We start from the raw sequence: 286,516 nt of genomic DNA, 5'->3' as shown, positions 1-286,516 counted from the left end.
GGACATGCAGCCGCTTCCCATGGGGCTGGCCGCCTGGCAGCTCCAGAGGGGGCCACCGGCTTGACCCTTGGGTGGCATCTTACTGGGCCAGCCCTGAGCCGGGGCACCCGTCGCTCCCAGGCTGGAAAGGGGCCCTTGCCTGTTGGGAGGCAGGGCTGGCTGGGGGCTCATGCCCAGACTCTGAATCCAGGGAGGATGGGGGCAGAGGAGCTGGGAGTTCGCAGATCTACCTCCCAAAGCAGGATGGCACCTGCCCCTTCCTGCTCTCACTTATTCTAAGCCCAGAGCAGCAGCCATGCCCAGGGGGGAGGACAGGGGTGCACAGGGGCATGGGCCCCCAGGCTCAGCAGAGGGGCCCATCCCGGTTTCCAGCAAACCAAGTCCCTCTTCACTGCGCGGCGCGTGGCCTGGCCCCCCAGCCCAGCGGGGACAGGTGAGCCGCCTCCTGTCCTCTGTGACCAGACTTTGCTTCCCTGGGCTGGGCCTGGACCGGTGCAGGGGGTCCCGCTGGGGAATGTGCCTGTGGGGGCATTGTCTCCTCTCATAGGACTCACCAAGGTCCCGGGCCCTCTGGCCACAGGCAGGGAGCCCCACGAGATTGGACTGACCCCCCCACCGACATGATGGCTGCACCTGGCACCAGAAGGACCTGCTTTCCAGAAAGCAGCTCTGCCAGGGTCCAGACCTTGGCCCTGGGACTTCGGGACAGGACTGCTCATGCACAGCAGCAGGTTCTGCGCACAGACCTGAGGCCAGACATCAGCGTGGACCCTTCACCCCTATTTCCACCGTCCAGAGAGCCCATTTCTACCTACATCTACCCGGCTTCTTGACAGTTTTTGATGAGGGAAAACAGAGGCTCCAGGAAAATTCCACGGGCCATGAGGAGATGGCAGCGCGGCGGAGGGCTGCCCTCGGAGACCGTCTGCGTCTGTGGCTTTGGTGTACGTGTCACCTCTGTGGGCTGCTCCTGCCGTCCCAGCGCGCCGGGATCCCTGGGAGTGTTCCTGGGCAGCCGGCAAAGGGAAGAGGAGGCGGGAGCACAGCAGAAGGAGATCTTGTCAGAAAAGATAGCCTGGTTATTTATTTATAGTTGATTTAGGCAGAGACCTTAAAAAGCCCGTGATAAGGAAGGGTGGCCGGGTTCTTCAAAGACTACCCGGCGCTCGTGCTCTGCAAGGGTACGCGTGCTCTTTTACACAGGTGTTGGGGGGCCGAGAGCGGGGTGTCCCTCAGAGCCCCGTGCTGGTCTGTAGATTTCCTTACAACACAGAGCTGGCCTGGACGCCTTCCTCGGATTCCTCTCTCTCTCTCTCTCTCCCCCCTCCCTCCTTGCCTCCCTCCCTCCTGCCCGTCCCTCCCTCCCTCCCTCCGCCCAATCTCTCCCAATGTCTTGCTTTCTCTCTTCAGTTCCTTCAGGTAAATCCTACTCAAACTTGTACCAACTTGTTTTTGACTGACAGTGAGCAGCCAGAGTTTGCCTCACTCGGAGGGAAGCTGAGCACCTACCTTCCCCAGGCGGCCTGCGAGGACAGCGGCGCCTTCCCTGCTGTCACAGCCTCTCGTCTGGCCAGGAGTCTGCTCTCCCTGCCTCTGCAGGTAAGAGGCGCCTGTGCCCTCAGGGGCGACTTCTGGAAACCCGACTTCCAAAGGGAACGGGAAAGCGGAGAGTCCTTTGAAACGTGCTTAAATCATTCAAGACGGCCAGGCTTATCTGGGGGGATTTACAAGTGCTGTTGCCTGTGGAAAACGGGTTTGGACTTAATGATGGGGCAAAAACAGAGGGCTGTATTCTCGCGGGTGAAACCACATCCAGATGTTGTCTCGCTTGCTGTGGGTGTAAGCGATCGAGATGGAGGCAGAAGCCTTCCTCCGACTTCCCCTCGCAAGTGTTTCCTGCAAAGTGTCTGTCAGAGTAAGTTGGTTACCGGTTTTCAGCGATCACAGAGTTTTCTGGGTCTTTCTCTGGCAGTGGCTGTGCCTGGTCCGTGGAGAAATCAGTTCAGGCTGCCGTAAGGTGAACCCTCAGAGCGATATGTAAAAAATCTGTTACCTATCCTTAGGAGAACAAGAGTTATGTAAGTTTTCTGTGGTAGGTAGCAGGAATGTAAACAATTCTGACTTCGGAAACATTACGAACCTTGGATAATGCGTTTTATAATCTGTGTAAAATTTCATGTGAGTTTAGACTGTTCTCAGCTAATAAATGCTTGACTGGGTGAAATTTCCACGTTGCTCCTAAGAAGCTAGTTTTTTATCTCCTGTCTGCACTTCCGTATTTTGCTGCCTGGGGGGGAATAAGAATTAGTTGTTCCATAGATGTTTCTTGACCATTTCTTTAAGTCACAGCTTTGGAAATTTACAACAAAGGCAGCATTCAACGTGGGGGAAGAAACGGTCCCACGCACTTCAAACATGCACATTTCTCCCTCCCAATCGGAACATAAACTTCTTTTTTTTTTTCTTGACCTAAAGGAAGGATTTTGAAGCACTGACAAATGACTCAAAGCTCTTTTTTTGAGATCTCAGAATCACACACACACACACACACACCCTCGGTGAGTCCTCTCTGGTACACGATTGAACAAACATGCCAAGTTCAACAGTAGCCTTAGGTGCTAAATTCTCTCAATGGAAAGTCGTCCTAAAAATCCAGAGAAAAAATTGTGGACAACGTGATGCTGTTTCTGATGCCACCGGAGCTTCAGCGGCTCCAACGCTCAACCCAGCCGCCCCTCGGCTCAGAAGGGGCGGCTCAGCCCTGTGCTGCTCTGCCTGGGCTCTGCCTCCTTAGCAGCCTCCTTTCCAAGCTGTGCCTGTGATAAACGACCCTCCGGGGAGTGCCCCTGAGGTCAGATGGCAAGTTGCACCAACGTGGGGAAGCAGAAGCTGTTAACCAACTCAGCAGTGGTTCCAGCTCAGAAATGCTAATCCAATAACGGAGCTGACATTTCCTCACTGAGTTAAACACACACATCACAAGTTTGGGGCTTTTCTAGAAATAGACTTAGCTGAATTTTGTCATTCTACTTGCTGAAGAAAAACACATTTTGGAAAAGTTTTCCTGCCCTCTGACCACTCCTTCCTCCCACCGACAGCTGTGGCCATTTCACAGAAAGTGCTATTTCCCCAATTGCCTCTCCTCACACTTCTACCCAGTGCAGATGGCCCTTACTTGGGGGGGGGGTGAGGAGTAGAGAGAGACCCCAGGCTTCCCTCCCACGCCAGCAGCTCCAAAAGCCGACAAAAGCAGGTTCCTGGGTGTTTTCTGGGGGACAGAGCGTGCTCTCACTGGGGGGAGACTTTGAAGAACCACGATTTCTTATTTTGGGGGGTGTGTGTGTGTGTAATTATATACCTGAATGACGGCAGCCTGCTCTGCGCAGGACAAGCACCAATATGTGGCTTCAGGCACCTGAGAGGCCAGCGCTCTCGACTGAGTCAGTACATTGCCAGGAACTTGACCTGCCCTTTCGGGCCGCACTTGCTCCTCTGTGGGGACCAGGCGGCCCCCGCCTCCTTAGCCCACCCTGCTCCGGAGACCAGAGTGGCGCGTTGAGTGTATTTTCCTGGTGGGCGCTGCGGGATGGCTAAAAGCGACCCCCTGGTGGGAAGGCTGTGAGCTCAGAATTGTCCTGGAAGGCGAGGGGGCGGCCCCCTCCCAGATCTAAGTCATTCAGCTGCTGTGTTTGCCCTGTGGCCACTCAGGCACTGCACGCCAGAGTGAATCGGATCTCTCCAATGGGTTGTTTTCACTCTTCTTGCAAGGAAAATTAACTCCACTCCACAAAGGGTCCAGAAGCGAAGGCAAGGGCGAGGTGGCGCCGATGCTGGCAAAGAAGCGGTGCTGCTTCCTGAGGAGTAGGCAGAAGAGGTGACTCGGGCAGAGGCTGTTGTCCGTCTTCCCCTCTCCCCTACGCTTCACCTCCCATGCCAACTGGGAGTGGGGCTGCGGGCAGTGAGGGGCTGGATGCTGGGCTGGATGGCAGTCAAGTGGACCAAGAGACTTTATCTACTTCCCTCGCAGATGCTGTGCCCTGGGAGGGGACAGACCCGACCCCACACCAGTGCACCTGGCTTGGTGCTGCCGCTCAGCTCCCGGGGTGGCAGCCTAGGCAGGTCAGGGAGCCGTGAGCACCCCAGTGCCAAGTCCTCCCTCAGCCATAGGAACGAAGGCAAGCTGCCCCCCCCTCCCCGCCCTCACGGGGGGAGCTGGGGGTACAGAGGAGGAGAAGGTAACTTAGAATCTAGAAAAAAAAGTTTCCAGGAAAGAAGTCTCGTTTGCCAAGTGCTATTTTGCTGAGATGAAAGGAGGGAAAAGGAGCAAATAGATATTTCTGATAACAGTCAAGGCAAGAAAGCTGACCCGTCTGGGTGGCTCCAGATGTGCATGGCACCACCACCCGGGGAGCGCGGCCGGGTCACCTAGAAACCTTATTCCCGGACTGTGCAGCCAAAAACACTCCCCTCTCCTCCCAGACAGAGTTCTCAAGGAGCCCTCCCTGGGCAGCCTGCCCTCCCTGGGGAAGGGCCTGGAGCCCTCACCCCAGCCTAGGTCCACTCTGGACAATCCCAGGTGGCCTAATCCCAGAAGCCGGTCTGTGCTCCTAGACCCCCGAGTTTACAGCACAAATTCCAGATCTTTTAGCCACCAGAGGAGGGTGAGTCCAGGCTGCCTGACTGTGCCCATGGCCAGGTTGGCGAAGAAGGATGAGGTATTGAGTTTTGCGGGGGAAACACATGGTCCGGAGGAGCAATAAGGGGAGGCGCATCTGTCATATGTCAGGATGCAGGGCCTGTGGGACGCATCCTCAGAAAGCATTAGCTGCAAAATGAGCACTATTTGGAGTTGCTCTTCCTCCGACCCTCCAGGTCCAATTTAGAACCATGGACGCCCAGTGGCCCACACAGCCCATCAGCAGGTCCTTCTGCGGTGGGTGACTGAGGGCCACAGTGGCCACCGCCCGCCCCGCCCGCCCCCTGAGCCTTTCAGGTTCAGAGGCCAGGGACATGGCGTCCTGAGACCGGCCCTGACCCTGGGTTGCAGGCCATGAGAAGGCTCACACGTCTCTGGGCCATCGGGAGGCCACACAGGGACGGGGCAGGGGTTGGGGGGAGTGGTCACCACTGTAGGGATCCAATTGTAGGTGTTTTCACCACCCCAGCTGGGTGAGTGTGGCTTTTAATCCACATCCTGTTTCAGACAAAGTTGCCCTGGTGTCTGGCTGATAACTATAAAGTTCTAGTGTGTTTTCTCCAGTGCTGGCACCAGAAGGCCATGAATTTATGGAGCTTAATGAGTAAACACTTTAGGGGCTCTCTTTAAGGTAAACATGTGCAAAATTATAGCTAGAAATGCGGACCCAGCTTTGGGGGTGGGGGGTGCTGGAGCCTTGGGCCCGGGTTCTACTAAGCCCACAGTAAGTCCATTCTGTGTCTTCCCTACCAAGGCCCAATATTTGTTTCCTGAAGGGATGATTGGATTTGTTGATGCTCATTTTAGCTGCTGGCTGCCCTCAAGTGACTGTGAGAAGTGACAAACAAAAATACCAAGAAACCGTGTTTCTGGGTACCTGGTCATCAGTGCTAGGTGGGAACATGAGATTTTAAGAACACATCTGAGTTGATTCTTTGCTTGGAAACATCACAAAATCTGGCGTCATCCATATTCAGGAAGCACCTCCCCCCATACCTGCCAGCAGTTAAAAAAATATATATGATCCCTGCAGCACCTGGTTCCTTTGTCTAGGATTCTCTAAGTCCACGGCATGAAAACCTGACCTGTCTCCTTTATGTTTTCAAAGGCCCTGGGAAGAAAGTGCAGGTCAGCAGAGAGGGAGCTGCTGTCCAGAGACTCAGTTGCAATGGCCACAACAGGCTGTGTATTTAGCCCGGACTCTGACGAGAGGCCGGCTGTGTAGCTACAGGGAGACTCTTCCCCTCCACAAGGCGCCATACAACAGTGCTTTATTTTCAACATCTTATCCTGTTAAGCCAATTCCACATCTACAAGTTCCCCCTAAGGTCCATATTGAAGACCAAGTGTCAAGAAAATTGCACTCTAAATGGTGTCAGGGGAAATGCTGACCGGGTAGCATTGATCTTAACCCCCTCCTTTACAGGGAGTTGGGGATCGTGTGGAAACTGTGATTACCTGATCAGGAAACATGTGAGGGTGAAGCTCTGTGCCCCGCTCCCACCCGGGGGGGTTGGATGAGCAGAGGAACCTCACTGTGGGGAGGTGATAACTCCCTCAGTGCGGTCAGGAGACTGCGGCCCCGGGAATTGGGGGAGCCTCCTTAGATGCTGCCCTATACTTCCTGTCTCAGGGATCCTGGTGCACAGGGATGATTCCCCGACGTAGAAAGCAGGAGTGTCCCAAAAACTAAAGCTGGGCCCTGAGCTCATCTGCGCTGGTAGGCGAAGCGTCCAGATCTGTTCTGTGTGACCTGCCCCGTGGGAAACAAGGTCTGTCCTCGGCTGGTCTCGGGCCCCTCCAGCACCCACACCCCCCGGGGCCGAGTCCCGGTGTATTAAAAACTCAGGAGTCCCTCCGGCAAAGCCAGGTGGTGCGACCCTTTTGGACAGAACCGTCTCCTTTCAACTGTGATTCTCCCCTCCCGCTAGTGCCCGGGCCGCCCACGGGGACACTGCTGCGGCCACGGCAAGCGTCCTGGTCCGGGAAAGCACCTGCTGTGGTGTCTTGTTGTGCCGTCCCTGGCTGGGAGTCCAGCCGGGAGCCGTTCCTGTGGGACCGGCCAGCCCTGGGCTGACCCAGTAGCCACTCACTGCCAGCCCCGAGGGACGTCTACTCCTTTCTTCACATCCCTCTTATTCCCAATACTTTGCGAAGAAATCCACATACCCTCAGGTGCAGCGAGAATGGGAAGTAGATGAGCAGAGCGATGGGGCCTCCTCCCTTGGGCACGGGCGGTTTGCGGGCACCGCCGGCTCCGGGAGCTTCAGCCACCCTGACACCCCGCGCTCTGCGCGAGCAGCCCGCCCGGCGGCTCTGCTGGGACCCGGGAGCCGTCAGGTGTGAGTGGCTGTCCTAGTTGAATCCGGGCCTGGGCCAGTCCTGGAGTTTAGTGTCCCTGGACGGTCTTATTGTGTTGAGAGACGGTGTCCATTCTCCCTCTCGGGATCGCCTTTCTCCCCTTTCATCACTTTTTGTCCATTTAATTGCCTAGAAGGGAGGTTACAAGCCTCTCCCAGGACTTCAGCCTCAAGGCAGCACCCTCCCCTCCTGGGCAGCTGCCCCCCCCCCCAGTTCCTCGCTCTCTCTCTCCTTGCTGGGTCGCATGCTCCAGGGCAGCAGGTGGGGGGTAGGGGGTGGTTTTTCTCCCCCTGCGCTCTTCATGTTCCCCCCAACACCCTGTGCCCGCTGGGCCAGCAGCACCCGCAGGAAGGCCCTGCTTATGCTGCTGTTACATCTCCACTTGAACCGTGGAGCATTCACAGCATCCTGCAAACACACAACCTGAACGTTTGTCCACAGTGTTCTGAAGACACATGCTTCTGAAAACACCAACCAGTGCGTTCTCTCTACGGGCGACGGTGGCCGAGCGATGGGCGGGCTGCGGCCGAGGACGAGGGGTGTGGAGGGCGGCCACTCCAGCAGGGCGAGCAGGGCACGGCCGGCACCTACCCACCGTGGCCTGCCCGCCCCAAAGAGGGGGACGGGGGAAGCAGGTACAGAGGTTGCCTCACGGGCGGCAGACGGGGCGAGGTGGGCTTCTGCTGGTCTCTGTGGCCCACCCGGAAGTTCTCTACCACGGGGATGGACTTGCGGGCAGGTGGTTGGCAAGGACTGACTCTCCGGGGTGCGTCTGGTCAGCAGTGAGGGTTTCCGTGTCTGCGGGGCTGCCCTGGATGTCAGGGACAGTGAAGCAGCCTGTCTGAGGGGTCTTCTGAGGGATGGAACGAGGATGGCACCCTGCGGCGGCCGCAGGATGAAGGGAGATGCACGCGCACAGGGGCTGGCGGAGGCCGCGCTCGCTGACGCCGGGCTGGAGGCAGGAGCGGCTGGTTTAAAGATGGACGGGTGGGACAGTGGGGACAACGGGAGGCTGTTGTTTGGAACCACGAAATCAGAGGTCACTGAATTTAGGGAGATTAACACGAGCTCTGTCTCCCGGTCTGTTCTGAGCGACTTCAGGAGAAGCAAGCCAGGGGGTGTTGGAAACTGGTTCAGGGTCTCCCAGGTGACGCTGCTTGTGAGCTCGGTGGAGCAGCAGGGCAGGTGGGGTGAGAGGTGAGTGCAGAACTCACTGAGAGCGAGCACAGGGTTCTGGAGATCAGAACGAGACGGGGAGGGAAGGCCAACAGGCAGGCTGTTACAGAGGCAGACGGGAGGCCAGCGAGTGTCCTGACCCAGCAGCCCACAGGAGTGGGATTTGTGGAAGAAGACAGAGCTCCCAGCACTGAGGAGAAGGAGCTCGGGGCTGAAGGAAGGAGTCAGCAGCGAGCCTGAGGGGGCAACAGGAAAGAGGGTGGAGGAAGCCTTGACAGCCTCTCCCAGTTCACACTAGGGAAAGTCAGGGGAATCGCAAAATTATCCTCCTGCTCGGAGCCACAGCCCCAGGCCTGCAGGGTGACCACTTAGCCAGCTAGTTGGCCAGGTTTCCCTCCTCATTTCCTGCCCTAAGGGGGCCTGACCCATTCCTTTCCTCCTGAAAGTCAGTCAAGGTATTCAGTAAATCAACATTCAGCATGATTTTGAAAGGATGCTGAGCTTGGAGGAGCAGTTCCTGGTATTACAGAAGGAAGGTTCCAGCAAAACAGGCCCCTTTGGATCTGGGTTTTGCCAGTTCCGTGCTTCAGTTTTCTGAGAAGCGCTGGATAAACAAGCCCATTCTTGGAATGTGTTTCTGATAAAAAAAAAAAGGGAAAGATAATGCAATGTCCACATTTGCTAATTACAGCCATGATGAAAGCAAGACTTCAAATCGCCCCTTCTTAAGATCGGAGACCCTTGAACACAAACAGGACCTGCAAAAGATAGTCAGAGGTGGGGAGGAAATGAGCAGGCCGTGCCAGCTCCCGCAGAACAATCGTCACTGCTGGCTTTGAACCCACAGTCTCAAGTTTGTTTTGCTGGGACTATCTTGTTTTTTGGAGCTGCACAGTGATTGAGCAAAACATATAGTACTGCTTAATAGTCATTCTGGAAACTATGTCAGTGCATTAAAAAAAAAAAATCACAGCTTTCCTTTTCTTAGCAAAAGTCAAATAAGTAATATTTGGGAGCTTTCTAGAGAGGAGACTACACACGCATTTACATGCGCTCCCAGAGACCTTGTAGCTCTCAAAGACCAAAAGGAAGGAAAAAGAATGGTGTGAGCGAAGGGAAAACAGCCCCGCGAAGGGCAGGTCAGAGGCTTGACAAACACTGTGTCTTCCTCTGGGAGAGGCAGGCTGGCCTGCTGAGAGGAGACTTCGGACTTTGGAAGCAGGCATTGAAAATGCAGATTCCAGGAGTGCTGGCCACCCCGGCCTGGGGAGCACTCTGACTTCCGAGCCTCGGTGTCTTAGCACATTTCAGCCCATGGGCCCAGCAGAAGGGCCTTTCTCCAGCACCCCCTGGGCCCCCCACCCTCCCACGGTGATTCCCCACAACCTCCCAAGTCAAGGAGAAGGCAAGGCTTCCCTTAAGGCAACTGGCAATAAAAAATTCAGACGTGGTAGGAGTCCAGACCTGGATCCCCCACCTAGCGGCCGTGTGGCCCTTCACAGAAGGCATCTAACTCCTTAGTTTTTCACCTGGAAACTCAGAAGTTCCTGCCCGTCGGGCCAGCACAAGACTTAGATGAGATGGTTTGGTGCAAGTGTTGGAGAAATCACTTCTGTCTTCTGTGAATATAAAGGAAGCAAGCGTTCCCAAAATGATAAAAATAATGACCCTACCTTCCTCCCTAGGAACTTAAATCCCTTTTTACGCGGCTCTGCTTTTAAAAAACTTACTTTATAAAGAAACTCAGAATTCCAGAGTCTAGATCATGACACTTACAAAATCTTCAAGTGTTTTAACTTATGAAGGGGGTGAGATTCCTAGAGTGACTCAACCTTTGATCAGCCAGAGTTTGGAGAGAACTAGGTTTACCTCTAGAAATGACTGTTGTTCTCCCTGCAAATTGTTCTCTCTGGAATTATTTTTTTGTGGTCTTCATTCTTTTCTATATAGAAGCAGCAAAAAGGTAACTTTCTCCTAGGATTTGCAAGGAAGGAGAGTGACAGAGAGAAAGAATACAGACTTGGCGTGCAAGTGGTGCATGCTCTGGAATCCAGGCGGGTCTAGGAAAAAGTACCGACTCCAGTGGAAAGCGTAGATGGGCGTGTGAGAAACCCCTGTAAACCGGGGCTGACTGCGTCCTGCCTGGGCCGGTGTGGAAAGAAACCACACAGCCTCGGAAACCAGAGAGCAGGCAACCGAGTGAGCCTGGCACCAAAGCACAGCAGGATCCCCTGGGCATTGGGGATTTGAGATTAACTGTCTCAGCTGGGCCTTTGGAACCAGATTTCCGTAACGCAGCTACCCGTGTCCTGGTGCTGCCAGCTGCCCAGGGTCTGCCCACCCTCCACCACCACACTCCTGCCCTGCCCCTGCTCAGATGCTTCTGATTCGGCCCTCCTCATTGCCAGGACTCTTTCCTGAGAGCCCGACCTCTCCCCTTTTCCTGCCAGAGCCTCCCAGTCTCCCATCAGGCCCTCCAAGCCTCACTAGGCCCTGCTTTCCCTTCCCCACAGGCCTGGCCTTTCTGCACCTCCTGATTTCCCCCACGAGGCTGAACCGACCTAGGAGGTGTCTGACACCAAGGGCGGCCTCTGTATCTGCCCCGCGGGAGACTGGGTTTCTCCTGCCAGTGCCACTGCTGCCCCAGTGGGAACACAGACCCTGCCAGCTGTGCCCCCCACACTCATCTGAGTGAGAAGAGGGCAGCTGGGTCGCCTTGGGCACCTGCAGTGGGGCCTCTGCTCACTGTGTGTCCTGCCTGGACGCAAGGCAAGCTTTGCTCTCTCCCTTCTTCTGAGACAGGGGATAAAAGCACTTGTCCAAAGTCGTCAGCCTTTACCTCTCGAGGCAGCCCCCGCCATTGTCCCCATGGTCCCACTAGGTAGGACCCAACACCAGCAGTCAGACCTGGGGTCACCCCGGCCCACGGGGTTAGGCCACCGCCACTAGTTCTCCTCAGTTCTGTACTGATGACCTCGATGAACACCACAAAGTCGTTTCATTCCAGCTTGTTAAAGCTGAGAGGATGACAAATGCCTGCAAATGTGACCACAGCAGCGGTGCCACGGAGTCCCCGCGCGCTCTCAGTACGTGTGTCCACACCTTTACCTCGTCGCTGTCTCTCTATAGGACTATTTAAGGCTTTATTCTTTAAAGCAGTTTTAGGGTTTACCACAAAGTTGGGAGGAAGGTACAGAGAGTCCCCACAGACTCCTCGCCGCACGTGCATAACCCGCCTCTACCAACATCACTCAGCGCAAAGGTTGCTTTGTAAACCCAGGGGGCACCGACAAGGACACATCAGAATCACTCAGAGTTTGGAGGGAACCTGAGGGTCCGCTCTTGGCGCGTCCGTTCTGTGGGTTTGAACAAATGTATAACCACATAGTCACTTCACGTAACATCACGTGGAGTAGATTCGCCGCCCCCAAATTCCTCTGTGCTCCCCCTATTCACACTTCCCTCCCCACCTCAACTCCTGGCAACCACCAGTCTTTTTCCTGGTCTGCCTTTTCCAGAATGCCGTGGACTTGCCATCATGCGGTAGCCGGACCTTTCCGGACTGGCTGCTTTGACTGACCAGCATGCTTTGTGTTTCCCCCCCGTCTCTCACGCTGTGACAGTTCATCCTCCCCATATAGTTACGGCAGGACCAAGATCAAGCTCCACGTTGCTCCCTTTGCTGCAGAGCCAGGCTGACAAGCGCTGCGAGCACATGAATGTCTACGGGGACGGGAACCGTCTCCTCTCCCGGGTCACGTGGGACTCCATAAGTGCCACGCGCATCACAAGGAGTCTTAGATGTTGCCAAGGCGGCAACAAGGTCACAGGCCACAGGGGTGGTGCGTGAGTGTGTTCCCAATTGGCCGGCTTTGAGTCCAGCTTCTCCGGTAGCCGAAGACCCCACAGAGCCACGTCCATCCCGGCAGCGAGGTGGCACCTCCCCAGGTCCTGTCAGAGCCACATTCAAAAACAAGTGTTCTTGTAAAACTGTCACTCGTGCCTAAATAAGCTCAAATTTGAAGTCTCGTCTCTCTGAGCGTTCACAGTTGCCCGTTTCTGGGTTCCTCACCTTCAGATTCAACCAGCTGAATGCCAGTGGGGGCAAGAGGCCTGTCGGGGAGCCGGGCCTCATCCGGCTGCTCTGCGAATGTGCACAGACGCTCTCTCCAGCGCTGCCTAAACCACACAGCGTGACGACTGTTTGCACGGCATTGGTAGTGAATTACTGAATTAGGCGTCACAAGTTACTCGAGATGATTTGAAGCATAGGTGTGCATGGGTGACACGCAGCCCTCTCCATTCTACTCAAGGAACTTAGCATCTGTGGATTTCGCTCTCTAGAAACCCGCTCCCGCAGATGCCTAGGGAAGACAACTCGGAATGTCAGCTTCTGCAAGGTCAAGCTGAAAGGGGATTCAGAGACGTTCATGCAGTGCTCCCCCCGCTCCGGAGGAGAAAACGGAGTGCCATGATTTCACGGCCCACAGGAGAGCTGGCTCTTTGGCCAGGGCTTAGGACCCTGCCGTCCCAGCTGGGGCCCACGGAGGAAAAGGTCAGCCCACACTCGGGAGGAAGCCAAAGGCCTGAGCTGTCTTATCGTTTAGAAACAGATGAGAGGAGTGAGCGGCAAGCGCAGAGCATCAGCCTAAGGCTCCAAGTGTCAGAAAGGTCTATGATTCTTACTTTCCTGAACAGCTGACATGTGCCAAGAGTTCTCCGTGAACTGTCTTTCTCAAAGGTGGCCCCCGGGGAAAGCGCGGGGTGGCCTGTGAGTGTGCTCCTAAATGGCCAGTGCTGGGCCCACATGCTGCCCCATTTATACCACACAGCCCTCCACGCCCGGGCTGCCGGACCCAGTCCAGACTGTTCCATGCAGACTGTCCACATCCTGTCCAGAGGGGTCATTTTGGGAACAGACTATGTAGGGAAGGAAACGCCTGTAGAAATCATGTGGCAGTGGTGGAAAGTGAAGGCGTGTGAGACGCAGCCAATGTCCTGGGAAGTTTCTAGCATGCTCCCATTTGTTTATAAGAATTACCCACTGCAAGGGCTGCTTAGTAGCCTGAGGTTTTAGGAACAAACCACAAAACCTGTGACCTCGCCCCATGATCCAACCCCAACAGAAAGTGTGAGACTGTGACCGCTTTGAAAACTACAAAAATGGAAGACTTGCCCAGATTGCAGGGCCCCGGGAGAGCATTCCAGAGAGAGCAGGCACTTCTAGTGTCACCCGGAACCTGAATAACACCGCCCTGGCTTCTGGGCCCCCATGTAGTTCTTGGCAGCTTTGGTGTCAAATAGCTTTAAAACAAATATAGATTCATCTATTTTGTCCCAAAAGGTACAATTTCACCTTTTTTTTTTTTTTTTTAAGAAAACAAGGTTAATTGTATGCCATGGAGTATATATTATGCCAAATCTTGATATCCTACCTACTGTCATCCTAATACACAGAGTTCTTACTTTTGCACAAATAGGACAGTACTCAATACGAACAAGTTTTTCACTTAGTTCTTTTGATGACCTTTCTCTTATGGCATTTGGGTTTGTTTTCTTATTGCTTAACAAAATTTTGACTTTCCCCCTCTTTTCTATTTTTGAAGAAAAAACAAGAGAGAAAACTCCCATATACTTCTTTAATCTTTTGTCCTATCTCCCACCCTCTTAACCTCAGGGAACCTTGATTTAATTTTCAATGTCTACTAGTTTCTTTTTATTTTGCTTTGCCAGTTCATCCGTGTGAAGTCATCCAATATTTGTCTGTCTTTCTGGCTCACTTCAGTTCACATAACCCTGTTTGCTACAAATGGTAACATTTCATCTTTCTTTCTGCCTGAATAGTATTCCATGGTGTGGATATACCACATCTTCTTTATCCTGCCCTCCATCAATGAATACTTAGGATATTTAACATCTTATCCACTGTAAATAATGTTGCAATGAAACTGTAGAAGGTGTCATTTTTTGAGTTGATGGTTTCATGTTCTTCAGAGAGACTCCCTGGACTGCTGGGTCATGTGGCATTTGTATTTTCAGTTTTTTGAAGGCAGTTCATATCACTTTCCAAAATGATTGCACCAATTTACATTCCCACCAACAGCATATAAGGGTTCCTCTTTCTCCACATCCTCACCAGCACGGTTATTAGAAGTGTTTTGGATGTAACCCATTCTCATAGGTGTGAGATGACACCTCATTGTGGTTTGGATTCCTTTTCCTGATCGGAAGTGATAACGAGCATGTTATGTCTGTGGTCACCTGCATAACCTCTGGATCATCCTAGTCCTTGAAAATCTCCTTTTGTTTCTTTCTTCCTCCTCTCCTTTCAGTGTCTTTTAACCAGTATTTCTCCCTTCTCTTTTAACACACACAAGGCCAATTGCCCACGCTTGCAATATTAGAACCTATTCATCTCCAATAATTTTCCACTTCATCTGTTTCAATGTCTTATCAATTACCCATGACATCTGAGATCTCTCCCAGTAGAATTTAGGGTGCGTATTTTTCACAGGGTCATATATTTTGAAATCAGGATGGTCTGTAAACCTAAGGGCCCGTGTGCACAGACCCAGCAGAGTGCCACTAGCTTTGGAGCTGCATTTTTGAACACCAATGTTACGCACTTGACGTCAGTTAAAGGAGTAAATCAGCTTCCAGGATTTCACGTGTGCCCTAACTTTCACCGTTAACCACGCTGGGAGACAACTTGGAGGTCATTTCGCGCAACCCTCTCATTTTACAGATGAGGAAAACAGGTCTAATTGGTAGCTAGCGATACTAAATTATAGCCCTTCTAGAAGTAGATAGCAGAGTTCGTGGGCTCTTAGTGTGCTCAATCACTGCACAGATTCCATGAGCTGATGAGTGCACAGTGACTTGAGCATTTACATTCTGTGGTCTTCGGATGTTTATGTCTCTAACGTGGGTTTTGTAATCCCAGATCCTGGTACCATTTCACCACCGAGGCCTTGCTGATCCCCAGCCCTGGACAGCCCACCTCTCTGATCCTTGGCCGGTGCTCCCAGGCAGCTCGGCATCAGCAAGGTCTGAAGAGGTTTAACTGGAGATGCCACTTTGTGCTTGGGAGGCTTCAAGAGCTCTGGCAGCTGGTGGGGCCCCTTTCTTCATCTCTGATCTCTCTCTCAGGAGTTAGCCCAGGTTAGTTCGACACCCTTTATGGTCCCGTTCCTTATACACCGAAGACCATGCCCCCGTTTCCTGGACTTTGTCCAATTCCTCAATGCTCATCCTCTACTGCTTAAAATTTTTCTAGAACTTCTTCTCCTTCACCACCATTGGAACATAAGTTTGCAAGAGCAGGCATCTTGCTATACTCACGTATCCTCATGTCTAGAACAGTCTGGTAAATAGTAGGTGCTCAATCATTGCCTGTGTACTCATTGTACCCTTGCCTCACTCCGTCCTGTCTCGGGGGAACAGAAATCCTCATCCTTGCTAAGACTTACTCCACTGGGAGCATCGTGTGTGTCCTTGTTCACCCTCAAGTCTTTGACCTCTGGGTCCTGTCCCCTTCTGTGAGATCTTGCGCCCCCATTGGCCACTCTGATGAGTGCTTGGTCACAGCTAACCCACCACCTGACTGCTCCTCTTCCAGCTGCTTTGCTGGAACATCCTCTTTCCTCTTCAACACAGGCAGTCTCCAAGATTCTGCCCCCAGCTGCCTTCTTTTTCACATCACTAAAATGGTCACCAAATGAAGACATATTGGACCTGCAATCGTTCCCATGCTAATTTCTTTCTGTGTGTGCTGGGATAAGGGTGGTGTGTGGATTAAACAATGAACCAATGCACATGTAAAAGTAATTGCATTTACCTGATGCAAACCTCTAATCCTTCAAGTAACTGCAGGTATTTTTCATCAGTCGACAGAAGTAGGCTGGAGCAAAGCCACATCTACACGCCCATCCACCACATGGGTCGAAAGGATTAGTCCAGGTTCCAGGAGTGTCTGAGTCAGGATAGATAAAAGGAATGCTTCTTAATCCAGAAGATTTCAACACTATGGAAATTCATTTCCGTGCAAATAGAACAATGTGCAAATATAAATCACTTCAGAATAGCAACTTGGAAAGTCCCACATGTGTGATAAATGCATCAAAACCACTTGCAAGTTGTGGGCCGTCTCCTTGACATTCACTCATTAATTTATAGATTGATTGTTAATCAATTTATTGATTCATTGTTGAATCACTTATAGAGTCATAGGTATAAGTCTTTAAAATTTTATTTAAGAGCTTGCTCCATATCAGGGACTGTGCTACTGAGGTACAAAGCTAAACCTGACCCAATAGCTGTCCTCCAAGAACTCAGTATCTACACAGGGAAATCCTGCAACTGCAGTGAGTTGTGATGTTACACGGTACAGTTACCTGAGAGAGGGGGCCTCTTATATTAACCTGCAGTGAGAGATGCTGGCCAAGGGTAAAACTCTAGGGGTCACTGAGCAGCCGGGTCCAGGGATGGACTTTGCAGGCAGGGGAGACATTGGGAGCAAAGGTGGGTGGAGGCAGGAGGTAGCTCAGACGAGTGCAGGACTGGAAGCAGCTCCCATGAGGTCTGCACAATGCAAAAGAAAACGTCCAAAGAGGTGGCCAGGATGGAAGCCACAGGGGGTTGCTGAGAATGCTGGGGGCAATGAGGACTGACACAGGGAGCAACATGGGCAAATTCTCACATTTGAAAGGTCATATTTGCATAGAGAGAGATTGGCACGGAAAGGAAATCAACGCGGAGGTCAGGGAACAGTGGGCAGCATGAAGCCATGAAAGGCCAGAGGAGCAGGGGTAGAGGAAGGAATTATTCAGGGGGTAAAGCTGAAATCCACGTGGCTGTGGTCGCAAAGGTGGGGGAAGGAAGAGTGAACTTTAGCCTCTGGCTTGAGTGACTATGGGGCCACTCGGGGAGCGGATCCAGGGACAGAAGCCAGTTCTGGTGAGGGTTGCCGGTGCTGCAGCCGATGCACTTCCAGGAACCTGGAGGCCTGACAACAGCAACACTGTCTCCATCAGTCAACCGTGTGAATGTCACAGGGACAAAGGCAAGTGGCTTTCTCCCCATGCAGCTTGTCCACAACAGCCGGGATGGAGGAACATTCTATTCGAGACCCAAGGCTGCTTTTGCAGACCTGGTAGATTCCAAACTCCCTTTGCTTCCATTATTCATTCATTCATTCATTCATTCATTCATGCAGCCATCCATGTATAAACAGAAGCCCTTGCTAGAGTGTGCGTGATGAGAGCTGAGGCAGCAGCTTACATTCTAATGACAGGAAATGGGGTTTGATGGGGAAATCGCTGGCTTTGGGTCTCAGAGCCCAAGAGGCAAACACCGTCTCTACCCCTGATGAGGCGCGTGACATCAGCACAGTTTTAACATCCTGCCTATCCCTCTTCATCTCTTTCCGGATTTGAGTTACTCTCATTTTTGGTGTCAAAGCCCATCCACTGCCCACTCCGCGCTGCTCACACACACTTTGTCAGCTGAGGAGCGTGGTTAGCTTGAGCATTATTATTGTCGCTGATGGTCACGCAGGCGGACAATTCCACACCTCTCGTCTGGGAGACAGAGCAGAGGGGAGCAGGTGGAGAAAGCAAGCAGCCAGCCCACAGAGCAGGTGGGGAAAATGCCGACAGGGGACGGGCATGTGTCACAGACAGGGAATGAGAGCGCAGTGAAGCTGGGGAGCCTTCCAGCGGGTGGCCAGCATGCAGGGGGGTGCTTCAGGGAGAGCGCTGGGGCGCTAGAGACAGGGTGACTGGAGCTAGGGACCCGGCCGGGGCTCCCGAGGGAAGGAAGCATCTGGCTGTAAGCCAGGGTAGGGAAGTGGAGGGCAGAAGGGGTAGTGCAGTAACCGTTCCGTGCCCAGAATCTGCAGGAGGAGGGCTGCTGAGCTGGGCAGCGGGTAGCGTGGCGAGGTGCCGCATCTCCCAGGAGGCCGCAGACCACTTGTTGCCTACTGTTGACCCTCTTTTGACCTGGGGTGGAGAAGCCACCTGAGTCTAGGCCTCGTAACGGCGGAGGAGGCATCGCCAGTCGTGGGAATGGAAGGGGGAGGGTGGTGCTCACTAAGAAGGCAGCCTGGAGCTTGGGACTTTAGGGAAAAGGTCACTTAAAGGACAGGAAGAAGAGGAGGAACTGGAAATGGGGCTGAGAAGAGGCCTGGAAAGGGAGGAGAATTGGGGGAAAAAGCAGCAATCGTTTAACCACCCCAAGAGAGGCGGGAAATGTGCCCGCGGACTGGGCTGTTGGTGACTAACAGAGCGGAGCGCTGCGCCGGGGAGAGGGATCGTCCCCGTGGGCTGAAGAGCCCGTCACGTGACCACTGATGAAAAGGCAAAGTGACATTTCTTGCCTCATTAAAGTTCTCCCCACCCACGAACCCTGATTTCCAAACAGGGCTTTGTGGTGCAGAAACCCCCTACAGCCTCCTAAACAGAAATCTGTCCTTTCTCACTTCACGAGTCTCACTCACAAGGATCAGGAGGAAACAGACTGAGCCTGAGGTCATTGCCTTGTCTCTGCACCAGGGTGTCGTTCCTGAGGCAGCCCCTGAGAGCTGGACCCCTTGGCTGGAGGGGGCTGGAGGCTGATCCAAGGAAGGACACTAGGAACTGACACCTAGGTTTAATTCAGGGGTCAACTTCAAAATCTCTTGAATTTCCTCTTGCATCATCTCCGCTATCTTTGTTGACCTTGGACATGTGGTCTTAGGCGTTGTACGGATCAGAGGTTGTCCTGTCAGGCTGCTTTGCTTTTGTTCAGACCTTGATTCACAGGCAGCATCTTTCCAATTCAATGACACATCCCCTTTCTCAGACAGCAGTCATGCATCCTCGATGTAGAAGTTCAAAAAACTCATTCCAGCTACGATCGCCCAGTACTACCTGGCTCGAAAATGAAGCTAAGGCATAGAATTCCAGTTCAACCAAACAGCCTCTTGAAAGTCGCACACAGACAGGAATCGCTGGGGAGACCTTGAGAATAAGAGACAAATCATATTTGTCAATAACTTGCGTGTGTGTTTACTCACAAATTAGCGAGGACCGAGCAGACCCGGTTCCTTTATCTCCTCCTCCTTTGGACAAAGAGCATTTGTAACCCACTCGGGCCCAGCACTCAGGCCCAGCACCCGGGCTGCACCAGGGCAGGGGTGCACAAGGTCACTATTAGTCAGAAGGGAAGGGACCCCGACCTGGAGCTCTTCCACAGGACACCTGCACCACCGGATCTTTGATGAGCAGGGGCAGGAGACCTTGGTCTCCAGTTGTGCTTCCTGTGAGGAAGTGTCCGGATCGAAGCCAAACGCTGGGCAAGAATAGCTGACAGCCAGGCTGTCGTGCAGTGCTGCGTGGCGATGGGGAAACAGTCCCTGTTGTTTTAATTTCTGAATTGAAGTCAGCTGGTGACCTTGAACTTTCTCCTGTAGGTAAAGCCACATGTCCAAAAAGCTCTTGGGCTCCCTTTCTCCACAGAACTCTGGGGGTGTAATCAGATGTAGCGGCCCCGGTGGCACTCTGTTCTGGAATGTGTTCCTTCTCTGTGTGCTCTGGGCTGGCAATGGTGTGCATGGGTGATGGGAGAGAGAGAAAGCAGTCACGGGAGCCTCTTGTGTGTTCTGTGCTGTATGGTGCAGATGAGAACCCTTGGGTGCAGAAGGTTGTCGCCTCCACTTCACGCCCCCGGGAGCAGGTCAGAAATGCACATTCTAGGACCTCAGCCCAGACCTTCTGGATCACAACTGCATTTTAACACAGTCCCCTGGGAATGTGTCTGCACGGGAAAGCTTCATCAGCACTGATGCAAAGCAATGGATTCAAAAATTTACAATCCTATCCCGCACACACACAAGAGCACTGGGCCTTCATGGACAGCGGTGCTGCCTGTTCTGCGCATTTAAAGTATACTCAGTGCCTAGAAACTGAAAGAATGGAGCAGAAGGCAAACTGGATCAATCTATTATTTTCCGCCTGTGCTCTTGGATTACTGGGGTACAGTGCATTGGAATCTGCTGCTTCAAGGAAGCAAATAGAGTTGAGTAGGCCTGAGAACCCTGTGTGCCTGGTGCCCTGCCTGCAGCCTCCTGGAACTCCACATACACAGTCAGTAACTTGTTGATACAACTGAATATATTCACGCCCATAATGCTTGTTGATTTAATCAATTTAAGAAATATAAAATCCTTTTTCTCTTCAATGTGGATATTATAGGGTATTCTTTGCCCAATGAATTAAAATAGGAAGTCTAAATCTCTATTTGTAGTTCATTCAAGTCAGTGAAGTATTTGACCCCCTTCTGTTTCATCTCCCCCTTCACCTGCCCCCCACACCTCACTTTGGACCAGCATCCTCTGGGACCTAAAATTCACGTCCATTATCTTTAAATGAGTGCCACTGTTATGAAATCTGGGGAGTTTTAAGTTCTCCTGCAGGGCATCTCTGCACACCCTGTTCCTCCTGCTATTAAGTCCCTGCCATGTGACAGGACTTTCATAGGAATTCAAGTGAAAAGAGGGATTAAATACCCAGCCCGCCACGCCTGCTTTAAGGAGAAAGAGAAGCTTGTAAACAGATCTTTGCAATGACACATAGTGTTGTCATAGGTGTGGACAACTTGCAGAAGAGAAGCAAAATGAATTCTGCCTGGAAGCTGGAAGAGGGACATTTGAGTTGGGCCTTGAGGGATGAATAGGAGTTTGTCAGGCACAGGGCAGAGAAGGAATTTGGGGCAAAGAGACCCGCCAGAGCATAAGCCTTGGGCAGGAAAACCGCTTTATCAGCATTCCCCTTGGGTGAAGTAAACTCTTCTAACTCAGTCAATCAAATGACGCCTGACATTGCCAGGAGCTGGTAACACTGAGGGCTTCATGAACGCCAGGCTCTTGGACGTGTATAATCTGAAAGTCTCTGAGAGTAAAGGGGTTTCATATGATTTGGCCATGACAGTGTGTGGAAAGTTTCTCAGCAGGGCACAGAAGTGCTTCTCATTTACAGTAAATTCTGGAATGCTCAGGAATGGTCTGTGCTAGGGAAATTGAATTTTCAGATTAACAGCATAAAAATGGAAAGTCTGGTTGAAAATCCTCCCTAATTTTGTTTTCCTTTGAAGAGATAACTGCTGCTAACATTTTTTAGAGCCATTTCACTTTAATCTTACCTACAGAGAGAAAAATGACAATTGTGCTTTTATTCAGCCCTGCTGGATGCATTTTTTCAATTTTTAAAGACTACGTTACATCTCAGCTTATATTTTCTAAATTTAAAATAATTTCTATATTGCTGGCAATCCAGGTCATTTTGAATGTTTTTAATATTAAAATGAATTTAGAGAATACTCTTGCATATAAATCCTAATGCACATTTCTTAATAATTCTTGGATGTAACTTTACTGGGTCAAAGAGCATAAATAAAAAGTTTCCAACTGAGGATATGCATTGCCAAACTGTTGCCCAGAAAAGCAATGCCAAATCACCCGTCACAATACCCGGATTACCCCATCATGAGGCATCAGGAAACCTCTTGTCTCTCGTGCTTGTCCTCACAGAATGCTGGAATGTCTGCTTAAATCTTTGAGAAATACAAAACCACGTTTCTTGGACCTGTCCCTCAGGCCCAGCTCTCTCTTCTGAAGAGCAGGCCTTCAGCGAGGACCTCTGTTTTCATCTCTGCTTAGGAGTTCCAGGTAGCCCTTCCCCCACCCTCGACTCCCAAGCACAGACTTGACCCTGGCGCCCAGGCTGCACCCCGAGGGCTGGGTCCTCCTCTGGATGGACATTATGTGCCTGAGTGACCATGCGGTTCTAAAAGCAAAGCCTTGGCACGACATGGGTGCCCAGTGACCGATGAGCGACTGATAAAGTGCAGAGCAGGAGCCAGAGTCCTCAGAAGCGGTGAAACACCGCCCACCCCTCTGCCTCCTGTTCCTGCCAGAGTCTGGGGTCGTCTTTGAGACCTTGTCTGCCCCTCCACCCTCAGCCCCACATGGAGCTCTTGGCCAGCTGGGACACGGGACTCAGACCCTGCGCCCTCTGAGCCCCTGGGCGCGGTCCTTGTCCAGGAATCAGTGTTTCTCTCGGGGTTACTGACCACGACTTTCGGCATGGAGCCCGTCTCTTTCCAAACCCTTCTTCCTCTCGTGTCACAAATGACAGCTTTACAACACGATATCACCCTTCACACAACCTGAGCTGCTTCTCGTGCCCCGGGGCGAAGGCCATGGCTGGGGGAGCCTCGGCTGCCCTCAGAGTGAGACCCTGCCCCGGGCTCCTGCAGGCGGCTGCTCTGCTGCCCCCTGCTCGCTCCATCTTCACTTCGTGCCAGGTGCCAAGGCCTACCGCCCTGTGCCCTTGCAATTGCTGCATGTGGCCCTGCCCAGGACGTACTGACCTCCACACACCCTTTACCCTGTAAGTCTCTGCTGTCATGCCACCTCCTCAGGGAAGCCTTCCTGGAATTCCAAACCAAGGCGCGTGTACTCCATGTTCTGTCCTCAAGCCCACCTTGATTCTCCTCATTCGTCCCACAGATGTCGTGAAATAATCCATCTGGTGGTTGACTTACACCTCCCTCCCTGCTTTATTGTAAAGTACATGAATGCATGAGCCAAGCCTGTCAGATTCGCCACAGACTCCTCGTTGCCCTCACACCCGGCACATAGTGGGACTCCCACTCGGCGCATAGTGGGACTCACACCCGGCGCATAGTGGGACTCACACCCGGCACATAAGCCATTCTGGGCGCACAAGGGAATGAATTGTGTTCTGCAATATCGTCAAGTCTTGTTCACCCTTTTAATTTTTTGAAGTGTCTATTTTATTTTTAAGATGTTTTAACTATTATTTTCTATTGGGGTAACACTGGTTTACACGCTGACGTGTTTTAAGGACTCAGAGGCTCACATCTCTTCACATGTGTGTCACCACACCACACCCACCACCCAAGTACCCACAATTGTCTTCCACACTACTGGGCTCCCAATCCCCTTCGCTCACGACACCCCACTCTCCCCCTCTGGAGCCTCAGTTCTGCAGTCAGATTTCAAGGGTTTGTTTTGGTTTAGCTTGTCTGTTCCTTCCCTTTGTTGAATATTTCACTTAGCACCGTCCCCTGGGCTCTTTCCATGTTGTCACTTGGCCAGATGTCACTGTGCTTTATAGCGGAGTAGTGGCCCGTTGTATAGAGACCACATCTTAGTCCACTGCCCTGCCCTTGGGCACTTGGGCTGATGCGTAGCTTGGCTGTTGTGAGTAGTGTGCAGTGAACACAGGGGCACATGTAATGCTGTGGCTTGGTGTTTTGCATTCTTTGGGTACCCCTAGGGGTAGAAATGCTGGACCCCACGACAGATCAATTTTTAACATGTAAATGTTTTCTCTTTAAGGGATGCGGGTTCTAATAGATGTCCAAAGACTTCCTATGACCAGAACATCAACCCTCTGTCTTTGCCGCACATGTGGTTTCCTTTAGGCAGATCAGGTCGTGGTTTGTGTGTTTTGATGCTCGGGAACATGTAACGGTAGTGAGCACTCAGGCAGCCGTGAGTGTGAGCAGCGGAGAACCTCGCACATACGAACAGGCATAGAATTGTGTGATCTTTGCTGGGCTTCCCAGGAAGACGTCAAGCTGCAGAGGGTTAAGTTGCCCCAAGTCACTCGGCCGATGCTAACAGAAGCAGACCCTGTACCCTTCGCCTTCACAGCACACTGCCTCGGAAGACGGCTCAGGCTTGCTGACCCCGAGGAGGTAATATTCAACCTGACTGCAGAAGGTTCTTCCCACAGAACCAGAGCCGGGAGGACGCCGCGCCGTCCAACAAGCGGCAGGCAGGCCCCTGCGTCCCCCTGAAGGGAGCACAGCTGAAGGAGTCAGGGCCAGGGCGGCAGCCCCTGCTCCGCAAAGGTGGGCAGGGTCTGCCCTGTGGGCAGCGGGCATCTCTGGAGGTTCGCCAAGGGAGTGCCGTGTGGGTGCCCTGTGGATGAGCAGGCTTGCTGGGCTCCTGGGGAGAGCTAGGATGAAGCCACATGACAGAGAGCTGCACGCGGCTCACAGGACGTAGCTGTTGCAGCCACCTCCCCAGTTCTGAGAAATGCTACAGGTAAGGCGACGAGGACGGAGGGTGACGTAGGTATGGGAGCTGTTCTCTGCAGTTCCTCCTCGCTCTCCTGGGAGGAGAAACTGCAGGGGACAGTGGGATGTCCCTCTCTGGTTTTCTTGCTTCCGCGACACGGGCGTCATCATGAAGGTCACCGCTCTCACCTGTGCCTGACGGCCTGTCCTATGGGAAGACCTGACCACGAGCCCAACTGTCAAGTGCGCCAGCTGTCCTTCTAGGAGTGTCTGAACAGCTAGTGTCAAGGGCACGTCTGTAGGGGAGACCAGGCGAGGGGTCCACCAAGTGGCCTGGTTCCTGGGACGTTAGCAGCATTGCTGCTTGCGGAAACCTCGCTCGCGGTTTAGATGAGGGCAGAGTTCAGAAGGACCGTGACCTAGGACGAGGGCCAAGGGACAGTTGATTCCTCATCATCTGCACCCAAAACGGGTCCTTGTCTCCCCGCCTATGCCCACGTCCAGTGACATTCTCCACAGCGTGACTCTAACAGTGGACTAGAACCCCCCGCCCCCCACAGTTATTGCAGAGATTTTGAAATAATATTTCTGCGCGCCAGCTCTTCAGATGCTAATGCTTTTAGATTTTGCTTTTTAAAACTATTTTAACCAGTGCATTTAATGTTTTGAGCATCTCGTCATTATATTTATTTTATTTTTATCTATTTAAACCTTCTGAGAAGGCAGCTCCTAGGTCTCATAGCTTGCCAGAAAGAACCCTAGCACAAAATAGGTAAGAATCCCAGGGCTAAAATATTGAAAAGGAGACTCGCTGTCTAGCCTTGGGGGACTGCGCAGGAAGAAACTGCACCCCCAGCCAGCGGTGGTTTGACTTGTTTTCTGGGATCCTACGGTGGGGGAATCTGGGAGACTGTTCTGCTGAGAATGTTGTCTGTGCATGAAATCTTGTCTTAAGGTTTCTTGACCTTCTGAGTGACTCTGGAGCATAAATTTGCTCTTCTCTGGGGTAGTGAGATTTAGCAAATAATGTAGGATTCCTTTGTATACATCTATGTGTTTATGTATATATGTGCACATATGGTACATACACACGCACGTGTGTCTATAACATGCATTATACACATCTGCATGCAACCACATAAAAATTGCTTGCCATCCGCTGAAATTCAGATTTAACTGGGCATCTTGTACTTTGCTTGTCTTCCCTAAAATCTCCACGCTGGGCCCAGCAGCCCTTCGGCTAATTAGCTGCACATGGTTCAGACAGATTTTCTTACCCTGTTTACGAAGGAGATTAGTTCACTGCCAGAGGCCTCAGACTTGGATGAAATTTGAAGATATTTTGAATTTTGACATTTTCTTATTATCACTCAACAATCACAAGTGTCTGTGTTTTCAGCTTTTTATGTCTAAGGAGCAGACAATTCAGAAATGTCACCAGTCCTTAAAGTAAATTGACCACAATGCAAGAATTTCGGTATTAACTGTGTTCCCCTGGAGAGCCTGCAAGATCCAGTTTCTCTATCAGAGAAATATGGTCAAAGTTTAGACTGACAGTCAAGCTGAATTTCAAAACCTTTTGACTCTCGTCCCATTGTTAAATAACTTGGTTCCAAACTGAGCAAAAATCACCACTTCCCTGGTCTGGGAAGAGATTCTGCTGGAGATAATCACGAGCAGAGACATCAACGTGGTGACAGTCCCAGGGTGCATCCAGGTGACTCACACCAAAGCCCATCAATCATCATTGCGAGAGACCAACGATTCCACATTTTTTTAAACAGAAAGAAAAGGGATCACGCACCAGGAAGCCAAGAAAACAAGTCAGTCTGAAATTGCTACGTATGTTTATAATGTGCTTTTTACCTGATCTACCCTCATGAGAGTTTAAAAAAAAAAACACCAAAACTATAGATGTGAGGCAAAGATGTGAGGGGTGAAAGGTGGTGAGTTTTTCATTTTAGTGAGAGATTTACTGAGGGGGAGATCAAGCGGAGAAGTTACAAACTCTATTCCAAGGCATCATAAAAGGCCATCTAGTGTCAAGGACATTTCCAAGTACAGAGCAGGGGACTGGCGAGAGGGAACACCTTGCTTGCATCTCGTGTTTTCTGCCTCTTTGAATGCCCCGACTCTGCCCTGTTTGACGTTCATGAAACAGAATGCACTAAATAAAATACTAGTTTTCTCCCGGTGCCATCTGCAAAACCAGATGCTTTCCATTCCGACTTATTCCAGGACAAATGCAACCACATTTCAATTGCTTTTCCCTATCGAAAGGGGACTTTTGTGAGCCCTCTGGGTCACATTTGCACTAACCCAGACAGGAACAGTGAGTAAGACGCCACGAGCTGGTTAAAGCAGCCTCATCCCTGCACAGGGCTGGCGCCGTGCGTGCGTACGGCCGGAGAGCAATACAATTGCCTTGGTTTTTTTCCCTCCTCACATAAATGTTCCTGCCTTGCCAGTCACTCCACAACAATGCACGTCCGAGCCATGCTGTGATTAGAGGGGAGAATATGCTCATTACCAGCGTCCTCCGCATGTCGGGGCACGGAGAGACGGGGTGGTAAACCAAAGGAAATTTCCATTTGCTCTTTCGCCGCGGCACGCCGCTCCTCTATAGGCAAGGGAGCTGCTATTAAGTAATAACGTGCAGCTGAAGTTGGTCACTCGTGACAACAGACAGATGGATAACGTTTTATTTGGGTGAGCCAGCTCTCGCAAATAAAGGGCCTGACATTAAACCGTCTTTACGAAAATATTCGGCAAATGATACCTCTGACTGATCCCAGCGCTCAGCTCTTGGCCATGGAAAATGAGTCTCCTGTGGAGCCCAGTATCTGTTTAAACTTGTCTATGCCGAGCCGAGGAAGGTTGTTCTATGGAATGAAAAAAATTAAGAATCTGCGTCGAGGAGGGGAGGGTATAACTATGCAAACCACATTGAGAGATGGAAAAAGGTTTTTCAGTACTTATGGAATTTGAAACAATAACAATGGAACAGAAACATAGGAACAAGGCTAAATATTTGACCACAGAGGCAAATTGGATCATTAGATGCTCGCAGCCCTGCCAACATGGGGCTCGTCTGGAGGACTTGTTGCTCTCCCAGTGCAGGGGGTGGCAAGAGAGACCCCACCGTTCCACCACTGACACACTCCAGCCACACCATGCTTCAGAGGTCGGGTTCCCAACTGGGGTTCGCAGGCAGCACCCCTAGATTTGATTGAGTAGCTCGGGAGTGGGAGCCAAGAACTGGCATTTCTAATCAGCTCCCAAGTGACGCCACAGCTGCCTTGGAGGGGGCCCCTCACACTGTGCTCCCCTGTCTTCAGCATCCCGCGAGATGGGTGGCTCAGCCCCAGGAAGTACGACAACAGAAGGATCTGCCCAGCGACTTGGCCGGGGAGCCCAGAGACAGGCTGCAGCCCCCCTCACTGGCCGTGCACTGCGGGGTACAGGCCAGACCAGCACCCCCAGCGTGCTTCAGACGTCAAACGCCAGGCGTGTAGGCCGAGGGGCTCCTGGCACAGATTTCTCAGATTCAGTAATCTACAAACGTGCGGTGTGACTCTCCAGTGGGGAGACAGTGGGGCCCTCGGGGGTTTGGTAGGCAACACTCCCAAGACCACCGCGTGCTTGTTAGCGGAATGCTGTAGCCGGGGTGGGGGGAGACCCAGTCCGGGGCTGCTTCAGCCCTTGGATCTGGGTGCTCTCCCCAGCCTCCTATGCTCTTAGCCAGCAAACCCCCAAGCTACTCTGGAATGAGACCCACCCTCTAAGAAAGAAGCCCAGAGCGATTGTTAACTGCTTTCCTTTTCCTTTTCCCGGGCATTCCTCGCCCCACCCCCCAATTGCACCTAGGAAGCTTGCCTTGCTGATTGAAACCCCCCACCCCCGCCCCCGCCAAGCCGCTGTACTTGTAGATCTAACCCCATGTCTCTTCCTAGCAAAGACCCATCCCTTCCCTTCCGAGTAAGAGACGGGCTTTTGAAACCTGATTGACGTTCTTGTGAATTTCTGCACATTCACGCAGAGTGAGATGGGATCACGTCCCCAAGTGGGGTCTCCAGACCAGCCGCGGACGCATCACCCAGCACAAATTTCTTTTTCCCATTGGACTCTTGTTAGATTGGGGTTTCTTTCCCGCTCAGTGTTCCGTCATAGATGAGCACTTGGCATTTGCATCAGAGCATGTCAACCCTGTTTTGCAACTCTCCCAGGCCGGGAAGGTAACCGTCAGTTCTAGAGATTTGAAGGAGAACTTTGGAGCCCTTGGCATTTTTACAGGCTTTAGTGGTGAATGGGGAAACCAGCAGGGAGACGAGACGGCAGCTCGAGCCGCTGCCCTTTTATCCCCTCCTCCTAGGCACAGGTGTGCACACTTGCACATGCGCACATGCCCACGCTCAGGTGTCCACAGTCAGGCACACGTGCCCCACATCCAGGGCCCTTCTGCGTTAGCAGGATCAAGGCTGCAGGCAATTGCCACAGGGGCCAATGGCAAAAAAGCCTGACCATCCTCTTTTACCTCCAAACACTACATGTTTCCTCCAAGAGCCTCCTGGGCGAGGCAGGTAACCCTCCTGTGCTGAGGGTGTCTCTGTGGTCAGGCTCTTATTAATTTTTGCCTCCATGACCAGCAATCCCAAGAATCCAGTGGCTTTTGGCGATGAGTCTCCTCACCTGTGTTTTAAGTCAGCTTTGGCCCAGCTGTCCCTGGTGTTGGTGTCTCCCTTCCCCGCTCCTCAGGAGTAGGGCCAGCCGGTCCAAGCGTCACCTGCAGCGGTGGCAGAGCCAGGCCACATGGCCTGCTCGGGACAGAAGAGCGCCAGGGACAAGCCTGGGGGAGGGTCCTGCAGGGAAGGACCCGGAAGATAGTGACAGCGAGTAACTGGGAGCAACCAGCAGTCAACGCAACCCCGAAAAATCCAGTTAGGTTCAGCTGGGCATTAAGATGTGTCGTGAGTTTGCTGATGTCTCAACTGGCACTTCCTTTCCACTCCTGAGGTCTTATGGGAAAGAAGGGCCCATCCACAGCCTCCCGGGAGCTGTCATTCCTTCCAGCATCTTCCGTCTCCTGTGGCCAGTGGGAGAAAGCGAGCTGCACAGAGGGGACCACTGTCTCCCAGTGGAGGGGACCCCTATGTCCCCAGCTGAGGGGACCCTAGGGGCCCCCTGGGGGCTTGCTGAGAGCCCACTTTGAGCACCCTGTTTGCTTCAGTGCACATTTCTGAAGCCACCTGGGCAAAGTCTGGGTGTCCTCAGCTGTGCCCTCAGCTGACACAGGTGGGGTGCAGATGAGGCCTGAGAACAGCCAGGCCGGCCCCAGAGCGGGTCTGAGTGGCTCGAAGAGCAGGAGGAACACAGCCGGGGCCCAGGTCAAGGCCCTGTTTGTCCGTGTGTCCAAGTCCAAGGTGCCTTGAGAGGCGAGTTAAGCCTCATTGATTTCATTTTCAATTAGTTTTAAACCCTTGGAGCTCAGTGAACCCCAAGTACATTCTTGTCAAGCATTTTTTTTTCTACTTAATATTTAAACGGTGTGTCCTCAAAGTGAAATGTAATCCAGGTATTTCAGATTCCTAGCAAAAATAGAGATCATCAAAAAGTTGTTTTGTCAGAAATATTTGACATCCAAAAAAGTCTTTTATGCAACTTTTCTTACAAACAGGAAGGCATTTTGCCAGAGTTTTCAAATCAAGCCTCTCAAATTCTAGTTTTCGTCTGGAAATGCAGAATTCTAGTTTGGTTTGGATTTCATTTTCCACGTCGCCCCACCCCTTTTCAAGGTACAAGGTTGGCATCACAGAGACCAGCTTTGGGGAGATGCTGCCTCCCCATTTTTTCATTACTTACTTTGCTGCAGGTGCAAATACTTTGCTCACACACAGGGCCACTAAACAGGTGTTTCCCAGGCTGGGAAAACTGGAAACTTCCAAAATTTGATTTACCAGAACTCTGTTTAGAAGGTCAGTGTTATACTAACTAGGAGAGGGAATCATTCTTAAACTGTTTTTTTTTTTTTTTCCTTAAAGCATCCACAAGACAGTTTGCTGGAAAAGTCCTGCTCTAAGACTCAGGAGAAAAAAAGATATTGTGCAAACACACGTCGGGTAGCGAGTCTTTGTGGGAAGGAGAGACGTCTCTGTATTCAACTTTGGCTAACATTTTTACTAGAATTACCATAGTATTTTACAATATTTATTTAATATAAACATAATATATAAACTGTAATCTATAGCGATGTATTTGCAACACACCCTAATGTATGTAAAAAGACATCTTATGTTTGCATAATGCACATGAAATACGATGTATGTGACATAAAACTTATATAAGGAATATTGTATCTGATCAGATTCCCCCTACTTTAAAAAACTTGAGTGTCAGCCTCGAGCCGCTGGTGGCAGGCACTCAGCCATCAGGAGGCAGGGACTGGACCACGCCTGAATAGACGGGGTTCTCAAGGCTGACGTGCCATGGGGTCTTCATCGATCGAGCTGTTGGACCCTCCAACTGTTTGCAGGTTCTCAGTATCTTCCTGGGAACTTACTACACCTGCAAATCCCCAGGCTGCAACCCAAACCCGCTGAGTCAGAGACTTGTGCAGGTTGTTCCGAGGGCTGCAGCCCCGGTGTGTGTGTGTTGGGGGGGGGGGCGGCGTCAGGCAGCTGCACAGGGCACCAGGGAGCCTGGGGGGGTCTCTTACCCTCTGGGTGCCTCAGTGCCCCCTCGCAGGGAGAAAGGCGGCACTCGCCCCCAGGGGGTTGGGGCGAGGTTCATTAGGGACACGCTGGGAAAGGACTTAGAGGACATGGCAGGCCTGGGCGGCAGTGAGGCCACCAGGACGCTGGGCCCGTGCGGCCTGGCCTGAAGCTGCATTATCACCACCGCCATCGTTATTGCTGTCATTGCCATTATTATTATTATCACCACCGCCGTCGGTATTGCTATCATTGCTATTATTATTCATTATAACATCTGGATGTTTTACCCCCACCTTATTTCCCTCGTTGCCATCTCTCTGCGCCTCTGTGGACCCCACTGGCCCAAGGCTGCCCCTGCTCTTGCTCCTCCCAGCCCTCCTGCGGCCTGTGGCTCCTCAAGCAGAGGGCTCCCCCATAGCACAGCCTATGGGGCTCCCCAAGGCTCGGGGCTTTGACAGTCCACTTCCACAGGAGCCCCTTTCTTTGACAGAACGTCCTCTCCCCAGGGGTGACCATGCCAGCTTCCTCCCCATATCCCCTGTCCTGTCTCGTGGAACCGAGGGCCTTTTCCGACGTAATCACATCTAGCGCCACTTCACTAACTCACTTGCCTTCTTTCTCCGTCCAAAGCCAGCGCTGCTCAGCGTAAGTGCTCCAGGGCTTCACACATGTTCATTTCACGGGCTGGGGTGAGGAGAAAGCAATCCCGAGGCCTCCTTCAGTGACTTGGAGGCCCTCAGTAGGGGCCGCTGCTCTGAGGTCACGGCCCGGCTCCCCAGATCGCTCGGATGAGAACTGAACAACCCGTGCCCCCCCCCGGCCCACAGCGAAGGCCGCTGGCTTCTGTGGAGCAGGGCTGGTCTGCGCGCTCAGGCGGGGGTCTGCAAGGGAACGCCTGTTGTTCTGCCTACCCCTACCTTTTAGGAAGCTTGTTACTGTCCCTTAATGTTTGAGAAGGTAAACCAGGTCGGTGCAGAAGAGATCTAAGGTGGGCACCTGAAATTAAGTGAACTGAGTGCGTCTGCCAGCGGAGCAGGAAGTTTCGTGAAAGGAGACGGCGGAGCAGAAAGCCGGGACGGAGGATAAAGCAGGCAAGACGGGCGGGCGGAAAAGCAAAAACCAGAACCCAAATTTAAAATTTTATAAGAAGCAGACCCGGATCTTCACAGAGCGATGACGAAGAGGACATTTGCCACACGAACCAGCAGCGTGCGGGAAGAATCTACGCATGAGAGGCTCCCCCGGCTGATCGTGGGGAGGCCTAAGCCACCAGGAGCAGTGACCGCCTCGGGCGCCGGCGGCCCAGGCGAGCCGCGTGGGGCAGCCATGGAGGAGGGAAGTGGACTTCAGAGCTCAGAAGTGCTCTGGAAAAGGCGGAGGCAGAACCTCTTGAATTTAAAACTGATGACATGAAACTCTGCAGGTTGAGGGGGACGCGCGGTGCCCAGACAGGTCTGGGGGTGGTATCCGAGCCCGGGCCGCACCGATCCGCAGGGAGCCAGCAGAGCTGCCCTCTCCGGCCCCAGCTGTCTCCTCATCTGAAAAGTGGGAGACAAACGCGACAGATTTGACCATCTTTTCTACTCTGATGTCTGTGACTCAACAGTCACAGATGCATTTCCACAGGCGGTAAAAATATTCTAGACTCTTCCCTTCCAATTCTCACTGTTTACTTCCTCTGCACTTCCCCTTCCTGCCTCCCTGTTCGCTGGCCAGTTTGCTCGTGGGCCTCCATGGGGGGAGTTAGCCCACGCTTTCCAGGGTGTTAACCTGCGCACTCCCTCCAGGGGCGGGTCCTGGCAGGGGGCCGGTGGTTGGGGTGCCATGGAATCCTCCCAGCGCCCCCTGAGTCTGGACTCTGTTCTGGGCACCGGGCCAGCTTGCCAGGGAGTGGAAGGTGAATGCAGGGGCCCCAGGCCTCGGGGCATGGTTCAGTGTCCCTGGGCCGGCTTCTTGGTAAACACCTGTGAACCCCATTTGTCCCTCTTTCTTTCAGGCAGTGGCAGGACCCCATGGTAGCCAGGTGGGTGAAGGGGAGCAGACGGTGCAGTGGCCTTGAAGAAGACGCCTCTGACCTGCTGTGCGCGTGACCAGGTACTGAACAGTCCTGAGAGCCTGGGGTGGGCACAGGAGGGGAGAAGGTGGCTACCCTTGGGGCCGGCAGCCCCTGCGGTGCTGGATTTGAGACGCCCCAAAGGTCATCTCTTCCGACCTCTGCCAGGAGGTGCTGTGGGCGGCGTTAACTCCCACCCCAGAGGTGCAGAAGCGCCGCAAAAGAGCCTTCTGCAGAAAGAGGGAAAAGATACGGCTCATCCCACGCCTGGCTCGTTGCCCCTTTGAAAGGGAGGTTAAAACAGAAGCTCATGGCACCGCTTGCCCAGAAACAGTGCCAAGGCCTACGGAACCTGGCGAGGGCTGTGCTACCGCCACGCCATGCCCGCGGGACACTTGCAGATGGCTCGCGCTGGAAAACTTAAGCCTCTGTTTTCATTTCCCTGGGTGAATGGCATGCACTCTCCCCTTGCAGCTTCTTTCTCTCTTTCAAGTGCATGCATTTGCTTTTCCAGTAACCGCACCTGCCCCTGGCGGGCTCCTGTTTGCCCACGGCCATGTGTCTGGGCAGCCCGCATGGCGCTGGGGCCCAAGGGCGCCTTGACGGCTTCCTCTTGCTTCTGAGCAGCTCACGCTCATCGCTCATATCCTGGACTTTTCTCCTAAACGAGCCCCAAAGTAGGTTGAATAGACTTCCTGGAGTGAAATCAATGTTGAAGAGCATATGGCTCTTCTTTGCCACCACAATGGAAAGTAGCTTTCCTTTCCAAGAAAAAAATAATCTCTCCAAGGAGAGCTCAGTAAACGACACTCCTAAATAACCTAACAGGAAAATGCAAAGCCCAGCGAGCCACTGCCTCTTCAACAAGTTTTAGCCTCTGAGGGATACAGTTTCAGTTTCCTTGAAGTGATTCTCCCAGATGAGTCCTTGGAAAACTTGGATCGACATTACGCTGTTCTAATTCACGCAAAGATTATGGCTTGAATCACAGACGCCATATCCAGTTCCCTCTTCATGGGGATTTTTGTCTTTATTCTGAAATATCATAGAGGTGGAAATAAACATGCCAGTCAGGTAGAGTCACCCCCTAGCCACCCCCAGATCGCATTATCTTTTTCAAGGACTGCAGGGCGAGCGGCCTCAGTCGCCGGGCAGGTCGTGTAAGCGGCGGCCAGGCCTTGCGTCTGCCCTTCCCGACGGTGCTCCCGGAGGTCGGCTCCCCGGAGTCCAGCCCTTCGTCTAGGTAAGGTCTGTTCTGCTCCATTGTTCTCTGCCTGTAAGTCTTTTTCATGTGCTTTTTGAAATAAATTCCTCATGCAGGTTCTACTTAGTTACCAAGAAGCAAGACAGCATGTCTGTGCACCCCCAAAGGCCCTACCGCAAAGGGCATGTTGAGTGCCCTCTGGAAAAGTGACCAGCCTGTGGCTCAAGCCCTCAGTGGGCCCAGCCATCCATTAAGTTTTACTAAGGGAGCTTTGATAGTGAGGCCGTCCACACAGCCCACGCGCAGTTCGCTCGGGTTGTTGGTAACAGTCTTTTCCAAAGGAAGTGGGAACTAGAAGGTCCTAGAGCCTCAGTCCCTCCCTGGGTGAGGGCTCAAATGAGTTGCTAATTAAGAGACTGTCTTGCAAAAGGGTACTTTTATTTACTTTTACTATGTCTACTGACGTAACACTGAATATAATTTAGGGGTACAGGTTCTCCTCTACAAACATACGTGATTACACCAGGCCTACCCCGAAGCCCGAGTCCTCACCATAGTCCACTGGCCCCCCTCTGCCCTTTGCTCCCCACCCCCAATGCAAGCTTGGGGTGGCAGCCTCAGGGCCTGCAGGTATATTTCAAGGGATCCTTTGGGTTTGTTTTTGTCTGTTCCAAAAGGGTACTTTAAAAAGTACTGTATTGTACTAGCTACATTTTTAAAACGTTGTATTACTATCTTCCATTGCTCTATAGAGAACTACCTTATGTTTTTTGAGTTGTATCATTTCAGTTTTATCCTTATGGCTGTACTCTTAGTTAACTTATCTTTACATTTCCTATAACTGGACAGCCACGATAGATGAATATTACTAAATATTCCTAATTCTCTGCAGTCCTGTATCCTTTGTGCCCTCACATAGAGATTAGCATCTTTTTCTTAGTGAGGGGCCCTGCCTTGCCAACTAATAGTATCTCATTTAATCATCATTCAACTCCCTCCCAAAAGTAGATTTTATTCCCATTTCACAGCGCAGATTAGTGAACTGAGGTCCAGAGATGTTAAATAGCTTACTCAGCCACACAGCAAGAAAATTGGTGCCAGCATTTAACTCAGCTTGCTTGTCTGCAAAGATGATGCACCTCCCGCCCCCTGCTGCCTCCCTGGCCTGCAGGGCTCTCCTCTTCCTTGGATGCACCCACAGATTCACTCTTATTTCATGTGACTCTCCCACTTTGATTCTCCGGAAGTTCCATCCCATGACCGTAATGAACTCTGCCTCCTTGTCATGTCCTTAGGTGGCCCCGAAGGCATGACCATGGATGCCATTCACATTGGCGTGTCCAGCACGCCCCTGGTGAAGCGCACTGCCAGTGCCGGGCCCAAGACCAGCAGGCCCCGGGTCATGTCCAAGAGTGGACACAGCAATGTGCGTATCGACAAAGTGGACGGCATATACCTACTCTACCTTCAAGACTTGTGGACCACTGTCATCGACATGAAGTGGAGATACAAGCTGACCCTGTTTGCAGCCACGTTCGTGATGACCTGGTTCCTTTTCGGAGTGATCTACTATGCCATCGCCTTCATCCACGGGGACTTAGAGCCCAACAAGCGGATTTCAAACCACACCCCCTGCATCATGAAGGTGGACTCCCTCACGGGGGCCTTCCTCTTTTCCCTGGAGTCCCAAACCACCATCGGCTACGGAGTCCGCTCCATCACGGAGGAATGCCCTCATGCCATCTTCCTGTTGGTGGCCCAGCTGGTCATCACAACCTTAATCGAGATCTTCATCACTGGCACCTTTCTGGCTAAAATCGCCAGACCCAAGAAGCGGGCGGAGACCATCAAGTTCAGCCACTGTGCGGTCATCACCAAGCAGAATGGGAAGCTGTGCCTGGTGATCCAGGTGGCCAACATGAGGAAGAGCCTCCTGATCCAGTGCCAGCTCTCGGGCAAGCTCCTTCAGACCCATGTCACCAAGGAGGGGGAGCGGATCCTCCTCAACCAGGCCACCGTCAAATTCCACGTGGACTCCTCCTCCGAGAGCCCCTTCCTCATCTTGCCCATGACATTCTACCATGTGCTGGATGAGACAAGCCCCCTCAGAGACCTCACCCCCCAAAACCTGAAGGAGAAGGAGTTTGAGCTGGTGGTGCTCCTCAACGCCACCGTGGAGTCCACCAGCGCCGTCTGCCAGAGCCGCACCTCCTACATCCCTGAGGAGATCTACTGGGGCTTCGAGTTCGTGCCCGTGGTGTCTCTCTCCAAAAACGGAAAGTATGTGGCCGACTTCAGTCAGTTTGAGCAGATCCGGAAGAGCCCAGATTGCACCTTTTACTGTGCGGATTCTGAGAAGCAGAAACTGGAGGAGAAGTACAGGCAGGAGGACCAGCGGGAGAGAGAGCTGAGAACTCTCTTGCTGCAGCAGAGCAACGTGTGACAGCGCGGCGGGGTCCCTGGGCTTGGCTGCCAGCTGCTTCCACCCGTGCTCCCTCCACAGGCAAGGTCACTGTGAACACGGACACGTCCGAAGGCACTAACTCTACAAACGACACAACATCCCCATCCGTCTTTTCCTTTGGCCTGGGAGCTGAATGGACATTTCCACCGTCGAGAGGGTTCCCTTGAAATGCTTCATTTAACCTGAACTTTCAAAATTCAAATCTTCCCAAATGGGGCTGCGTTTCAAAGCACTTTGAAACAGGGCAACTGGAATCCTGTCCTGCTGGATGGATGGACATTTAGAAATTTGACATTGAAAGGTAATGCATTTCTATGCGAGGATATGAGCTATAATATAAGGTATTTATTCAAGTATCAAAGACATATTGTTGCTTTAAAACATTCTTTTTTTGAGCAGAGAAAATGTTATGTTCAGTGGGGTCTCTCTGGGCACCATATTAAAAGGGTCACAGGGACTCTATAGTCACAAAACATAGCAATTCCATTTTTACCTCTGCAATGGAATGAAATTGACCACATCAGGAATTAACCGTCATGAAGACACACAAATGGAGCTGGTGCTGTTGTCCACACTGTCGTGGTTGGAATGTGCTGGGCTCTTTCTATTTAAAATGGGGTTCCCAGACCAGCACCCTCAGCACCATCCACAAGCTTGTTCACAGTGTAGACCCTCAGGCCCCACCTGGACTTACAGAATCAGAGCTTGTGTCTTTACAAGCCCCCCAGAGGTGGTGAGATCTCTGCGCTGGACCAAGTCTCCCTCCACCTCTGTGGGTCCATGGCCACCTGGCCTGCAGGCCTGGCCTGCCATCTTTCCTTGGTTACTGCGGCCAGTGTCCCTGCCAGCCATTTCACTTCCTATCAATTAAACTGCCTTGTCTACAAAGGAACCACCACTGCCATCCCAAGAGAAAATGAAATTTATGAGAAAGTGGTTGACCCACTCGTGCTGAGTCCATGCTGTTGATTAGATATAGCACGAAAGAAAAATTAAGCTGCACAGAACCCAGGAAATTTGCTCAGATGCTGAAGTCCCCAAGGTTGGAGGCCCCCAGGAGGAGACAAGCTGAGCATGAGAAATTCACACACGAGGGGTCCTCAGAGCATGAGTGAGTGAGCTGATCTGATAGCATGTGAACTCTTCACTCAGTATTGAACCAAATCTGACGCAACTCAGTGTCACCAAGGTAACATGTTGCCTTTAGCAGATTTTAGGAGCCTGTTATCCTGCATTTCTTTGGAAGCAGAGAATACTTGGGCTAGGATTGGCTAAATGTGCAAAAGGTGATTTCTCATTTAAACCAAGTCAGATTTATGTATTTTCTCAAGAAGAATGTAATGCAGGTGTGCACAAACACACCAGCCCACACATACACTCACAGGCACTCACACATGCCTACACAGACACCACATGTATATACACAGGCAGACACAGACACAGACATCACACATAAAACATGCAAGTACACAGACACCTCACACACAACCTGCATGTTCACAGGCACACAGTGCATGCACACAGACACACCGACACACAGTGACACACATGCAAACACATGCACACACATGAGACATGTCCTGTCTCTTCAAGCATAATGGTGGAAATGATTAATGACAAACATTCGTGATCGAGAGAAATCAATGATAAATCCTCTCGTTTATATTTTCTTCTATCAGAAGGAGCTTTGGGACTCAGAGCAGATGGGAAAAGTAAACTGAATATAGGTTGAGTGACGTGGTGATGTGAATTACAGCCGATCAGGTCCTATCTTGATGTTACCACATTTTCAAATGTTCTACCATTGAGTGGAAAATGTGGCTAAAACTCTGACCTTAAACTGGACACTCACTGCTGGTGTAAACATAACAAGCGAATGTTGTAAAGGTTTTAAGAACCATCTCAATGCATAAGAGGAAGGATTTTGCCTTTAATTATTGTCTTTTAATAGAATTTTTTTTTCTTTTTCTGTTGATGATTTTATGGCAGGTTGTTTCAGAACCTCATTCTCTTTTTAAAAAGTACATTAGGGTAGTTAGGTATTAGCTTTTTTAGTTCTTAGACATAGTTTTTCATACTGTGGTATAATCTACAGGAAAATAATGCCACAGACGGGTTTACAGTTTTCTGTTGCACTATTCAATTCTTTCCACAGTATTCACATCAGCGCTAATTTGAATGTGATCCAGATTAGATGTCGCACACCTTATGTCATGTGGTAGACAATGACTTAGCATAAGATTGAGAAATCTTTTATATATTCACTTATCAACTTCAGTCAAATTTGGAAAACTTGATCACCTGATTTTTGCACTATGCACAGACCAAATATGCAATGCCTTGAAAGCCAGTATTTGTGTAAGTCAATAAATCTTATTATAGCATAATATTCAATGTAGCTCTGAGTTACATCTGGCCTGAAACGAGTGTTTTTACAGACTTGCCTAATTATTTACTACTTTGTACAAAATACTCTCATGCTAACATGCTAACAGAAGATGCAGGAAGCAGATATCTGTGACCTTCTGATTGGAATGGATTCAGCTCAACACCCCACTCTGAAGTGGATGGACGAATAGCATGTTTTTGAACCAAAGAGTCTGCAGCATTTTGAAACTTTTCTAATACATCAGGTCTTCTGTGTAAGGCCATTCTAACATGGCATGTTCCATTTGAGAAACCACAAAGTAAACAGCAAGTCTGTGTAATCTGCGAGCCGTGTCTTCTTTCCGTAATGAAATATGTTGTACTTACTCGGTACCTCCAGACAGCCAGCAGACGCTGACGAGCTGACCTCACCATGAACCACCTTTGGGGAGGAGGTGGATACGGGTTCCCTTTGCCTTTCAAGAGTAGAGATTCAAGAAGACTAAACTAGCTAGTTATGAGTAAAAAATGCCATCAGCTGGTGGACCAGATATTTAGAGGAGTTTAAACGACTATTTGTTTGGGTTTTCTTTGAATTAAATGTTCAATTTTCATTGACTCTCCTTTGATAGCATCAAAATGTAAATTAGATCAATAAAAATGTGACAGTCTCTGCCATTCTCTTTTCCATTACACTTTCTCCCTTGATCAAATCCTCCACATCTGATCATCTGGAGATCATCATGATCATCTGAAGAAAGAAGGAGGGAGAAGAAAAACAAACCAAGCGTCAGGCCTTCCCACTGGCAGCTCAGTCAGGGAGCACCCCTGGCCTTGGTTCGGTATTTTGTTCTCATGGTCAGACATTTCACCTTGTGGCCTAACAAAGACTTCTAGGCCCTGGAGCTTGATTTTCATTCCTGCTAGACTTTTCCTATTAAATATTTGGAATAACTAGTTTTGAATGTAAATTATTTTATTATAGCTTTCTGAGACACAATTCTTTTAATGAAAGATGTTAGCATTTCAAGTCTTGATATTCGAGGTCGTGGGATGCACATGAGCGCCAATATTTGACTTGAGATAGGTCCAAGATGCATTTGATTTTCTTCCCGTAGGAAGGCTTTTGCTGGAAAGTCTGACACTTAATATTTTACTTCTAATTGATGAACTACATACATTTTACCCTTTGTGCATTTCAGTTCTTCTTTAATCAGAACAAATTGCCAACCAGTCCTTAGAATTGTGGACAGCAGGAAATAGTTTCTGCTCTCAGAGGGAATGTGACTTCCGAGCAGAGGTAGCCTCCAGAATTAGAATTTGCAATGAGATTGTGAGGTTAGAACTTGTTGAGATTAAAGGGAAAAGAGTTATTTAAATTCTGGAAGCACTGGTATTTATTAGCAAGCTCTTCTTTTCCTGTTGCGTCATTTTGATTTTCTTTTAAAGAAATCTGAAACAAAGCCTTCTCTTGAGATTAAGAAATGTGTGAGAAACATGTACAAAAATACAAGCTCATTGTTGATGGATGAGTCTTTCATGTAAAGGGACTTCCCCCAGTGGAAAAGTACTTCTTTGTAGGGGGAAAATTGGTTATTTGGTCTTACCTGACAACAGGCTGTGTCATTCTGTTCTGGCTTCCCAGGAGGAGCAATTTCCTAGCCTTCAAGAAATACCAATGGATTAAATGTAGCTTTTTCCAATGATTTTCTGATCAATGCTTAATCCAAAGGAAACACAAGGCAGAAATAAAGCTTCATCCATTTGACTTCATCTTCATCCTCTGTCAGTTCTTCTGTCTCCTTGATCCTTGTAGCTTGATGCGTGTTTGGTTGTCTGTTTATCATCCTTGCTCTCCATTCTTTCAAGTCAAAGAATTTGGTAGCTTGAAAAATAATCAATGCAAATAACTTATGAGCATTTAGACACACAATGAATGGAAAAAGAAATTTTTATTTTTCAATTGATGTGTTGATAGTATTTAAAAGTGGAATATCAAGAAAAGGCTGTTCACTGGAGCTGATAGTTAATTCCTAATAAATTGCAAGAATGGATTTTGGAGGTCAAGGACATAATTGATTTGCGAGCATAAAAGCCAAAGGTGTCCCATATGCCATATGTGTAGATATAAGGCACATAAATTCCATGGAATTTTTTCAATAAATTCAAATTTTTTCAATAAATTACAAAATTGCATAGGATTAGGGGGAAAAAAACTTCAAATTTATTTGGATGGCCTCTAGATTTACTTGATAAATCTGAGAACCCTGCAGAGCGTATGCACATAATCCCAAACTATACTCACCTCCAGAAAAGCAAAAATGCATAAATGTCTCTTCACGTGGAAGTTACAGTATTTGGACCAGGATTAGAGAAAGGGGATACTCTGGAAGGATGACTGCCTGGCTTGGCCAAGGAGTAAAAGTACATTCTAGCTGGACACGGGGCACTAGGTGCATTCCGTGTAGAATGGAGCAGCAGGCTCTTTGAGCTCTCTGCAAGGGAAAAAGGCATTTTCTGGGGTCCAATTCTAGAAGGATGGGTTCAAAGGTGTCCCCCATATGGGTAGACAGGAGCCCAAATTCCCAGACACCGGCTAGAGCATCAGGCTGATGATTTCGGTGCTCATCCCCAGCACTGGGTGGGCAAAACCAAGATGTGACAACTTAAAAGTCACCTTGAAGCTTCAGCAGCTCTTACTCCATGATGTGTTAACTGTGATCCCACCTTAAGTCCAGCCCATCCAACATGTATCTAGCACTCAGGCCTCCCACCCCCTTAAGATATCTAAGTTCACTCCTCAAAAACTTTCAAGTTAAAAAAAAGGTAGAGCCCACTCAAAAGTAGACTCCAAGGGAACTGCCACAAGTGATTCTAGGATACCTGTTCCCTAATAACCAAGAAATCAAAGCTGTTGCCTCTCAGCTAAGAAATGTGCGCCCCTAGCTTACTGTGACCTTTGATGTTATTACGGTAAATACACTAAGTATTTTGGAAAAAGTAAGGCACTTCTGAGAAGGTGATTGGAGGGGAGTTCAAAGCAATGATTTGTTTCATTCCCTGTAATTTAACTACATCCTTTCATCTGCAATTCAATCTTAAGATTAAGGACGCTGTATTAAATCGAATCATTACAGGAAGCATGACTGTTATCAGGGACTTTTTACAAAAACAAACTTCCAGGTCACAAGAGGAAGCTGTGCTTGTATGCTGACACAGAGCATTAACTAGCCATCGAGAGGAAGGCAGGATGACAGCCAACTGGGAGCTATTTTTGAAGAATAATTTCTGTAGGGAGTCATGGAATTGTAAGTCACAAGAAAAGAGGGCTTTGGGAAGCAGACATCTCCATTCCAAAAGCAGCCTCTCCAAAGTAACCCTGAATGAAATTCACGGGAATGTTACGGAGATCGAAATCCCAAATGACAGGCAGACTTTCCAAGGAAACAGTCCCACCGCTGGTAAATCTTGGCAGCTCACACTTACATTGTGGCCACACCTCTGTCTCCCGCTGTATGCAGACATCTGATCCCCGCGCCGTGCTGCAGGGTGACCGCCCGCTGTCCTGGGACATGGTAACTGTTTGCAGGCTTAGTAAAATAGGGACTCCTGGATCTCAAGGCTGAGCTACTATTTGGTGCATGTTGGGAATCACATCATAAACCACATATGTACCTCTCCTCACCACCCAGGCTAAGCATCTTCTGGCCCATCAGTTTTAATTAAATACGTACTTTCATGTTCCACAAATTCACAGCTCTATTTTTCAAGCCGTTCTTGTTTTCATCTGTAACTCCATCACCTTTCCCTTTTCATATTTGGAATCACTCTAGTCTGTGGAGCAATAAAGCTATTGTCTAGTCTTGAGTTTCTTCCCTTTTCACTGAAATGGCAATGGTGTTGTGGAATAGAACACGATACAACAGTGTTAGTATGAGTGGTGCTCTGACGTAATGTTTCCTTAGGGAGCTCAGAGATCACCCCATTTGCAATAACCTTTTCTTACTAGTAATTATACCAATTTAATCAGTATTTTGCTTTCTTTCTAATCAATGAAAAGAAAGTGAAATCCTGCTTTCCTCTCTTCCTTTTGCCTTGATGCTCATTTCAGTCAATGATTAAAGATGAGACACTATTTAACAATATCCTTTCTGGACTTGGTCCCTTAACAAAGACCTTTATATTCCATTGCTTTTACTTTGCTGGATTAAAAGACGGAAAATGCTTTGTTATGAAACTCTCAATGGCATCAGTGTGGGTACGGTCATAAAGCAACACAATGATTGAAAAATCCACAGAGCAAAGACCCACACAAAAGGGTTAGCTCTTCTCCTGAAGCATGGCCCTGGGGGTCCACACCCATGAACAACAAAGTGGCTGCCATTGCTCCAGCCTTTTCCAGGTGTCTCTTTTGGAATATTGGCACATTCATTGCACTGTCCTCAGGGGTGGCAAGCATGTTCTGTGGCGATGTGTGCATTGGAAATAAACAAGGTGGGTTCATAGAGCACACAGTCAAATTTGAGGAGACTATTTGGACACATAAACAAAATGTTTTCCACAAAGTCCACAATGAGGAGCCTTGCTGTGGGGCATGTTTTATGCATTTAAACTTGCATGGAATGTCTCAGGTACACATTCTGTTCTACCCCTTTATCGTAAGCATCAGCTTGCCCTTGTGGGGACACCTTGGCCAAGAACTGAGTTATCCATGTTCAAGACTTAAGGCAGCTTTGTCTCCACCACCCCATGGGAATCAGGAACTTAGTGCTGCAGCAGGAAGCACTGATTGGGGCTGGAAATGCCCAGTCTGGCAGCACTAACTCATATCCACAGAAGCTCTTGATTTTGTTTACCTGCCTTCAAAACTGTCAGACACATTTGTTTAACATTTCATGTAAAATCCATATTCTTTCCAGAAACTCCACTTGTCTGACTCTCCCCCGACATTTTCTGTTTCCTGACTTGAGCCAAACACTTCCGCTACAGCTCTGAGCTTGCAGATACAGACGTCTGTGCCTGTGCCAGGGTGAGTCTGGCTGAGCTGCTTCATGGGAAGTGTGTTATAGTATGACCTGTGGCCAGCATGTCCACTTTGCTCATGAAAACCATATACACAGGCACACACATGTACATACACACAAATGCACCTGTGTGCATGCACACACATATATGCACATGTGCACATATATGCACGTGCACTCACACACACACACACATCTCCTTATCCCTGCTCACTCCCTGGATTTGTAGAATCCCCAAAGCCAGAGGTAGGACATGAGCTACCTACACGTCACAGGGCAGAGCCCGCAGGTCACTGAGGCTTTCTGTCTCCTCTGGAGCCAACGTGGATCTCCAGAACTTCCTTCTGGTCTATTGTTCATTCTCCTACATTTGCAACATGGGAATCTCGTTGTGGAGCTGATTTCTCCACACAGTGGGTCTTAGCAAAGTTGTCAAATCTTATAGAATTGTAAAGTAACTCTCACTGAGGCAGGAGGCAGAAGAGCAGTTGGATGTGTAGGCTCACAGACACCCCATTCTGGGGATTATGAGGCCTGGCACCCATCTCAGTTTGACCACCAAAGGGGACTGTGGCCTTGGGCAAATCAGTTTGCCCCTTTAGGCTTCTGTCTTTTCACCTGTGATGCCAGAAGGCTGGACTCTATGTTCTCCATCCATCGCAAAGATTCTATGACCCGTCATCGTTGGCGAGTACTGGTCTGCGCACTATTAGTTCTTTTATAAAAGTTATAAATGTGTCTCTAAGACTGACGTCAGCAGAAATCAGATTGGCATAACTTGTCCAGGCACCAGCTCAAGCTACATCACTCCTCCCTGTGGGCTTCATGCCCAGCTGTTCCCACTCAACCCTCCTCCTAGTTAGTCTTTTCCTCGGAAGAGAGAAGGCTCCCCGGGATACGGGGCCCATCCTGTCCTGGACTTCCCTGTCTGGACAGAGCAAACCCCTAGCCGCGCGGCCGTAGCTTCAGGGGGCTCTGCCGAAAGCTACCCTTGGACATTCCTCCTCAGAAGGTTTCGGGATCTGTGTGTAGGGAACAAAGAGCTTTCTCCCTTGGCAATGCTCCAATTTCATGCACAGGAAGACTTTTTAACCCCGCTTCCAAATAGTCAGAGGCCAGTTGAGGCCTCTCCAAGTTAATCATATACTTACTGGCTTCCCCTCCCACTGTAATCACAAAGAAACGATTTCCCAATGTCATGGAGAGACTTGAAAGCACTTGACTCGTCATGCATCACAATGGTCGCTTGGGGCACTGGGTGTCTCTCGCCAGAAGTTTAGGAAAAGCCCACGCTGCCATGGCAGACCCTTGGGTGGGCCCCGCCAGGTACTCTGTAGCCGCTGCCAGTTCCCAGGCTGAGCTGTGCCAGGAGGCCCTCCCACGGGGACCCAGCTACTGAGCCAGGGGGCACCTCATGTTCCGAGAACAAGGCTCTCAAAGTTGTTTTCTTTCCAGACCATCTTCTCCTTGGTGGTGCAGACATGAGCCCTGCCGTCTCCTGCTCCCTGGGCTTCAGCGTCTACCCCTCACTGATGCAGGCTACACGGCGCTGCATGACCCCCACCTCAGCTGATTCTCCAGGCCAGTTGTTCCTCCCTCAGCTCAAGCACCTTGATTTTTCATCTGACTTTAAGTATTTGGCGGCGGGGCAGCTCCTTGGTGGCACAAGGGGTTAAGACACCACCTATGAAGCCATCTGCAGCCACTGCAGCATGAGTTCGATCCCCAGCCAGGGAGCAACCCACATGGCACAGCAGACCTCTCCTGACTCGCCTGCTGCTCCCCTCAGCAGTGGATTTCAGTCAGTCTGCCTGTTCTGCTCCCCGCTCCGTCTCTGGTGAATCCTCTCACCCTCTGCACCTCTGGCCTGTACCCCAGCTCTTGTAGGCAGAAATAAATAAATCTTAAAAAAAAAAAGTATTTAGAGGGAAGCTGGCAAGATGGGGCAGAGCGAAAGCCCCGGCTCCCCGTTACATCTTTACAACTACAATACAAAGAAACAAGAGCAGTGGTCCCGGGAGGTGAGCGGGACGTCAGGAGCACAAGGCTCTGGCCAGGGGAGGGAAGGCGACAGCTGCACTGCCTGCAGCCACACCAGGGCCTGCAGCCTGAGGGGGAGGGCCTGCTGTGTGGAGTCGCCGTGAGGGTCCACGCTGGGCACACACCCACGTCAAGGATGGGGGACCCGGCACAGCCCTAGAGATGGGGTGCAGGACTGGAGAGCCATAGGAGGAGGGTGCAGGGGTGATTCTGGCTCAAGCCTGTGGCTCCCGATCTAGAGCAGCTGGCATGAGAACTGCAGGGAGGGCCAGGGCCCATCACCTGTGTCTCTGCATAGAAGAGGCTCCTACTTGCAGCCTGGGGCTGTGATAGTCACAACAGCTGCCTAACCTCCCCCCAGGGCCTAGACAGAAACCAAACGCTCTCACTCAGCAGAACTTCAACACCTGATCTCAGCAACAGGAGCCAGCACCAGGTGAGGTGCCACAGCTGTAAAGCCAGAGAACAATTCCCGAGGCGTGGCCCCGTCTCCACCACAGTCCTCACCCAGGGAGACAGCGGGCGCGCACCCACAGCGGGGCTTGGGGGCTGTCGTGGGACTCTTTGGGCTGAGGAGTTGGCTAGTGGAGGGGGTCACGGTGGTTCCCCACCACGCAGCCTTGACCCCTTGATGTCCACCGGAGATGAACTTTCAGGACCCTCCCACCCCATGCCTTTCCAGCCATTCCTGAACCCGTTCCCAGGCACCTGGACAGGCGCAAAGGTATTAGCCTGTGACATAATGGACACCTGAGCTTCCTGCATAGAAAACCAGGGCTGACGCTCAACTTCTTATAGGAGGGGGTGGTGCAGCAGTTCCCTGCCCAACGGGGCAGACAGGTAAAGAGTCCTGGAGTCCATGGGTTTTTACAGGCCTGTAATGCTGAACCAGGCACAGGCCACCAGGCAGGCATGGGGGGGGGGGCAGAGGAAGCAGCCTCCCAGCACCCCCCTATCCCCACACTTTCTCTGCCTCTCTGTGGCATCCTTGCTCACTGCTTGCCTCTCATTCCCTGGCCAGGCACTGAGTGGTCTTCCCGAGCTGCCATCAGCTTCCCCTCCAGGCCAGTGTGTGCAGAGGCACGTGCGCCCGTGATCTCCGGCACAGCTCCACGGTCACAGCTGCTGTGCCCCACTCCCGCCCCTCGGCCCGCCAGCACCCACGCCCGGCCCTCGGCCCGCCAGCACCCACGCCCGGCCCTCGGCCTGCCAGTCACCCACGCCTGGCCCTCGGCCCTCCAGGCACCCACACCCGGCCCTCAGCCTGCCGGGCACCCATGCAACCGTGGGGGAGAGCGAGGGCCACGGGCGCTGGCTGCAGAGGCCAGTGGCAGGAGCGGGTGAAAAAGTCTGATGAGCTCATTTACCCTTCAGAGGGTTATAAAGCCACTTTATAAAGATAAATGAAAACTCCCTACAACAACCAGGAAAAACTAAAACTGAAGACGGAAGAACAAGTCAGGAAACTGTGGGATCTGCCTGATGCAGAGTTAAAGCAACAGTCCTCACCACCTGGCCTCACCACCACGGTTCATCCACTAAGATCAGGTGAGGACAGTAGAGCAGAGACATTCTCCTTGGATGCAAAATGTCAGGAGTTGTAAGACCTCAGTAATCGAGACAATATGTGATGGGCAAACTCAATATCTGAGAGAGAGGACCACTAAGTGTGTTCAGGAAAATGGATAGTGTCAGATGTTTATCTCAGAGAAGAAAATCATTGATATAAGCTTCAGTCTCAAGAAATTAGAAAAACAGCAGTAAATTGAACCCAAAATGAAGGGATTATTAAAAACAAGAAACAAATCAACAACAGACCAGATGCGCGGGAGGGTGAGAGGATTCACCAGAGACAGAGCAGGGAGCAGAACAGGCAGACTGACGAAATACACTGCTGAGGGGAGCAGCGGGCGAGACAGGAGAGGTCTGCCTTGCCATGTGGAACCCTCTCTGGCTGGCCAGGATCGAACAGACACTACAGAGGCTGTGGACAGCTACACAGCATGGTGTTCAACCGCCTGCGCCACCAGGGGAGGCCCAATAGAAAATATGTAAGCAACCGTTCTATTCCTGGTCACAAATTCACCCCTTCAGACAACTGTAGTGCTGGCAAAAAAAACAAAAAACAAAAAACAAAAAAACCCCACAGAGCCAGTATTTAACCCCTGAGCGCTGCACAGGGAGCAACCAGCAAGGGGCCAGCTTCCATCTTTTTGGTCTTGCCATGAGGTAATCAAAATGGCTTGATAATTGCAAAAGGGTAGATATGTTTTATAAACAGAACAGAATGGGGTGCCCAGAAGTAGAGCTATATGTATAGGTCAACTGATTTTTGACAAAGATACCAAAACAAGTCAAAGAAGAAATGTCCCCTCAACAAATGGTACTGGGGTAACAGACACAATATAAAGTAATTATGAACAAACTACACAAAGCCTTACTCCTACACGAACATCCAGAGTGATGACAGACTTAAATGTATAACTTAATGTACAAAATTTCTAGTTTTTGTGACTTCAGGGAAGGCAAAGATTCCTTAGGGTAAAATTCATATAAACCACAAGAGGAAAAAAAAATTGGGTTTTTATCAAATTTTCAGAAAAAGAAATAGTTAAGAAAATGAAAAGACAAACCACGGGATGGAAATGTATCTATAAACATGCATAAACACATATGTTTGTGAAATATCTAGACATATATGTGTGTGTTGGTGACTCAGCAGGAAGACAGCTTTTTTTTTTTTTAAAGATTTATTTATTTATTGATACAAGCACTGGGTACAGTCAGAAGCACAGGAGGGTGAGAGAATTCACCAGAGCCAGAGCAGGGAACAGAATAGGCAGAAGGACCGAAGTACACTGTTGAGGGGAGCAGCGGGCGGCTGGAGAGGTCTGCAGGCCATATGGGACCCTCGCTGGCGGCCGGGGATCGAACTGGCGCTGCAGAGGCTGCGGCAGCTTCCCAGCCCAGCGCGCAACTGCTGTGCCACCAGGGGAGGAGGCCCAGGAGGACAGCTTTTAACTGATTGATCCCTGTCTTAACAAGGTGTGTCAGATGTCAGGTTAACACCTCAAGAGTGTTGCAGTGATCACCATGTCAGAGTTCAGAGTTCAGAGGGTAGTAAAGGAATTAAGACCCTCAGATTAGCTATGCAGGCAGGTCCCAAATTGTTGTTGGCTTCCAACCCCAGTCAATGAATTAAGTCAACTCTCCTATCATAGAAATGGCAAAACGCTGCGTCTGATTAAAGGGGAGGGGAAAGAGTTTGCTTTATTTGCTTTGCTTACCCCCTGTCCTGCCCTGTGATGGCTGCTTTCATGGAGATGGTATAATTTGTAACATTTAATTTCTATCATCCAAAAAAATATCCGACAGACGATTTGAATATATCATTCACAAAAATGATATCTAAACAGCCAATAAACATATGAATAGATGCCTAATATCACTACTCATGGGACATACAAATTAAAGCCACAGAGATGATTAATGTCAGGATTGTTAAAATTTAAAAATAAATCACTCTACCAATTAATAGTGAGAATGTGGAGCAAATGCATTTCTCATATGCTGCTAATGGAAATATAAAATAGTATAAACACTGTGGAAAATTGTTTGGTAGTTTCTTTAAAAGCTAAATTATACCAACCATAAGACCCAACCATTCCATTCCTGGGCACAAGTGAAATGAAAACAACTAAAAGTCATTGTTCACAGAAACTTTGTAATGGTCAAAAATATGTAAACAGTCTAAATGTTCTTCAACAGGTGAACAGGTTAGTAAAATGTGTTCTACCCGCCTAACACAACACAGCAAAAAGAATCACCTGCTGAAGAAGACAGCGCTAGATCCATCTCAACAGATAAAGAAATTAATCTGAATAGATTAGTCTTAGTCATTATCAGGAGCAAAGCAGCCAGACGAAAGCAGTACTACTGTATGATTCCAGCTACAGAACATTCTAAAATATCCCATTCATCAACAGCAACAGAAAAGCTAATCCATGGTTGCCTGGGGCCAGGTGTGTGAAGGGAGAAGTGGACTTCATTGGGGTGATGAAAATATTCTGAATTTGTGAGACTGTAACGACCACCACTCAGTGCTGTTTTACAGACCCGCGATACAGCACAGCATGTACAGGGAAAAGGACAGCATTTCACACTTTAAAACAGTCAAGAAGACAGATTTCACGGTAAGAGGTCTCACACACTCACACGCACACACAGCTGCAGCAGAAAACAAGGCCAATTTGGAAGCGACGGAGAAGAGCAGGGCTGGGTTGTGGCGAAGGCGTGCAGGTGCACGGCTATGCCGGGCCCATCAAGAGGAGCCCTTCCGCGCGTGCTGCTCTTTGCATGATCAGCTACACCTCAGCCATGAAACCCACCACACACGCAGATCCTTTAAACAGATGCGACTCTTTTATCTTAATTTCCCACAATAAATTGGACTATGGAACTCACGGGTCTGCTAGGCTCTGGGGAGCAGCTCGAGTGGCGATTCTGACGCTCAGCTCCGCTGGCTCCTGGAGTCTGCTTCTGTCACCAGCACCCTGGGGGCGTGTGGGCCGCTCCTCTGAGTCCCGCCTGCCAGCAAGCCTGAGGCTATTCCCTCTGGGCGAGCCCGGGGGGCGCTAAGGAGCACCTGACATGCGCTTCCAGAGTGATGAGCATCCTCGCGCGTGCTCAGGGCGCCCCTCACGCCCCAACCTCGCTCCCGGGCGGGCCGCCTCCTGGGAGGTTGCTGCTGGCATAACTCTGGCATTTGTGAAGCGCAGACTGAGTTGCGTGTGGGGCGCTGTGTTCAGGGGCACATGAATGTTCTCGTATTGGTACTGGAGTAACAGCGTCACATCATGCAGCCTCCGGTGGGCGTCCTCCAGGGCCAGCAAGTGTGTGTACACATTGAACGTGAAGTTTTGTCCTCGACCACACCAGTCTCCTTTGTCCCAGTTTACTACTCTAGTGGCAGGACGGGCACAGAACAGGATCTCTATGATCCGAGCAGACAGGTAGAGGAGGAGAGAGTCCTGGAGCCCTCGGTGGCTTTTCAGGCTTTTATTGGGATTTACCAGGTACACAGCAGGCAGGGGTGCTGGGGGACCGGGAGGCTGGCAGGTCACCAGCCCCCCAGCAAGTCTTCACTCTGTCTGGGTTCTCTCCCGTTCTCTGCTTCTCTCATGGTTCTCTTCTGCTCTCTGCTCTTCTTGTGGTTCTGCCGTGACGCCGCCCTTATAAGCCCAGTCTCAGCCCAGGTGCACCCACTTACACATGCCCACACCCTGCTCCAGGTGCCGCCATCGGCATGCATTCAGGACCGCAGGGATCTGTCATCCAGCCTAATGGCGGGAGGGCAGAAAAGCCTGATATCATTTTTTACCTTCCCCTACAACTACCCACCCCCCTTTTCCTCACCTGTGATAAACACTAATTGGTCATAGAGTCCGAAAGTTTATTTTTGTTTTAATGGGTCCATCTGTTTGTTTCCCCACATACAATGCATGAGTGAAATTGTGTGGGTTTTGTCTTTGGCTTATTTCACTAAGCATAATCCTCTCTAGGCCCATCCATGTTGTGAACAGCAGGACTTCACCTTTTTTACAGCTGTATAGTATTTTGCTGTGTCTATCGACCACATTCTTTTTATGTTCTTGTCAGTCCATGGGCCCTGAGGTTGTTTCCATCTCCAGGCAATTATAAGTAGTACCAGCTGCACTTGAATTTACACATTGACTCTTCAGTGGGAAGGCAGGTGCCATTATTACCCCAGAATAGCAAATGTCAAAACCCAAGAACAGAAAGTTTGAGTGGCTCGCCCAGGAGAAGACTCAGCCTTAAGGATCCCCCAGTTAACCACTGTGGCTTCTCCTCGGAGAAGTCATCTCTCCAGGAGGCAGGTTCTGATGTGCAAGTCAGAGCTACTCACCTGTACCCCAGAATCCTCCCCCAGCCATTCTTCGGGGAGGGCCACTCTGTCTCAACATCAGCATTCGCTCGGCACTCTTAGCCTCATGTCGGTGGCCCTGTGCATGTGGCGGAGAGTGTGGCATCCTGTGTCCGGGTCCAGCCTCCACCAACAGAGCCTGCAATCCCAGCTGCCAGCTGCCCTCCTCTGGGCTCCCAGGAGGGGGTGAGGGGCGGCGGAGCCAAGCAAAGGCTCTGGGGACTTGACTGCTTTTGGCCTCTGGCTGTCAAGGGGCCATACTATTGTTCGGATACCCCCAAACTTCAGAAACTCTAGGCCAAAATAGGAGGGCCACGAGGGTGGTGGGGATGACCCTAGATTTCCCTCCTGCAGTCCCTCCCAACATTTCCAGGAGGGTGCTTTTTTTTTGTTGTGATTTGTTGGTTCATTTGCTTTGGCTATTTATAGTCCACATATGAGAAAAACCCATAAAGTAACTCTTAGACTCTGGAAAATACAGTTAGGAGGGGAGGGGTACAGGACAAGGGGGCCGGGGAGAGGCCGCAGACCTACAGTGGGAAGGGCACTAAACACTAGGGGTGGTGGAGGTGGCATAGGGGGAAAGATGCACCCCTGGAACTTATATAGTACAGGAAATCCACACTAGTTCATTAAATTAAAAAAAAAAAAAAAAAGAGGTGGGGCCTTCCCGGTGGCACAGCGCAGCGCTGTGGAGCTGTCCGCAGCCTCAGCAGCACCGGTTCAATTCCCGGCCAGCCAGGGAGAACCCCACATGCGCGGCAGACCTCTCCTGCCTCGCCCACTGCTCCCCGCAAGAGTGTTTTCCTCAGCCTGCCTGTTCTGCTCCCCACTCTGTCTCTGTGAATCCTCTCACCCTCCCACACCTCTGGCCTGTACCCCGGTTCTTGTATGCATAAATAAATCTTTAAAAAAATATATTGAAAAAAATTTTTTTAAAAATCCATCTAGCCAGTCTCTAGGGAGAGAGCTCGTGGCCTGGGCTCAGCACCCCCAGCACCCCCTCCCCAGACTCCTGGCTGTTACTGTAATATTTCTAACATCTCATTTTCCTGTCGTTTCAGCATCCCGCCAGTAGGCGATGAGCACCTGCCCGACCAGGAGACCAGGCCCCCAGGCTGGCCCTGCCCTGCCCTGCCCTGCCCTGCTCCAGCCCCTGCCCCCGTCCCTGCCCCAACTACAAACTTCAAAAGCACGGAAGAAACCCCCTTACACCTGTGCTCGTGTTTGCCCCCGGACCCCCAATAAAGGCACTTGCCCTGAGCGCCCCTCTCTCTCGGTTCCCCTCTGGTGGAGCCCCCCAACTCAACCAGAGCTGCCTGTGGGGACCTGCTCACTGCAAACAATCCCCCCAGCGCCTGGTCACATGCCTCCCCGAGCCGCGCTCCATGTCCACATGGGCCACATAACATGACCATGGCCCCTAACACGGGACTCCCCTCCTGGACTGGGGCCCGAGGGGGGTTGGCTCCCCAGGTGCCACCCCTAGGAGCAAGGTGAGTGGGCGCAGGGAGCGGCCAGAGAGCTGGCAAAGGGGCCCAGGAAATGGGGGTGCAGCGTCCACAGCACGCACGACAGCGGGGAGGCTTGGGGCAGCTCTGCAGGGGCACTTCTGGCCGGGCACATTGTCGGCCGTGGGGAAGGGTTAGCCTCAGAGACAGAACCCACCGGAGGGCAGGCCGGGTGAGAGGCAGGGCGCGCGGCGCTGACCTCCTGGGGCCCTCGCACGCCTGTGCGTCTGCCTCAGCGACTTTTGAGTCCACTAGAACTTTGTGGGTTCCGAGCGCAGCTGCCAGCGAGGCTGATCCAAGGGGACGCCGGCCAAGCCCACTTCCCAGCTGAGGACAACACAGCTTCGCCCAGCCCGGGCAGCTTCCTGGTCACCCCACGCTCCGACCGGGGAGGGTTCTGGTGAGCCCAGTGTCAATGAATGAGAAACACATGGATTTAATTTCCCCTGAAATTAGGGACGGGTGAGCCCAGCCACAGTTTGGAATTACTGAATGTCTCAAACTATTTTTTTCAAATGCTTTTGGTGCAGAAAAGCTGACGCCGTGGTTCTGCAGAGCACGCTCGCCTCGCTGCTGCGCGCCTTCGCGTCCTGCGGGGGGAACGCGATCTCCGGCTTTCGGCCCTGCGCTTCGCTCTCTACCCTGGAGCGCAGCTCTGTGGGAGCCTGAGAAACACAGCCTTTCCTCCCAAGCCTTCTTATTTAGGGAAAGGAAATCACGGGGGCGGTTGGAAAATGTCAAAGCCAGAACATTGGTGTCAGGTGAACGCGCACACTCGGGGGCGGCGCTGGAGCCCAGAACTGCAGCTGGGTGCGCCTCTGGGTGCCGAGGGGCGCGCGTGAGGGTCTCCTGGGAGCGGGGGGGGGGGTAGGTGGGTTCGGGGAAGTCTGAAAAATACAACATGACGTGAAATCGCTCCAGATTCATCGCTGGCTGCCAGGCGGAGCATCCCTGCTGGCCCGAAGAGCCGAGCAGGCCAAGAGCACCCAGCGCCCGGCCGCCACGTCCCTGTTCTTTTCCTAAGTCATGGGAGAAGGAGCTGCTCACAGGAGTGGATGAAGGGCCAGGGAAGGCAATGGAAGAAACCTGCCACCCAGGAGGGCGGAGCTGGGGCGGGGGAGCAGGGCAGGTGGGGGTGGGCAGGGCAGAAAGGCGGTGAGGAACCACCCTGTGCCATCTCTGCTTCGGCCCCGTGGCTCAAGCCGTGGTCTCACTTGTGAGTCCTGAAGAGCTGTGTTCACTTACAGCCAACGCGAGTTTCCAGGACTTCGAGGAAGGCACAAGGAGGAGTGGCTGTTGCCCCCTGGCTCACAGACTGGGTTTTCTGGAGCTCAGCTTTGTGGAAAACCTAATGTGCCCCTCTGTGCCAGGGCCAGTGACGGATGTGGACAGATGGACGTCGCCCCACAACCTAAAGACGGAGACAGCTGCCCCCAGGCCCCTGATCAAGTTTGTCTCGGGGACCCAGGAGTCGCCCCCTGACTGCTTGGAGACGGGTCTTTAAAGCACTATAGGCAGGCGGCAGGGGTGGGGCTCACGCTATGGGGCAGGGTCCTCTAAGAAGAGATATTGGGACATAGACACCCACCATGTGAGCACACAGGGAGAAGCAACATCTCCACATGGGGAGGAGCCGCGGCTCCCAGAGCACCTGGATTCCAGAACAAGAGACGGTAAGGTTTGCTGCTGGATCCCCCAGCCTGTGCTTGGTGGGGACAGCCCAAGGACACACCCATGGCCCTTGGCTTCTGCAACGACCTGGGAGGGACAGGACATTTAAAGCCAGAGCGAGAGTCTTTCCAGAACAAGGGGAAGTCCTGGAGGCTGGCGCAGCAAACACCCCCGGTCCCCCCAGCTGCTGGTGCGGACCCTGCTCGGACGCTAAATACCAGCCGTCATCTCAGGCACCCTTTATCCCTCTGGCTCCTGCCCCTGAACCCCCACACTGGGCCCCCCAGTCCCGTCTGCTTGCTCTCCACACACTGAACGTCACCTTCCTTCCTCCAAGATTGTGCTGTTTCCTCCCAGTGCCTGCGCAGCCTCGGCTCAGATGATGCAAACACTCCGTCGCCTTGTTTAGAGCGTTTCCTTCCTCCCAGTAACTGCACGCCTTGAAGGCAGGAAGCACCGTCCATCTTTGAATCCTTCCTCCACCCCCAGCCTTCCTCCTGGCCCGGCCCCAGCATGACAGTCTCCACTGTGTGACCCGGGAGGCCCAAGGGCACAGGATCCTGCTGGGTGGCCCACTTGTCATTACACGCTCTTGGCCTTCATCAACCTCCTGACCGAGGTCGACAGAAGCCGTGATCGAGTGAAAACGTAATCTCAGGCTTATGGCGCTCCGCCAAGGTGCTGGGCCGGCTGAAGAGGGTTTACCTCTCCTGCTTGATTAGTTGTCGTGACAGCTGAGCCATCGTTAGTATTCGCAGTTACGTGGTCCCCGTTTTGCAGATGCAGGAACCGGGGCTTAGCATGAGGGAGGGAGCCATCACCCAAGCTCACGCAGCAGGGGGCAGGGAAGCTGAGCCCATCCTCTCGTTACTCCTAGAGAGATGAGTCAGGGGAAGCTCAGTCCCCACTCAGCCCGGCTGCATCTCCTTTTCGTTGGCAGACACCTTGGTGTGGACGTGGAGGTGTCTGGTTAAGGAGGGCAGACTGCTGAAATGCCTCATCGCCTGCCTTCCCTCTGCCTAGGGGTGGCATCCAGGTCGCTGCCAGCGCTTGGGGTCCGGGGGTTCCCAGCGCGTCTGAGGCGCACCCGCTCACCCAGTCTCCAGCCCGGGAGAGGCGCGTGCGCAGACCCCAGGCAGCGTGTCCTTGTGGATCTGCCTTTTCTGTGCGTGGTTGACTGGACACCGCGGAACACTCTTCAGCCCTAAAAAGATGAAATCCTGCCGCGTGCAGCCACCTGGGCAGACCAACAGGTGAAGCTCAGTGCGGAGAGCCAGACGACGAGCCGACCGCACCCCTACAATGTCACTCGCAGGGGCTAGAAAGAGAACAGATGAGCTAAAGAGAACAAAACTGAACTTGGGGACGCGAAGCCAGTCAGGGTGCCCAGAAGGAAAAAGGAGAGGGGTGAGTCCCAAGGGACCAAAGGGATGGGGTGTGTGGTCAAGGCTAGGGCTGGGCTTCCAGGGTCGCCTTAATGTAGTGGATCCACATTTTGATTTTCAACAGTGAGCACCCGAGACATGAAAGGGTGCAATGCAACGTTCCTTCCGTGACGAAGAGAGTGAGAAGTTAAGAAATAGGTATCTTTTCAATGATGTGTTATCCCAGCTCGTGCTTTGGCTCAGGGCCGGCAGGGACCTCGTCCCAGGCGCGGCATCCCCGCTCCGATGCCCTGTGCCCACGTGGCTGGGAGCTGCCGAGCAGAGGCTGGGCCAGCGCGGCCGTCTCAGCAGTGAGTCCAGAGCAGGGGTGCGGTTCACAGGGCGGGGGAGGGATGGGCCGCTTCGTCACAGTCAACCCCAGTGATCAATGGGTGACAAATGTCCAGTCAGATCGTCCTCATCTCCCTCTGCACCCCACTTTGATCTAAATCCCCAAAGAGCCCCCAAATGCCTGTCTCATCCTGGATCTATCTTCTTGGAATCTGGGTAAGTCGTGGGCCAGGGGCAGCAGGCTGGGTTGCAAGGGTCTTGGTGGACACAGGGCAGCATTTCTCAGAATGTTCCACTGAACACCCCCAGCTGCAGAAGAGGGTGACTAGACCCCCAGGTCCGGAGGAAGGGCCAGGAGAAGCCCCCCAACCATTTCTGCACACAGTGGTTTATTGAACCCTACACATTGAGGAAGGTCTTCCCCTGCTGACGAAACTACTGTTCCTCACCCATTTCAAAAAACTCCTGTTCCTCACGCCCTCAGCTGAATCCGCCCGTGGCACCATCGCAAAAGAGAATTATGATGAAGCCAAGGCCCCGAGCTGCCGAGCTGCCTGCCTTGTTCTACCAGAGACGTTTCTGTGGATGGCGCACTTGTGAGACTCCGAGTATCCAGGAGCCAGAGCAGGACACATCATTCTCGCTTGTTTTCACGAACGTAAATGGAATGTTCTGTGCAGAACAGAATCCTTTGAGATGTAATAAATAACATGTGAGGCTAAAATGTGCGGTTCCCTCTGGAGCTGGACTGTCCTGTTCAATAAGGCAACCAAGTTCTATTTCGTCAAGTCACCTAACACCTATCCTAATAGTTGTCCACCCTCACCTTATTTCATCCTATAGAAAATTCTGCCTTTGCCTTATTACAGAGAAACAGGCTTTTAAAAACTTAGGATGAAAACATTTCAATGCTAGTTCACAACTCTACACAGGCAGAGGTAGGACTGCCTCCACCCTCCGGGCCTAAAGGTGAACAAAATGACAAAATATCAGTGGGAAAAACATCCCCCATCACACCTGCCGCTCCCCCCAGCAATTAGTCACGACGAAAAGAGTGGGGTGAATGCAAGATGGAGGCAGGCAGTGGAGACCCTTCCGGAGGGAGTGGTGAGGAAGAGGATTCCCCTCTCCTCCCCAGAGAGCAACACTTTCTAGACTTGCCAACAAATTCCAGCATTTTGATCCATTGTCTTGGAGACAGTGGGTGTGTCAGTCCCCTTGTCTTCTTTGGGGGTGCAGAGGGACCCACAGTCCCTGGAGCCGCTCACCTTCTCGTGCAGCCTTTGGAGCCTGAAGCGCAGCGGCCTTGGCCATGGCCTTGGCTTCCTGGCCAGGTGCTCGGGCTGGCCCTTTCCCCAGCAGTTCCCAGCAGACCTGGTTCCTGGCAGTGATGGTTTTACTTTCCGTCCAGGTCTATTTTTGCCCCGAGTGGCTGATTCCCCGGCCCAGGCCCCGCTCTGCGTCCCAAGGACTCGCACCAGGTCTCCCCAAGAAGGGCTTCCCCTGCGCCCTCTGACGCCTGAGTCGCGGCCAGCACCCATGTCGGAGGCCACCAGCCGCTCGCCAGCTCACCAACGACTCTGTTTTGCCCCCAAGGAAAAGCACCTTGTGATCGTCAGGACTTCAGCCAGGGACCGATGTGGGCAGCGCCAACACCAGGGCCAAGGGCAGCGGGCGAGGGCAGAGACTCGGAGCCATCGCCCGTCACTGCCGCTCCAGACCCACCCCTGGCAGAGCCTGGGCCAGGGACCCCGCGAGCGACGGCGAGTCCAGAGCCTCTGCACGGAGCGGACAGGGCCTTTGCTGGCCCCCTCTGGTGTTCAGGTCGCACCCCGGTATCTGTTCTCGCGGACTCTCGAGCTGGGATCCCGCGTGCTGGCCGCCAACGGCCCGGAGCCGCGCGGGGTCACAGACAAACGCCCGCGTCTGCGGCTGGTGCGGAGCAGTGAGGCTCAGGTCAGCGAGGGCAGCGGCACCCCTCCCTTTCACAGCGTCAGCCCTGGTGCCCGGGTCACCGCTGGCACCCAGGAAGAGCGCCACAAGCGTGAGCGGAATAAGCAATCACTCTGCTTTGAAAGTGCATTTGTTGAGCTTTTTACTCCCTGAAACACAGAAAACAATTTGCTCTAATTTTTCAGTACAAGGATTTCTGTGCAAAGCTTCATCACCCTCCAAACAAGGAAGGTCCCCTTGGCCAACTCAGCTGTGCTGCCTTTGATCCGTGCACACATGCTCTTGGATGATTCTAGAAGTCCCTGTTGGCAAAACAGCAGGACTGGAAAGTTCCACATTCTGGCACATGACCCTATTTCTACTAGGATCGTGAAAGGATGAGACTATGGTCACCCCAAGTCTCTGTCCCTGACCTGCTCCCCACTTTCTGATAGGCTGGCCTGAGAATGTCGCCGAGAGAGGTGCTGTGAGGGCCTCTGCCCTGGGGGAAACTTCATCTCCTTATTTCCACCGCCAGAGACACTGCTGTCCAGGCCCGCACGCTCGCCCACCTGCTGGGCACGGGCGGGCCGGCTCTGTGATCTCACTCCCCCGTCGCCTCCCAAGTGGCAGGAGGAACATATGGGGAGACTCAGCCCAGGAGTTCCTGAACATTCCCTCCACAACCATCTTCTCGAATTCTTTTGCATTCCCCCCAGCTCCCCCCCCCCAACGTCCCAAAGATGATCACAAAATAGAAGCACAATTTAGGATTCGAAGCTGTCTGGGAAATGCCCCGTTAGCCGCCACACCACACTGTCATCGGCCTGCGTAAACGTGGGGAGCAGCAGCCTTCCCTAGACTCCGGCACCGTCGCCCCCAGGGGCCTCCCAGCAGAGTAAGCCAGCAGCTCCAAAGTGGCAGGGGGTGTGAGAAGATGAAGAATCAGCCCCTTTAATCTGACGGTCTCAGTAACATGGGCCTTCTGCAGATTTCCCCACAGGCCAGTGATCAGGAAACACCATCCTGGTCCTCGCTGCAGCCCAGCAGGGAAAGGCCGCGGCTGCCTTGCGGGGGGACGCCCTTTGCCACCCACAAGGAGGGCCTGGCACCAGCGTTGCTCCCGCGAGCCAGAGACTGACCGCGGTGAGACCAGCAGGTACTTCTGCTGACCCTGCTGACCCCTCCCCCAGGACGCGGCCTCTGCTCTCGAGTGGAGCGGGGCCAGGAAGAAGCAAGTGCCTCGAGTGTTTGCTTGGCTGTGGAGTGTTGACAAAGGCTGGCCGGCCTGTGGGCAGCACTCGCCGGGCCTCCCGGCTGCAGGAGCCTCACGTCCAGACCTCGGCTCACCGGGGCCAGTCGACGCCCAGCCCCTCCCAGGTCACTTGGGCCGAGCGGCATCCACCGCAGTGGGTCCCAGCCAGGGGCCAAGCCCTGTGGCCAAGAGACCGAGGCCCGCGCTGGGGAGGAAGAGGGAGGACAGAGCTCCCACGTCCGGGGCTGCGATGCTGAGCGTCCGCGGTGGGCGTGAAGATCCCGCCTAGTCCTGTCACACCCACCTCAGGCCGAGAACCGCAGGCTGGGAGGGTTCGACGGGCCTCCTGTCAGGTAGGGAGCTGGGAGCCTGCAGAAAACTTCACTCAAGCCAACAGCAGCCACATCATGTCTCCAGGGAAGCAAACAGAAGCGGGGTGGGGGGAGAGCAAGGGGGGGCAGGGAGGGATCTGCTATTAGGATGGTTACATGTCATAATGGCAGCACGTTCAGTAAACACCCCCTGGGGGCCTGGGCCCTCCCTGCTGTCCACACCTCCGGGCTCCCTTGAGGTTCGCTGGACAACACAACAAGAACTGGATTCTTGTCCTTCTCGCCCCACGAGGAAAAGGCAGATTATCTCAAGTGTCAGAGTGGCAGCATCTAACTGGACACAAGGAACCTGGTATTTGCACGTGCCCTGCCCCATCACACAAGCCCATGCCCTCCCTGTGACGGACCCTCCCTAAACAGCAGGAGGTGAGAAGGCCAGTGTTGGCGGACCCACGTTCCCCCGGGTTCCACCATGCGTAGGTGACCTCGAGGTGGCCTCTCGCAGCGTCAGAGGGTGCTGTAGGCTGTGCCAGCCTTGATGGGAGACATGAAGCCCGTGGGGCTTCCCCGAGAGGAACTCGGTGTCCCGCAGAAGCAGGTGCAGGGCCTGTGGGCCGGCCACTGCTGGACATGCATCATGTCATCTTTCTGTCTGGCAGAGATGAGCCCCCGGGACAAGGAACTGCGGGGACAGGCAATAAAAACTGGGTGGACGAGGCCAGGAGAGCCCCTTGGGCCTGTTGTTGTCTTTGCTATCTTGGTTACTGAAGCCCACGACACCAGGCGTCACAGATCAGAGGCCCGGAGGCCCTGACCCACAGCCACTCCCAGACGCCAGCCACGCCGCAGCAGAGACTCACCCGGGAAAGCTCTCCAGGCTGACCAGGGATTGCGCAGACACGGGAAGAAGTGGAGACAGCGAGGACACACCAGGAGAAGGAGAAAGCAGGCGGCCAGCGCGGGCCTCGCCGTGCTCCTGATGTTGCCCCCTTCACCCTCTGGGCACAGTGGAAAGGACGGAGGGGCCAGGTCCCTGGGGTCTTCTTCTCACCCTACCTCTGACACCCACTTGGTCTATGAGCTTGGAGCATCCACCTGCAAGGGCCTCTGTTTCCCACTGGCAGCTGGAGAGACTAGGGATCTGCCTGAGGACTGAATCACTGGGGGGGCTAGTAGGACACTGGGTGTAGGGCCTCCCTGGTGGCCTAGGGGTTAAGTCTCAGCGCTGTCACCACTGCGGTCTGAGTTCAATCCCCAGCCAGGAGCTACCCACAGGGCGCAGCAGACCTCTCCTGTCTCCCCGCTGCTCCCCTCAGCTGTGGGTTTCAGTGGATCCTCCTGTTCTGCTCCCCGCTCTGTCTCTGGTGACTCCTCTCACCCCCCACATCTATGCAAAAATCAATAAAATCTTTTTGAAAAAAGACAATGGGTGTGAATGTGCGTGGAAATGTAGAGCTTCGGCTGCCAGGAGAAGGTTCTCTCCATCCCAAACTTGCAAAGACAAGAGCTTGGAAACAACCGTCTGAAGGAAGAATTTCCATGGTGCTGGCCACTGCCAGGCTCCTGGGGACCCTCACGCTGTCCATGACCTTGGCTAGAGATGACCTTGAGTGCTGCTGCACGGCGGGCATCATGCCAGGCCCTGTGCTCGGGCCTGACAACCAACTCATGGACTTCAGCGAAGAAATCCCACAAATAGATACTCACCCCCCACTGCCCCCCCACCAGGGGAATGAGCCAAGGCGGAGGAATCCCAGAGGCCTTCCCCAGGAGAGAGCTGACTGGGGGTGATAGGGGGGGCTCTCCACCATAAAGGGGACAGCTGACTCCAAAACCTGAGGGAATCAGAGAAAGGTCCCCCTGGCAAGGGGAGCAGCCATCCACGGCCCAGAGGGCTGGGCTGGAGAAGCTGCGGGCGGCCTGGGGCGGGCTGCACACCTGGAGGGGCAGGTGATACGGCCATTTTCAGCGCGACGGGAGCCATCTCTGGCCAGATGCTGTCCTGGCTGCAGGGGGAGGGATAGCTGGGCCAGAGTGGATCACACATGACAGCCGGCACCGACTGGGCACCCTGTGCCCGGCATACCCGTGTTTGAGTGAAGTGGAGGCCCCCGAGGAAGCAGGCACCATTAATGGTCTCATTTTAACTGTGAAGAGACTAAAACACAGAGGGAAGCAATAACCAGGATTCCAGCTGCAAAGCCAGATGCTGGACAAGCACCCAAGGCGTTGCCCAGGTAGTCCAGACAGATGGACGATCTCAGCCACCAGACAGTCTCGGGCACTGGGGACAACCTCAGTCACCTGTCCTTGGGCTTGGACCCCAAAGGGTCAGGCCAGGGGTCGCGAGCCACAGAAGGACCCTTCCCAGCTGACTTCCCAGACAGAACTGCCGTCACCTCAAGGTGCTTTGTCCCCGTTCAGCCCCCACCACCCTCGCCGCCTCTTCTTGCTGACGGGGAGGCCCCAAGGGGAAGCTGCTTAGGAAGCGCAAGAACTCGGGAGAGGCAGCCGAGCAGAGTCCTGGAGACTCAAAGGTCATTGCTGCTTCTGAAGAAGGGCTGCCCCATCCTTTGGGGGGGTCCTTCCCCCTACCTCCAGGTCGGGTCTCAGGGCGAGGGCTCACTGCTGCGGCCCCGGGGGGCTTGTCTTCCCTTCTTCTTGTTAAACGTCTTCATGCACACGAGAGCTGCCCGGGGTCTTGTCTTGGCAAAGAGGCACCCAGCCTGCATCGCGGCGTGTCCTCTCTAGTCTCCCCAAACCCACCCTCTCCTGGGAGGTGCCCCTGTATGTGACGGCAGAACAAGCCCCGAGTCACACATTCTGTTGCCCCAGGACCCTGGAGACCTCTGACCTTGGGGTGGGGGCAGGAAGTGGGGTGGCAGGTCTCCCACACCCTGGAGGGGAAAGTCTCTGCTTAGGAGACCTGGGGGCAACCTCTCCGGACCCCGACAGGATTCCGTGGGGGAGGGGGCGCCCCTGAGGCCCAGGGCCCCGGTGCAGCCCCCAGCCGGCCCTGCGCGCAGAGGGACAGGCCCCCTCCAAGACGGTGATGCCAACGGTCCCCTCTTCTCCTACGGGAAAAGAGAGGGCGGCAAAGCCCAAGCTCTGCTTCTAGAAAAGGAGAAGGCGGCGCGCCTCGCCCTCTGCCGGACGGAGGGGCGTCTGGGCGCTCCCGACTCGGGGTTTCCTAGGCACCCTGCCCCCGCTTCCTGGAATCTGCGGAGGCGAGTGGCCGGCCAGCCAAGAGGCTCCTGAGGTTTGCTAAGAAAACACGGGCTCGGCCTGGGCCGGGTTCTGAGAGGGGGTCGGAGAGATGTGGTTTCAGCAAGAAAATGGTCCGCGCGCGGTTGTGGAAACACTGACGCGGCCGCCGCCCGCCTCTGGCTGCGGTGCTGGGGCGCAGGCCGGGCGGTGCCGGGGCGCAGGCCGGGTGGTACCCAGGTGCAGGCCGGGCGGTGCCGGGGCGCAGGCCGGGCGGTGCCGGGGTGCAGGCCGGGCGGTACCCGGGCGCAGGTCGGGCGGTGCCGGGGCGCAGGTCGGGCGGTACCGGGACGCAGGCCCCGGGCGGTACCGGGGCGCAGGCCGGCGAGGGTCTGCAAGTACCAGGGCGCGGCCGGCGGGCGAGGCGAGCTACCAGGGCTCCCCCGCTGGGCGCGGGCCGGGGCGGAGGCGCAGGCCGGGGTTCCCGGGCTGCCGCGGGACGAGGGTCTCCCTTGGAGACGCATCGCGCCCCTCCCGACCTCGGCCTCCCCCTGAACGGGCACCTGCACGCGCCAGCCGGCGCCTGGACGGCGTGGCCTCCCTTCCAGATGGTTCCAGCACCCACAGTCGAGCTGGACAGGCAGGACGGTCCCCGCGGCTCGGAACCAGCCCAAGGGGCGACCCCAACGCGCAGACCATGTCCGAGCAGCCCCGGGCGCTGTTTTCTCTCCATGTGTGGCGTCTGCCGCCCCCTCTCTGCCTGGGGGAGGGAGAGGACATGTGACGTCTGCGCCTGTGCTTGGGGCTAAGGACCCCAGAACCCCACCTGACCATCTGCACCCTCGTGAGAGCCCGTCCCCGGGATGCACAGAGCCGCCTGCCCGGCGCCCGCGTCCTCGGCGCTTCTCGGGGCCCAACCTGGGCGCGCTGGGCCGCAGAGGCAGACCCCGCGGGGCCCGACTGCCCAGAACTGTCACCCCGGGGTGGGGGTGTCCCCAGGGAGCGGACACGCTCAAGCAAGCGCCCCACCCCCACCCGAGGGGCTGCGCGGGTGGAGGGCCTGAGAGGGTGGGGGAGACTTGGCGGGGCCCAAAGCACCCCGGAGCTCTAGGGGAGCCTCGCCCAGGGCGCGCGCTGAGGGCCCTGGGAGGGGCGGGCGGGCGCTGGCGGGGGCGAGGGTGCGGGCCAGGGAGTGGCCAGGGAGTGGCCAGGGAGTGGCCAGTGTGTGGCCAGGGAGTGGCCAGGGAGTGGCCAGGGAGTGGCCAGTGTGTGGCCAGGGAGTGGCCAGGGAGTGGCCAGTGTGTGGCCAGGGAGTGGCCAGGGAGTGGCCAGGGAGTGGCCAGTGTGTGGCCAAGGAGTGGCCAGGGAGTGGCCAGAGAGTGGCCCGGGAGTGACCGGTGTGCGGCTGACAAAGCAGGAGGCGCTCCCGAAGAGGGGGTCGGACTGTGTGGGGGCGGCCGCGGGGAAACAGGACAAGTAGGAAGGGGGCAGAAAACATTGGGGATTGGGGAGAAGGTCCCCCTGCTGTGGGAGTGAAGGGGGGCCAGGGTGGGGTTGGGGTCCCCGAGGGGGAGAAACAGCCCAGCAAGTCAGGACAGGAGGAGGTGTCGGCTCTGGGCCTGGCTGGGAGGTCGGGGACACTGCGGATGCCCCCCCAGCCCCCAGGACTAGCGCTAGAGATGACCCTGGCGGGGGTGGGGCTCAATCTTCAGTGGGGGTCGGCCCCCCTCCCGCAATGTGCCAAGGGGCCCCAACCATGCCCCCAAGTTTAGATGCTGTCTGGGGTGACTTTGTTGCCACTCAAGGCTTTGGGAAGCCCTAATGTCCCCATCTGGGGTGCACCCCTCAGACCGGAGGCTCTGGAAGCCCAAGAAGGGGGAGTTGGGATCAGCCTCAAGGGTGTCCCCCAGCTGCCAGCCAGGCCGGGGGAGGGGGGGGGGCGCAGCCCAGGGCGGAGGGAGAGGAGTAGGGGAGGAGGGAGCCAAGGAAGAGTGAAGGCTGGGAGGGTCAGGAGGGTGCTCCAGCCCCCGGCTCAGGACCTGCCCGCAGGCCCCCCAGGTCACCTTCTCTGCTTTCCCGCAAGCTCTGAGGCGGCAGCAGGAGGAGGGGGGATGCCCGGGCCCCGCCGCACAGCCCTGCTGTTGCCTCCGCAGAGGCAGCCCCTGCGCGCTCCTGCGAGAGACACTAAGCCAGTGGATCAGGGGCGATTCCTCACCCGGCCATGTGCAGCGGGAAGGACACGGCCCAGGGCCGGCCTGCAGGCGGCCAAGGGAAACCCTCGGTTAATCGGATTGGCTTCCGCCCCTGAGAGAGGAGCAGACACTAAGACAACAAATTAGCACCTGGGATTCACCCTCCCTCTGGCTGTGCCACTTGGGGTGCCAGGACGAGGCGCAGATGACTTGGAGGCAGGGTAACGTGGGGAGGAGGCGGTGACCCCACTTGAGCCTGCGGCGAAAATGAATAATCACCTACTCATGGAGGTCACTGTGGGGCGATCTGGAGTCTGGGGGTGCTCCTGGGACCCAGGCCCTTTCTTGGTTTCCTCTATCAGAGCTGCCCTGGGAGCAGCAGAGGGGGCCCTGGGTGCCTCCAGTGGGCTAGAGGGGCCCTGACTCAGGCACCCACCAGTCTTGCGGACACCACCTCCGGGGGGTCTTCCATGATTGGAAGCAGCCATGCAGGGGAGGGCCTAACCCTTGGGGCCCCGGGTGCGCAGGGGTCAGGCCAGGAGAAGAGCCCAAGCCACCTCCTGGAGGCCTCGCCACAGCTCCTGGAGGCGGCCAGCGCCATCTCCTGGAAGGTGGCGGCACCGACACGCGCTCCCCAAGGATTTTGCTCAGAGGAACCCAAGTTCTTCCCTGAAAACCGTCTCCTTGTTTCTGCACAAGGACTTGCCGACTTTCCTCCTGTCTTCCATCCAAGCCATTCTCTCTCCCTAGAGTCCAGGGTGTCTGACTAGCATCCCCAAGCTCAGTCCTGGTGTCTACACTTGCGGCACAGTCCAGTCTCCCGGGAGCTAATGCTCTAAGAGGATCCCGTGTATCCCCGACACACAAAGGTTCTGTGTGGGCATCGCAGCCGGCGAGCCCCTGGCCGTCACCGCCGCTGCTCCGGCGGCAGCTCCGCCATCGTGTGGGCCGGAGAAGCAGGCGGGTCTGGGCCATACTCGGGATTGGAGGTGGCAACACGCAGGCTCGGGGATTTGGGTCAGGAAGCCCCCATCTGGCTTCTGGGCTTCTGGCTATGAACCCCGGGCCAGTGACACCCCCACATCCAGGTGGAGTGAGCCCTGGGCCCTGGGTAGCCCGCCCTGCTGGTCTCCTTCCCACCCCCTCTCATAGGCAGTTTATAAAGGAACCTCCAGGGCCAGCCACATCCGACTCTCCTTCCTCGTCTGTCTCCCCCCGAGAACCAGCATTCTCCTCCCCAGGAGCTCCCGGCCTTGCACCCCGAGGACACATGCACAGAAACGGGGTGTTGGTGAGAGCTGCAGGGACTGGGGCGGCTCCACCTGCAGCGCGAGGTGCTTCGCCGGGGAGAGGTCACACCAAGCTGGAGACGGATGCAAACGCCCCCCCGCTGTGCACAAGGGCGCCCGAGATGACCCCAGGGCGCCGCAGCCCGGCGCTCCTTCCCGGACCCACAGCAAAGCACCTGCTCGTGTTTGGTGCCGGGGCAGGCCCGGGCGACCACCCAGGCCCCTCTGGGCCAGAATCCTGTGGGGCTTCCACACCTAAGACCCCCGCGCCAGAGGGCCCACCGCCCCGGGCTGAAGGGCCCACCCGCCTGCAGGGCCCGGATCTGGCTTCTGGAGGCCTCGGCCAGGCCCGACTGCGGAGGCTCCGATCCAGGGCCCAGAAGTCAGCGCTCCCGGGCCCGTGGCAGACCTGCTGCTGGAATCTTCCAGGCGGGTCTCCTCTGGGGACCTGCTGCCAAATGCCCTCGGTCTGAACAGAAAGTTTTGAGGGTGTTGACTCTGAGACCACGGCCTTCAAAACCCAGCACACGCACACGCGCGTGACCACACCAGACAGGAACCCCCACGTGGACACACACAGCCTTGGACACACAGGGACTGACACACGGACACAGACACGCGTGGGTGCACACGCAGGCACACAGGCATGCTCACACACGTGCACATCCATGCAGCGGCCACACCCAGACACACACACAGCCACACACGGGGGGACACAAGAGAAGCTGGGCCCGGCTTCCGTCCCGGGCCGCCGCGCACCCTGGCTCCCCAGCCTCCCACATCCGGAGCCTGCGAGGTGGTGAGCGTGAGCCCCGCGGGCTGTCGCCGCCTCGGCAAGCTCGGAGCAGCCGAGAAGGTCCGTCTGTCCCGCGGCGCTGGGTCCGACGGAGGAAGAGAGCGGGGCCAGGGGAGAGGCCGGACCTCCAAGGGAGCGCGAGCCGGGACTGGAAGCCCTTTGAGAACAGGGATTCTGCTCAGAGGGAGGCTGGCCGCGTCCTGGGCCCTGGGGACAGAAGGGTGTCCGCGGGCCTTCGGGGCCCCTTGCGGGGAGGCTGCCGGGCTGCCGGCGCGCGCCTTCCTGGGCTGCAGGAGCAGGAGTGAGGCCTGGGCGGGGGGACAGACCCGGGGGCCAGGGAGTCCCTGCGAGACCGAGGCCAGGTCTGCGAGGAGGCCCGGGGTCCCACGGGCAGAGAGCGGCCTCACCTGCGGCCCGGGGCTCGGGGGCCCGGCGGGCAGCCTCAGGAAGCCAAGCCCCTTCCCAGCCCCATGAGCCCCTCGCCCGGCCCCTCGGAGACCCGTCTGCTCCCTCCCCTGCCGATGACAGGCCCCTCACCTCCGACTGGGCCTCTCAAAGCAGCGGTCACCCCCCAGGAAGGTGCGTCCACCAAGGTCACCAGAGCTCCGGAACCTGAACCGTGCCCTGGCACCCGGGGCAGCTCCCCCTGCCCCGGCCCAAAGACCCAGAAAGCAGAGCCGGGTCCTGAGGGAACCCCACCCATGAGGTCACCCGACAACCGGCCTCTGACTTCTGGAGAGATGAGCGACGCCTGCGAAATACCTGAGGCCCATCAGGGCGGCAAAGACGCGGCAGCTGGTCCTGGCCCGGCGGGAGCGCGGGCGCGCGGCTCTGGCGCCACCTCGTGGAAGGAGGGGTCCATGCAGCGCCCCCAGGCGACTCCTGTGCCCGCCCACCTCAGCCTGGCCAGCCTCAGCCTCTCCTGCCTCAGGCTCTCCTGCCTCAGCCTCTCCTGCCTCAGCCTCTCCTGCCTCAGCCTCTCCTGCCTCGGCCTCTCCTGCCTCAGCCTCTCCTGCCTCAGGCTCTCCTGCCTCAGCCTCTCCTGCCTCAGCCTCTCCTGCCTCTCAGCCCCACCTGCCTCTCAGCCCCACCTGCCTCTCAGCCTCTCCTGCCTCTCAGCCCCACCTGCAGGCCTGCTGGCCTCTCTTTGGCTGTAGGAAACTTCTCACATGGGGTCTTCTCCAGAAAAGGCTTTAAAGGGCTGTGCAGTGGGAGATTGCAGGCCTCAAGACACGCATGCACGCGTGCACACACACACACACACACACACAGGGGATGATGTTCAAAAAGGCAAGCCCCCGGCTTTGGTCCCAGGCTCGTGGGGAGAGCCTGCCCCCCATGCACACTGGCTTCCCCGTATATTCCAGGTGAAGGGGGAGGGGCATGATGTCCTGTCACCAGAGCTGCCTGTTCAGGTCCAGCCCCTGGTTTTAAAGAGTTTCCTTTTCTGCCAACCTTGGGTCAGGATGACAATCGCAGCTTCTTCCTGCCGGCCCTTATCGGGAGACTGACGTTTCATGTGGTCAGGGCACACCCCTCTATGCCTGTGCTCCCGAGGGCGCTGCCCACCAGGCTGTAAGACCAGCCCGGGGCCGGGAGGGGAGAAGAGGGTGCAGGGCTGATAAGGCGCCGTGGGGCTCTCTGCCTCTTTCCCAGGAGGGGAAAGGAAATCGGAGGGTGGTGAGTGGCCCTTCACCCTAGCCACGGCCTCCCCGAGGGACCGGAGGCCAGGAGCGCTGGGCTGTCGTTGCTATTCCTGGGACTGCGAGAGACACACGTGAGAGCTTCAGTGTGAGCAGACTGGGAACCTGGGACCATCAGTTTTACGTCCTCTTTGCAGCTGCTCCACCACAAGCCTGGGTCTGATCTGGAGGTGTCTTGTGGTTAACATCCACAGCCAGTTCGCTTCAAGTAAAGGAGGGGAGTTTTAACAATCGGGGTGAGGCTCATCCGATCAGCTGAAAGACCTTAAGAAGAAAACTGAGGAAGGACTTCTGCCCTTCGACTGCCCACCAGCTTCAGATTTGCCCAGCTAGACCCCAAAGTTGCAGCAGCCAATTCTTCAAAAGAGATACATATATACAAACACGCGTACACACATACTTGTAAACATGCCTACACGCATGTACAATACTGCTTCTGCTTTTCTTGTAGAGCCCTAAGTAATGCTTAGGTGCTAGCGCTGCATCCAACTCTTGCTTTTCGGTGGATATTTTGGAGTGAGAGCATCGATCTGTGACCAGAATAACCACACACAGTAGAGCAAGAAGACACACGCTTGTGGGTTTCCTGATATGTTGGATGACTTACCAGCCCTGCAGCGTCTACCTCTGGATTTTACATGGAAGAGACACAAACTTCTACTTTAATTAGACCATCACTTTTCTTCTCTTACAGCCAAACGTAACCCAAACATATTTATTGGGTGATAATTACTTGCCTGACAGATAAAAGAACTAAATGTTTTAGCCAAGGTCAAACAACAAGGCAGTGGTTGAACTCAACACCCGTTGAGGGGGTTAGATGTCTTCTAGACCAACTACAGTCTGCAAAGCCCAAAATTCCAGGGTCCTGGGCCCCTGCTAAGCCCCTTTGTCATCATTTCCTTAAACAAAATTCTCTGCCTTGGAAAACCTGACAGTCAACACGCTGTCAGTGGATTCAGAGAAGAAACAGTCAAAGGTATTTCAGAAGCTCAGGAAGCACCTTGCAGAATGAGCTCGACCCAGACTCTGCCAGCTTCGCCATTCTCGCAGCCAGAAGCATTGCATGCTAGGTGGGCAGAACTCGCTGGCAACTCTCCAGAGAAAGCATGGTGTATTAGTCACCGATTGCTGTGTAACAAATTTGCCCAAAACTTCGGGGCTTTAAACTTTATCTATTCTCCCACAGTATCTGTGGCTCAGGAACTCAGAAGCAATTTAGCTGGGTGATGCTGGATCAGGTCCCTCACGAGATTTTAGTTAAAATGTTGACCAAGAATGAGGGCATCTGAAAACTGGATTGGGGCTGGAGGACTGGCTATTGGCAAGATGTCTCTGTTCTTCACCTTGTGATGTCGCCACAGGGCTACGTGAGTGTCCTGATGGATGGCTGCTGGATTTACCCCCAATGAGCTAACCAAGAGAGAGGTCAAAGAAGGTCATGATGCCTTTTATGACCTAATCTAAGAAATCACACACTGTCACACTGACTACATTCTCTTCATTGAGTCCAGCCTCCACTCAAAGAGGGGGCCATTGAACTCTAGCCCTTGAAGGGAGAAGCATCATAGGGACTCACATTAGGGAGAGACAAAATGCTGCCCAGACACTCATGAATAAGTAACAAGCAGAGGACATGCAGCAGAGCAACCACGCCTTCTGGGGATACCAAAACCCACTGTACTGAGCCTGAACTCTCAGCCACCCCACAAGAGGAAACGGAGCATCCCCCACAAAGAGCAACCAGAGCCAGGATGTCCCCAAAGCTGCCAAGCGCTCTGCACCGGGAGCACAGTCCAGATTGGAGGAAACCAGCTTCGTGTGCGTATCCTCTCTTGTCACAGCAACTCACGAGGCTTGCAGGAGAAGCCGCAGCCCATGCACAGAAGACTGCTTACAGCAAATAGACCAGCAAATAAAGAAACCACCACGCCGGGAAGTGTGGCAGCAGGCCCTTGAAAGCCCCGAGCTGCCCTCCTGGCGCCATCTATCTTCTGCTAAGACAGGATCCTGTCACAGGGTCAGGTCCTTGCTTTTCTTCGTAATTTTTTAAAATTCCAAGGTAGAATCTCTAGACAATGTATTGTTTGTGCTGACCTGCTCTTGCAAAATAATCTAGAAATTCACTGCCATTCCTATCAAAAACTCGAAAAACTTTCAGTAGTTTAAATTCTACAAGGGATTCTAAAATTCATACGGAGGATCAGATGAGCCACAGCACAGGTGAAGAAAGGACAGTTCATGCTCTATTCTTTTTTTTTTTTTAGAACAATTGCTTTTTTTTTTAAGATTTATTTATTTATTTATACAAGCACTGGGTACAGTCAGAAGCGCGGGAGGGTGAGAGGATTCACCGGAGCCAGAGCAGGGAGCAGAGCAGGCAGAAGGACCGAAGTACACTGCTGAGGGGAGCAGCGGGCGGCAGGAGAGGTCTGTGCGCCAGGTGGGACCCTCCTCCAGTGGCTGGGGAGCAGCCAGGGATCGAACCGGCGCTGCAGAGGCTGCGGGCAGCTTCGCAACCCAGCGCTCAACCACTGCGCCACCGGGGAGGCCCTCATGCTCTGTCCTTGAGCATAAGCCAGAGTGGGTTTACAACCCAGTGGTCACTGCATTATCCCACTGTGAAATGCTCTGTGCCATAGAACACAAATGGGCCGTCTCTCGGGTTAGAAATACGGGGAGAGCCAGGATTTCTTCCGAGAAGAACTGTCCGGTGGAGTGAGATCAAGCCTATTGTGAGGGGACTATGCCCCCCTCCCCGTGCAGGTTTCCCGCGAGGACTTTCCTCCAGTTACTCTCTCTATCCCACCCCTTCTGCTCTCTGGACAGGAGAGGCGGGGCCTACTGGGACTGCATGGTTGGGCTCCCTGACTCTCTAAGGGGCCACCCTGCCCTAAGAAGGTGTGTCCCTTCCTGCCCTGTATCCTTCCCACCAGCTTCTTGGAATTTCCTGCCCTTCTAGTCAAAAGACTTTACCACACGGCTTCATCACTTCTACCCATGTTCTTACTTACCCATCTCCCCGGTGCCCCCACTCCTTCCTTAGCCTCGGGTGGAGCTGGCTTGGCTGCCACACCAGAAGCCTGTGCAAAGGTAGTTAGTCTGGCGGCTAAGCGTTATCTAATGCCCAGCAGGCTGTGCCTGCACGAAGCCGGTGCCTTCAGGGGAGCTTGCTGCAGGAGGCAGCTTCCCCCCGAGATGCGGGGGGGCGAGGGCAGCCGCCCACCAGCCCGCTGCTGCTCCTGTTCATGTGGGCCCAGTGATGCCAAGCAGGATGCATTTTAACCTCCTAGCAGACTGGGCGCAGGTCACTCTGGAGACACAGAGCACAAATAACTGGGGAGGGGAGGTTTCCGTGTCTGTTTTAGTATATCGTGGCTCACTCCAGATTGGCTCATGTTCTTAGGGCTGAATGGTACTGACCGAGAGTGAGGGCTCCAAGGCCTCCTGCATTTCCGACCCCTTTCCTGACCAGTTTTATGTGCATATATATGACGTCTAATTATTTTGATGAACATCTGGTGAGTTGTCCCGGGGCCCACACCTGAGCACACCACACAAGAACCCCTCCGCAGAGGCCGGGTTCCGATCTCTATGAAGCACCCCATCCCTTCAGCCTGCTCTGTGGGGTCCTGAATTGGTCATCTAGGTGACTGTCCTGGCAGGCATGGAAGCTGAGGCTGTCTTTGTACTCCCATGTCCTCATTCTAGTAAGACACGAATAAGGTCAAGGGCAGGGGCTCAGAACCTGTCCCCTGAACCCCTGCTCCCCACGGGCACCGACCTGTTAATGGCAGTGCTCATTCCACCAGCCATGGCCTTGCAATATCTCAAAAAAGCCCCTTCAGAATAAAATGTTGCCCACCAAGCATATGCTTTTCTTTAGGAACACGCATATGTCTATGGAACACGAAAACCTCCTATTTCTCTTTTTTCCATCAAGGCCTTACATTTAACATGCTTCCTGCACACATCTGTAAATCAACATGTTCTGGCACAGATCGCAATCCAAGAGAGGATGGGTTGTTTTGACTGATAGTTTGTCAAAAATGTTATGAGAAATTGAATGAAACTATTTTACTTTATAAAATTAATTTAAAATAGAATTATAAATTAGAAGAGACGTGTGCAGATACATGTCTGCCTAGCTATTCCTAGATAGAATTACACTGGCCTGCTTTTTAAATAGAACCAGAAAGATTATGTAAATCCTATTGGAAAGTCAGCATTAAACATTACATTTTCAACATAAATGTTTTCAGTTTGGTCAAATTGAGACCATCAGACTTATAGAGACATTCACATGTCAGTGGAAAAGAGAGCAGAAGGCTTCAGACACACATGGTGCTGAGTCCCGGCTGGACTTTTGGGCAATGTGCATTTTGATCAGCCAGAGAATCTTAGAAAATACTAGGAGAGAAGCAGTATATAGTCAGTGCGTAGGAAGAATTCTAAGATGACCTCCAAAATTCCCATCCTCTGGAGCACATGCCTCCATAATCCTTTCCATAAGTGTGAGCAGGACCAATGATGACATGGGTAGCATCCATGCTTAGGTTACATTAAGAAAAGGAATGTTCCAGATGCAATTAAGGTCTCTCATCAGTTGAGGCAGATTGCCCTGGGTGGGCCTGGCCTAATCAGGTGAGTTCTTAAAGGAAGTCCGAGCAATTCAGAGAGAGACTCTCCTACTGGCCTTGGAGGAGCAGCTGCCTTGGAGAGAGGCCACATGGCAAGGACCTTAAGTGGCCTTGAATTGTTGAGAGTGGTCCCTGGATAACAGCCAGGAAGGAAATGAATTCTGCCAACAACTAGTGAGTTGGAAAATGATCCTGGCCTCAGAGAGGTTGCAGCCCTGGCTGCCTCCTTGATTTCAACCTCGGGAGACCCTGAGCAAAGGCCCAGTGTGCCTAGACTCCTGGGCCACGGAGCCTGTGAGCTCAGCAGCCTGCTGAGTTGGTGACCATTAGTTAGTCACCCAGCAACAGGTAGCCCATGCTCAGGAAGGGCAGGTCACAGCAGGAAGGAGAGCTGTTCAGATGATGCCTCCAGGCTTGGAGTCCCTGATGGCTGGGTTTTCATGTGACCGTAAGAAAAACTTATGGGATTGACATCTCACATTAGCTGTTCTGCACACAGATGGCTTGATCCCACCCGTGGGTTCCTCAGTCGGGGCTGTGGGGCAGGGTCTGTGAATTGTCGTGTCTAGCAGGCTCCTGGGGGAGCCAACTGCTGCCAGCCCTGGCTCCTCGCTTTGAGAACCACTGCCAAGGATGAATAGATGTTCTAAGTTTCAAGAAAGTTTTGATTTCTAGACCCCGTTTGACATGAAAACATTTTTAACGAGACATTTTTATAAAGAGAAGGTACAGAAGTTTTCACAGCTTGAATAGGCTGAGGTGACTTCTAATCTCTATCATCTGAGATGTTCTATTTGGGTAGAGTGATAAGGGACTCGGCCAAGCCTTTTGTTTTTGTCTTTGAATTATGTTGTTCTCTTACTGCAGGTGGCAAGGTCTTGAGGAGGGGTGGTGACTGCAGAAGAAGGCTTTTCCCTTTCTCCTCATCTGCCCAGCTCCCCAGCATTAGCCACCTCAGCTGCACCTGCCATCCAGGGATAAGCCTCCAGTCTGTTTCCAGCTGGCAGGTGCGACAGCGGCCCTGGACGGGCCTGGAAGAGCAGAAAGCCCTCCAGCTGCCTGGGTCCTGCCAGGTCCCTTCATCGCTGTCCCCTCTGAGATGTAGCAGAACAGCAGACTGGGAGCACAAAAGGACATCATTGCTGAGATTTGAGGACACCCAGGGGATTCCAGCAAGTACAGAACCAAGGGCTCTTTATACAAGAAGAGGATAAATCTCTTGCCTGCAGGTGAGAGAGGATGTGGGGCGTGTGTGTGAGCGTGTGTGTGCACACATTGGGTGCACCAATCGGCAGGAGAAGCAGAGAAAAGGTTCCTCGTGTGACTATGAGAGAGTGCGCTGCAAGCCGATTTTAACAGGAACAGAGAGTTCCCATGATTTTAAGACATAATTTAAGAATTATTTATTCGGGAGAACTCAGCATTAGCACGTTATCCAAAACGACTCTCGTTGCCTGTGCCCGTCATAAAGCCTGCTGATAATCAGGACGGGGAGGGGGCCTCACTAATTGAAAACATCTGCTAAAATTGAACAGGCTAATCACGTCTTGTTTTTGTTATTTTGCTCAGGATACAATCTTGAAAGAGTGGCATTGAGTGATTATTCGAGTAAATGTGTATTTTTAAGCAGAATGTAGGTGTGCCTGGACTTCACGTGCCAAGACAAAAAGGACGGCTTTTTCCATTAGAACAGTTTGGGCTGCGTCCGCTGCCAGCTTTTATGATTTTTTTAATGTATTATTTTCCCCAAGGAGAAGCGGGCGCACTCAGGCCTTCTCCCGGCTGCTGCAGAATGATGGATGTTGGACTTCTTTTAATCCAAATAATGAAGAGTGTCTGAAGCTTTAGTAACCGGATCTCCCCGACTTTAAAGACCACTGCCAGCATGTCCCTAGCCCAGAGGTCTGGCAACTCCTCTTAATCGTAGCAAAAGGATTACAAAGTGCAAAGCCAGCCCCAAGCGGCTCTGCCACGGGTGGGTTCAGAACTGAGCCTAAGAGCCTCGGGTCTGCTCCCTCCCACATGGCCCTGGGTCCCGCCTCTCAGCTTCCTCCCCTGGGCCCAGCTTGGCAACATGGAGGGCCCAGGGAGAAGACGCCAAGGGGGTTTGACTTTAGACATAGACACAGCAAGGGCTGATGTGTCAGGCTCAGGGCCGGCGAATCCCAGTGCCCACACGGTCCTGGTGGGGCCAGCGCAGGAGAAACAGGCAGTAGAGAAGCGGGCCATGGCTTCCTGCAAGTGATAAAAAGCAGCCACCTGGCCATAAAGTTGGCATGAAGAGCCAGAGCCTGTTCACCATTCAACACATTTTAGTGTCGTAGCAGGAACCGAGGGTGAGTGGCTGGGGCGCTGATCTGGACTTGTCTACACAACAGCTGCAGTTCTAGGGGCGTCTTCCTAGTCTGGGGATGAGCACAGAGGAGCCTGTGGTCCTTTGGCTCCCGAAGGCTGGGAGGAGAGAGCGCGGGCCGGGACCGACCGCGGGCAAGACGGGCCCGGAGAGGCCCACAGACGCCGGCCCCTCGCGCGCCAGGCTCTGGTTTGTGCGCCTCTCCAGAGGAAGTGCAGCGGCCTCGCAAACCCCACGGCGCTCAGCGCAAGTGTCCCCGGCCGCTCAGTGAGTCCAAGGCAGACGCCTGTGTCCATCTGATTTGCCATGCTAGGCCAAGCTTATTTTATTACATACATTCTGCATTCTAAGAACTAATAACTTCATATTGTAAACATTAAGCATACAGAGTTAAAATTCAAGGCCACATTGTATCATTGATTGTCTCTTCTGTTGTGTATCTTTGGCTGGCCGAGATCAACTCGTAGTGTATAAATGCATAAGTTATATAATTATTATATAAAAAGGAAAAAAACACTGACTTGTATACTTCATTCTGACAAACGCACAGCGTTCGCGACTCAAAAGGAAAACTGTAGCCCGCCTGACCCCAAAGCCAAGGTGATTCCGGGCGGGGGGCCCAGAAGGCTCTCTCTTACCTGCCGCTGTGGAGAACACAGCCCCCGCGCGTTGATGAGGTCCTGAATGTGTCCTTTAGCTATCAGACAATTCCAGTTAAAAATTTCTTTTGACACACACACACACACTAGAGATGCCTGTTTTGGTTTCCGCCTCCGACGGCTTCCCTGCCCCACTCAGGCCGCGTCCTTCCTCAGAACACCGGGTTTGGCCCAACACCGGCCGCACCCAGCCTCGTGACCGTGACCCGCTCCCCACCGTCCCGACACCGTCCCAAGTCCAGTCTTGCCCGCTTGCGAAGTGCTTCCCCAGCTCGTCCCTCCTCGCCCGCCTGCCCCTCTCGCACCTCCCCCAGCCCTCGGCCCACAACCGCTGTCTCTCTGTCACGTCCCAGGTCCCCTCCTCGGTCCCGTCGGCTCCGAGCTCCCGTAATCCTGCAAAGGGATTGGACACTTCGGGTGGTCTTCACAGTTAGAGCTGCCGGCTCTCCAGCCAGCGGGTCGGGTCGGATGTCACCCCAACCCGCACGTGCCGGCGAGTTCCCAACCAGCGTCCGCTGAGGGGCCGCCTGGCGCTCGGCCCTTTCGTCTTGATATGTGTCTGTTTTTTAAATACAGGTAGTTTTCCTTGCAATGGCGTCATGAACGGTGTGTTAGGTCCAGACTATGCTCTATCTCTATTGCTTTAGATTCGTCCCGGTTTACGCCAGCGGACCCAGACTCCCTGTGGACACGCTCCCGAAGCCCAGTCCCTTTGGCACGGCGTCCCCCGACCTCGCGCTTCTACTTGACAGTGTCCTTCCCCAGCCGGGCCACCGACTGCACGTCCACGGCCCGGACGTCTGCAGCGTCCTCGCAATGGCTATAGTGATGCTTTGGTAATTCCCTCCCGCCAGAACCCTTGGCTGCGTCCCTGGCTTCCTCCCCCAGCCCCCAGTCAAGCCTGGTCGTCCCTCCTGAGGCACTTTAGATTCGTGGTCTCCCATAGAGTTTGTGGCAAGTCGTGGGTGGGGGCGGCTTGTCGGGAAAGGTCTCTCTGGGCCCTTAGTAGTAGGAGCCGAGGTGGGAAGGCATGTGGCCGGCGGGCAGCCTGGTGTTGGGGTAGATGCCTCCGGTCGGGGAGTTCCAGTACGGGTTTGGGGCGGCGAAGAAACTGGAGGACGTCACGGGCAGGGCGGGCGGGTGGGGCGCCACAAAGTTCATCTTCTGCGGGTGCGCGTGGTAGGAGCCCATGTAGGGGAGGTCCGAGGGGTACTTGTACAGGGACGACTCCGGCGGGTGGGGCTGCAGGGCCTGGGCGATGCCGTGGAAGTCGAACTTGTAGGCGTAGCGCTTGCCGTGCACCTTGGTCATGATGTTCTTGTCGTAGTAGTAGCGCAGCGCGCGGCTGAGCTTATCGTAGTTCATGTTGGGCTTGCTCTTGCGTTCGCCCCAGCGCCGGGCCACCTCGTCCGGGTCCGTCATCTTGAACTCCCCGTTGGTGCCCTCCCAGGTGATGCAGCTGGAGTTGGAGCTGTCCGACAGGAGCTCCAGGAGGAACTGCCAGAGCTGGATCTGCCCGCTCCCTAGCGAGGGGGAGGCAAAGGTGACAGCAGTGAGGACAGTTCTAGGGTGGGGATGCTCCCGGATCCCCTCCCCGGCGTCTGGGCGCCCATCCCTCCCTGCAGGCTCTGTTCCACAAGCCCCTCTTCTCCAGAGAAGGCCCTGGACTGATCAGGACCTGCCTCGTGCACCCCCAGCTACGCGCCACCGGAGGGACGGACACCGAGCCTCGAAGGCTGCCCCTGCTCAAGGAGACGCCAGGTCTGTGACGCTGCTCAGGCCCTGGCCCCGCTGGAGCAGAGTGGGGCCCGGTTCCAGCTCCAGCCACAGCCTTCCAGGCTTGGCCTGGCCCGGTCCTGCCTCCAAGGCCTTCTCTCCGGGGACGTGCCCCGGTTAATCGCTGCACAAGGATCTTTATCCCGCTCTGCGCCTGGAGAGCCTGACCTCAGAGGATCGTGGGGACCCTGGGGCCGGCCCACTCAGCCAAGGCTTTTCTGGAATGCAGAGAATGCCTACGGGGCAGGGTTCCGGTGGCTCCGTCCATTTCTGACTTCCTTAGAAGAACAGCCAGGTCAGCCTTGTGTTTGGGGGGTGGAAGGTCTGATGTTTCCTATCTGGGGAGGCAGAAAGTGCCACTATGTGGTGGCAGTAATGACTTAATGCCATTTATATTGGCGAGGTCAAGTAAAATAATAAAAGTCAGATGGAGGAAATGAACTCCTAAAAAGTTTATGGAAAAAAAAATAGAGAATGGAAGTAAACACTGTTATTTCTAACATAACATTTTGCTGGCACTCCTAACGTGATTCTGTCAAAACCTTTCCTAGAACAGAATTAACCCTCTCAAAATGAGGAAGTTTAGAAAAAAAAAGTTGGCTCTTTTTCAAACCAGATCACCCATTTCCAGTATTTTGGGCAAAGGCATCGTAACGGAAATCCACGCATGTGAGGCCCTGGACCGGATGCCAACCGTCCGGCAGTTTCCAAAAGACAAACTGCTATGGTACGTGATTTCACCTCTTAGGCTCCAAGTGAGACTCTGACTTAGTCAATGAGGCCTCACCCCTTGGGTGTGCAGAGCCAGCACCTTCGGAGGCACAGACTCGGCTTCATGATTTATTAAATTCAAAGCACAATCGGGCTCATCATTCTAGCTGCGGAGCGACGCTGCGTTAAGATGACATATGGCTCCCTGGGGGAGCGGAGCCTGTGAGTATCAACGTCAGGTTGAGGAGCAGCAGTTCCACGTGCTGCACAGACGTTAGGAGCTTTAAAAATGGGGAAGAGGCAGGTCGTTCCTCCCAAGGCTCAGCTCCAGAGCTGCCTTGGGCATAGCGCCAAAAAGATTGCCTTTCACTATAAATATCAATAGATGTGATAACAGGATTAAAGGGACCTTAACTGGCAGCTGTTCAGGGAATTGATGTCATGTAAAAATCAATTATAAATTTGTTTTTCTCTGCATTCTTTCCACTATACAAGTAGGACTCTGTATAAATCGTCCAAGTCGTAAATCGTGGTTTCCACACCAGCTACATGGAAATGGATACGTTTGTGAATTTATCCACACACAGCACCGTGAGAAAGGTCAGCGTTTGCTGAACATGTTCTGGAAAATTATCATTTTCAGTCTAGCAACACATTTGAAATGTATTAACAGCTTGTAGTTGATGGCAATGGGGGCCTTTGCTTTTTCGCGACCACATACTCAAACTGTTCCCAATCAATTTTTGTTGCCCCCAACATGTCATTAATATGCATTGAAAAAATACTAAGAATAGTATGAGAAAACCATATGGTTTGAGTATGTGTATCGTAACTAAAGGATTGCAACTTGAGAAAAGTCCACACAGGACCTGGGAATAGGGAAAAACATAGATTTTTGATTTAACCATCGAACATATGCTTCAACATAAACACAGAGTTGTTGGAAAATAAGTGTTCAGTGTCAGCTTCTTCCCGGGGAGAAAGCAATTCTGCGGATTTTCTATAAATACACAGACCTTCAGAAACAGCTACAATATCTCTCGGAATCTACTTTGCCTCTTAGGAATTTGCCCCCGATGTGCTTCCTTTATAAACGCGCATTAGATAAAAGCCTCAGACGGAGACTCTGCTCTCCCCTGCTCCTGAAGAACCAGAACGCTGGGGATCTAAATTCACGGCTGAACACTCAAAGCTCAAAGGATGGATGAGCACATTCTCAGGAGACAATTTCACCCTGCGCTTTCAGCCACAGAGCTCGGGTCTCGTACAGGTCAAGGGTCTAGGGGAATAAGAGCCTGGAGACAAAATTCATCAGCTTCCAACCGGAGAACGAAACAGGCAAGATAGAAGTCAACGTCTAAGTCAACGGCATGAAGTGTGACATCACGTTGAGCCCAAGCGTTGCTCACTTAGCGTCTGTGACCAAACCCTTCGTGTTCACCGGGTACGGAGGAGTCCCCGAGGACCAATATGGTGGCTGAGCAGTGGACACCCCCAGCACTACTGTGGCTACAGACTAGCCAATGCCATTCCTTAGTGGCCTAAACAAATGACTGCCATGAGATATGGTGCCTTTTAGAATAGAGACTTGGGGTTCCCCAGCAAGGATGCCTGGCGTTTGGCCAAACCTAAGAGTAGGTTGGCCTGCTCAGTGGCCACACCAGCAAGTGAAAAAAGTTCACTCGGGAAGGATTTCCCATCCCACAGCACCCCAGCTCGGCGGCGTGAACCTCCTCTCCTTGGTGAGACCTCAGCCTACTTTCTCACTCTACCTGGATGACATCCTTGTAACACTGCTAAGGAATAGCTACTTCTGCCCCAGCTTTGTCCCAAGGTGATTAACTAAACAGCCAGGATGGGGCGAGGAAGCCAAGGTGGTGACCCCGCCCACACAGAGGAGAGCCCAGTGGGGTGCGGGGGAGCTGGGGGGGGTGTAGATGAGGACAAAAGGCAATTCTTTCATTTTTGGGAGAAATGTGATCTCAGGATGTAATCAAAGAAGAGAGACATGGTAGCAGAGAGGTGCCAAGTGAGAAAGAAAAAGGCCACAACCACGCAACAGTTGACAAAGCACAGAAAAAAGCAGAGCTTGGTGTGACTCAGCCACTGTGGCAAGTGGGCAGGGCAGGGTCTGTGGCCCAGCTGAGGACAGAGCGACAGGGGCCCTGCAAAGCCATGTGGCAGTGCCTTTGGAGCCATTTTCTGCATTGGGTGGGGTGCTGCAGAAAACCCCACATGCACAGCCTGGACCCGCCACCACACTAGGGTCAAGGCAGCAGGCCCGTCCAGATGGAAGGCTTTGCCCAGGCTCTCCCGGCTCAGACAAGACGTGCTGGAGGGAAGGGGAGCGTGGTGGCCAGGAGCACCATGTTGGAATTAGCACTGTCTTGGCTGAAGCCTGCTCTGCTACTTCTGGGCCCTGGGGCAGCACGCCTTACCCCAGCCCTCTGTGCCTCAGTGTCTTCAGCTGTAAAATGGGCTTGATGGTACCAGCACTCTTACAGGGTTACTACAAAGATGAACTAGGTATGTGACTGCACTCATCGTGACGTGTTTAGGCTGGAAGCCAGCTAGGGGAATGGTCTGCCTCACCCATGACTGGGGATGCCCAAGGCAGTCACCTCCGCAGAACACATGCCAGTGGTGCAGAGCCTGGGGGGATGGCGGCCGGCACCCCTTGAAAGCTATCATGTGCCTGACACTATTCTGGAAGATTAACATGTGTTTATTTAACCCCCTTCACTCACACCCCCTGCCACCCCAAGAATCATTCTAGGGCTTCCCCAGTGGCGCAGCGGTTGAGCGCTGGGTTGCGAAGCTGCCCGCAGCCTCTGCAGCGCCGGTTCAATCCCCGGCTGCTCCCGGCCACTGGAGGAGGGTCCCACATGGCGCGCAGACCTCTCCTGCCGCCCGCTGCTCCCCTCAGCAGTGGACTTCGGTCCTTCTGCCTGCTCTGCTCCCTGCTCTGGCTCTGGTGAATTCTCTCAGCCTCCCGCGCCTCTGACTGTACCCAGTGCATGTATAAATAAATAGATAAATAAATAAACAAACAAACAAATAAATAAACAAATAAATCTTGAAAAAAAAAAAAAGAATCATTCTGAAGGTGCTGGTAGAAACAGATCTCAGAGAAGTAGAGCAACCTCTTCCTCCTCGGGCCGTGAGGGCTGGGGCCAGCTCAGGACGCCCGGTTACTGCGCCAGCCACAGCGTCTGGCGTCTGGACACACCGCTGCAGTGCCCCCCGCCCCCCGCCCCGTGCTCCTCAGCTGCGACAGCGTGGGGACGCGTGTCAGCGCCATCTGGCCCCCAGAGGCAAGCCCACCACCAGCTGAGGGAAAAGGTGGTTTGGTCCTGTTTGGCGCGGACCAGCACTCTCCTCTGCTTCACCCCCGACCTCCAGTCCATGGAGCTCAGAGTCTCACTTTTCTGGTGCTGGGGATGAACCGAAATGGCCCAGTGGAGACCTTCCTTCCGGGCCTCTTCAGTCCCCATTTTCCAAGACCTCCATTTTCCAAGGCCTCCCTCTCCCGTCCCTGCTTGACCAGCGGCAGCACGGGGCAAGAAAACCCCAGAGCTGAGAAACAGGACAGTGTGGAGCCCTCCCATCTTACTGGCTGTGGGACCCAGGGACGGCCACCTCGTGTCCCTGGTCCTCTCAGTCCTCTTCTGCAGGACGAACAGGCTAATCCCCGGCTGCGGGGAGGCGGGAGCTGGGCCATGAGCGCCTGCCCGGGCCTCCCAGGGGGTGGACGCCACGTGATGGTAACTTCACAGTATTTTACTGAGGTTCCCGGGCTGTTTCAGCTTCTGTCCCTTCCTTCTCTCTAATGCTGACCACTGCTGCCGGGCCAGTCTTCCTGAAGCGTGCCTGGTAATAATCATCTCAAAGAGGTATCAGGCCTCCCTGGCGGCGCAAGGGGTCAAGTCTCAGCACTATGAAACTATCTGCAGCTCCTGCAGCCTGATTTCGGTCCTGGGCCAGGGAACTGACCCACGCGGCGCATCAGACCTCTCCTGTCTCCCCGCTGCTCCCCTCAGCAGTGTATCTCCGTCCCCCACTCTGTCTCTGGTGAATCCTCTTACCCCCGCACCCCTGGCCTACACCCCAGTTCTTGTATGCATAAATAAATAAATCTTTATAAAAAACCCAGAGATATCCTTGTTATCTGAACAGTCATGGAAGCAGCTGCAGAGGGAAAGCGATCACAGGTCTGAGGACAGACAGACACCCCCAGGAGCCTGGACACCAGCTGCGGGCGGGGAGACCAGAGCCTGTGGCTTCACTGTTTGGGCAATGCTGCAACCACCTGTGCCCCTTTCTCCACCAGGACACAAGCTCCTCGGGGTCGAGACTGGCATCTCGAGCTCCTCAGGGTCGAGGCTGGCATCTCCCTGTTCCTTGCTTTGCTCCAATCAGCAAATAACTACTGCGCACTGAACGGAGAGAGCACCTTGTCGCTGCTCAAGTGCCTCAAAAGCCTTTGCTGAAGATTTGTTCTCTTCCGTCCCCCTCCCACTCTGGCAGTTTCTGTCTATGATACTAAAGGACTATGGGTGTTTGGTGGTGGCTGTGGTGTGGTAACAGCGCCTGAAGGGGCGATCCTACAACTCCAAATCACCTACCAGGTTGCAAACCGATGTCACCTCTTTAAAGAATAAATAATAAAATTTGAAAAACATCACAAATGAATGTCAAAGATGCCGAGGCTCAATAATGATGACACTTTACACCTCACGGTATACCTTCCCTTTGTGGCTACACTCTGGTTGGATCTAAACTTTTCCATTTGCAGTCCCGTTTGGCCTCGATGCTGAAGCATATACATTCCCACTTGGACTTGCTCTGTGCCTGTGACATCTTGGCACTGAGTTTGCTGCTGAGAATGTGCAGCGTGTGCTGTGGGCTTCTGCAGCCTGTGCCAGCACAGCTGGTTCTGCTCTGAATGCAAACAGAGAACACAATTTGGTTGGCGCTGAAATGCGATGACAGGCCACGACCCCTGGCAAGGTACTGGCTCCCAGCGGGTCAGTAAGAATCTGCACGTTCCTCCAGCATCTGCGCCCAGAGGCTGAGCACCCCTGCAAGAGGAGCCTAGCCTGTCACTGCGGCTCTCCTCGCTGCACTTCCTTATCTGCCTGTGGGACGTGGTGAAGGGTATCACCCCTCCCCTGCCAGATTTACATATTGGAGGCCCAACCCCAACACCTCCAACCGCGATCTTATTTGGAAACAGAACCTTCACAGAGGCCATTAAGTTAAACGGAGGCTGTCAGGGTGGTCCAACAGGATGCTGTCCCGATAAAAAGAAAACCCTGGACACAGAGACACAAACAGGAGGAAGACGAGGTGAAGAGACATGGGCAGAAGACGGCCACCGACTCCAAGGAGAGAGGCCCGGGACAGAGCGGCCCTCACGAGCCTCAGAAGGACCCACCCTGCTGGCATCTGACACCTTGATTCGGGATTTCTCCAGAACCCTGAGACAAGAAAAGTCCCCACTCACTCTGGGTTTTAGCATCCGGGGGAAACTGGCACAGCTTGGATTAGGTGCTAATGCTCTTTGCTGAAACTAAAATCTTCATTTAAATCCACCCATTTTTTTTTTCCACTTGGGCAAATAATTCAGGGAGAACTTTTGCTCAGGGTTTTACGGACGGCAGGATGGAGAAGGCAGGGACCGTCCACGCTTGGGTTCTATTCAACCACCAGGAAAAGCGAAATGTCCTGTTTATAGCAAGATGGAAGGAGTCGGAGGGAATTACACAGTCAAGCACGTCAGAAGGACAAAGACAAATACTGGACATTTCACGCAGCGGATGACATGGCAAAGCAGGATGCTTACGAAAACCAGCTGACACCAATACCTGAAGTTTCTCAGGTTAAGGAGGAGAGAGGGGGGGTCAAAGGGGACACAAGGGATGGTGAGATAAAAGGTTGACGCTGTTCTCCGTTAGCCCTGGCTGGAGGAGAATCCATCACAAAGCTGGCAGAGTGAGAAAAAATTAGTTGCCGACCCAAAATTAACTTTTTAAGGGCAAAATCATCAACAGCAGCAATATCTCACCTGGATTTGCAAGGCGGCTACTGGTTGGTCCAAGAATCTGATAAGGATCTACAGCAAAAAGAACAGAAGTCAATTCTCAAAGAAGGAGCTGTGCAGCCTGGTGTGATGACCGTGCCGGCGCTGACCCACTGGGCTTCCGGACTCCAGAGCCTGCCCCAGCTCCCAAATGAAAGGGCCTCTTCCAAAAGAGACCCGGCTTGCTCAAGGCATTCTCGTGGTGGCCGTGCTCAGGGCTGGCCAGGGGTCCGGACACAAACAGGGCAAAGTATGTTAAGTCCCCATGGCCACGTGGGCTGCATAGCTCAGAGCATGGGCAGTATCAACCCCACCGCCTTCCCACACTTGATTCTGCCCAGGAGCTGATACGGCTGCACAGTCTGAGAAGTGAAATTAGAAGAGCTCATAAGGCACAAAGCAGCAGAGAGTGTGAGGCAACTGGGGGTGTTCTCATATTTATGGCATAGATTTTGGAAATGTTTTAGCAAAGTCTCCAGTCATCAGGAGCAGACAGATCATCTGGTCTCCGCTCTCTATATAAAGCAGTCATAAAAAAGATAAAGTGGAGTTAATTTCATTGAGAAAGTGATGTTTCAGAAATACCCTGTAGCACCTGCCTCGTACAGACGTTCAACAGTCCCTGAAACATACCTAACTGAGGACGCTGGTCTTCAGTTTTGGGCACTGTGGAAGGAGATGGTTGAGCAGCTGAAAATACAAAAGTGAAAGAGAAAATCAGCTGTGATTTTGATTTGGCCTTAGTCTTTGATGCTGTTGCATAATCGTTTCATCATCTACTTTAGTTATTAACATAGTAGTCTCGCTCTTCGAGTAAGAAATACTGGATGATAAGAAAAAAATTTTCTTGCCAGGAGACCAAATACAAACACTGTATTAAAAAAGAAAGAACGGGCCCTCTATATTTTTTTTTTTTTAAATAGAGGCATGTTTATTTATTTATTTATTTGTTTGTTTGTTTGTTTGTTTTGTTTATACAAGCACTGGGTACAGTCAGAAGCGCGGGAGGGTGAGAGAATTCACCAGGCCAGAGCAGGGAGCAGAGCAGGCAGAAGGACTGAGGTACACTGCTGAGGGGAGCAGCGGGCGGCAGGAGAGGTCTGCGCCATGTGGGACCCTCCTCTGGTGGCCGGGGAGCAGCCGGGGATTGAACCGGCGCTGCAGAGGCTGCGGGCAGCTTCGCAACCCGGCGCTCAACGGCTGCGCCACCGGGGAGGCCCCCTCTATATTATTTTAAACATTTATTTGTATTCTGCTTTTTTCAAAAATGGGGGAAAAAACGAACTGGAGAGACCTCACAAAACAATTGTAAATGAATCAGTCTTCCATAAGTAGATAAAGGGAAACCTGCAGGAAAATAAAAGAAAGCAGGGGATGCTCCTTAACATGTCCAAGATTGGGTAATCGCCCAATATTCAATCCACACTCAAACATCCCAGGAGACACGCATGTGTCCATGTTGAAATACGTGGCATCACCCTTTCCTTCTATTGTAGAAGTAGGAATAAACTCCATAGAGAAAGAATCACAGCAAAAAAAAAAAAAGACCAGTTGGGCTTCGTCCCCAATGGGGCAAACACTTTCCATGTTAAAGCAGCATAGATTAATTACAGCAATTATTATCACATCAACACTTATCCGCTGTCTTGCGGTATGCAGATGTCAGGGAGTTGGAGCCAACACTCTACCTTTCGATGGGGGGGTCGGGTGGCCATGCCCCGTCCAGGCTGATCTCCGAGGTGGTTCATAAGGTAGATCTACAAAGACAAAGAAAATAACTAAAACATCATGCATGGAATTTTCTAATAGATATTTTGTGTTTTGGGGGTTTTGTTTATTAGACTAAATGGTGTGCAAAATAATCCAGTATTACAAAGAAATGTCTGACTTGGATTCTACTGCATTTGGGTATTATTTACAAATTATAACTTTGTATGTATTTTTGATCTAAAATTTTCACATGTTCATTAGAAAACTCACTGACAGATTCTTACAGAGTTGGCTGGATCTTCTGAACTAATTTTCTACAATCATCTGTCAAGACCATTTTAAAAGTTTCTCGCCATTGAGTCTGTCCTGCTTCCAACGAGGCCTATCTAAACCCACCCCTTTATTATCTTCGTGATCCATCCAAAACAGAGCCTACAACTCTGATGATTCAACCAATTCGTGCTTGAAATCAGTCCCTAAAACCGTCAAACGACATTCATGTTCCTCCTTCTCCTTCCTGGGAAGCCAGCACTACCATTTGGCCTCTTATTTGCCAGCTGCCTCTCTCAGTCAGCCCTATTTTCCTTTGGTAATCTCATGCGCTTACACTAAGTCAATCTTAACTATGTATTTTCCTACACAAATGTCCACTCTTTCTATCTCTAAATGAATTTGTACTTTCTCTACAATTCTATGAAATCAACTGCAAGACTGAACAGCACTTTCCTCACAACATGTTGTTGTCCTCACAACGATGACATTGAGAGCTTAAGAATATGTCAATGCATTTAGTTTATTATCATTTGTCCCACAAACCTTCATTATACTAATCAGATGCAGATTCAATCACTATACTTCCACGTTCTAATGTGAGTGCTATTAATAAGCATGAAGACTAAGTCATTTCAAGTTTGTTTCGGAAACATTATTTCTATATTCAATCCTATTACAGGATCACTTCACAACTATGTCTTCTTGGATGGATAGGTCTCAGCTCAATGCCATGTGTCATTCTAGGCCAGCTACAGACACCTCATCAGGTAACTGCTGCCAGGCACCTGGAATGGTTATAAAATCTCACTTGGAGGGCAGGGCAATGCAATTTGTTTAAAACTTTTCTTTAAACAGATCATTTAACTTTGTTTAAAATTGGCAATTTGGTGGGTCACTCGTCAAAGAGCTTGACTCTATTGCAAAAAATGTGCCTCTTCCTATTTTCATATCCCAAAGAGAATAGCAATGAAATGCAATGTGAAATTCAATACAGAATTGCCCTAATTTATTTGGTCTGTTTGGCTACAAGCATTGCAACTAGTGTGGTCTGTGAAATTCTATCCTCCAGAGCTTTGGTTGAGTTAGATGATGTTTCTCTTTCAACTGCTATTGCCCACCACTCCCTCTCAGCTGGCATCTCTGCATTTTGGAACTGTATGCCCTTCCTACCCAGCTCCTCAGAGTCTCACTTTTCTGGTGTTGTGGTTACACAGGGGAATTAAATCTGCAAGTGCTATCAATTTACAACTAAGCTTCAGCTTATGTTTGGGAGTACTTCACACAGGGATTCTCATCCAGTTGCATTTTGTCACACACACACACAAAAAAAATGGTCAGCCAGAATTTCAATCAGAGAATCATCTCAAAAGGAAAATTTACTCACAAGGCAATCATAACAGGCTCTAGCCTAGTTTAGGAGCAGACAGGCACATGAGCAAGGGGCTTCTGTTTACCAAATGAAAACACAAGATGATACAGAAACACACCCCAGACTCTTATTTCTCAAAATGTGGTCTTCAGACCAGCAATATTGGCAAGAGTAGGGAGCTTGTTAGAAATGCAGTATCTCGGGCCTCCCCGGTAGCGCCGTGGGTTGAGCACAGCGCTGTGAAGCTGTCCACAGCCTCTGCAGTGTGCATTTGATTCCCAGCCGGCCAGGGAGATACCCACATGGCACAGCAGACCTCTCCTGCCCTGGCTGCTGCTCCCCTCAGCAGTGTCTTCATCCATCTGCCTGTTCTCCTCCCTACTGTCTCTGGTGAATCCTCTCACCCTCCCGCGCCTCTGGCCTGTACCCCAGTTCTTGTATAAGTAAATAAATCTAAAAAATAATAATATTAGAAAAACCATTATATTAAAAAAAAGAAAAGAGAAAGAAAGAAATGCAGAATCTCACTGTAGAGATACTCAACAGAATCTGCTTTTTAAGAAGCTCCCAGGTGACTTGGGTGTACCTTGAAGCTAGAGAAAGCCTGTTCTAGTCAATTTCCATTGTTCTTTTCTAGACTTCTGTGTTCCTACAGGTTTTAGTAGCAGTGCTTGCTGGACTACACCAGTGCTTTACCTGAGGTATAAAAACTCCAATGGAATTAATAACAAGTACTGGTAGGCTAGCTCCCAACCACTTCATGAGTATTACTCATGAAGGGTGACTGGAAAATATTAAACATCAAACTACTAAAAGAAAAATATTTTGTTACTCTTTTCATAAAACTCTTCTTAGGGATTATAACAATGTCCCATCCGCTCTTGAAAATAATTTATGACATAAACACCACCAAGTCCAACTGGTAGCCAAGAACTGCAGATGTTTTATGAATAGTGATTAACATGGTCATAGACATACTGCATGGAAGATAAGCAGGCTTCTGTTTTCTGTCATAAAATACTTGTTCAAAGCTTCCTTATCAGATACTGATCCCATGGCGTGGGCTTCATGCCGACTCCCTTAGGATGTGACCCTAGAAAATGTTGCTGAGACAGGAGATGCCCAGCCATGGCCTCTTCAGCAGCTACATCACCTCAAAGTGGGGCAGTCTTGAGGAGTTACATATACTTTGATGGCTTGAAAAAATTATTACTCCATGTACACTTGTTATTTGTTCCTTATTGATAGAAGATCTTATGACTCCTAATTCGAACATATTTTACATTTAATTTTTGGCATCATTTCAATGCACTCTTCATGTCCCTTCAAATTTGTTCTTCAAGGTAATTAACTCCTAGCTTTGGCACAAGAGCCAATGTTGGGAGGCTGCTTTTGGCTTTGGCTGTCTTTTCTGTAACAGTGTGTTTAAAAAGGGAACTTTATAAAGACCACTTCACAGGTGGCTTGGGCTTACCATGGAAATCTGTTGTACGCCATGGTTTTCAGACCCCAAACCATTGGAGTACATCTAGGGCATTGGTCCTTCTGTGCCTGCATTTTCGTATAGTTGCTGGGAGACAGTTTCTGACTGCAAAGATGACTCCTCCCCCACCCACGCCCTTCCCTAGACAACAGGGAATTGGGTCAGCAGCCCAGCTGCCTCTCACAGGGCTAAGTTCACCAGGCTTTCTGTTCTCCTTTCATCGAGGCTGCTGAAGAACAGCCCTCTAACGTCCTTGTCCTCTGCCAGCCCAGCGTGTTTTGTTTTTTTTTTTGTATTTTTTTTTGTATTTTTTTATAATAAATTTTATTTTTATATTCCCCATACAATTGCAACCCCCCCATTCTGCCATTCTGACCCCAATCCCTCCCCTCCTGCCCTCCACCCCCCAAAAAGTGTCTCTGGTTCATAGTTTTTTGTTGATTACTCAGCATTCAAAAAAGCCCAGCGTGTTTTTAAAGAGCTAGAGCTCGGGCCATGGGAGAGTCGTCCTCTTTGCAGGATCGATGCCGCATGGTACAAAGCGACTCTGGAGGTCCCTGGCAGGCTGGATGGGGAAGGATGAGCCTCGCCTGTTCTCAATGAAATTAGATGCTAATGGCAAAGACAGGAAGGCCAAAAGCCATTGCCCAGAGCCAAACTACGAACCCTTGTTTAATGGAAGGACGTTTTAGAGTCAACCTTAACATAATTATGTCACTTTCTTGTTTTCCTCCCATCTCCCTATGTTCTTCTAAGATCCTGTATCAAAACATTGAGCTCTGGGAGGCATTTTTCATTTCCTTTCATCTAAGTTTACAGATCTCTGCGGTTACATTATAGCTGGGGGAAGCAAAGAATGCATTCCTAGCCGTTTGGTCAATACAGGCTTCACGGTGCATGTAACAGAGGAGAAAGTGCTGCAGTGCACCCCAAGGACTGCATGTGTGTGGCTCTCAGCTACAAACTCCAGTGGAGGAGGAATTTGAGATTCTGAGGGGCTGAGTTGAAGAGCACCAGCCGAGAAGCAGAAGTCAGGACTGCAGTGGTAGGGTCTACTCTCCAGTCTCTTGATAGCAAACGCCCTTGATGTACATCATGCTACATGGGCTGCCATAGTGATGGTGGAGAAGGAGGGGGGGGTCAAGGAAGGCCTTCATGGCACAGAGCAGTTCACCATCCTAACCTGCTCCTCAGATGCCAGGCAGGAGGCACACCAGAGGGTCCAAAGCTGACCTGAAAGTGTGTATAAAGAACCTGTTTCGATTTATGCCACCTGCGATTTCAAGAGGCCACAGCTCCTAGGAGGTGTGTTTGGCGGAGAAAGAGGGTGTTTAGAGAAGTGGGGAAAGAGATTTTGGTAGCAGTAACAGAAACTACCTGAGAAACACAGAAAACACCCTAAGATAATTATTTTATAAATAGAATTGAAAATGCTATGTCTATATACTAACACTGTAAGAGCAGAGGAGAGATGGATGTAAAAACTCAACAGAGGGATGGCGAAAGACAGGGCATTTGGTGTCAAGAACGTTTGGAGAAAGTAAAGAGGAACACACGTGGAGCAGTCAGGGGTGGGGTGACCCACGGGTCCATTATGCAGTTACCTGTTAGGTCATGAGATAGTCATGAGCAATTGTGGGTAAATCTGTACAAGACAGCAGCAGGAAGGCTGACTTGATGGGACTCAGGAATACATGATCCACGTGGGAAGCTTGGCCATGAGAGAGGAGAGGGCATCTGGGGACGCAGGCCAGGGACGGCTACTCAAGGCAGAAAGAAAAGGACAGAGTAGGACAGAGGGGTCTTCTGTTCTTCTGCTTCCACGGGTGTGGGGTCAGAGACATGGGTGGACATGAGGATTGAGACACAGGCCCACGGGGGGACAGAACTCTGGTCTCTACCCCCAAGGACCCGAGGGCCTCTCCCAAGGAGAGTCAACAGTGTCCTCAGTGACCAGACCTCACGGACCACCGGGACACAGTCAGGTTTGGGCTGGCCCCTGTGCCCCAGAGACAAGCACTTCTGCGAGTCAGCCTTGCAAGGCCCATCCTCGGAGCCATCACCAAGTCCTCCATTTGCACGCTCTCGGGGTTCACGGTCACAACCTTCAAGGCTGGTCACCGGCCCACCCCGGTGACCATCCTCAAGGTCAAGTCCCTGAATCTGGCTTAGAGCAAACAGTTCGGGCACGTGCCGTCTGCCTTACAGTCTTCCCAGCCCCGGGGCCCATCTTGGTGTCTCCCTTCAAGACTGCAGTCCCCGGGACCTGAACAGGTATTTCCAATACAAACGGGGTCTTGGGGACACCCGACTGCTCACGGTGCGAGGGACGTGTGGCCACTCCCGGGTCACACTGAAGTGCCTGGCCCGAGGAAGCGTCGCCTCAGGACCACGTGAGGCGGGACTGACGTTCGCTGGCCGGACCTGCCGCACATCCCAGCCACCACCCCCAGCCACTCCATTCCACACTCTGGACGGCCCGGGCCTTATAAGCCCTCTGCCTCCAAAACCAGAAAGGCTCTTTTCAGGACCCACTGTTCTGTCTCTGTGGCCACAGCAGCGGCTGAGCAAGGTGCCCACTGGGCTGAACTAGCGCATCGGCCCACGCCGGGCCCTTCCACAGCAGCTCCCCACCCCCCCATCGAGGGGCTTGGCGGGAGCGCTAAGCCAGCAGGCCCTGCAGGCCAAATGCTGGAGAGCATATTCACTGTTTTTTTTTTAAGTATGGATGGAAATGTTTGGCTTCCCAAGGACGCCTTTACCAGTGGTAAGCCTGCACATCTCTAGAGAATGTGTGCACTTGTATTTTCCAATTTTGATTCTCTTGGAGACTTTCTTTAGACCCTGGTCTTGCCCAGCTTGATGGCCTGTGAAAGCCCCGCGCCATTTTGGTGGCCACACGCAGCTTCCTCTGACCAGAGAGAGGAGCTCACCAGCTCTGAGTCACACAGCAGGGACGGGCGACCTGGGGGAGGGCAACACTGGCCTTCGGCCTTGCTTTCCAGGCATGAGGCTGATGCCCCAGGCCAGTCCATGCTGAGATTGGATGGCTAGGGCGTGGGCTAGCGGTAAAGAGCAACTGATTTTAAAAGACATGAGTTCCAGATTGTCTGTGAAAAATGGAAAAAGCATCTTGCTGTTCTGACTCGTATTTCTGAGGCTGGCAGAGCAGCCCTCGGTCCTGTCCCAGGCCTCTCCTTCTCCATTGGTCAACCCCTACCCTCCTTTGGCATCTGACCTCCCTGGAAAGCTCCCCCACGGAGGTGACGCCTCCCCCTGGTGCTCCAAAGTGTCACTGCTGCGGGGCACCTCGGCTGGCACATCAGTACGGCTGGCAACGTCCATGCGCGCGTGTCCCGCTCACTGGCCCCCGTTGCCAGCCCTCGACAGACAGATACTCACGCGTGAGTCAGTGTACGGTGCTGGGCGGCTCTGCTGAACCAGCCAGAACTTCTGGACAAGCTTGTTCCCTGTCCTGTCAGCTTGTTCCCTGTCCTGTCCTCCATGGCCTGCACCCCGGTGTCCATCTGTGCTGGGAACAGACTCAGCTTTCTGGAGTCTGCTCGTCTTTGTATCCCCAGAATCTAACACCGTGTGCGGCACTCACAGGCCATGGTAGGTGGGGGGGGGGGGTGTGTGTGTACGCGTGTGCACACGACATGAAAATAAATCACCCACTTAAGTCATCCGGAAGAACATGCAGTAGGTCTGGATGCAAATATCTAGGACACGTGTCTGCGCTGAGGCACTGGCGCCAGGACAAGCTTGGAGAGTCCCAAGGGTGATGGGCTCCCTCCTGTGCGTGACCTTCCCTGGAGGAGGGGCCGATCACACCCAAGGCCCGAAACTCAGAGGCAGGACTTCTGATCTGAGGATACACTTATCCTCCAGCTAATTCAGCGAGTCAAGGGCTGGTCTGCGTTGAGCCCCCAGTTTTAGTGCTCTGTGAAGGGCACAGTCAGGGGGATTAAGGTTCCAAATCCAGAAAGGCAGAGTCTGACTATGTGGGACCCACTTCAGACTCCCCACAGGCCCTCACTGCAGCAGGCAACCGGAGTCCGGAGCTCAGCAGGACCACCGGGGGGGTCCCTCAATGAACAGATCACACAAGGGTGTTTTCGTACCTGGCCTAGTTGTAATTCTTTGCGTAGCTTCAGGATATACTGAAGTATTTGGGAAAATAAAAGCTGCACCCCCTGCAGACAAAAGGAAAGACAAAACGTGTGAAGGTCTTTGCGTGGTGCTCCATCCCACAGCGGGGCTCCGCCGGCGTGGCCCCGTGACAGCCAGAGCAAGGACCCCACCTGCCGCGGCAGATGCAGGGCGGGCGGGCAGGCCCAGGGGCTGGACACAGGCTGCCAAGAAGAAAGCGAGAGGAAGCGCTCCATGGCCACGTGCTAGAGTCTTGGGTTTTGATTTTACACTTCTTGCTAAAGCCCCCTCCACCCCAGCCAGCGATTCCATTTCATTAACAAAAAATCACCTGCATATGGAGCATGTTTTAATTCCTAAATTCATAAAACCCTGCGAAGCATAGTACAGAACCTTTGGGAAGGAGGACCAAAGAATGATGACTATTTAACCAAAGACTATATGGAGCTTATTATTAATTAACCCAAATCTTTATTCAATGCCTGTTCTCTCTCTCTCTCTCTCTCTCTCTCTCTCTATCAATGCTGACATTATCAGCAAAAAAACTCCCTTTTCACAGTCCAGCCCATTTGGAATCTGCTGTCCTGTTCTCCAATCACTTCTATGCGTCACAATAACAAAAATAACGACATCAGAGATTTCTTGAAATGTTCACTCTGTTAAAATTCTTTGTAAGTTTACATTATTAAAAGAATTCTGTGAATTTACAGAAAATATGTGTAGCTCAAAGGAGTTCCTAGGAAGGGGAATGACATGGTGTGAGGGATTTGCCATTTCTGACGCTGAGGCCACCACCAGCTGATGTGTATACACTAAAAAGCAAATGTCTTGACACTGAGAGCAAAATAAAATAGCGATGTCATTGCTAATTCTAAAACCTGGACCCACATTATCCATTTTAAAATGAAAGGGAAAATATTTGGAAACCTGCAGCATGTCTACATGAGGGCTGCAGGGGACCCCAAAACACTTGCTGTTCTGGCCCCGGCCTGGGTGGGGGCAGAGGGTCCCTGCAGTGGGGGGAGGGGGGATCCCTGAGGCCAAGCTTCTGTCATTGCTTCCATCTGGGCGGAGGAAATGAGCCCCAACCAAGAGCACACCCATCCCTGACACACCCCCTCTACTCTGAGCCCGGGAGGGAGGTTAGTGGGATGAAGCAGTCTGTTAAACTCCGCCAGACTCACAAGAACATAAATAAACAAATGAAATGCAGAATCAACGGTTAGAGAGAGAAGAGCAAGGGACTGGGTTAGTCACTAATTTTATCTCCAAAACTGTAACAGCGTGTCCTTCCCCCTTGAGCGAAAGCTTGCAGAACACACAGCCTGGCAAGGCCTCCTCCTGCCTCCTGCAAAGCGTCCTTGCAAGGTCAGAGACAAGCCAGGTGGCCTATAACTTTAACCAGGAAGGGGAAAAAAGAAAACTCCTGCTTGTCTAGTAAACATTCCTTTCAGAATAAAAATGAAGGAAGAACACAAAAGGGAGAAGGTGAAGGCTGCTCCCCGCCTCGTTTTCTACAGACGGCACAGCGCGTCTCTAGGGAGCAGGAGCAGTGGGTTTAATGCAGCAAAGGTGAGCCACGGGCCTGGCGAAAGGGATGTTCTGCACGATGACCTCTTGGTGGAAGGGAACCCTTCCGAGGTCAGGGCAGGGGAGCGCGTGGGCACCAGAGCACCCCCTGCCTCCAAGGGTGGTCACTGCAGCACCCAGTCCCCTATGGGCTTCCTGCCACCCTGGGGCACCACCGCCCAGGCCCACCTTTCCAGCAAGCCACCTGCAGACCAGACCTGGTGCTATGCTCGTCCTGTGGGGCAGGGCCAGGGCCAGCATTACCTGTGTTTCTAGCATGCATTAACCGCGGAGAGTTTTGTAAGGCTTTATCAACATCATCTGAAGTCAAATGTGGAAGAGGAGCTACAAAACAAAACACAAAGCAACATCAAAATGGAAAAAAAAAAGGAGGGAATTACCTTTCTTCGAACAGAAAAATAGCAAGAGTGAGAAACATCTCCCACCTGCACCCTAAGGGCGTGGCTCTGGGAAACGTGTCCACGGCCAGCTGCCGGGCAGCAGGCTGGGACCCAGGTGGCAGCCCCCGCAGGGGCAAGTGGGTGGGTGCCAGGCAAGGCAGTGACCCCGCACAGTCGCCCTACTGCTACCCTCTCCTTCCACCGCGCAGCAGGCGTGCTCAGGCCCCAACCACGCGCCACGCCTGCCTGTCGGGCTCCGCCATCTCGGGATGCCAAGGAACACCCCTGCTTTAGCCCAGGACCATCTCAAGGGGCCCCGGTTAGTGCTGGGAGAGGTGACCCCTGGTGCCCATGAGGGAGAGGCCTTGCAGGACGCTCGTCCACGTGGAACCCCACGGAGACTGAGTGACGGGTGAGCAGACTCGGCTCCATGTGCCTCTGACGTGTCTTCTTGGCTGAAGGGACCCTGCAGGAGGCTGCTGAATGCTAAGGGCCGCTCTGGCTCCTGGTCGAAGGGGCGGCTACTGTCCACGCACCTTTACCGAGGCACCACCTTGCGGGTGGCGCGCGCTCGGCTCCTAAGTGGGAGTGAGGGTGAGGAGGAGACCTGGGGGAGGGGGGCTAAGCACGTCGGCTACAGGAGGAGCCCGCGGGGCGGCCATCTTACTCTCTCTGAGGTAGTGGAGATGCGAGAGAAGGATGTCAGCATTGTAGCTCGGGGTGAGCCTCTGAAAGTCGTCTTTGGTCATTTTGCACAGTTCCTTCCCGTCGATGTTCTGGAAGGACAGGATGTCCACGTCGGGGAGGCCGTACTCCTTCACTGCCCACTCCAGCCACTGCCGGACGTGGTCTGTGCTCCACAGCGTAGGGTCTGCAAGACAGAGAGACACGCGCGTCACCCCCAGGGACCTGTGTCCAGGCCAAGGCTCGTTCCAGGGGCCCAGCCAGCCGCGACTCCCAGAACAGCCCCTCCACGGTCCAGAAGCACCTGCCTCAAGCCAGGCTCGGGGGCTCAAGGGAAGGTCAAAAACCACCAACAGACTGACACCTGCAGCCCTCCGGTCTTCACACTGAATTCATGATTCTGAATCATCCACACCGCCCGCACCTGCTGCTGAGCCAGGCGTGTCGGTGGGCATGGGGGAAGGCCCTGCAGTTCCCCCATTTATTTTCTTATTTATTTTTTCACAACCCCATGAAGATGGACACTTTCTTTCCTTAGAAAATGCTGGTACGTTTATATGAAGAAAGAGCTGGCGATACATGGCAGGTTTATGCAGATGAGAGATCGCACAGAACTCAGAGCTGGGTCTGTATGAAACACTGAAAAACACTGGCCACAGAACTGGAAACACCGAAGGGAAGGCAAACCACACCAGTGCCTCCAGGAGCAGCCACTTCCCTGGGAGGGTTGTCAGTTACTCCCTCTTCCTGCAGAGACCTCGTGTCCCAGCTAACGTGCACCTGCAGCCGGGGGCGCTGGCGCCAGTCACATGGCACAGCTGGAGACCCGCTCCCACAGGATACTGGAGGCGCCATCACGCTCTGATGCCACAGACAGACGGCACCCCGAGGAGGACCAGGAGGCCAGGGCCCGGGGGAGGAGAAGCAGGTGACCCCAACGGAAACAGCCCGGGCCCGGGGTGTTCACTGGGAGAAGGCATCTTCCCAGGTGCTGAGCTTTGAGAGACACCCGGGCGGGGGCTGGCACCCGGAGTTCTAGCCCCGGCATCTCTCTACCTGCCGCAGGAGGCTGCTTCTCCGTTCTGCATCTGTCACGTGTCAAATACAAACCTTGACCTCAGTCCCCTGGACAGGCCCTCGAGGTCAAGTATGCCCACTGTTCTGAAATCCGGTGTGTGAATTCAGGCCCAATGCATCCAGCCCATCCCGCCCCCTCACCCCGGACACTCCAGAAGTGGCCACACCCATCACCCCCACTTTACATGTGTATCAAATGCACACACTTTGTGTTTTTAAAATCAGCACACATGCTACCTGGCTTGCTCCAGCACTCAGCGCTGTATTTTCCAGACGTATCCAAGAGAACACATGGAGGAATATCCAATCACCCCAGCAGCCCTTGGGCACCCCACAAACACCCAATTTGCTCTCCCACAAAACTGCCTGTGCATGTGAGGAGTCGGCACTGGCCCGGCACCTGGCTCCACGTGGAATCACCCGGGAGATGGAAAACTCGGATGCTGGGTCTCCCCCAGGAAGACTCTGACATTATTTGGCCGAAGGGCAGCCTGGGCCTGAGCACCCGAGCTGTGAAGGCTCCCGGGTGATGAGCACAGACAAGGTCAGGCCGTGCCCCCAGGACCTGCGGCAGCGCCGGCCTCAGCATCACCTGGGCGCCAGAGCAAGGCAGGGTGTCCACGCCCCATACCTGCGTCTCCCCCACATCTCCAGCATCACCTGTCCGTGCGGCCCAGGGGGTTGGGGGGCTTGTGGGGAGGCCCTTGGGCGGCACCGCCTTCTCCCTGCCTGTCTCCACCCATGCCCACATGCCCATCTTTCCTGGAATCTGGAAAGGTCTCAGTTCTTGCTGCAAAGGGTCCACAAAAACTCGACAGCTACACTGACAAAGAGGGGCGCTGTCCTTGTTACCCACGCACTTGGAGACGCTGTTTGTGAACCTGGGACGAGTCCGCGGGGGCCCAGCTTCACCCAGCTCACTGCGTGCAGACCGCGCCGGCCCCCGTCAGGGTTCTGTCTCCAAGGGTACCACATACTAAACCCCAGACTGTGTTCCCAGTGGCCTGCTCTCAGGACACCCCTAGTTCAGCCCTTTGCCCTCAGTTCCAGGCAGAGGGCAGTGGCGTGAGGGGTGCTGTCCACTGGCCCCTTGGGTCACTTCCCAGGAACCCCACTGCTCGGGACCAGCCAGACCGTCTGGTTTGCTTTGTGTTGCCTCTAGTACCACAGGAGGACGATTTGCTGTTGTAGCTGCTTCTAGAAATCAGCTCATTCTGGAAAGGAATTTTCTTCTTTCATTGGTGGAACCAGATAATCTCAAATTATACAGAAGCAACTGCCTCAAAATCACTGGGTTCATGTTCGTTCATGAACTGACACCTTCGGAGGCCAGTTAATTAGGGGAGTCTGATCTCTCTGTCATTCCTGGGGGGTCCCTTTTTTAAGTGTTTTTATAAAACTTCTCCCAAGGGTGTAAAATGTTAATCTCGCTTTCTTAAAACAGTTCCTTCATGGAAATCGCTTCATTTGAAAACAACCGAATGGCACAAAGTCAGCTACTCCTGTATCCCTCCGGGACGTGGGCTCTTTGCTCCTGCCTGATGTTCTACCTCCGGTGGCGAAACCACCACCTCTGGACCGGCTGGCAGGTCAGTCGTTACCACCTTCCCCACGAACCGCCCAACAATACATTTCAAATGTCTTTTTAATGGGCACAGTGTCTGAACTAAAAATTCCACTTCTAGAAATTTATCCTAAGGAAATAGTAGCGGATGTGCGCAATGATTTATTTTCAAGGATGTTCTTTGCAGCGTTGTGTATAATAGCCAAATACGGGAAACACCCTAAATCCCCAGCAGAAAGAGAGCCTGTTATGTCTGTCGTGGGGCCGGGAATGTTCCTGACATTTAGCAACTTAAAATTATACTGCTGGGCATATTATTCTATGAAAAAATGTTAAAATAAATGAAATTTGAAGGACTGAAAATTCAGCAGCATAATTCTGTTTTGCAAGGAAATATAAAGACATGGAAGAAGCATAAGACCGCCAGGCAAATGCCAGCTGTTGTCTCTGGGGAAAAGCAATGGAGAATTTTAGATTTATTTTCTTTTTCATTAAACTGTGTTTTCTCATTTTCTACAACATATAATACGTGGATTAAAAACTAGTTTATAAAAAACATATTCTCCCCCATGTTTCAAAATCATAACAAGTCCTTATAAAAGATTCTGAAGATATATGTATTAGATGTATATATTAAATTATATGTGTTCTTAATTATATATATTTAAATATATATTTACATTATGTATATTTAGGATTTATATATCTAAGGATTATATGTATTTTTAAGGTATTATTATAAAATATTTTTTGAGAGTATAGAATTTAAATCTCACTTTCTTAGTTTGTTTATGGAAGTTGCTTCATCTGAAAAAAAAAAAAAATAAAATGACACCGAGTCAGGTTGCTCCTGTATCCTTTTGGGATTTGAGCTCCACACCTGCCCTCCAAGTTGATAAGCAAAGATTGTCAGCAACCAAATATGGCCACTGAACATTCCTTCCCGGCTGTCCAGGGGACCCCACTATCCAGATCTATTGCAGATGGGCTGTAATAAGGCACCATCCCAACCCTCAGCATGACGTACACAGGCCTCAACTCTCAGGCCCCGTCTTCATGGCTGTCAGCCCAACCACTCCCTGGGCCCTTCACCCTCGTCCTATAGCCTCACACAACCAGGTCTCCATGGCGCCACCCCTGCGCCCGTCCCGTGGGGATAAGCCCGTCCCCCTACCTGCAGCATCTGTCTCGCAGGGCTGGAGGAGTCGGCGCTGGTAATGAGCCTTGGACTGTGGAGACTGGAGGTCCCTATGGCCCCAGGCCAGAGCCCACACTGAGCCTGCCCCAGCTAGGGTCAGGGGCGGACACTGCGGTCAGCATTTACTAGGGTTCACATCAGTGTGTTGCTCCCCACTATCATCACCCCTCAGCTCTGCAGAGAGCCCCAGCAGCCTCTCGGGATCTCCCCTACACTTGGTGTCACGACAGCAACAATTTCCTGTCCCTGTCCCACCACCCCACCTCAGAACGGCCCACAGCACCCCAGGAGATTCAACAGGTCTTACAGCCCCTTCCTATTCCCTAGCTGTGCACTCGAAGGGGAGCGGCAGGGGACACAACAGCCCCTGCCGGACGTCACCTTCTCCCTAGGGTGCTGGTTCAGCACCTACCTCCTGACCCAGAGGGGACTGGGCCTGGTCTTCTCATCTCTAAACAACACATGCAGTTCCAGAACTTGAGGCATGCCTCCGACAGGCCCAGGACTCAGACTGCTGAAGGTCAGGCAGGAGTCATGACTCCTGCTGCACACACGAGCACCTCTGGGTCCAGGGGTGCACCAGACACAGCTATGAGTGTCACAGGGCAGCCGCCACAAGCCAGCTCAGGAGCAGAGTGTGTCGTCCATGCAGAACATGCAAGAACAGGGAGGTAGCAGCTGACCACAGCCCGGAAGACAGGACGAGGCTTGACCAGAGAGCTTTGGTCTGAGCCTGAATTAACAACAGGATTCTGATAGAACTAGGGTTATCGAGAAGCCCGATAGTTTAGGGGAGCAGCTTGGGCTCAGCTTCCTACCCACAGAGGCCTGAAGGACCATGTGGAGGGAGGAGGGGTTCCCATGTTGGGAGTGGAGGGAGCACAGCCACAGCGGTGATGGAGATCACAGTCGGTCCAGCCAAAGACAGCCTGGAAGGTCTGGCTGAGAAGACTGGACTTGCCCACCTTGAAAACATCTGAGGAATCAGGAAAATATCTGAAATCAAGCTCAGCAAACCAGGTGACCAAGTGAAAGGCTCTCCGGCCAGCCAGAGTGTTCATATTTGGGTTGGGATTCAACCACTTACTGGATGTGACCGCTAGCCGCTCTGGAATGTCTTTTCATTTTCTGTGGATAATTAAGGGAAACGTTAGGAGAATCAAGAAGCACAGGAGAGAATAGATGTGAAAGCGCGCTGCCAACAATAACATGGCGCAGAGAAGCGAGGCACCTGCACGCTGGACTTGTGCTCTGCAAACGCTGCGAAAATGAAATAAACAATCTATTATCGCCGGGACAGCCTCTTCCTTCCAACACAGAAGTCTGATTTATCGCTTTATTTTAAGAAGCCTTTGGAGGTGCTTCTGCCAGATGAATCATGAGCCAGTGAAGATAAGCTATTTGCTTTCAGCCCCCAGGCCAATTGTTTTGAAAACATCTTTGTCATCATCCACATTTCACAGACATCAAAGCAGCATCACAGTGGACGAGGGTGAAAGGCAGGGAGACATGTGCCTCTGCAGCCTCGGGTCTGTAGCTCAGACTGCACCGGGAATGTCCGAAAGTTCGGTGAAGTGGAATTTAGGAAACAGGTAAAAGCGAAGCAGAGTCTGCAGGTGCACTTTTTAATGTATTGGGGGGAGAGGGATGCAAGGAGGCTGGAGGAAGGAGGAAGATTCCTATTTTTGTACATCTCCCTGAAACTGGGTTCTGACCTACTAGAGTTTCATTGCCGCCAGGAAATATAAAGTAGCTGTGTGACGCAAGCAGAGAACATTACGTTGCTGAAGACGCACTGTACCTCTGTGAAACAAATGCCTCATCCTGTTTCAGAGGCCCCGCTAAGGCCACAATAGAAGATGAAACGAGGGTCGAGCTAGTGAAATACAGCCCTGAGTGGTTTTTTTTTTTCCTTGAACAATATCAACATACAATATTGGCTTCCAGATAGAAAAATCCCCCAGAGTTAGGAAAAATACCTAATAAAACAAAATGTATCTCTAAGTCACATCTCAATCCCTGAGATGTGTTTATAAATCCAGGTCCTGGGCAAGTGTGCCAATCTACTTGTCCAAGACACCAGCAGTCTGCAAAAGTAAGATTTCACGTTTCTTCCCCTCCTGACTCGACATTCTCTTCCCAGCAGAGAGAACTGGCTGGAATTTGAGCTTCACTCCATAAATTGAAATATAATCTCAAGTAAAGGGCCGGGTCTCCCCTGGTGGCGCAGGTGGTTGAGCGCCGCGCTGTGAAGCTGTCCACAGCCTCTGCAGCGCTGGTTCCATCCCGGCCGGCTGGCGAGGGTCCCACATGGCACGACAGACCTCTCCTGTCACGCCCGCGGCTCCCCTCAGCAGTGTATTTCGTCAGCCTGCCTGTTCTGTTGCCCGCTCTGTCACTGGTGAATCCTCTCACCCTCCCGCACATCTGGCCTGTACTCCGGTTCATGTATAAAATAAATAATTTTAAAAAATCAAGTAAAGGGCCTTATACGCAAGGCTGTTTCTAAATATTTTCATTTCTAAACCTATGAATGGGGTTTGTCTACCATTTTGAGAATAACTGACCTCTAATTTTTTGCATTTTGACAGGTGAATGAGAGTTATATTACCCTATTTTTTTTTTTTTTACATTGGTTGCTATTTATTTTCTCGGTGGCCTATTTCATGGTCAATTCTGCAAATGTACATGTTTTGAAAGAACGCATATTCTCTAACTGTTGGGTGCAGGTTTCTATAAATAACAACTGGATCAAAATGGTGTGTGTACATATACATGCGTAACCAGTTATATTTACGTATCACTGACCTATCACCAAAGTGAATGTGTCTATTGCTCCTTACAGTTCCTTCTATATCTCAAGTCTGTATTATTAATTATATACCAGTTAGTCACTGTTATCTATGTTTCAAGAATGTCAACTTTTTTCATTATGTAATAACCCTCAGTTATCTCTAGTAATGCTTTTTGCTTTCTCTTTCCATTTCTGTCAGTTTTATTTTGATCAGAATCTAGCTTACCTTACTCCATGTGCTTGCTGTCATTCCTTTTTTGAGTTAGATGTTTCTATAAACAACACATGACTTTGGAGTTTTTAATCTAATTTATCCCTCCCCATCTTTCATGGAAAGTTCGCTCTACTATTTGTTGTTCCTGATCTAATCTAATTTCTACCAACATTTTGTGCTTCTATTTACCTCTCTTCATTTCTCCTTTCCAAGTGTTTTACCGGTCTACTTTTGTTCATTCCTTTCTCGACTGATTTGATTCGTTAACATTCTACTTCTATTTAATCTTTAAACTGAATATGCTTGTTATTTTTTAAACTAAATATAACCATCAAACATCTTCTTTTCCCAAAGAACAAAAGAAATAGAAAATTTTAGCCCTGGCCCCCTTATCTGATCTTACATGATAATGTTGCCTGATTTTTTTTTAATTTTTTTTAAAAAGATTTATTTGTTTATGTATTTATACAAGCACTGGGTACAGTCAGCAGCGCGGGAGGGTGAGAGAATTCACCAGAGCCAGAGCGGGGAGCAGAGCAGGCAGAAGGACCGAAGGACACTGCTGAGGGGAGCAGCGGGCGGCAGGAGAGGTCTGCGCGCCATGCGGGACCCTCCTCCGGTGGCTGGGGAGCAGCCGGGGATCGAACTGGTGCAGCAGAGGCTGCGGGCAGCTTCGCAACCCAGCGCTCAACCGCTGCGCCACCGGGGAGGCCCAATATTTTAATAATGTTAGTTTCATTTGTGTTCTCCTGAAATTTCTTTTACTCATTTAAAGGTTTTATTCTAAAGGATCCATTGGCTTCACCAAACTACTAAACAGGTCTGTGGCAGCGGAAAGGAAAACAGGTTCTGCTGGTTTCTCTCCGTTCACAAACGATTTTCCTCTACTGCCTTCTATGTCTGTTTTGTTGCTGAAATGTTTGCTAAACTTGTAACTGTCATTATTTTCCGACAGTCTCCCTTTTTTCCTTTGGATTTAAAGTACCGTGTCTTCAACGTCTTACAGTCTCACCAAACGGGGTGAGTGTGGACCTACTCCTCATTATCCTTCTCTGCCGCCTCATGGATGTGGAGAACGATCTTATTTGGGGAAGACTTTTCATCTCTTCAAATATTTCATCTCTTCCACACTCTTTACTTCCTCCTTTCTAAAACTTCTACTAGAGCGACACAGGACATTATCACACGTCCTTCCCTACTCAGCTTTTTCTTATACTTTCAATACTTGGTCCCTTGCTGCCTGCTAAGAGACAAACACATTTATCTTCATTAGCCCGCTCTTGTTAAAAATTTAAACATTTTTAAATGTTTAGCCCTGCCTCTGAATTTTTAGTACTTTTTGGTCCTGAGTTTGCATCTTTTACTGTGTTTTTAGGAGTTCTTACTGATTCTTCTTCAAAATTAATCCTTGTTTTCCATAGCTCGAACTTCAATTATCTCACATCCTTCAGTGTTTAATCACACTGTCTTGCTCTAGGTAGATGGTTCCTTCCTGTTTTTTGTAATTTAGGGTTGCAGAGTCATGTACAGTCAGTCTTTATCTGCAAGAAAACTGTAAAGCTTAGCTTAAGGGCATGTCTCCCCAGGAAGATTTTATATTTACTTCTTACAGGTCTCCAAGGTCATCACAAGGCCATGGCCATCTTCAATGCTAGCCTGAGCAGAGGGGCTGCTGGAAGATGCAGTTGTGTGCCTGTGCACATACAGGGGCAGTCAGGGACCCAGAGCCAACCCCCTTCTTGGTGCAAGGCCAACACCTCATCTCTTGCCCTTAGTTGACCTTGAAAACCCAAATCTCCCTGCTACTGATACTCTTCCCCCTAATCATCCCACCTAAGAGGACCAGGTGCCACCAGGAGAATGGGTTGTTCTGTTCTCAGTTTCTTGATTGCTTTCACTCTTTAAGAAGCTCAGTTACTTTCTTCCCAATCCAGCAGTTCACGTGAGAGGATGTCAGACACCATGCAAGATGCCAGGAGCGCTGCAGGAGGGATGAATCTAAGTCCTTTTGCAGTCAATATTTTACCAGAACCAAGAGTCTTTTGTGCATGCTGACTGCTATTGACTCTAAAACTCACCTATTTTCAGCCATCAACCTAGTTCATGCCATGCTCTACTTCACTCATTCATGAACACTCAAACACTAACTGTGCTTGTAAATTGTGCGATGCCCTAGGACAGAGCCAACAACTGTAAGGGAACCTGCCCAGCCCCACAACTTGCTTGAGAACCACAACTGAATTATGCATTTTGTTCAAGAAAACACATGACTGAAATATTTTTGTGGGCTCTAACTGTATCTTTGACATATTGACATCCCAAATTATTTCACTATTTCACAACAGATGAAGCCATTTGCTTCTTGAGTGGGGTATCTAATTAATTATTAGATTTTTGTTGTCTTCATGACCCTATATTGCCTCCCCTCAAGGACCCCCATGACAACACTGCTTCTGCTCATTGCGACTTAGAATTGGAGCAACTCATCCCACTAAAAACTGTCTCCCTGTTCACGTTTTCTTCCTTGTCCCTCTTTAAATGGTGGCATCCCGGGCCCTCCACTCTCTTCATTCCAGTGATGGCGCTGGCTCTTCTATCCACTCTATCCATTTCTGTCCATTCTATCCATTTCTAACAACGAAGGGCATGCTGAATAGCTTTCCTAGGGTTGCGAGGGCCACCAACTAAAACCTCAGACGTGGACTAGCTCACTGTTTTGGGGACCAGAAATCTGAAATCAAGGTATGGGCCCTGCTCCGTCCCTCTGAGCCTCTGGGGAGAACCCTCCTTCCTTCTTCCGGCTCCTGGTGAGGTCAGCAACCTCAGTGCCCCCAGACTTGCAGCTGATCAGCCCGAGCTCTGCCTCTACCTCTCCATGGGCCTCTGAAGTCTTCCCACCACCCTCCTTCTGAGTGTCTGTGCGCAAAGGCCTCCTTTTATAGAACATCAGTCATTTCATTAGAACCACCCTTATGACCTCATCTTGTCGTGATTAAATCTGAACACACTGTTTCCAAATAAGGTCACATTCTAGGAGGGTGTGTGTGTGTATTGTTCCTCTGTGTGTCTGTACATGACCAGCACACATGAAGCTGGGCTGATAACTGAAAACCTCACAAAGTGCAACATCAGCCAAAACTAGCTCTCTTAAAAACACTATTAATTAATGCGCTCTCTCTCTCTCTCTCTCTCTCTCTCTCTCTCTCTCTCTCTCGCTCTCTCCTGTCTCTGTCTCTCTATATATATAAAGATCATATAGATGTTTATATAATTACATAAGTTATTTAAATATTATACATGCATACATATATACATGTATATACATACACAGAGAGAAAGAGAAATTGGTTCTGCTACAACCCAATTGGTTAGCTCTGAACAACGCTGACTACCACAAAGATGAACTAAGTAAGATTTTCAAGAATCTTGCAGCGCCGACTCCTGCGAATCTGTGCTTCCCACTAACTCGACAGAGACCACCATTCATTCAATAAAAGCACTTTTATGACCTCGGCACACAGGTCACATGTTTGCTGCCTTATTGCAAAACACTAAATTACCAACTCACAAAGCTCACTATCCAACAGAAGAGACAGGCTTATAAATAACTAGCTCTAATAAGATTAAACATAACAGCCATTTGGCCCAGTCCGAGAGTATATTCTCGCATTACTTGTTATTCATGTTCTTTTGAAGCCCAGTTTGGAGTTGTCGTGTTTGAGAAGGATCATGTGAAAGTCTGGTGAGCTCTCTACCACCTTGGGAACTCCGAGTTATGATTTTCCAATAAATCTGAGGAGCAAAGACTCACAGTAGGCATGTGTTCTCTGTGCTGAGCTGTTCGCTAACATGGTTCACTCTGTCCAGGGGACGTCACAAGACACAGGAGAAATGGGGCGACACACTGAGGCAGGAAGGTGGCCATGCTGACAGCCCCAGCAGACCCTGAACTAAGTCCAGGGATCCTGCTTTTAGGATCCCGCACAGAGAAGAACAGCGCCTTCCCCATGAAAATTATTTCTGAAAACAGGGATTAGTTCCCCAAACCACTCTTTTTATTTTGGCTGCCAGGAAGCTCAAAGCTATACTGGAATCTTAATGCCAGCATCTCAGCCAAGTTTGTGGTCAAAATGACTGCATTCTTTCATGCGATCTAAGTTTTCCATTAGAATTTCTAATTATCTTGGTACTGATGCCTGTTTTCTATTTGATCAGCAGTTTGGTTCACATGTTTATCAGCAGTTTGGCTCATAAAGCATATCAATTCCTTCATGGAATGAAATGGTACATCTATATCTAAGTAACTATATAGCAGCATTAGAGAAAATAATATGAAGAAAAATAAACCATGATAATAACAGAATTGGTAAAATGTCATAAGAGAAGCAGTTCAGTGGCCAGAAGATTAAAGATGGCTTCCTACCCAGGGTGGATTTCCAAGTTTCCCTGAAGAATGAGAAGGATTTGTTGGTGGAGAAAGAAGGAAGGATACTACAGCAGAGGGAACACGCTGGAGAAAGATGCTGGGCAGTGGAAAGGCAGCCCCAGAGAGCAGAGTCATGTGACCAGAGTACAGGACAGGGCCTAGGAAGATGGCAGGGGATGCAAGGGAGTTAGGAATTGTAACACAAAGTGCACAAATGAAGCTGTTCTTGACCAGCCATGTTCATCTAAGCTCATTCCTTAGATGCTGTTTGTCTGAATTACTCATTTGAGCTCTAAATTACACTCTCTCCTCCCTGTCCATGGGTCTGATCTACTCCTGCCAGGCTGTGGTGATCTCTGTGAGTAGCAGCAGAGCAATGGCCAATGAATACTCAGTGAATATGTCATGGATTGAGGAGAAAGTGCCCAGCGTGGAGGGTTTGAGCAAGACTCGATACAAGTAGTTTCAGCCATAAGTGTTCTGGGGACCAAAAAGAAGGGGTTTTAAGTCATGAGATTTATTTGTAGGGACTGGAAAACAGTAACCACTCGGTGAGTGAATGGAGAGTGCAAACCAGTGCAGAGGTGACTGTGGCATCTCTCTCTGCGACTTCTGACTACCATGATTGCTTTTGCTCACTATGGATATTTTAAAAATAGAAGTACAAATGTTTGAGATGCTCAGCACTGCAGGATCAATGTAGGTAATAAGAAGAGAAAAAGAACAAACTTTCAAAATACTAGATGCTGCCAAAAACCAGAGGTGCTGTTGCATTTCGGTCAGCATTTTGCAACTTTTAAGAAAGTAAACCAAGACTGTGCCTTCCTCTTTGTCAGACCTCTAGGTTAGCACACTACTCCCTCAATACCTAAAAAGTAAGAGTGATTACCAGAGACTCACCCTGCACACGGAGGGGCAGCTGTTGGAAGATGTTTCATGAGACTCATAAAGTTTAAGTTCTTTAGAGCAAATAAGTTCAGTTGTTGAGTGGGGATCCACTGTTTCTAAGTATTGATGTATGTTCACAGTCTAGGTGAGGCAGAAGTGAAAGCAACTGGAATCAGACACAGTATTGCATGCCTCTAGACACAGTATTGCATGCCTCTAGACACAGTATTGCATGCCTCTAGACACAGTATTGCATGCCTCTAGTGGGCCTCAGTTTTCCTATGAATGCCTTGAACCACAGACTATATAACTGATTGTGTCAAATCAACACATCCCCGTAATACATCTTATTGGAGAAACTTTAGAAAGACAAAATTCCCTTCCTACCAAAAGCGTGATTTTTTTTCATTTACTTTTCATTTTTTGGAATGTCAATATGATATCATTAGTTATTTTCTATCCTCCCTTTATGCCTACTCCCCTGTTCTAAAAGTGACATTTCATGTCTTTATTAAAAATAAAGTGCATTAAAGTAAAATTTACTTGGCACCTTTTAGCTAGGTTAGTTTCTCAAAGCTTTTTGTGCATGAAAATCACTGAGGAACCTGTTAACAACCTGTTTAGAAACCTCAGTACCATGGCTATATTCAGAAAATTTGGAAATGTGCATTTTTAAATCATAAGGTTCCTAGGTAATTCTGACACGTGTGGTTCTGACCATACTTGAGAAACATTTTCCAGTTGGTGTCCACATTTAGCTAGGCCAACAAAGAGATATTAAACTGTCCCAGAGCACTCTCTGCCCCGAATGTGCTGAGTGAGGCACCTGGTGCTGCAGCTGGAGGCACAGATGCAGCTGCTGATAGACCTGCCCCAGCCCCAGGTTCTGCAACCCCAGGACCACGTTGGGGAGTTATCCAGGTCACACTACTTGGGCCCCTCTTATTATTTATTGACACTCTGATCTACAACCACCTTGCCAAGAAAACAGGTAGAAGTCAGAGCTACCCAGAATGCCCGCAGGCCCTCTTGGTTGAGTGCCTTCCTCTCAACCTTCCCTGCAAACTGAGAAATACACTGTTCTCTAGGTTTAGAATGGCAGCCAGGCCATCATCTCCACATTAGTGTTTTAATCCTAAGGACACAGAATTACCTATTTGATTGGGGTGACCATCTCCCAATGCCTGCTGATATCGTGAAGCCAAACAATACCCAACTTTTGTTAACTGTGCAGGATTTGCAAGTGCATTTTTAAGAAGTGTGTATATATACACACATATGTATACATACACCTCACCCTTGTTTTCACGGTCTCTGCTTAGCTCTTTAGTTCATGCTCTTTGTCAACTGAATTTAAACTGACTCTACCTTGCTCCCTGGTACATATCTATAAGCTTTCACGAGTCCATTCTGAAATAAGGAAAATAGGGAGGCAGTATAAATATAAAGGAAGGTATGTACTTATTGATTAGGGCTATCTTATGAATTTCTTTATGGCTTAAGAGTTAATTAAATACAGTGAGTCTTTAAACCAAGGACTTTGAGATGTGAGAAATCATGCCTCACACCTGAGCTCCAGATCTGAACACACAGAGCCCCCCGCCCCCCGTCCTGTGTTTCACCTCCCTCTCTGCAGACCCGCTTTTTGGTGAGTTGCATCAGGACCATTTTTAGGTCTAGAGCATGAAGTGATGTATTGGCTGAGGGTACAAATGCCAAAAAGTAATGTTTTCTCACACACCTGTCTTTATGGTTTGCATTTACGAGTGCTAATCAATATGTTTAACTAGTAGGACCAGTATGGGCCAATCAGAACCAAGTTTGGAGAATCTTGCCGAATACGCAGAGCACTCTCTGCCCCGAATGTGCTGAGCGAGGCACCTGGTGCTGCAGCTAGAGGCACAGATGCAGCTGCTGATAGACCTGCCCCAGCCCCAGGTTCTGCAACCTCAGGACCACGTTGGGGAATTATCCAGATGGTGCAATGAAATTGTGTTTACATGCATGGGTGTGTGGGTGTGTGTTCATCTGTGTGTCTGTGGATGAGCACACCTACATGAAGCTTGACCAATAACTGAAAGACTCACAACTTGCAAAATCAGCCACAACTAGCTGTCTTACAAACACCGTAACTGAATAACTGCCTGCACTGGCATGAAGCAACCAAAGGAGGGAAGAGCCGAAAGAGGGCTTTCTTCAGGAGACGAAACCAGTCTTCACACAAAAACTGACCATGAGCCACTGTGCATGACCATCCTTCCATCCATCCAACCAGCATTTAGTGAGCACCTACTACGTACAGAGATGGTGGCTGTAGCGACGTGACTAAATTGGCTTTTTGCTTCTTTGCCACATATATCTCGCTACTGGTGTCCAAACATTTCACTTCATGTACAAAGCTTCAAGTCTGACCCTTCTGACAAGGATATGATGACATGAGACCATATGGACAGCACCCCAAAATCAGAGCTCGTTGGTTAAAGGCCGCTCGTTGAGCAGCCCCAGCCCTCCCCTCCCAAGTCTGCGATTCCACAGGAACCAAGACAGGAGTCCTCCGCCTGGGCCTTCGCTAGACTGATCCTTTCACTTTTGAGAACTAAACCTTGATTCGCCCGAATGGGAGACTTTTAGGCAAAGGGTGAGATGGTCTGGGCAGGTGTCCTCTGTGTTCCTGCCCTGTCGTGCCCACACACGGCAGAGGCTGGGCACCTGCAGGCCTGCACTCCCCACCCCTCCTTTCCCTAGGTGCCTGGGACAGCCCCTTGAACACCTGCACTTCCAGTCGCTCCCCGCTCAGCAGGACTTCCCTCTGCTCCGAGGCACGGCGCCAAGCTAGGGGCCTTGGGCACGTGGCCCACTTGCCACGAACAATCCACACATGTGACCCTTTGTGACCATCAGGGGACATTTTGTCCCTCTCATCCGGCACACGAGACTACCTCTGCTGTCACCTGTGAAGGTCTGACAAAGTGCTTCAAGGTCAGGGAGAGTCCCCAGGAATGACAATCCTTCTCATACCTAACTGTCCCTGATCAGCTTCGGGCTGTTTGCGCAAAGCCACGCAGGGACAAACCTGGCGAGAAGCACAATCCGTGGACCCAAGTCCAGTGTTTTACCGAGTACTCTGCACTCTGAACTGTCCTGTCTCCACAGGTGGAGAAACTTCTGCCAGCTCCCACTGACAATCACCACTCTAGACCACCAAGTGAAGGGCGTCAGAAGCAGGTGACCAACACCAGGTGACGTCACGCTTTGCAGAATATAAAAAAACAACAGGACAGGGGCCTCCCTGGTGGCGCGAGGGGATAAGATGCAGCACTGTCAAGCACTCCGCAGCCACTGAGGCACAATTTTGATCCCCAACCAGGGAGCTACCCACATGGCGCAGCAGACCTCTCCTGTCTCCCCGCTGCTCCCCTCAGCAGTGGATTTCAGTAGATCCGCCTGTTCTCCCCACTCTGTCTCTGGTGAGTCCTTTTACACCCCCCACCTCCGGCCTGTACCCCAGTTCTTGTATGCATAAATAAATAAATCTTTAAAAATAAAAAAGCCAAGGACAGGCAAAACAAATCCTCCAAATCCAACTACAGACTGAGGCTCCCAGAGGCGGGGTGGTGCGGGGAACAAAGGAGCGGGGTCCAATGTGCTGCGGGAGAGGACGAGGGGGCTTTGGTGGTGGGTGTGGGGTGGTCACATGCATCTGACGGGGTGACCGGTACCCCTCCATGCACAGTGCTGTAAGCCAACATTACGCCATAAAGAGCGCTACAATGAAATAAAAAGAGGAAGCTGGCCGTGCTGCGGAAGGCGAGCCCACAGGGCCGGGTGCTGCGGGCACCTGACCTGCCGGGACGATCACTCTGCGCTCGCTGGTGGTCATGTTGGGAGGGGGCACGTGCTTGTCCTCCAGGTAGCTGCCGTAGCTCATGCCCACGGTGTCCGGGCTGCCCACCATCTTCCCGCCTTTCGCCACACTGCATTCATCGGGGGAGTTCCTGGAGGAGACAGATGTTTCCATTAGTGAGTCCCCAGGGCACACCTCTCTGGTCTTGTCACACTCAGAGAAAGCCCAGGAGGGACAAGGTGGGGGGCCAGGAAGAAAGGAGGAGCGGGGAGCGGGAAATAGCAAACACAGAGTGTGTTCGAGAGCGTGGTCTGTGGCCTCCCAAATGCACACGTGGCAGCCCTCCCCCGCCACAGTGCTGTTTGGGGGCGCAACCTTTGGGAGATAATTAGGTTTAGATGAAGCCATAAATATGAGGCCTCCAGGAAGTGCTTAGTGTCCCTCTCAGAAGAGGCGTGACCAGAGAGTTCTCTCTGCCCCACCCCCAAGACCAGCGAGGAGGTGGCCACTGGCTGAGAGGAGCTGGCACCAGACACCTACACCGCGGCGCCGTGACCTTGGGCTTCTTGTGTCCGGGCTGTGAGAAATAAATGCCTGTGCCTGACGCCCCCACATCTATGGTACTTTGCTCTGGCGGCCTGAGCGGACCACGCCAGTGCCCACGCAGCCAAGCCCGGCGGGCACAGGGGCGGAGCCGCCATGGGCTTCTCGTGCTCGGCCAGCAACCCCACCTGGGACACCCGGACGCGGCGCAGGGAACTCCCCGTGACAGTCACAGGCCACACGCACACACGCCGGGAGGCGGCCCCAGGGACACCCGAGAGGCTGGTCGAGCGTGACAGCCTCAGCAAGGCCTCGCAACGACATCCTCGAGCTGAATTTCCAATCCCCGCAGCCAGCCTGGGCAGCCGAGCTTTGAGGACCAGCGGGGTGGACACGAGGGGCAGAGAAGGCACCAGGGCACGTGCCAGGGAGGCGGCTTCAAGAGTCCCAGGACGTGTGACTCTAATGGGGACATTCCAAATAGAAAATGCAGCCTGACCAGAAGTGAGCGCGGCGAGCTCCCCGGCCCGCCTGTCCACCAGGATTGAGGTCCTCGCCCAGATGTGTCTTCTGAGAGGATTCCCAGAAATGGCCTCAAACTCTACCCAGCACGTGGGTTTTCATATTCTTGGGGCTCTGCAAGGGTTCTGAATGCCAGCGATTGCTGCAGCCCTGGGGCATGGGTTCTACCAGTGAGTCCCCTTTTTCTCCCCCGTGCCTGGCTAGTTAGATTCCTGGAGCCAGACTCCCCAGGCTCGGCATGGGCTCCACCTTCACATCTGGAAGAACAAAACCACCCGATCGGCCTCCCTGGTGGCGCAGGGGTTAGTCTCAGCACTGTGAAGCTATCTGCAGCCACTGTAGCAGGAGTTCAATCCCCGGCCAGGGAGCTGACCCACATGGCGCAGCAGACCTCTCCTGTCTCCCCGCTGTTCCCCTCAACAGTGAATTTCAGTGGATCCGCCTGTTCTGCTCCCCACGCTGTATCTGGTGAATTCTCTCACCCCTCCCCCCGCACCTCTAGCCAGCATCCCAGCTCTTGGATGCATAAGCAAATAAAATAAATCTTTTAAAAAAAAATAACCACCCGATGCCTCGTAGGGCACTCTCTGGGTGAGAGAGGGCGGGTAGAACGCAAAAGGTCATTCTGGACCCAAAGGCCACAGCAAGTGCATGGCCGGGAAAACTGGGGGCCTGGGCCCTGAGGGCTGGTGCCCGACCCAGGCTTGTTCTCAGTGTCACTCGCACCGGGCTGACATGGCGGTGGGAGCTGAGGGCTGACATGAGGAAGGAGGGGGCTTATCTGTGGATAAGGTGAGAGTGGGGGTCGCCCGGGGCTCGGGATTACCCTGGGAACCCACAGCCCTGGCCGGTGGCACCCTCACAGCTGTACTAACACGAAGGAGACTGAGAACCACCAGGAGCGTGGGCTGGGGGGCAGGCCCTCTGTATTCCAACGCCACCCACGCTGCGGTATCTCCTCCCGGGCTGCTCTTCCTGGCTTTGGGCCCTTATCTCTCAAAGACCTGCCATCAAAACACTGATGTCTTGAGACTTCGCTTCCGATCCCTTTGGAAAATTCCAGCAGTGGAGTGCAGTGTGCATGTTTTGGTCCATTCGTCTCAAGGAGGCGTTACAAGGGAAGGGATTTAAAGGGATTTGGTTCTTAGGGGAAAAGTTTTAAACGCTGCTCAGGTAATGAACTCAAGTGACAACTATAAAGCCTCGGCTGCGTAATGTTCTGACTCATTCACTCGCTCGTGTTCTAGACCATTTTCACTGAGTGTCTGCTACACACCAGGTACCATAAATTCTTCTCCAGCAAGGCAATTAATTATGAAACATCTTAAAGGTGCAAGAGATTTACAGTGCAGAAAAGGGGGATATTGAAGACTGTAAACCCTTCCAACCAACAATTTCTCTTCCAATTCTTCATGATTTAATTTCCTCATCTGAAGCCAAAAGCTATAGGCCTAGGGCACAGCAGCTTTCCTGTATTTAATGATTAAATACACCCCTCATCAAATCCAGAGAGAGGGCGACTTCTTAAGTCGCACCTCACCGGGGCTTTCCAAAAAGTAGGTGTAAGGATTTAAAACAGGGACAGTTTCTGGTACGGTGACTGTTTTCATCTTATTACGAGATGTAATTCGCCCCTTGAAGCCTTCCCTCCCTATTTTCACTCTGGAAAAAACAAGACCCCTGAGATCCTCAGACAGACACTTGACAAAACTTGTCCCTTCAAAACAATGGAAAAAAGTCTATTTTTTTTTGCTATTTATTTTGTTTTAGCGCCAAAGGGAAACAGAATGGAGACGCAGTTTCTATCACTCCCACAGCTTTTGTAATAAGTCCGAGGGAGTCTGGCCCCAAAGAGGGGTGAGGTCACCCCCTAGGTCCATCGACCTGCTGGGCTCAAGCAGGTAGTTAACAAATATGCGCTCGAGGGCCCCAGGGGTCCTCACAGTCCAGTGCTTTCCCCTTGTTAATTGTTCTAGAAATACTAAGAGCGAAGAGCATCGTCTGTGGGCTGCTGTCCCAAGAGCTCAGTGGATGTGGGTCCTGGCGACAGCCCTGCCATGGTGCCGGACTCCCGTCTCGCTCAGAGGTAAAACCCAGGACACAAATGAATGGGGACTTGTTCTCATCTCAGAGCCAGGAGGAGGCAGCACTGGCACCTGAGCGCCCCGTACCCACTCCAGCCCCACAGCAAAGGCAGGGCCTGTCCTCAAAACAGTAAAATGGTTCTTAATTTCGAGAGGGAGCCAAGAGTTCTCTGAGCCACACGCCACTCTGGGGTAAGCGTGGGACACATGCGGTTCAGTTGGGGTGCCGCCCCCACCCCAGGGCTCGCTTACACCTCACATCCTCACAACTGTCAGGATGGCTACTGCAGACTAACAAAAGACAGCAGGTGTCTGCTAGGATGCGGAGAAACAAGAAGGCTGGAGGCTGTCGGGGATGCAAGGTGACCAGTTGCCATGGAAACTGCGAGAGGGGCGTGAAAGACAGACAGCAGGAGGGACCTGAAGGGCGAGACCTCAGCAAGAAAGGGGGTGAAGCCTCCCTGCTAGTGCAGGGGTTAAGTCTCAGCACTATGAAGCTATCAGCAGCCACTGCAACATGAGTTCGATCCCCAGCCTGGGATGACCCACACGGCGCAGCAGACCTCTCCTATCTCCCCACTGCGCCCATCAGCAGTGTATTTCAGGAGATCTGCCTGTCCTGCTCCCCACTCTGTCTCTGGTGGATCCTCTCACCCCCTGCACCTGTGGCGTACACCCCAGCTCTTGTGTGCATAAATAAAGAAAAAAAGAAAGAGAGCTAAGCCATCACGTTTTCTGGCGCATCCATTGAGACACTACAGGTTTCTTTTGTTTGGTTAGGAAACCTTATCCTGACGCAGAGGAATGAAAAGGCTTATTTTAAAGTCTCACTATAAATGCATTCTCGGATCCCTGCTCCGCTGTGGCAAGTCACACTGCGGGAATCTGCTCTTGCTGACTGCACTGCAGCCTCCGCACTGCACGGGAGAAGGCAGCAGGAGAAGCCCCGCCCTGGGCTGGGCGCCCTTGGGGAGGCTGTGCAGGAGAAGGAACTTCGAGACGGGGATACCAGCAGAGGTGCCAGCCCCGGCCCCAGCCCACGGCTCGCACCACACAAGTCCAGCGGTTTAGCCTCCTCACAACCTCTCCAAGGTCCATGGCACTTGGGACCTAACTGAGGTCACTCCAGGAAGCACAGAAATGCTGCCGGGAGACCCCTCAACTTTCATGATGGACAAGATGGGGTGTCAGGGCCAGAGGGCGAGTCTCTCTGGAGTCTCTCTGGAGACTGGAGCCCATCGAGTTGGCGTGTCATACCTCAATGACCTACTCACCCCGTGAACCAGCACTCGGAGTACTAAGTCAGGTGAGCGGAGACCATGGGCACTGTCTTCTCAAAACGTGCTAGTGTTTTAGACTAACTACCAAAGGGCATGGCCAGGAATGCCAAGTTGGAAATTGCACTACATTTAAAGTAAGGTGCGACAGCAGACGTGTTTCCAATCTGACTGGGTTCTTCTGGGCTATAGAACCAGAGGATTGGAAGAAATTCCACTCCCATGCCCCCAGGCAAGACTCTGGAGGTGTGAAGTCTGCCTGTGTGAACAGGTGTTTAGTTTATGTTACGTTTTCTAGGGCAGAGACACCCTTGTTTTCCGCTGCTCTCAAGAGTTGCATTTATGTATGAGTGGTGGTTTGGGGTATACACCATACCCTGCCCTTCCTCAGAGTAGGTCAGGGCGAGGTGAACTATAAAAGCTATACAAGATGAGGTGGCAACAAAAATAATCAAAGGGTATAAATGAATGGAAAACAGTATCAGGAAATTAATAAATCAAGAGATAAAAATCAGCACCTTGATAAGCTTTTATCTATAGTTGCTACCGGTAGGACATCGATTTGTCCCTGAGCTTCCTACTGGCCAAAGCAAAGAGGGAAATGCATCCCGCCACAGTCAGGTGTCAGCAAGAGAAGGATGAACAAGTGATTCACCAGAAGCAAAACTTTCCCTGGGCTGAGACTTGAGAGGAGCTTCTCCTGTGGCTCCTTCTGAAGAGAAGGGGGTGAGCAGTGGGCCTGGGGCTTCCACGCAGCGCAGGGGGGCTGGGGAGAGGGCAGGGCGCTCCGGTCCACGGCCGCGACTGCTACGGCCGCGCCTGTGTGTCTCAGCCCGTCCTCTGCTGCGCTGCGTTTGGAGAGAGCAGGTCAGCCAAAGAGCAGTGCAGGGGCATAAAAAAATCAACAAAAAATCTAAAGTGGAAAGATCTTAAAGATGCATTGTTAGATATTCCTCCAGTTTCCACAAGTCTTTAATTTCTATATATTAAGCTCAAACTTACATTCAAGTTCTAGAGTCTCAGCAGCGGATGGGGTGATAGTTAACGCCCCTGAGAACATCTCGTGCATATGGGCAGACAGATACTTCCAGACCCTCTGGGTTCATCTACCCCATCTTTGATGGTTTACTCGTGCTCAGGATGGCACCAAGCGCGTGCACTTACGCCTGCAGTCATGGTGAACAGACGGGAAAGCACTTCCAAGGCTGCGAGTGCCTGACAAATCTACATGTCGGCTGCACGGCCCATAAGGTCAACACTACGAAGCCACAGGTGAGTTATCTACACAGCCAGCAGTGGAGTTGCTGGGATATGAACCCGGATGGCTAGAGTACCAGATCCAAGCACCTGCCCCCTGCCTTATCCAGTCTCACCTGGCACATCCACCTGCACAGCCTCTTTCCCAGACACCAGGCATAGCTGAATGGCCCCTCAGAGACGCATCTCATCACTACTGGGCACATTCAGGGGCGTATCATGAGAGGCCTGGAGATGGCGTGAGGGCTGCAGCTGAGGGCTGAGTGGGGAGCCTCAATGCCACCGCTCCTGCACCCCCTCGGATGGCGGTGTGTACCTGAGACACGTGGGGTTTGATACATCGGCTTAAAAACAAGCCAGTCTCGGGCCTCCCTAGTGGCGCAGGGGTTAAATCTCAGCACTATGATGCTATCCGCAGCCACTGCATCCTGAGCTCGATCCTTGGCCAGGGAGGTGACGCACATGGCACAGCAGACCTCTCCTGACTCCCCTGCTCCCCTCAGCAGTGTATTTCAGTAGATCTGCCTGTTCTGCTCCCCGCTCTGTCTCTGGTGAATCCTCTCACCACCACCCCCACCTCTGGCCTGCACCCCATCTCTTGTATGCATAAATCTTTAAAAAAAAAGGCCAGTCCCTTCAGTGCACAGCTGAGTATCACATGCACCCCCCCAGACTGCTTGGCCTGGCGCGCTCAGCAGAGACAACAGCTGAACCTTCATGAGCATGAGGGAGCCAGGCCTGAAGTTTCCAAGCTTAGAGGGCAAGTAGGGGCATATATGGGGGCTTTGTGGCGGGACGAGCAGCCTGAGAACCAGAACAGGAGCTGGACAGGGGAGGCTGGTGGCGCTAACTCTAGGGTTAAGACAACAGCCTCACTTACTTGTTTCCACAGGTAACGCGCCTGTACAAATGCACCTAGAAATTGAAGGAGGCCTTTGGTTTCTGAAAACCAAAATAAAGTTGGTGACTGACGCTGGTTTGCTCAGCCCAGCATCTACTCGAGGAGGGCAGTGCCCTCGGGGAAAGGGCCTGAGTGAGGGGTCAGAGGCTGCCTCACCTCCGCAGGGACAGAGGCTGCGCTGTCTCTGCACCGAGGGAAGCGAGCTTACCCAGCAGGGTGGGCAAGAGCAGCCCCTGGGGACAGGCCTGAGCTCGTGAGCCACATCCAAGCGTGACTCACCCTCGAGAGCTGCCAGCAGAGGGCTGAGGGCCTCAGACCAAGTCCTTGGTTTCTTCGAGGCCCATTTTTGTCCTGAATGCCTCGTGCTCTTGGAGATGCCGTGGCACAGCCTGCCTCCCGTCAGCTGTGGGCCCGCCTTGCCCTCCGGAGGGCCCCTCCTGCCTCCGAAGCAGTCTTGCCCAAACACAACTCCAACTGAAGGCCCCGCGTGGCCCCCGGACAGACTGAAGCTGCCCGGCTTTCCCAGGGCCCTCCACGCATTCACCCATTTCCCCAGCACCTGGGCGCCCCTCCGAGTGCCAGGCACGGGAGCACTGGTGTCTCGTCTCCCGCACCTGCCTCTGAAGGCCGCGGCCCCTCCCCGCCTGCACACACTTACCCTCCAAGACCGCTCTGAGGTGGGTGGGCAGGTGGGGTGCGTTCACTACCCACGGTCGCCAGCTCACGCCCGTCTTGCTAGCGCACCAGCATCTTCCTACATGTTCTTTTCAGTTTGAGGGGATTTCATGCTAGCAGCACCTCAGTGCCAAGTCCCCGGTGGCAGCGGGACCCTGGGAGGCCGGGGGGCGGGGGGGCAGCCGGCCCCGAGGACGCCGGCCAGGGTGCGGGCACCGGGCCCTCCAAGCCCGGCGGGGATAAACCGCCCCTCAGGGGGCTTCCTTCCAAAGAACCCTGAAAGCACGTACGTGTCCTCATCGACCCGACAAGCTCTCGGGTCTGGGGCATGAATCGAGGTGAGGCACCACAAAAAGTATTTTTAGGACCCCAGACAAGGAGGGGATTGTGTGCGGCGCCCGGGGGTAATTTGTGGGTCTGTTTTGTTTCTGAATCAGGCCGTGGAAAAGCTACTTCAGACCCAAGCAGGGAGCGGGCTGGGCAGCGACTCACGTCGGCTCCAGGTTCAAACTGAAACTGTAGATGTTTGTCTTCACAGCTGCGTGTTATTTTTACCCTTGCTAAATGTTCTCTCCTACACCTGGGAGTCTCTTCCCACCAGCCGCTCGACTCCCCCTTCTCCAAAGCAGTTGAGGACTAAATTAATGTACAAGCTCACGGCGATGCCCAACAGGCAGGTCTTTGTCCGCGAGAAGGGTTTGAAGTTTCCCGGGGAAAGTTTCGTTGTTTATGTCTGCATTTCTCTTTGCAGCTGAAAACGTGTCTCGGCGACACCACATCACATTTAGATCCTGAAAACTGGGGGGAAGGCATCGTCTGGGGGTGGCAATCCGCTCGTCTATAGATTGAGAACTCTACAAACAGATGATAAAGGGCAGATGTGACGTCTTCTCTTCCTTGAAGATTTTACCTTTTTGGTGGGAACACTCATTTTTCAGGGCCTCCCTGGTAGCACAAGGGGTTAAGTCTCAGTGCTATGAAGCTGTCTGCAGCCTCTGCAGCACGAGTTCAATCCCCGGCCAGGGAGCTGACCCACATGGCACAGCAGACCTCTCCTGTCTCCCCGCTGCTCCCCTCAGCCGTGGATTTCAGTGGATCTGCCTGCTCTGCTCCCCACTCTGTGTCTGGTGACTCCTCTCACCGCCCCCCCCCATCTCTGGCCTACACCTCAGCTCTTGCATGCATAAATAAATAAAATAATTAAAAAACAAAACACTCATTTCTCAGCAGGAAGGACACCAATGGCCACGATGGGCTTTAGGCTTTACTTCCATCGCAGGCCCTGTGGATTCTAGCTCACCAGCGGCATTTCACTCTTAAACAGAAAAGGCCAAAGCAGCCCCCACGCAGCTGTGCTGCCCACGCGGCCTGGGGGACAGGCCGCACTGTGAGGGGCACATGTCTCGGGCCCTTCCCCAAGCGGCATCTGCCTGAGCTCCCAGGAGATGGGGCTGCATGACCACGAAGGCAGGGAAGAAAGCCCCAGCCAGAGCAGAGGCAGGACACTGTCCCTCCAAAACGTCCTGAGTGATTTGCTCACATCCAGGCCACTACTGGGCAGCCCAGGCCTGACAGCTGCAGACCTCAGACCCCTGCCAAGCAGGCCTGGCTGGGACCGCCTGACCTCACCACCACTACTCCGGCCACCGGCCCCTGGGGCTGAGCTTAATTAGGAGGCTCTTTTATGCCCCCTGATTCAGAACCCTGCAGCAGAAAGAAGCAAACGTGGGGGCAGCTGTGAAGTCGATTGTCCTAGAGCAATTCATAAAGTCTTACAGAAAATGTAAGAAAACAGACATGAAGTCAGATCTTAATGAGTCAAAGCAGAAAGGTCTGGAGAGAGACTGGTCCCCAGGTACCACGTAGCCAATAGTGAGTATCGCACGTACAAGGAGGGACCTTGACATCAAACCACCGACATTCCCTTGTGTTGGCAGGAACCGGGAAAACGTCTTCCCAGCACAGTGACGTGGAGGGTACGAGAACAGTCACATCCTAAAACCGAGAATGGGGTCTCCATCACACCTAGTATTTTTGAAATGTGGTTTCATTTGGAGACACTTCATGGAGGTGACGTAAAGGCAAGTGCAGGTAAATTGTCTGCTGTAATAAAATAAAATGAGCTGAAAGATTGTTTTTCTTTTTATTGAGGTAACATTAACGTATAACACTGCAGTTTCCAGGAGTACAGGGTCTCCGCTCAACAACTGCATGTCTCTCTCCAGGCCAAGCACGGAATGTCCAGTCACCACGCACCACGCAGCCCCTTGAGCTTGTTCCTCCCACTCTTTCCCCTCTGCCCACCACCATTCTGTTGTCAGAGTCTGAGGGTTTGTTGTTGTTGTTTTGTGTGCTTGCTTTTTTCTTTATATTCCACAAAGCAGGGTATTTATCTTTCTCCTTCTGACTAATTTTTGCTTGGCGTCACCCCCTCCAGCACCATACACGTTATTGCAAATGGCAAGATTTTACCTTGTTTGAGGCTTAGCAGGTTTCCATCATGCAGAGATACCACATCTCAAAAGTAGATGTTTCTTATTATGTAAAACATGCACGAAATCAAAATGCAGCAGAGGCTTAGTAAATGCAAGAAAATTTTGCTTGTCTGTCACCTGGAGGAAGCCCTGTTGTCCCTGCCAACACAGGAAGGTGTCCGGCTTCAGGAAGAAGTCCCGAGGGGATGAGGAAGAGCACAGGTGTCAGATGGCCCACAGAGGTGAAGTCGAGTAAGTTACCTAAGCGTTAGGAGACTCAATGGTCTCTCCATCGGTAAAATGGGCAGGACCCTAAGACTGCATAATAACCACAGATGTCGTGAGGGGCTGGATCATAGGTTCTATCTTAAAATCTATCAGCAGACCACCCTGAGCAACGTGGGTGAACAGCACCTCGCTCAGAGCCTGTCTGTCCTGCAGGTGGACAGTCGAACCCTCACCCGCTGGGTCCTGACATCCCTCTGCTCTTCACTTGTCATGCCGCCTCACAGATCCTTTCTCACCTTTGCTGGACCATGAGCTTCTCTTAATCCATCTTCACAGCAGCTAACTCTGCCGGATGCAAGTCAGACATCCTGTGTGCTTAACACAGGATTTCTCAGCTTCTCAACTTGCACATGATTGACAGTCTTGGGGTGGGGGGAGTGGCGGTGGGGAGGGGTACTATGTTCTATTGAGCAGAACCCCTGACATTCACCCACAAGATGCCAGGACCCTCCCCCACAATGTGACAATTAAAATGTCCGTGAACACTGCCACATGTCCCCTGGGGACAAACCATTGTAGTAGAGAACTGCTGGTCTCATGGATTAAGACCCACTGAACTCCAGCAAGGAGGCAAGAGTGTCGTGCATGGCATCTGGCACGTACTAGGACCAGGGCATAGAGGAGACTGTGCTCTGATGGCAGGAGTCCAGGCCAGCAGCAGAGCGCATCAGCCCAGAATGGCATCACCCGCCCACCCCCGACACTACCAACCTCACGGAGGTCCCGCCATCCCAGACCCCAACCCTTCAGGGGTTGCCGCGTGGGTCTCAGCGTCAATGCAGGAGCCAGGCAGGTCCTGCTAAATCTGAGTACCTTCAAGGTCCTCCTTGGCTGGTACGTGCCCAGAGGTTTCCCCGTCCTGATGAGTGGATGTCAAGTTCCCTCAATGGCCCCACGATCGCTCACGATCTCATTTCTTTTTCCCCTGAAAGTCAGCCACAAAAAGTTGTCTTCCAAGACTTCAGGCTGACTCAGGACGTCTGCACTTGCCATCCCCTTCTGCTGCTCAACCGTGGGGCCTTCTCCCTCAGGCCTTTGGGTCTTCACTCAAATGTTATTTCATCAGTGATGTTCTCAGCCCACCCTCCATGGAGAAGTGCCACTTCCTTTCCTGCCTGCTTTATTTCCCCTTCGCATTTACCATGATCTCCTATGTTAACCGGTTACCTAGTTGAATGACCATCTCCCCCACCAGGAGCAAACACTGCAAGCAGGTTTTTTGTTATGTTTAATGACTGCACATCAAGTATTTAGAACAGCGATGGCATGTAGTAGTTGTTCAATAAATACTTGTTGGCTGGATGAATGCGCAAATAACCAGCATGTCTGACACCAAATGGACCCGCCAACCCCACTTTCTGGCACCTTCATCACCCTCTGGGTGGCATGTTTGTAAATATTAGGAAAATGCACATCAAACCCACAATGAGTTAGCACCTCACAGCCAGGAGACGGGAGATGGGCCCACATCACAAAGACTGGAAACAGCAGGTGCTGGCGAGAGCGTGGAGAAAAAGGGGCGCTCGTGCTCTGTGAGTGGGGATATAAATCCAGCCTCTAGGAAAGTGGCTAGAGAGTCTACAAGAAACAAAACTTCGAAATGCCGTATGATCCAGCAACACCCCTCCTAAGCACAGAGAGGAAGGCTATGCAACACCGATACAAAGAGAGGTACGCCCGCCTGTGTTCACTGCCGCATTGTCCGCAGCAGCCAACGGAACCAGCCTGAGCGCCCACGGACAGACATATGGATAAAGAAATCGCGAAACTCTACTCCGTGGAGTACTACTCAGCTATGTAAAAGACGAACCTTGCTTTGCAACAACGTGGGCAGACCTTGAGGGGAAGATGCTCAGTGAAATAAGTCAGAAGGCGAAGACAAATACCAGATGGTTTCACTCATTTGTGGAGTATAAATAAACAAAGCAGATGAACTAAGAAAACACAACAGAAATAACTGTAGGCTGTGAAAATACGGTGGTTTCCAGAGGGGAAGGGAAGGAGGAGAGGGGGGCAGGCAAAGGGGTCGGTGTGACAGGTGGGGGCCTGGGGGGCCAGGGAAGCATGTGGGGTGGCCCCATCGTCCTGAAAGCATGCAGCCTGGGAAACAAACAGTAAAGCAGCAAAACCTGCCCGACGTACAGTACACATGCATGAGCAAATAAAGATAAATATGTCAAAAGCATTCTGCCACTTGACTCCAGGCTGGAAATATTCACGCCACCTGAGTGATCTGCTTCCCAGATGAAGCAGAGAGGCGAAGCCCAGATAACAGACAGGCAGACAGACACCGAGTGGTGTGAGGTGGGTGCCCTCTGCTCAGACAGACTGACCCCCCAGGAGCTGAGCCTCCTCCTCACCTCTTCTCAGACTGTACCTCACAGCCCACCTTCCCCAGCTACCAGGGATTCTTACCACCCTCTCCCCACGTCTGCCTCAGAGAGGGGGTTCCCAGCTCCACTGGGGTCCCCAAGGGCGGGCTGACACCGTGTCCTGCCAACACCCAAGTCACCCTGGGGATCTCATCTCTAACAAGCTCCCCAGTGGAGCTGACACGGCGGATCCTGGGGCCCTCTGGGAACAGCCACCCCCGGGAGCCACAGTCATAGCGTCCAACTGCCGTAAAGGACTCGGGGGTGGGGGAGGCCCCGGGGAGACTCTGGGCCTGACACAGGCATCCATGAAGTCCCAGCTATGGGCGGGGAGAGGTGAGGGGGAAGTGCCTGCCTGCAGGAGGGCTAGGAAGACTTTCCATCCCCTTGGAAGGACGGGGTGACGTCCCTGCAACCCCCGGGGCGTTGGCTGAACCTCAGAGACAAGGATGCGCAGAGAGAGCAAAGCGGCTGCCTGCCTGCCGATGGGGAGTGTGTGCGTGCGTGTGTGCCAGTGTTCACTCAAGTGTGTGTGTGTGTGTGTGTGTGTGTGTGTATGTGTGCTCGTGTGCACATGTGCGAGTGTTTGTGCATGTGTGTGCATGTGTCCATGTATTCATGTGTGTTCGTGTGTGCTTATGTGCATGCTCCTTTCCGGCCGTCTGGCTGGCTGTAAATGTGAGTCTCAGAAACCTCACACTCTCTCTCTCTCCTACACACACCACCTCTCTCATGCAATTTCTCTCTCGCTCTCCCCACACTCCTGCTGATGCCTCCCCTGCAGGTAGAAACCAGCCTTCAGAGAAGAGTCGGAAAAGCCTCTTGCTCCTCACGTCCACACCGAGCCTCTCCCGGGCTGCCCCCACCCACAGGGCTCCAGCAAAAGTAGGGTCCACTCCAGGTTCCCAGGTTGGCTCTGCCCACCATTCTTGTATGCAAGCAGGCTGCATCCTTCGGAACGTGCTTGCATGGACTCCGAAGTCTCAGCTAGATCCCCGGTGGACACGCTGTAAGGTGGTGGGTTTTACAGGGACCCGCAAAACATGTGCTGTCGGGATTTGGCCGACGGGACTCAGGCCCCTGGCCCCAAGCTCTGCCAGAGTCCAGGAACGGGAAGGTGGCCCCGGCTCGGCCCGGGCTGCACATCAAGGACCAGGCTGCAGCAATATTGAACATCAGCATCTTCATCCCCATTTTATAGGAAGAAACTAGATGCACAGATGTGACCCGAGCTCTCAGAGTCAAGGGACGCTCTGGCCTCTCCCTCTCCCCATCGGGCAGGCCCGGCTCCTGCTAACATCCCCTCAAAGGCTCTGTGACTTGTGCCTCTGTCAACGCCACGCTGGAAGTTGACGCAATGGTTTCCAGCGCTTATAAAACATGACACTTATGAAAACCGTAATTAGCATTAAAATATATATGTAGCAAAAAGGGCCCATTATAGCTGCAGCCGGCGGAAAATGCAGGGGGTGTGGGGCAAACACCCTGGGCTGGCTCCAGACGCTGCCTCCCTCGCGTGGGGGTCCTGGGTTGGCAGAGATGCCCGGGCAATGGGCCCTCGTCCATCATGGAGCTGCCCAGAGGGTCCGTGAGTGGCCGCACGCCAGAGGGCTCTGTACACAGCACAGGCCAGAAAACACGAGCGGTTCTCGCCACCGCGTCAGAGTTCACTCCATTTAAAAGCAACGCTCCTTTCTTTGCCCTGAGATTTTATATTCCTTTCCTGGAATACACCGGGGGTATGAGAGCATGGCTGAAATCGACTACTTTTCCAAACGGCTTCCTGTGGAATGCCTTGGAGCGCCAGCACTCCCTCCACGTTTGAGACATGTTCTGGGTGACAGCAGCGGGACAGGACAACTCAGGGAGGGTCACAGTTCTGGGCTTTAAAAAGAGAAACAGGGGCCTCCCCGGTGGCGCAGCAGTTGAGCGCTGGGTTGCGAAGCTGCCCACGGCCTCTGCAGCACCGGTTCGATCCCCGGCTGCTCCCCGGCCACCAGAGGAGGGTCCTGCATGGCGCGCAGACCTCTCCTGCCGCCCGCTGCTCCCCTCAGCAGTGTCCTTCGGTCCTTCTGCCTGCTCTGCTCCCCGCTCTGGCTCTGGTGAATTCTCTCACCCTCCCGCGCTGCTGGCTGTACCCAGTGCTTGTATAAATAAATAAATCTTTAAAAAATAAAAATAAAAAAAAAATAAAAAGAGAAACAACCTGTGCCCCGGGACAGGCAGACAGCGGGGCGGAGGGGGGTCTGGGACGCGTCCAGGTTGGCAAAGTCAAACGCTCCCCGGCCGCGAGCTGATGCCGTCCCACCGTCAGGAGGAAGACGGCGCTGTTCTCCAGACCATAAACCCTCCAGACGAGTCCTGCCATGAGGACGAGGCCCTCCCCCACGCCTCGTGCCTGGAACCCAGCAGCACCGCCTCTTCAAAGAGAATTCTTGGTCGACAGACAACCCGTTTTACAGCCCTGAGCCCCAGCGCACCCTCCTGGGGTGCACATTTTCTCAGCGTGGCCCGGGGGTCTGACCCGCGGCCGTGCTTTCTGAGACAGTCTTTGGGGAAGCAGGACTGATGTGCACGTGCCCTCGTCAAGGGACAGGAAAGTGGGTGCAGGGAACAAGAGGCAGGTCTCCTTACCTCGAGCCGTTCACCTGGCTGGGGGTACACTCCATCTTGATGGTGACCCTGGCAGGGGGTGGAGACAGCCAGTCCTGCTGCGGGACGCGGGGGCTCATCTTGGAGGGCTGCCCATAGTCGCCGGAGGAGGACGCGGTCATGTCCTTGGGCAGGTGCGGCGCGCCGTAGGCACACTCGAACAGCGACTGGTCCTCGCTCACCACCGACAGCGCCTCCTGGCACCAAAGAGACAGAGTCAGGGCCTGCTCCAGACTCATGTGTTCAGACAGCGCCGGCACCGAGGCCTGCGCGGTGGGACCCGCATGTCAGGCCACCCTCCAGCCCCAATCTCCACCTTTCAGGAGGAAAACAGAACTGAGGTCTTCCCTCCAGACCACAAGAGTTGGACCGGGCAGCCTTGAGGGGCGAGCCTGCGGGCCTCAGATCATCGCAGGCTGACGGCAGCTGCGCCGCTAAACCCCACTTTCATCTCAACTCAAGGAAGTTGAATTTCAAAGGTCTTAGAAGACACCCAACTGCACGTGTCATGATTGGACAAACGCAATCTATAACTCAGGCAGGCAGGGGACAGAGCGGCCATAAAGATTAAACAAAGGCACGTCAGGCTGACACCTCGGGATCTGGAGCGCGGCACGTCCTGGGGCTTGGAGTAAGAGGAGGGTAAGCGCAGCACCCAAAGAGGCGGAGCGGTGAGGCCCCCGCTTCTAAGTTATCAGCGAAACAGAGTTCCCAGGGGCGTCTCCACATGAGCGAACATCTGGCTGATACCAAAAAAGAAGAAAGAAAACTGAGCACACTCCAGATGCCGCCCAGTACCAGGAGGGTGACTGCCCAGATCACAGACTACCTCCCTTTTCTCCTGACAGTCTACGAGTATCTCTGCTCTTCTGCGTGGCCTGGTGAGCAGACAAGGAGATGTGCCCTTCGTGCCCTCTTTGGCTTAAAGTCCGCAAAGGCACCTGGGACTTGGAAACCCAGGATTTGAATGACAGCAGCCAAGACAGAGCCACTGCAGACCATCCGGTTTGGGCTCTAGTTCAGAAGAAAGCATCCATGTGAGGATGGCTGCTGTCTCTGTCAGGCCTCGCGTGTCCCCGGCGCCGCAGGCAACAGGTGAGATGCAAATGCTGGGTGAACCATGAAAGTTTTAAGAATGGAAACTTGGAGCCAGGAGGGTCCCCTGTAAACCCGGAGCCCAAACTTCTCGCCTCCAGTGAGTAAAGCTGAGGTTATTTGGTTGGGATGTGCAGATCAGCTGCCCCTCCACTCGTGGAGTCCATCTCTCGGTAAATAAGGACGCGCCTTCCCATTCATAGCAGAGTCGCCCAGAGCAAGTTTTCCACGCTAGAGAGTCCCTCCCCACCCATCAGCATCCTCGGGGAGCACCAGCAATTTCACCAAGCACCCCACCCCACTCAACGTGTACTCCCCCACTCTAACCACAGCCCCCGCAAGTTTCCTCATCACTTCCCAAGCAAGGAAGCCTCTCTGCCTGGTGCGCTGAGCTGTGCGTCAGCCAGTCAGGAAAATCACAGGGAACTAAGCTCTGCCTCAGCGTGGAGCACGAGCGGTATCAGTGCACACGTACCAGCCCTCGCCCCACTTCATTAAAAGAATGTTGGTGTGAAACGGGCATTTAACATCCTGCTCGTGCCCAGTTTACAGCATCATGGTGTGCGTTTGTGGGCACCGGGCGGTCACCACGGTCATCCCGGTACCGTAGCTCTGCTGGTCTCCACAGGAGGCCACACCTCTGTTTCCCTCCTCTGTGTGTGTGTAATGAGGACACTCAAGATTTACTCTCTTGACAACTTTCAAAGATGCAGCACGATATTATTGCGTATGGCGCCCTGCAGTGCTGGAGCCTGTAAAATCCCTCAGAGCGCAGCCCTGGCCCTTCGGGGGAAAAGGAAGCCTGGAGTTCAAACAATAGCACAGAACAGACAGAAGGATGGGCTGTGTCGGGTAAAGGAGAAAAGGCACAAGGGCATCTTGAAGACCCCACGAAACCCACATAGCGACGGACAGAAGCCACGTGAGGCGGCAGCAATGGGGGTGACTGAATGTGGGGGAGGAGGGGCTCAGGTTGTAATACTTTCTCTCTGAAGGTAAGTAAGCACCTTCAGAATCCAAACTCAAACGCATGGGTGTAAAGGAAAGCCAGCACCACAGACGCAGCAGAATGACAAATAAAGACAAAACTGACGGTGTCTTAACAGTTGCAAAGCGGGGCCTCCCTCCCCAAGTTGCATGGAGCTTGCGGCTTTGCACACTCAGAACACAAAGCAAAACTGCCTCCCTCTCCTCACGCCAGGTCCTGCAGACGCGACCCCTCTGGGTGGGGAACGACCACTGTCTGATGCCCACTTTGGCCCCCAATGAAGAGAATCATGAGCAAACGGGTGATTTATATCAGAAATGGGCAGAAACAGGTTACACAGAAAGGACAGGCAATGGTTTAAATTACAAGCAAAAAAGAAAATGGTTTTCACAACAGAAAGAGCAAGAGTGTGAAAATATTAGTGTAGCTCCCGGGTAAACCAGCTGTTCTTGCAAACACATGCAACGAGCAGATACATGTAGTCTAAGATTTTTAAAATGTTCGAACTGAAACAGGCTTCCCCGCTGGGTGGGGCGGGGGCGGGTAGGAGTCTGTTTGCACATCTGGCAAAGCATTCTTTCAGCACATGGTTTGCTAAAGACAGAAATCAAAGTTAATTGAGATCAATTTAGAAAAAGAAAGGCCCACAAAAGCCAGGAGATAAGGGAGGCACACGTGTTCTCTTCCTATCTGAAAATCCTCCTCCGAGTTAATATTGCATGAAATGACAGGGGTGGCAGGACTCAGAACATCAAACGGAGCTTTTGTTCACGAGAGGAGAAACAGTCTAAAATAGGGAAGTTGGAGGATAAACATTTCAAAAGGGGTGAAACACAGTCCACATTCTGGAAAGATAGAGCAGTCAAAAGCCTTTCCCCCAGGACACTCCTGCTAGACCAAGACCACCAGACACGAGAGCTTAGTAGGAGTTGGCCAAGAAAACACACAGGCGATCGCAGGCACCAGGCGCCCAGCAGCACCTTTTAACGCTGGGGTGTGAAAAGTAGCTCAGGGGTGTTATCAGAAACCTCCGTCAGCAAGCGCGATACTCAAGCCTTGCTGTTCTTCAGGAAACAGAGCCTCTCTGCCCCTCCAGCTGAAGCGCTACCTCCCGTGCAGGGTGCGTGTCACCCCGGTGAGAGTAAGAATGACAAAGCTGAAGCCTCAGGTTCTCCCGCCTGCAGACCCGGACTTCAAAGGGACAAGCCCATCCAGCCCCACAGGATTAAGACCAGAATGGGCTCTGAACACCGCGGGTCCCAGGGCCGCAGGGGACCAGCACTCCGGCTCTCAAGGGGCTTATTCTGCCCTCCGGGGAGGCTGCCCCCCTTCCCTGCCGCCTGGTCTCCCCCTCCAGTCCTCAGCAAGCTGCCAGGCTCTGGAAATGCTCGGGTGACTTTGGAACAGGGAATTCCAGAAAGTCAAAACAGACGGCAATGTGGCGTCATGAGTTAATATGCTTGCTCCTGGGTCACTGTAAAAAGACCTGATCTTTGGATTGTTGAATGCTAGTTTCAGGGGTCGGGGGGACAGCATTTTTGTCTGCAGCTCCAGGAAAGCTGGGGTATTCCAGTGTGTCAAATTGCAAACGACCAAAGCCACTTTTTACGAAACGATGAGAAATACATAAATTCTATGCAAATTGCCCCACACAAAAGGTGCCGCTGTGTTAGTGACAGAGGCGCTTTCATGTCAAATACTGACACGCCAGCAACATCCAGCACCCGCCTGCGGTCTGGGCCCGGGTGACAACTGGCCGAGAGGCCCAGAAAGTGGGGACACGCGGCCTGGCACTGAAGACCCAACCTGGCTTCTGTTTCCAAGTAACTGGTTTTGAGTACAAGAAGGAAAAAATGCTGAGATGAAAAACCAGAACAGAAAGAGCCGCTCCAACACCGAAAGGCCCTTTCTACACATGCCGACGTGTCCAGCAAAAGCTGTCAGGGCTCCTGAAACTGATGAATCCTTTCCTAGCAGTTCTTTTCCCTCACAGCAAAAGAACGAGACAGTAAGAGTCTGGGCACAAATTCACTTTTCATTTGTGGTCCCCACGGTTCAGGAAAAGCCTCCTGTGTCGACGAAGAGAAGGCAGCAGTCTGAATCTGGGCCCGGGGGATGATCAGCTCGCTCTCTCAGGGGGCTCCAGTGCTTTCCGAACACCCCACGGCAGCCAGGGGACTGGACCCCAGGATCAGACTTTGTGCTCGCCGCCCCCAGACAGCCAGGACAGACAAGTGGGGCACCGCAGGGAACACGTGTTTGAGGTGATGCTCATGCTCTAGAAATAAATTCCCAGGGCCCTCCCTTCCCGGGCACGTGTTGAGGTCAGGAAACCACTGTCGTCGCAAATGAGCGGGCGGTCTTTTCTGTCAGAGTCTCACCCTCTGCATTTCTACACGGATCTCGCCCGTCCACTCCCGCCACAGAACAGAGCAGAATGTGGCGTGTCCGGTCGCTCCTGCCGTGGACACAGGTAAGAGGCATTTTAGCCACTTGTTGTACAAGGGCAGCCGTCACTCTGCCCACAGGTGAGAACACGGGTGGAGAAGAAAGTCACGTAAGTGAGGACAAAGGAGAAGCAGGCCGTGTTGTCTCTCAGCGGGGTCACCCCAAGGACTCCAGCATCTGGGACTCAGGAGACCCAAGGGGGCCAGACTAATGAGGTCACAGGCGAGTGAGACCCTCTCGCCATGCGCCACGGCCGTGGGAGAGCAGGTGTATCGCTAGAGAGACAGAAGCTGCTGGACGGGGGACAAGAGCAAAGGCCGAGGGGAGAAATACCCAGCACCCCAGCATTCAGGATGTAGGAGACTTGGGGAGTCTGTCAGAAACCAGCACTCAGGGTTCTAATCACAGCTTTTCAAGGGGCCTCAAAGCTGTGCAGCAGTCGGTCCCAGACGCTTGACTTCTTACCTAAGGGCTTATTACTTTTCTATTAAAGTAACATTCAATCCCAACTCTATCCAGATTTCAGGGGCACAGCATTATAGCTCAACATCTGTGTCTGCTACACGATGATCCCCCCAAGTCTAGTTTCCATCCACCACCCTGCAACTGACCCCCTCCACCCCACCCATCCTGCTGGTGACCCCCACCAAAAGGCCAATTTCACCCACCACCGAGTCTCCTGTGTATCTTACTTCACGGTTTAAATCAGCAAACGCGCCCTTTTCTTTGGTTAATGAGATTATTCAGACTCAAAGAGAGGGTCTCTCGGGGGTGTGGGGGGGCGGGCTTCTCCTGGCAGACAGCACAGAAGAGGCAGGACAGGCAGCGGCCCTCTGATGGGCCTCTCGGTGCCTGTAACCTAGTGACACTGGAACGGTCCTCGAGCCCAGGTGGTTCTGGCTTCTCTTCGAGGCTCGTGCACACGGCAGGTGCTCCTGGAAAGCCTGTCCATGGGCACATTCACAGGAGAAGAAAAGCAACACAAACAACACAGGCCCAGGGGAGGCCCCACGCCATGCCCCAGCGCTCGGGGCCCTCATTCTGAGGGTGCAACATGCGCACCGAGACGGTCACCATCCCGGGGAGCAGACACTTGGCCTGTCAGCACGTCGCCAGATGCTGGCGTTAAGCTGCCTCAAGTGGGCGCGAGCCCCTCTTGCCCTTCTCCATATTATTTTCTCCTCTTAACTCTTCAGTAGAGGAAACTCTAAAACCATCTATTAAATCCAGTGGCAAGCTTTGTGTTCACGTTTTTCTGATTTAACACGTTGCTATTTTAGTCCTTCAGAAATATAAAGAATCTTGGATTAGCCTCAAAGGAATCGGATGTGGGTGAATGAGGTCCATCGAAAGAGAGTATTTGTGCGGTATGGTACCAGACGCGTTCACAACGGGTTACGCCAGCGCAGAGCTAAGGGGGCAAGAGCCAGGGCTGGCAGGGAGAGACACACGGACACACACACACACACACACACACGACACCCATCACACGCATCTATAAGCTGAGGATCTGTGTCAGAAGCACTTTAAAGGCCCTCGCACGTGCCTTGTCTTCAGTCGCCCCCACTCGGGCAGACGTCGCCTTCCCCACAGAGAGCCTTTGCTCCTCTGCCTGTCCCCCACTTTCTGGATGGAAATCCCTGCAGGAAAGACTGAGCTGCAGACCGGGGCCCTTGTGACCCTCGTGACCCTCCGCCACGCCGGCCCGCTCTGGCCTCCCCAAGTTCTCGTCAGCCCTGAGCAGACCCAGCAGGTCCCCACATCCTCTCTGCGCACATGCGTCTTCCTTGCTCCTGCCTTTGTTCAAAATACAAGCATTTTTAAGGGAACGAGGTCAGAAGGAGAAAGACAAATACCGATGGTTTCGCTCCTGCGTGGGACATAAAGAAGCAGAACAAAGGAACAGACAAGACTGAACCAAACGCAGCCTTGGACTCTGGCTCTAGAATGAGGCCACCCCAGGGGGAGGGGAGAGGGAGAAAAGTGGGGGGAGGGGCACACGGACCGTGGTGGTGATGGGCTCTGCTGGTGGGGTGGTGCCGTCTGAGGTGTGAACCGGTACCCCTACATCACACAGTGTCGTAAACCAATGTCACCTCAATAAAAAAAGAATACAATAAAGACACTAAAAAATCAGCATTTGCAGGGAAGGGTCCTTCGTGCATGTGTTCCCGGGATAAAAATAGCTTCTTAATGTCACCAATTTGTCACTGATATTCCTGTTAACTGTAGAACTAAGTCACCATGTAATACGAACGCCCTCGCCTAATGTATACGTGGGAGCCAAAAGCTTCTAGACATTAAAACAAGGGGTATGTGTGGACGCGTGGGGCATGCAGCCCTGACTAGGATTCGTAAGCTCACCCCACAGGCAACACCCCAGCAGCCAGGCCCTCACCACGCACCGCAGGTGTGAGCTCAGGGACATGCAGTGGGACTCATGAGACAGGGACATGCAGACCAGCGAGGCTTAACTGGAAGAGGAGCTTGCAGGGTGGGAAGAGCAGCTTTCCACTGGGAGGCAGAAATCCTGCAGCGCCATGCGAGACTGCGGGTGTGTCGGAAAAACTCCAAGAAACAACAATTATGTTCCCCATGATGAAAACGAGACTTGGACCTTGGGGAGACGGGAGCCCCACAAACATACTTTTAAAGCAAGTCTCTGTTCCCTTTCCAGGTGCTGCTCAGCTGGCTCTGAGACCTTAGGGAGGCGCCTGGGAGGGGGTTCCTGGTGGCCATGGCCAGGCAAGCTTCAGTTACAGAGACAGCCAGTCCCAGAACGCAGACTGCCACGGTGTCTACACCTAGCAACACTGCACTCTCTGTTTAAACACTTGTCAAGGGGGTGGAGCTCATGTCAAGTGTCCTTATCACAAAATAAAATAAATCAACAGCAGGGAGAGCACCTTGGAAGGGTGTCCCTGCTCCTGGCACCCGCGTGGTGGTGGTTCCCAGGTGGTTGTTCTCTGCAAATCAGGCACACATTCAACACACACAGCTTTCTGTGCGTCAATCAGCCTCAATAAAGTAGTTTAAAAAAGAAAAACAAAAGCAACAATGTGTAAGTGAGGTTAATAGCTTCTTTGTTCTCCTGCAGAGCAACATGTTTTTTCCCCATAGGCTTCTTTCCTTCTTTAGAGATGAACAAAAAGTGTAAAAACATATGTGGAAACATCCTGTTTGCATGTTTCAAGTCAAAGAAGGCAAAGGTTGCTCCGTCAGTGCCTTCTGTACCCCCTTGGCTTCTCTGGTGCTGATTCGCCTCCCCACACTCAACTCTTTTTTGTTTTCCTAATCGTTGTCATATAACCGTCTGAAAATAGCCATCCAAAGCCTTCATCCTAGTTTGTCTAGTTTAAATACTTCATTTGGGGTGAGAGATTCTTTTCCCTTTCTAGTCCTGGATTCGGGATCCGCATAGAGATGCATTACAAGGTCTGAGGCAGCCTCGAGACAGCATTTCTGGATCTGGGTGCAGAAGATCTGACTTTGAAACCGGACTCTGGCCCATCTGTATCAGCTCTGAAGCACCCACCACCCCTTTCTGTTTCAAGTTTTGACCCACAGTGAGCTTGCTCAGGGCCCGTGGGACAGGCAGATTCTGGGCCTGAGTTCTGTGGGATCAGGATCCACTCAGTAACACCACCGCCCGAGGAACCAGACGCCATACGGACACATACTCAAGTGTGTGCACTGCTGCCCCGCCCTCATCCAGTTTCAATTTCATTTTGTCAGTAGTAAAGGTGGTGTAACAGCTGCCGGCTCGCAGTCTGGGCTGGTGAGTGCATTAGTGTATTGAAAGTTTCACCAAACTTTAACACTATATTTCAATTAGGATCACATCAGAGAACTCTCGTGTGACTAACCCGAATCCTCTCGGGGCTCAAGGTGGAGAGTTGGACTGTCCGTGTCTGTTGTATTCCAACAGCCAGAGACCAGGAAAAGCACAGAGTTTGTTGCATGTGGTCAGCCACTTACTCCTTGTTAGCGCTAAGTGTAAAATCATCTCTCTTCCTCCAACATGAGGGTGAAAATAGAAGAAAAGAAGGATGAGCTGAATTGTGTCCTTTATTGTGAAGAGCACAACAGTCACTGGGGTCCTACGTGATTTAAAGCTTTTGGCGCCTGCTCTGCTTCTTTAGTGGGTTTTTGGTTGTAATTCTACACTAACTTGTTTGATCTCAGTCAAATGTAAGCTTTGTGCAGGAAGGGATCTGGCTCCTCTGCTCAAATGTGTTGCTTTAACTGGTGGTACATTCCCTGGAATGCTTCTGACATGCTCTGGGAAAGAAGCTGAGAGAGTGGATGGGTGCATGGGTGGATGGGTAGATGGGTGGGTGGGTGGATGGGGAGTGGGTGGATGGGTAAGTGGTGGGTGGGTGGAGAGATGAATGGATACGCCATGCCCTATCAGGCGGGGTGGCGTGTGGTCCTCTTCTCTTACGAGGGCCCCACCCAAGAGGCAGCCCCACGCTCTTTTCAGATGCACCTAGTCTATAAACCCCATTTCTTCGCTTAGAAATGTACATGGTACACAGTTGATGTTGCTTAAGCTCAAATTCCCCTAAAAAAGTCTTTTCTTCTGGGATGTGGGATCCATGATTCTTTCTATTTAACTCTTCTCGAAGATCCCATTTTAATAAACTTATACAGGGGAGGGTTTCTATGTCAGCCTTGCTAGAAGCTCGCAGAACCCTTCCTCCCTTTGTCTTTTGAAGTCTATTCACTGGGTTGCAGTGATTCAGACTTGGAGAGGCACGAAGGCTCCTCAGAATGCACCCCCAGCCCCACGGGGTGAGAAAGTCATTTGTGGTCCCGACGCTGAAGAGCCCCTCTCAGGACACTTGGGCGGGGCGGCGTGTCATCCTCTCCTCTTACGAGGGCCCCACGCAAGAAGCAGCCCCACGCTCTGTTCAGATGCACCGCCGCACACAAAAGAACAGTGCGCAACATCTGGAACGTGTCTCATCCGTGAATCTCTGACACATGGATTCGCTGTTCCCGATAAAATTCCAAGAATTTTATTCATGAGAAAATTCTGGCACAACAGGAAGTCTTGGCAAGCAGAAGACGGACTCCGCAGATGTCCTGGCCTCCACCCACCGAGCTGTCGCCGGCTCCACTCATGGTCATCAACCATCCATCTCAGGCCTTCAAGCTCTCACCCCCAAGCTCCCCATTAGAGGGGAGTATTTTCATAGCCATAGTTATTATTAAAAAACGGATGCAGTTCCCCCAGACGAGCATGTGATACCAGATTCAATAGGCAAATGTTAGGGTGGGCACATGGGGGCTTCAGGGGGGGGCAGGAGGACCACATGTTTGAGAACCAGCCGCCCGCTCAGATCTGCCACTCAGCGTGGCTCACGCCCTTGGCCTGACCTCCTCACCCACCAAAGGCGCTCTGGTCTACTGGTGTTCTCCCGGACTGGACACTGACATCTCTCCCTGCCTGGCCGGACTGCACCTTCTTTGTTTTTGCACAGATGTGGATGAACCGGAAATTGACCACCCGCCGAGGCCCAGCAACTCCCCGTGGGCTCAGGTTGGAAGTTAAAGCTGGCTTTCCCCATGCTGCCGGGTTTTCATTTCACAGAATAATCACGGGCTCCAACAGCCCATCTCGCATCTTCAGGGAGCCCAGCACCTGCTCCCTGCCTGCGATCTCCGTTCTGTCATTCAACCCGCCACGAAGGACAAAATACGATTCTGCTCAAGGAAAGTCTCGCGGGCCCTGGGGCTCTCGTGTGGCAGAGAAGCACATGCGTGGAGTCTGCACTCGGGCCCGGGGCCCCAGCGCTCCCTTGCTTCCCTCAGCCCGACATCGGCGGCTGGACTTCTCTCAGTGCCTCTGACCTGGCGTGGTGTTTGTATGACCATCTCCCGGCTGCGCCTCAGTCTTGCTTCCAGCCAGACATGGAGCACCAGGGTCAGCAGAGAGCTCTTCTACCCGCCTCATCCACGCTCCCGGCAGCACCCTCCCCCGCCCACGCAAAGGCAGGCCATCCACGGCTTTTAGTAGAAGTAAGAAAGGAAGCCATTGAGAGGGTGAGCTGGGGCTCTGTGTTCCGAAGTCTGATCCTCGGGCCAGCAGTGGCAGTGTCGCCTGGGACCTGTTCAGACATGCAGAATCCCAGGCCCACCCCAGGATGCTGGATCAGAATCTGGATTTAACAAAACTGATGAGGGGAGCTGCACGCACTGGGTTAGAAGGCAGTAGGTGCTCTGAAAAGAAAGAAAAGGCAGAGCTGCACGAGGGACACTGGGCAGAGAGAAGCAGACTACTGTTCTAAATGTAGACTGGTCAGGGAGGTCTTCATGGAGGAGGTGAGGGAGTGAGGAATGGCTTGGTGACTGCCAGAATGAGGCTTCAAGGTGGGACACTCGAAGCAGGAACAGCCAGGGAGAAAATGTCATCACTGGAGAGAAGGAAGAGAAAGTTCGAGTAGTGGACAAGGAGGGCAGCTGGAGACAGGGAGAGCCGTGCAGGTGTGGGCAGGACTGGGTTTCACAGGGGGCGAGAGAAACCCTCTAGATGCGTAGGCAAGCCCAGGAAAATACCTTCTTCCCCGACATTGACTAATATTTTCCAGCTCATAAAGGCCCTGCAAAGAAAAGTCTGTATTCTGAGTTTTCTTATTTTCCAAGCTCAATGGGATCAGGATATATTGTGCGGCCACGTGCAAGCCCAGCACACCCAGTGCACATGGCTGCCCCGAGTCCCCTGCAGCGCACAGCCCAGTCCCCCCATACCCAGAGACCTTGGGGTCTCAGACTGCTTTCCATCCCGAGAGCGCATACGTAGAAGGGACCGTGTGGAAGGGGCCCTGTGAAGACAGGACATACCTCATTGAGGCTTCCCTCTACCCCGCCCGCCAAAATGGGCAGCTCTCGGGGAAAGCGGCCACGGGGACAGAAGCACCAGGCACACATGTGCGGGACTCGCTGGTCAAGCGGAACCAAATCCACGGTGGTCCCTACATGGCCAGCAGTGGGCAGACTGCGCCGTGGGCAGTCACAGCGTGGGCCATCTGCACGATGGCAAACTCAACTAGCCACGCACTTCTCAGAAACCCTTGTCATGAAGTGACAAGTGACAGAGTTCCCCGCGCGAGGTCCCTGTCACCCCAGTGGCATCCCCAGCCTGAACCAAGCCGCAGACAAGAGCACCAGCTGCCGCCGTCTATTAGACCAGACAGTGACGAGGTTTCCAAAAACGTGAAGACAATGGGCCTCTTCTCACTAAGTATCTTGCAAACCGTATTTCCAAGTTAGTTCTCATAAATTATTTGCATGACCAGCTAACAGGTTGATTATCGTTTTCTTTTTTTCTGAACTCATAAACACCCCAGTCCACAGTGCTCATCTTTTTATTTCTAATTCAGTAACTACCCACAGTGAGCACCATGTCAGCACTTGCTCTGTTGCACCCTCAATCATTTTTAAGCCTCCAAAGGGCCCTGAGGCCCCAGTCTGTAGGCCAGTGCTGCAGGTTTAAGCTGGCTGCGATGCAGAAGACACTGCACGAAGAACATATTTTTAGTAGCTGAATGGCACAAAAAAGGAAGCTTGTTGGCCTTCCTCTTAGGCTGACAAGAGAGCGTTCTTGTTTAAAAAAAAAAAAAGTCAATCTCGCCCTGTCAAGGATTTAGCAACATGTTAAATTCGGAACTTAGATATTTAAAAGAGCACGATGGCATTCTTACACATTTCAATGCAGGTCTCAGGGACCCAGCGCCATATACTCACAGGTCAGATGGGGTGGGGACAGTGTGTCTGGGGAGGGAGGAAATCAGTAGGAAGTGTGTCAGGACCCAAGATGGCAATAAGCAGGAGGCGGACACGCAGAGGAGGGCTCTGTAACTGTCACCTGCTTTTGTCACGTTACCAGTTTCAAAGGGCTTGGAGCTGCGGCCAGACAGAAACCTGCTCAATTTGCATCTTGACTTAGCGGTTTCTAAGAATCAGAATTTTTATCTCAGGACCCAAGCAGTCGCAAAGCAGCACTTATTCAAACTGGCAGGTCCCAAGTGAAATCTGAGTATCAAAACAACGTATACTTTTCTGGCACAGGATGTAGCTATTGGCCTGATACACAAAATTCACACCTACGCTCGCAGTGTGCGTGTGAGTCCATCATTCCACAGGTGACCCATGCACACCCAACTTGGGGGCATTTGGTCATCCAGGGCCCTGTTCCCCCTGACAGTCACTCGAGCCTTTGTCTTTCTCCCTCTAGCTTCCCAGCTTCCTGAAGGTTTTCACTGCCAGCGGCCCATGCCTGAGGCTGGGTGCAGAAAGGGGAAATGACACATGGCAACTGGAGGAGCTTCCGCGGAAAGTCTGGGCTGAGAGTCAGGGGAAGGCCATCAAGGGATGAGATTCGAGGTTTCTACAGATCTGCACCTGCACATGACCCTGCAGACCAGCTCATCAATGGGGCCTACTCCCTCCCTGGCCCGGCCTGCTGGCTTCTTGGGATGTTGGAGCTCCTTTAGGTTTCTCTGACGCTCTGGGCAGTGGGGAAAACGTGCATGCTGGGGCTCTGGAATGGGGTGTTGGGGTTAGCATGGAATGGATACCGGCACTTCAGGGCCTCCTATCAATAGAAATGAAACTTGAGACAAGTAAAGATTTTAAAAATCCCCACCATGAGAGCCTCAGACATACAGATTTTTCCCTCAACAGTGTTGGTGGGCCCAGACAGCAGAGTTGATGAAGCTAAAACAAATGTGACAGCAAAGGCAAGAACCGGACGTTCTAAATCCCCCTCTGGGAAGTACAACCATGAGCAGCCTGGGAGGGGCTTCAGTTCACCGCACACCCTATGCCAGACTCCCTCAGTGAACCCCGCGTCTCCACAATGCCAGTGTGGTTGCGAGGAGACAGACTGCAGACCCGGTCCATCCAGATCATAGCCCCCAAGCCCCCCGGCTGGTCCTGAAGCTGCCACTGGGGCCTTGGGTCCAGCTCCAGCGTAGAAACCTTTCTAGGCTGTATGGTTTCAGTTGGAGAATCCAAGAAATTCATGCTCAAGTCCAACTTCATATTCAGCATCTAGAAATGCTTGTTTTTAATATTCCATCACTCGTGAATGCACCAATCAAATATTTATTGACTCATTACTCTGAGCTCTGCATTGTGACACAATCCTAATACTTCTTACAAGAAGCCTCATCTACCATTTGTATGTGATTATCTAAGGAGGAATTCCTATCTCTCTGGATGGGAATTTCGCAAAAATCCAGCCACAGATGCTCATAAACATCATCAACGTGGACAGGCCCTAATGCTTCAGAAGAGCCAGCTTTCCCAGAGGAGAGAGTGAGGCCGGATGGCTGGCGTTAACTGCCCTTGGCTCTTCCCCAGAATCCTTCTATTTATTGCTTCGGGCTAGTCTCCTTCTCTCCTTTTAGAAAATAGTATTAATATCACTAATATTAATTTACTATTACTTTTAGGTAATATTAATTTGTAAGAAACATATTCTGTGACATAAATTATCTTGCATATTTAATTTCAAATAAGCTGGAATGAAAAACAGAAATGTACAGGCAGTAGGTAAATAAGTCCTGCTATTCCTTGCGAAAGGAATTAAACATATGGGCTTATGACCTGCATGCGTGAGGTGGTATTGCAGTAGGAACTACTACTCACATGCTCTCCTACGGCACAGCTCAGAGAGCATGTATATGTACAATCTCATTTGGAGCTAATCAAATCTGGGTACATTATAGCATTAACCCTTATCATATTACAATAATTCCCCAATCATTTGTCTTTTTACTCTCATCACGTGTATTCCACACAGGTGTTTATGACTCGTGTACAACCTGGTTGCATCCCAGGTGTATTTGTTGATGACTTAGGCACCCATGTCTTAGGCCAAGTGCAAGCTCCTGCAGGCAAGGAGGTATCTGATTCATTTCTGCATCTCCAGGGTCAGACTTGGGTCACTCAACCTCTCTGCAAGGGAGCCCTTACCTGTGAAATGGGGCAATGATACGGCCACCTGTCTTAATCGGTTCCGAGCCCTCAAACACTGAATACCAAGTCAGACATACAGTAAGTGGCCCTCAGTGTTCTCCATCATTGTTACTGTGGTTGCTGCTGCTGTTATCTAGGCTTGGCTGAGTTCAAGTTCGAGCTTCAGCAGGGGAGCTAGCTGACACGTGTGAATGTGGTAGGTGGAAGAAAGCAACATCAGGGGTTATATATCCTGATCATAGCTTCATTTAACTGTCCCCCTCCCCCAAAAGTAACCACTATTGATACAGCAAAAAATCATTTACTTGTTAGGCTCATGTGTGTGTCTTTCCAGGTGCCAGCCCCATCGACCTTACCAAATAGGTGTTCAGTCTGCACCCTGGACATTGCAGGGCCGAGAAGGGCCTCTCTGTGGCCGTGCCTCTTCCCTTCCATGGTTACAATCGTAAGCACCTGTCAAAGTGCTTCATCAGCAAGACTCAGTCCCAGAAACTGAATGAACTGACCCAGCTTTCAGAATAGAAAAGAAGGACACTAGAAACCCCATCGACTTGTGGCCATTCTACTTGTTTCTTTCCTGAGTCTATGGACACCAGCCACGAGGGGCGGTCAGGAGAGCAATGTGCCTGTCGGGTCAACACCAACCACCACCAAGAGGCCAACTCGGAAGACAGCACAGGAGCGTCCATCTGGAGGAAGAGCAAGTCACCTGTTGTAGGATTTCAGGACGGAGGTGCTTTTAGACATTAAAAAACCTGAGAGCCGCTGTCTTCCTTGCCCGACCCTCTTTTCCACAATAGGCTTGTTGAATTCTAGTATCTCCACGTGCAATAGTTAAAGAATTGTTTTTCGTTGTTAATAAATGGATGGGATTTTGAATTGCGTTCACTCTTTGTAGCCAACAAATTCTCAGACTTTCGATCTTAGTGTTCAAGTTCAGAAAAGGCAAATGAAATTATCATCTTTTCTTATTTATAAAGCTAATTAGAGTTTGTTCCTTGAGTAATTTTCTTACCAGCTTAGGATCTTTGATCAGATTTGAGACCATGGATGGGCAGCAGACTGACGTGGCTCAGTACAGACGGAATAAGACAGATACGCGTCATGTGAAGGGCTATGCCCAGGATGGAGGCAACTGAAGCCGCTACTGTTCTCGCAACTCGTCCTCCTGGGGTGCAGGCACCGCCCTTCTCAGCACAGCCTGTGCCCTGATTATGAGGCACGAGACTGTATTTTTCAGGGTTCCTGGCTCTGCCCACAAACCGCCAAAGCACCCCCCCACGATTGTGACAACCCAAAACACCCCACAAATTCCCCAAGACCCTCCCTCATGGGAGGTGACTGGCATTTGCCTGTGGTTGAGAACCAAGAGAGTCTTTCCTTAAGATTTCCCTAGTCTTTCCTTCACTTAATATTTAAATCAAGTGACGGAACTCTTACTTGCTTTCATCGCTGAATTGCATACTCTAGTTTCAGTCTGCGTACAAATTAACAGATTGTTTAAATCTCTAATATTTCTGCACCCTGCATTGGCATCCACTACGGAGAAGCAGGCTACTGTGACCACATAAAGCAGAGTGACTGCAGCCTACACCACCCAGGGGACCGAGACACCCAGCAGCAGTTTCCACAGGTTTGCCAGCGGCCCTGAGTGACCTCCCAGCTCCCAGTCCTGAGGGATGAGTGGACCTTTGTCCATTACCTGAATGCCAGGGGCACCAGAAGGCAAAGTTCACGAGGACACAGACTATTTTCCCAGAAGCTGACCGAGTGGCACGACCAGGCACTGGGTGCACGTGGAGTGAATGAATGAACGAGGGAGGTGAGACACACACGCGCTACCTTCAGCGCTCCCGTGGCGCGGGAAGTACTCACACTCCAGGAAAGGGGTGTTAGCTCAGCCGCCAAGCAGGTTATGGTGACATGTGGAGCACTCTACGGCTTAATAAACACCTTTTCATCATTAGCACAAGTGATCCTGCTACCACACCACGGAAACCTAGGGCAGGTCTCACAGACCCAGGGAGGATCCCGTTTACACGGCCACGTTGGGCTCCAAACGTCTCCTGGAGGGTCTAACGCCTTGACTCCCCCGCAGGATGCACTATATTAGATGCCGATGGGGACACCCAGGAAGGTGCGGATATCTGAGCTGAGCAGAGGGTGCCTCTGGGAGCACCCAGGTGCCAGGATGTGAAATCTTCTGCATAGATAAATAAATCTCTCAGAGCAGGGAGGGAAAGGAAAGAAAAGGAACATTTTGAAAAAGGCATTCCTGGATGGCAGCGGCGGGGGGAGGAAGAAGGGCAGCCACTAGGTTCGTTTCTCTTTTCCCTGACCTGCGAAGAAGCACTGATGCCAGGAACCCAGCTTCTCTGCCATTGTCTTGGGGTTGTGTTGACCATGTTTGCTGCTCCTGATTTTCTATTTTGAGGGACCCCAGTAGGACCCAAAGGAAATGAGTCTTGTAGCCCCACCTCCACACTTGAACTTGGCTCCTTAGGCAGACCCCAGCCACCTCATGCAGACCTGTCCCCGCCCTTCAGAGCTGGGAGTTTGAGGGGTGGGGCAGTACACAGAGCCCCAAAATAAAATGGAGAAAGGAAAATGGGGTGGGGGAGGATAAGGAGACATTTGTCAAAAAGGACCCAGGAATATGAGAGAGATATTCCCTCCGCAATGGTCAAAGCTGGACAAGTAGAGCAACAAAATAAAGGCTAGAAAGCTGAATTATACCCCAAAGAATAAGATAAATATCCAAATACCTATACTGATATAAATAAGTAGAATTATATAAATAAATGAGGGAGAAGAGACAGTGCTTCTTTAAAGAAGACTCCCAAACAATAAATAAAGAGGGATAAAGGGACTAGAAAACCATCAGGGCCTCCCTGGTGGCGCAGGGGTTAAAGGCAGCATTATCAAGCTGTTGCCAGCCTGCTCCCCAGCCGGCCAGGGAGCTACCCACATGGCGCCGCAGACCTCTCCTGTCTCCCCGCTGCTCCCCCAGCAGTGGATTTCAGTAGATCTGCCTGTTCTGCTCCCCACTCTGTCTGGTGGATCCTCTCAACCCCCACACCTCTGGCCTGTACCCCAGTTCTTGTATGCATAAATAAATAAATCTTAAAAAAAAAAAAAAGGAAAGCCAGCAGAACCCACAGTCCTGGCGGGCTGACGGCAAGGCCCATGGACGGCTGTGCAAATCAGTGGGAGCAGCTGAACACCCTCCGGGTGTCTCCTTGAAAGTGCTGACCACTGACTGCTGCTGCGTAACCCACGTCCTCAGATCGTCCATCCCCCCTCCAGAAGCCAGGGCGCCATTCAGCTCCCCGAGAGAGTTAGGGCTGCACTTAGTAAGTGGGTCCTGAGGAAACCCGTGCGGGGGAGCAGAGCAGGAGCTTTGTGGTGGAGAAAACTGCAGGCACAGGGGACCCCAGCGACCCCAGGCTGGGTGACGGGCCGTCGCAGGTGGCACCTGCTGAAGGAGCGCCAGCTTCTGTCTAAAGAGAACCAGCGCACACAGTGCCCTCACGCGCGTCCTGGTGGAGAAGGCGAGGGAAGATAAGGAAACGGCCAGGGCCTGGACACAACGCAAACCGCATCCTGCTTCAGACAAAGGACGTCCGTGGAAAATTGGGGGAATTTGGATAAAGTGAGTAGCTTGTTTAAAAGGAAGACGTGGCTTTTTTCCCCTGTGGGGAGCCGGAGAGTCCATGTTTTTGGCTCTGAAGGCCGTTGCTTACCCGAGACTACTTAACCCTGTCGTTCCCCTGGACACGGAGACCGAGGCAGCAGGCCAGTCGCGGGGCATGACTGGACCCCACCAAAACCTTGCAACAAGACTAGGAGGTGGCTGCGGGTGACCTGTGAGCCGAGCTTCCTGACCTGGACAGTGAGGCTGGCCCAACGCGGACGTCTTAGGTTGGCCCCCCCGCCCCGGTCGCGTGAGCCGCCAGCAGCAGGGAAGCTGGTGAAGGCGGTGCGGGAACACTGGGCTGCCTTTGCAGCTCTTCTGTACAATTCGCTGTTTCAGAATTATGTGTTTTAAATGAAGTGGAAGTGATTTGGGTCATGTGCTTTGTCATCAAAGACCTACTCCGTCACTTTGCCCGCTGGTGACATCGCTGATTCGAGAAGCATGTCTTTATGACAGACGGGCCGCACCCCAGACACGGCCAGTTCCACGAGGGGTTTTCTGCACCTGCTCTGCACGGGTGCAAGACAGCGGGCATGTCCACCCCGCTGGGAGGGACGGCAGGACACACTTCCTGACAAGGTCTCAGGCTCTGCAGGGGTCCCCAAAAGGGGCTGAAGGGGTGAACTCTGACAGAGGCAGCCCCATCGTGCTCTGCCCATCCTGGTGGCGGGGCAGACCCCATGGAATCCCAGGTCTGGGCGCCTCTTACGAGAACCCAGAATAGCAAAACCAAATTCGTGGTGCCCCCACCCAGCCCCTCCGAATAAGCTGAGAGCAGAGCCGGGGCCAGCGTCCTGTCTGGGACGTGGCGTTCACTCTGCCTCCAGTCGAGGCCCTTTCCCAGGAGCATCCAGGCAGACACCACGTGTGGGCTGCAGCCTCACAGGAGCCGACCCGGCTTTGGAGGAGCAGGAGGAGGGGTCGGCAGCATACAAGCAGAGCCTGGAAGTCCCCACACACAGAGGCCCCTGGGGGCAGGGGAAGGGCGCAGAGGGCCCTGGTCTGAGTCGCCATGGCCCCGCCGCCACGCTGGGCTGCTTGGCGTCTGTTGCACGGAGGGAAAGCTGGAGGTCTTTCTGCAGGCGCAGCATGGCCATGTGTGTGCCCCCAAGTGGCGGCGGAGCCAGTGGAGGGAGGCTGACCCAGAGGAAGAGCTGCCAGCTCTCCTGGGCCCAGGTGTCCAGCAGCCCTTCCACTGGACAGGCCAGTGGCAGCCACGTCCTGGGACACGGGGCGCAAAGGTGCAGGGACACTGGCTGACACGCTGCTCGGGAGAAGTGTGAGAAGTGCAGGATCTGCCCCCCAACCTGTGTGGGTGGTGGAAGACTATGGGTGCCTGGCGGTGGGTGCCGTGTGGCACCACCACCTGCGGGGGTTGGGGAGTCTTGGAGCTTCTTAGGGAGAAGGCTGAGGTCCTGATCTCTGACCCTAACTGCAGCCACTTCAGGGGGCTGGCTCTGAACCCTGAGGTCCGACACCTCCAGAAGCTGTACTTTCTCCTCTGTGCCCCGTGGGCTGCTATGGCGGAGGAAAGAACTAGAATCACCTCCGAAGGTAAGTTCATGACTCACTCTCACGAGCCACTGAGCACAGCCTGCACTGAGGCCAGCCCCCCAGCAATTCCCTCAGCTCCATCCCCACCACTCCACTCGCTTGCTCCGTGCTGACGTCACCCCTGTTCTCGCAGGCGCAGGCCAAGGAAATCGCGTCTCTAGTAAATGCTTCATCGCTCTTGCTCAGCTGCTCCCCATTCTCTGGGACATGCAGCCCGTTATATAATATTAGCAACATCTTCCACTTCATTCTCCGTATCAACCTGCTCCCCCTTTGAAAGAACACTTTCAATAGGAAAACATTATTTTAGCTGGCGGAGAGTGGGGGAAGTAGCAATGATCCAAACTTAATCCTGTCTTGACTGATGGGAACTTGGCTCAAATTTGGGCATGTCGAAAACGAAGAAGCATTTACAAATGTCTAGGAAGAAACAGCCTTCACCTTGTGGCCGTGAGAAAACAGCCGAGATGGGCAGTGGCGGGGGGTGGGTGGGGGACAAAGTTAGGGTTACTGTTATTTCGTGCAATGCATTTGTATTTAAATGTATAAATATCATGTCAACCTCCACTTAAATACTACCTATGGAAGCAGGTATATTAATATACTTTCAAGTACATAACACAGACTAACATATTTTAGATTTTAATACATAGGTACATATATGGTAACACACGTGTACATACGCGCATGGAATAAATGTGCATGTCATATATAAAAGGTAGTAAGCCGGAAAAATGAGCCAAATGGCTTTTTTTTCATAGATGCCTGAGTGTGAGCTAAAGAATGGCTACAAGTTTACTCAGGAGGAAATCTGTCTTTAAGGAGTATTTCCTTCCCAGAAGCAGCCGTGAGATGGGGAGGGGCCACTCGGTGGGGGAGGGTGAGTCATCAATGGGGGAACGTAGAAGGCCAGACCTTTGTTGGTCCTGGAATCCAAGGAGGACATGGTCCAGCTGGAGAGGGGAGCTTCCTGCTCTCCCCACACCCCTCACCAGGGAGGCCCTGCTCCGAGCTCCTTAGAAGGACACTCCCAGTCGCTCGGCAAGCAGAGGGTGATTAGCAAGCAGTGAGCAGCGCCTGTAGAGGGGGGCCCCCGTGCAGTCTCACCTTTGCAGGTGGTGACACAGAGTCCACCCACTCTTTTTGGCCTCATTGGCTTCTTTTCATCTCAGGCGATCTGGAAGGTGGCAGAGCCCGGACGGAACCCTGGGGGTGCCCAGAGATCCAGAAGAGACACTGCACCAAGCACCCACACTTCCCTCAGGTCTCTCGTCTCCAACTCAGCTTTCCCCCCAAGTGCTGCTGGTGGATTTGAACATCTCCACACACTGGGAAAGCCAAGTGCCCAATGACAGATGAGCAGATACAGAAGATGTGCTACATATACACAATGGAATACTACTTGGCTACAAAAAAGACGACAGCTTGCCATTTGCAACAACATGGCTCAAACTGGAGGGGAGGGCGATAAGGGAAGTCACTCAGAATATAAGACAAACACCAGATTTCACTCCTATGCAGAACATGGAACAACGCAGCAAAGGCACAGACAAAACTAAACCAAAACCAGCCCTTGCTATCTGATTGCAGAATGGAAGCTGCCAGAGGGGTGGGTGGGGGGTTGGAGTGAAGCAGGGCGGGAGTGACTGGGGCTTTGAAGGCTGGTGTGGTGACAGGTACCTGCAGAGGTGTGATCCCCAAATCACATACAGTGTGGAAACCACTGTTACGTCAATAGAAAATACAACCCAAAAAAACCCTCTAATTTCATGACGCCACATGATGGTTTGCGGGATAAGACATTCGATCCGCCAAGGTCACAGAAAATAGTCAGGCTCCTGCCTGTGTGGACGGGGTGATGATTCATCCCTCGTTTTCCAAGTGAAGAAAGAGGGTAAAATGAAGGACAAGCCTTGGCTTGCTCCACTTTCTTTTTTGAAGAAAACACCCTGACGAGAGTCTCTAACCCACAGACACGCCTCCAGGCCTGCAGCAGCGGCTCTTTCTCTCCTCAGGGGCTGGGTGATCGAGGGGCACTGAGACATCCATCCCCACAGGAGGGCGTCGTCCGGGAGCGTGACCTTCCTCACGGTGACAGCCAGGCGGACAGCAAGGCCACACGAGCCGGCTTCCAGGAGAAGCTCCAGCCTCCCACCGACCTTTGAAAGCAGAGCTACTGCCGTGCCCTTTAAAGTGCGCTTGGAGCACGTGGCCGCAAGACCAAAGCCCCAGCTCCCCACAGGTGTAACCCAAAGCACCGGTGCCAAAGGCCAGAGGCCGAAATGGCCGCGGGGCACTCGAGACTACTGGGAACCAGTCACATCCATGGCCTGGAGCACTGCAGAGGCCCCGAGGAAGAAGGGGAGGGAGCTAAGTAGGGCTTGCTCTGCCTTTCTCTCTGGCCTCCTGAAAAGGGCGCTTCCCGCTCTGGCGCTCACGGCCAAGGCATCGCCAGCCTTTCCACACGAGGAGAGAGAGACCTGGAGCATGGTGCCCCGGCCCACCTGAGGCAGGCGGGTCCCTCCTGAGGACGAGATGCTGTTCTTACCACTCACTCTGTGAACTTCACTCCAAGAGGCTGGGGTGTCCACCACCTGTGTAGGGCACCTCCAGCTCCCAAGACTGCCACCGTCCTCCCACCCCCAGACCTTTCCCTGCCTTGGGGCCTTTGCCCTGGCTCTGTCCTCACACTCCCTTCAAGCCTCTGTCTGGCGCCTTCCCCCATCAGCGTGTGTATTTTCTGATGAGCTGAAGGCGATTGAAGACTGGGGGGGTCAAAGGGCCTGAGGGCCTGTCCCCCGGGCTATTAAAAACACTCAGGGCCAGCTCAGGACTCGGCAGAGGTGGAGACTGGACCAGGCGTTGGCTAAAGAACCAGAAGGTGCGAGGATGAGAGGGAGCCCCGGACAAGATGTGCGGTCTGACCGTAAAGGGACTGGAGAGGGGCCAGGGAGGGACAGCGACGACGGCTCCCCATCTTGGGTGGGTGTGGTCTGGGGGAACAGCCCCCCTCAATTAGGGCCACAGTGTGATAGGCCGCGGGGGAGCCAGGCCGCCCGACAGCCTCGGCTGACCTGGGTCCACGCGCCAACACATGCTCTCGCTTGTCCTGTTGCTGCTCACTCCGGACCAGGCCCTTCGTCACCATTTCACTGTGCTCTGTCAGCCAGGCTGTCCCCATCCCCACTGGGGAGAACCTGTCCCCCTCCCCCACCCCCCGCTCCCCCGGGCCCAACAGCGCCCCCCAGCCAAGAGGGCACCGGCAGATGTGCAGCGAGCAGACTGTGACTCCACGGCCGCACCCAGGGGCGCCACCAACCGCCCCGCTCTCGGAAGAGTTGCTTGAGATGCACCAAAGACATGAAGCTACTTGTTATCAAACAAGGAAAATCTGCTGCTCTTTTCAGGCCAACGCGAAATCCCTGAAATCACACAGAAGCCCGAGACATTCTCGGGAAGCAAATGACAGGTGCTGCTGCCGTGAAAGCCGGCACGCATGCGGCGGACAGCCCCGCACCCTCGGGTCGGGGCTCAGAACCAAGAGCTGACCACAGAGCAATTTTTCAATCTTTAGAAGCGAACCAAGTTCTCCATGCGGCCAGCACCAGGACAACAGGCCTGCCCGGGGGCGGGGAGAAGCGGGGGCTGCCCTGCCCTGGAGGCTCTTTGTGGGAGCGTGGGTTAGGGATCTAGTGGTCCCCCGTTTCTAAGCCTCCTTAACGCCCCTGAAATGTGTTCTCCTAAAGATGTTCCCGGAGATAGGAGCCCCTGGCACTGTTTCCCGCATACCAGGCTCGAATCCCAGGCAATCCACCCTTCTCTTAACGGCTGATGACAGCCCCAATGGCCGGGCAAAAATCAGTTGAAGGAAAGGGAAGTCTTGTCGGAAATGAGATTAATCTTGTAACGAGTGTTCAGGCCTGATAACCCATCTGGGCACACAACTGCTTAAACTGGAGAGCAATTAACCTTCACCCGACAAGCTCTGTCCAACCGTTATAAACATTAAAGAGACAGAATCCTTCCCCCCTCCTTGTAGACTAAACAACCAGATTTGCACTCCACGTAAACGGCTTCTTTCTGCAGATGTGCACGGATGACGAAGTCCAGGGGAAGAAGGTGGGTGCTGGCTGTGGAGAACTCAGCGCCTTGGCCTCGGTGACAGAGAGTCTTGGTTATTAACATGAAAACTCCCTGGGGCGTTTTTAAATGCAGCCACTGCCTTGAGGGGTGTGGAACAGAGATGCTTCCTTGCAGGGAGACAGTCTGCTACGAGGATCTGAACCTGAGCTGGGGGCCTCCCTGGTGGCACAATGGGTTAAGATGCCACTTGTGAAGCTATATGCAGCCCCTGCAGCACAAGTTTGATCCCCGGCCAGGGAGCAACCCACATGGCACAGCAGACCTCTCCTGACTCCCCGCTGCTCCCCTCAACAGTGGATTTCAGACAATCCACCTGTTCTACTCCCCGCTCTGGCTCTGGTGAATCCTCTCATGCCCCCACACCTCTGGCCTGTACCCCAGTTCTTGTATGCATAAATAAATAAATCTTTAAAATAAATAAATCTTTAAAATAAATAAATAAACCCAAGCTGGACTCTATCTTTCCCTTTACTTTTCTCTAACAGTAAGACACCTGCAGCGAGCGAGCTCCTTGCTCACACTCACCCCCTGATCTCCGCCACAGCAGGCATTTGCATGCGTGATGCAATTTGTGGTCACAACAGGGAGATTTTGTTTTTATCTCTGAGGAGTTACCCACTTTCACGGCGAGCAAACCTGTGACTTGCCTGTATCAGCACACGCTGTCACCCACGGAGCTAGCCCAGTCAGCCCGTGTGGACCGCGGGTGGTTAGGGGATCCACCGGGAATCCCACAGTAAAAATAACCTCCAACATGGAGGAGAAATCTCGGAGGGCATCGGGCTTGCATGAGCAACAGCTTTCCTGAGCATTTGTTTACACAGCGTCATGGGTCTGTTTTTGTCCCCGAGAGCCATGAGCGACCGAGGACGCGGCCCCTCTCCCAGGAAAGGCGTTCAGCCCAGCTGGCCCGTGAGAAGCCCGCACGGGGCTGCTTGTCCACAGGACAGGCCTGTCGTGTGGCTGTCGCTCAGGTTTGAGAAACGAACAGGCAACCCTCGCTTGCACGTCCTAAGTAAACACATCTCCCTGCGGTTTGGGGCCCATCTGCATGCGCCCACAGCTCACCCGCAGTCCTCCCTGGCGTTTGACCTCATCTCTGCTTTGAGCCCAAGCTCTCCCGCTTCGGCATGTAAGCCCCGACGTGCCGGCCCTCAGGGGTGCGTGTCATCACTGAGTCTCTCGTCACTGGGGCTTGGGACTGACCCCACGAACAGGATCAAGGATGATGCCATGTAGGGAGGCATCGCCCGGCCTCAGAGCGCCCTGGGTGGGCGCTCGTGCTTTCAGAGTTTCCATCGATGTGCTTCATAGCACTGTTCCCGCCGTCGGCAGGCAAGCAGGTCCGTGCCCTCTAGAGCAGGCACGAGAGGAAGCAGGGACTGACCACTCCACCTGCCACTCGGGCACGGGGGCCTTGGCAGTCACGTTAGAGGCAAGTGGGGAAGGCCAGGGTCATGCTGGGGGCCGCTGGGGTCTGCGCCTATCTGTGGCGAGGTAGTGATGGCCTCCAGGCACTTGAGCTGGCCAGCTTTTCATCCCAGAGTGACCATCGTGGGCGCCTGACATGGACAAGGGCACCCAGACCACAAGGGGAGACCATGATGCTTCACTTACGTTTGCACGTCTTTCCACAGAAAATCTTAGAGAACCGTCACTGTCAGTGCTAAAATGAGGTTCATCTGTGCCCTGGGGTTCGTCCATCTCACAAAACACAACACAAGATGTTGAGGGAAAACGCGTGTTTCTCAATCCCAACCCTTCCTGCGTGCACCCCCGGGGGTATCAGAGACACAACAGCAAACTGAAGCCACAGTGCCTGGTCACCCCACAATCACACACTGATGAGCTCAGTGCAGGCTCAAGGCTCGAGTGCAGAAAGTCCTCTTGTTTTTACCACCATGTGGGCAGCGCGTCCACCCACGAGGCGGGGGCAGACAGCAGCGGGGACCGGCCGCCTGAGCAGCACGTCCCTACGTGCCTCGGGCGGCTGTGTCGCTGCCTCGCCTGGCTGCACTTCTCAACACTCACCAAGAACTATGAGATAAGGGAAACCGCAACATCAAACTCAGTATCTTGTGAAACTGAAACACTGCCGAGTAAACCTCACAGTGATTTTTATTTTGATCACTGTCGGGATTGAACGATCTCATGGTGCAGACTCCTGCAAGGCAGCGAGTTCTCTTTTCTCAGTGAGCCTGTGTGTACACGCTCCAAATGCCACCTGCCCACACGTGACGGGCGCACAAGCACGGGCCCAGGAACCCCAGCTCGGGACCTCAGCGGCCGGCATCACTGCTCTTCTCAGGGGCGAGCAACCCACAGAAGAGACTGGCCGTGTCACCCTCCTACCTGCCACAAGCTGACGAGTGCCCCTCCCATACCCGCCTGTACCTTAAGATGTGACCTTATCTAGATGAGGGGCCTTGCAGCCGTAATTAAGAAATTGAGATAAGATCATACTAGATCAAAGTAGACCCTTCATCCAACTAAAGCATCCTTTTGAGAGGCCAAAATGACAACCACAGAAGGCGACTTCATGAAGGCAGAGGCAGAGCCTGGAGTGACTTTCCTACCAGCTGGGGGGCTCACACTTGCCAGCCACGGAAGCCGGGAGAGAGGCAGGAGCGGGCACTCCCTGCGAGCCCCCGGAGGGGCGAGCCAGCCCCACCCTGACCTGGGCTCCTAGGCTCCTAACCTAGGGGAGAACACACGTCTGTGCTCTCAGACCACCCAGCTGCAGTCATTGGCTACAAAGCCCTAGGAAACTGATCCACACCTGTGGATGCTGTTTCTAAGCAAGAAATTGCCAAGTTAGGGCATTGGAGGTCCACTATTTGCTTATAGAGTTAGTACAGCTTCCAAAAATGCCCCGGAGCCTGCCAAGAATTAGGTAACTTCCTGGTTTCAGAGATCAGATTGCCTGAATTTTTCAGATTAATAGTAATTTTGCAAAACCTTTCATGTCAGCTCCTTTATCTGACCATTCCCTGATTTTCCTGTGAAGGAAAATATGGCTCTTGTGTCACTGGGGGGAAAAGTCTAGCTGACATTTGAATGAAAGTTGTGTGTGTGTGGTGGGGGAGGGTCTAGACAGACACCTTTCATGTCTCAAAGACTGATTTGTTTAAAAATAATGTTAGAAGCTAAAACAAAAAATAACCAATGGAAATCAAAATCTAATTTCTGTCTATGTCTTCCAACCAACATCTGTGGGCAAATGAGGCTAATTCTGATTGCTTCCTTATACTTGGTCCTCAGTAAAATCCTAGCTTCCCTAGGAGGACCTTGGCGTCATACAAGAAACAGTGAAGCCAGGCTGATCCAAAGACTCCATAAACGGAGCGAGCTGGGCTCCAAGGTGACCACTTGAGTTTCTCCCAACTTTTGACTCCTTTTCTTCTGCTCCTTCAAAACTAGATCATAGTTCCTGCTCAGAGAGGGCACAGCCCGGCTTCCCATCACGCAACAGCCAAGGACGCGCTTCAGCGGGAAAAGCGCCCGCACACACCTCTACCCCTAAGTTTCCGGGCAGGCATTCCTGGGGCAGCATTACCCGCGCTGGGAGCTGGGCTACGCCCCAGGAAGCAAGAGTGCGTCAACGTCTTAAATTTTTAGGTTGAAAAAGCAGTTTATGTATTAAAAAAAAAAAAAAACTACCAAGGAAACAGAATACTTCAGGTTTTATGACATCGCATTTGCTTTGACTTACATGTGCTGCTTTGGGCCGGGAGGCTTGCTAAGTCCACTAATATGTTTGCTAGACTTAAAATCCTGGTAGGGAACTCAGCTCCGTTACCTGGTTTAGACACACTGGCTGTCACTGCTATTAAAGTCAACCGTTTTAAACAGGATCATCTTGCCATTGAATACAAAGAATTTAGCTATTTGTGAAAATGCCCTATGAGGTCCCAGGGGCTGGCCTGACCTGCCATGACGATGGAGGCCTCCGTGGAGCCAGCACATCGGACACCAACGTGTGTTTGCAAGAGATTAAATCTCAGCCTCACTGACATTTCAGAGGTGTAAGCGGGAAGAAAAGAAACCAGCACTGCTCAGCATAGCCCTCTCTGTTCAACTCTGCTACTCTGTGCCCAGAAAGACTTGCCACACAGTAGACAGTGACAGTGGAACACGGGGATGACCCTGCACAGACACTGGGTATATGAACGCCGGTCACTGCTGCCTCCGGGGAAGCCAAAGCAGACGGGGTTTGTCTCTTGCAGACCCAGGTTCTAGAGCAAAGTGCAGACCCTGAGTCGCCGGGAAACTGCATTTCTGCTCTGAGTCCTCAAGCAGAAAGCATCCCCGCCCGGGGCCCAGCAGAAACAGCTTGTACTCATGGGACACCTGCTCACACATAGTTATAGTCTAGGTACCCCGCAATCCCCCCACCTTCCCAAATACAGGTGAGTTTGTCAGGACACCTGCTTGGGGGGCGGTCTAGCAGCGTCATTCGGAAGCGATACAGGAGCAAGACGGGGCTCAGACACCATCCTAACTCAGCCTCTGATCAAGAGGCGCAGCTGCTCACACCTCCGAGGATGGTGACATGATGCGTGTGGCCAGAGTGAATTAAGTGAATTAATTCTCTATGGCGTGACCAGGTTCCACCTCACTAGGGAAGGCACTCGTGTCTTCCCATCAGGCTGGCATCGCTCATCCATCGAACGCTCCCTGAATAGTCAGTGCAGGTGGAAGATCACACAGGAGCTGCTGCCTACCTTGGGGCACCAGGCACTGAGCATCATCCATGGTGCTAGAAACTGGGGCCACTGGGCACCGACCGACCGTGTGAGCGTCTCCTCCTGCAGGGGGCACCACAGCCACCGGCTGTCACTCCCCGCTGCGGGGATGCATGCGTCCATTCATTCATTCACCAGCTAGGCTAGGGAGGAAACAGCCCACACCTCGCAGTCCACTGCCTTGGTTCTTCTTCGAATCCTCAAAACAATGGTTTTCTGGGATCGTGAAAATGCAGCTGAGTTCAGCTACTGGTGACATGTCACTTGACCCACCAAGTGGACCCCTAATGGTGACACCATCATGTTTTCTCCACCATCCTCACACGAGAACACGAGAAAGGAGCAGATAAGCTACAGGGAACACTTTCATCTCTTTCGAGGAAGCTATAAATCCCCAGAGGGCACTGGAGGGGTCTTTTCAAAGACAAACACTGAAAACCAACCAACCAAGATGGATTACTTTAGAGAAAGCAACTGAGCTACACGAGTAAGTTAAACAATAAGAATGAGACAAGGGGCCTCCCTGGTGGCGCAGGGGTTAAGTCTCAGCGCTGTCGAGCTATCGCCAGCCACTGCGGCTTGGGTCCCATCCCCGGCCAGGGAGCTGACCCACATGGCGCAGCAGACTTCTCAAGTCTCCCCGCTGCTCCCCTCAGCAGTGTATTTCAGTCAGTCCGCGTGTTCTGCTCCCCACTCTGTCTCTGGTGAGTCCTCTCACCCCCCGCACCTCTGGCCTACACCCCAGTTCTTATATGCATAAATATTTTTTTTAAATGAGAGGACAAGGAGCCCCAGCGCACTCACACAGCAGACATCCGTGTAAACCAGTCACGGTGCTGGTGAGGGCAACCGCCGGGAGCACGCAGCCGTCCCCGCACCAGCCCCTGCTCGAAGACCAGGAAACTGAGGCCCAGAGAAGTGAGTCCTCTCACCAGGGTGGGGGGCATCAGGACTGTCTCCTCCATTCTCTGAAATCACATACAGTACTGCAAACTGGCATCACCTCTACTTTTAAAAAAGGGCAAAAGGGGGTGCCCTGCCGCCCTCTGACCTACTGCCTGACCCTGCTGCAGATCTGGGTGCTTGGGAGGGAGCCGAGGCCCCCGGCTCCTCTCCCAGCGTTAGAGCAGCCCTGACTCCCCTTCCTTACTCTCCTGGGAAGAACGGAAGCAAGCAGGAAAAGACTTTGGGAGCAAGTTTAATTTATGAAAACGTACCATACGCCTAAAAGAGCATGCCTGTGTGTGGCGGGACAAGACCAAAGATCGAGAAGCGCCTAAGCCCCTAACAGACCCTGCTGGGCAAGCTCAAGTTATCTCCATCTCCTTTCTTGGCTTGGACGCCTGAAGTCCGAGGAGAGTTGTTTCGGGAACAGGGGCGAGAGCAAAGCTGCCGTGACGCGGGGCGTGCAGCCCTGGTCAAGGACACCGGCCTGCATTCGCGACACAAAACCAGCTGCCACCTCAGGCAGGTGGGGCAATTTCAGCAAGGCTGCCCACGGGGGTGCCATCGACCAGGCATCAACGATGAGTCTGGGGATACGGACCTGCACCAGCACCCCACAACATGACCGGGGAGCCCTGGAGTCAACACAGACGCAGGAGGCCAGAGAAGCCCCCTGAGACAGCGTCGGCAGGACGGCCGCTGGGGGCGCGGCGGGCCACAGACGCCCACTGGAAAGCAAAGAAGCTGCAGAGACGCGGGGGCAGAAGGCGGCCTGCATTCAAGAGGATCCTGTGATTTTACAGCATCTCCTGAGAGGAGCAAAAGGAGTCTCAAAATTACCATAACTTACCACCACCACCGTTTCCTAACATACAACGGTCCTACGCCGCCGCTGTGCACCTCGCCCGCTCGGAGACGTGTGTCAACCACATCTCAATACAGCTGGGAGGAGGAGAGAAGGGAAAACCCATCTTTGGGAAGTTTCATGTCAATTCAGCCCAACCATGTAACTGAGTGACCGTGAGGGTGGAAGCTCCCCTGTGTATTCACGGGCTGACACCCCACGACCCAGCTGCCCGCGCCACATCTGGCAGCTTCTTGGGGCCAGTTATGCTTCTGCCTCCCCACCTGGCGTCCTCAACACCTCTGGGTACACCTGGAGAAGGGCTCTGCTGGGGCTGTCCTCCTCTCCAGGACACAGCGCAGCCCCCCGGCTTGGAGGGTTTCACTCACCAGGGGCCTGCAAGGGCGGGGGGCTGCAGGTTTCCACGCTGAGAGTGTGCAGACGTCACTCTGGCATTCAGCCAGTGCTCGAGCTGAGTGGCTTTTAGGTGCTATTTATTTTGTTTAGTTTATTGTTCAGTGTTACTGTTTGTTGACTTGATATATTTTTTCCCCTACAAAGGGGCCAGTCGTGAGGACACATCCTGTGGATGGGTAATTGATGAAGCTCTATTGTTCCATGTTTGTGTGCCGTGGTTTTATTTGCTTTGATTCAAAGGGCCTAAACAATGCATCCATTGGAATTTAACAGCCAGTGCAAAATGCGCACAGGGAACAAGCTGTGAGCTGAGATCGCTGGGACAGCGTGATCACAGCTGGAGGAGAAAAATCTACCATGACCCTTCCTCTAATTAACCATGCGGGGGTGGGGGCAGGAGCCACCTTCAGCTGGGTCTCAATGGGGCTTATTTTCCACTAAATACAAAAGCAGGCTCCAGCGTTGTTCTCCGTGGCCCAAATGGGCACAGGCCGCTCACAGGTCTAGACCCAGCTCCCCGAAAACCATCACTGCAAGACCAGGAACCAGAGCCAGGGACGAAAGCCACTACTTCAGAAACGTTCTGTCTGCTCCCACCTGGAGACGGAGGAGCCTGCCAGGAAACCTGTGGCCAGGAGAGGAGAGATGGGGGTGGGGTGGGGGGTCAGTGGGGGGGAGGTGGAGGTGGTGGCTCTCCCAGGGGAAGCTGGGCCGGGAGTCCTTCCTGGCCGGGGCGCTGGCCCGGCTGCTCTCTGAGCAGGAAGTGAGCGCAGGAAGTATCTGTCTACAGGCCCTTTATCCTCAAGGTAACTGCTGCTGCAGCATTTCACTGTTTACCAAAGCAGTAAACATGTGATCTAAAAAAAGATGTTTTCCATCTCCAAAGCACAAGGCTTAAAAAACATACACGTGCGTCCATTTCATAGCCCTCATATCAAGACCACTGAAGAGAGAGGGAGGGGGTCCACGGGCAGCTTCTGGGTCCACCAGCAAGTGTCCTCTCTCAGGGACACCCGAGGAGCAGAGAGGCGGCTTTCTTCACTGGGCTGCTACTCTGGCAACATCAATTCTATTTCACTTTTTTTCAGATGAGCCCAGGCTTAGCAGGGGTCACAGCCTTCGGCTTAGCAGGTCACACCAACAAGAGCCCTGTGAGCTCAGGCAGGTGGATCGGCTTTCTTATTCCCAAAGCCACCTGCCTTTGACCTTGCGTGGTAATCTTTTGTATGTAAATATAAACCTGCTTCTAGTCCCAGGTGCTCCGGCAAGTTGAGGTTAAATATGGAACTCAAGACCAGACATGCGGAGCTCACACCCGCAGGACTGCTCAATCTTATCTTTATTTCTGGGACCTTTATTCCAGATTGAAGCCCAGATTTCTTGGGACGAGAGAAAGGACTGTATCTGTGAGCAGCATCGGGGGAATGAAGCCCCCCAAGAGCCCCTTAGCATCCGGTCGCCCAGAGAGGCCTACCTCTTCGGCAGTTACCCCGTCACAGAGGTTTCAAAGCCGCCCACTGGGGTGCTAGTGACTGCAAAGAGGGAGAAAGTGGAGGGCAGGGCACAAGAGAGCAGCAGAGGCCTGTCCTGGGGCCAACCCCACAGCCGCGCTCGTGGCTTCCCAGCAGGGAGGACCTCGATCCTCAGCCATTTCACTTCATAATCAAGGGGGGGCCAACAAAGGAACACTGACTACTAGAAAAGAATTTCAATTCACTGTTGTACAAATGGAAAAAAGGGGAACCAAAGCTTTTACGGGTTTCCTGAGTTTCACCCCAGGAGGAGAAGGTGTTGGACGTGCATGAACAGTCAAGTGAGCTGCATGGACAGAGGCCTCCGTGCCGGGCCCTCATCGTGCCGCGGGCCTGGGGCTGTGGGGAGCCCTCCCTCCCGCACAGGCAGAGCCCAGATCTTGGGCGGGGGCAGCCTGGACGCCCCCAGGAGGACTCGGGCCAGGAGAGGTGACGCCAGCTCGGAAGCCCCCAGTCACACGGCCAGGCTCCTGCGGCGCCCATGCCCCTCGCCAGCTTCTGGGTTTGCACCCCTTTCCTCGTGGGCAAGACTAACCCTCTCCCCAGGGAAGCCATTTTAAGGACGCTGTCAGGGAAAGAGGGTACCCAGGCCTCCGGCCACCAGGTGAGCCCCGGCCTCGCCGGCCTGACCACGCTCACTGCACCTGGACCAGGGAGGCCTTCGCAACATGAAGGCCTCACTTAAAGGAAAAAAAACCTGGGGCAACATCTTGGGAAATCTCCCTCAAGTTGAGACACCAACTAGTGGTGTTGACAAATTCCAAAGGATCGTTTCAACAGCTTCCCCTTCCCCAAAGGTGAGCACCTCGCCCGCGCTCACGACTGGCCGACAACGTGAATGGATGGTCCTGGGGGACCAGGATGATTGGGGCGGCGGGGGGGGCCTCTACAGCACTGACCCTGTCAATAAGCACCTGAAAAAAAAAATCATCGTGTGGGCCAGTCACTTCCTAACAGGGACAGATTTAGGTCGCTGAGGCGGGAGGGTTCACGGCAGCCGCGTGGGATCGGGGAGAGCGGGGTGTTCGCGTGACAAGTCACGAACGTCCTTTATCACATCCTCCAGAATTCCAACACAGGCGCTTGAAGCAACCACCCCGATGGTAGTGTTATGACTGGATGACGATGTGATACTTTAAAAATAAACGACTGTGCTTGGCCGCCATGACCTTTCCAGCGTCACAGCGCTGGTCTGTGCCCCGCAGCACGTCAGCTCTGCAGAGCACGCAGCTCAGCAGCCGGCGGGGCTCTCAGAAAGCTCCACCTTCTCCACCGACGCCAAGATGAGGGCAAGGAAGCTGGTCCCGGGTGAGGGCATTGAAACCAGCGGCTGACTCGGCATCTGGAATCAAGGCCCCTTGGAAGTGGCCCAAGATGGGGGAATCCGTGTCACTGAGCAAACAGCAGAACTGGATGCTGGAGTCTTGGCCCCGGCGCCTGCAGCCCTCCATCCTGAGTAGCCACCCCTGGCCACGGTAACTGGTGTCTCCGGGGCTCTCCCACATGCGGGCGGTACCCTAAATTAGCCAGTTACAACCACCTCTATTACCCAGTTATACAATCTGTCACCATATCACTTACTGCATCACTTTCTCTGCCCAGAAATGTATCGCTTGGGGCTAGGGAAGTAGTAACAAAGAAAGAAGACAAGCTTTGAAGAGGAACAAACGGACTTGGGTGACTAGGGACTTCTCAGCCTCTCGAATCCTCCCTCCTTATCTGTACAGAAAGCAACAGTGCACGTCTCAAATAGTCAGGGGTGTTTTGTAAATAAAGGTCCGTCTCGCAAAAAAATATTTAATGAAATACTCCTCTTCTAGAAAGTGTACATAATTAAGAAATGATTCAGACTTCCAGGACATTCTCTGAGAGCACTGCAGTCCTACCTGTGTGAATTTCATGGAGAAAACACCCACAAATGGTGGTGGGTCCCTATCCTCCTTGGCAGGCAGCAAGTAGTTATGAGGAACAAGTTAATTCGATGATGAATGCAAGACACAACAGCTGCTTTGAAGAAATCATTTCCCTATGCGCTTTTAAACAGCAATTTAATTCTGCTGGATTCGCTGTTATGCGTCTAGAACTACTTCTCAACAACCGGGACTTCCATTTGAAATCTATAATAATGATCCTATTATCGTGATACCTTTGTTCTTTCTTTCTGACTTCAAAGAATTTTAATTAATTTTTTTCAATAAACATGAATGGGACCCCGATACCCAGGCAGTTGCTGCAGAGGACCCGAGGGGATGAAGACTGCCCCTGCACCGGGGCTGTGGGGCACGACGGCGGCGCAAAGCATCCCGAGCGTGCTCACGGACACGGCGGGAGAGCCCGGGGAAAGGTGCCGGTGACAGAAGAACGTGGACAGAACGGGGAACCCCCTCACACTTTCTCAGACGGGACTCCCCTCAGCCAAGCTCAACGGAGAAAAGACGTGGGAGAAAGTCTCGTGAGCAGGGAACGGAACATGAATAAACAGATCCTGAGGCCACGGTGGCCACCCATGGAACTAGGTTCACAAACATGCAATGAAATACCGTGATGAAGGACGTGTAGTAAAAGCCGAGACGCCACGGGGCTGTCGGGACGGCCGGGACTCAAGAGCAAAACACGCAGACCTTTGTAGCGCAGGGAGCAGCCTCTCCGGGCTGACGCGGGCACGACCCAGCTCTCCGGAGAGTCAGCTGGCCATGTTTTTGGAAATTGGCAAACGCTTAAATTTGGCAGAACTAAAAAAAAAAAATGGAATGGCCCCGCCATTCCTTTCCTAAGCACCAATACTAATAAAGTGAATTTTTAAGGAAATTATATAGAAGGTTCACTGCCGCGTGACGTGGAGAACAGGGCACGGTATTATCTCCCACACGGGACACCGATGGTGTAAATTATACTTATTTTAGAGGGAATGGAATTAAGCAGAAAAATACTCTTATGGAAATATCTTAGCACCATGGGGCAAAGGCTGACCTGTGATGTCAGCTGGCCAAGCAGGCCGCCGGTGGGGAGAAAGAGGACCACGGACACTCAGCAGGTGGGTGCACGACATGCTGATATTTTCCCCCGTTGAGATCAGGGGCCACTGATATCTATGGATTATGTTTTCTATAATGACAGGGCCTAGCACTATGATTTGTGCAGAACAAGATGCATTTTTCAACATCGAGGAGGAAACAGACCCATGCGGGCATCTCCCAGGATGTCCGCTCCTGCCCTCGCCAGGTCCAAGGGGCGTCATCCTTCAGCCCCCAGCAAACAGCCGCCCTCCTGGCCTCTGACCAGTCTGGCCTCGAGGGCGCCCCGGGCGCTCAGCCTGCACCCCTGACCTGGCGAGCCCTGCCCTGGCGAGCCCTGCCCTGCGTGTGTTGCTGTGGGGGAGGCTACAGAAGTGACCCTGGTCATTCCTGTCTCCCTGGAAACACTGGAGCAGAGGCTGGCAACTCCAGGGTAACAGAAACCTAGAGAGTATCCCGGCAGGGCCCCGGGACCATGCCATTGACCGGAAAAGGCGAAATGACCTAGCTGGTCCAAGGGCATCTGGCATGTACGAGCGCCCACTAGAGGCTGGGCAGACCTGCTTCCCACGAGACAGCAGCCAGCATAGCCCCATCTCACAGGTGAGCCGACTGAGGCGAGTCAGGGGAGGTCCCAGGCCCACCGCCGTAGAACCAGCAGGGATGCAAGAGCCAAGGAATAGAAGAAAAGCAGCCTCAGGGGTGAGCGGATGGCGCCCAGAGCTGAGGACGGCCATCCTCTGTCCGGTCGGCACAGAGCAAGGCTGGCCGGGGTGGCGGGAGCTGCCCGACCCTGGGAAAGTCTGGAGAGTGTGTCAGACAGCCACGACAGAAGATCAGCACCTCGGAGCAAACCCCCGGGCCGGCTTTCCCATGACCTCTCGCGTGGTGATTTTCTTCGGCATCAGCTGTTAAATCAATGCATCTGCCAAGTTGTCAGATGCCAAGGGGGAGTCTGCTGCCTGGGGCTCCTCAGCCACAGAGGGACTCTCCCGCTGACCTTCCCAGCGCAGAATAATGTTTCCTGCTGTATCGGCAATAGCTGTTCTAGTTATTTATTTTTTAATTAAAAAAACATTCTTATTGCATTTTTAAAAACCAAGGCAACAGTGGTTTACATGATTTAGAGGTACAAGTTCACACCCCTCAGTTGTATGTTATCGCACCCCACCCACTACCACGGCACCCATGATCCCCCACAGTCCACTGCGCCCCTCCCCACATTGCTCCCCACTCCCTGCCCTCCCTCTGAGAGCCTCACTTCTGCAGTCAGATTTCTAAGATTTTTTTTGGCTTAGTTTTGTCTGTTCCTTTGTTTTGTTTTTCTCTATTGCACACATGAGTGAAATCATCCGGTATTTGTCTTTCTGCCTCTGACTTAGTTCGCTCATTAGCACAATCCCCGTTAACAAGCATATGTATTGTGCCTTTGTGGGTATTTGTAAAGAAAGTTATCTTTTTTTAAAAAAATGAAATAATCGTTTTAAAGAAAGAATAGGTAATTAAGAAACAGTTCGGAGTTCCAGAACATTCTCTGAGAGCACTGCAGTCCCACACGGGCGTACTTAATGGGAGAAATATCTGCAAATTCCATCAGTCCCAACTCTCCTTTCCAGGGTCACTGAGTCAGGGTGCTGTGGGTGTAAGAGCACACACACACACACACACACACACAGACAGCAGGGGCCAGGCGCTGTGCCTCCCAGTGACCCACCAATGCCAGCAGCCAGTCTTGCTGAGATAATGGGCTGTTGTGTCATGCGTAGGTGGCCCTGAATATTGGGGGTCTGCCGCTCCGTGACATGGCAGGAGAGCCCAATCGACATCTTCATCTCACCTCCTCGCCACTGTTCCCAAGGCCCCAGAGTCACAAAGCAAAACAAGTCATGTTCCCCTCAAGCCTGTGGACTGAAGGCCCATCCGCTACTGGAGCCCTAGAGCTCCTAAGCTCAGGCATCACACCCATCAGAATCCTACAAGGACATGCACTTTCTTCATAGAACCCTTAGTTTTTTAATGTCTCCTTCACGCAGGCAAACAGAGAACGCGTGCGCCTGCTCTGGGCAAGGCAGGAGACAGACACGGCTTGGAAATTAACACTTCACGCCTCAATTATCATCAAACCCTCCAACCTCTGTTAAATCCAAGAAAGCAACTTCTTTAAGCAACTAATGAAAATCACAACTGTGTGCCCTCATCAAGCCTCGTGAGCAGCTGCCCTGCTGAGGGGCTCTCCACTTGGCTGCTGTTTGCGGTCGGCTCGCTCCTGGTCCTCCAAGGTCAGCTCTCTGTGTAAAGGAAAATTTCCACGTTCCCAGTTTAAAGACTCAAGATCTGTGAACGCTGAGATAATGGGTGGTAACTGGGTTCACGACCACCCAGGGAGTCCAAAGATGGAAAGGTCTTTCCATAGAATTGGCTTCCCCGTAATTCTATGCACCGCATGTCAAGCGTCTGAAAGTGTTATTCTGGGATTGCAGGCTTCGTTCGGCCTCCCCAGCGGCCCATGGCACTCAGAAGGATCAGGTAAGTCTTTGAGGGGCTGGATTGAAAGTCCTGACTGCCTGCAGCACGATCAAGTTCAAGTTCGATGGCTCAGGACAGACCTCTTTCAATCCCCAGCAAACAGGGGCTGTGCCGGAGGGAGGAGGGAGGGGTGTCGAGCACCCCTCGGTGTGGTCAGACGGCACAGAGGCAGGTGGAGGCCCCAGCCCAGCCGAGGATCCCACAGGAGGAATCACCATGAAACCTCAGTGCCTTATCACACAAGCCTGCCAGAGGTCTTCATCTGATTTTAGAATCCACAGACACTTAGAGATACACAGGCATTCCCCTATAACCTCTGAAAATTCCCTTACTTCTTCAACTGAAGCATTTGGTTCCCAGTTCCAAATTACCAAGGGAAAATAACGGTGAGATCCGCAAAGACGGGAGAAGAACATTTAGCTGTTCCCAGTGCCTGGCCGGGCTTACAAATATTGATGAAAAAAGCTCACTCAGATGTAGAGCACTACTTCACAGATCCGGTGCATCTGATCCTTAATCGACAAATTGACTCCGTTATTTAAACAACAAAAAGCAGAGTGTGTTTGAGACTGGAAATCGTGTGGATGAGAGACTGTTTCCTAAATCCACCCGACAGCCGTAATTTTCCCTATGCTAATTTGAGCTTTGCACTAACATAATTAAAACGACTCAGCAGACTCAAGGTCCCCTTTCCCCACTCTATAAACAAGTCCATAAACTCATCTCATTACGCAGGAAGTCTAACAGAAACAAGTCTTAAAGGAAGTTACCTATAAAGCGGGGCTATTTTATTTTAACAGAGGGTTAAAAAAAAATCACTTGAAGCCATTTTAAAAGTTCACTTGAGATATACACAGCCTACATCTAAAGCAGGGCTATAAAGTGGTATAAGTGAAGCAAGGTGCAGACAAGTATGAAAACTATTTCTCAAAATCTACTCTGAAGTACAAAACGTTCAAGCTTCAAAAATATCTTCAATTGTACATTTTAAAGTAAACAGTGTAACAATTTGCATGTTTTGCAAACCATACCCCATATTCAAAAGGAGGTTCTGTTATTTCAATGTCCTGAAAGCCAATGATGTTTTAAACGCGCACACACATCACACACACAACTGCATTTAAGCTACTCAAGATCTACTAAGAGCATATGATTTAATTGCTATGAAATATGGACCCGGTTAAGGGGGAAAATAAGAACAAAAAAGGGTAACACTTTTGGATTATAAAATCAAGCAATTTCTGTTTGTACAGTTAAAATGGAAGCCCCTCAAGCCCCAGTACTAAAATCTTTTTCCATGATAGCTGTATTTCATCAGATTCCAGTCCCCGAAGACAAAGAAAGAAAAAGCTCTATGAGGTGAAAGTCTTTGATAAATAAACTTTTTATACAGACTGAGCATACCTTGAGAAATAAAATATACCTTGGGAAATCAAAACTGAACAGAACTGCCGAAACAGTATATACGGGGGTGGGAATCGAATCCTCTCATACAAACATCTCAAATTACAAAAATACCCAATTAAGCAGGATTTTTGAAATTGCCTTGGCTTGATTCTAGGCAAACTTCTAGATCCGTGAGCTTTCAAACGAACTAAAAACCCTTAAAAGCACAACCAAAGACGTCTCCCCGCTACGCACCCAAAACTAAAGACAGGCAACCCACAGAGCAGGATTTTTCCTTTCAGGATCTGTTTTTGCTGCTGTTTCTCTCATTCACAAATGTCGCCCGGACAGGAGGCCTTGAAAACATCTCATCGACCCCCTTCAGTCTCCAAGCCGATGACTTGCATTAACCATCAAATCGGCTTCGTTTCCACGAAAGGCCACATTTAGGGCTCCGCCTGGAAGGATCTCCCCCATGTTCCTCCCTACCTGTTATCTTCTAGAAACATTGGCAAATAAAGACGCGTCAGGCCACACACCACCAGCCCTGGCTCCCCCAGACCCACAAAGCAAGCACCGCGGGGAAGAAAATCTACTCGCAGCCCAGAGAAGTAGGTGTTTTATTAAAAGTCAGTACATAACCGAACAGCGAGTTACCGCCCTTTGAGTTAGGAGATCGCTCACTCTCATCCCGAGGGTCCCGAAAATCAAGTCAAGCTCGCGTGTCCCATACCCGACGGCCACTGGCGGCATCTCTACGTTCCCACTGGGACAAGCCGGTGCCCCCGATGCCAGGGGGTGAATCCAGAGCATCCCAAATGCAGCCCCTCCGCGCCCATCTCTGCCTGCGACCCTACCCTCCAGCCTCTCACGTCTGTCGCCTCCCAGCAGACACGCATCCAGGCACCGTTCGGGAGAGTCAAAGAAAACCAAAATTCAGAAGCGCTCGGCAAAGCCTTTGCAAAAGTCATCCACAGCCCTCAACTGTGAATTTAGAAACCCCAATTTTTTTCTGAGTTTGAAGTTTTTAAGCCTTGCGGATGGTTGGAGTAGGAAAAAGGAAATTTACTAGGCAGTGCAAAGGAAATCTTGTTGTCCTCTATTGTGGCAGTGGGGGTGTTACCCAACACCGACTTATCTGCCTTGATAAAGGAAACCAAAGAAAACAGTAACAGGCACAAGATTTGGTCAAACGAAAAGGAGCCCCCTCCTTACCTTAATAGTGCTGGCCATAACGCGATCAAGTTTATTGATCGTTAATAAATGTTAATAATAATTATTGCTTCTCTCTGACCAGAAAGGAGTTTTGATGAGGTTGTTTAGAGCGGATGAGATTGTGCTAAGTCTGGGAAATGAAGTCAGCCAATGGCAGGAAGAGGTTCCTATTGGTCCCGACCGCCCAGCCCGAAGAAACAGGATATTTGGAAGTGGAGAGATAAGAGACCCTGAAAACAATGTTGTTTTTCTTAATGATAGGCAGCCAGGAGGGTTTTTTTTTTTTTAATTTTTGAAAAAAAAGCATCCAGTGCCTGGGATAGGCCTGCACAGCAGGTGTGAGCCAGTGTGCGCGTGTGACACGCCGAGCCAGGCCAGGATGCAGATGTGGGTGGACTCCGCGTGGCTGCGCCTCCCTGGGGGCCGGGCCTGGCGGGTGGCGGGTGCCAGGCCCTCGGCACCCACCCCCCGCACCTGCCTCATGCCTCTCCCCCGCTCCTTTCTTCCAGAAGGAAACTCTGCAGGTGGAGCTTGCCTCACCTTCACAGATGACGGCGTTTAAGAATAGGCACTGGCTTTTTATAACACCTTCCTTTATTCAACATCGCAAGGGAATGTTCCAGAACAGTTTTGTCCTCTCCTCCAAACATGCAGAATTTCCACTGGCTCCACAATGAACAAGTTGAAAATGCAAAGACTCTGGAATTAAGCAACGCAGAAAAATAAATCTGTTGAAATATCCTTGAAACTCGAAATAACTAACATGACTACACAGGGCTGCAGTGTCCGCGCCCGCGGCCCCTCTGATGAAAGTCGGCCCTGCAGACAATAGCGGCCTGGGCCTCGCAGAAGCCCAGAGTCCAAGCTGCAGGTTCATGGCCACACGCCTGTTTTCCACTCGAAGGAAGTCCTGCTAATGGAAGCCCCAACATTCCTCAGAGGGTTTCAGGCTTTAATTACTCATTCTCAGGAAATTACTTGTTCTCTGGAAGAAACAACGTTTTGCTTTGAATCCAGCAGCACGAACGGGGACCGTCCAGGGATGTGTCAGCAGGGCACCGCGCAGCACCGCGGGGCAGTGCTTGAGTCACCCGGGCCTCGGCTCAGAGGGGGTGCTCGCCCGGCCAGCTTCACCCGACCCTGGCCCACCTGGGTCAGAGGTCAGAGAGCGGCCCAGTGGCCCTATCTTTTCTCTTCCCTGGACTTACTCTCATTAGGATGAAAGGAGACGAGGCGGGTGGAGAGGAGATGGAGTACAAAGAGGGAGAGAAAGAGAAAAGGGGCAGGGAGGGGCAGGGAAGGAGAAATGAAAGCAAGAAAATATAAAAAATCTTGTTTTGTGCAAAAACTCAGGACCTGACAAGTTCTCAGCATCTGCATTTTGAGGGGAATGTTGATTTCCGCTCTTTTCATCTCGGAACAATGACTGAGATGGCAGGCTGATTAAAACTTTGTTTCCCCTAAAATTTCAAAGTCCTGAGTTGTTTTATCTGGGCTGCTTCCACAAGGATGCAGGAGAGCAGAGAAACACTCAGCGCCCCGAGACTCCTGGCGTGTGGCCCCTAAGAATCTTCAGTTGAAATGTTAATCACAGAGTCCCAACGGGTCCCCCAAAAGCAGCCCCAAGCACCAAGGCCCTTGTGCTAACAAATAGCCTGGGAAGAACCTTCCGCCAGACCCATCCCTCACCCCGCCCGTGCTGTGCTCCTGGGCAGAAAGCACCAGCGTTCTCAGCCAGGGCTAGTTCTTCTAGAAGCTCTGGCTTAACGCCGTGGCTCTTGATGAATTTAGATCAAATAGTGAAGACATTTTTAACTTTTTTTCAAATATCAAACTTACAGAGAAGGGACAAGATATTACAAAGGACCCTGAAAATCCGTCCCCCGTTACTCCCACTGGGGGTGATGCCCATCACTAGCTTTGCTTTATCGCTCATTCTCTTTCTTCCTCTCGTATTTATTTATGTGCCATGAAGAGGTACACACAGATCCATATGGCTCCTTTAAGCAATAAACATATTGTTTCATTAAAGTCTAATTTCTTTGCTTAAATACTTGCAAGCACAAAAGCCAGCGCTATTATGTGATCTGTTTCCTGGAGATTATATCCATAAGTTTCACTGTGTCTAATTTTGAAAACACATAGAAATGTAGGTCTAACAATACCAATCTTGAGGCAGGTTGTAGAGCCTGTTACAAAATGTCAAGAAGGCAAACCTTCCTCATTTCTAGTGATAAATGTTCGATGGAGTCCTGTCATCTCCATAAAGAATGCTCCCTGGCTTCCGCAGACCAGTCTGGTGTTCTCGAGTATTTCATGCAAAGGCCTTCTTTAACATTTTTTAATGGTTTTTTAAAAGAAGGCATTAACTACTCCGAGACTATTCTTTTAAAAATATTCTTTTGAAAACCTCTGATTGGGCCTCCCTGATGGCGCAAGGAGTTACAATCTATGAAGCAATTCGCAGCCTCTGCAGCATGAGTTCGATTCCTGGCCAGGAAGCAACAACCCACATGGCGTAGCAGACCTCTCCTGACTCGCCCGCTGCTCCCCTCAGCAGTGTATTTCATCAGTCTGCCTGTTCTGTTCCCTGCTCTGTCTCTGGTGAATCCTCTCACCCCCTGCATCTCTGGCCTGTACTCCAGTTCTTGTATAAATAAATAAATCAATCTTTAAAAAAAAAAAACCTCTGATTGGCCATTGAGAGCCATGGCACATCTGTCAGCTGGAGCACAGGGGTGCAGAAGCCATTTCCCAAACGTGATCCTAGGGGAAATCACCTGAAATGCAGGTGTCCTGCCACCCTCCCCACAATACCCCCACCCCACACCCCTTCCAGGCACAGGCCAGGCCAGACTGCTCCAGCAGCCTGGGCTACAGCTGCCCCTCCAGCCCCGAGCCCCCTGGGGGAAGCCGCCCTGCAGGTGACCGGGCAGACCAGTCTTCAGGACAATCTGGCGGAGCACCTGCCTGGAGACCATCAGCCGTGAGCATCTGTCAGGACAAGGTCTGTTCCACCCTCCTTGGGACACAGAAACCCCGTGGCAGGCCGGGACAAGGCTTGGAGAGTCCACGACAGCAGAGGCCAGAATGAATCACATGCCCCATCCGCCCCCACCATGGACCCAGCACCCGGGAAGTCACCTAAGTCCGCCGTGAGCCCATTCATGCCCGACTACAGGTGAGCAAAGGAAGTAGACGATCCCCTGTGACAATCTGGGGGCACTGCCATTTATTTGGCCTAAAGCCAGGTCCTGCCACTTTCTATCAACAAGTCCCATCACTAGCCCTGCTGTGAGGTGGGTGTGGAGGAAGGGCCACGCGCGTTGAGAGCACTTTGGTGAGGGCGATGAAGTCGTGACATGTGAGCACGGCAAGAGGTAACTGCACAACATCTCAGTGGGAGCCACATTGAAGACTGGCTGTGGTTGACAGGAGGACTCTGCCTTAAGCGTGGCTGACACACGCCAACACGTCAGAGGAGCACTGGGCACTGACCATGGGCGAAAGCCTCCTGAAGGCCAGGCCAGAGATGCATCCTCAGAGACAGCTGTTCTATGCTCCTGGGAGGTTAAAAATGAGGCTATAAAGGAGATTTAGATCCCAGATTCATTTCATTTAAAAGTGACAAGGGAAACAGCAGCAGTCGCCGACACACACTGACGGTTGATCTTCTATTCCTCTGCCCCCTTCTCCTTGGTTCCACTGTATTTCCAAAGCATTCCCAAGCATCATAAATTCCATTTTAATGTAAACATTCTATAAGGAGCATGAGATGTTCTGGTTTTAAACATCTCAATAGCAATTACGACCCGAAACCTAGAGCTGGGGCACCCGCAAATGCACACTCTCTCACAAGCGTCCCCCGGGGGCACAGCACGTCTTCCTCGCGGCTAACGTGAGTGGGAGACGCAGGAGACGCTCCAGGCTGGGGTGGCCAAGCATCAGCCCTAGCCTGTCTGGTAACCCAGGAAACCAGGACGGCGGGCTCTGTCCAGTCAGGGGGTGCCTCAGGAAGTCGGGGTGAGTGGACTCAACCTCCACACACACAAACCTGCAGGGCCTGGGGCTGACCCGTGAGACGCAGACTTGTGAGGGGCAGAGCCACGGGATGACCGTGCCGCGCAGCGTCCCTTCGACGACACGAGACCCGAAGCGCCTGCTGTGGGATGATTCATGAGCGCCGGGGGGAAGGACGTGCTGGGATGGCCTGCGGCGGCAGATAAGGATCAGGCCTGGAGCTGCCCCCACAATGGAAAACTCCATCCCTCAGTGGGACTTTTCCACTGGTGTCCACTGGGATTTGTCTGAGAGCAGAGGCAGAGCCAGGCACCCTCCCTTCCACGGCCTGGAGTCTTCTACACAAAGCAGACTCCACGATCCCAGGTTCAACCCACAGAGCAGGGTTGTGTGTGTGTGTATGTGTGCAAACACATGTGTATGCATGTGGTGTGTGTACATGTGAGTGTGCACATGCATGTTGTGTGTGGTGTGTGCATGAGTGTGCACTGTGTGGGTATGCACATGCATGGTGCATGTGAATGTGTGAGTGTGCATTGTGAGAGTGTGCACATGTGCGGTGCATGTGAATAAGTGTGTGTGCACGGATGTGTGTGGTGTGTGTGCATGTGAATCTGTGAGTGTGTGTGCAGGACGCCCTCCAGCAGCCCATGAAGAAATAATCCAATTAAAAAACTATCGTTGCGACACTTTCTCCGAGCAGTGAAGATACTCTCCTGCGTCTTGGTTAAGCTGAACTAACCTAACCCGAGGAAATTGTTATCACACACTCAGTCCTCAACTTCTCAACACCAAGTTGCAATTTCCTCAGTTTTGAAGTAGTAGGTTCAGCTCCAGAGGTCCGAGTGGAGCAACTATGTCCACGGACAGCATTGCACAAGCAGTCTGTGCTCAGATGCTGCCCCTCGCTCTTGCCCAACGCCCGTCCCCTGAAAGGCACATCAAAGCCAGCAACCAAACGTGCCCATTTCTAACTCCCGGTTGGAAAAAAAAAAGAAAGCCAAAGCCCCCTAAGAGCAGGGGAATTACTTTGACACAATTTAAAGGCACTATTTCAAGCACCATGCACCTACAGATGACAAGGGAGCACTCGGGACATTAGATCTTTCTCCACATAACAAGACACAGCACAGAGCTGACAGGCTCCACTGTCACAGGCTCGGCCGCCCACAGGCAGCACCCCTGCCCCAGCCACACAGCTGGAGGCCACACTGAGCCTCGGTCACTCAGCCAGCAGTGGGTCCCCTGAGTGCCCCCAAGCAGAGTGTGGAGTCCAGTCATGGCCCTCAGCTGCCAGCCCTGACCAACCCCGAGAGAGCCCCGGGCTGCTGAGATGAGCTAAGATTTGCATCATAAGTCACACTTTCAAATGCTTCTTTAAAAAGTGTGTTGGTGCCATTTACAAAATTCTGAATATCAGCATTCATTTTTGTCTCGATCCTCAAATCTCTCATAAATGCTGTAAAAGGAAACATATGCTACTTCTCAAGAAAGATACTCACTGCTCGACCAGGACCATGCCCCCCGATTAATGAAGACTTGGAGAGCTGCGTTAACAGTTGTCCCCTGCAAAGGCTGCGTCCAGGGACGGCCCTTCTTTCTACACCTCCTCCCTTGTGGATTTGTGAACACAAAGCAAAATTTATGTCCCAAGTGGAATCAGAAATGAAGCCAACAGCAAAACATTGGGCATAAATGCAATTGCATGTGCCCGAGCAAAGTCGGGCAGCGGCTGACTCAACTGAGCCTGGGCCCCGCGAAGTGCTGGGGCCACTGCATGGCAGAGCTGTCTGGCTGCGTCAGCGCCACGCTGGATGTCTCTGCACTGTCTCCTCCTGATGCTGCATCTCTACACTGTGTCTACACAGTGTCTACACTGCATCTCTACACTGTGTCTATGCTGTGTCTACACTGCATCTCTACACTGTGTCTACACAGTGTCTACACTGCATCTCTACACTGTGTCTATGCTGTGTCTACACTGCATCTCTACACTGTACCTACACATTGTCTACACTGCATCTCTACACTGTATCTCTACACTGTATCTACACATTGTCTACACTGCATCTCTATACTGTGTCTACACTGTGTCTATACCATGTCTATACCGCATCTCTATACCACGTCTGCACTGCTCTCTACAGTGTATCTGTCTGAGCCTTCTCTGCACACTATTCTGTCTACACTCCCTCTCCGTGCTGTATGCCCCCCAAGCACGCAGAGGGCCTCCCCGCGCCTTGCAGAGGCTCAGGCAAGGCAGGCTGATTCCACTTCACACCCATGAAAGTGTGTTTATTCTGAACTGGATCGAAAGAATGACACAGTGAGTCATCATGTTCGCCGATTCCCCACACAAACCTCAGCTCATATAGTGTGAAGAATTAACTGAAATGTCTATCAGTTTTGGGGGGAACTGACTGGAATCCTCCTTCTGAATGTTTTCTCAATGAAGATAAGCCTCAGTTTACCTGGCTGTGGAGCTGCCTGGTAAATAAAATTGTGTCCTTTAACCACAACTATAAAAATGATCCTGCCTGAAGAAATTCAGGAAGCAGCCACCTTCTGGCTCAGAACACAGCGTTTTGTCTACTTGCCAGTGAGACACCAGACAGGGCCCTGCAGGGAATTTCCCTCTCAGCTGCTTGGACTGTCATCACTAGAGGGAGCTAAATGTCCCGCAAATGGCCTCTGAGGCCCAGGGGAAGCCTAGTTCTTGACTACCTTTCTCGAATTAATAGCATTGTGCTGCAAAGCAGTCTCATTTTTGTCCAGTGAAATTAAAGTCCAATATTCAGAATTCAGAATTATTTTGAAAAATACAATTGCTCATTATCCCAGAGCAGAAGGAAACATACACGTATATGAAGCGAAGATAAATCGTACAGCTCTGTACAGGCACCTAAGGACCTTATTTCTCTGGGAGAGATTTGACCATGGAAATTATCTAATTGTCCCACACCACTATTAATGATTTCAAGCCCTCGAAAATATTCCACAATGATTCCAGGTGGTTCAATGCGCATTCCATCAAAATAACATGTGAATGTTGAGTGTGTTTGCTTTTGTGTAGACAATGCTGGCTTCAGTGCTAGCGCCTGGGTCTGAACTCAGATGTTAGCAGATCCCCTCCAGGGAGAGGGACGGTGGGAGGGCCATGGATTATGCTGGAATACGTGAAGGAGGCTTTCCTTTACATAGAAAATGGTTGAGTATTTTTGAGTAGGCTTATACTGTATCACTTATAAAAATGTACACATCAACCTATCTACGATCTATCAGTCATCGCCATCGCTATCTGTGTCTGTCTGTCTGTCTGTCTATCTGTTTACCCATTGATCTATCATCTTCACCGTCATCATCTATTTTGTGTGTGAGTGTGCGATGAGGGAGGCCCACGACCTAAACGCCAACTTAAAAATGGTGTACATATATGCATGGAATAAAATAAGCTTTAAAATAAAAGAAGGGGGCCTCCCCGGTGGCGCAGTGGTTGAGCGCTGGGTTGTGAAGCTGCCCGAGGCCTCTACAGTGCCGGTTCGATCCCTGGCTGCTCCCCGGCCACCGGAGGAGGGTCCCACATGGCTCGCAGACCTCTCCTGCCGCCCGCTGCTCCCCTCAGCAGTGTCCTTCGGTCCTTCTGCCTGCTCTGCTCCCCGCTCTGGCTCTGGTGAATTCTCTCACCCTCCCGCGCTTCTGACTGTACCCAGTGCTTGTATAAATAAATAAATAAATCTTTAAAAAAGAAAAGAAAAGAAGGGTTTTTCTTGAAAATAACTCTATTAACAACTTACACTGACTTTTAGGCCATCGAAACGCTGAACACCAAAAGCAAAATACAGCATCTTGAAAATATTTGCTGAAAAAAAAAAAATGTAACTGATTTTGCAATTGCTCCCTTTTCGTCCTCACTTGTACTTAAAAATATCTGTTGTCTTTTTCCCTTCCCCGTCCATGTTGGGCCCCGTACCAAGGACGTCGGGGGCAGTGAGTGGCCGCAGTTGGCGCTCAGCCCGCTGAAGAGGCTGCAGAACCGTGCTGGACAACACGCGGCCCTCCGGGTCCCGCGGGAGACCGAAGGGTCGTTCTCAGCGTGCTCTCCAGAAGGACAAGGAGGGCAGCGTCTCGTCTGGTAGCCTGTGATTTTTAGAGGAAAGCAAAGTTGATGTTTGCACTTAAATGGCAAAGGTAGGTGGGACAGGAGACGAGGCGCTGAAAACTGCATCAGCTCGGGCTCCTCGCCCAGCTTCACGGAGACCATGACGCAGCCTGCCGTGAGAGACACGGGCAGGAGAGCAAAGCAACTCCAGGCTCAGCATGACCGGCGCCCCCGGGTTTCCACTGCTTGCTGAGCAATTCCTGACATTTTCACTGAGAGTTGGTACCTAAATGGTGAGTCACCCTTGCCTCCCCCATCACACTCACTCACACACACACGGCACAGATGAGGATGATGATGGAGAAGACGGCAGGCAGGCAGGCAGGTGCACACATATATACGTATAGATAGACTGATGGTAGATGATGGATGGATGGACGGATAGACAAACTATGTGTCCTGCCGCCATAACTCTTTTCCCGACAGACCCAATTCCAAATCCTCCGTCGACTGTCCAATCCCGGACACCGGGTGGGCCTGTCACCCAGCATGACACGTAGCATACATCCAGGTGACTCCACAGGTGGCTTTCTAGAGCAACTGTCAAGGACAAGACACAGGGAAGTGAGGGAGGCAAACGGCCTCTGGGAGGCCTTCTCACTCTCTCTGGGGCTGGATCCACTTCTGTAACTGCCACCTGGTGGTGTGTGGCTACGCAACAGAAATACACACGTGCACGCGTGGGTGGACAACCGTGCAGACCTCCTTTGCCTGCGTCATGATGGGTTCACAGCTGATATATCGGAATTCCAGAACGAAGCATATGTAGCCCTTGCCATTTTCCAAAGCCACTGTCTAAAATTATTTCCAGCTCAACTATTAGGGCAGCTGGGCTGGCTTCACAGGCACTGATCAGAAATCGCTGCCATTTCTAGACACTTGCCTTACCACCCGTGGTGGCCGTATTTCCCAAGACGGCCCCATGAGCATTCCCCTTACATGTGCCCATCTAGAAGATGACACTGGCACTGCCCCGCCAATGGTGGGGGAGCTGTGCTCCCACTCCTGGGGGCTGGGGGGCCAGTCACCCAGCACAGCACCTGGGTAAGTTCAGTTCCATGACCCCCAAGGGTACGTGTGCAGGTGACATGTCTCCCACCTGGTTTTCTTTGAGACAAGTGGTCTGACCCCTCCCGCACCCTAGGAGCTGCCCAAGTGGACGAAGAAGCCACGCCTGTCACCAGCACAGCCAGGCCAGTGCCAATCCCCAGAGCCGGGGGTGAGGGGTTGGCGGGGGAAGTAACATCCAAGGGGACTCCAACCCCAACCTCCACTTGACCACAACCACCTACCCCTGAGCAAAAGTCCTGCCTCGGGCCAGCCAGCCCTGGAACCACCAGGAATAATACTGTTAAAAAGATGGTTGTGATTTTTAAGCCACTAAGTTTTGGAGATGTTAAAAGACAACTTCCAGCAGATGTTTCCTTATTCAAAGAGAGATTTTTGCAATATGGTTACAGCAGAAAATATTCGTCCTCTGTGATTATTCACCCATTCATCACATCTCCATCGGCACCAACGCAGGCAGCATTCCGTCAGGCTCGGAGAGCAGCCTCGGCCAAACAAACAAAAACCTACGTGATCGCTGCAGAGAGAATGCGCCAAAACCACAACAGCATTTGACTCAAGCAGGAGGACTGAGACGTGGACACAGGCCTGTGCCTGTCCTCTCAGCCCCCCACCAGATCATCTCCCGGACTCCCCCGCCCCGGGGCGCAGTCCTGCTGCCCTGTCCTTGACGTCCTGCCTGCCCATGGCTGCTTTCCTACGGCTGGTGCCCCGTCCTCGCTGCCGGGAGCTATCTCTGCCAATCCACCCCAGACGACTTTCCAAGGGAGCCCCAGGGAAGCATTCCTCTCCCCCACTGTGACTTCCACAGAAATGGGGGTGGCGAGCGAGAAGCAGTAACTCAGGACCGCCAGCTACTTCGAAGAAAAGCGCTCGTGTTTAGGGGCAATGTGATTATTTTCCCTGAAACGTCACCTCCTAGAAATCAGGCTCTGTCGCCCGCCCGTGTGCTCTCTGAGGCCTCCAGGGTGCCAGGGGTGGGGGCCAAAAGGTAGGGGAGGGTGTTTCATCAGTCAATTCTGACTGTAATCAGAGCCATCTGGAAGGTGCCAGTGGTGGGTCAGGCCAAGCCCTGCAAGGAGCTGCTGTGTCAAAGGTCACTGTGGGTCTTGGTTTCTGAGAACCACAGTCCTGGGTGTGCGTCCCTGCCCCCCCCCCCCCCCGCGAAAAAAAAGCCTGTAATAAACAGCCACTCTCAGTGGAATTCTCCCCAAACATCTGTGTCCTTCCAAGAAGCAGGTAGGTCATGTCTTGTTTTCAAGCTCACACACCAAACGTCCTGGAGGGAGAGCTGCCGTGGCCTCCGATCCTGAGCAGAACCTCACCTCCCAGCCCGAGCGAGGACTGGAAGACATTTGATTCCACATTACTTAAAGCTGTTTCAAGCTTTTCATCAGGAATGGAAACCAGCAATGTGTCTCACACGCCGGCCTCTGTTTTATGGAATTCTTGCACTGGGGAGCTCTTTTTATTTTATTGTTTTCTTTAACAGCCAGAAAACTGGGAAGTTCACAAAGAAATTTTTTGACTGCCTTAGGTGACCCTTCACCTAAGAGGTTTTGCCTAATCTGTAAATTGGAGTTAAAAGGACTTCAGTGCCTTTGGAGTGGGAGCGCTTTGTCTTGAAGAGAGCAGGGGGTGGCGGGCAGCGGCGCTACACGTGCCGGCCGCCCGGGCCGGGGCAAACCAGATCCAGATGGGCAGGACGGGCGCCTCGTGACCCAGGCAGGCAGGGGTGATGCAGACCACTCGGATGACCACTCTGATGACCATGCAGCCACCTTTTGGCTGGCTAATTTTTTTTCTCACTTAGAAACACAGAAATGACTTGACAGTAGACGTTAAAACCCATTTCTCTTGGAACACATGCGAGTTTTCTCTGGAACAGCCAGGAATACCAGCTCGGCCTGCTGAGTCTGCGCTGCCATCTGACTGTGTCTGAGTTCAGATGCTTGCTGGAAGCACATCAAGATCCAGGAGAGAGATTCACTGAAAATTAGAGATTCTTATTGCCACCTTTTCCCGAGATTCAGCTAATGCAGGATTCCTTGGGTGATCAGACTGCTTGTAAGTGTAAGAAAACACAGAGGGTTAGACTTTAAAAAAAGTGAACAACCCAAAATATTTCCTTAACATGGAAACCATTTTCTTCTTCAGTCTTTCTCCTGACTTTCCATGTGATGGACCTAAATCAACAGACACAAGAATGATTCACAGCCTCCCAAAGGAAGATGCTTGAACATGCTGTCAATGTTATGTCTGGTTCCTAAAGCCGATAGAAACTTACTTGAACATAAAACCAAATGTAAAAATTGCCCGACAGTGAACACTGTTGCCCAAGAGCAAGCAAAAGTGGGACAGTTACAGGTGCAAGACCAGACAGGTAATGGGGATGGCACTGTCCTGCCGCAAACGGCACGTCCTACTTCTGCGTTAAATTAAATTCATGTTCACGTGCAGATGAGGGAAAGCTTCAGACGCAAGCACCTCCTAGCTCATCGCCGATACGGCAGCCGGGAAGGGGGAAAGCGCAAGGTGATTTAATGTCGCTCCAGGAAAAACAATAATTCTGTCAAACAAAATCAGCCGCGATACGTTCTTATCATCGATTGTTAAGACACTTCCCAATTGCTGAAACACACACCATATGGTCTACAATTTACTTATGAAAGAACAAATCACAGCAGCACAGGAAGGTCATTTAGAATAGACTTGGTTTCTCAACCGTGGCCCCACCATTTTGGGTAACTGCTGTGGGGCTGTCCTGTGCCTTGTGTGATGTTTGTTTGCCTCCTCAGCTGCCTCCCCGGCACCTCCCCCTGCAGTTATGACATCATAACCGTCTTTAGAATCTGCCAGTGTCCCTGAGGGTGAAGGCTAAGACATCCCAGCTGAGAAACACAGGAACGGGGGCCATTCTATTTGATTACCTTTGCAATTCAGTCTTGTTTCGGCGGCCGCCAGCCAATGACGGAGAGCGTTGTCAAACAACACTTCTGGCCGCAAGACAAGGTGTAAACAAACATCCAGCACTTGTACAAGAGTGGGCTGGCTGTTCCACCTAGCAGGACATAACAGAACTGGAGAAGTGCTTGACATCAGTCTTCATCAGAAATGCAAATCTAAGCCCAGTGAAACATCTTGCGCCCATTAGCATGGCCATCATCAAAATGACACGTGCTGGCGAGGCTGTGGGAACAGGACCTCATGTATCACTGGCAAGGACGTAAACTGGCGCAGGCACCATGGAAAACAGGACATGGACTCCTCAAAAAAAATAAAAATAGAACTACCCTATGATCCAACAATTCAACTCCTGGGTATTTATCTAAAGGAAGCAAAATCATTATCTCAAAAAGATATTGGCACCCTGTTCAATTGCAGCATTATCCATGGACGGATGCACTGATAAAGAAGTTGTCTTATATATGTATATAAAATATACAATGGAATATGTAGCAAACATATAGCATATGCATATAATATACACAATTGGATATTATTCAGTCATAAAAAAAGAAGGAAAACCTACCACTTGCAACAAGAAGGATGGATCTGGGGGGCACCCTCTAAGTGAAATAAGTCAGAGGATGTAAGTAAGAGAAATAAGCCAGAGAAACAAAGACTGTATTAGCTTATGTTTTTTTTAAATAACTCAACAAGCCCTCAAATAATGTTACTTTGTTCAGTGACATTTCATTAGGATACAGATGGGAGAGAACAATCCTGTCCCAGCCAGAGGCATTGCCTGTGTGGCCTCGACACAGCCTCCCTGTGTCCAGTGTTTCCTGTGGGTCTCTGGCTTCCTCCTACCTCCCAAAGGCGTGCACGGGAGGCTCACTGTGGGGTCTCAGGGGTCCCAGTGGGAGTGGGTGTGAGGGGTGTGACACGTCCTGCAGTCAAGAGCTTCCTATTCAGGGTGGAGCCATCTTGCGCCTGGAGCAGCTCAAAGAGACTGAAGCCACCAGGAACCTGAACTGGAAATGCATGAAAACAAGGGATGGTTTTGCATTAGAAGCATCTGGGGTCTTTACAAGGAAAGTTGGTGATGTTTGTCTGACGAGAAATATGCCTTAGAAGCCTCCAGACAATGGTAAGTGAGGACTTAACTGTACAAAGAACAGACTGGTGTTTGCCAGAGGTTGGAGGCAGATGGGAGAGGAAGGGGTATGGCCACAATGGGAGCAGGTTAGCAAAAGGTCCACACTTCTGATTACAAGATAAAGGAGTCCTGGGAGTGCACAGAGTAGAGTGCAGTTAGCAATACTCTGTTATATATATTTGAAAGTTGATTTAAAAATTAGATTTTTTAAAAAAATTTTATTTATTTATGCATACAAGAGCTGGGGTGTAGTCAGAGGTTGGGGGTGGGGGGAGGTGAGAGGATTCACCAGAGACACGCGGGGAGCAGAACAGGCAGATTGACTGAAACACACTGCTGAGGGGAGCAGCAGGGAGACAGGAGAGGTCTGCTGCGCCCTGTGGGTAGCTCCCTGGCTGGAGATGGGACTCAGGTTGCAATGGCTGCCAACAGCTTGATAGCGCTGAGACTTTAACCCTTGCACCACCAGGGAGGGCCCAAAGAGTAGATGTTAAAAGTTATTTTCATAAGAAACAAGATTTGTGGTGAGAGATGTTAATCACTTCATAACATACACATCTGTCAAATCACTGTGTCATACACTTCATATCAATACAATGGTATACATCGTTTAATCTCAGTAAAAACAAAAGAACTAGTACAAAGGCAAATCACTACCACAAAATTCCACACTTTGGAAATTATCCAATAAATATGAAAAGAAACTTCAGAAAATAAAAATGAGGGAACCAAGATGTATTTTGGGTATATCCATATGATGAAAAATGAAAAAAAAAATTAATTTTTGCAGCAGTGCAAGAACGTGGAAGAAAGGGCACTCCTGTTCATGGATATTGGCAGAGTAATATCTCATTGGACGGTAACTGCTCCCTTGATCCGGCAATTTCTAGTCTATAAATCCAACCTTTAGAAATAGTCACCACAGAGAGAGAGACAAGAATGTTCACTAAGCCACTCTTAATATCAACAAATGAGAACAAATTGGACGTCTATCAATCAGAAACTTGGTAAATTTAGAATAAATCATGAGAACGACTAAGAGTGGGGAGTTTGCCAGCTATAGAAAACCAACTTTATTTCTCTCTATCAGCACCAACAGAAAATGAAATTTTAAAATGACACCTTATTTTCATTAGCATCACAAATATCTTGTTTGCCCTCTGGGAATAAATCTAATATAAGGTGTGCAGGACCTTTACACAGAAAACTACCAAATTCTACTGAAAAAAGACCTCGGTAAGAGAACAGCTATAACCATAGTCATAGACTGGAAGGCTTAATACTGTAAAGACACCAACTCTCTTCTAACAGATCCACAGATTCCATGTAGATGTGATCAAAATCACAACAAGATTTTTACAGAACTTGACAAACTGAATGTAAACTTTGTAAGAAAACGTATGTGTCAAGGACATATGCCATCCTCTTAAACAAGAGTCCTCTGTGGTCATACTCAAGGCCTAGAGTGAAACTCACGCAGGTATCAACTAACAAAACAAGGAAAAGGGAGCTCAGAAAGTGATTTTTGACAATGTGACTTGCTGAGCAGTAAAGAAAGGAATTCTTAGAAAATGGTGCCAGTGAAACAGGATATACAACTTGAGATTTTACTCACACCATCACAATAATTCCAGGTGAGGCCCTCCCTGGTGGCACAGGCGGTTGAGCGTAGCGCTGTGAAGCTGTCCACAACCTCTGCAGTGCGGGGTCGATCTCAGCCTGCCTGGGAGATACCCACATGGTGCGGCAGAACTCTCCTGTCTCGACCGCTGCTCCCCTCAGCAGTGTATTTCGTCAGTCTGCCTGTTCTGTTCCCTGCTCTGTCTCTGGTGAATCCTCTCACCCTCCCGTGCATCTGGCCTGTACCCCGGTTCTTATATAAATAAATCTTAAAAAAAAATCATCTTTAAAAACAATAATTCCAGGTGAATTCCAGGAAATGTGAGAGGTAAAGCAAAGTTTCTGGAACAAGACAGAGAAAGCTATCTTCAGGACTTTAGCACAGGCAAGATTTTATAAACAAAACACAAAACACTAAAAAGGGAAAGACTGATCCATCAAACCACATTAAAACTAAGAAAAATTAGAACTTTTCATCAAAAGATACTGTTACAAAAATAAAAAAGTAAGCCATGGAATAGAAGACAATATTCTTAACAGATCTAGCCTACCACTCATATCCAGAGCACGAAAAGAATCCCAATAAATACAGAAGACACACAATCCAATGAAAAATCTGGGGAGAAAGCTGAATCGGCAGTCACAGAAGATGCCATCAAATACCTTTTAAACATATCAATCCCAGAAGTAAATCCAAGCAGTTCAAATTAAATCCAAGAAGTGAAAATTCAATCCAAATGAGATAATGGATAATTTTGACACCAGAATGTCAAAATGAAGAAGATGAACAATATTTTTTGGTAAAACTATGGAGATGGGGTTTGGAAAATAAGTATTTATCAGCCTCGGCTCTGGAGGGAAGCAGAGAGCATATTCAAAGAGCTGGCTGAAGAGGGTTTTATGAAAGAATGGAAAGGTAAGAGCGGAATTTAGTAGAAAGCAAAGGGTGATGAGGTCTCAGAGCTCACAAGCCCAGGACCATTTCCACCCTTAGGCTCAGAAAGACAAGGGAGGCAGTGGGTTTTAGCACCTAGGAACCGACACGGCTGTGGCTCTAAGTGTAGAAAAGGACAGGAGACAAGAACTGTGACTTTCCCGAGACGGAAAAGTCATCACCAACCGTGACGAAAGGGAGAAAACAGGGGCAGTATCTCAATGCTCTCCCAGTCTCGGATATCTTTCTGCTGCTTCTCCATTGGCTGAACCCCATGTGATTTGTGACAATGTGACTTGCAGAGCAAGTCCTCTGCCAGACAGAGGACCGCGCAGTCCAGCTGGCGATGTCCCCGCAAGGAGCAGAGCAGGGAGCAATGGAGAGTGGACTGGAGCAGTCACAGAGAAGTCAGCACAGCACAGCACGGGAGACCCCGCGATCCCATGATCTAATGCGCCTAATCTAATGGGAGATGCATGCACGCGTGCAGAGACACAGGAGTGTTTGCAGCCGCACTGCCCGCCGTAGGCCGATGCCAGGAACACCGCCCCAAGTGCCCTTTGGTAGCGCCAAGAATCAGTACGGTGGGCTGAGCCACACACTAGACCCGACAGGAATGAGCGTGAAGAAACCACCGCTGCCCACGACCACACAGATGAATATCATGAAACAGCCCCGCACAAGCAGGATCATCTTTACACAAAGACTGAAAATGAGGCGAAGCTACACCCTGGTGACTGGGGGCGCACGTTTGGCGGCAGAAACTATGAGAACAGCGATGAAGCAAGGATGGAAATGACCTTTACCTTAGAGGGCGGGAGGCAGGAGCAAGAGTCAGGGCAGATGCACGTCGGCTCACTTCTCAGCTGCTGTCGCCATGAGGGATGTTCAGAAAATCAAGACCATAACGAGAGAGCGTGCGCCGCTGTGAGCACGCGATGCCAGGAGTCATCCCCGCGTTCTCGCCCAGAGCAGCCTCCAGCCAGGTGAGGAAGATGCAGATTAGGATGGGGACCCTGACCTGGGGGCAATGGGTGCTTGAGAAGCACTTTGCCATCCTACCAGCTTCCAAACCAGTGAAGTTCAGAGCAGGTGTGCAGGTGAAAACCTTTCCCGCGAGGACACTGTCCCGGGCAGCCGGGGAAAAGCAGGACGGCCGTGGGGAAGGAGAAGCCCCGCCTCATAGCCAGGTGAGGAGGTGGGAGGAGGGGCACGATCACTCTCGTGGCCACCCCTCCACAAGGACCACCTCGTTGGTAAGGGCCACCCCATTGCAGGGACGCGCGGTCACGCTCCACAGCACGCAGAAGCCGGGCACAGCTGCAGAGAAGCAGCCCCAGGCCAGCACCCCCGAGCCGGGGCCTGTGGCTCCACGCGGCGTCTGCAGGTGGACAAGGGCCAGGTCATGCCCAAGAGCTCGGACTTATTTCCCCCCGACGTGGGGGAAGCCACAGGGGCCGGAGAGTAAGTCGATTCACGAACTGATGGACATGCTCTGGCGGTTCCCCAACTGCTGTGTAGAGGAGACGTTGCCAGCATGCATGAGTGGTCCGGGAGGACCCACGGAGATGCCCTGGCATCAATGCAAGCGAGGGGTGAGGAAGCCGGAGCCCGGAGGGAGAGCGGACAGGGCCAGGGGCCCTCAGCAGGCAGAGAGCGAAGGGACGGGACTCGGGCAAGTTGCAGCTTCTGGACTTTTTTTTGTTCTGTTGGCCTCAGTGGCTGGGAAGAGTGCTTCTCCCGTACTGAGATGGGGAGATTTGAGAAACACAGGATTGGGGAGGAGAGAGCAGGATTGTACCTAAAGCCGAAGTTCACAAGGTGAGATGTCAATTAGGAGCTGGCTCTAGACCAGGAGGTAAGACTGGGAACCACTGAATACCGGGAGGGCTCGTAGGCTGGGTGATGGACCACATTAACGGGAGGAGAGGTGAATGCAGATAACAAGGAAAGGATGATTTTGCTGCCCCCGAGACCACTGTTCATTTAGTGGCTGAGCAGGGAGCACGGTCTCTCGGAGCCAAGGTAGGGCAGGGGTGTCCGCACAGCAGAGAGCACCCAAGGGAGCAAGGCAGGTGACCAGCCAGGCCAGTTCTGAACGTTTTCTCAGCAACACTCAAGTGCAGCTACTTCACACCAAGGCGGGCAACACCGCAAAGCAACACGGGGATGTCTAGCAAGACTATGGCGCAGCGGGCGGCCTGCAGGTGCCGAGAGGCCAAACGACTTGCCCAGAGTCACAGTGCGTTGAGTTATAGGTCTGCAAGATTTGGGGAGAGTTATAGGCAGGGAAGTAGAAGGAATCAGCGAGCTTGAAGAGAAGCCTTTGTAACGCCACAGCTTACCCTGTAACACTGCGGGGTGCGGCCGCAAGGGAAAGAGAACGTTCTCCAGGGCAAACGAGGCTCATCCGCAGGAGACTTACAAAGAGAGACAAGTGGAGAATTTAAAAGAATAAGAATCGAGGTGACTGGGAAAAGCATCCTCCACAGAGGTGAGATGTGGCTTCTCATAGTGTGATGGAGAAAATGAGAGAAGAAAACGAACGATTCCATGTACAGCATCGAACGTGTCTGCAAAGAATCAGGATTCAGGTTCTGAATCTTGCCAAGTGAAATAAAATAGTGCACAACTTCTGCGGCATTTTAGGCATTTGCAGCTCACATGAGACGCTGGCAAGGCCCTGGCCCTCGAGTCCTCCCTTGGAATCCCAAGGGGCCTCCGTTGGCAAATCTAAGCTGAGCACAAAATGCCCCGCACACTTGCTCACCCAGACGCCGTTCTTGTGTTGCTCTTGATCAAATACTGGCAATTGGTGGTTTTAGTATTAAGGATACCATATGAATGAAATTCAGAGATTCTGGATACTCATAATTATCTATTTTTCTCATCGGCTAAAAATAAAGCTCTCAACATGAAGGGTGATAATTCATGTTCTATCTGATAACCAGGAATAGAAAGAAGCACAGGAAAACAGAGTCTGAGTCTCCTACCCCAGAAAGAACTGCTTGAGGGTGAACCTCCCCAGGAGTCATTTTTCATAATAGGTGATCCCCCCCGCCATGAATAAATAAGCTCTGAGGTGAAGGTTTGCTTTTAAGAAGTGATATAAGCTTGGTCTATTTCATATTTAACTTTTGGTAAAATTGAGTTAATTAAATTAAAAGATATAAGATTTGGATTTGCAGGTTTTTCTCAAATGAAAGGATTTATTTTTGAAGTAATGGACTTTGCAAAATATGCACTTTTTGGTTTTCTTTTTCTCCTCTTATCTATAAATTTACTAATAAAAGCTTTTGTCTTGATTCATTAACATTTGAAAAGATGGATGATCCTAGTATGGCAAGGAGAGGTGCTCATAAATTTCAAATTCATGCATGAGCTGAGGTCTCTTTTTGCGATTTGACAAATGATTGTGCAAACCTACGATCAATAAAAGTAATATGAAAGTTAAAAAGCGGACTTGGCATAGCTGCTCCACTGGCACTCCCTCTATTTTTAATTTTCAGTTTATAACGCAGACCAAGCGTATCAAAATATTTCATTTTAGTCAAGCAATGATCTATATGTAGCTTCATATTAGAATGTGAAAGTTCAATTCAAATATATCCAAGGGATTTATCAAAGTTCAGTTCAGGTCCTTAAATCATAAATCAACTGCAGGCTAGACAAAAGGAATAAGCCACAGTTCTTATTTATTCATTTACCTATTAGATTTTATTTATTTATTTTTGTGTAGAAGAACTGGGATGTAGGCCAGAGGTACAGGGGTTGAAAGGTGTCACCAGAGACAGAGTGGGGAGCAGAGCAGGCAGATCTACTGAAATCCACTGCTGAGGGGAGCAGAGGGGAGACAGGAGGGGTCTGCTGCGCCATGTGGGTCAGCTCCCTGGCCGGGGATCGAACTCAGGCCACGGAGGTAATAGCGCTGGGACTCAACCCCTAGGCCACCAGGGAAGCCCAAGGTCTTATTTATTTCAGGATTTTCCAAGCCAGCTCCAAAGACAGAGCCATTATTCTTCTGTGAATTTTCTATAGAAATCTGCACAATCTTGCTCTGACAATCTCTTTGGATTTGATATGATGGAAATAAAATAACAACAAAAAAAGAAGGTATAAACTGTATTGAACTATTTCTCTTGGACATAAAATATGTTTGGGGAAGAAATGAGTTGCTCCATATGAGCTGGGCAGTTATTTCTTACGTGGGAGCAGCCTTGGCTTGTAGGACGGTTTACAAAGGAGGCTTTGTGTCCGGGAGAGACCAGCTTTCCACTCAGAATCATTTTATTAAATGTCATTGGATCACAGGCTTCCAGGTTCCCTCCCTGAAATATGGTCCATAATTCTTAAAACACGCATAGGTGGCAGGGAGGGCATGCTAAAAATAACACGGGCTGATGTTTCTATCCTGCCCATGTTTCTAGGTAACTGCTGCCTGAGCATTAGGTATTTTTAAGTGAATTCTCATACACTGGTCACCTACGGCAGAAAAACAATTTACTGTGTCATCCCTGAGAGCCAGTCTGGTCCCCAGACATCCCTACACCCCAAGTCTGTCATAAGCATCCTGCTGACTGCCCATCACTAGCATCTCCCCCCAAAATTGTCAGAAAGTAATTTCTAAGAAATGTTTCTCTCTTCTGTTGCGTGAGAGTCTGGTTTTGGTGACACCCGACTCGCCTGATTGGCCGGGGAGCACAACTAAGGCCTCGTGTGCCTCCATCCCCGCAGCAGCCCTCGCCCATCCTGGGGGGCAGGTGTGGGCTTCCGGGTTCACGGAGGACGAAGCTGAGCTTTGACAGGCCAAGTCCTCTGTCTCCAAGGTTGAAGGTCAGAGGCAGGGCCGGTGCAGCCACAAGGACCTCTCTGACCCCGAGAGGCTTGTCCTGGGCTGCCGCCTGCCTGCCCCGGTTAATGTTCTGTGTCTGCTTCTCACCCTATTCATCACTGCAATTCTCAATAAAGTCCCAGCTGCCCATGCAGAACAGTCATCACCATCGAGCCCGATCTCGCTACTAGATGTCAATGTTATTTCATATGAAAACAATCAATAACAGAAAGGACCTGGATCTGGTTTCAAAAACATAATTTGAAAGGAATTCGCTCAGAAAGCTCCCAGAAGCCCACGGATCTCCAACCCGCACCCTGGAAGGCCTTCTCGGGTCCGTTCCCTCTCCTGGGGCAGCCTCCATCCATCTAAAAATAAACCCCTGGCTCCTCCCGGTCATAAACAGACACTGGGCTCGGCGGCCAGGGGCCAGGCTGCACTTTCAGAGGCCCCTTGTTTATGTAGGTGCTCAAGGATTTCGAATCAAAGCTGGCAAATTATTAAAATTAATCCAATTTTCTTTCATTTATTTTGTTAGTTCATACCTCTGAAGGATGTGTTTTGGAAGGCACTGTTCAACCCAGCCATTTACAAATCAAAGCTTTCTTTGGAATCCCTGAGACCCGACCCAGCTAGACAGCAACAGTGCCAGCCCCCGGCCCTCCCCACCTGGAGGGATCTGGAATGCACTATTTGACTTGCGCTCACATTGAATTACAGTGTCAAAAATCTGACTTGCATGGCTTTAATCCACTGCCAAACTATGAGTCTTTCTGGCTGGGGTTCCTATAAACAAAGAATAAATTCAAATATGTCACAGGGTGGCAGTGACTCCTTGACCAGTGCCCTGGGGGGTTGGGCTACCACTGAGGCCAGGAGAAAGACCAGGTCTGCCCAGGGCTCTCCCTGGAGCCTTTCAAAGGGTTTATCAACCGAACCACAGAACCCTCGCAGGGCGAACCAGCCACCTGCCCTGAAATTCCTCAGCCTCAGCCATCCACACTGGCAGAGCACAAAGCCACCTTTGACTTGGCCCGCTCTGTTTCAGAGTGTTTCTAAGACATAGTATGCTTAAGACACAAGCAAAAGGATCTATGACAAAAAAAAATTCTGTGTTAGAAATGGGTCCAAGTCAGGAGAGGCCACAGAAGTCCGGTTTCCTCTAGTGAGAAGCACGAGCTGCGAAGTTCCCCAAAGCAGGGGCCTGCAGAACCAGGAGAGGTGTCCTTTATTTGGAGACATGTCAGTCTGCGGGGAGACCGGGGCCGGCCCAGCCTCAGCACTTGTGAAAACAGCTGCTGATGGGCTCCGCGACAGAACTCTCCAGCCTCCTGCTTTGAAATTCTTCTTAAAAGAAAATAGAGAATTGGTGCAAAACCCCAGAGCTTCTGCCGACTCCCAGCTGGAGGCCGATATGTGCAGGGGGGGCTCATCTGAAAAGGGCTGCGAGCACCTGGGGACCTGATCACTACCCTAGCGAGTGGCGGGACGGCTGATCGGGGCGCCTGTCATTGCAGGGGGAGAGGGCAGAAAATCCACTTTAAGGACTAAACGCGAAACTGATTTCAGGCGTTGCAAGAAGACCAGTGCAGGGAGTCCTCATTTCACACCTCGGAGAGGTTCTTAGAAACTGCGACTGGGCGCAGAAGCCCTAAAACCAAAGCAGGCCTTGGAATACGGGGATGGCTTGGGTTGCCAGGCTGCTCATTTCTTTCCTCTTGGGGAAAGCAGCTGAAGGAGACGCCTCTGCTGGGGGAGCGGCCGACAGCCCCCCTGGGGTTCTTGCGCCCCACCTGCCAGGCCCAGTCTCAATGCCCACGGGTGGGGGCAGCGTGGACAGTGGGTGACGGCACTTCCCGGGTCCCGCTTCTGCCGCCTCCACCGGGGGCTCTCGTCCTCTAGGGGCCCTGTCCGCGTTCTCTTGATAGGTCATGGTCACCCGCAGTTTCCTCCGCCGCTCACAGACCAGCTCGCAGCCTCAGGACACTCGCTGCTGCCTCCATCCCAGGACACCATGGCCCACGTGGGGGGAAGAACCCCAAGCCCCACAGTGTGCCTCCCACCCTCTCCGGGACCCCAGCCAAGACAGGTGTGCACCCTCCCCGCCTCGGCCCCCCACCCAATGCACGGCCAAGGCCCTGCCGCCCTCGCCTCCCACATGCGGCTGTTTAGCTGGGGCGGAGGATGCCGGTGCTGAGGGAGCGCCGCCTCCACACGCCCCACTCCGTGGATCCAGCGGGGAAGAAGGGCGAGGAGCCCGGAGTCTCTGCCTGCCCTGGCGAGCAAGCTTGGGCAGCTGCAGGCCCGCGGCTGGGCATGCGGCTGGAAGTCAAGGAGCCGGCGGAGGCAGGGGCTGAGCAAAACCTGCAGCCCATCTTCTCTGAGATAACTGCATTAACAGTGGTAGATTAAGGGCGTTTTCTAGAATGCAGAGCTTCTTCCTTGATCGATGTGACTCTGCCTTATGCGGCCATGTACGTCGCAGAGCCACGCTGCAGCGCCCATCCTGGCTCTCTGGGACAGGAGCTCCGGGGTGGCCGCTGCAAGCCCAGAAACATGTGGATGTGCAAGGGGGGCTCACAGGGGCAGACTAAGGATGCCAAGGTCGCAGTGGGCTGTGTGCACAGGGGCTGTGTGCATGGGAAGCGCTGCAGAAACCCCAAGATGGGGCTGATCTCTCCTCTGGGGTGTAGCCGGATGACAGGGGGCTAATGTCTGGAGGGAAACCATCCAGGGGCCACCCACTTCCTGGGAAGCAGGAGTCCAGAGCCGGGGTGGTTGGGAAAAACATTCCATTCTATGCACCCACACCGCCTTCCTCCCTCCCTCCTCCTCTCAGCTAGTAAGTTCATCTCTAAAATTTTATACCAGATAAATGAGCTGTAACTGCTCTAATTTCATCACAAGTCTGTGCTAGTGAAGAACTGGAAACCACTTCACAGAGTGAAGGCAGGACTGTGAGGACATACGGGATCCCACACTCTCGCAGGACAGGAAAGATACTCAGCAGAGCAGTTAATAAAACTCTAAGTGAAATACTCTTCATTTTAGTTATTTAAATCATTTTGATTTTAGGGCCTCCCCTGCTGGCGCAGCGGTTGAGCGCTGGGCCGCGAAGCTTCCCGCAGCCTCTGCAGCGCCAGTTCGATCCCCGGCCGCCAGCGAGGGTCCCACATGGTGCGCAGACCTCTCCTGCCGCCCGCTGCTCCCCTCAGCAGTGTACTTTGGTCCTTCTGCCTGCTCTGCTCCCCGCTCTGGCTCTGGTGAATTCTCTCACCCTCCCGCACTTCTGACTGTACCCAGTGCTTGTATAAATGAATAAATCTTTTTAAAAAATCATTTTGATTTTAATATAAATGTAAGTTATGATTTCCATATAAAGGTATGTAATTAAATGTTTATATATGAACTAGGAGACTAATACCTAAGAATATCAATAGATATTATTTCTAAGTGACAGAACTAAGCATGGTTTTATTTTTCTTTTTACTTATTAGGGTTACCAAAATGTCTAATAACATTATTAACTTTGAAATGAGAATAATTCATTTTCTTCAAAAAAGAATGAAGAGGGGTCTCCCTGGTGGCGCAGGGGTTAAAGTCTCAGCAATATCAAGCTATGGCCAGCCACTGCAGCCCGAGTTCAATCCCCGGCCAGGGAGCTGACCCACATAGCGCAGTAGACCTCTCCTATCTCCCTGCTGCTCCCCACAGCAGTGTATTTCGGTCCTTCTGCCTGTTCTGCTCCCCACTTTGTCTCTGGTGAGTCCTCTCACCCCCTGCACCTCTGACCTGCACCCCAGTTCTCGTATACATAAATACATCTTTAAAAAAAGAATGAAGAGCACATAAATACAAATATTATTAGGACATAGGAAAGTACAAACTCAAGCAGCAAAAATACATATATTAAGAATTGGAAAACTATGTTAAGGATCCCGTCTGATTTCTCTACATTCCACATACAAGTGACACCATCCATTATTTGTTTTTCTCCTTTTGGCTTATTTCCACTTAGCATCATCTCTTCCAGCTCTGACCACGTTGCTGCAAATGGCATGAGGTTATCTTTTTGACTGCTGGGTAATATTCCACTGTGTGTGTGTGTGTGTGTGTGTGTGTGTGTGTGTGTGTACCACCCCTTGATCCACAGTAACTACACCTGAAAGGGGAAATCCTATACTTGCAAAACAGTAACAATAAATTCTATCTAAGCAAAACTGTAGCAATTGAGAAAATTCTTAGTTCTGAGAATCTGACTAGGCCAAGTTCTGAGGGAAACAGGATGAGCTGAAGAAATGTTACCTTCTACTAAGAATCCACCAACTTATAAGAAGTGGAATTATCTCACCCTTAGATCTGAGTGTGATTCCCCACAAGGGACACGGAGCAAACACAGAGCCAAGTCTGCGAAGGGCTTCTCTGAAAGTCACTGACACTGGACCACGCCCCTGGCGAAAGTCAAGGTCATGACATTGACCTGCAGTCATGAGAAGAAATCCCACCTGGACTGAGGACAAGACCTGAGAAGGCCCCTGGAAGGTCCGTGCTACTCAGAGCACAGCCCTCAGACCAGCCACAGCTGCCTCACAGGCGTCGTATTGGACAAGAGGTGCTTGAGCCCCTCCACACCTCCTGAACCCGGATTTCTGTGGTGGAACCAGGAAATCATGTTCTCAAATACCCTCCAGTTTAAAACCAACAACTTTCTGTTGGCTCAGTACAGGGATAGAACCAAGTAATGCTGAAGAGCAGCTGCCTCAGTCATTCCTGAGAATATAAATTTCCAGCCAGGATGCTGGCCGCAGATGAGGACAGTGGTCACAGCGAGGGGTGTAAGAGGACGCACCGACTGCCGCTGACTGCATGGCGACCCTCAGTGTGTCTGCTTCTGCTCCTCATTAATGGAGCCCCCGCCCACCCCTTGGAAGGAGGCCAAAGAAAGAGCTGGAACTTTCCACAGAGAGGAGGAGCTGCCAAAGACCAAAGGACAACGTTCTCATATGAAGGGCTTGGCCCAGAACATCTCTGCTGTCAGAGATCGCTGGGGACTGCCCTGGAAGCCTTAATGTGACCATGATGAGGTGCAATATCACAGCGTGGTCTCTGGATTAAGACATAGTCTGACTGTCGCTAATGGTGCAATAATTCACCCTGAACCTCTCCATTCCTAAAGTTAGGGACACCATCAAGATGCCTTCACCTGAAGCTCACGCATGAGAATCTGATGTTGAGTTTTGACCCAACAGATGGATGGACAGAATGTTGTCCTCAAAGCAAGGTTTTTTAAGAGTATGCCTCCCACCCACTCTGTGGGGGGGATCGCCAAGTGGTGGGGCACATTTTATAAGGTGTGGGGCTGACCAATTCCAACACGGTCAAAAAATTCTGTATTGAAAAAAACCTTGCCAGGGGCTGCCTTACACTTAATCATGTCGCATAAGCAGAGAGAGGCCTGACTAAAGTCTGGGGAGGGGGCTCCTGTTTATACTCATGCTGTGCCGTGGCTGGAGCCGGGGTCTTTGCTCAGGGATTGGCTCAGTTTAGGAAGCGAGCAGGGAAGACAGAAGCGAGGAAGGCCAGCATGGCCATCTGTCGGGTGCAGTAGCATTTCCTCCGCTGGGTGCAGGTCTGGCTCCTCATTCCTCTCCAGCTATGGCACCTGGGTCTGCTTTGTCAGGTTGCTTAGAGAGGAGAAGACATTTTGTTTCCCTACAGCTCCCAGTCACACATCCAACTAGCGTGTGACAGGCCTGATGCCAGCGCAGAGGCTGGAGAGCAGGCTTTTCCTCAAAGGAGAACTTCCTTCGATAGGATGCATGTGCCAGTTTTCAAGATTCTAGAAGAAAAGTTGAAAATGTAAAGCACTGCAGGTACAAATGATCTTCAAGTCCCTTCCAGGCCTACAATCTATGGGTTGACATTATGTCTAAACAAGAAAATCCCCATCTCAGGAAATGCTCATCATCTAACACTTTGCTCAAAAGGAGCAGCAGAGGTCTCCTCAGGCAGCAGCTGAACTCGGAACACGCACGCGCAAGGAAGGGTCTGGCTGGAGCACGGATGTTAGCGGCGCATCACCAGCAGGAACTTCCTGACACTGGGGAGCCGGCAGGGAGAGGGGCTTGTGGTCTGGTTTTCCTTCAGTGAGGATGAACATGGAAGGGCAGGCTCTGAACAGGCGCAGCTCACAGTGCCTGAGGGGCAGCAGCTCCAAGTGCCCACCCCAGCCTGGCACATCTGGGGCCCAGCAGGGCAGAATCCTCACAGGAGGGTGTCAAGGCCCCGTTATTCACAGTGGCCCTCCCCTGACCGGACTGGGATACTTAGCAGCAGGTCACAAATGAGCTGTGACATTCCTCATCCTCTCCAGGTAACTTCCCCTGCTAGCGACCTCGAGCCACATGTGGCCACATGACATTCCCAGGACTATTTTCTTTTTCAAGACTGGAATCTGGCTGAAGTCTAAAATCACCACTTACAACAAGGAGTGACCCTTGCTGGACACTTTGAAGGGTCCGTGGAAATAGCTGCCGTGGACTGGCCAGAGGGGAGCCTCTGCCTGGTCTTGGTAGAACAAGCTCTCCTTAATGGCAAAAGGCTGTTTGTAGGCCTAAATGGGTAAAGAGATGCAACATTTAATTGTTTCATAAATCTAGCTTGGACATATTAAGGCCATTGCTGTTTTATGTGTAGAACAGGGGCAAAGAACTCTCAAGAGATTAAAAATCATGTTCTTGTGGTTTTCCTTTAAAAACTGCAAATTTGAATTCAATTTAAAAAATCATGGCACGGGGACAGAATAAGAATGAACAAAGCTGGGAAAGACATCCACCCGCTTCTTCAGAGCGAGCAGCCCTGTTTTCAATTACGCGCCGGCCCCGTGAGCTCTGGGACACTGTTCACACACAGCCCGAGTGCAGGGTGTGAAGCAGCCAGGGCCAGAAGAGCGTCGCGAAGTCTTTCTTGCACTGAAACCACCGTGTAGACAATTCACGGCATTTCGCGCAAGGAAAGCTTACGTAAAAAGGGATTTCTCGCTTCCTCCTCTCAACACAAAGCCAAGTTTTAAGGGGGGGAAGACTCAGTCATTTGTCAATTCTTTCGGTCACTTTTAGAACAATAGCAGGTCATGAAGGGCGAGCTCAATTCTTGTTCAGACTGTCTGAAATGCCACAGGGGAGCCACAGTTCCCGCTCACGGGAGACAGACCCACAACCACGGCTGGACACAGGACGTCCCCACAAGACACATGTTCACAGAAGCCAAGGAAGGCTCATTTCCTCTCTAGCTTTCCTCGAGCTGCACGGGAAACGCACCGACTTTTCATATAACAAAGACACAACAGCTAGAGCTGGGAGAAGCGTCTTGGTGGGCTCCCATTCCACTGATGGACAGAACTCCTGACATGGCTGCTAAGGGTCGCGTCATGACTACAAGAAGCCCTGACACCGGCACCATCTCTTTACCTGAATCAATGCCAACTTGGGACGAGGCGACTCTCCACAGGGGATTCCAGAGGAAGCTTTGTGGGAAGAGCTAGTTTCAATCCAGTCATCTAGACATTTTGAGGAGCTTCACGCATACTGCCCTCGGCACAGCCCCCAACTCCACACGCCTGGGCTCAGCCACCTCCAAGGACAGCAGGGGCACCTGACACTCCAGTTCTCTCACCAGTGACTTACATGCAAGGCAAACCCCAAAGAAATATGATCAAATAATAGATCCAATAATAAAATTACAGCTATTGACCAAATAATTTTCCCAATGCTACAGCAAGTCTCCAGTCTTGAGTCTTGGGGTAAAAAGTTACTGTGTAGGTAACTACAGAATTTCCTGAGGGCTCTCTTCTTTTTTCCTCTCAAATTGTATTTCCTTATGAAAAATGGCATTTACATAACTCTGTCATGTGGACGGTACAACCTCATGCCTCCATCTATGGGGATGCACTCTCTCTTTTTTCTTCCCTGTGTTCCCTGGACAGGAAAGTCAGCAAAATGTTTGCTGAGCTAAAATTAAATAGAATATGCCAAGATTTCAGGTTTCTAAATTCAAGGGCATACAAGAAGGTATTCTTTTGGATAAGGGATTAGAACCCAGGCATGATACCAAGTGGGCACTCAGAGCACCTTTGTCTGAAGCATCTCCAAACAAGATAAACAGAAACTGGACATGCTAAAATGAACCAAGTCAAGGCAATGGAGCAGTTGATGCAGAACCCATGGCCTGGTGTTCTCAGTCTAGAATGTTCTGCAGTACGGCTGCTCTCAGCTACACTCTGTGCCAATACAAAGAAGCCTCACAGAAATGATCAAAGACTTTCCAAGTAACTCTTCCCAATGCCCATTCAGCAGGACGGCTGCATTTCAGTGTTCTTCCAGAATCCTCCAACCTGCAGGTTGCCAATGGAACGTCCTGCCTCAGAGCTATATTGTTTTTTTTTTTTAAAGGCATTCATTTTAAATTAATATATTTGGCCAGACAACTGTATTAAAATTCTTGTTGTTTTTTCTGTTATAATGGCAGTCTGTGGAATGACTAGTCTTCTTCAAAAATCTGTAGAGTTATTGCTTCTTTCTTGCCCGGGGCACATCATGTGTTTCTCGTTGGAGTGCACTGCATGGTGATCCTCATTAAAACAAACTTGGCCAAACCAAGTCTTCGCATCACGCCGCAAAGGGTGAAAGCTCACTCAGAAAGTTCCGCAGCCTCGTAACTCGTTGCAAACCACTCTTCCACCAGCTGCTCATCTGATATTTACTTCTGCTGGATGATGTCACAGTGCCCATCCTCTTAAAATCGCCTGCATTTGGCAAGTATATATTTTTCCCAAGCAATAAGCAGGGGGAGAGTCATCAACAGAGCCATTTTTTTTTTTCCTACATAAGAAACATCCCCACCTTGGAGACACACACACACACACTCTCTCTCTCTCACACACACACACACACTTCTACTTGTACTGCAACAAAGAGGCAGAGTCCATCAAGAGCAAATGAAGCCTTTGTCAGTCATCGCTCACCTGCTGGACAGCTCCATTCACGTATTCCCCAAATCAGACGCTCTCTTAAGGATCCATTCTGATCACTCCCTGCACACAGTCCTGGGGCCACTTGCTCATTAATCTTGACCACTGCGTGGGCCCATAAGCTATTGCTGACAGAAGATCAATCCGTGAAACTACCATGAGATACCATCTTACACCAGTGAGAATGGCACATATTAAAAAAACTAGCAACAACAAATGTTGGCGAGGTTGTGGAGAAAAAGGAACTCTTGTGCACTGTTGGTGGGAGTGCAAACTGGTCCAACCACTATGGAGAGCTGTGTGGAGATTCCTCAACCTGCTAAAGATGGAGCTTCCATATGACCCAGCAATTCCACTCCTAGGTATTTACCCAAAGGACACAGAAACATCCATTCCAAAGAACACCTGCACCCCTATGTTTATAGCAGCACTGTTTACAATAGCTAAGCTTTGGAAACAGCCCAAATACCCAAAAATAGATGACTGGATCAAGAAGATGTGGTCCATATATACCATGGAATATTACTCAGCATTCAAAAAAGATAAACACATGCAATTTGCAGCAACATGAATGGCCCTGGAAGGGATCATGCTCAGTGAAATAAGCCAGAAAGAAAAAGAAAAATACCGGATGGTCTCACTCATAGCAGGAATCTAGAAAACTTAAATAAGGGACCAGGAAAATGAATAACTATAAGAAAGTGAAAATCAAAATCAACAAAAAACTATGAACCAGAGACACTTTTTGGGGGTGGGGGCCGGGAGGGGAGGGATTGGGGTCAGAATGGGGCACGTGCAGTTGTATGGGGGAATATAAAAATAAAATTTATTATTTAATAAAAAATAAATAAATAAAATTTGAAAATAAAAAAAAAAAACAATTTCTACTTCTGATTTTAGGTTTGGGAAAGGAAGCTGTTTGGGATGTTTCATCAAAGTCTCTATTGCCAAACAACACTTGATTTGATTCAAAGAGTTTTCGAGAGTCACACATAAGGAGGCTGTGATTTCCACATATAGTCTGCTTTGAGGAAAGATTTTTTAATAGGCACTGACTGACTGAAGACAAGCAAGTAGCACACAATAGTGTCATTCATTCATCTTAAAAATGACTTTTGCACCTCACACCAGAAGGACAACTATTATAAAAACAAAAATAAAAACAGAAAATAACAAGGGAGGCTGTGGAGAAATCAAAAGGCTTGTGCACTGTGGGTGGGAATGTCAAATGGTTCTCCTGTTATGGAAAACGGTATGGCATTTTCTCAAGAAAACAAAAACAGAATTACCTCATGATCCAACATTTCCACTCTGGGTGTATGAAGCAGAGTCTCAAAGAGCTTTAGTCATGTTCATAGCAGCATTATTACAACAGCCAAAAGGTAGAAATAACCCAACTGTCAATCAACAAATGAATAAACATAATGTGGTATATCTGCACAATGGAGTATTACTCAGCCCTCAAAAGGAAGAAAATTCTGACACATACTACATCTTGAGAACATCATGTGAACTGAAATAAGCCAGGCACTGAAAGGACAACTTACAGCATGATTCCGTTCACATGAGGTGGTCAGACTATAGTCAGATTCATAGAGAAAGAAAATAGAAAGGTGACTACCATAGGCGCGAGAATGGAAGGAAGGAGCCACAGTTCCTTGATGGGTACAGAGTTTCAGCTCTGCAGGATGAAAACATAGGTGAGAGGCCCTGCACAGCAACATGAACATACTGACCGAGTCACTTAGAAATGGTGAAGATGGTAAATTGTATGTTATGTGTATTTTGCTATATTTGAAAGTTGATACGAGAGCAGATGTTAAAAATCCTCATGACTAGGAAAAAAATTGCAACTAGGTAAAAATTGCAACTAGGTAAAAATTGCAAGTAGGTATGGGGACCATGTTAATTCAAGCCACTGTCGTCATCGCTTCACAAAGGATCCAACAGCTGTGGAAAGTTGGGTGTAGATTATACCGCAATAAAAAATAATTTTAAATAAATGAGCAACATGGCAATACATGTCAGGCTCCTTAAAGATGTTCTTACTATTCGATGCGATAATCATTATCTTAAAAAATTGTATTCGGGCAATAATACGAAAAAAGGAAAACATTAGTATTTAATAAGCATATTTTTCAATAGCAATAATAAAATAAAACAAAGGGTTAAAAATTAAATTCAAAACAAAGGTATTTTTAACACCCATGACAGCTGAAAAGTCACATGATGTCTCACCATAGTGACTCCTCGTGGCTTTCAAGGTGCCCTTCTCGCCCCCTCCCAGAGCAGGCACTTGACAGGTAATCCCCAAGGTGTAAACCTACGGACTGATGCTTTGGGAGGCCCGAAGTTAACACAGGGCTGGGCTCTACATTTAAAGACCCTGCAGGGCCATAAATGCCAGAAACGCAACGCAGACTGTCTACTTCCCAAACGGCTGTGTGGTCTTCAAGTTTTCAATTCCCTGCAATTCCCGTTACTCAGCCGCGCCGCCCCGTGCATGCACCTGCACCTCCACGCGCACGCGCTTGGCCCCGGCACCGTCTCCTTTTTGGTAAGAGGGGCACAGACAGAGGCTACGGATTTCAGGGGCAGAAGGGACTTTGGCAAAATCTACATTTTCAACAGGCAGGAAAACACAGTTCTTCACCTTGATCATCACTAGCTTGGCGTGCTTCTGCCTCCTCCTCTCCGCGCCTCTGCCCTCGCGCCAAGCGGCCTGTGGCCGGGCGAGGTTACTGTCCGTGAGGACACGCACCCAGGGCTGGGGGCCACCAGCGCCCCGGGCATCCCCAGAACCAGGCTCCCGCCAGGACGAGCTTTACACCGGGATCAAATCTTGCTGGGAAGCGGGACAGAAAGCGCACCCTCCAGACGGACTCGGGGGTCATCTCCAACCCAGGCCAACCCGCGGACAGGGCCCTGGGAGCCGCCAGGGCCAGTCTCCATCCAGGACCCACGGGAAAGCCAGTTCCCTAATACTGAGGGGGGCCGGAGGAAGCAGCCCAGGTGGGAACCCAACGGCCATTCTGCTCCGGCCTGAAACTCCCCCTTCCTTGCATCTACCCTGAGGCCACGTCTCCGCCCTCCCCCAAGCCAGCCTCGCCTCCACAGGACGCCTTGGCGAGCACCTCCTCTCTGTCCCCAGGACCCTGGGCATCCCCAGCTCAATGTCCGCTGGCGTGGCGCGTCCCCCACCGTTTCTGGGGGCAACGGGCCTCGCGCTCACAGGCTCAGACCCCACGCGCCACGGGAGGCGTCTCGTCTGCTCATGTCTCAGAACACGAGAAGAAAATCATACAATCAGCCGTGACCGATCTGCACTTAAAAGGACCCAACGGACTTGACTAAAATTATTTCAACCCTAAGTTTTCTTTTTGCAAGTGAAGTCTTTCCTGAACTAAAATGGGAAAAAGACTGACAGACTGAACAGATGCACTATTTATTGGAGTTGATAGAAAAAAATTAACTGTGTTCTGGAGTGTCCTGGGCCTGGCGGGTCCTCCTTTGCAGCCCTCAGACCATGGAGACAGGCAGGTGTCCGCGGCGGCCGTGAGAGCGAGAAGGGGCTCCTGGTCTTCACTGCCCTATGGCTGTGCTGCATGAAGGACAGTCCTGGATTTCTGGAATTGGTGTCTGGCTGAAGTTCTCCGCCCCCAGTCTACGTGGCCAGGACACTGGCCAGTCACTCCCACAGTTCCCATGCAGCTGCGCCATTTCCCAGCAGGCCCCGGCCCCTCGCTTTTGGCTGGGACAGCGGGGGCAGGAGGTGCTGGGTGACCGCCAGGGCGGTGCCTTCACTTCTGAGATGCAATTTTGATTTTGCGAAATGACACCGAGTTCCTGGCAGAGCAGCAGAGACCCTCCCTGGGAGCAGAGCCTGCCGGTCCTGCACAACTGGGAGGTGGGAACAGCAGGACTGAAGATCTCGCTGGCAGAACCTCAGGGCTCTCACCTAGACATGCAAAAGACAATGCTTCGCCCCCCACAAGGCCATGAGGCGGGGAGCTGCCCCAGGTGGGAAGGCACTTAAATACAGCGTGTGGTATTGAAGACTTGGGACCAAGATGGGGAGCAAGACATCTCATCAATCATATTCTTAGGTGCTGTGAAAAAGAGAGGGGTCACCAGGGCCTCCCCCTTGGCACAGTGGTTGAGTGCTGGGTTGCGAAGCTGCCCACAGCCTCTGCAGCGCCGGTTCGATCCCCAGCCCGCTGGCAAGGGTCCCACATGGCGCACAGTCCTCTCCTGCCGCCCGCTGCTCCCCCCAGAGGTGTACTTCATCGGTCTGCCTGTTCTGTTCCCCGCTCTGGCTCTGGTGAATCCTCTCACCCTCCTGCACATCTGGCCTGTACCCAGTGCTTGTATAAATAAATAAATCTTAAAAAAAAAAAAGAGAGAGAGAGAGAGGGGTCACCAGAGGGGGGCAGGAGAGTGAGGGGAACAGGGTGACATCAGAGGGTGCCCTCACGGAGTTGAGTGGTGGGTGAGGGAAGCGTATGTGTTGGTGATGTATGAGGCTGAACTCCCCAAATTACAGCATTAAGTAAATAATTAACAGGGCCTCCCTGGTGGCGCAAGGGGTTAAACACAGCACTGTGAAGCTGTCTACAGCCTCTACAGCACAAGTTTGATCCCCGGGCAGGGAGCTACCCACTGGACACAGCAGACCTCTCCTGTCTCCCTGCTGCTCCCCTCAGCAGGGTATTTCAGTCAGTCTGCCTGTTCTGCTCCCCACTCTGTCTCTGGGGAATCCTCTCATCCCCTGCACCTCTGGCCTGCACCCCAGCTCTTGTATGTATAAATAAATAAATCTTGTTAAAAAAAGAAAATTATTTAAAAATCAAATTTGAGGGAAGATAAATGACAAAAAAGACACACTAAGGACTTTATCAGCTTTTTATACGAACTGCATGCGGACAGGATTCTGCCCAGGCTCTTCAGGGCGCAGAGGCAGCACTGAAAGACAGTGTTTCAAGAGAATACATGATTAAAGTTGATTTCACCTTCTCTTGACACTGGCTCTGTTTAATGGACTACGAGGAAATGCAAGCCGATGTGAGAGGCTCACGTTCTACTTCCATTGGGGGCCTCGAGACCCCTGAATTAAACATCTGAGTTGAGCTGTTTGTAACACAAAAAGAGAGAATGAGACAAAGGAACAAAGCCAAAAAGTTAAAAATGGGGGACACCCAGGAATCGGCACCGCGTTTTCTAAAAAGGTCCTCGGAAAGCGCTTTCCTGGTGCTGACATGGGGGCGGCCTGGCCTGCCCTCTCCCCAGCGTCCATCCCACACAGCGACTCGCCCGTCCCCCACACCGGGGCCGGCATCCCTGGGCCTGGCTGTGGCTGCCCTTGCAAAGTGGGTGCCACTGACCCTGGAGCACATTCCAGGAGGGACCTGGGGCGCTTGGGTGCAGCGCCTTCTGACTGATCTGAAAACCAGCACCTCCAAGCCCCGACTTCTTAACATCATTTAAAAATACTTATCTGGGCCTCCCCTGGTGGTGCAGGCGGTTAAGCACCACTGTCCGCAGCCTCTGCAGCACCGGTTCAATCCCAGCCGGCCAGCGAGGGTCCCTCATGGCGAGCAGACCTCTCCTGCCTCCCCACTGCTCCCCTCAGCAGTGTAGCTCAGTGTATCTGCCTGTTCTGTTCCCCGCTCTGTCTCTGGTGGGTCCTCTCCCCCCCACACCTCTGGCCTGTGCCCCGATTCTTGTATAAAATAAATAAAATAAATCTTCGGAAAATAAATAAATAAAATTAAAATACTTATTTTCGAGACTGCCTTTTTCATTTTTGAGGTGAAATTCACCTAATGCAAAGTAAACCACTTTAAAGTGAACCACTCAGCAACCTCAGCACATGGGTGTAGACACTCACCCCATCAGCCCGGCTGCTGAGCAGCACCTCAACGGGGTTCACAGCATCCTCGCCCCCCAAGGGAGCCCCCAACTCATGTGGCAGTCACCCCCCCCATCCCCCGCCAGCTCCATGTTCTGGGTGCACTTGTGTTTCCTTAGCTGGAAGTTAACATTTACGTGAAATTAGTACATATATGTACATGTATGTATTTTATTTATATATATATTATATATCTTTATATTTTATATGAATATATATATATATATATATACTTTATGCCCCTGCTCTGCTGAACGTAATCCACACGTGGAGCTCCAAGGTGCACAGCCCTTCGGTGTGACTCGCACATGCTGTGAAGTGACGACCACAAGTTCGCCGGCCCCGTCACCGCAGAGAGGTAGCACACAAAGGAAGATGGTGTCAGCTCTCAGGATCTAGTCCCCGGCAACTTAAAACACACCCTACGCTGCAGGCCGAGGCGCGGACCACACGCTGCACCCCAAGGACGTCCACACGGCGGGCCGGACACCTGCCCCTTCCCCCAGCTCCCGCAGGCAAGGGGCAGGAGTGGCACTGACAAGCAGGATCCCCAGCAAAGCTCCAGGCCTGCTGCCGGCTGCTGCTTCCTCCAGCTCCCCGCAGCCCTTGGGGCTGTGAAAGAGCTGGGGGGTGGGAAAAAGCATGGACTGTGTCCACTTCCAACATCGCTGACCTGGGCCACGGGGAGAAAGTGCCGCTTGTGCCCTGCCCATCTGTGTCTCTGCGCGCGGCTTCCACAGGCCACGGAGCCCATCTGGATGAAAGATGCCCTGCAATTATAGGCCCTTACTACTCTTTTTATTGCCTTGTAAGAGTTCTGGTGCTTTTACACACCCATCTGTTTCTGTTTAAGATGCTTCATTCAAATCGAATCTGAAAGAAAGTCCAGATTACCCAACCACAATGGCCTGAGAAAATCCCCTCCATCATGTGGGTAATCCAAATAAACTCAGAGCATGAAGGTGGGTGTCTTGCTCGCTCTCCTGGAAAACGCTCCCCGCTTCCCCTGGAGGGACTAGGATGCACTTAATTGTACCTCATTTATCATAAGAGGGAGGCCTCGCTCATAGCAAAAATCACCACTTGCTGGAGCAGAAAATAAACCCTGAGGGGTCGACATATCACTGATATTATCTGGAAAAGTCATCACAACATGAATTTTAGGGCAGTATGTCAGGCTTGGAGTGAATCTTGAATAATTTAAAATTTATTTTGTGAATAATTGAGAGGAAAACACCATGAAAGCCATGCCCCAAGTAAGTTTACACTTCGAACTGATAAAAAGTGCAGATCAAACAAAACACGTCATTTGTCATGTACTTAACAGAACTTTAGCAATTTGAGCAGAATTCACGTCACTGGTCTTAAAAATAGATATTCTGAAAATATCATCAGCTTCAAAGTAAAATACTAGACACTGTTAGTTCTATCACTTCATTTCTAAATCCATCAAGGCGCCCTGCGATTTTTCAACATAAATTACTCATATTGCTATCTTTTTTTTGGTATGTAGCTGCTAACGGCTTGTTTATAGATTTCGGATGGGTCTGCCACGAGTCTCCAAAGGCTCGAAGACGCTCCCAGGACAAATGGCATCAGCCTGGGATGGGCTGGACAGTGTTTACATCAATCAGGTTTAGAGTCTTCAAAACACGGCTTTAAAATCGTAGTTATTATGCAGCTTAATGTGTTCCTGATGTGTCTGCAGTAACATTCTAAAAATAGAGAAAGTTTTGTCAAGAGAAAATGAACTACTTGTCTGATCCATCTCATGCAGGACTAATTCACACTCCACCAAGGGAACAGGACACCTGGATTGTGGGCCCGAGGAAGGGATTGGACAGCGAACACAGCGCCACACAGGTATCCGGGCAGGTCGTGGCGACGTCAGAAGTAAGAAGGGTATTTTATAGAAAAGGAAAAATATCCACAGGAGGATAAGAAATCTCCTATTACTGTTAGCAAATTTACTGTTCCCAGATTTAAACTGTTAAACGTGTTTTTAAATGTTTTTGCTACCTGAGGTTCTTCAGATGAAAATCCTCAAGCCGAACACGGCCAACATGTGGCCAGAGGGCCTGGATTTGAACTCCAATGGCAGAAAGTTCAGTGTTGAAAATCTAGTCCCATCGCGGGTTGGGGGGGCCAGTTTGGGGAGGGGGAAGGGGCCATTTGGAGGGGCTGATCTCTCCACGGAGCTGAAGTCATCCCCTGCAGCTTTCCCCATGAGCATGGCTCTGCTAGTCCAGATTTATGCAGAACAGTCTGATTTGTCTTTGACACCCCAGCACCTACAGTGTTCATCACGCACCCCCAAGGCTTCTGATCCAGACCCAACACCCCTCAAACTGGCCTCCAGTGACATGTTTGAGTCTCCCTGGTCATTGTACCATGACCAGGCTCTACCGACCAGGACCCCTGCGGATGCATCAACAAGGCGTGTGTCAGGGTCAAAAAAGAAGAGGTCACACTGACATTGGTGGAGGTGATTTCTAAATAGAATTACGGGCAGGTTTCATTTTCTTCTTGATGCTTTTCTGAGTTTTCTCAGTTTTCTACAACAGACATATGGGCCTTCATAGCCAGGTAATTCAACATGCATTCATTCCGTGGTCATTATCAAGCTCCCACGGGGTTGTATGAAGCAAGTATGTGGCCGCAAGCAAGCGCAATGAAAACCCCGCCCTGTGAACACGCCTTCTCACTGGAGGAGACACGCGGTTTAATAAAGAGTGACATTAACAGCATGTTAGAAAGTGGTCATAACTGGGAAGGGGACTAGTGGTGCCAGCTTCTCGGGCTGGCAGGAAGGCCTTTCTATGAAGGTGACAAAGACCTAAAGGCAGGGGAAGGAAGACTCTGCATGGATACTGGGCTGGAGATTGCAAACTGAGGGACAGTAAGTGCAAAGGCCCTGGGGCAGGAACAGGCCTGGAATGCTTGTGGGTGGAATGGTGAGAACAAAGGGGTAGGCAGGAGGAGATGAGGGCAAAGAGATGAGCAGGCTCAGATGCCGGAGGAGCTCACGGGCCCCTGAAGACTTGAGTCTTACTCTAGAGAAGTGGAAGGGATGGGAAAGTTGTGTGTGGTGGCGTGGCAGGGCCTGACAGTGTTTTAACAGGACACTTCAGTTGCGTGTGGAGAGGAGGGAGACTGGTCGGCTTCCAGAGTCATGACCTACCCGCAGGCTAAGGGTGGCCTGGGCCAGAGAGAAAGCAGCAGAGAAGAGGTCATGTTCTGGATTTCCAAGGCTCAGCCCACAGCGTTTGTGGAGAAAACATCGTTAAAAGAAAATCTGAAACTAAACACTCCAAAGTGGTCTTACCGTGGAAGAAGAGAGACAGGATTTTACATTTCCTTTCCCAGGGTATCCTATTCTCCCAAACACAGAAACCCAAGGATGCGCCAAGCAGCATGAGGAAAGGGATTAAATGAGGTCCACAGCCCGCGCGGGGTTTGAACTGATGAGGCAAGACAATCCCTCCCACGGCCCGTCCCTCCGACCAGAGCCGTCTCCCGACGCCGCCCGCCCCTTGCCCTCGCGCCGCCGAGGCTCCAGGCTCCCTCGGTTCCTCTTTCTGGTCCAGTCTCAGTTTTCCCGGAGCCTTGATCTGCTCAGTCAGCGCAGCCCGTCCTCCAGAGAACCCGACATCCCTCTGCCCTTGCCAGCTGGAAGGGGGGCCCCTCTGGGTCCTGTCCCGGGCGAAGCCATGCTGGGGACCATCGTGAGGCGGCACTGGTTGGGCCGACCCCTCTCCCGGCATTTTTAAACTTATCTGGAACTTACTTCTGCTGCTCACCTTCTGGTCACCAATTCCCATCCGCCGTTCCTGGGGTTCCCAGCAAGCTCGCGCTCAAGGCTCCTCAGCAGCTTCGCCTGCCCGGCCCTGCCTCCCCTTCTCGTGACTCACAGGAGAACCGGGCCCCGCGCCTCTCCAACGCGACGCCCCGTCTGTGCCCTTGAGGGAACCGCTGCCGAACCCAGGAGGTTTCCAGCACGCTGTACCCCCCCCTTCTTTCCTTTTCACATCTTCCCTCTTCCCTTCCGCAGCGGGTGTTCTCCCTGCACGAGAGAAACTGCTGCCATCGCGAAGCAAATAACCCAAAGCATCTCTTCACGGCCCCCGAGGCAGTGTTTGTCCCGCAGAGCCTGACCAGGCCGGCGAGGCGCTGCAGTTCCCACACGGCACAGCCGGGGCCCGGCCTTCGCCGCCGCCTCCTGCAAAGGGCAGGCAGCAGGCCCGGCCTCAGCCCGCTTTCTCTTTATTTGGGAAACGACGTCTGGAGACCTTGGCCCAAAAGGGCATATGGTGGGCCACCCCGTCCCCGAGCGGGGACTCTCCCCTGCGCCACCGTCTTCAAATCCCCAGGCCCACCGTCTCGTCGGCTCCAGCTCACTGCCCGCCCAGGGCCCCACTCAAGCCCTCAAGACCGAGGTCAGAAACCAAATTCCCCAGACGTCCCCTCCTGGGTCGCTCCCGTCCGGCTCCACCCGCTCCTCCTAGCAAACCATCTTCCTCCTAGAAACGGGCCCAGCTCCCAGGCCCCAGCTCCAGCCTCCAGGCGTCTTTAGCTCCTTCCCTGTCCTGACTCCCTAATTCGCTCAGTTTTAAAGCCATGAAGCCCCCTGCGTCCCCTGGCCCACCCCATCTTCCATGCCAGCCTCTTGCCCTTTGCTGTAAAGTTTTTTACACCAGATATGAGAGGCCACCCCACGAAGATCCCTGGCTTGTTCTCTGGTAGCAGCTGCACTCATCAGAACTTTAGGCTATGCCCGGCTTCCCCGCCCACCCAGAACTGCCCCAGTGACAGGAACCTGCTCTCTCCTCTCCCCTGCACCTCAGAGCTGCACGCCTGCAGCGACCAGGGCTGTGTTGGGCTCGTCGACGTGCGTGTCCATGGGATGCTAGCCCTGGCCCTGCCTGCTGCACCAGGCCAGAGGGCAGCCGCTTCATGATGCTTGAGTTCAGAATTTCTGACGTCATGTGTCCCGACCCGCGGGATTCGGAGGCACGGGAAGAGAAGGGCTGAGGATTGAAATGAGGGGCTTGACAACTTGACGCTAGCGTTTGCTTCTTTATTTTTCCTTTATCCTTTTACTACTTTTACATATCTTTCTTTTCCCTGACTTTCTTACTTCCCTGGCCTCTCTGCTCCTCTCGCAGTAACCCTTGCCGTATCTCCTTACAGTCTCCTCGCAGTCCCTCGTCTCTCTCTTGCGGTTCCTTTCTTATACCCTCGTAGCTCCTCCCCCTGTACCTCCCAGACTTATGTGCTTTAACAGGAAAAACCTGTGGTTCTCCAATAGGCGAAACGGTAAAGCGAACTCATGGCAAGCGAACTCATGGCAAGCATATGCAACATGGCACATATTCCGGACGGCTCCGGACAGTCATGGAGGTGACAAGACCCTGCACACCCGGTGGGTCATGCACTTCGGAGGTGAAGTCTGATCCGTCCAGGCCAGCAGAGCAGGACCCCATGACACTGGGCAGAGCCACCACGCGCTCCAGGGGAATCAACCTCGCATCGGCAACTCTCATCAAGGGAGGGAGAAACGTGCCTCCACGCCGCAGCTCCCCACCACGCAGCGGTTAACTCAAGTTTAATGCTTCAAACATTCTCCGTGTGCCTGCAGCTGTGAAACACACGCTCCCCACACGGCCCTTCTGGCTCCAGCACTCAAGAAATGACACGAGACGTTCCCTCCTTTACTGCAAAGTGGGCCTCGTGTCGGGGCATCTTGCCCAACTGTAGACAAATGTGAGTGTTCCACACACGTGCAAGCCGTGGGGTTGGGCAGCTCAGCTGCAGTAAACGCATTTGCAACTTACTGTCCCATGACAACGGGCTCACTGGGGTGCAACCCCACCACAGGTCAGGGAGCAGCTGAACAGGTTCGCCACAGGCCAGCACTGTGATAAAAGCTCGCTCTTCAGGCCTCGACACAGCGCCCATGAGGCTGAGAAAATGCATTTTCTTTCTGACCATTACCAGTTTCCAAGGGTCCACCCTGGAGTCAAAGAATCGAGATCCTGCTCGACTGCACACCCTGATGCCGGCCAGCTGTTCCCTGGGACAGGGATGGAGCTAAGCAGCAAGCGGGGCTGACTGACGAGAATCTCTAACTACAAGTGTCTAGAAGCACTTAGGCTCCCCTGGCCTCCGTGCTCAGGGTACATTTCTGTGATTTGCTGGATCTACCATAGAATCCAGAGTGCAAAAACACTAACGCAAAGGGGTACATGCACTCCTGTGTTCCCTGCAGCACTCTTTACAATAGCCGAGCTATAATGACAGATGAGTGGACCAAGAAGATGGGGTAAACATACACAGTGGCATACGACTCGGCTATAAAATAAGATGATGAAATCTTTCCATTTGCAACACCAGGATGAAAGTGGAGGGCATGAGGCTGAGCAAAATAAGTTAGGAGAAAAACAAACACCAGATGATTTCACTTGTATGTGGAATTGAAAGAAACAAAACAACCGAAGAGACAAAACAGAAATTTGACTAAAGAACTGAAGCTACTGGAAGGGGAGAAAGGGGTGGGAACATACATGGGAGGTAGCAAATGGTCCAGGTGGTGGATTACGGGGCTTTGGTGATAGCTGTGCTATAGTGACCCATCTGAGGAGGCGTGAACCTGTACCCCTAAAACATACACAGTGCTGTAAACCAACATCAATAAAAACAATACTATTAAAAAATAGTTAAAAATACCACTAGGAAGGGCCTCCCCCGTGGTGCAGCGGTTGAGCACTGGGTTGCGAAGCTGCCTGCGGCCTCTGCAGCGCCGGTTCGATCCCCGGCTGCTCCCGGCCACTGGAGGAGGGTCCCACATGGCGCGCAGACCCCTCCTGCCGCCCGCTGCTCCCCTCAGCACTGTACTTCGGTCCTTCTGCCTGCTCTGCTCCCCACTCTGGCGAATTCTCTCACCCTCCTGCACTTCTGACTGTACCCGGTGCTTGTATAAATAAATAAATAAATCTTTAAAAAAAAAAATACCACTAGGAAAATCCTTTATTTTTAAAGATAATTCCTCACATCACAGATCTAAAATATCCAAATAGATTAGAGATGTGCATATTAATAATTAAGCCATAAAAAAAGAAGAAAATACAGGTGATGATTGTATAATTCAGGGTGGGAACAACCTCTGTCGAGATGAATTAAGGGCAGAATCCATAAAGATAAGTATTCATTTTAAAAAATTAAGACACTCTGTATGTTGAAAAGACTACATAAAACTGGAAAACAAATCACTTTCTTCTTTTTCAATGACAAAAGAACTAGAACTATATATTCTTTTGGGGGGGAAAGCAGAATTTTTCAATAAACATAGGGAAAATATTTGAAACACATTTGACAAAGTTTTAATATCTTTAGCATATGAAGAATATTCGCAATTTTCTTTGTTCATGTAACAAATGTTTTGCCTACCTACTGCGCAGTAAGTATGAGATCTTACACAAGCCAGACGTTTGTGGAATTGAAGAAAGAAGTTTTGAGTCCATATGTGTAAATAGGTAGAGGACATGAAAAACTATAAATGACCAGTAAACTTTTTGAAAAATGATTAATAAAGGAATTCAAACAAAAATGATCTATCAATTTTTTGTCATTTACAGTATCAAATCAGAAAAATATACTAATGAATATTTGCAAACGATGAGAAAAAACACAGTCTCACATACCAGTATCTGTTTAAACTGGTATAAGTCTTCAAAGGAAATACTGGAAAGTCATGTGAAATATTAGAATTTAGCATATTCTTGGACTTAGCAATTCCACTTTTATTATTATGTATTAAAGAAGTTACCATAGGTGTAAGCCAACATAGAGGCTATTCAGCACAGTTTAAATTCAGGTGAAGTCACCTAAAAATGGATCAACAAATATTTAGTTCAAAATTTACAGTGTATGCACAGGAGTATAATTCCATGAGGTCACTAAACAGTATTTAGGGTATGGGAAGACATCAATGAACATTTACAAATGATAAAAAAGCAATATCCAAAAAATGTTTACTATGGCCCCCTTTTAGCAAAATATAATGATATGTAATACCATACACAGAAAAATAGACTAGAAAGCTGGCCACCAAAATACTCATCGTGGGCAGCTAAGTGGATGGGATCATGTGTATTATTTTTGCTAACTTGCAGGGCATTCACAACGTCACTGAGTTTCATGATGTGAACTAAGCACGACTCCTGCCGGCACAGAGCCACGCTCCTCCCTGCCCCGGCCGCTCCTCCGCCATGATCCAGGCTTCACAGCGCTTTGTGGGAGCACCCGGACAGACGAAGCATTTGCCAGGCCTCCCTGCTGGGCAGTCCCGTAGATGAGACCTCCCGGCCTGCTCTGCCGTCAGCTGTGGCCACAGACTGAACTGGCGGATGGGAAGGGGTAGACACCTGACCTGTAACACCCCCACATGAGACCCCTCCGCCCCTTTCCATCTGTGGGTGATGGAAAGGCTTTGAGGGACACAGAAAAGAGTCTGGACAGAGGCTGGGAAAGGAGCCACAGCTCACAAGAGTCACCCAGGGGGAGCCGCTACACCAGGAACCCTCGCCTTTGACTGAGGGAAACACACTTTTTTATTTGTAAGATCAGTGAAATTTGGGGATTTCTTAGAATGGTTAGTTTACCCTGATTAGGTCTGGGGTAGTCCCTCCTTCCTGCCCAGCACCCCAAAGTTGGTGATAAAGAAGAAAGAACAAGCATCCCAAGCTTGAGTAACAGCCAAACAAACTGGGGGGCTGCTGTGGGCGGGTCCCAGCAGGTGCAGTCACCCAGGTATGTTGGGGTGCACAGAGGTGTCCACAGCTGGGAATAAATGAAACCACATCAGCAAGTCACACCCAGGGTTGAAATTCAACCAACCGCAGCTGGACAAATTTGCCACCAATCAGAACTGCAGACTCAAGCCTCATCTGCATGAAGCACACCTAACCCCGCCCCTGGCCTATACAAGCTGCTCCCAGGCAGGCTTCCGGGATATTCAGCTCAGGTGCTATTTGCCTCGGTGTCCCCTCCGCTGAAGCCCCAAGGAGTGTCTCCTGCGATGCCCAAGCTGTAAAGCAAGACATCACTGCTAGACAGAAGAGCGGTAACACTTCTGCTGTGGCGCAAGCTGTGACACTCCAGCCATAACATGGCTGCTCTTACCTGTTCAGGCTTTGGTATCATGGTGGGCACTACCAGGGAGAGAACTAAAGTCTTGCAACTGGGGTAGCCATCACTCAGAGTCACCTCACCTTCCTGCACTGCCACCCAGCCCTCCCCGCGTTGTACAGCAGTCTTCCCTGAAATACTCACAGAGCCACGGCCTCCACCCAAAGAGAGAGGTGTTCATGGAGAGCAAGTTCTAGATGTTTCTGTAACCCAGTGGCAGTGAGATCACCAATTCCATTTCAGAGTGCCCAGAGATGTGTTATATTTCCTCAGTAACTATGCAAAATGAGGTGCTTGGGATTTTCTCTATTTTTAGTTGTTAACATATGCATTTCTGAAAACTTTATTTGAAGTCAAAGGAAATATTTCCATATTGATTTTCAATACAGCAACATGCTATTTTAGAATAAAATCCCAAGATCTGGTACATGAAGTTTCATAAAATTACATCACCACTGGATCTTACCCAGAGGATGCTCCTCCAGGCTGCGCGTTATCAGGAGGTCAGGAAGCATCTGTGTCACAGGCAATGGGGAAACGGCCCCTAGGCTCCCAGGGCCTCAAGGGGGCTGTGAGGATCACTGAGGACCAATGACCAAAGATATATTAGCTTGAGAGAAGCCATACAGCCAACACCAGGAAGCCAGCTATGGAAACATCTGGAGCAGAACAAGCAAACCCACATGAGTGTCTTCTCCTCACCCCCATTATTTTCTCTAGTTCCAAAATCTGAACTCTGGTAGAAAAGGGCAGCTGGAGCAGAAGCATGGTGGGGACCTGTGGGTACTGGCGACCCTCCCTGGGCAGACTCCCCTGCTTTCCAGCAGGCACCTCACAGGAGTTACTTGCCCTTGGCCATCTCCTATCATGCACTAAGGACCAACGTGACACAGCCTCCCCAGACCGAGTAAGCCCAAACATCACATGCTTAGCCCTGGGATCTAAATGATAACTGCCTTCACCAAAAGCCCTGACAGAAATGCAACATCACCCTTAAATGACAGACAAACAGATAATACAACAGAGTGAACCGTGTTTGTTCAGAGGTCTAACTCCAAGAAACATCCAAACAAGAGAATGAGTCATCTAAAAGGGTTCAGTCTTCATCTCTTTCCTTTAAGCATTTCAATTTTCCACCATGGTGGCACGTGATCATGGCGGAGCTGTCCAACAGCCAAGAGTCCCGGAGAAGGGGTCTCCCACATTACAAACACCATGTAGGTTTCACGAACAATGGGTGTTCACATCTCAACAAGAGATAACCCTACAAATATAAGCTTGCTCGCGCCCTGCTCCAAAAAAAAGATGGGGTCACAATGTCAAGCAAATGATGACCCCCTGGACATTTCAAGGAAGTTAGTTACAGCCTGATCTTGCCTCTGCACAAGTCCCCCAGTGGCATCCCATGCCACTCTAGCTCCCTTTAAGAAAGAATCCAGCATTCACCTGAAGAGCCTCCAGCTGTTCAACCTTAGATTCTGCCTCATCCTGACAACTGTGAGCCAATAACTGGACATAGGAGTAGGGGCAAGCCTGGCCATTTCTGCCCGACGCTGGACCCCCGCAAACGCAAGCTCTGCTACCAGGTCCCGGTGGATGGGTCGACCTGTCCAGTTCAGTCTGAGGTTCTCCTGGTCCAATTCTGCTTTGATCATCCCGGGAGCACCCTGACACATCCCCCACACCCCATAAACTCTGTGCATTGCTGTCTCCACATCTGCTTTCCAGGGGACCCAACTAACTCGATGCGTCTGACAGCAATACCAGTAAGAAGTGACTTTGCACAACCAGCACTGAAATGGACTCGCTAGAAAATAAACTTTCACATGAATCCAATTACCCACGATGTCATTTGGCCATTTGAGAGGAAATGAGGGAGCAGCACACATTTTAATCCACAGGGAGGGAATCGATGACTGAAAATGCCGCTATTGTCATTATGTCTCAGAATAAGTAGGGCTGTGTGGAGCATGTGAGTTTCACATCCTCAGGTGAATCTAAGTGCTTTTATTTATGTACAAATAATACCAGATACTTAACACATCCTTCAATTGAAAAATATCACTTGTAAATAGGAATGAAAACATTTTAAGACATATACATTTTAAAACTATAAAATGCCTGAGTTTTAAAAACCCTTTTTTTTTTTTTTTTTGGTCGTATTCAAAGTCTTATCTCTTCACTAGGTATGTCTTAAGTACACACAATTTGTTTTTTTTTTTTAATTCAGGTTTACACAATCAAGTAATGGGTCACGATAAATCCTTTTATTGGATGTACGTGAATTTTCCATCCTAAAGACAGACGTGTAAGAACATCGCATGCTGTTTAAATTAGTCACAAGATAAAAATATCTTCTTTGAGTCTGTTTTCTTTCCTGGTGTCTTTGTCCATTACTAATATTGTCTATTTTATGTGTAATTCTCCCAGGACCACCTCCTGATGGAAGAGTAAGAAAGCTCAGCAGCCCCCTCCAGTCTCACCTGCTAGCGCCACATCCTTTCGTGAGGCGTAACGAGACAGGGAAATTTTCCATCACCTTTCTGCTCCAACAGTAAAGGGAAGGAAGTATTTGAGTTGGGGGCCTTTACTAACGGCTTAAGCCATGAAAACTTTGACTTGCTTTTTACTGTTATTTAAGGCATACACTTTTGATTAGTGATGGTTAAACTTAAATAGAAAGACATTTTAAACTTGGGCTTTAAAGCAAAGGCTAAGAATCACATGGTGAGAGTTAAAGATTTTCGTTGGTCTCAAACTCATGGGCTCAATAATACCACTATTGTAAAAATTTATGGGACTAATTTGGAGGGTCACATAAACTGGTGTTCTTGTTTATTTCTGGATATTGATAATAGCAGCATATTAGCAGTTAATGTATAATGCAAATGAAAAGCGCTTTCCAGAAAATCCACAAAGAATCACTCAAACATTAACAGTCATGCTTTGGTTAAATTTGTTTACTCTTTCTAATGTACATTCTCAGAAGTAACATGTATTCTCAATTAAGCAAAACACAGCCAGGATTTTTATTTAACCCTGGAATTTGATCTTTAAAATAAAAATGAAAAACTTTCTCTGCTATTTACAGTTCCTGCTTTGGGATAAATCCCAACATCTGGATACCAGAGTCCCAGCAGCCAAATCCATGGAGACACATGTGCAATTTTATGCCTGCAAACCCACTATTTTTTAGGCAAAACCGCTACGGGCCCCCCCCCCTTATTTCTTCCTCTACAGAAATCTCTCAGGGAGTGTTTTCCAAATGTATCCAAAGTAAAAAATCGTGTCTCATCTATCACAACCGGGCATAAACACGTACACACAGATAAGTAAAGCAAATGCTTTCCAAAGCCACGCTCTCCTTTCTCTGCGCGATGCGTGCCGACAGCGTCCACCTCTGTGCCATTCTATTCCCTCTCCCTGCCAGCGCCAGCCCGACGCGCTTCCACGCACAGCACGGCCTGTCCCTGAAACCCAGCCCCGGGGGCCTGCCAGAGAAAGGCCAGTCCCCGGCAGTAATGCCGGCCACCGACTGATCAACACTGCAAATTTCCCAATAAAAAAATTGTCGTCCTCATCATTTTCATTATCATCAATTGCAATAAAAAATAAAAACTTTGCCACCGATGATATTGAAATGATGAGGATGACAAGGATGGGGATGGGAACTCACCATCAACTCCTACCACCGCACGCTCCACGGCTGCTCCCGTCACACAATCCAAGCAGGTGGACGCCATTCCCGCACTTCACTGATCAGAGAGCGGACGCTCAGCAGCCCAGGATCCCGCCCAACGTCATGAGCAAGGTCAGGCCTGGGATTGTGAGGCCGGGCTGGCGCCCCAGCCTGCCACTCACCCACTTGCCCCACAGGGACGGCCTGCTGGCCGGGGACCATGTTAGGGAAGCAGGGGTCTCGGTGGGTGGGGACACTCTGCAACCTGGACAAACGGCCAGGCTCTGGACAAAATGCCCCCGTGGATGTGAGGATGCTCGGGACACAGGACGCATCGCTCAAGGATGCAGCCCTCCCAAGTGGCCACCAGTATGTGCGAAATGCCCAGCCAGGGGGCTAGGTAGTGAGCTCCTGGGTTATGGCCACCAGCCCCAGGGAGCCCCAGGGGTCCTTCTGCATCTGCTTAAGTTATTTTCAGAACTCCTGCTCACCTACCGGGTCCACAGGCTTCCCCCGACCTCACACTTCTTAAAACTCTCTTAGGTCCTTCCCTCCACAACATACTAAGAGTGTAAATTTAGCATTTTGTATTGTCAGAAATATTTAGCCTTATTTCCAAAGTGGCAGCCAAGGAACCGTGTGGGAAAGAAGTCAGTTCATTGACTCACTTCCTGGCAAATAGTAAGCTTATAGCTGTATAGTTCTTTCCAGAATATTCCCTTCTCCCCTGCTATTGCTTTTAAGTAGGAGTATACTAATACCTAACACTGTATATTAACACTCTAATAGCATATTGTATAATTGCTAAAATATGTAACCGTACGTAACATGCAACATTATACATTAATAATATATAATTAGCCTAATGTTAATAACATTGCACCAGTAATAATAAGGAAAGTGATGCTAAGTGCTTACTATGTGCCAGGCACTATTTCTGAATGTTTGAAGTGCACTAACATTAGCTGATCTAGTCCTCATGATTCTATGAGACAGCTGGACTAGTTCACCCCCATTCTACTGCTAAGGAAACTGAGGCACCTGGTAAGAAGCAGAGCCAAGCTTCAAAGCTGGACTACTTGGCCCCAACACCTTTCTAAAACTCGGCAGAAAACACATAAAAATGGAAGAGAGAAGGAACAGGATGGGAAATATCCTAATTAAAAATAAATCCTGAGTAAGTCAATTTTCCGTCCTTCTCCACAAGCAGAAGTGACTAGGAGTCCTGAGGCCCTCGTTATCCCATGGCCCTCACCCTGGGGATGGTCTCTGGAGGCTGGGGAGGGTGCGCGGGAAGGAGCCGCTCCACAGGAGTCCCTGTGCCAACAGCATCTCGAGCCCGTGGGTGGCGGCATCGAGAGCTGGCCCGTGGGCCCCGGGCTCAGAGAGCGAGCTCGAATCCCTGCATGCTTCATGTAAAATAAACAGCAGTGGGGAGCTTGGAAGACCCTGGAGCCAGCAGGCTGTCTCTGCTGAGCCCCGTGAAGTGGGCAGCCTGGGCAGGGGCGGGAAGGGGGAATATGGCGATGGAATCGGGGAGGCCGTGCCCCTCCCATACATGCCGCCGGCCCCCATGTCCCGTGTGGCCTAGGTGTCCAGATGCAGGCGACCTGTGCCCTGGAGGGCAGGTGCTGAGTCTGCCTGGTCTCTATCCCCCTACCCAACCAGTCCCCGCAACACACACTATTGTGCGTAGGCACAGGAGACTCTGTGAGTGTTTGTCGAATAATGAGTCAGAGACGTGCTCCTTGTTGCAAAAGGGAACCACCCACAAAGCTTCGGCAGATGGAAGCCCCAGCTAGGACACCCAGAGCTGCTCGGTGAGCCTCGCGCTCAGTGGCAGGGCAGGCCTGGCCAAGCCCGGTCCGCTGCTGGACACCGCCTGACGGGAGCTGGTCCCACCTTCCTTCCAGCACCGGACGAGCCATCTCTACTGCTGACCTGCTACAGAGCAGAGCGCTTCACAGTCAGGAAGCACCTGTCCAAACAGGGCTTCACCCTGGGCCGCCCGACTCGACCTTCCCTTTCGCTTCCTTTAGTCTCCTAAGTTTTTACTGTCAGTATCACTCTCGCAAAAATGGGTTCCGTAAAATATTCGGGCAATGTAATGAATAAGAAGCAAACACCCCAGATGTCATCCTCAGCCCCAAACAAGCAGTACCAGGACCTTAGAAACCCACGGAGTACCCCCCAAAGGTCTCCACTCCCCCCAATGCGATTCCCAGCCTGAATTACATACTTACTCGGCCCTTGTTTTTCTTTTCTCCACATATTTGTGTTCCTCTGAACAACACGTATTTTAGCTTTGCCTCTTTTGCTCTTCATATGTCAAATCTCATTATATTTACTCTTCTCTGGACTTGTTAGTCCTTTCCTGCTCAGGTTAGGGTCTGGGTCTGTCTCTCTGCCCCTTTGCATCAGACTTATGTTCACAGGTGCCTGACATACTCGGCCTATCCACATGATGTGGACAAGCATTTCTATGTGATGAAGTCCTCAGAGGGCCAGGAAAGAATCAGAAATCAAAATATGCTCACCACCTCACTATTAGCACCAGCAAAAAAAAGTTAGTTTTTTAAACTTACTTTAACTGCTGATTTTATTTCTCAGTGAATTGCCCTGATTGTTGTGGCCTTTGAATCAAAAACATTTTCTATTTCAGAGTTATTTACCAGCCCTCCTTAAAAAAAAAAAAAATATTTCCAGTTGCTTTAACACATCAAAGGGTCAGAGTCATTTGTTCTGGCAAGAAAGACCTATAGTAAATTATGCAGAATACATTTTTTAAAAGGAAAAGAACTTTCTTTGCTTCCGATCAGCCAGCGGACATGAAGTGAGGGACAGACCTGCCCTGGCTGTCGCTGGCTGGTTCCCCGCACACCTGCAATCCAGTCTCTTCTGCAGAGAATCCAAGTCCTTTTCAGATGAAAAAAGCATTTCAGTCGCCAGGAGCCAAAGCTGAAATCTTCCACTATTTACATTAACACATCAAGCAGGACTATTCAGTGCCCTTTACAAGCCCTTCCTCTCCCAGAAATAAAAGTCTCGCTCCCCCACCCAGAGAACTTCACTGAATAAATTCCTTAAATCGCAGATTTTAAGGAAGCAGAGGAAGGCAATTTATTTTCCTAACTCTGTTGTCAAGGACACCAACTTCAGATACCAAAAAAGTCCAAGAATAATTATTCAAATTCCAATCGGTGGAATTTGATCAATTTACAAAGGAAACCAGGTCTTTTATATAATTCTCTGCCTCGCCGCCAACATCGGCTGCTCGTAACTGCAACTCTACACGGCCGGTTCATCTTCAAAACACACAGAAGCAATTTAGGTTGAAATTTATTTTGAGAAAACTCTCAGGGTTTTAATTTCTCAAAGTTATCCCTCGCTTATATTTACGCTAACCGATATGATGATAAGTCAGAGCTGAAACCACAGCTCATTTCTGAGCTCAAATAAGGAACGTTGCCACCAAACATTCTTGGCGGTCGTGATTCTCAGAAGTGTCTGAGCCGGGCTGCTCCTGATGAATTAACTTTTTACAGCCTGTAATAATCTAGTGCTGACTTCACCTTTTCCTTTGGGCTGGTTATGAATAAAAAGCCAATTAAATGGATTCCCCACACAAGGCCCTCGCACTCTCAACGACAGAGGATATTTCTTGTTCGTCTTCCCCGGCCCCAGGAGCTTTGCTTCACATCCCTCAGCTCATCATCACCAGCTAAAGGCTACAGTCTTCCCGCTCCAGCTGTGTTACGTGGACACATGTGCCAAATACGTTCCAGATTTTTTTTAAGATTTATTTATTTATGCATATAAGAGCTGGGTTCAGGCCAGAGGTGTGAGGGGGGTGAGAGGATTCACCAGGACAGAATGGGGAGCAGAACAGGCAGATCCACTGAAATCCACTGCTGAGGGGAGCAGCGGGGAGACAGGAGAGGTCTGTTGCGCCATGTGGGTCAGCTCCCTGGCCGGGGATCGAACTCAGGCCACAGTGGCTGCAGATAGCTTCATAGTGCTGCCTTAACCCCTGCGCCACCAGGGAGGCCCCTACGTTCCAGATATTTCTGAAGAAGCCCATTGCACCCACAGGAGATTTACCACTCGCCCGTCTGCAGACCAGTGCTACGCCCCAGTGAGTATCACGAAGAAATCAACCTACGTGCCCACCCCCCCCCAGAGTCTACTCCTCTCCATCCCCGGGTGGAATTTAGAGTCCTTGAGAGCCCCCCTAATTCCGAAACTGCAGGAACACCCACAAAGAAGACGCTTAAACTCCTATTACTCCTGATCCCATTTTCAACGAAATCGCGTCTGTGGTCACGAGTTGCCTGGGATACGCAGAACTTCCCCAAATTCATGGCTTTCAAAATGCGTGTGTGTGATTTTGAAGTTATTCTTTATTTCAATCCCACAGAAAGGGCACGTGTGTCAAAGCCACAAACTTTCCTTTAATTATAAGCCACCTTTCATAGTCAATAAAGCCTTTTAGCAAAGGGTAATTAATAAATATTAATTAAACCAATTAATAAAACCAACCAGACCACGTAGGGGAAATGAATCCGCACAGGGCAAGGGAAGAACCGGCAGAGCAGTGAGGCCGGGGCGAGCGTCAACGGGGAACTAAGCCGTCCCGGGGGAGACAGCCCGGGTGGATAACACAGCTCAGGCCCCAAACGTTTCTGTAACTTTTGTGCTGAGCCTGCGAAAGCGCTCGCGTCCCTCCCTCCGGGAGCCTGAGGAGGGGCCGCTGGGCGAGAGGCGAGAGGCGGAGAGCAGCTGCCCAGCTGAGACTCGGCTGCAGGTGGGAAATGCGGTGTCTAACCCCCGCCTCCTCCGGGAAGCCCCGCAGTGCAGAGACGGACTGGAGCAGAAGTGAGAACCGAGCTCTGGTTTTTTAATAGCTCATCTCAGGGGCCAGCCATCTTTTTCCTCAAAGAGCCAGAGCATGGACTTTCCACCCCGCAGGCCCCAGGCTGCTGCAAGGACCAACTCCGCCGACACAGAGGCCTCGCCGCCCTGGACAGCGTGTAAATGAGAGCCAGGCTGTCCCCAGGAAGACGTTCATGGACAACCAAGTCTGACTTCCGTGTCATTTACACGTGTCAGGAACTATTCTGCTTTTGACTTTGTTTTTAAGATTTTAATTTTCATCTGGACGTTGTTCTAAAGCATGTCACTGGTCTATTCCCACGTTCATCTTTCTCCAAGTGTTTAAAAAGGTGAAAACTACCTCCTCAGCTCAGGGCCGCAGGAGGGCAGGCGTGGGCACCTAAGCCCCCTGCCACGGCCCCTGCGCCTAGGGGTGGGGAAGAGTCTGGGGAGGGCCCCAGGAGGAAGGCAGGGCGGCCTCCTGGCCAAGGCACCTACCTCGACGGGAGCTGCGGGGTCCGGGGCGGTCCGTGTCGTGTCCTCTGAGAGTCCAGCTCAGTCAGCATCCCTGAGGAGCCGGGGGCAGCTGGGAACAGAGGGACGACACAGACAAAGTGAGCCCCCGCACCACACGCCTCCCTTCCCACAGCACCCAGGGCAACGCGTGGGCCGGGCTGGAGCTCAGGTCAGGCACCGTGCCCAAGAGCACCCCTCAGGGCCACTGGAAGAGGGGGCGAGAGGCCCGCTTGTCATCCAAGAGGGTGTCACAGGCTTCTAGCCCCCATCACACCCAGGAGGGCATGTCCAGAAAACCCACGCCCCAGGCAGCACACGCACGTGAGCAGCATCTACGAGCAGCTGGTTAACAGAAGACGGAAAACGAGGCATTTTCCATGAGACGCAGAATATCGGGCCCTGGAGGTCCCACCACACAAGGCCCCCGAGGCTGCTCTGTGCCTCCCCACCAGGCACGGCTGCTGTCACCAGGACTTAGTGGCAGCCCCTGCATGCGGCCCCACGTGTGTGTTGGCAGTTAACCCTGCTCTGACCCGGAGGCAGGGCCCGCCGTCAAGGCCATGGGGCCCTGGGGAGGCAACTGTCCGGGAGCAACTGGGGGGCAGGCGGCAGAGACGGGACTCCAGCTGGCTCTTTCTAGCTCGAGGCCCATGGACGCCTCGGCCTGGCATAAGGAACAGGCTCTGCCCTGCATTTTGAAGACACTTTCATTTTTAAATTATCTGAAAGTTAAGCAATTGTCACATAAAGGCACCCCTGGTCCAGGGGCAAGTGCTTGACCCAGCAGATGCCTCTGTCCATACGAGAAGCCACTGTGTTCTGGCTGATGCCCCAGCCCCCCTCCCCATGCCACGGCTCCCTCCGCGGCCCCTTACCCCGGGCCCTGGCCCCGGGGCTGACTCCCTCCTGGCCCCATGAGATTCAGCCAACGGGGCTCCACCTGGAGCCGGGGGTGTCTCAGCACACCCTCCCGCCACCCGCCGGGACCTCCCTCGGCGCTGAGCCATGGTCTGGCCACCGCCGGGCTCTCTTCTGCCCCCATCCTGAGGACCCCCCCACACACAGGACTTTCGTGATGGCAAATTACTAACATCTACCATACACCCTGGATAACAGCGGCCAAGATCCCCTTTCCGACGTGTCCAGCTAGAGGGTAAAAGGGGACTCGCAGGAACTGCAAAGAAAACAGACGTCATCACACGCACCAAGCGCCATTTCTTTCCAGTTAACACACATGATGTCAAGCCCTGGTCCTCCCTCAAAATGCAGGTTACGGAAGAGTAGCCGAGAAACTCCTCCCAGACACTGTGGTTCTCAGAGTCCTCCCCGGAGCACCTGGGCTCTCCCTCCACACCCCAGAAGCCTGTGCCTCCTGCGGACCCTGAGCGTGGTGAAGTGCAGTCAGCATTCGGGGTCTCCTCGACCACAGAGGTGTCAGCAGCCTCAGCAGCCACCCTCTCCACCCACCAGGACACACACTTCACAGACAGCCCCTCATGTCTCATGCACGTCATAGGAAAGTCGGGGGCACTTTCAGCACATCAAAGATGAAGTGGCAGGGGCGGGAATGTGTCCATTCCCCATGCAACTGATGGCCCCCTCCGGGGAAGCAGGGGAGACAGCTCATTCGAGACAGAGGGCCAGAGGGCCGTGGGAGCAGCAGCTGCCTCCTGGCACCCTAGAGGCAGGAGGTGGGAGACTAGAGGAGGCGGCGGCCCCAGTGAGCCTTGAATAACAGGGGCGTGTGGCTGGCAGGAAGGCAAGAGAGATTCCTCCTGGCTCCCCGAATTTGGGGAGCCAGGGCACGGGACCCCAACCACCCCCACCACTGCCAGGACCAGCATCAGCCAAAGGGACTCATCAACCGCTCACCACCCCCGACCCCAGCAGATCAGCCGGAACCCACACAGCGAGACATGGGCAGGGAAGCCCCTCCTCCCGCCACAGGCACCCCGGACTGCCGCTGGATGCCTGCTGCTTCTGTTCCGCCCAGGAGGCACTCTACGGAGTTTGTAAGGAACACTCGGAGTGTGTGTGCTGTGAGCTGCTGCGGCACGTTTCCCCAGTGCCGGGGGCGGCTGGATCACGGGACGGCTCCAGTCGCTGGGGGGCTCCTGTGCTCTGTTCCCCCGACCACCCCCCGTCCCCGCACCCCTGCCCAGCTGGGATTCTGGGAGGCTCAGACGCCAGTTGCTCAGTACCCCGTTCCAGCAATGAATTCCCTGGGTGATGCGCTATGTTCACCACTGTGGGTTTTGGACCCAGCATGATTTTATTTTTGAGTGTCTTGAAAAATAAAAATGCCCTGTTGTTCCCCCACATTCTCCGTTCCCTGTTCCCATCCTTTCTTCCAATGTGCCAGGGGCTTCCTGCACGGAACCGTACGCTGCCCTCAGCCTACTTCAGCTGTGACTCATTAGGCCCAGGGCGGGCAGGACGCCGCAGCTGATGCCCCTGAGAAAAGGGAGAACTGGGGACAGACACGCGGGGTTGGGGGGCACATGGAGAGACCCAGGCCCACATGGGAGCACATGGAGAGACACGGCCCACCCTCCACGGAGAGAAACCTGGGCAGTCCCCCTGCCCCTGGACGAGCCAGCCCTGCCCCCGCAGCCCTGGGACTTGCGGCCTCCGGGGGTGACACCGCGGGTGCCTAAGAGCCGGCCTGTGGGACTGGGGACAGCACCCCCGGGCACCTGTACCGAGAACCGGCTGCAGGATTTCACCTGATGGAGACGAGAGTATGTGACCCCAGGAGCCACCCCCGTGTCCTGCACCGGCACCTGCAGACGCCCAGGGCCCACGGCCACCGGCACACCCCCAGTGCCTCCTGGCTTCCTCTGGCTGAGGAGAGCTGAAATTCGTGGCCTCCGTGTGAGTTCTGCGGGCCCCGTGGCCCCCACCGGCCCCTGGCTGTGGCGGGAGCCTGACCTTCTGAACAGCCTGGGGACAAATAAAGTGCTTTATTTCAAAATAAAGCACTGAATCCTCCCACCTGAAGGCCGTTGCCTGGCTAACAAATGCAGAGACTCAGGGCCCAGATCTGAGACTTAACTAAATTCAGGCCAAGTGACCATGAAGTCGCGACAAAAACAAGAACATCGTAACAACGCAGTGCGCTGGAAGGAGAAGTCCTCGCAGGTGGGGCCGGAGGAGGTGAGAGCGGCCAGCCTGGTAAAGCCAAAGCTGTACAGACCCCAGGGGGGGCACAGGCTGTGCTGGGCAGGGGCATCTCACTGGGGAGGGGGCTCAGGGACCGGACATGACCCATGAAAGCAGAGCAAGGGCCTACAGGCACGTGGGGATGCAAAGCCCAAATATTAACTCTGCAAGGCATTCACATATTCAGGTGCAGAAGAACATTCCCCGCCTGGAGGGGGCTGCTTGGTTTTGTGTTACCTTCGAGCGCTCTGGGCCACGCCATGGTTCTTCTCCGGGAGTCATTGGCCTCGCCTGGGGTCAGCGTGACTTTTCGTGGGACTTTCAAAGGTCTTGGGTCCACCTGGAAGAGAATTTAAACATATTAAACCCTGGTATTTTTCCCAAAATATTAAGCCCAAGGATCAAATGTACATTTAATGACAAAACTTTTTCATTAAACATTTTAAAATATCTGAAAAGGGGAATGAACTTAAAATCCCCCCCTTTAAAAAGGGGGAAGGGTCTCCAGGAAAGGCAACTCTCCTTGGAGGGAACCAGAGCGCTATGAAGCAAAAACTAAGAAAGAAATGAAGGCCAGGCCTGCACTGGCGTGTGAGGCATGCATATACTTTTGCAAAGAAAATATTTTGCAAATATTTTCCTTTCCTTACAGTCCCCAGCTTTAGAAATAATGGTTTCCCCAGATCATGCTCTTAGCACTTCACACAAAACAAAGAACAGAATTCATAAAACATCCTGAGAGTGGTAATTAAACAATTGTTTTAGTCACAGGAAAAAAAAAACAAAAAACACTCCTTTTAATTTGTAAAGGCCGAAAGGATCTGCATTTAAAAACAAAAAGAAAAAAAGATTAGTGCACTATCAAACTGAAAAAAGAAAGAAGTCTTCCTTCCAATACGGCTGTTGCAACCGTAACATCCAATCTTTCTTTTTGGTTTGTTTTTGGAGGTACAAAAATTTCTAGGCTTGTGCAATTTTCCAAGTAAAATATCCAATCCCAGAATATTATAGTTAATAGAATCTTCATCGTGTGACAAATTGCAAATGGCATCTGTTTCCATTGAAAATATTTTCAAATTAGGGTATGTCTTAAGCATTGCATCACAACCTGCATTTGCCTGGGGCTATTGTTTACAAACGCTGGCCTGCGCCAGCTGACCTCCCACCCCAGCAAGAGGCCTCAGCCACTGCCCGCTCCCCGGTGCTGAGACACTGAACCCACTTGGAGAGACTGTGGCAGCAAAGCGTTTGTTATGATACGGAAAATACAACATCACATTCTGGGGGTAGGGGCAGGGATTAGGGCACAAAACCACATATACAATTCCAAATCAGGCAAAAAAAAAAAAAACCAAACAGATGTCTAACAGACAACACGGGGAGGACAGCTCGAAAGAAGTGGTAAGATTCCTAATAGAGGCGGGGTTTGGGGGTCCATTGTGAATTACAGGAAGGTGAGTGCCTTAATTTCTTCTTTGTTTTTTTGGGGTTTTTTTGTTGTTTTTTTTTTTGTTGTTGTTTGTTTTTAAAGATTTATTTATTTATTTATACAAGCACTGGGCACAGTCAGAAGCGCGGGAGGGTGAGAGAATTCACCAGAGCCAGAGCGGGGAGCAGAGCAGGCAGAAGGACCGAAGTACACTGCTGAGGGGAGCAGCGGGCGGCAGGAGAGGTCTGCGCGCCATGTGGGACCCTCCTCCGGTGGCCGGGGAGCAGCCGGGGATGGAACCGGCGCTGCAGAGGCTGCGGGCAGCTTCGCAACCCAGCGCTCAACCGCTGCGCCACCGGGGAGGCCCAATTTCTTCTTTGTTATTCTGAGTGTTTTTACAAATTGTCAGAATGAAGACTATGCATCTGGACAATCAAAAAACACTAAGCGACAATCATTTGTTACCCTAAACCTACCTTCAAAGTGTTTTCTTCACACCGGCCTTGGAGCTGCCCCACCCTTCACACCAGAGAGATTTGAACAAATTACCTGCTCAGATCTTGAGTTAATGAAGGTGATTCCCAATTTCTTTTCCTCTAAATCCAAAAGTCGGAACCAACTATCACTTGGTTACGTGTTTTCCAGGCTCATAGCTAAAACAGCAGTTAGCTTAGGATTACTGCCAAGGGGGTAGAGTCTTAAAAGTGCAGGTTTTGCCCACACCGTGATTAAGCCCTCATCTGTGACAGGGGCTTTCATTTGTAACACCTTCTGTTCCCCAAAGATCCTGAGGCCACCCCATATGCCATTTATTTATTTATTTTTACATAGAAGAACTGGGGTGCAGGCCAGAGTGTGGGGGTGGTGAGAGGATTCACCAGAGACAGACTGGGGGGCAGAACAGTGGATCTTGACTGAAATCCACTCCTGAGAGGAGCAGCAAGAGAGGTCTGCTGCGCCATGTGGGTCATCTCCCTGGCTGGGGATTGAACTCAGGCTGTAGCAGTGACAGTGCTGAGACTTAACCCCTAGGCCACCAGAGAGGCCCCCCCATACATCGTTCAAATCCAGCAGAAGGGTATCCAGGGTGCCTTTCTCGTCACTGGGCAAGGATGAGAAGCAATGCCTTTCTAATAACTGAGAGAAGGGGGGATCCTCAGCCCATCCACACAAGAAAATGGTGGTGGGGGGTGGATTCTGACTGATTCATGGAAGAGAGAAACTGCGCATCTTGAAAATCACTAAGAACAGTGAAAACGCAATTTTATTTTCATTTGTCAGCTACATCTAGGATGTCCTTTTCTGTATCACCCTAGGGTATATTTTTGTGCCTAAATCTCTGCAGTGCCCAAAGAGCCTGATTTATAACAGCGATTTGGGGACCTGATGTAAAGACAAGGGGGAAACCCAGAGAAGAATTTATTAAATACCTGCAATGGGTATTTTTAAACTAAGCATGATCGCGTTATTAGTATTTCGTTTATCCAGACGGCGTTGATCTGATACCGTGAATTATCCACAGCACACGGGAGAAGCCGTAAAGACTCCAAAAACATGTCAGCACGTCTGGGGAGGCAGCTCAGCCAGAGACAGGCAGGCTACCAGCCGCATGAGGCGCGCCGGCCAGCGACGGCAAGAGGCAGAAGATCCAGCAGACCAGACTCCAGATGGCAAGACAGCCGCTCGCCAACACGGCGTGGGCGCACACTGCCCCACAGCCCCGGGTCCTGCCGGACGCGTGCTCAGGAGCCCCCCGACCCCGGCGCACCCCACCCCCCACTGCCCAGGGGGCCGAGCAGCATCACCCGATTATCTGGGAGAGGCAGAAGGATGCACCGGATCGTCAGCAAGTTCTCATGGGAGACGGTGTCACCGATGCATCTGAGCACCTGAAGGGCAAATTCCATCTAGGGCAGAGGGACCCCAAGTCGCAGCTCCGGGGCCGTGCGACACCCCCAGCAGCCTCTCTCAGCCTCGGTGGGCTCCCCTGTGAGCCGGGGGGGTGGGGGTGTCCGCCCAATGACACTGCGCTGGGGTCAGGGTCACTGGTCTGGTTCAGGGGTGAGCTCTCTGTTTCCCCAAAACAGGGGACAAGGACTCACCCCCTACAGTGCCCCCGTAACCTCGTGTGGGCGTGCGACGGAAGACGGAGCCCCAGCGCTCAGGGCAGGGCCCTCCGCACAATGGACGGTTCACGAAGGCCCCGTTCGCACCAGGAATGGACAGGGGCTGACCGGCGCAGAGGGCAGCAGCAGCCCCCGTCATGTGAAGTGGTGACGGGAAGCAGTTTATTCATCCGTGGCGCCGCGGGCGGCAAAGGCAGCAGACAGGGCTGGCCGCCCCTTCCCTGCAGCACCGGCTCCGGCGCGCCCTGCGGAGGCCGACCCTGCCCAGCGCCCCGCCACCTGGCATCCCCTCCTCTCCCGCTGACGGTTCGGGGATGGGCACAGCGTGGCATTCTGGCCAATTCAAAATGGGCCACGAGCTCAGGACTTCTGGGAAAGACTCGGCTGAGGAGGAAAGGTCACAGGGTTACATCCTGTCTGGGGCACCGAGCGGTGACAGCGTCTCGGGACCGTCCCAGGAGGGAGCCTGGGCACTAAACCAGAACGCGGAGGGTGTCTGGGGGTAAACGCGGGAGTCCGCTGGGATTCTCCTTGGGGTGGGAAGGCAGAGCTCAGCATCCCTGCAGCACAGAGCCGCACACCGCAGCACCTGTCACCACGAGTCCTCGGCGCGGCCCGCAGGCACCGGCTGGGAGGCCAGAGGTGTGCAGGACGTGCACAGGCTTCTCTTCTCCTGCCTCTTGCCCACGCGAGTGCCTGAGCTGGGCTCACGGCAGAGGGCCAGGCTCCCGGCGCCCCCCAGACAACACGAGGCTGCAGAGCAGCTCCCGGCCCACATGAGGACCGCCTAGAGGTCCTCAAGAAAAACGAGACATTTGAAGGAAAACAGGCTGCGTTTGAAAGGCGGGTGACATCAAGAGAGGGAAAACAGCTATAAATACTGCTTCTCCCTCGTCTCACACTGAGTCTTCTGTTAGAGGAAACACATTCACCAGAGGGTTTTTTTTTTTCCCTTCAGTTCAACTGGAAAAACATAAATATTTAGTCATTTCATAACAGCAGACAACTGACAAGCAGGCCACCGATTAAAGGAACATTATGTATTTCTAAGAAAGTCCATCAAACAAAATCCATCTTTGAAAACAGCATCCCAAAGTCTGTTTTAGACCTGAAGTTGCCATGTAATCACAGTCAAACCTTAAAGGTAGCAAATGCATCGATATCCTCATTGCAAACAATGAAGTCTATTTCATGGTTTTAAATTAACAACACTGGGAAGGAACAAATTAAAACATTATTAACAATACATAGCTTTAGGGCCTCCCTGGTGGCCTAGGGGTTGAATCTCAGCGCCATCACCCCTACAGCCTGAGTTCGATTCCCGGCCAGGGAGCGGACCCACAGGGCGCAGCAGACCCCTCCTGTCTCCCAGCTGCTCCCCTCCGCAGTGGATTTCAGTCAGTCTGCCTGTTCTGCTCCCCGCTCTGTCTCTGGTGAATCCTCTCACCCCCACACCTCTGGCCTGTACCCTAGTTCTACGCAAATTATTTTTCTAAAAAAAAATCGTACAATAAAGGAATAATTCTAAAAGAAAATACATAATGGCTTTAGAGCTGTAGATAAAAATAGGTGGTTGCTCACTGACTTAACTAGCACTGTAACATGCCAGTACTTCAAATAAGAAACACAAGATTCCTGCATGACAAGTCCACCTATAATAGAACGAAATGACAACTTACACAAATCAGCCGTATTTTTCTTGACATTTAATACTGTGTTTGTGGCACTGAAGTATTTGCTTTAATCCTAAATAAAAATTTGCATTTTACTTTTTCGTTGCTGGTTTAAGGTGATTAGGTTGTCCTTATACTTTGAGGAGGTTCTTATTTGAAGCCTTTTGGAAACAGTCAGGTCTCTTAACGTGGAAAGACAGACATTACGCTACTCTAATACCATCAAAAATCTGAATAAGGTGATGATGGCTCCAAAAAAAATAGAGAGAGGCGCCCAAAGAATATCACAGATCTTCATTTTAGATGGAAACCCTTCTTTTTACCATCACCTGATGCCTACAGGGTTGGGGGGGGCAGCTGTCTTTCTTTTGAATCAGTAGGAGAGGCAGATAAGAGGAACTTTCCTTAGAAAAAGCAACAAGTGTAAAGGCAGAAAGAAGAAAATATTTCAGATTCTAAGCAGGCAGGTCATCGCCCTTAGTCCTCTGTTAGGAAAAAACCCCCCAACATCTACACAGCACGGCGGGGGCGGGTCCCTGGGTCCCTCCCGGGAGGAATTTCAGAGAACCCTGAGCCGTGAAGTCAGCTCCTGCGGCCAGACCTCCCGCAGGAGCCCCGAACCAACACCTCCCGCCCCGCCTCCTGACGGGCTTCAAGAAATGCAGATTCCCAACTTGTCCCAGACACAATGTGGAAACACGTATGTTCTATCCTCCTCCGCATTTCAAGGGAGAGCAGAGTCCCCGCCCAAAACCCCTTGGTGGCCTGGCCTCAGGACGGGAGGCTGCTGGGGCCTCTGACTCCACAGAGACCCTGTTTCCGCGTGCAGAAGGCTCCATCAGCTCCGTCACCAAAACCGAGTCCTTCAGGAGACGTCAGCGGGTCGCCCCAAAGAGACGCCCTGGCTCGTGAGGATGAAAAGGCTCCTGCAGGACGCTGGGGCCCCAGAACTTAGGAGGTAGATGGGGGCAGCGGCAGCTCCAATGACAGGCCCTGGGGCAGCTCGGAGAGGGAAGGGGTGGGGGATGCCAGCTTTGGGAGGAGGATTTAAATGAGATCAGGAAAGAACAGAGGAATTTACACTGACGTGGGCCTGGCGGGCGGGTCCTCCAGGCGGAAGGACGCTCCAGCCACGGCTTCATCCTCTGCCCTCTCCCGAGGCTGCCCAGGCGGGCTTGGCAAAGCAGGGCCTGGGCAGGGTGGCCCTCGTCAGCTGGCACGCCCCAAAGAGAGCTGACAGCTCCAGGCACACTCCCAGCGCGGGGGAGTTCATGCTCCACTCCGGGGGGCGGCCGTGGGGCAGCTCGTCCCAGAGCCCACCCGGCCCGGGAAACAGAGAGGCCTGAGTGAAGGGCCAGAGCGGTCAGACCCGGCGCGGCCACGTCACAGTCCACAGAGCCGGCGCGGACTCAGACGGGGCTGACAAGTGCCAGGGAACCCGGGAAGAATGGGCAGCGCAGCTGGCCAAGGGGTGATGGCATGAACCTCAGCAGACCAGGGATGAGTTTACGGGGTCCCCTGGGAGTGGGGGACCCACGACCTTCACGCACAGCGATGGCAGGCCCGAAACTTCCCCCAACGCACTCTAAAATCCAGAGTCGGGAGGCTCTGAATTGGGGGATCTGCAGAGTTCAGTGTGCTATAAACACCCCCCATTCCCCTGTGCCAATGGAATTGGGGGGAGTGAGCCCAGGGGCCTCATGGATGTCACATTTGACACGAGGGGTGATCTCAGGGACCCAGGGGCCCCGGGGAGGTTGCCTGCCAGGAGTGAATCAAATCTGAGAGGAGGCTGGGGGTGCACCAGTGGGCAAAGGAGCCAAGGTGGCAGGTCACAGAGACAAACCCAGGGGCACCCCCACGCCAAGGCAGCCAAGGTGAGCATCCCTACAAGAGCCCTTAAGAACCACCCAGTGGGCCCCATGAAAGAGCCAGTGTCCAGACCCCATAGCACAAGCCACGGGCCTGCAACGGAAGTCCTTCCGTAGCGCCGAGTCCGCTCCCTTCCTGCTCCAGCCTGGATGGGCAGGCCAAGGTGGTCAGGAAGAGGAGAGGCGGGGAGCAGGCAGCCGAGCTGGCAGGCTGGAGATGCAGAGGCCCGTGAGCTAGGTGAAGGGGCCGTTCTCTGTTAGACTGTCTGGACTCCCATGCTGCAGGCTGGCATCCGGGCTGACGAGGAAGCCTGGCACTGGGAAGGCGGAAGGGGCAGCGAAGCTTGGGCAGCGAGCCTGGGAGGGAAAGCTGCCCCCTGCCATGTGGCCTGCGGTTTCTCACGTGTGTGGTGGGCGGCCATGGGAGAAGGGTCTACTGAGCCAGGTGGGCAGAGGAGGGCATCAGCACCAAGCAGCAAGAGTTAGTAGTGACAGCCCAAGCAGTCTCTGCATGGGAATGGAGAAGCAGCGACATCGGTGGGCAGACCCACATGCCCCAAGAGTGAGAAATAACCGGCGGATAAACACCCAGAGACAGATGGGTCTAGCAGGGAGGGGCATGGCACCGAAGAAGGGAAAGCAAAGCCACTGGCAGGCCCAGAGCCTTCCTAAGGCCGCCTCTGCGTCCTGAGAGCTGTTCTGGCCAGAGCCAGGATGGGCCAGAGCCACTAGGCTGAGCTGAGGAACGTCCAAGCACGGCCCCAAATGCAACGTTTCCCAGGAGGGCTGAGAACCGAAATGCTTCCTAAGAAGAGCAGGGCTGGGTTCCTACCCGCACCCCAAAGCAGAGCAGCCCCTGCCTGCCTGTCCCCTCAGCTGCCTGGCCCGGTCTCCCCTTCACTGCCTCCCAGCGCCTTCCCAAGAAACCAGATCTGTGCATGTGTGTCTGTGCGTGCATGACTGTGCGTGTGTGTGTGTGTGTGTCCAGCTGGGGGGCTGGATTCCTAGAAGTTTCAACGAAAACACAGCGCGCAGGAGCAGAGATATCAGGTTGCAATTGTACCGGCACTGAAGGACAATGAACTTTTGATCCACGCTCCACTCTGTGGCGGGCAGCCCCCTCAGGAACGCACCCCTCCTTCCTGCGGCCACACCACGGCGAGAGTCCTGGCAGTGTCCACAGCCACACCAGCTCCCGCTAGGCCAGGCCCTCGGCACAGGCCCGACCCGTGTGGCCATGCTGGACAGCAGGAGGCCCACGGAGAGGCCATCCTCACAGCTCTGTTCCCTGCTCCGACCTTGAAACTGCTGTCCACACAGCACCCAGGGGGTCAACCAAAAACCTACTGCCCCTTGTCCCTCTTGAGGCTCAGAACCCGGCAATGAGGCCTCTCTCCCTAGACACAGGTCCAGACACCGTGACCCAAGACTTGAGGGTGGCCTGTCACCCCCAAGTCCTCTGAGCGCCTCCCCACGCCTCCCCACCCTCCATCCAGCCGCACTGGCCGCTCTGCTCCCTGGACTCAGAAGTCACTGTCTGTCCCCTCCATCCGGAAAGTTCTCCCTCCAGAGAGCCAATGGCCCCTGTGCACCTCCACCCAATTCCCTGTCCCAGGAACGCCACTCGATGAAAGTCGAACCCCGCATGCCCTCCTCCTGGCCCAGCTTTCCTTTTCTCCTTAGCATCTAGCCCCATATCAGGACTTTTCCGAACCATCTTATTTTTGGCTGCCCCCACCCCCACCCCACATGGACACTCCTGGGGGCCACCGCCCGGGTTGTGTTCCCTCAGCGCTGGGTCTGGTGCATCCTCAGTGAGGGGTTAGGGAGCCCGTGACTGGAGGGATGGGACGGTGCCAGGGATGGCGACGACACCCTGCTGGGCAGGGCCGGGCCGGGGGCCAGGCATGGCCTCCTTCCTGGACACCCAGGACACGATGGTCTCAGCTCCCACCTAAAAGCCGACAGACTTGAAACCCACGAAGAGCCCGGGTCTCGACTCCAGGGCGGTCAGACAGGAGGGTCCCCACGCACTGGGAGTCAGGCATCTGGCTCCCCTCCACCTGCAGCTGCTGGGTGGGCGCACCCAGGAGAGGAGGGCGATCAGCTTGCCCCGTGCACCGGGTCAAGTGTCCATCTCATGGAGAAACACCCTCACAGACACACCGGGACAACGTCTGACCAAAGATCTGGGCGACCCGGGGACCTAAAGCCACAAGAGGCAAGGGACCCGGGGACATAAAGCCACAAGAGGCAAGGGACCCGGGGACATAAAGCCCCAAGAGGCAAGGGAGCAGGCCCTCCTCCCTGCGGCCGCGAGCCCTTCCTCAGGGAACACACTCAGGGCCCCCGGTCAGAGGGGCCACAGAGTCACTGGAGGTGGCGTTTTATTTAAACGATGGGTCAGTTTTGATTAATGAAATATTCTTGGTGCCAAAAGATGATGACAATTCCGTGGAGATTCCCAAAGGAAAGAATGTGTTCTTCCTCCCGTCGGAGGTCAACCTGGGCCTCAAAACACACCTAGAGAGACAGCATCCCCTAAAGCTCCCTGCCTGGACTTCTAGCAATTGGAGACAGGTCACCTTTTGCTTCCCCGCCCACCTTCCAAAGAGCCTCCACGGGGGGGACCTTAGTGGCCTTTACTGCTGCTGCTGTGTCTTGGAAATGTCACTTATTCCCTTATAAACTATGGACTAGATGCCCTGGAGGGTCTTTCAACTCTAAGATTGGTGTATCATAAATACCCCCTAAATAAAGAGATTTAGTGAAAAATTCCTCTGGAAAGAGCGGCTCGTCGGGTGACCCAGCACACCTCAGGCTCCGAGGACAAGCTCCTTTCCAGTCCTTCCCCACGCACAGCACATTGGAATGGACGTCTAGAAAGACCTGCACACAGCCCAGTGTGAGGAAGGCCGGGCTCACAGGCAGCACCGGGGCCTCGCCACGCCCACCGGCCCCGGCTGGCGCTTGTTCAATACATGCAGTGCTTTCTTGAAAAACACACCAGGCCCTCCCTTTCCATGGCTGGAGACATTTTTTAAAGAAATGAATGCAGAGAGTCACGTCTGTCTGCTTAACCTCCCTTCCTTCCATGCGTCTTCACCCGCAGAGAGTCGTCACAGGAGACGGTCCAAGTTCCGAAGTCATTTCTGTGACTCGAGTCACCGGAAAAGTCTCTGTTTCACATGTGTCGTGTGAAGATTTGCTGCAGTTCCTGTATTAACCCCACCTCACTGCAGCATCTGATAGGACGTAGTCACTAGAACTGGACGTCTCTCACTTCACCGAGAAGCAGCACAGGCAGCAACGAGCACAAGAAACAGATCGCCCATCACCTGTCACTGGGGCAATGCTAATCAAAGCCCCCGGGAGACACCCCCGGGAGACACCACTGCGCCCGGGAATGGCCCACATCAAAAAGCCCAAGACATGCACTAGATAGATGTGCAGCCAAGAGCCTTGGCAAACGTGGGTAAGCCCAAACCTCACATTCTCTGACCCCAGGATGCGTGGTTGGTAGGTCTCAAGTAGCCATCACTGTAAGATTCCCAAGGGGGGACCTCCCTGATGGTGCAAGGAGTTAAGATGCAGCACCAGGAAGCTGCCCTCAGCCTCTGCAGCATGAGTTCAATCCCCAGGCAGGGAGCTACCCACATGGCACAGCAGACCTCTCCTGACTCCCCTCTGCTCCCCTCAGCAGTGTATTTCAGTGGATCTGCCTGTTCTGCTCCCCATTCTGTCCTGGTGAATCCTCTCACCCCCCACCCTGTACCTCTGGCCTGTACCCCAGTTCCTGTATGCATAAATAAATATTTAAAAAGAAAAAAAGATCCCCAAGGGGACCTGTAGGCGCAAGTTCACGCATTAGGAAAAAACTTCAAACATGATGAAATGGAAAATACTGAATCTTTCAAAAGACTCTTCTAGAGGGAGACCTGGCCAGCAGGGATGGGACTATTCCACCCCAGGACACTGATGACCAGGGACAGACCCCATCGGTCAGGCAGACACTCAGACCTCCCAGCAAGGCGCACCACGCTGTGGTTTTTCAGTGATGTGCTAATGAAAGATGTGTACCCCCAAGATGAGAGGCAGAGCTGGGGGTCAAGCACACTCGGGAGTAGTCTAGCCCCATCCCCTCCCCGCGGCGTGTTACAATTCTCCACCTCAGTCCTACCAACTAGGGGATGAGGATAAAATTACACCTTCCCCCCAAGATTGCTGGGTAACTAAGTGAGACCTAGTTTCAGACTTCAAGAGTGGGAACCAGCTCTGAAAACTTCACAAGTCCTTAACAAATCAAGGCTTGCGTCTGGGGGGGGTGCGAAGCCGGAGACCGTGGGAACCACTGGTTCTGCCAGATATTTCAAATCACATCTCAGGCAGGCATTGATCCGCTGCCATCACCACCCTGTCGTCTCCAAGACTCGCCCTCTAGACCCCTTTCTCTGCTCCTTCCCCAGACACTGAGCTGAAAGTATTTCCAGGGCCCCAGCTTCACAAGCCAGTGGGGTCCGGGCCTGGGTCCACACCCCTGGTAGCCAGAGAGCCGGAGAAGCATCCGGGCACTGATAAGTGACTGCCCCAAGACGTGGCATTTCCTCAGTCTCTCCCTCCCTCCTCGTCCCCTCCTCCCTCCCTCCCTCTCCCGCTTGATGGCACTGCAGTCCTGGCCTCGCAGTCAGTGCAGACTGTGGCCCTCACCTTCCATGAGGAGAAACAAGATGGCGCTCAACTCGTCAGGCAAGCCGAGGGGCGCCGCTCCTGAGGTGCGAGGTGAGCCTATTACGCTCCAGTCGCCATCACCTGGCACTGGTTATAGAGCCGCGATTTATTACCAGCCTTATGGCTTCATAAATTAGCTAGTCCAGCTATGGCCCCATCTCCGGGCGCTGTAATAGCTGTGAATTTATGGCCTTCTGGCTTAAAGTAGCATCACTGCCGCCACTTTCCAGTACCGTGAGCACTAATGTTACCCTGGGAGACCATTCCTCACGGCGATGACGAGAACACCCACATCAACAACACGGGAGAAACCCACGGAGGTCACGGTCTAGCTGCCACGTTCATTCCCAAAAGGAAGGGGAGATGTGATGGCGTTTGCATCTCTGAATGTGTCTTGAATGCGCAGAGTGTTATTCCAACTCGAAAAGCTGCACACGCACTCGTGTGGGGAACGAGCCGCGAGGCGCTCGTTGGAAGTGCGCACAGAACGCCAGCGAAGCCAAAGCGCAGGCTCTGGCTGTGCCCCCGCGAACACGTCTGAATGCTGCAGAGAAGCCACACGTCAGTGCCGAGTCACTCCAGCGTGTCCGGGGCTGCAGCAGAGGTCTCTGCACTTTAGCTGCTCAGACTGGTCAACAGGCTCAGCCCCACGTGGGTTGGTTGGGGTAGGGGTGGGGGGCAGAGGTTACGCAGCAAGAAGTTTATGACTTGTTCTTTTGCTCCTGTTCACTGCTCCAAGGACTAAAACCAATGCTAACAGCAGTGCCCATCCCGCCCTCCTGCACATGTGTGATCACCAACAGTGAGCCTCTGGCTTCCAGCTGCTAACCCCAGCGACTGTCCGGCCCGCAGCCAGCTGGTCTGCTTAGGAAGGGACAGCACCGTGATTCGAAAATGACAGTGAAAGAGAACACAGGCTTATTTATTTTGAAATACAGGCCACATCGTCTCACAAACAAGGCAGGACTTTGCAATAAGTTAAACAATAGTGATTCTGAACATCAATATGTTCCCATTACCACGGCGTAAGCTGCCATCAGCTGCTGGCACGAGGGCAAAGGCATGGAGACGTGGCTCTGGCGGGCACCGCGACCCAGGCACCGGCCCTCTGGTCGCTGGCCCGGGGCTGGCCACATGGGGTGAGGGTGGGGCGGTGGGGGTGACGACACAGGCTGGCAAACTTGGTCCTGAAACAAGACGGGTCCGAAGAGCTTGGAAAGCGGGACGTGCCTGGCGGCTGCTCACACACACTCACCTCCACACGGGGGAGTTGCAAGGGCCGCAGACATACTCCAGTGCGCGTTACCCGCCTCCCGGGAGGGCTGAGGACAGCGCGGTGGGCTTCACCACTTAGTGAGAGTGAGCAGATGCCGGGAGAGACAGTCTCGGGTGCTCACCAGAGAGCCAGGGAGATGGCAAGTCCACAACTGGGTGCAGGGATCTGGGGGTGGGGGAGGCAGGGGATGCAGACATCTGGGGGTCATGGGCACTTGGGCTGATTGGAAGCCGTGGACTGGACGAGGACACTTGGGGTAGCAGACTGGCCTCCGAGATGGCCGAGTGAGGGCAGGGCGCTGCGGAGCATTCTCCCAACTCTTCGCTCCCTCCTGTAACAGGACAAGGCGGCTCCCCTCCTGTCCTCAGCCTTGCCCTTCCCTCTGTGCGTGTGTCTGTCTGTCTGTCTGTCTGTCTCTCTCTGTCTCTTTCTCTCTCTTTCCCACCCCTCTCCCCCAGCAAGAAGGCAGCAGTCTGCAAGCACGAAATGGCTCCCCAGAACCCACCGGGGCTGGCACCGTGACCTTGGGCTTCCCAGCCTCGGGAGTTTTGAGAACTCAGTGCTGCAGCTGAGCCTGAGCTGATTCATGGGCGCCCACTTTCTATTTGTGATGAATGAAAAGTCCTGGAAACAGATCGTGGGGGTAGCTGCAGGACACTGTGTATCGATGGATGGGGTGCACCCCTCAAGTGCACACCAAAAAAAAAAGGGCTGAAATGGTAAATTGCACATTGTGAATAGTTGCTATATTTGTGACTGTCAAGACATACGTGCAGCCGAGCCACATCCAGGCACCCGGGTTCCTTCCATCTTAAGGTTTTGCCACCTCAACATGCAGTTGCTTCTTGTGACCCAAAATGGCAGCCCCAGATCCAGCCATCACATCAGCAATTCACAGGTGAAATGGGAAGGAGAGATGGGCACCCCCTTCCCTTCAAAGATTCCACCTGGAGGTTCCACTTTCTAGAAGCGGCACAGCCCATCCACTGAGCGGAGCCTGTGGCTCCTTCAGCCACCAAGGAAGCTGGGAAATGTGGTCTCTGTTGCGGGCACTCCTCAGCTGACATCCAGGGAGGAGGAAGGACTGTGCACTGGCAGACAGCAAGCCATCTTGCACAAGCTGGAATCCCCTCACAAACATCCTTGGGCACAAAGCTGCAGGCCTCAAGGTTGCTATTACCACATGCAGAGAGGGGCGCTTTAAGAAAGGGCTGTCACCAAGTCCTTCCCTCTTTGATAAGCTCCCTTTGCAACACACGAGAATCCAGGCCCTCACAGGAATGTGCATGGAGAGAGCTAGTCACCACATACATGAGGAAAGGCACAGCTAAATGAGAATCACTGCAAGAAACAAAGAGCAAGATCAAGGTCACTTCCTTACTGCCTCATCCCACCTGTTCTATGGAATTTGAACACCTGGAGTAGTTAAGTGGGCAAAGCCCTTCTAACCTCGGATGCACTGAGCTTCAGCAGAGACTGGGGCGGGGGGTGGCGGGGAGGGAGGCATCACCTGACACTTCAGGTGTGGGACCAAGTTCATACCACGCAGGGCAAGCACCTCCTGCCCCCCGGGAAAAAGATCCAGCACCTTCGACACCCACCACCCCCTACACTTTGTTTCCCATGAAAGTTGACTTTGGTTGAAGATTTCATAGCCAAGCACAGTTTGCCATGTTCACACAGTCGAGAGGGAGAAGGGAGCTCTTATGAGTCAGAAAACTTGGTTTAAAAAAAAATGGCAGCAGGAAGAATCAGTAACACGAAACGCCCACGTGTCTCGTCTCTTTAAAGCACGTTGGGGGAAATTTGGCTTTTAGTGGTAACTTAACATTCTGTTGCTGCTATATATGTCATTTTCAGCAGAGACGAAATAACTAACAGCCTGGGAAGACTTTTATAGCCTCCCCATATTGTTTAAGTGATGGCGTGGTCCCAATTTTGACCTCCCTTTTACTACTTTCTTCTCCTTTGGACAAAATCCACGTAATCCTCAGTAATACCAGAACAGCTCTGGTTACCGCGTAGGCTCAACTGATGCCCAGGCCTCTTTCAGCATATTTGGCAGAGATCAGGGGCACCAAGCCCCACATTCCTGTTCTGACCCCGTAGCCAGTCTAATCCCAGCCCGCCCCCCAAGCAGCTCCTGTCTCCTGCCAGGTCCACCACCTCGAGTCAGGACGCGCTTCAGGCCCGAGACCTGCGAACAGAACGCCGCAGACACTGCGAGAGGCCGTGCCCGCCTGGGAGACCAGCGTCAACACTCCTGCGTGAACCGCCACTCCGCCAGCAGCCCGTGCAGAACGTCATCTCTAGGCTCTGGAACACTTCAGCCTGACTTCTTGTCAGCTTTAGTCTCCATCTTGTATTACATCCTGTCATAAATGTCTCCTCTCCAAGGGAATCACAGGACAGTTCGAGTTTAGCCTGGTGTCGATGTAAATATTCCATGTCTCCTTGCACTCCTCATTTGGGAGAAAAATTATCAATTCTCAAATTCGTCTGTGACCTGACAGAGGAGAGACCGAGTCCCAGCCACCTCTCCCCTCCCTGAGGGCCCTCACGCAGCACCGACCCGGGGGGACAAGGAGGTAGTTGTTGAAAGGAAGGAAGGCGGGAGATAGAAAAGGACCCTCTGCTACTCTCCTTCTTGCTCCAAACCCCAAGTCATGAGCCCAACAGAAGGAAGAGTGTTAGAAGTTACCCAAGGGAACAGCGTCCCCCACCTTGAACCTGAGCTGCCACAGGAGAGAGGACATCATGGCAGCAAATCCAGACTGCACCTGGCGGCCAGATCCCGTTCTGACACCATCACTTACTACCTCTATGAGCTTGAACGAGCTGCCGAGCTTTTCTTTACCTCCACTTCTCATCCATAAAATGGGGTGCAGTAAAAGTGCCCCCATACCCAAACAGCCAAAAACACAAGAAGATGTTCAATATCACTAGTCATCAGAAAAAAATACTAATTAAAGCCACAGTGAGATACAACTCTGTGCCCCTTAGATTGGCTGCTATTACACACACACACAAACACGTTGACCAGGAGGTGGAGAAATTGAACCTGCGTGCTCTGTTGGTGGGATTATAAACTGATGTGGCCACTGTGGACAAGAATAGGGAGGTTCCTCAAAAATCCAAATACAGGAGCCTCCCTGTGGCGCAAGGGGTTAAGCACCGCGCTATGAAGCAATCTGCAGCCTCTGCAGCACAAGTTCGATCCCCGGCCAGCCAGGGAGCTACCCACATGGCACAGCAGACCTCTCCTGTCTCACCCGCTGCTCCCCTCAGCAGTGTATTTCGGTCAGTCTGCCTGTTCTGCTCCCCACTCTGTCTCTGGTGAATCCTCTCATCCCCCACACCTCTGGCCTGTACCCCAGCTCTTGTATGCATAAATAAATTTTTTTAAAAAAAAATCCAAATACAGAATTATCAGAGCTTGCTCCAGCAGCTGCACTTCTGGGCAGTACCTGACAGTACTGAAAGCAGAGGCTCAGAGATTGTGTGCGCCCTGTTCGTGGCAGGATTATTCATCAGCCAAGAGGTGAAAGAATCAGGTATCCATAAACAGATGCATGAATCAAGAAAATGGGGCCTATACATGCAAGGGGGTATCATTCAACTTGAAATGCAAGGCAATCCTGTCATGTGCTGCCACGTGGATGACTCTCGAGGACACACGCCAGAGAAGCTAACCAGTGACACAAGGACAAATCCCGGGCGAGTCCACCCACATGAGGCATCTCAAGGAGCCCAGTGCGCAGGGACAGAAAATGTCAGCAAACGTAGAAATCTGGAGGGACGGGGAGAAGAGGAGACAACAACTGTGGGGAGACCCCCAGTCTGGAAGGTGAGGGGCCAGTGGGTCGGAGGCGGTGATGGGGGGGGCCAGGCACCCACCCCGATGGGGAGAGCCCCCCTCTGCCCGCAAACCCCAGGGCGGGAGGACGCGTGTGCGCCGTGAGGGCTGGTGTCCAAGCCAGGCAGCACCCGCCCTGCCCCTCCGCCCGCAGACAGGCGAGGCCCATTTGGTCCCTGGCTGGTTACTGGAAACCTGCTCTCCAGAGCCACGGGAGCCCCCAGGCCCTATGTGTGGGGATGAGGCACCCCGCCTAGAAGGAGGGGTCAATGAGTCATCAGATGCCCTTGATCTCTAGATCTCTGCCCTTGACCCTCAGAGCCGGGTGGCTCTCACGATGCCACCCTGTCCAGTGCTCTCCCACAGCGGGGTTCTCCGGACCTGAACAGCCCAGGAGAAAGCTGCAAGGAGGGCATCCTGCCCCCCGAAGCCACACGGGGCTGGACCCCACCCCAGTCGTGGGTGGCCCGAGACATGGGGAAGCCTCCAGGGCAGAGACTGGGACAGGCCAGCAAAGGGAGCAACGACAGCCTGGAAGGCAGGAGAGGTGCCGGGAGCAGGAAAGGAGCTTAACTTTCAAAAACTGGCATTAAGCCCTTGCTTCGTAATGGTAAGAACAGATTCTGCAGCCATCAAAAAACAACACTGGAACCAAAAAACACAAAATCAGAGAAAAGAATCAACACCTAATTGCTCAGAGTTCCAAAAATAATGATAAAATAGTATGAATATATATTTATAGTGTATATAAATATAGATATATATTGTATAAATATATAAATAATATAATTAGCTCTTATTTATGAATAATAAAATAAAAATAAAAGATAGGAGGGAAAATTATCCAAGAGACAACACAGGCAAAGTCCCCGAACTGAAAGGCATGAATTTCTGTCTAGAAATTCACCAGGAGACATCACTGGGAGGTCTCAGGACACCAGGAATAAAGAGAAAAACCTAAAGGCACTGAGAGAAGAGGCACCAAGAGGAGGCACCAAAAGGAGGCACCACTCTCCAAATGGGGAGAGACAGTTTTTCAAGGGAACAGGCTGCCCGGCGCGGGGGAGGCCCAGGCGCAGAGGAGGCACACGGCGCAGGAGAGACCGGTGGGCTGCCCCAAACCAGGGGAGCCCAGAGTAGGGGTTGCCAGTGCGCTCGCGGGCCTGGGAAGCAACAGTTCCTGGTTCCTAAGACCCTCAAGGTCATTCTCCCATCCTCCAGACCCCGGGAGATGGAGGAACGGGTCCTGCCCCCAGAGCAGCCGCCTGCTCCCCGGAGCTCAAGACACGCTCCAAACCCAGCAGCGGTGGGAAGGACAAAATGCGCGCTCCCCCAGGACCAGGAGCACGAACCCACTCTTCGTCCTTTCAGTAACGTCTGATCGTCTACTCACCACACAGAACGAAACAGCCCACGTGTACCTGGTCTGTACACGCCTGTGCCCCAGATCCGCGTGCAAACGTTTTCATCCTTCATCTAACAAAAGCTTAAAGTGCAAATTAGTTAAAAAAAAAAAAAAACCTGCTAGTGATAATCTGGCAGGATATATCGAGATGAAAGGCACGCAGCCTTGATCCCGCCAGTCCACTTCCCAAAGCACAGCCTGGTCTTGGTAAAGGCTGCATTAGGTTAGGAGCAGAGACTTCCAACCCCAAAAGCATGTGAGAATTCTGATTCCTGGGCCTCCCTCTATGCTGAGGCCCGGGCCTCTGTATTCTTCAGCCAAGATGGAGAACTCTCTGCTTACAATAAAGAAAATTGGAAACAACCTAAGTCCCCAACAGAGGTCTGCTTACTCCACATAGGGCCGCTCAGTGGACTCCTGGATAGTCTTAAAAGAATGTGGCCGAAAAAATGGTATTTCATGAGGCACGTTTATTTACATGGACTTGACAGCAAGTGGAAAGAAACAAACAAAACAGGGCATAAAACTGTGTATGTAATGTACTCCATTTAGGGAGAAATGTGTAAATAAGAGAATCACCACTATTTTGAAATTAAGTGCATCAATCATCAATAAGTAGAATGTCTAAGAATGGAAAGATTCAGAGCTTTTGTTCATATCATATGGTCTAATATTTCCACAAGGAACAAGGTATTAGAGACGCCATGTATGTCCCTTGTAAGTTTGAAATATTCTAACACTGATTCTGCAGACTTCACCTCCAACCAACACCCCCCCCCCCGCCAAACACACACACAGAGACACACTGCAACTCAGCTGCAGCTTTTCAAGGGCCCAGGGGCCCCCACCAGGTCTCCAGGGAGAAAGAGCTTCCTTCCCCACAGGTTTCCTCGTTTCTTGGTAGGTGACAGAATTTGTCTGCCTCACCCCAGAATACCCTGGTGACATCCACTGGCCTTCCAAATTCTCCCGTGCCATCGTGAAGGGGTGAAAGGGGAGCTGGGTTGTTTTTTTCTTAAAGATTTATTTTATTTATGCATACAAGAGCTGGGGTGTGGGTCAGAGGTGTGAGGGTTGAGAGGAGTGGGGAGCAGAACAGGTGGATCTACTGAAATCCGCTGCTGCAGGGAGCAGCACTGCTGAGGGGAGACAGAAGAGGTCTGCTGCGCCATGTGGGTAGCTCCCTGGCCAGGGATCAAACTCCTATCAGTGTCTGGCGATAGCTTGACAGTGCTGGGACCCACCCCTGCGCCACCAGGGAAGCCCGAGCTGGTTTTATTGTAATAACATCCGGCTGCATCTGTGAGGATGAGGACAGCTCCTGGGCTCCCAAAGCCCTGCACCCCCAAACCCCTTTTCAAATCTGCACCCCTGTGACCATGGCCTCAACTTAATTGATTTGACTCAGTCTATCCCTGGCCTGGTCCTCTGGATTCTGTTCATCGCCAAGGCCAGCCACGTGGCTTGGTCAGGAATTAAAAACAAGCGGCTTGAGAAGGGGAGCGGCCAGGGAGAGCAAGCTTTCACTGCTGACTGCCTCTTGCTGGGACCTCAGCACCCCTGAAAATGGGACACCAGGGACAGAAAGAATGATGAGATGCACCTTCACTTTCCACGACACAAGCAGGCGCACAGAGGCGACAGTGGGGAGCAAGGAGCCTCCAGCCAGGCCGGGGACCACGCGATCCCCTCCCTCAAACAGCCCCCCGTTCCCTGTGATGTTCCAGGGAGTAGGTGGGGCTCCCTCACCCCAACGGGAGGTGAACATTCCCATGAAAAACAAAAACCTTCAATTCTGTGCCTTCTGCACAGAGATACAAGATGCCCTATCGCCGACGCCCCCCTGGAAGATACGAATGGGCCCACCGCAGCCTCTGAGGACAGCCGTGGGGGCGCCTGGGGAGGAGCACAACTCCTGCACCCTGGGGTGCCCGCCCGCTCCCCGGCTGTGTGACACGGCCTCTCCCTCCTGGTCCCTTTTTATCCCTGCCCTCCATTTCCTGCCTCAGCCGCATGGTCACTTCTAGCAACCGCCCGTCAGCAGGGGCGGGGGGCGGGGGGGGGGGCGCCTCTCACCCTCCCGTCTGAGTCAGTCCCTTTTCATGGAAACGCGACTCAGTGGCCATTTCCAGGGGACGCTGCTGGCTGGCGCTGTTTGTCTTGACGCCGGCCCAAGTGCCTGACTGATGTGGGGTTTAAACACAGCGTGTCCTTTTTGGCTGTTTATCTGTTAATATATTTTCATTTTCACCAAAGGGGAACATTCAGTGGACGTGGCCAGCTGCCCCAGCTGCCCCAGCTCGGCCACAGGACCACAGTTCCGGGGTGAGGGGGGTGTCTCCGGGCGCCTCTCTGGGGTCTACACCCTCTCAGGGGCTGGTCTTTGCAGACCTTCTCACCCCCTACCCCTTTGCTCCTGCAGCAGGGTGTGTGGCCAGGGACGCTGCTCAAGTGCTGGGGCCCCTTGGGAAACAGAGAGGGAGCGGCTGCCTTGAGCTGCCCCAGCCACCCCACGCAGCAGGCCACACGGCATTCCCTGGCACCAGCCTGGGTCTCTCCTCTTTCCATCTTCTCGAAGATCAAGCACTGGCATCGCCAACTTTTCTCTTAAAAGGTCAGAATCTTCTTTGAAGCGAGGCATCGGCACGTTCATGTAAATCGTACCGTCCCCGGGAGGCTAAAACCAGTTCTTGAAGGATGGAAAAGGCTGTTACTTTTCACCTTTAAGGCACAAACATGCCTAAATGTAGGTCTACAGACATGTGCAGCCTGTCAAGCACCAGAACAGACACCCAGGCTACCTGAGGAGCTGAGTCCCCGCGTGGGAGAGGGCAAGTGGAGGCTGGTCACGAGAAAAGGCTGAAAAACACTCCTTAAAATCTCGGGGCATCGCCAAACAGCGTCAGCCCTTGGCGTGCTCGGTGCCCGGGCCACGGTGGTTCAGCAGGACCAAGTCTGCGCTTGCTCCAACCTGCACGGACGTGCGCCGCGCAAGGGTCACGCGCTCCTGCTAAGCGCCGTGACCGACAGCTCGCATGTTTAGAGAAACATAAACAAAAAAGGAGAGAAACAAAGCAAATGCCCGGCGCCGTGAAGCAGACGACCGCGCGGATCTGCCAACAGCAGCCCATTTTCTAAATGTCCATGCACGAAAGGGGTCTCGGGACAGCGCTGCGCTCCACGATTCGCGCCCACAGCCTCTGCCTTGCCTCGTCTGTTTTGTGATTCTTGCTTATTCCAAAAAAGAAGCATACATTGAACTTGCTCAAATATATGATACGCGTTTCTTATTTTTACTTGCTTACAGCAGAGACTAAAAATACAGTGTTTAATCCAGCTTCCCTTGCCAGTCCCATCAACCATAACTGGATTCTGGTCTTCACGCCCACCTGGTCTTTCACCTTCCTTGATCTGGGGTAGGAGGTACTCCCAGGCTTCGGAAGGGTCAGCCTGCCCCCTTTCCTGGCCTGCGCCGGCCACGCTCTTGACAAAGAGAAATGGAGTCACTTCGGCACCATCGCAAAGGCTGCAAAACCAGCATCACACAAGGTGGCTTGGTGACGCCTTCAAGGGTGATTTATGGAGTTCCGACACGCGTGGAGGACGTTTTCTGTCCTACAAAATCCCAGACGAGGGCAGACTTAGGAACGATTTTTAAAAACCAGGGCGTGTGTGAAGCTCCCCACTGGCTTGCAAAGGCGGCAGGGTGCCCACTGCACCCCCTGCAGCCTCTGTGTTCCACCCACCGGGAGGTCCCGAGACCCAACTCCAAGTGCAGGGCCAGAGGACGCAGGCGTCTGCCTCCAGCAAATCCACTCCGATCCCCTTCATTCCCAGACAGAAATTTCCATGAAAACCAGACAGAGGACAGAAAGCAGGGGCAGGAGATTCCAAACTCGCTTGCGATCTGCAGACTGATTTCATTATACTCGCTGGCTTGTTTCTTTTCGCCCCCGTGCATGTCCGCTGCAGGGGAACGGGCCGGGCACCAGCCTGCCCACACCACGTGGCCCGCACGGCTGAGAACAGACGGCCGGTGCAGGAGGCAGGTGATCCCCATAGGGATGCTCACAGCACCGAGGAGGTGACACTACTGGGTGTTACTTGTCAAGTCACTGAACCACCCACACAGCCCCAAGCACAGGAAAGGGGGGGGGCTCCACGATCCTTCTTCATACCCAAGATGAACATTTTGACCATTTCACACCCAACCTGAGACACTGGGGACAGCGTCAGGTACCTCTGCAGAGCCTGGCACCTTCCCGGGCCATGGCTGAGAGCGGTGCCCACCAGGTGACATTCAGCAGGGAGTCTCGAGGTCACCCCTGAGCAGGTGGCAAAGAGCAAGGACCAAAGAAGCGACCGCACAGATGTGGCCGTGCCCCTCCCCCTCCCTGGCTCCCTGGGGTTCCGGTGGCGGGCGATGACTCGGGGGCTTCCCCCACCTCTCGGGCACATGTGGCTTCCATCAACCTGCTCTAGTGTTCGTTCTGTGTTCAGACCCCTTGCCTCGCACGTTCTCATATTTACACATGTTCACTGAACGGAACCCCAAGTGAATTATTTAAGAAGTCTTAATGTGCTTCAGACTTCTCAAATATAATTTAGACTTTAAATTAAATTTGTACTCCATGGGGAACTGGCAGGTTGAGGGCTACAGACTGCAAGGCACAGACGCGTGGTGGCCGGGAGGAGAGCCCCGGCCACGGCCAGGCTCCAGGGTGCCATGTGTCCCTGCGTCTGCAACGGGGAGCTTTTGGGGCACCCCGACAGTTAGGGACTTCAAGTGGGCCCAGAGCTCCCGGCCGTGGCCTGGATTTGCTTGGATTTTTTAAGTAAATCACAATACCTCCCTCACCCCCACCCCCACCCCACCCACCCCCCAGCTATCTGGCTGTCATAACCACGTGACTCAGGTGTTGCAGGGAAGCAGCAATTAGAGCTGAGAAAAGCCACCCATTCGCCTTAACACTTTCGTTTTGTTACAGCAAGTGCTGCTGTAGGGTAAGGAAAAATGTCAGGCTTTTCTGCCCTCCCGCCATCAGGATAGATGATGGATCCTTGTGGTCCTGAGTGCATGCCTGATGGCGGCACCTGGAGTGGGGTGTGGGCAGAGGTAGATGGGATTCACCTGGGCTGAGACTGGGCTTTTAAGGGCGGAGTCACGGGGACACCAGCAGAAGCCGAAAGAGATGCCGAGAGAAGGCCGGAGAGCCCAGAGTGAAGACCTGCTGGGGGCTGGGAGGCGTGCCAGCCTCCTGGCCCCCCAGCACCCCTGCCTGCCATATGCCTAGTGAACCCCAATAAAAGACCTGCAAAAACCCACTGAGGACTCTGTCTCCTCCTTCACCCGGTCTGCTGGATCAGAAAACCTGCACCGTGTCCTGTCCAGCCCTTCACAGCTGCCCACCAGGAAAATCAAACCAGAACAAGGAGTGGGAATTCCCTCATCCATGGCTCCACTGGTGATGAAGGAAACAAACGAGGGCCAGGCCCCGCGGGCTGGAACTTATGCAGGAGAAGCTGCCACTGAGACTGAGACGTGCCTCAGGGCAACATGGGCCAGGGGGACTCCCTGGGAGGCGGTTTTACTTTTGCATAAAAATTAAATTCCACCTTAGCTGGGATAACACGCATTTGGTAAAAATGCTCAGTCAAGGAAATGTCTCGCACAGGGTGCTGGTGCTCACGAGTCCACCTAAGATGCCCGTGGCACGCAGAGAGGCCCAGACCTGGGGTGGGTCTGCCCCACCATGTAGACATGGCTCCAAATTAATTCTGCAACAATCCAGCCGATCGAGTCTTCCTTCTCCGGGATACAAGTGCTCCTCGCCCACTTCTGCCTGTGTTAGTCTCAGGAAGCTGTCCACGCGCAAAGGCAGACCTTGTTAGCCGTGACGGCCTCTAAGTGGGACGTACACAAAGGCCACTTTCCAGGACAAAGCATCCAGAACGTCAGTCCGTCAAAAGCAGCGTGTGCGGGTGTAGCAGCAGGAAGAGCACAGGGCAGGTTTTCTATGACTCGGGCAGACAGTCAAAGGTCCTGGAGCCCTCGGTGGCTTTTGCAGGCTTTTATTGGTATTTACCAGGTACACGGCAGGCAGCCCCCGGCAAGTCTTCATTTTTCCTGGGCTCCCCAGTGTGCTCCCCTTGCGTCCCCGTGACGCCACCCTTAAAAGCCCAGTCTCTCACCCCAGGTGTACCCACTTACATATGCCCACACCCTACTCCAGGTGCCGCCATCAGGCATGCATTCAGGACCGCAGGGATCCATCATTAATCCTAAAAAGCCTGATGCTTTTTACCTTACCTTATAGCAGGCAAGACGAGGTTTCATCTGAAAGGGGCGAGTTTATTTTTGCCCTTTGAAAGCAGGAATTGAGTCAACAGGAAATTATACATACATTTTCCCACCAGTTTGAAAATTGCAGATTTAGTACCGAGTATATCAAGTTGGCATCAATGTGCTGTTCCCATCGTACCTGGCTCGATAGTGAGAATGTGGGTGATTTTGCCAAAGGAGACACAAAGTCACAAAAATTCTATACCTGTGATCAAGTCATGTCAAGTGGACAGCAGCTGCTAATTCTGTCCTCTGTGAGCCCTACACTGGCCACGGGAGACCAGCATCCCGGCCCCGGTTCCACAGCCACAGCCAGGGGTGGCCACCGGGCTCTTCCAAGACAGCCAGTCCACATGTGCTGCCCGGGCAGACCACATGCTGGACTCTGAAGACTCAACATGATAAAAATAATGTAAATAATTCATTTTTTTTTCCTTGATTACACTGGCTACTAGAAAACTGAAAACTCCCCAAGACGCCCGTTCTGCTCCCTTGCCCAGCACGGCTGACTGTCATGTCTCTGCACTGAGGCTTCCAAGGGCCGTGAGCAGCCTCGCCAAGACTCTCAGGCGACGACACAGGCAGAAAGGTCAGCTCGCCACCCCCGTCTGCGCTTTCTGGTCTCGCCTCCCAACACACGCCTGTCTGTGACCCGGATGTCCCTCCTCCCCCGCTGGGGACCAGAACCTTCACCACCTGAGACACATCCCTGCACCCCTGCACTCTCGGGCATTCTGCTGGCCTGGCACTAATTTCCACCTGTGCATGTTTATCCCCAGGACCCCACGGCCAGAGGGGGTGCTACTAGCTCTCCACAGTGAAAAGGGCTGCAGCTCGTATGTGTTGTCAGTACAAGAACTGGAGAGAGCTCGGGCCACTCAATGCCGGGTCACATGGGGGGAGGCAAGCTCCCTAGAGGGATGTTCTGACTTTTCTCCTTAAATCTACAGTGTTTTTCTAATCTCCAGGGGCGTCCAGAGCCCTCAAGCCCCGACATAATCTGTGCCCCCGTCTCTCTCCGGGCAGGGCTCTGTTTCAACAGGGGAGGCATGAGCCTCGATGGAGAAGAACGTTTCCTGGTGGTTAACAAGAAAGAAAACTGATGCTTTAATGCTTAACTGCTCGGGGAAAGTTATGTGGACACCGGACGTAGATACCGACGTGGACTGCAGACGCGCACAGAGGGGCCCTCTGCCTGTGGCTGTAAGACCTCCCGACGCGGTGTCGGGGACCAGCCGCCGCTTTTGCCAGGGGTTCGGAGCACCTGCAACCTCGTGTTTGTAGGGTATTCTGTTTTATGAGTCCAAGAAAACTGCACAAATAAATCCAGTTTCAATGTTCCACAGGAGAGAGGACCAGGAGCCGCTGGTGCTGGAGCAGTCCTGCCCGGCTCCTCTCCGCCTCCAGGCTGAGCTCTGCGTGGTCTTGGAAATCGCGTAAAAACTGGTCGCGTGCTGACCTCTGGAAAAGACTCGAAATCTTCCCTGAATTTGGCCTTTATTGTCATTATTCTATTTTAAAGCTACACCATGAAGTAAATTTTACTGTCAGGGTCAAATAGACTAGAAAGTACTTTTTGATACTGAAGAAGCACATTTTTCTTCCACTTCTGCTTATTCTGTCATCTTGCTGCTGTATCTGGCCCTGCAAAAAGAGCAAGGCTTGCACAAGAGGAGTTTAAGTTGTGAGCAATTACAGACCCACATTTGTCACAGCGGCTGCAGGCTCCCTTCAGCTTTGTGAGTTTATCATCCTAACGTGAGTCCACTCAGAGGAGAGACTGCAACCCCAGACTATTCCGAAACCAGCGTTTGGCTTCTTTTCAACGTGGCTTCACCTCATTTCCTAATAAAACCAACCTCAACTTTCGAACGCATCTAATTTAAAGCTTTATGTTGAGACTGTTAGTGCGAGTGGTTTATGTTTCCAAACATTCCATTTTACTACCGCATATTTGGGGTCTGATCTCCGTGTGCTCCTTGCAAGAACTTGAAATCTTCCTTGTTCACCGCTGGGGTCTAAAGTTTTTCCTTCCACCCTCTCCCACCAGGCTCCTCATACCAGCTTCTTTCAATTTCTTCCCAGAAGTCGGAGATCCTCGTGGGCTCCGGCGACAAGCAAGCCTCGGAAGCACACAGGGGGAAGGACAGCGCTTTTCCATTGCCACGTCCAGCCAGTGTGTTCCATCCGGGTCACGGGGAATTAGCAGGACCTGGGTTTTCTCCGATGGCTGGAAGATCACAAAGCCTCATCTCCACCGCATTAGTTCTGAAGGAAAGGTGCAGAGCCCACGACTCCACGCCCAGCACAGCACTGCCAGTGCCCTCAGGTGCTCCCGTGAAAGCCCGCCTGGCCCTCGGGCAAACACCCCCCCTCCAACGTAGCCTTTCTTTGCAACTTTAAGGCAGGAAGCTCCCAGAACCCACAACCCCACTGTTTCTGTCCCAGGGCAGAGAAGCTGAATCTTCCCAAAGGAACAGAGTCACTTAACAGAAATGGGAAGTAAAGGCTCCTAGGCAAAGCACATTGAGCTCCGGGGCTCTGGCAGGAGCTCCAGGGACAGACCCCCTCGCCTTCCCGTGAAGATCTGGACACTTCCCTGGCACTCATAGTCACGTGAAAAGAAGGGCTTCCTGAGTTTCAAGAAATCACCCTCCTGTGCCTGGGTGACACTTTCCAGGACAATCATTTCCGCAGCAACGCTGTCCCCAAGAGGACTCTCATCTGAGACACCACGGGTGTGACCATCTCATTCCCACGAAAGCAATTCAAAATGCTAATATCTAACTTAAAAGAAAGCCCTTTGTGGTTTAGACGTGCTAATGGCTTGTCCTAGATCAGACCTCACATCCAGGGCTCCAGGATTATCATTAAAGAGAGAAACAGTGGTGAAAAGTAGAATTGGACTCGCAGTGGTAAACTCAGCGCAGTGCGTGCAGACACTGGGTCCTAACGATACACGCCTGCATCTTCCAGAATGTCAGTATGAATGTTACCTCGGTCAACAAAACAGAAAACAGATTGGAAAAGAGATCGACTCATGCAAAAGGCCCATTTTACACACTAGAAGGATATGTCAGTCTTCACACATAGTCATTTCGCATCGGAAGTCACATAACAGAACTTCCTTCGCACACGCTTCTGAACATGCATCAGTCAAGGTAACCCAAGTCCTTCGTTTCATTGCTAAATTACTGTTTCTCATAGGCAATCAGGGTCGTGCGATGATGACATGTCACTATAAATACAGAAGAACTTAAACGTTAGGTTAAATCTAAAACTTAGACCTAGCACTCCATTTTTGGACGCAACCTTTAATTTCTTAGTGTTGTCTGCATTTTACTTACACTTAAATTTAGCAAAGTAATTTTAGATCGCCCGCCTTCCTTACCGTCACTGCATTTGCAGTGGTATAAACATGAAGCATTGGATCCTCGTTCCTTTCAGTACTGAAATGATTAAAATAAAAGGTAACATTGAAAGGGGAACATTTCCCCGCTACCTTGAGGAAGTGGTTCAGACAATCACCTGCAATTGGAAATTGCTGTTGTTTCTCTACAGAATAACTGCTCTCAAACAGTAAATACAAGAAGCCCTTCCCTGAGAAGGCAGGATGTGCAACTAATTCACTAGTCAGCCAGCTGAAGGTGCAGAGAAGTATGACAAGAATCCAAACGAGGAAAATCAACAACCGGGGGGCAGCTAGTGCTTCACCCATCCCTGCAGGGATTGTCAAATCCTCCCAACTCACACACTGTGACACCAGGTATCAAAATGATCTGAGGGGCCTCCCTGGTGACGCAAGGGGTTAAGCAATGAACCATGAAGCAATCTGCAGCCTCTGCAGCATGAGTTTGATCCCTGGCTGGCCAGGGAGCAACCCACATGGTCAGCAGACCTCTCCTGGCTCGCCCACTGCTCCCCTCAGCAGTGTATCTCAGTCAGTCTGCCTGTTCTGTTCCCCGCTCTGCCTCTGGTGAATCCTCTCACCCCACCCCCTGCATCTCTGGCCTGTACCCCAGCTCTTGTATGCAAAATAAATCTTAAATAAAAAAAAAAAAAGATCTGAAACTGTGCCCAAATACTTGAGCACCTCTGCTGTGTCAGCTTGGTTGTTTTACAAATGGGACTCCAAAGTTTCCAACAGTCTCACAATCAATGGCAATTTCCAGAATCCAGGTGAGGTCATAAAGGAAAGCAGTATTTTGCAGGACTAGACTCCCAGGAATGCTCAAATAGTCTGACATGTTGAGGAAAGTAATTATCAGGTTAAAGAAATTGCCGGGGGTGTGCCAAAGTAAGACCATGACACTGTCACATTTGGAAGACCAACTCCCACTGAAGCTGAGAAAGGACTGGAAGCTTCCAAAAGCTGGGATTTGCTCACAATGATTTACTGCTGATTCAAGTGACCTTGACCATAGCTTGCTTCCCAGGATCCCTATTCGGATGAGGATCAGTTCTGGTACCCATTGATAATATACAATATGGTATATAAATAAATAATAGTTTAGAATAGTAGGCAAATCAAAAATCAGTTTTGAAACTTCTGGAGATGTTTTACTTCTTATATATCTGGCATTCCATTGAGATCTTTGTCCTTATCACAAATAAAGTATCTGATTTTATGACATTAGATTTTCAAGAAGATTTTCCCTTAATACCAAAACAAGACATGAGAAGGGGGGAGAGGTGCTCACAAACCTGTATACCTATCGCCCCATTCATAATCCAGTCAATGGCAAATACTCATTATTAAAATTATAGCTACAGCAGGCACACCAGATTAAATCACCAAGAACGCACCATGAAATAACAGAAAAATGTAAAATAACATCACTGCTCTACTCTGAATTCTTTGAATAAAATGAAGTAATTATAAACTGAAAGAAGAAACTGAAATTTGAAGTGCTCTTAAAATAGATTCTTAACACTTAATTCTTGTTTGCTTAATAGTGGATCATACATGTATTCATACTTTCCAAAAGATACAATGCTTATTCACCAGTTGAGAGTAAGGTCCAAGTCACTGACTCAAATCCAACACGCGAGGGTTATCACACCAGAGATAGCTTTGGGGGTGGACAAGGCACTAGGGAAACTATTCCTGCCCATTGCAAACTTTACGCAGCAGCCGCGAGTTTGCAGAGCTCGCCCTGTCTGCACAAGGGCCATGCCACAGTGTGATTAGCGCGTTCATAATCTGAAACACAGTGTCTGGTCTTCTCCCCGCTGACTCCTGCAGAGAAAGGGTTAAGCCCAGGAATGTGACAGTTCTCCCGTGATAAGGTGATGGGAAGCGAGGCCAGCCAGGGACTCCGAATTACTGGGAGAGAACAGAAAAATACTCAAAACCAGCCCCAGTGGTAAATAAACCATCTACTCTGAGTTTGCCACCCAGGGAAAAATAAAATCCTTTTTCGCTCCTACGAAAAGTTTTCTGAACTACAGAAACTTCAGACACACGGAGGATTCAAAACCCGTGGCCCCAGGAATGCGTCCTGGCGGAGGATAAACGAAAGTTTCTTTACAGCAACGGATGCGAACATTAAATCCACGTCTGCATTAAAATTGTTTATTATTTTATTGCAGTGTAGTTTGTTATTAATAACAACAGTGTGGTTTATACTTTAAAATATGTTTTTTTAAAAATCCATGCAGTATTTTCCATGAAGCAGTCACACAGCACAGGGTGGGCATGAGGGATGGATTTCAGTCGGAACCCCGGCAGGGTCGCTGATTATAAAAATGCAGGCCACTCTCAAACACGCCAAGTTCTCCACTGAAGGGGCCGCACATACGCGCACCGGCTGCAGGCTGAGGTGTCAGAGCGTGAAAGACCGAGACGAGACCCGGGAGGAAAGGGAGCCGGAGCCGCCGGGGTCCCCAGCGCGCGCCTGGGGCGCAGGAGGCGTCGGACGCCGGGGCCCAGGGGTGACAGCGCTCCCGACCTCGGGGGCCCCTCTCCGCCCAGCGCGGGCTCGCGCTCCGTACAGACAAGCGCCAACGGCCTCTCGCTGGATACTCCAGGCTGGAGGCCCCATTTGCTGTCCTGGCGCCAGCCAGATTCGGGGAGCCCCGCGGGCCCACGCGTCCCCCACCGCGCGCGTCCGGAACGCCGGCCCGGAGCCGCCCGGGGGCGCCGTCGGAGGAGCCCGGCCGCCCGCCGCGTCCCCAGCGCCGCCCGCGCCCACGCCCGCGGGACCCGGCGCGCGCCACGAGCCGAGCCCGACTTACCCGGAGGCCGCGCCGCCGTCGGGGAGGGCGTGTCCGCACGTGTGTCCGCGCGTGTCCGCGCCGCGGGGCCCGCGCGCCGAGCCGGACGCCTGCTCCCTGCGCGCCGACGGCTCAGCCCATGGCGTGGGCACCGGCCTCGCTGGAGGCTCCGGCTCCCTCCAATCCCGGAGCAGGGCGGCCGCCCCGACGCGCGGCTCCGAAGCGGGGAGTGCGCGCGGGGGCGGGGCCGGGCGCGTGGGCTTGTGCGCGCGCGGGCCCGGGCGCGCGTGGGGCGGGGGCGCGCGTGGCCGTGCGCGCGCCCTCGGAACGGGCAGGGCGCGATGCGCGGGTCAGGGCGCTGCGGGCGGCGCGGGGCGGCGCGGGGCGGGCGGGGAGGCGGGAGCGCAGGAGGGAGGAGCAGCCGGGCTGCAGGACGCGAGCGCACAGTCCAGCCGGCCCGAGACGACGGCCAGGAGGACTCCGCGAGGAGAGGGGCGCAGGGACCCCAGCACAGGCGAGGGGCGGGGACGGCGGTGGGGCAGCCGCGGGGCGCTGGGTGCTCTTAACTCGGGGTGCTTTTGGTGCGAAGCAACCTTCCCCGCCCGGCCTCAGCCATCCCAGGCATTAAAAATAATAAAAGTTAAAGCCGGTGTCTTAGCAGTTTGCAGTGACCTCCCACCGCCCGGGCTGCGGCCGCGTTAGGCGAGGGAGCCCCTCGGGCTGCGGGGACGGGCGGAGGCCAGGGCGCCGCTCGGAGACACCCAGAGGGCCCTACCTGCGCGTCCAGATGCCCACCTTGGGGCGCCTCCGGGAGGCCGGGGAGGGGCGCGGTGCGGTGCGCCTGGCCGGGACACCCTGGCCGGCTGCGCGCTGACTCGGGCCTCCCGGGGGCAGGACGGCTCCAGCAGGCGGGTCGGCGGTGGGCTCCGGGCCCGGCCCTGCAGACGGTTCGGGTTAGAGCGAGTCGCGGCCGCGCCTACCTGGGAGCCTCGGGGCTGCCTGCGCTCATGGCCCGCAGAGCGTCCCGCGCCGCGGGTGTCTAGGAACCCATTCCAGAGCCTTCTCTTGCACACGCTCCCCTTTCCGAGCGAGCGCAAACTCCTCATGTCCCTCCCTCTCCAAACTTTTTAACAGCCAAGAATTCAGCGAGCAGCCAGAAAGCAAGCTAAGCCCTCCCACCCCCACCCCAAGGGAAGGGAGGGAATAAGCACGCCTTTAATTTGAAAAATAATAATTAAAACTCCCTGAACTTTTAAGGCCGGGCAACATAATCTATTAATTGGTCGCTATTAACATGCAGTTTTATTGGCCGTAGCGCACAGAAGTCTGATTGTGCAGGAGGAGTGTTTTCAATGAAAGTGGAGTTATTTTAGCTGCAGACGTGTTTACATTTCTGTGGTTTAGTCTATAACTTTCTCCTTTTCTTGCTTCAGAATCTGCCCCGTGAAGCAAAGCCCTTAGCTCCCAGACATTCCAAAAAGTCTGCCAAAATAATAGAAAAAAAAAGAAGAAGAAGAAGAAGAAGAGGAGGAGGAGGGAGGGGAAGAAAAACACACAAAGACCCCCAGGTCTGGGTCACGCTCGGGGTTGTCGGCAGCAGCGGCGTGTGCGCCCCGAGTGTGTCCACCCCACACACTTTCCAGTTTCAAAAAAAGCCTCCAGCGTTCCATTTCCTGTTTGCTGGGGAAAAAATAAAATGGGTCTAAGCGGCTGAGTTTGGAAACCGCCTTCTCCAGGACCTATAGATGCTGAGAGGCTCGTTAACCCTGCAGATGCCAAGTGAGGCCGAGAGTCTATGGTTTCGGCCGCTCCGAGGAAGTTTCTTTTTCAAAGGGAGACCTGGCAACGCTGCAAATGCATTCCCAGGAAACGCTTTCAGCAGGCACAGCCCGCGCCCAGGGCAAGCCCGCCGCTGCAGGTGGGGGCACAGGAGGAGGAAGGCAGAATGGGCATCTGCCAGCTGCGGCGGCTCTGCCCCAGGTGTGGGGTGACCGCACAATGAGCAGATTCATACTGAAAGGTGCCTGTTGAGAAACAGGGTCGAGTCCCCCTACCCAGGCGGGAATCACTGGCTCATGGGCAGCGGCGATTGGCTCCTTTGACTTGGCGTCTCAACATCAGACCCCCTGGTCTCAAAAATATCCCCCTACCTTTCCCCTAAACTGTTGGTTACATTATTTTGGTTCCTTTTCTTTCTGTTTTTCAAATATTCCACATTCAAGAAATCTCACTGTCACTGTGTTTTGAAATCCTCCACTTAGCCACTAATTTTCAAAGCCCACCGCAGGAGCCCCTGACGTTTAGGAGGGGCTGTCAGGTGAACCACCTGGAGGCGAGTCCCTTGGATGAGATGGCGCTGGGCCAGCAAGGCCTGTGCCTGCCAGGGCATCGTCCCAGCGCTGTTCCCGGTCATCCTGCTGGGGTCTGGGAATTACAATCACGGGGAGGCGCGCTGAAAATAGTGGGTGTGCTGATTGACAAAAGAACATGTTTTATGAATAAAGAACGGTACTTGAATGGTAAAAAGAACATGGTTCCAACCACCCAAGTTACCACTGTTGGGAATGAAAAGGAGTCCAGAAAAACCACAATATTGGGAACAATGTCATCTGTGGCTTCCCCTGCTGTTCTCCCCTCATCCCCCAAAAAACAAGGGGATGGGGGGGGTGGTTATTTCTCAAAATCGTAAAAAATAAAATCATTGAGAACACACATTGTGGCCACTGGCAGCCCCAGGGTCATTCACTTTGAAAACTCTCAGAACCCAGAATCCCAAAGTTTTGCATCAATTCCTAACAGACATCATCTCCTCTGGCAACAGCATCTGTAGTTGTTGTCAGGAAGCTCCCCCTGTTGTCTGGTCTAATCCCTACCTACCCACCCCCTACCTACCTTCCACTTCCTTCAGTGGACGCCATAGTCAAGGTTGCCCCAGAGGAAACCAGGTCTAAGAGTTAAACCCCTGGAGTTCACACAGAACTCAAGGAACAGGGACACTTCCACTATCTGCAGGCAGCACAAATGCGAAATACTGTTGTTCTAATAAAATACCGCCTAAAAGGAATGTTTTGATAAAAACACTCGACACATTCCGTAAGAATTAATATTTTTAAGTATTTTCCTCATGAGATGACCTTCTTTCTATAAAAAGTTTTATGGTTGACTTAATTCTTTTTGAAATCCCTTTTATCCAAAAGATGTTTCAGATTAATTTAAGTATTTGTTCCTGGATAATGTCAAGATCTTATTCAATGAAATGTCCTGCGTTGGCTTGTCACACCTGTTAAATATAAGCCTCCTTCGCTTTTGATATTCTGAGAAGGGCCTTAAAAGGTTTACATCCTTCAATATGGAGATTTAATTGCTTTACCCATAATAAAAATAATCCCTATAAAATTCAGATTGTGGATATTTCAAAGCTGAAAGAACGATTGCACTGGGGTGTAAAGGCTGCAGTTCAAAAAGTCTTCCACTTTTAATATAGCGTGCGTGGAGTTACGAGTTCCCACTCCTGGTTATCATTTCGTAGGGTCTGGGCTTTGTTGTCCTTGCAGAGTGTGTTCAAGCTCACTTCAGGGCCTAGCAGTTTTGCGCGCATGTGTGACAAGCACACGGGCCTATGGCCCTGAGCTCCGTGCCCACCAGGGAGGAGTCTCGGGCTCTGCCCTAATGGCAGCCCAGGAGAGGGTGCCCCATGCTGACATTCAGGTTTTGGGGAGCGCCAATCTGGGGTCAGCCCCTGTGGGAAAGGAGCTAGTGTGCCTGCCTTAGCACTTGGGGGCTTCGGGTCATCCATGCCCTGGGAGTCCCTCAGCCTCCCTCCCCACCGTGCCCGGGCCTTTCTCTCATCCAGGAGGTGGGCCTGACAGAACTCTTCCCATTCCTGGTCCCGCCCTGGCTCCACAACCCAAGACAGGGAAGAAGGGGCACAAGCTCCACAACTCAGGATTAGGGCTTCTGAATCCTGAGTCCCAGAGCCCCCCATCTTGCCGCCAACCCTCCCCCACCCTGACTTCTGTCCCGATGGTCAGTGAGCCAAGGACAGGGACACACACGGCAGGCCAGGCCGGTCCTCCAGCCTGGCTATTACCTTCATTCTCTGCTGCTAAGATGTCCGTGTTACATGTCCCTTCCCCTCCCAGACCAGCCGGTTTCACGCAGCTCTCTTGCTCCAAAGCACTTTTCAGTCTCCATCAGATCTAAGTCGTGGGCACGCTCAGCAGCTCTCAGGGACACCTGGTCACCACTGACTGCTCCCTGAACTGGGTGACTCCCACCGACTTGCCCACGCAGGACGTCAGCTGACGTGAAGCACCGCGCACGTCAGGAGCGTGGATGACGGGTTGTGCACGAGGGGCTGGGGCTCTGGTTGCAAAATGAATTACAAGCATCCATGGGGAGACGGCCCGGCCCTTCTGAGGACTCAACTTAGGCGATTTTGCTGTGGAGCTTCCTATACCATGACAGTAAATCTATCGACAACAGTCTCATCATGCACATTTTTATCATTGCGATTACTTGTGGATGGAAAATAGTTCCTTTTTAGAAGACTGAGAGGATTTCTTCTAGGGACTTTTTTTTAAATTATTTATTTATTTATACAAGCACTGGGTACAGTCAGAAGCATGGGAGGGTGAGAGGATTCACCAGAGCCAGAGCGGGGAGCAGAGCAGGCAGAGGGACCGAAGTACACTGCTGAGGGGAGCAGCGGGCGGCAGGAGAGGTCTGCGCGCCATGCGGGACCCTCTTCCGGTGGCCGGGGAGCGGCCGGGGATCGAACCGGCGCTGCAGAGGCTGCGGGCAGCTTCGCAACCCAGCGCTCAACTGCTGCGCCACCGGGGAGGCCCTCTAGGGACTTTTTGTACTGATAAAGGCACTGGATACCAAGCACCAATGCAAATAAAACTACTTATTTCATGACTTTCTTCTGCATCCTAGAACAGGAAGTGATTACCTTATGATTGTGGGTGACCTGATACAATTTGAAAGTCGATTTCAGAGAAAATGCAGACAGTGGTCAAGCAATGCCTGAGAACAGGAATCCCACCCCCATGTGGCCCCACACGTGGCCCCACGCATGACCCTGGGCAAGCCACAGCCCAGAAGCCTCCATGTTCGTGTCTAGTGAAGGAGGCTGTTGGAAAGGGCAATGCAAACACGCTAAGCTCGGGGCCTCCCAGGCCAGGGCTTGGGTTATCCCCCTTCACAGAGCGAGCAGTTGGCTGATAAGTTGAGGACCTTACTAGAAACTAGACGTCCCTTTGACAAGCCTGCACGCCCGTCTCTCTGGCTCCTCGCGTGCAGCAAAACCAGCGCCCTTGGGGATGGGGCCCCTCACCTTTGGGTCCTACATTGACTTGGTGTTGGGGGGAGAATGACGGTCTCAGGTGAGTGAGCTGGGGCCCCCCTCTACATCAAAGTCACTCGGCCACGTCACAAACATGCCACTGTCACAGCCCGAGTGAATGAGCACCTCGGGGGGCGAGGGCTGCAGTGCTGACACTGAGTCTGCCTGCTGGCTGGAATGGATGGCCAGGGCTGCGGACCGCCAGGGCTGAGGACAGCCGGGGCTGAGGACCGCAGCTGTTGAAGCTACAGGCATCATATGATGAAGTGCGGAATCCCCATCTAATGAGATAACTCTAGAAAGATGCACTTAAAAAATGAACTCAGGGCCTCCCCGGTGGTGCAGCTGTTGAGCGCTGGGCTGCGAAGCTGCCCGCAGCCTCTGCAGCGCCAGTTTAATCCCCAGCCACCGGCGAGAGTCCCACATAGCACGCAGACCATTCCTGCCGCCCGCTACTCCCCTCAGCAGTGTACTTCGTCAGTCTGCCTGTTCTGTTCCCTGCTCTGGCTCTGGTGAATTCTCTCACCCTCCAGCACTTCTGACTGTACCCAGTGCTTGTATAAATAAATCTTAAAAATATATATGTATATTTTTTTAAAAAGGATTTAAAAAAAAAAAGAACTCATCCAGGCCTCCCTGGTGGCACAGGGCTTACGTCTAAGCACTATCAAGCTATCACCAGCCACTGTGGCATGAGTTCGATCCCAGGCAGGGAGCTACCCACAGGGCACAGCAGACCTCTCCTGACTCACCCCCTGCTCCCCTCAGCAGGGTATTTCAGCAGATCTACCTGTTTTGCTCCCCACTCTGTCTCTGGTGAGTCCTCCCACTCCCCACACCTCTGGCCTGAACCCCAGTTCTTGTGTGCATAAATAAATAAAAAATAAATCTTTAAAAATAAATAAATAAAAATAAAAATGAACTCCCTTCCCCAGCTTTCGCCTGGCACAGTGCCCCTTCTCTGGTTCTCTGCTCACTCGAAACGAAGCCTGGAAGCCTGGGCCTTCTGTCTCCCGACGCCCTCCTCCCCGGGACGCGCCTTCCCAGCTCCACCTTCTGGTCCAGGCCCTCGAGGGCACCTTCGTCCTATGGTCCCGCCGCCTTCACCTCCCAGTCCCAGGCCGCCTCCTCCGGGCCTCCCTCCGCACCCCCCCCACGCACCCCCCACCCCACCCCCACCCCCAAGCTCCCCCCATCTCGCCCCCACTCCCCACCCTCCCACCCCCCTTACCACCCCCCCCCACTCCCCCACTCCACCCCCGCCAACAGGGAGCCTCGCTGAAGTCCAGCCGCCCTGTGGCGCCCTCGCTGGGCCTGCTCGGCTGATGCCGGGCTCCCCTCAGGCCGGCTCCCCTCAGGCCGGCTCCCCTCCCTCCCTGCGCCTCAGCAAGCAGCGGCTTGAACGCTGCCCCCGCCCGCTCGCCCGCAGCTCAGGGGTCACCGTGGGCCACCCCGACACCCCCTCACACACACACACCCCACCTTTGTCCACGCCCAGGCCCGGTCCCCTCACCTCCAGTGCCGGGGCTCCCGCCCGCCCGCAGGCCGCTCCCGCCAGGCGCCATCTTGCCACGGCCCTGGGCGCGCCTGCCTGGGGGCCGCGGAGGCTGCAGGGCCGAGTCGCTGAGAACCCCGACACGCCTGGGGGGGGCAAACGCTGCACCCCCGACAGACTTCACTGTCTGCCCCCTGCCTGGATCGGGGAGGGGGGCAGGGTTAGTTACAGAAGAAACTCAAAGTGGAAGCTCCTGATGCGCGGGGGAGGGTTGTGAGAACACAAGTTGCTTCCTCAGGGCCCTGGGCGCTGCCCTGGCTTTGCCCGGCTGAGCCCCCTGCCCGGGGAGTCCCCCCACGGTCCAGAAGAGAGTCCTAATTGCCCCGGAGATATCGCTGGGGAGCTTGGATTCAGGAGGAAGAGAGCGTCATGCAGAGGAAGCCCTGCTCCTCTGAGGCCCGTGGGCTGGGGAGAAGCACAGGAGGGGTGAGCAGGGAAGCCTGAATCCCTTTTATCTCTCCAGCTTCTGCCCAGAGATGCAGGAGACAAGGGCCAGGCCACAGCGGTGCACACACCCCACCCCTAATGGAAACCAGGGAGCTGGTTCATTCCAGAGCCTGGGGTGACAGGGGGACCCCAGGGCTCCCTGTAGCATGAATTCTCAGCTGGATCCCAGCAGGCTGTGATGAGTCAGACTTGAGGGAAGTCAGCCTCTGCACCTGCAGGCTGGGCAGGCATGTGCTGGAGCCTGGAGTTTGAGGCCAGACCAGCCAGAAGGTGCCACCCGGGTGCTGGACACCACATGCCACCAGCCACAGGCTTTGGCCACAAATGCCAGCAGGATGAGTGACAAGCTGGAGGGAAGGGACCTTCCCCAGAAGCCCGAGGACTTTGTGTCTGAGAATCCCGACTCTTCCAGGAGACTGTGTAGTCCCTGGGATGAGGCCCAGTGTGTGAAATCTGCCCCCCAGGCGCCATGAGATAATTGCAGAAGTCAAGAGTGAACAGGTCCAAAGGTCGATGGTAGAATCCGAAAGTGATTTTATGTGTGTTCAATCTAATAATCAAAATTTGAGCTTGGACCTGGTATGTCTTTTTTCATTTCATTTTTCCTAATGACTTATTTTTCTTATATTTTGCAAAAGATCCATTAACAACATAGTGGACTTTTTCCAAAAAAATCAAATTAGGATGGAGCTTCACGGAGAGCTTGCAGACTCGGCTGTCGACCACACCAACCCCGCCCCTGCCTGGATGCCCAGTGAACACACCGAGGAGTGGAGCCAAGCGACTGCTTAATTTAGGGGGATCAGACAAAAAGTCCTAAGCTAGTTCTATGCAGAAAGTGACGCTTTTCCTGCTAATTAGCCAGTGAGGAAAACGAAGACGCTCGGAGTCACAGAAGGGGCCACCTTCCCGGGAACCTGGGGTTGTGTGTGAACTAAGGCGTGGGACTCCCTCACGGGGGCAGTTGGTCTCCCACAGCCTGGGCCAGGTTTTCTTTCTAAATCAACAGTCGCCCTCTACTACTAGGATCCCCTAATACCCAGGGTTCTCCCTTCTCTATGCACTGGCCGCCATTTTCACTTTCCTAGTGTCTAACACAGCGTTGGGAAGATCATCCATCTTAACCAAGAGGTTGCAAGAGGCAACCAAGAGGTTGCATTGACTCATCAGCATGTGCGGTCCTATCCTGACCCCAGAGGTGGGACTCACCTCCGTGTACCTAAATAAGATCCACCCAGTCGGCGCCCTCCCTTGGCGTCCATAGACCATGCACAGTTGGGGTGAGCGTTCCCTCACTCACCAAAGCATCCATCTCCATCCTCTCCAGCTGCTCTGCAGAAGACTCTGGGGTCCCCAGAGCTGGCCTGTGCTGTGCGCAGGGTTCATGCAGAGGTGCCAGCCGGGGCCAAAGACAGGCAGGCCAACCTCCAGCTCCCCACCCCTCAGAGGCCCGCCTCTGCAGCAGAGTCTGCAAAGTCCCTTAGAGGGGTTCTATGGGTTGGCGCCCCCAGAAGTAGTAAATAGCTCCCAACATTCTCTTTCGTGGCTTGCCCCCACCCATCCCTCTGTTCCTCTTTCCCACTTCCTCATCCGTGCTTGCTGGGATCACTTTCCAGATCAGCTCCCTGAACCCCAACCCAGAAAGCCCGTTAAGTGGGCTTATCCTGGGAACCAAAACTAGCACCATCCTGGGGGGCCCGTGTGTCCCTGCCCCGCCCTGCCAGCCTGTAGTGACCCTCCTGCTCCCACCCCCAGACCTGGCCCAGGAGTGGGCCAAGTGTACAGCCAGCGTTAAGCTTTAGAAAGACCTAGAGGGTCTTCTCTGTGGGCAGCACAGCCCAGCGGTGCTGAGGAGGCGGGGCCTGTGTCTGGAGGTCAGCAGAGGGAAGGCTGCCCAGCACAGAACAGGGGTGTCACTCAGCCAAGTCTGCCCGCCGGCTGCCTTCCACCCGCCTACAACACACACACCACCCAGCACCGGGCTCAGCTCCGGGGCCCAGGCGTCCTCGCTGTCTCCTGCCAGCCCGGGGGGGGGCGGTTCTTGACGCTTGGTTCTGTCCTATTCATCTTGGTGTTCTCCAAGCCTGGCACCTGGGAGATGCTGAATAAATGTTTCTTAAATTGAGTTGAAAGGAGTTAAATTGAGTCTGGCTTGGATTAAAACACATGAGAGCTAAAAACACAACATAGTGGATAGTCTGTGTGAACTCTTAATAGATCCGTGGGTGGATGGATAGGTAGACAAATGGATGGATGGACAGACGGATGGACACATGGATGGACACATGGATGGATGGACGGACGATGGATGGATGGAGGGGTGGGTAGGTAGGTAGAAAGGAAGGACAGAGACTAACAGGTAGATAATATATAAATATAAAATATACTTATGTGTAAACACACACTCTCTCTCTCTTACAAGTTGAGGCCCAAGATCAAGCCGTGTCCGCCCAGGTTCAGAGTTCTGTGGATTTATAATGACCTCAGCCATGACTCAGAGGGACCTCGGGAAAAGACAGCCTCGGAACTCGGGGCCTTAAAACCAGCACCACAGAAAAAACACACCACCTTCTCCCTCAAAGCACACAGTTTTAAGCAGCATTTTCCTCGTGTCTACTATGTCTGGGCCCACCATGGGCCAAACTGCTGCTGAACCAGCCCCAGGGATACCCTGACTCGTGACCATTGCAAACAAGGTCACCTGCTTGCCGGGGGGCACCTCCCCAGGGAGCCCTGTCAGCCACGCCTGCCCCTCTCCTCCCAGCCCCCTGCAGCTGCTCCTCCAGGACTGAGGTGTCTTTCATGAGCTCACGGACCCCCGGGCCCCCCGCCACCCAGCCCCAGCGCCACGCGGGCCACTCTCCCGTCCCGGCCAGTCTGCTCTGAGGACTTAGGCTCTTTCTCTGAGGGTCCATCTCCAGAATCTCTCACTCCCAAGTCACTAGGCTTTTTTTTTTTTAAACAATCCTTGGAAGTGATCCCAGCTTAAGAAGGAATGAAACTCAACATTCAGCCAAATACAACTTTTGAATAATTTAAATGAGAGCTACTTAAGTCTTCTGAAAACAACTCCAACCCTATGTTCTCTGATGAGAACAGAAAAAAAAAAAAAAAATTATGCGCCAGCGTGCAGAATCTGAGCCCACGCAGATGGCATGTCTTGCCCCAGAGACTGTTGTTACTGTTTTGGCCGAGGAGGCCGGGCCGCTGGCTCGGGAGAGGGTTCCCCCAGCCGCACGCTCGGCGAGCGGGGATCAGGTCTGCTGTGGAGAGGCCTCTGCGTTATATGACAGTCTGAGTCATCATCAGAGTTTCCTGGGTTTCGTCTTGTCTTAAACAGACACATCAGCGTCAGCTGCAGCCGAGCTCCTCGGCCTCCCTGCGCCAGGACCCCCTCTCGCTTCCAGCACTGTCTGTGGTGGTCATTTGACATGTTAATCCAGGGCGAGGCATTTGCTGTGCTCCAGAGAGAAAGCTTGACCAAGTCACACAGAGAAGTGTCCTTTCTCTGGGCCAGAGCAAGCACTGCATAAAGAAACAGTCACTGTGAAGGGCTGTCCACCCACACGTGACGCCCCTGGCCCCCCGGCTGTCCCTGAGTCCCCAGCCCAGTACAGGGGGTGGCACGGCGGAGGAACTAGCCTCCCTTGGGCCTGCCTCCTAATGGGGGGGTTCACAGGGACTCACAGCGCCTGCACGGGATCTACACAGGGCTGCACCAAGAGGGGCTGTAGGAGGAGGTGAGCCACACGCAGTCAACGTCCCGAGGGCATGTGGTCAGTGATGGTCCTCAGATTCAAGACGGTCTAGTTGCCGCTACACGCGACATAGCTGCTGCACCTCCACGTTTGTGAAAACAAACTCCAAGGTGTTTGCACTACAATGAAACCAGAAACAGGTCTCCCTGGCACCAAGTCCCGTGCCTGCACTATTACCCATCTGTGTCCCCTCTTCTAGAAGCGCCTCTGTCCACCAGCCCATGTGGGTGATTTCTGATGAGAGCACTAAGCTACCACTTTTGAAACAGGGACCAAAATGTATAAGCAGGGTAAGTGTCGGCTGCCCTGTAACTCACAGGACGCCCGGTCCTGCCGTCCAGAGTGGCTGGAGTGACTTCTGCACTGACAGCTTTAGGAGTTAAAAGGGTTAAAAGGGTGAAATTTTTTCGAATAGCAGGAACCAAGGTGGACTTCCTGTAAGCGGTTCCAACTGGGGCTTACTGCCCTCGTGTTCTCTTCATTCCACTGAAAGCAGATGAGGTACCAACTCAAGACGCACATTCAGTCTGGGGTCAGCACATGCATGCTGAGTGCCCGGTGCCTGCATGGTGCCAGGCACTGGGGGTGACCAGGTCTCATGCCTTCTCCTCCAGGAGCTCCCATCTGCTGGGGTAGAGGTGTCATGCACGCGTGTGCAGAGCAGAGTGCTGTGATAAGTGTAGTGAGAGAAAAATGGTGTCTGCTCACAAGATTCACACCCACATATCCAGGGGCAAAGCAGATGCAGAGAATACTGTGTCTGTTATTTAATTTTTTATTATGATGTTTATTGAGGTAACGTGGGTTTATAACACTGTATGTTTAGGGACAGAGGCTCACACCTCTGCAGATGTGAATCACCACATCACCCCCACCATAATCCATGGGGCCCCCTCCTCCCTTTGCTTTTTTTCTGTTCCTTTGTTTTCATTTCATCTATTTCACATATAAATAACATCATCCCATATTTGTCGTTCTCCTTCTGGCTTATTTTGCTTAGGATCCTCCCCTCCAGCTCTGTCCATGTTGATGTACATGGCAAGAGTTTATCCTTTTCATAGCTGAGTAGTATTCCACTGTATACATTATCCACTCATCTGTCAATGGCACTTAGTTTATTTCTATGCCTTGGCTATTATAAACAGAGCCACTTAATTTTAAGTAGACTCAAAGTATATCTGTGTAGGAAGTTTTATACATACATACATACATACATACATACATACATATTCCAGCAAAATCACAAAGAAATCCATACCTCCCACCAAAAAAAGAAACATAAATAAGGGACTCCCTGGTGGCGCAAGGGGTTAGCACCACACTATGAAGTGATCTACAGCCTCTGCAGCATGAGTTCGATCCCCGGCCGGCCAGGGAGAAATCCACATGGCGCAGCAGACCTCTCCTGTCTCGCCCGCTGCTCCCCTCAGCAGTGGATTTCAGTCAGTCTGCCTATTCTGTTACCCACTCAGTCTCTGGCGGATCCTCTCACCCCCCACATCTCTGGCCTGTACCCCAGCTCTTGGATGCATCAATAAAACTTAAAAAACACATAAATAAGGTGCTGTGTAAATGTACAGAATTCAATTCCAACAAACCGTGGAATGCAAATTTCAGAGATGAAAGTTGAACCCCGCTTCATAAAAGTTTTCATTATTATGCTAATCAGATAAACTCCAAAGATACAAGTTTGAATTGGGAGTGAAGAATAAAGTGTACTTGACCCAAGTCCCCCCCCACCACATATCTGCATTTTTGTTGCTTTATTTGTTGATCCAAGAGTTGAGAATTCATCGGGAACTCTGTGTTACACGTCGGACTTTGTGAATCTTCAGGAAAAGGCTGGAAATAAATCCAAAAACAGTATCGTGTTTCGGGGGAGAAATTAAATGCTGAGGTCTAATACTATTAAGAAAATTGGGTATAAATTCAAAAGCGAAATTATGTTGTGGGCTCCTCCCAGACCATCTTGGCCCCAGAAATCCACTATTTTCTTGAGCTTGTTCCAAGGTCGGAAATCTCTTCCTGCTGTCTCTCCCTCCCTCCGTCAGCACTACTTACCTCCCCGGGCGGGGTGTGGGGTGCGGGGTGTGGGGGACTCAACAAAATGGAATCAGTTCTCCATCTTCCGTTTCTGTCTCTCAGTTTCTCGGGAACACGAGCACATGCAGAGTTTAGAAATTATTGTTGTATCATTTATTTCATCCAGGTGTGGCCAAATGGCCATTGAAACGGTGAAGAGACCTCCAGGTCCCACGGCCCCGCGTCTAAAGTCCATACTCAGAAAAAGCTGGAGGAGATGAGCCAATTCTGGAAGACTGGGAATTCCACCCGTGTTCTAGATACACGTTCAGTTGTGCATGTTCTGGAGAAGGCTAGCCACCGCCCCTAACAACGGTGACACAGACTGCAACGTGGGGTCCAGGTTTTAAATCTCTGACTAAAAAGCCCAGGGCAGCACTTCGTGGGATACATTTGTCAGCAGACAAGAAGGGGAGAACGAAAAACTAAAAACAAGTGTTTGAATTTTCTTCTCACTTGCCTACTTGGAGCAGATTTTCGCAGCGCACGTTCTCAACGGCGAATGGCAGCGGGAGAGGAAGGCCCGTTCACCCAGCTGAGGAAACGACTCTCGTCACGACAGTCCATGAGCAGAGCCCTGCTCTCTTCCTCCTTCTCCTTAAAAATTGGTTTTTATGACTATTATCTGTATTTGGAGACTCACAGAGGGAAGCAGAATGGTAAGCAAGCAAAGATTGAGTTTCTTCTCCATAGAAGCTGGAGGCGTTTGGGGTGAGATTCAACAGGGGAGTTTGCAGCAACCAAGACATGGTCTCCCCAGGCCGCGCTCCTAAATCACGTGGGCTGTCAGCGGTTGTCTTGTCTTTCTAGCATCTCATCTCATCTCATTAAATAAATTCATCTGCAATCATATTTTTAAAACTCTAAGTCAGAAAATGACTTGTCACGCCCCAAGAAAGGCGTGTGCAAAACTCCTTAGAATTCCCGGGGGGCTTTTTTGGCGTCCTCAGCGTTCCTCTGATTTCTTTTAGTTCGTGACTATATTTTACCTGGAATGATCAGCACACTCAACAAGATATGCCCCTGGTAATGGAGTGACCTAATTTTTTCACTCCCCAAAAGCGGTTCCAAAGACAATGCACATTTCAGCAGCGGCATAAATAACCGCATTGTGGGGAAACTCAGGAGGCCGCCTGGGTGGCTTTGACTCCTGCCCCGCAGGCCGGCCTCGCCAGCCCTCCCCGCCTCCGAGCTGAGCCACACCTCTCTAGAAATACTCGCTTTCTTAATGAAAACCATATTTAAAAAAGAAAAAAAAAAAGGTCTGCATGACCCGCTGAAACGCCTGGACAATCTTGAGTGTCAGTTTCAGACGACACGTGTCTTATGAAAGTCTGGGGCCCCGGCTCGTCTGGCCGAGCAGGCCGCGTCCCACATCTTTATGAGAAAGAGGGACAAAACTTCTGTTTTTGGCATTTTATATTGGAGCCTGTTTCAAGCGAGGAGGAAAAAAATAGCAACGTCGAGTCTAGACAGAAGAGATGGGGGTGAAATCTGGAAGCCATTCACCTCGCGAGGGCAGTGGCAGCCGGTCGGCAGGGGATCGCCTTACACCGCCTAATTACACATGAAAAATGTGCACGGCGTTTCTCTCAACTGCCTGGAAAAATAGACACTCAGATGGGGCCTTTGGACGGTGGCAGCTGAGCCAGCCCCGGTGTCTGGCGGGGGACATCATGCTCCTGCATTTTGCAATGTGTTTTTTTCCCCCCACGAAAGTAGGTATTGCCCCCGCTCCTCCAACATGTTTTGGTGGATTCTCAATGTGGCAAATGGTCGCCTCCTACAAGGAAGATGTAGATGATGATGGAGGTTATGGGATGAAATTCAGACGCATTTCTACTGGAAAGACTCTGCTTCCTTTTATGACCCAGACTCTGAGGTCCAAAGCCTTACTTGGGGAGCTAATTTACGGTTTCAGGTGATTTGTTGCTACCGGGATAACATCTAAGTCGTTTACTTGGCCTGTTGGGGCCATCACAGCCTCCTTGCTGGGCGCGGTTCTGTATTTTAAGTAGGATAACGGCTTTTTAAAGAGTCCTTGAAGATGGTGTTTTTCCCCAAGGGTTCAAAGCATTTTTCAGACATGAACACTCAGCCACAGAGCAGTCCTGGGACTTGAGAAGTGAGGCCATGGCAGGAACTGAATCGGCAGACGGGCCTCTGATGCCGGCCCTCCAACGGGAGGGAAGAACAGACAAAACCCCAGAGAACCCGTGTTCTTTTTTTTTTTTTAAAGAACTATTTATTTATGCATACAAGAGCTGGGGTACAGGCCAGAGGTGGGGGGGCGGGTTGAGAGTATTCACCAGAGACAGAGTAGAGAACAGAACAGGTGGATTGACTGAAGTACACTGCTGAGGGGAGCAGTGGGCAAGACAGAGGTCTGCTGCGCCATGTGGGTAGCTCCCTGGCCGGCCTGGAGTCGAACTCATGCTGCAGAGGCTGCGGACAGCAACACGGGCTGTGTCTTAACCCTTTGCACCACCAGAGAGGCCCAACCCATGTTCTTAATGAACATGAGAGAGCACGTGTGTGGGGGAAAGGCGATGACATGTCTAGTTCATAAAAAGAGAAATAAGCGGTTGGTGACCTGCCCGAGCTCTCACACAGTGCTGCTGACTGAGACCAGAAGGTCCCACGACTTCTCTGGTCCCTGTCGTGTTCTCCACCCTTCACTACGGAAGCTGAACGGAAGCTCATGCTGCCAGCCTGGTTCCCTGATCCGTGCACACGCAGAACTTGGTTCACGCTTTGCACAGTTTTTCCAGCCTGCCATCACCCCTCACCCCCGATCCCTGGAGTTAGAGACTCATTCATCTCCACAGTTCCGTGTTCTGGTTGAACTTGATAATCATCAGTCTTTATGAATTCAGGGTTTGCCCCAAATAGGCAGGCGGTCCCCCCAGGGGCGGGGCTATGGAGGCAGCCCCCTGTGTCATCCGTCACCGCAGGTAGGGGAGAGCTTCCCCACATCCGGTGCGGCACTAAGGGTGGAACAGAAGGACGAGGGAGGGGATGGAAGAGTTGGCGGAAGGTCTGCATAAAGGGAGGTTTTATTTCTTTGGGCGGGACCTGAGGCCGCTCTTGTCCAAGTGCCAGGCCCAGCCCGGGGCAGGAGGTCAGGGCTCTGGCCTGTAAGAGGCCTTCCTGCCCGTCCCCCTTCCCTTCTTGAGTCTCAAGGAATCTCCCAGCAAGGACAAGGACCCCTTCCATGGGCATGCCCTGGCCCCCCACGGCTGCCCAGACACCTGTGGGCTACGTCCCAGGAAATGTCCATAAATTCACAAACAGACGCTAGCAGTTCTCAAGGCAGTGGTGCTGATACCAGCTATGGAGTCAAAAATTAATTCTGCGAGCTACCACGCTTCTTCGTGAACTCATTAAAATCACCCAGTCCTGCCGCTGAGTTATCTTTTTTTTTTTTGTAGAGTTGGGGTACAAGCCAGCGGTGTGGGGGGGTGAGAAGATTCACCAGAGACAGAGCAGGGAACAGAACAGGCAGACTGACTAAAATACACTGCTGAGGGGAGCAGCGGGCGAGGCAGGAGAGGTCTGCTGTGCCATGTGGGTTGCTCCCTGGCCAGCCAGGGATTGAACTCGTGCTGCAGAAGCTGCAGACTGCTTCACAGCATGGTGCTTAATCCCTTGCGCCACCAGGGAGGCTCCACTAAGTTATCTTAATAGCAAAGCCATGCTGCACTGAAACCGCTGTCCAGACACCTGCAGCCACGAAGGTGCCACAAACAGTGTGAGTCCCGCATTGGTGGCCAAGCGACCATAATAACAGGCAGGGACAGCAGAGGACGGCAGAGGATGGGCCAGCTACCAGTGAAAGCTGGAATTCGTCCTTCTCCCACCCCAGTCCACCACCCCCTCACGCTTCCAACACTAGACCCATCGTGGGGCACACGGGAGTGTGTCTGTCCAGCACACGCGCTCCCGAGCCCACACCCCGCTCTGTGGAGAAGTGGCCATTGACACGATTGGATGCTCAGCTGCTTGGTGGCCTGGACAGGACTTGCCCGGCTCTGGGCCTTGGTTGTCACAGCCGCAGAGCCCCCACGCTCTCTGCAAAGCCTGGCTGTGGCGGTGGCTGGCAAGGGGCAGTTCTGTAAGCACCCCAACAGCAATCTCAGGGAAGGAACAGGATAATCCACAGGTCTGTGGAGGAAAGTGGGTAGCGGAAGCAGAGGAGACCACGTGGGTGTCCAGGAGCCCGTAAATGGCAGCGCTTCTGCCTACCCCTGGTTCTGCTGGCAGAGGCCCAGGCACCACAGAGGGCACAGGCAGTCCCCAAAGGGCTCTACGGACCCCGAGGGCCGGGCCCACATGTGGTAGCCTCGTCTGGCCCCATGGAGGTTGGGGATCTGTAGCACTGAGAAATGGGAGCCCCTGGTTAGTGGTGAGATCCCTCTAAGCGCCGCAGACACCTCCCCCATCTGGGAGATGAGCAATTGCCTTAATTATTCTTTGCCAAGAGTCTGTTTTCCATCCTGTGCTTGTTCCAGGGCTCCTGTCTGAATCCCACCCCACTCCAAGACACGCCCCCCCGCTAAATTGTTTGGAACACTATGGACATTAGAAGAAAGCTTGAAATTGTTTGCAATAAAAGACACTCTGAAGAAGACCCGACTTTCCCCCCGCCCCCTCGGGACATGGTTTGGGATTCTAACCTGAAGCACCAGATTCAGACCTGCAGTAGACAGCCGGGTTGTCAGGGTTGATGTCCAGAGGGACGTGATGGAAGCCCTGGATCAGACGGTGAGCGCACGCTTCCACCCCAAGCGTTTGGTCATCCAGGATCAGAGCAGAGGTCCAGGGGCTCGGGGCTGTGAAGGTGGGTCTGTGACCCCACGTTTGGCCTCCAGGTGTTAATGTGGCAGGACCCCGCAGTACCGGGGAGGACCCAAGGCCACCCAGCCTCGTTTCGGCCAGCCCTGCTCTTGCTGAGTGAGTGGCCAGATGACGCTGGGGGCACAGGGAGCAGGGCCAGGCCCAGGGCCTCCTCTTCCAGCGTGACCTCTGGGTGTTTCCCAAGGTCATTCAGATGTCCAGACTATTCCCATTTTCTCTGGTCTCTTCTGCTGCTCCCGGCTCACAGTGCCCAGGACCCTGGAATGTTCTGAGCGGAGCAGCAGTGGAGACGACGTCGTCCTATTATTATTCGGTCTCCTGGGCTCAGGATCTCAAGCCTCTTCCATCACACGGGTTCATGCGAACGAGGTCACTTTGGAAAACCCTAAGAACGAGACCATCGCCAGGGCACCCAAGCATCCGTCCTCTCCCTGACCTCTGGCGAGAGGGGGCGCTGGAGACCGGAGCCTCACCAAAGGCCGAGGATTCACTCAATAGTGTCTCTGTCATGAAGTTCCATGAAGACCCAAAACAACGAGGTCGAGAGCTTCCCAGCTGACCACGTGGAGGAGCTGGAAGGTGGAGCCCAGGAGGCCTGGGGTCCCCGCGACTGTCCCCAACCTCGCCTGTTCCTCTCTCCATCGCCTGCTTCCATGTCCCGTGACAACCTGTGATTAACCGGGAGCCTCGTGCGTCTCTGAGGTGCCCGCACTCTGCCCGCTTCTCTTACAAATTGATGGCACCCACAGAGGGGTCACGGGAACCCCGGTTTATACCCGTGGGTCAGGGCGACTGGCTGGCTTGAGGCTGGCTTCGCACTGGAGGGGGGGGTCTGGCAGGTGAGCCCTTAACCTGTGGGCGGGCTGCTCTCTCCAGGCACGGCGTGTTGGGGGGGGTCTGGGGAGGGAGACCCCCCTATCCAGGGTGAGATTGGGTCCCAGAATAACCCCTTTTGAAATTCAGTGGGAACCCTGCCTCTCCCACGAAGCTGTGCCACTTCGGACAAATTCCGGAAGCTCTCCGGGTGGCGTGGAGGTAGGGACGCCTTCCTCGCCGGCTTCCGGACGCCAGGGGTGACGGGAGGTGACAGGGCGGCGGTAGTGGCGCCCTCCACAGCAGCCTTGCTGGGGAAGGTGGGAACTTCACTCCAGACCTCCATCCCCGTCCTGTCCAGGGGCCAGAACTGGGGTTTCACGGTTGTCCCTCAGGCAGACACAGGCGGAGCCCGAGCGGATTTCCACATCCAAGATCACCCCCCACACCGGCTCCGGGAGGAGGCACGGGGGTGCTGAAGGGCCCTGGCTGCCCGGCACTGCCCGGGAGGACCCTTCCGGCGGCCCGAGATGGCACATCCAGGGTCAGGCAGGCTGGGGAGGGAGGAAGCTGGTGGGTCCAGCCGCAAATAGCCGCGGCTCCTCTCTCTGCACCTGCCGGCCTCCGGGAAGTGTGAACAGGGCTGAAGCCTTAAGACAACCGCCTTCTCCCCTGCACTGTCTTATCCCGGCACACACAGCAGGCACAGAAGAAGAAAAGAATGAAGTAGATGTCAGGGATAGGTGGGTGCGGCCGTGGGCCGTGCACAAAACACCTCCTGCATGTTTCTGTGGGGTCTGCTGAACGCGCCTCCCGGAGCAGCTTTCAGCCGCCAGAACGCAAGGACAGCCCCGTTCCGAGCAGCGATGGCCTCAGAGGAGCGGGATAGAAGAAGGTGGCTTCCTCTGCTGCTTGTACGTCTCTGAGCTGCTGATTTTCTTTTACACATTCGAATTTCATAATTTAAAAAAAAAATGTTTTAGTTACAGCTGCTGAGGGTTCTGATCTTTGTTGTTGAATCACAGAACCAGAGATCGCTGGAGCTGGAAGAGCACTGGCGATGGGGCACGCCTCCTCTGTCAGCACACCCACCCACCTTCTCTCCTTGCTGGAGGCACCTTCACCCCCCACGAGGCGGCCTCACCATCCCCGGACACAGCCTGAGCACAGGAAGGGCAGAAGCACCTCCCCAGGAAGACTGTCAGCTGCTTGCGCCCCTGTGGTTGGGGGCTCACGCACGCCAGGTAAAGACCCTCTGCGGTGCTGTCTCGGGTTCCTGCAAACTAAAGTGCCTTCTGGCTGTTCACGCGCGGCTCTTCCTTCAAACCTTAGGGGGTATGGCTCTGACCCCACGGAGGCCACCCCTTCCCACACAGTCTGAAACTGTCCATGGCTTGCTTGTGGATAAAGAGCAGTTGCAGATGCCCGGGTGCTGGTGGGTAGCCGGCACGGGGTCAGACCGCAGGCGCTCGCCGTGGCGGGGAGAGGAGGCGGGTGGGCAGGGCCGGGGTGTCACACACCCTTCAGAATTCAGCTGAGGGCTTCTCCTCACCCCAGACCCACGTGGGCTGCCTCCCTTCCCTTCAGTCCTTCTGTCTACACACCTGTCCACTTCCCACCCCACTTCCTTCCTCTGTGCTTAATCTCCACACACCACCCCCCCAACTGTTACCTGCCTTTCCCAATCTCTTTACTCACCAGTGGAATAAAACACTGATTGTTGCATACTGAATATATAATTCAATTTTAGTCTTTTAACTTTTTCAAATATTTTTCAAAACCATCTCCAGGGCTATTTTTAAAATTTCCGAATGACCCTTAACCGGTTGCTTTTGTGACTCTGTGATTTCACTGCTCACTTCATTTGTCTTTATTTTTAGTCCACCTGTTCCAAAACCCTCATCAGGTGATTTGTGGAAATCTATATTTACATCTTGCAAAATAATCATCTCTCACTCAAAACCCAAGGATTTATTTAGAACAATAACGTGTGGCAGCCCTGACTGAAGAGGAGGTGGCGAAGGAGGTCGGGAGGTTTCCCGGGGCCCGGGCCTCCCTGAGTCTGTCTTTAGTTCACCTACTTTCAACTCCCTGCAGAAAACTATAGCTCCCCAGTCTCAAGCTAAGAGGCCCTGTGAAGGTGCCAGTCCGCTGATGGGGACTTTGACCCTGTTCTGCTTCTCAGGTAGCAGAGTGAGTGAGGAGCGCTGAGGACTGCAGAACTCGTGCACAAGAATGAGACATGTTGGAGAAAACAGCCCCAAACACCAACCAGCTCCAGAGCCATCGTAATTCTCGTCAGGCCGTACTATTATCTCAGAGGAGCAAAGCCTGGGACCAAAGCCAGGCACAACAGATGGGCCCCAGGAAGGGGCTGGACTGAGACAATCAAGACCAGCCCCCAGCGGGGCCTACCCACCAACACCACCGCCAAGTCACGGAGCCAACCTAAAGGGCCCAACCATGGGCAACTGGATAAAGAAATTGTTGACCCCAGTCTCCCTGGAACACTACTCGGCTATATTAGAAGATGAAACAGCTCCTTTGGGGCAGAAGGAGCTCCTTGCTAGTCCAGTGCTGAGTGAGATAAGTCAGAAGGGGAAAGACAGTTACCGGGAGGCCTCACTCATTGTGGAATACCAGCAAGAGTGGAAAACTGGCTAAACACAGCAAAAATATTTATTAGACTCTGTGCAAAATATTCTGGTTACCAGGGCCTCCCTGGTGGCGCAGGGGTTAAAGCCTCAGTGCTATCAAGCTATTGCCAGCCACTGCTGCAGGAGTTCGACCCCCAGCCAGGGAGCTGACCCACAGGGCGCAGCAGACCTCTCCCGTCTCCCCGCTGCTCCCCTCAGCAGTGGATTTCAGTAGATCTACCTGTTCTGCTCCCCACTCTATCTCTGGTGAGTCCTCTCACCCCAGCACCTCTGGCCTGTACCCCAGTTCTTGTATGCATAAATAAATCTTAAATCTTTTTAAATCTATACTGGTCACCAGCAGTGGTGAGGGAAGAGGGTCGGGGGGGCGGTTAGGCAAAGCGTGTGCATCTGGGGGAGTGAGGCTGTGCTCCAGGAACAATCCAGGACAGGGCGTCCAGAACTGCAAGTCAATAAAATTTTTAAAAAAGAAAATTGCCCTCAAAGCTGGAGGGGACAAAGGATCCTGCGCCTCCCCCTGCCCATCTGTCCAGGGCGAATTTTCTTAATGAAACCGTTTATTAAAAAAAGCCCTTGCAGTTCTTCCAAACTTGTCATGTGTCCACGTCTTGCCTGATGGTGATGATGGTGATAATAATGAAAATAATAGTATCCAGGCAAATATCTCTTGGCTTTGCCTTTATGTCCCTACGGTGAAAGGCACTATCTGCTTCAGATCTCCTACCCTTGTTAAGCTCCTTCTCCGTCTGCGGAGTTCTGGATGGTAGCGCCTATGTGAAGTGTTGCCAGTTTGGGAAAGGAAATATTTATGAACTATTAGGGCCCCTTTTTATCAACTTTGCTACAGAAATGTCAGCGTGGAGAATCAGGCTTGCAGCAAGCACGCCAGCGTGATCCCAGACTGCAAAGTTGCGAGCCAGGGTGCCAAGCAGAAAGGCGTCTTAGACGGGTCGGTCACGGGCACAACCAGGAACGTGGCGGTGGGGCCGGACCGTGGCGTCCCTGGGTGAGCTGCCTTGTGCACGGAGCTGCCTGCGTGTCCAGCGCGGCTGTCAGGCCCCCGAGGGCCGTCCGCTGCTCACTCCTGCCCAGTTACTCCTCCGGACTCCTCAGCAGAACTGCCATTATTTCTGCTCCTCGGGGGCTGGTAGGTGTCAGGGAGGCTGACCAGAGGAAGTGAATCACTTCCTGCCGCCCTCCCTCTGCCCACAGTTGTGCTATTTTTAGCAGCCTGCACAAAAATCATAAATCCAACCCTGGGCGTGTGTATTATTTGTTGAGCAAGTGTCCTATGAGATGCGATGGGGGTGGAGGCAAAACTGGGAAGGTTCAGCCAGGGGAGAGCAAACAGTTCAAAAAACTCCCCCAGATAAAGACCATCCTCTTCCCAACTTCTTTCAGAAAACTTGTCCCAAAGAGCACGAGTAATCTTTGGAGAACCTCTCCTGGGGTGATTTTCCACTCCCTGTGGGAGGCACCAACGCCCAGAGGCAAACAGCTGCGCTTTCTCAGCTCCTGTGGTGAAGGGGCCGCAGACGTCCCGACACCATCTCCTGTGTCAGCGCGATTTCTTTGTCTAATAGGCCGCCGTCGTTTATACACAAGCTGAGGATAATTCGAGAAGAAACCAGGGGTGGTTCACTGAGACATGGGGGCCTGTTCGGCTCAGCGTTACTCCCGCGCTGAATGGGCGCCAGCCCACGTGTCGGGGCGACTGGGCAGGCCCCGCGGGCGGCGGCTGAAACGCTGGGAGTCCCTTGGCCCCAGCTCAGGAGGCCAAAAGCCCAGGCCCAGGGCCCGCAGGGCGGCTGTCTCCCCAGACCGCGCTCCTTGGCCGGCAGAGGCGGTCCCTGGGCATGCGTCTGTGCCCCGGTCTCTTCTTGTGAAGACACTGAAGGCGGGTTAGGGCGCGCATGACCTCATCTTAACTTCCTTTCCTCTGTAAAGGCCCCGGCCCCAAATACAGCCCCATCCCCAGGCCCCGGGAGGGAGGGCTTGGACATGTGGATTTGGGGTGGCATGGCCCCCGCGCTCCCAGTCACTAAGTGCCCACCCGGTGCACAGGTGCCGCCTTGCATCTTTATCCCCAGGGAGATGGAGGCCCCAAAGGGAAAGAGCCTGTGCAGGGCCCTGAAAGGGGTGCTGCTCTCTGGCCCCAGCACTGTGGGCTCCTATTCAGAGACCTCTGGCCGGGGGCCACTCTGACAAGACTCTCTAGACACTGGACTCGGGGAAAGCGCTCTGAAACCACTCACGGCTGGATGAACCAGGGCAGACCCGGGTCTCAGCCGTTCTCTTCTGTGCGGTCCTGGAACCCGAGGCAGCAAACTTCTGGAAAGGCCAGTACCTGAGGCTCTGAGCATTCGGCCTGGCCCCAGCTCCCAGCTCTGCTGCCAGGCTGGGAAGCGCCCGCGGTGGTCAGCAGCAAGACAGTGCTTCTGGCAGGCTTCCCCCGACCCTCAGGTCCGGCTTGTATCTGTTCACAAGTGTCCCTCAGCAGAGTCCACCCAGGTCTTTTCCAACCATCTGAAACTGGAAAAGCATCTTAGCTGCCACGGTGGGCTCGGGTGGTGAGCCTCAGTCACCCCACCCCAGGCCTCCCCGCTGTGCCCTCTAGGTCCACACTGACCAGCTCTTCACAGCAAAGCCCCGAGACCTTGTTCTCCGATGCCCAGAAAGGTGTCGATGGGAGCTCAGCTGTGCCCCCTGCCCCGGCCCCAAGCCCTCCCCAAAGGGGCCCCTCCTCACCTCTCCCGTCTCTGTGCTCCCGAGCAGTCGCCTCTGCTGGCAGGTGCGTGGCTGTTCACCTCCCGCTCTGAGCAGCCCTGTGGCCCGTGAGCCGAGCAGCACCACGACGGCGCCTGAGAACCGGCCTCCAGCTGCCCCTGGTCCCGCGCCCCGTGGGCAGTGGTCCTCCGTGGCCACTTCACACCCACAGCATCTGGGATTTGCAGGCTTAGGAAGGGAGCAGGGCGGCACCCAGGATCCTGCTGGGCTGAGTGGTGTTGATGGCCAGGGAGGGCCACAACTCTATAGCAAACCCTGGTTCTGCACAGGGGCTCGGCTCCAGGCGGGGAGTGGGAGGAATCTAGCGCTTGGCATGAAGGAGAATAATGCACCTGAGGTGTGGATCCGGGGCCCAGATCCGCGCGTGGACGCTGAGCAGCGTGCTGTTCTCCATAAGGCAGACAGTGCGTCTCTGTAAGCGCTGGCCAGAGGGCAGGCCTGGGGGCTGAAGACCTGCCTGCGGGGCCCAGGTCAGCGGCCTGTGGTGCGGACGGCAGAGAGGCAGGATGGTGACTGTCCTGCACCCGAACGCAGCTCGTGGCCTCCCGGGCAGGCGTGCACGGAAAGGACCCTGCTGGCTCCAGAGGGATGCAGGCCACGCTCACACTGCAAAGCTGGGAACTGCTTGCTGGCCGCAGGGCACCCCGTTTTGCTTGCTCCAGCTCCTCTGGATGACTTTGTCCTCAGACAGCACCATCCTCCTCTGGATCGGGAGGGTCCTCAGAGGCGGCCATGGAGTGCTGTCCCCCGCCACGGTGGCATGGCATCACGCCAACTCCCGGGGCCACCCCTCTGCCCCATTCCTGAGCTGAGAGCTCCGCCGGCCTCAGGACGGCTCTGAGGAGCCGGGTGGGCACGGAGCTCCGCGTGCAAGGCCGCCATGAAGGGCCCGACCTCAGAGACAGCCAGAGGCAGGCCGGCCGACTCCCGACCTCCGGGTGGCACGGGTCACCTGCCCTCAGCACCCCCAAACAAGAAGGGTCCCGGTGGGTGGCACAGGTCCCAAAGCCTGTCTGCCAGAAAAACCAGACCAGCTTGTCAAAAAAGGAAATCTACAAACTGGGGGGAAATAGGAAATAGGGGGTGAGAGATTTCTGTGCTACAAACGTGTCCACTTCCCCTCATCTCGAGGACAAGGTCCCAACTTCACCTGAGACTCCCTTAGATTCACTGTTTAAAAAAAAGAGATGGGGCCTCCCCGGTGGCGCAGCGGTTGAGCGCTGGGTTGCGAAGCTGCCCACAGCCTCTGCAGAGCTGGTTCGATCCCCGGCTGCTCCCCGGCCACCGGAGGAGGGTCCCACATGGCGCGCAGACCTCTCCTGCCGCCCGCTGCTCCCCTCAGCAGTGTCCTTCGGTCCTTCTGCCTGCTCTGCTCCCCGCTCTGGCTCTGGTGAATCCTCTCACCCTCCTGCGCCTCTGACTGTACCCAGTGCTTGCTGACTGTACCCAAACAAATAAATAAATCTTTAAAAAAAAAAAAAAAAGATGAGTGAGAGTCACTGCTTCAGCCCCCAGGGTGTGCAGCTGCTGAGGAGGCAGGCGTGGGAGAAGCCCCCGAGGTCAGGGGAAAGGGCGTGCTCTGCCCCAGGCGCTGGACGGGAGCTGGTTTTCTCAAAGCCAGCTTCAGGGCCCGGGCCGCACTCTGACCTCCCTCAGCCCCTGCCTCACATCAGCGCTGCTGCCAAGAGACGGTCCTCGTGGCTTACACCACGCCCGCCCTGAGGCGGCCCCTGGGCACTCACCGGCCAGTGGACAGGGCCCGTCACCCCTGACTCTGGGCCCACCTGCCAACCAAGCAGAGCAGACCTCAGGCTGCCGCGACCACATCCTGCGAATGGGCGGCTTCTCCTCGTGGGATGCAGAGGGAGCTCCCCGGCACCCTCTCTTTAAAGGACGCTGCCCCTGTGGGATCAGGGCCCAGCCTTCTCACCTCATGGAAACTGAGTGGCTTCCCCAAGACCCCATTGCTAAGGCAGGCCACGGTGACGGCTGGGGCTTCGGAACGGACGCGGAGGGCAGGAGAGCGGAGGAGACACAAACCTTCCATCCTTTCCCGGACCCCCTCCACTCCTCGCCCCCTCGCACGCTCTTCCAGTTGAACACCCGTGTGCTGAAGCTGCCGCGCCCAGCTGCTTCTCCAGGGCCGGGGGGACAGAGGTGAGCTGGAGCCGCTGCTCTGGAGGAGCTGGATAGACCCGTCAACATGCAGGAAACATATATGCCCCCCCACTGGCAGAAGCTGCGATTCACTCGCACCCCTGGCAGAAGCCTCTGCTGTCCCGCCTCTCAGCTTTGCCAAGCAGATGAATGTCTTTCAGTGTTTTAGTTTTGTTTTTGCTTTTTGTTTTCTTTTTCCACCGCCACCCCTGTTCCCCTGTTTGACCCTTTCTCTCTATCCCCCTCTCTTGGCCTCAGAAACCTCACTTCACTTATTAGCACCCTCCAATGCTGTGAGTGTTTTGCTTTGTTGAGTCATCTGCTCTGTAAACATCCAGACGTGTCTGTGTCGCTCTGACGGCTCGACGACACCCGAGTCCCTCAAACGCCGTCCACTTCGCCATCTCGTTCCTCTGCACTGCTGAGCGCATCCGTGGTGTGGGTGGGCCGCGTCTCCTTGATCCAGACCTGGTCAGTGGCACCTCGTCAGTGGCACTTGTTTCTGTGACCAAGATATCATCAGTGATAACACAGCCGACGTTGGACAGCCAATGCTCTGCTGCATCGATGGGTTCATGTTCTTTGGACAGATGCCCGAGGGTGGGGTGGCTGGGTCAGAGGGTACATGTCCATTTTTAGTTGTTTTTTTGAATATTTACTTAATTTATTTATGCAGACAACAGCTGGAGCATAGGCTAGAGGTGTGGGGGGTGAGAGGGTTCCCCATAAACAGAGTGGGGAGCAAAACAGGCAGATCTACTGAACTCCACTGCTGAAAGGAGCAGCAGGGAGACAGGAGAGGTCTGCTGCGCCATGTGGGTAGCTCCCTGGCTGGGGATCGAACTCTAGCAGCAGTGGCCAGCGATAGCTTGATAGCGTCGAGACTTTAACCCTTGCACCACCAGGGAGGCCCTCCATTTTTCGTTTTTTAAGGTAAATCCAGACGATTTTCCAAAATGACTACACTTTCAGTATTTGGAAAAGTGATGTCCTCCAACTTTTTAGATGCTTCTCCCCCCCGTGCTACAGAATTTCAACAGCATCTCTTCTGCTCTGTGTTGTTTATGATTCATCATCGCAGCGCAGGTGGGCAGAAGGGCGGCAAAGATCTTAAAATAAGAATATTGAGACATTTTTTCTTTGGATAACTACAAATGATACAAAGAAGCCATTGTTTCTGTGCTAATATCACTTTAATATGTGAATCTCAACTTTTTCCGCCCAGGTTTGTTGCCTTGGAAAAAGAAAGTGCCGTAGAGGGAGAGACATTGATGGGTACGGTCATCACAAACTTGACATTTCTAAACTGGGCTTGACAGTGGAACTCTGAAAATATTTATCTATCAGAAAATAGTTTCAGCCGTGGGCAATTTGGTGAAAAGGTTTAGTTGATGGAAAAACCATAACTCAGTGTGACTGGCTTTAATGTAAGATGTTCTCGAAGGCCACGGGATAACCAGCGTTTCCAACAACCTGGAAAATTTAGACCAGCTTGGAAAAATAACAGGGCCTGGAGGAGGTGGCCAAAGTGCTGTACAGGATCAGATAAATTTATGTGCCTCAGAGACTTGATTTTCATGTTAAATTATAAACAAAAGTGACACTCAGGCTAAGTATTTAAACAGGTCTCTCTGCCTGCGCCCTAGTCTCCTCCCTATCCAAAAGATTGGGATCATTTTAGGAAACAAAGCCTCCGGCCACCTCTCTAGGAAATTCTGTCCCACTCACGTTTCTGGAGAAAGCATATAACCCTATAGTTCCCCATAGTTAAGAAGGATCTGCCTCAGAGGTTCTGGCTTGTGTCTCGGTATTTTCGTGTGGTTTCCAAGCCCAAGACAATGCATCTCATCCTGCCATGCTGAGAACACCAGCCATCTGCCATGGCTGGGGGCTGGACAAGCTGCCCTCTGGGCTCAGCGTGAGGCACTGCCACCCCTCCATGGGCCTCCCTCCTGCCAGCCCTAGCTGGTCTGCACAGGTAACAGGCCAAGGCACCGGACAGTCTGAGGCCATTTCTGCTTATTTCACCTGCAACCCCCCTGGAACAACTCTCTCTGTTCTACCTCATGAACTTAATTTTCTCTGTGCTTTTTCTTTCACACCAAAATTAGAGACAGTAACTCCCCCCAAGAACAAAAGCCCAAGTACACCCAGGTCTTCATCGCCATGGTTCCCTGATACAATTGCCCCTGCGTCTGCCCCACTAATTGTGCACTGGGGGTAGATGTGACCTGCCTCAGTTTATGCCCTCCTCCCTGAAGCCCTTGGAATAGCTGCAAAGCCATAGCTGGTTACGAACCCCCACTCACCTTCCCAGCCTCAGAGCTCCTCAACTCCCCCATTACACTCTATTTCCAGGCAAGTATGTTCTATTTTCTTGTACTACCCCAAGCCTGGGAACATTCCAGGACAAGAATATTCTTACAAGTCCTGTTATCCCTTCAGTTGGCCAAACTTCCACATACTCTGCCATGGTCCCACTTTACCTAGCTGCCCCCCAGCACTGGCTTCCAGGTCCCATGGGACTCCTGTGTCTCCCTATGGGAGATGTTTTGATCTCCCATATTTGGCTGATTGTCACCTGCATCCCATCAGGCCCTTGTGGGGCAGGACTGCGTCTTATTCCCTGCTCTGCCGGGCACATGATAAGTGTGGAGCAAATTTTGATAAACAGATGAATACAAGGACTAGAACCAGTCATAGATCAAGCCATATGAAACTGCTGGTATTTGACCATTTTGACCTATAAAATTGGTAATTTCATGATTTTATCTAATGACAAACTGTCTTGTGCCCTGGAAAGTGCTAAAAATTGCTTCAGAAGGACAGGGGTCTACACCCCCTAAAGAGAAACTCCAGATAACATGGCAGAGGA

General features: G+C 52.4%; 2 protein-coding genes across 7 annotated transcripts; one reads left to right on the top strand and one right to left on the bottom strand.

The window, feature by feature from the left end:
- The first annotated feature begins 1,559 nt into the window (after positions 1-1,559).
- KCNJ15 (potassium inwardly rectifying channel subfamily J member 15) lies at positions 1,560-40,663 on the top strand. Of its 4 annotated transcripts, none has more exons than XM_054700272.1 (3): positions 1,560-1,599; positions 33,026-33,123; positions 35,582-40,663. In XM_054700272.1, exon 3 carries the CDS (start codon positions 35,596-35,598, stop codon positions 36,727-36,729), a length of 1,134 nt encoding a protein of 377 aa, XP_054556247.1. In that variant the 5' UTR covers positions 1,560-1,599; positions 33,026-33,123; positions 35,582-35,595; the 3' UTR covers positions 36,730-40,663. The 4 variants fall into 4 exon arrangements, with proteins under 4 accessions (XP_054556247.1, XP_037380840.1, XP_037380841.1 ...); XM_037524943.2 differs by lacking the exon at positions 1,560-1,599 and adding an exon at positions 24,071-24,347; XM_037524944.2 differs by lacking the exon at positions 1,560-1,599 and adding an exon at positions 32,888-32,926.
- Positions 40,664-77,925: 37,262 nt separating this feature from the next.
- On the bottom strand, positions 77,926-223,122 carry ERG (ETS transcription factor ERG). Of its 3 annotated transcripts, none has more exons than XM_054700271.1 (10): positions 223,079-223,122; positions 128,620-128,834; positions 113,592-113,743; positions 97,571-97,774; positions 96,767-96,847; positions 94,906-94,977; positions 87,635-87,703; positions 86,580-86,636; positions 85,932-85,979; positions 77,926-78,900 (listed from the first exon to the last, which is right to left on the bottom strand). In XM_054700271.1, the coding sequence occupies exons 2-10, from the start codon at positions 128,757-128,759 to the stop codon at positions 78,380-78,382; spliced, it is 1,344 nt and encodes a 447-aa protein (XP_054556246.1). In that variant the 5' UTR covers positions 128,760-128,834; positions 223,079-223,122; the 3' UTR covers positions 77,926-78,379. The 3 variants fall into 3 exon arrangements, with proteins under 3 accessions (XP_054556246.1, XP_037380838.1, XP_037380839.1); XM_037524941.1 differs by lacking the exon at positions 223,079-223,122 and adding an exon at positions 169,174-169,305; XM_037524942.2 differs by lacking the exons at positions 94,906-94,977; positions 223,079-223,122 and adding an exon at positions 169,174-169,296.
- Positions 223,123-286,516: the final 63,394 nt, after the last annotated feature.

Source organism: Talpa occidentalis, unplaced genomic scaffold (assembly GCF_014898055.3).
Source record: "Talpa occidentalis isolate TD23 unplaced genomic scaffold, MPIMG_talOcc4v2.1 talOcc4.4, whole genome shotgun sequence".
NCBI lineage: Eukaryota > Metazoa > Chordata > Mammalia > Eulipotyphla > Talpidae > Talpa > Talpa occidentalis.
The sequence above is the reverse complement of the archived record's forward strand: the minus strand, read 5'-3'. Positions and strand labels throughout refer to the sequence as shown.

Bases quoted from the DNA above. Each gene is read 5' to 3' on its own strand.
- KCNJ15 (XM_054700272.1), top strand. From the start codon at position 35,596: ATGACCATGGATGCCATTCACATTGGCGTGTCCAGCACGCCCCTGGTG.
- ERG (XM_037524941.1), bottom strand. The intron at 113,744-128,619 runs GTAAGGAGACCT...TGTCTCCTCCAG, and splicing joins AGCCAGGTGAACGGCTCGAG to GAACTCCCCCGATGAATGCA. The intron at 86,637-87,634 runs GTAGAGTGTTGG...TTGTATTTTCAG, and splicing joins CCCGACCCCCCCATCGAAAG to CTGCTCAACCATCTCCTTCC.